General features: G+C 44.7%; 3 protein-coding genes across 9 annotated transcripts; all 3 read left to right on the top strand.

Moving 5' to 3' along the window:
- Positions 1-13,959: 13,959 nt before the first annotated feature.
- On the top strand, positions 13,960-131,274 carry PAK3 (p21 (RAC1) activated kinase 3). Of its 6 annotated transcripts, XM_054289394.1 has the most exons (16): positions 14,001-14,045; positions 15,109-15,241; positions 102,944-103,140; positions 108,328-108,428; positions 112,983-113,136; positions 114,178-114,215; positions 115,441-115,572; positions 116,176-116,338; positions 120,705-120,768; positions 124,385-124,433; positions 125,200-125,312; positions 126,172-126,289; positions 126,637-126,736; positions 127,166-127,362; positions 129,725-129,862; positions 131,007-131,274. In XM_054289394.1, the coding sequence occupies exons 3-16, from the start codon at positions 102,966-102,968 to the stop codon at positions 131,094-131,096; spliced, it is 1,632 nt and encodes a 543-aa protein (XP_054145369.1). In that variant the 5' UTR covers positions 14,001-14,045; positions 15,109-15,241; positions 102,944-102,965; the 3' UTR covers positions 131,097-131,274. The 6 variants fall into 6 exon arrangements, with proteins under 6 accessions (XP_054145368.1, XP_054145369.1, XP_054145371.1 ...); XM_054289393.1 differs by lacking the exon at positions 15,109-15,241 and having other exon boundaries at positions 13,960-14,045; XM_054289396.1 differs by lacking the exons at positions 14,001-14,045; positions 15,109-15,241 and adding an exon at positions 67,677-67,701.
- A 15,851-nt stretch (positions 131,275-147,125) lies between these two features.
- On the top strand, positions 147,126-170,811 carry RNF128 (ring finger protein 128). Of its 2 annotated transcripts, none has more exons than XM_054289629.1 (7): positions 147,126-147,681; positions 160,652-160,899; positions 164,873-164,944; positions 165,522-165,604; positions 168,152-168,248; positions 169,051-169,228; positions 170,611-170,811. In XM_054289629.1, exons 1-7 carry the CDS (start codon positions 147,126-147,128, stop codon positions 170,745-170,747), a joined length of 1,371 nt encoding a protein of 456 aa, XP_054145604.1. In that variant the 3' UTR covers positions 170,748-170,811. The 2 variants fall into 2 exon arrangements, with proteins under 2 accessions (XP_054145604.1, XP_054145605.1); XM_054289630.1 differs by lacking the exon at positions 147,126-147,681 and adding an exon at positions 150,497-150,935.
- A 6,180-nt stretch (positions 170,812-176,991) lies between these two features.
- TBC1D8B (TBC1 domain family member 8B) lies at positions 176,992-203,448 on the top strand. Its single transcript, XM_054289633.1, has 21 exons — positions 176,992-177,154; positions 182,409-182,519; positions 184,598-184,716; positions 185,335-185,560; positions 186,464-186,704; positions 187,733-187,940; positions 189,474-189,641; positions 190,196-190,345; positions 191,463-191,613; positions 191,842-192,056; positions 192,509-192,626; positions 193,333-193,618; positions 194,907-195,036; positions 196,918-197,016; positions 198,153-198,221; positions 198,408-198,648; positions 199,312-199,377; positions 199,478-199,561; positions 200,377-200,433; positions 200,752-200,849; positions 201,143-203,448. The coding sequence occupies exons 1-21, from the start codon at positions 177,025-177,027 to the stop codon at positions 201,551-201,553; spliced, it is 3,378 nt and encodes a 1,125-aa protein (XP_054145608.1). The 5' UTR covers positions 176,992-177,024; the 3' UTR covers positions 201,554-203,448.
- The last annotated feature ends 4,734 nt before the right edge of the window (positions 203,449-208,182 follow it).

Genomic DNA, 208,182 nt, shown 5'->3' with positions numbered 1-208,182 from the left:
ACACATTCTTGAAAACAGCAGAAGGTGGCACAGTTCACATAAAAACAACATAAGTTCTTTCTTGCTGTTGCAATTGTTGACTAGAATCACACTTGGTAACATTTTTCAGGAGTTTAAAAGAATCCCAGTGATTTGCTCTTAGTCCTGCTATGCACAAGAAATGCTAGAACAAATCTTATGGATTAATCATACCATGATAAAGATCCACTTGCTGAGGCATTTCTTTGCAGCTGGCATCCACCAGATAAACCCAGTCAGTCCTGTCTCCCAATGCATGACAGGAAGGAGTCAAGGCAGGCTGAATGAGGCTCCAATTGCAATTCAAATATGCTTTTATAAACTGTGATTAGTGCTGCTAATCTCACTTTGGTAAACCAAAGACAATAACAAAGTTACTGAACACCTTGGCTATTATGTAATTCTTTTGCTTAGAAATTTCTGGAGTGAGTGTGCTTTTGAAACCCATTAGTAAAACTGAATTTGCCAAATGATTGATCTCTTCTGTAGGGAGAGCAAAGTCAAATATGTGCCAGCATGGAGCCAGAGCCTGCCAGGGGCTGAGGACTTGAAAATCCCATTGCTACTGGTGAGTGCTGAGGACACAAAGTCCTTGGTGTAACTGAGCTCAGTTGTAAAATGAACTAATGGCTGTGGAGGTGTCTTTCCCTCTAATAACAATATTGTGTACTTATAACAGGCCCTAACATGCTGGCTTGCACTAAGCTGTGATGCCAGCCTGCCTGATTCTGTCTGCAGGCTTAGGGAAATCCAAGCTGGGCTCTGCCTCAGTGTCCCACTGACCGTGAGGGCGCTCACCAGCACTGAGTGAGGCCAGGGGGGAACACCACCCCTTTCTCCTGTCTAGTTCATAAAGCCAGCCTTAACTTTCCTTCATCAGAAGATGGTGATCCTTTCACATGAACAAAATTGCAGAGAGACTGAAAAAATAGCTGAGCTATGTCAAAAAGTCACAAGGACTGCTCAACAGAGGATGGGAACAGTGGAAATATCCAAGAGGATAATTTCCAAGAGGAAATTAGAAATGGCTTTTTGAGAATAACCAGCTACAAAATAAAGTTTAAAGTGAGGAAAGGGGGGACTTCATTTCATCCTTAAAAACATCAGTATAAAATGCATGGAGAAAAACAAACAGTGAAGACACTGTTGCTAGTAGGCTGGCTTTTAAAGTATTAATGGAACGTCACAGAACAAGAGTTTCTTTTATTCTTTTCTATCCCAGCTCCCTGCTTTCAAGGTTCTTGTGTGAACATGCTGCAGTTTGCAAGGCTGTGAAATTATCAGACCTGGACCAGTGCCAGTACAAACCAATTTATTGGAGTCCAGCAATTAACTAAAACCTAGAAAGCTTGATTAGTTGTGGCACTGCTCAGCAGGGAACATTGAGAAAAAAAATCATGACACTCCATGAGTTCTCTGTTCCATATACCAATTTACATTATGTGTAAAGAAAAGTTTCTTCTCTGTAAATACCCTTACTTTATTATTTTGCATCATGTAGAAAGAATAATTATAATTCCATGTGAGAAAATGCTTGGCTCTCTGGGTAATCATTTCATAGTAGGTGTTATCCTGTTACATTTTTTTTTTACAGAATTATTATCTCATTGTAACCCTAACAATAGGATATATTATTTTAAAACATTGTTTTGTTAAGCTTCTCTTTGGAGGGACATATTGAGAATCCAGTACTGCTCTGTTCCCTTCTATTTCTTCAAATATGCATGTGTGCAAGAAAGATGAGGGTTTGATAGTTGTTCAGAATTATTTAGGATAGAAAAGAAGCAAACAAATAGTTGGGCTCAGAAGCAATTTAGCAGGGCAGAGTATGTTGACTGAAATGAAATCCTGGATTCTGAGGAGGCAGACATTATGAGAAGCAACTACAAAGTGTAATTTAGATGTTAGCTGATTTTATTATGATAGTATTAGCAAATAGTGTCCACATTGTTTGTTTTATTGTAAGACTTATCATAAAAGTCTATGCATAAGGCAAAATTAAAAAATCTCATTCCAAGATGCCTTAGTGGCACATGAATCACCTTTAGTATAGACAACTGAGAAAAAAATAAATATTCCAGCTTAGTGTAATGTATCACTACAGCACATTGTAATGGGTAGTACAAAACACTGGATCTGATTCATCTTAGTTCTCCTTACATCAAAATAATTCAATGGTTAGTACTGGAAAAAAAGCTGTTTAAAGATAAAAACTAGTGGTAATAGAATTGTCACCCCTGCCCAGTGACAAGGAAAAAATAGATACATGAAAATATTTTACCTTTTCAACATCATTTTGTATCCTAATCTGCATCCAACTGCGACACTGTCACATTCTCAGATTTAAAAAGTGCAATCCATAGACAGGGCTAAATCACATTAGGCAGCAGTGATAATGGAGCCTGGGCATGCAGAACATCCCAGCAAGCCTCTAGCTGGGGCTCTGGGGTGATTTGGGACATTCAATGAGGTAGGAAGGGCTGTCTCCTCCAATTTTACTGTATTTACTGGGGATTTAATGTATTTTTTAAAAGATATTTGCAGTGGAAATCAGTTTGTCAGAGGTCGTCTAATTGAATCTACAGCCCTGGCAACCCTTCACAAAGGCTGCCAGGAGTGACCGAGTTGCTAGTGCTTAACTGTGAATACCCAGCAGGGGTCCTCCACAGGCCTGAATACAGTCAATTATGTTATTTTTCTAAATATTAGTGACTCAGCTGTCTCTGCTTGTGAAGAGTTGCCAGGGTCAGAGATACAATCAGGCAGATCCTCCCCCCTTCACTTCTAAGAGATGGGGAGAATCTTTTAAATAATCCTGAGGTGGAGGGAAGGGTTCTCACAGGCTGTGCTGCTTCTCCAGGGTGGGTGCATAGGGTGTCCCAGGTTTGAGGGGTGCCAGGGACCAGGCAGGGCACTGTGTGAGTGCTTTGGGGAGCACTGCTGTTTGTGAGCAGCTTCCCAGCTCTGTGATGTAAATAGAGATTTCACAGTTCAGCTCAACAGGCACTAAAACTGAGACGTTTCAAAAGACAGAGGAACTAGCAGCTTGTCTCACCCCTTTAACACTTTTTTGTTCTTTCTGTCTTCTCCTCTCCCTCCCACCTCTCATTGTGCTCCAAATATCTCTATGAAAGGAATGTTTCTATGTACTGTAACAATTCACTTTTCCGTTTTCCTTTGTAGACTCATCGAGGAGAGACATAAGAGTGGTGACTAAGGGGAGCCTTCATAGTCTGGAGGGCTCTTCCCTGACACAAATGCCTCAGCAGCCACAATCCTTTGCCCTCTATACAGAGCTCTGCAAATATTTTAGGGTTTTGATTGTAACTTCCTTAGTTTTTGCCAAAAAGGCTCTTTTCCAAAGCCCAGCCTTCTTGAGAAACAGTATCCCTATCCCTATGGTCCATAGCCCAACTCTTATCTGATCAAGAGTTTTTGGCAGAAAGGAAAAACCCCTCTAGAGCATTTGGGTGCCTGTTCATCGTTTTGGCCCAAGTTTGAGGTAGTGCTTTGGAGTTGGCAAAGTTTCCTAATTTACTGCTGTTAAATTTTATCCAACTTTAGGAATATTATGCGGATGTGGCCAATTTCCAGCTATTCTGAATCCATTGCAAATACTTTGCCAGCATGTGTCCAAGTATAATCCAATTTTGATGGTTTTAATGCCAATACAATTTCCCTGTAAGTACCTTCAGGCCTGGCATCTGAACTGCAGTGAGCAGGGGTTCAGCTGCTTGGAGCCCAAGTCCCAGGAGGTGACACCTTTATTCCTTTGGGTCCCTGGCTGTCCTAGAGGTGGAAAACCCAGACTGGGTCTCTAGTCACCACTGATGTTGCATCTCTGACTTGTTCAACATACATTATTTGCTGTGAGAGTGAGGATCTAGGCATTTCCTTGGAATGAGCAGAGAGTCTGGAGTCATAAGGCGTCTCTTGCTATCTGACATCTGAACACTTCAAATTGGGGTACTGGTGTTCCAGCTGTGTTAGAAATACAGTAGCTAGATAAAACTGCAGTGAAAGCAGAACTGAAGCTTCATATGTTCAGTACTGCAGGGAACTTGACTTTGAAGAACTGGACATTATCAAAAGGGTGCCTTTGTAGCTTGTTCTTGCTATAAAAACAGGGAGGAAACCAAGCCACCTCTGTTATAGAGTTTCCCCTGGCTGGAGCTCCCCTAGGGAGAAAGAAAATAACCCAGCAAGGGAGAGGAGGTCGCTGTGTTTAGACAGCCTGTCCTGATCTGCATGTGCCTCTCAGGAGGAGGAGTGCCCCAGGAAGGTTTTGATGTCTGGGTAACTGCCAAGGCCACTGTCCCCCTCCTGTAGGATGGTATGGTTTGGGCAGCAGCAACTCTGAAGAAGAGATGGTTTCCTCAATGTTTTCACTTTTAATTAATTGTCTTCTCCCCAGATTGTTGTATGATAGCAAATACATAGTGTTAAATTCTGCCCTCAGGCAGGAATGAGGACTCCATTGTGGAAAACTGGAATCTGGATGTCCTTAACATTGCAAAGTTACATGTGACCTACTTTAGTCACAGAAATGATCAGGACAACAACATCCTGTCCTTGATCCAGCTCATCCAAGGATTCATCATTGATGTAAATTGTGATGTCCATTGTTACAAGCAGCTGACAAGCATGCATCAAAAAGAGAAATGAAGATATTTCGAACTTGTGTTTCAGCAAATACACCCTTCTTTTCTTTTACTGACACTGTCATCCATAATTGTTAACAAGACTTCCTGGTTTTCTGTTCAATGACATTTACTAACTTAAACTCTTGGCAGAATTATACCAATAACAAAAGTGACTTATCAGTCAGTGTGTTCAGGCTTTGTGAGGAGAAAACTCTGTCCTGATTCTATCCTCAAAGAGTTCCACCCTATTCCATGCATTCAGAGATATATTGTACCACTGATTGGTGGTATGAGACATTTTGCAGGCCAAATTCATGGCTAGAGGAAGCAGGCAGGAAAGCACCAGTTCAATTTACTTGAGCTCATTAACATCAGCAATTACTCACTTTTGGGTTCTTCTGTGCCACAGTTTTTGACTACCTGACAGAACTGGTTTAAGAAATGTTTGACAATATCTGATTTAAGTACAAGAAAATTAATAATACAAGGGGATATGTTTTTACACTGACACAGAACAGGTTTAGATTAGATTTTAGGAAGAAATTCTTCCCTGTAGGGGGGATGAAGTCCTGACCCAGTTTGCCCAGAGCAATTGTGGATGTCCCATCCCTGGGAGTGTTCAAGGCCAGGTTGGATGAGGCTCTGAGAAACCTGGTTTACTAAAAGGTGTCCCTGCTCACGGCAGAGGGGTGGAACAAGATGATCTTTAGGGTCCTTTCCAACCCAACCCATTCTATGATTCTACAAAAATTACCATCTGACAGTATAGTGATGCAGTACAGAGCAGAACTGTTACTGTTGTAGCATCCTGAACAATTTTTGCACCTGAATGCCGAGGCAGGGAGAGGGAGAAAGGAACAGGACTTCCAGCAGCTCATGGTTCTGTATTGCTCTGCCCAAATGTAGGTGCTTCATTGGAGGCTCTGCTGACAAGAGGGGTACCAGACCTCAGCTCATCCAGGGATTTCATGGCTGGCACTGCTCTTGTAATGCACTGTCTTATCTAAAGAAACTTTAAAAGCTGTGGACTTTTCAGGTTATCCTTTTTAGAAACAGTGAAATTGAGACACAGTGAGAGGAAATGCTTTGTGTGGAGCTAACCATCAGCTCTGAGCAGAATTACAACAGACTACGTCTGAAGTTTTGGCCTAGTATGCTACCAGCTGAGTGATATTTTTATTTAAAAACATGTTCTTTCATGTATTTATGCATTGCTTTGGGTATTTCAGATCTCAGGAAGACTCAAATCTCCCTCTTCCTCACTTAAGAAATCTGAGAACCACTTGTTCTTCTACTATGACCCTTTAAAAGAGAAAAGAGAAGCAGTTGATACTGAAAAAAGTAACACTCATACCAAAGCCCCCCAAAGCAGGGTAAAAGTCTTTTAAAAGCCAGTCTTCTGCTTACTTTTTAACAGGCCATCTTCCAAACTTACACAAGGCTAACAATATTACAAGGCTTGGATTAAAACAGAAAAGTTCTCTAAAGCAGACTGTTGGAGTTCTCTTTAAAATTAAAAGCAGAGTGTTTGTTTTCTTTAATATGGAGGGCAGCACCAATAAAAACACCAGGGAAAGGCCAGTATTACTAGATCACATGTCTGCTTTTATCTCACAGCAGAGTTATAGTAGAATGATTTTTGCTTAGAGACTTGAAAGCTGGACTGCATCCTTTCATGCTGAAATCATATCTCCTGCAAGGATTATTGGAGGATATAATGTTTCCTTCAGCTTCTTATTTTCTCCACTCCTGAACTTGGACTCCTGACCTCAACTTTTCTCTGGTTATGACCAAGCATTGGCCTTCAATTGAATAGCTGAGCTTTTTTACAATCAGATCAGCTTCTGCTCTTGTAATTTCAGACTCATTTTGTGACATTGATATTGTAGATCTTAACTAAAAGCCAAACATTTTATATCTTGGATAATGAGCATACAGGAACTGCCAGGTTTAGCTCCCATGTGTGTAACCATCGAAAGCATTCAATATGTGTGACTGGAGTCAGAGGAGTCGTGCACACTTTGCATGGGGGCCCCTGTTCCTCTTTGTGTCCCTTTTGCAGCACAGCTCTGCACCTGTGCTTTGCTCTGGGGGGTCACAAAGAGTCGTCCATGAATGGCAGGTAATTCAAGGCTCATGGTATCTGAGTCTGGACCCTCTCATTAGCTGAACAGCTAATCAGGCAGAAATCTGTGGTTAATTACAGGGCAGGGTTAGAGGGTGGGTACTAAAAATATCTATTTCTTGGCTATGTCACTGTTGCCTGCTAGAACCAGTGGAGGCTAATTGCAGTGGATTATCTGCACAGATAAGGTTAGATATACTATTCAGAAGAATGCATAATCTGGGAAGCCTTCTGTTAATGGGACTTGTGATTTCTTTTTTTTAAATTGTTCTTTATTAATGGGATATGATGTGCCTTGTGCTTTCTCTCACTAAAGAGAGAATGAAGATTGAAGTTTGGTTGTACAGCTACATTATCAGCTTCAGTGCACAGCTCTTGATCTTGTAGCCAACAAATTTGAATGTCTTCAAACCAAAAAAGGTATTGGAATGTGGTCTTGAAATCTTACAGCACTGGGCTTGGTACAGTCATTTGTTATCACTGTAACAACTACTTCATGGACATTTCTTATTTGAGTTTGAAAATAAGGATAACCAGGTACCTCTGCTATATTGTCCTGTAAAAACTTGACCTTTTGTAAATAAGCCACAGCCTTACTGTATTTAAATTACTTTCTGGTGAGAGTGGGACTCTCTGAGTATTCTTCAGGAACACAGATTGAGAGAAGGTAATTTAGCAGAGTCTTTCAAGCTGATTAAACTGTTTTCCAGAACACAAAATATACCTGGAGAAATGGGACTGCTAGTGAAGTTTTGCCCCTGAATATAGTAGACATTATCTTCACTCTGAGTGAAGCCAGCGGCAGAAGTGTCTCTGGTGTAAAAGGATTAGGAAGCAGTACCTATCAAAGAGCATAATGTTGCAGATTTTCCAATGTTTGCATTGGCAACACAGATAAGGACAGCTTAGGAGATTTTCACAGATACAAATTATGTCTTTGAAAAAAAAAATGTGCAAAAGTGGATGTGTTTTGCAAAGCTGTTTATGCCTTTTAATTGATACCTAACTGTTAACTATTTATTTTAGACTAGTCATCCTCTTAGGCTTAGGAGCTCATAGGAAGAATTACCTTCACTAAATACTTTTTGTTTTATTTTTCAGTGTATCAGTTGTAGTGAAAGTACATTAAATGGGCCTGTAATTCACTGCATTGTGAGGAACTAACTTATTAAACAAACCTAACAGAGAATGTAAAACACTTCAAGCACTAAGCAGGAGCATTAACCATTGCTAATTAAAATTGAACTTGCAGATATGGCATTCTTTTTACTAGAAATGTAGGGAACACTGTCCCTTAGTGGTGGTGAGGAAGTATTGCTTAGGAAATAGCTGCACAACTACTTGTTCATCTTACTGTGTACATTGTAGTGAATGCCTGTTGCTGGCAATTAACAGCAGCACAGGGCATGCAAAGCCTTGGGTTATCTGCTGAGATTACACATAAACTAATGGAGTCTGGGAAAAGAAAGCCAGTACTACTCAGAGGTTGTTTATTTCCAGAACAGGCTGAAAAGTACAAAACTTGATCCCAACATAATTTGTACCCCAGTGAGTGCCTCACTTTTACATCAGTGGTCCTGCTCACTGTGTGACACCCTTATGCTGTAAGAAAAGAACACCTGCACTTCCTAGTGTGGATGAAAAAAAGCTGGTGTGCATTTGGACAGGTATTTTGTCACAGGCAGACAAAATTTTTCTTCTTGGCACTCAGGCTTCCTTACTGCCTTTGGGATAAAGCATTCCTGGGCTTCAGGCACTGCTCTGGAGAAACTTGCTCCTTTTTCTCTGTGTAGCCATGGTCTATGGATAGTCTGAGGATTCAGTCTCCAGAGCTGTACAGTTTGCCCGCAAGAAACTCATTATCACTTAAAAATGAGGACTTGTCATTTTCTGCATTATCTGTTCAGCTTAACAGATGTAATTGCTTTGTAAGGATAGTAAGACTACTTACACACTTGTCTGCATGACTTCTTTCAGATTTTTAAAAATCATTCTATCAATACACTATTTTTGCCAGCAGTACTTTTTGGTCAGTCCTGGTCCATGATAACTGATTGTCAGCTCTATGAAAAAAAGGGCATTTGGTGGGAGTGCTGCTGATAAAGTCTAACAATCTAATGTGCATTTTTGTACCTGCTCCTGAGAGACCCAAGGCCTGACACTGCTCCATTACTCCAGCACAGCATGCAGAGACAGTGTAAGCCAGGGATCTGAGAGGCTTCTGACGATTGCCTAGGCTGTATCTGCTTAGACAGTGGGCTTTTGGGGGATTTGTCTCTTAAATCCTAGATATACAGGATTCTGTCTGTTGGGATATATTTGGTGAAGCTGGGATGGCTCCTAAGAATTTTTCTGGTATAGAGATAGGTCAACATGTGAGCAGGAAGAGGCTCAGAATGTGTAACTGTAATAATCATGATTAATTTTTCTCTGTAGCTCTCTAAAGACAGGAAGAAATGAATCCTGTGAGCAGTGAACTATCTGCTGCCTCACTATTGCTTTTAACCTCATTTCCTGCACTCCCAGCTTTCTTCAGTCACAGTGGCATATTCAGAGTGAAACTTGCACTTTTGATTGCCTTCAGCTGAAAACCTGTTCCAAATCCTCCACTGAGGCTTTTCAGGAGAAGAGCCCAACTTATCCAAACAATCACGTGGATGCTTTGTCTGGATCTTTCTGTTTCTTCAGTCATCTCCCCTCCTAAGTGCATCCTTACAAAGCTTGAGAGAGAATTTTCCTTAGGAAATATCTGTGGGGATCTTCTCTGGAAACTCCTGGGTTACTAACCATTAACTTACTCTGCTAAATTAACAAGCAGATGTTTGGCTGTAGCACTGGCCAAAGTAAAAAAAAGGGGTAGTGAATAAAAGCATCATTTTTCAATAAGAATATAGTAGCATAATATAAAAATTGCCAAGTTTTGAGGAGAAACAGTCTTCAGCGTTTTTCTCTTGTAATTACTTGAAATGCAGCAGAATGGATTTTTATCTCAAATTTGTGGGGTTTAAGACCATTCATTTCCTCTGAGAATTCATCTGCATTTTATTAACAGCGCATTGTTTCTTCAGACTGTAGCATTTATCAGTTGAAATATGTACTTTTTATAGACACTGACAGTATTACTGATAACAACCGTGAGACATCAGTTACCAAGTTCTAGAATTAAAAATCAAACAAACCAGGAACATGGAAGAGGATGTTTCAGAGGTAACCCAGACACAATCTCAAGAAGTGAGCAGGTATGGCCAACTCTCTCTTTTGTTCTATGGTGCCCATAGCCACAGGGATTCCATAATGCTCTGCACGTATCCTCACACCAGGCAGGGCTGGCTCATGGGTTGTGGGACTGATTGTTGGGTAGGTTCACTTCTCTCCCAGGAACACAGTAACCAAACACAGTGAGTAGCACAGCTGGTGCCTTTTTAATGGACAATGTTGTTGGATGTGTGTTCTGGTAGCCTCTTGAGGTCTGTGGGGTATCTCTGTAATTTAATTGGGGACATTTTTCAGGGCTGAACTGTCAAATCAAATCTCCAGTGCTGCCTGTTCCTCAGACTCCTGCTCTCACTTGTAGTCTGGGCATAGAGGTTTACCCAGAGAAATATGACAACATAAATCACACTGAGATTGGGTGTGTGCATGTATTGAAGAGGAAAGGGAACAGAGGAAGCTCAATCTGCCTGCACATTTATTGGAAAACACTTCTAAGGGTACTTCACTGGCCTTCTACAGCTCTCTGGCCAGTGCACATTTGTTTTCCCACTTCCCAGATGAGCCTGCTTTGCTGGGAGGTCTCAGAGCACACACAGCATGCCTGTGAGATGGTGGCTGATGCACTGGGTGTTTATGTTCTCTTCCTGTATGTTTTGTAGGATTCCCTGGTGTATGACCTTTGACTGTATCCTGTGTCTGTCACCTGGCTGTACCAGAAGATGAGCATTTGAAACCAACAAAAACTTGTGTGAATTCACAGTATATTGAGTGCTGCTCTGTAGCTGTGTGGCTCTTCAGACACAGAACTGAATGGCATCATCCATTGGGATGTAGCAAAACACTCCTTCTGTGCCCTGATTTGCCTGTAAAGCTGTCAGTGGATGGCTCAGGGCAGTCTTTGAGGAAACAACTTTCTCTAATTATGAGCAGATGTGCTGGAAGTGCTATGTGGTTGGAAGAGCAAGGCATATGTGCAGATAGGACCCTTTCATCTTTCCTGTCATTTTAATACTTCCTGTTGGATGGTGAGCACATCTCTGTGCTCACAGTGGAAAAAGAGTGAAGATGTTTTAGGCCTTCATTTAAGCACCATCTGTGAGGTGCTTTGAGATCCCTGGGATGGAAGAAGGATAGTGATGGATGTGTGTGCTGACATACCATGGAAATCAGCAATGTGTCTTGGAGTGTGAGGAGCAATTCACAATGGTTTGTGTTAGAGTGTTAGTGGCAATTTGCTTTAATAACACCATGGATTTGTTTGCATCAGCTTCATGCACAGCCTTCTTCCTTTTCATGCAGCTCAGGAATCTGACAGGAGATGCTTGATTTCCTACATTCATACACTTTGAAGAATTTTAAAGACTTGAAAACATCAATAGTGCTTTAGTAGCTTTATGAAACTGTTGTTTTTTTAGAATTGGTTTTATTTAACTACTAGATTACAACAGATGGGTTAATTTATCTCACTGTGTCTTTATATATATTTAGATGGTTCCCATCTCTGTCGGACTTGTATACCTCTCAAGTATTTTAAAACAGAAAAAATCCTTTCCTTCACATTTCTATCTAGCCACTAATAGGAATAGCTTGATTAGACTATAGGGATAGGATTTGTTGGGCTGGCTACCAGCCTCCTTTGCATGATTGTGTGTGAAGAAATGAAGCTCAGGAGAGAAATTTTGCACTTGCCTCTGACTGCATTCAGATCTGGGTTATTTCTATCTCTGTGAGGCAAACTAAGTCCCACAGTGCATAAATACTGCCTGGGAAATGTGGAACTCCCACAGTCTTTTCTCACCCCTTGGTCAATGGTGGCAGTGCTCCAGCAGGAGCTGGCTATAGAAGATTATGAAAGGCTTTGAATATCAGGAAAGAAGACCAAAGTCTGCTCTTGGTAAGAATCTAGGGTGAGCAAAGCACCACACTGCTCTTCTTTGCTATGCAGACATCTGCTGTATTTTACACCTGCTGTGGTTTATTTCAAAGCACAGGGAATTGCAGTAATTAAGCTGCAAGACACAATTTATGCAGCAGTGTGTCCAGGCATGCGCTCCTTAGGATGAGGTGCAATTTTCTGACCAGTCCCAGCTGGAGGAGGGCATTTCTGCTGACATGGCTGTTCAGCCATCCACTGGCAATGTAGAGGACACAGACACCCCAAGGCTGTGAGACAAATGCAGCAGCTGACCAAGAAAATACCACTATTGGGATGTGAAGGAAATGTTTAACACAAAACTGAGCACAGAGGTGAGTCTGCACAGAATGGCAGGTCCTGAACAAGACAAGACAACAAGACAAAGAGATATCAGCTTCATTGACCATTTCACTGTTCCCACAAGACAAAATTTCATAGAGTTTCAGTTCCACCCTGGTGTTTAGACCAGTTGACTTCTGGGGACAACAGAGATCTGAGTAAAGTGTCACAGTCATTTCTTGTGAGCATGTGCGTCATCTGATGTGAGTTACTCCTGTAGCAGAGTTCAGAAGAGCCTTTTACAACCCATCTACACCCACACAACCCTGCACCCATATGCCACAGAACAATTATCAGGAGTTTCACTTGCTATGTGTTCAGGCCTGCCTAGGCTAGCCTTAATCTTTCTGGTCTGGGCAATCTGAGCTTTGTACACATGGTGGCGTGGATCTTACCAAGCTTGCCAATGCTTTTGTAGGTTGATGCCACCATGTCCTCATTACAAGTAGCATCCTGTAAGCTGGAATCCATTCAGTTCAGCTGTGCCTAAGTGTGGACTTCACACTTTCCTCCTGATTGTGGACAGGTTTGGTCCCTGAGTTCAGGTCTTTGTCACTGTCTTTTCTCTTCCTGCCTTTTCTGCCACAGGCCATCAGAGCATCCCATTGTGCTGTGTGACCAGAGAGTTCTCTAGAGTAGCTAAGGCTTAGGGAGCGACAGTTTCACCACCTCATCTGTATTGTGCCTCTTGGCTGGGGGAGATGTTCTGCAAGTCTGATTCAACATGATGGCACATGCTGAAATAAGAAATTACCATTTGCCTTCATTAGATGGATGTTCATTTGGTGTCTCTCAGTCTGCCCCTCAGCCTAGGTGCGAGGCCGGCGGCACAGTGCAGCTCGGAACCCTTGCTGTTCTCCGGAGTTCTGTGAAGATGTGACACGTTTGTAAGGCACAAAAAGCCTCACAGTGCCCGAGAGCAGCGCAGCCCTGCAGCAGCAGCACAAGGCTGGTATAACAGCATGCCGGTTTAAAGGCCGGTTTCACAGCAAGCCAAGGATGGTGACTGGGGCTGCTGCGGGAACCCCCCGGCGCCGCTTCGGGCGGGGTGCGCGGCTGCTCCGGACAGGGCCGGCGGGCAGCGCCGAACCCCGCAAAGCTCCGGGGGCCTGGGTGAGCCCCGGGCTCAGCCGGCCACCGGCAGTAGTGTCCCCGCACCACGGGATGTCACTACGGAGCCAGCGGACACCTTTATATTTCGGTGCTTTTTGTAGCCTTCCCTCTGGTGCTGTGACCGCGCGTCACTGAGGGCACCGCTGCCCTCAGCGGGCTCCGGGGCCGCCGAGCGCGCCCCGGCGGGCACCGGGCAGCCCGCCCATCACTGGGATGGAGAAAATTATTCGCTCCTTTTTGCCTCCCAAGTAACCTCTGCCTCTCGGGCACGGCACCGCCTCCCCACCCCGCCCGGGGAGCAAGGGACCGGGACGCCGCTGCCGCCCGGGGGCTGCGGGCAGCCGGGCCCCGGGACCGGACTCCGAGCTGTTGGGGCCGCCCGCATCCAGCCCCGGAGCATCGCGGAAGGAGGAGGGGGGCGAAAGCGGGTTCACTTCCGCCCGGCTGCAGGAACCACAAGCCCCCAGAATATATTAGAATAATAATAATAGAAAGGTCCCCCCCAGCCCCGTTTTTGTCCCCCTGGAAGGAGGGGGTGGAGAGCAGAGCAGCGAGGCTGGCGGCGGGCGGATCGATGTGGAGCCGGTGAGGCACCGCGGCCGGCCCCAGCTCCCCGCCGGCACCGCGGCCGCGGCCGGCAGGACAAGCGCAGCCTCCCCGCGGAGAGGCCCGGGAGAAGGTCTGTGCTTTGCCTTTGTACCTAGCGTGCCCGGCAACAGGCTGTGCCCTGGGCGGGCTGCTGGCAGCCCGCGGCCCCCTGCAGCCAGCCGGGCATCAAAGCCCAGCCGGGGATCCGTGCGGGGCTGCAGCTTGCGGGGGGCTGGGGAGAGCCCCGAGCTCTTTGTCAGCACCCGGCTGTCTCCGGTAATTCCCAAATCTATGCCTTCTAACCGCCCCGACCCCTGTCCTCGGGCTGGGGGTCTGGTTATTTGAGGTTTCAGGGAGAACTGGCTCCATGGAAAAGGCTCTGGCGTGTGCCTGGCGGTGCCGGTTGGGCCTGGATGCTGCGGGACCGGGATGCGGCGGGACCGGGATGCCGCGGGACAGGGATGCTTTGGGACCAGGATGCTGCGGGACCGGGATGCTGTGGGACAGGGATGCCGTGGGACAGAGATGCGGCGGGACCGGGATGCCGTGGGTCAGGGATGCCGTGGGACCGGGATGCCGCGGGACCGGGATGCCGCGGGACCGGGATGCCGTGGGACCGGGATGCCGCGGGACAGGGATGCCGTGGGACAGGGATGCCGCGCTGCCGGCTGGCGCTGCAGGCGGGCGCAGGAAGCCTGGCGGGGGCAGGAGGCAAGGAGAGGCCGAGGGCTCTGCAGGCTCCTCGTGTGAGCCACCGGCGAGCTGGGCTGCTTGCCCGCTGGGCCGAGTTGAGCGCCATAGATTGCACCTTCCCATGCCAGATGCACCTTCAGTGACTTGCCATTCAAATATCTTGAGATCATTGCTTTTCACATATTAAACATTTCCCAACTTTTAGCTTGTTATTTTTAATCTTAACACCTTGAATTCCAGAGTGCTTTGATGCCTCAAACCTGTACACTGGTAGCTGAGCATTGTACTTTGGAAACCCTAGAAGTCTGCACAATTTAATATTACTTTAATGTATAGCAATGTATAAGGGAAGTGATTTGCTTAAGACTAGTGAAAGCCTGGGGAAGAAAAACCCTGCCCTCTCATTGCCCTGTGCCTGCACTTCCCCTTCCAATTCCATTCCTCTTGCCTTTTTTTTCCAGCCAGAAGTGTGACACCTAGAGCTGTTTAGGAGCTACTTGCCCTCTTTTCTGAACCTTTTACAGAACTATGGTCACAAGAGGGAAGAGAAAGTGTGAGTGTTCACTCTAAAGAGGCTCTAATCCAGAAATTAAGGTATGGCACAGAAGGAATAAGATGCAGTAAGCTAAAGCAGTCTGAGAGCTGAAAAAAGTAAACAACTGGTCCATCTGTCATCTTGCTCATTTCCTTTCATGAAGTCTGAAAGTGTGTTGAAAACAGTTTAAAGATCAGGTTCTGAATTAAGCTCCTAACTTATGTGTGAGAAAGTGGAGTGACTTCTCAGTGGTTCTGCAGTCATAACCCCATGTAGCATCCAGCTGGGGTGCAAGTGTCATGTGGTGTGGTTACTTGTGAAGAGTTTTAATAATGGGCTGTAGAACAAAGTTATTCTTCTTGTGAATCTACAGAGGAAGGGAAATAATCTTCTTTGATTCTGCTTCCCTTTGAATAATTTATTCTAAGTTCTTTTCTGCATGTGATGTAACTTTGTGGTGGGGACAGGATGCAAGTCTGACTTCTTGGTCAGCTGGAGAGGAAAGCGTTACCTGGTTGGGAGGTTCTGCAGATCTGCTGCTGTAACATGATTGATAGCTGCAACAGCATGGTTAACTCTAATTCAGCTGTGTATTTTCCCTGTAAACTGAGTCTTGTGAAAGTAGTCATCACTTCAGAGTCAGTTACACTTAACTGTGAGCTTGGGATTTATACCACAGAAACGTTTGCCTTAGCACAGAGACACGTGGGTAGGAGTAAAAGTAGTAAAATCGTAACTTTGGATGACACTATGATACAGGTAGAGCCATCCCTCTGCCATAGGCAGCAGTGATACAGAGCATGAATGCTTCTGCATCTGTTGTCTGATGTAGATGTTTACATTGCTGAGATTTCATTTGGTCTGTGAAATCTAGGGTACCACGTCACCCAAAGCCCTCTCCAGCAGTTATAATGGTATTTGAATGCTGTTGTGTGGATTTCTCTTTAAAACCGGGTTTACTCTCCAGAAGCCAGGGAAATCTGAATATTTATCTGCATTAGCAGAATGGTATTAAATGCAAAATCCTTAGCTGCCATGAATATTTATTCTTATCTTAGCTGGCTTCAAACTGCTTCTCTGGCCGATTGCCATCCCTGAAGGTTATTTTCCCAGAGGTTTTGGAGTGGACGCTCACACACTGATACACCTCCAGATTTCATGTTCCTTGATATTTCTAAACAGATTGTCAGTAGTTGGCAAGCAACTACATAAAAACAGTCAGTGAAGAAAGTATGGGCCCAAAAATACCTTTGGGCATCGATAGATATCACTTGAAAGCATCAGATCATAACTAATACAGTATATGTAAATTCTCTCAGTCTCTCACAGTGCTCTCTTAAGATTGAGTGCCTTGAAATTATCCTCATAGTTGAACCCTTCAGATAGAATAAGATACATATTGAGATCCTGTAAGATTTCTTTTTTTTTTTTTAACTCCTCAGTAATCTTTCTTTCAGTGCATCATATTCTAGAAGGTTTCACTATGGAACCAGGGTCTGTAGTCACAGGTCTGTTGAGCACAGCAGGGTATATGTAGAATCTCCCTGAGCAGGGTATATGTAGAATCTCCCTGGACACATTGAGTCCATGGTGGATGAAGTGTTCATTGAGTGCACTGGAGGAGGTTTCTGAGTGTAGAGCTCTCCAGTGTGGGTGCTGGCCCTTGTGGGTATTTTGTGGGTAGTGCCATTATTTCTTTTAGCTGAGTACTGGCAGCCTGTCTCCATTCTTGATCAGTGCAGAGGGTCAGTTTAAGTATTATAGAAATACATTAATATTTACTAAGGACCTATGGTCTGGTTCCAAATTTACCCAGGAAAAATCACACAATAATTTAGGATGAATGTGACTCATGGGGTTGATATAGTCCAACCTGCTGCTGAAAGCAGGACCAATTTTTAGCAGGTTGCTCAGGGCTTGGTTCAGTTAAATTAGCAGTAGCTCCAAAAACAAATATCCTACAAGCTCTCTGACGCAATTTCAGTGTTTGACCATCATAATGAAAAAAAGATTTATAATCAGAATTCCCCATGTTTCAGTTTGTGTCTGTTACCTTTCACTGTACACCTCCTGGAAAAGTCTGGTTCCATCTTCTCTACCTTCATGGTAGGTAGAAGTATATACATAAATAGGTTGATATATAGAGAGAGTGAGGATAGAAGAGATGTAAAAGGGCCTTTTCATAGCTGCTTTGCATTACAGGCAGCTTTCCTAAGGCTAAGATCTTCCATGTGGTTTACTCTGATGTGAAGTTAAGATGGTCACAGCTGCAGCCTTGCAATGAACCTGTCTCCTAAATCCTGCCTTTGAATGCAGCAGTAATATGACAGAGTGGGGACTGTGTCCCTGGACTGGATGAGTGCTGAATTCATGTGGCCCCTTTTCTACCTGTGGGGTTTTCCAGGAGCTTCTTGCAGTTTCAGTAATGAAACCCATTTGTTGGCATGTTTTTTCCCCTAAGGGATTAATTTGATTTTGGGATGGATCCATCCTGTCATATTTGTATGGTGTAAGACATTTCCTTCCCTGACACCAAGTGTGCCCCAAGCAAAGTCACTGACCAGTGTCAGCAGTTTCCCAAATTTTAAACCTTGGATACCATCAAGTGGCAGCATTATCTGCAAGGCAGTTTGTGCCCATGAGCATCACACACTGTGCAGTTATAAATTTCTGTGGGAAAGGGAAAGGGAAGGTATGGATCATCTGTGCTGGCCTCACATGTCACTAGGTCTCATAGACAAGGGCTTTGAAACAGCATGAGGCTGTGTGAGGAGAGGTTTAGGCTGGATATTAGGAAGAAGTTCTTCACCAGGGAGTTGGGCAGTGGAACAGGTTCCTCAGGGAAGTGGTCACAGCACCAGCCTGACAGAGCCCAAGAAGCCAATGCTCAGTTTGGACAATGTTCTCACACACATGGTGGGGTTACTGGGGTTGTTCTGGACAGGGCCAGTTGGACTTGATGATCCTTGTTCCTTTCAACTCAGGAAGTTCTGTGGTTCTGTGATTCTATGAACATGTGTCAGCCAAAGCAAACCAGAAATTAAATTGTGTAGGAGATAAAAACACCTTTGTAGGTGAAATAAAGGATAGTGCCCTCTCCTAAATAAACCATTTATGAGTTCTGAAGTTGAGAAATTTGTATTTAATTTTTGCCATCCCTCCCAAGTCCTGGACCACTGCTCCTTTCTCTTATGTTGTTGTTAGCTAGTATGGAGTTCATTAATCAAACCTTTTCCAATAGGCTCAAGCAGGTTAATGCACTTTGATGTACACAATGGTGGTGTATTAAAAAGTCAGTGAAACACTGATTGAATTTTCAGTAACAATTTCTGTTCTAGTCAGTAATGGCTGATTTATGCAGAGGTTAGCAGAGAGCAATAATCAAACAATGTCTCTTACATAATAAGACAGAGGATCAGCTGGAAAAACTGACCTGCTGTCTGGCAGTTGGTGTGAATGTTTTATTTTCGTGGTGGCATAAGGACTTCAATATTAGAGTAGGTCTGAAGGTCACCTGCTCTGCTGTTCTAGCCTGATATGACTTGTCCTCTGTGGCTCAGGTGACAGTATAAAGACCATACAACAGGAACTTGCTGGTCAGTTCATTTCCCCACATTGTACCACCTTATCAATTATCAATTATCCCTATCAATTTAAGGATGCTTTCCAGCAGCAGTTATAGTAAATTCCACAACAGGCTATCTAGGGGGATGCAGCATCTTCACTGCTGAAGATTTTGGGGAGTTAGAAAGCAAACATTGCTAAGGACATAAGTGTTCAAGTGGGGGATTCAGGTCTGCACCATCAGTTAAACATTGCTGAGAGCTTCTCTTTCACACACAGGTGGTCACTCCTGAATGTCTGCAGGACAAGCTCTCTTCCTTGCCCACCTCCCCGCCCTTGCCATCAGAAACATCCCTTTCATCCCTCCCATGGGTGAATGTACAGCACAGGGCAGAGTCTGTGACACTGCAGATTTTCTGCCATGTTAACTAGTTTACAATGTGTAGGGTGTGGAGCTATCAAAGCATGGGAGAGGTTACCAGTTCCCTATTTCAGGATGCTGGAGTAGTTACACAAATACATAAAAATATGGGATAGAGCAGGGGGAAAAGATATGTGTGGAAATACCAGTTTGTAATTCTATGGAACTCAATAGGAGTTTATGCCCTGGTCTACAGTTTTGCTCTACATCTAACCTTTAATATATCTAATCAATCTTCCCATTGCTCAAGGGCCTCATCTAAGTTTGATTAGCCATTTTAAGGAAAGCAGTTTATTGCTGAGTAACAATGAATCACAGCCTTCAGATTAAATTAAAAGTCAGGAAGAGCCCAAAACCAAAGAAGGCAGTAAGATCTCTGAGCTCTGGGAGGAGCCCTGGAAAGGCTGTTACTGAAGGAGCCTTCTCTGCTCATCCTCCTGCAGCAGGACTCCCAGACCAGTGGTACTCTTTGGAGAACACCTTGGCAGGACAAACTTTTCTGAGAAAGAGGCTGTAAGTACAGGAAGATCCCCATTTAGTGCTGAGGTCACAGGACTGTTATCAGCTGATTTGGATTCTGTCCCCAGTTCTCCTCTTGCCCTGCTGTGAGAGACTGATTTTTCACTTAACCTACCTGCACTTTGCATCTTCTAGATAGAAAACTATTTTTATTTATCTCTTTGAGATCTCTATAAAAAGGATGCTATGTATCATCCTCACTCTTTACAGTCAGCTAGAGGCAAATCATACAAAAGCTCTGTAAGTGCAGCACATTTTGGCCTGACAGGTCTGTAATGACCATTTCACTGGGACTCCTTAATAGCTTCAAGAACTGAAATGGAATATCCTCCTCTTGCATATTCACAAAGGCACTTCAGACAGGTGTCTGCCCAGGCCATTGTCCAGCACAGAGTGCACTGGGGGAGCACATACCCACATGAGGTTTCATCAGTGTGGGATTTCATTTCTGCCACACCACCTGCGAATCGTGGCAGCCATGTGACAAATGGGGCAGGAGCCTTTTGGTTATTTTGTGGGGCTTTCCCATAGGATCAAAGAAACTGTCCTTTTTGTTTTCAGATTAGTGCTTATATTATTAATTAATGAAGAGGAGAGATAAAGAGGTCTGTTGGCTTTGCCCCTCTTTAATGTTTATCAGGGGGAAAATTATACCTTGAAGATCTGTTTATTTTAAGATTTTTCCTCTGCTAATGATGTTTACCACTGATCTCCCCAGTGATGGCTGGAGTGTCTTTGGCTCTGAGCCTGCACAGGAAGAATAAGGGGATAATAAGCTAAAGGGTTGTTTTTGGGGGGTTTTTGATAGTTGTTTGTTTTCTTCATTATGTGTTCGAGGCTTGTTTCCATGAGAAAACTCTAGGTAACCACAGAACTGAGGAAATTCTATTATCTTGGGAACTGAGGAGTGGAAGATGAGAAATATGATGGAGAGCAGATTTGCAGGCAAAAAACTGTTAATGTTTTTACAGAACATCCAGTACTTGCCTGCAGTGCTTTGGCTACAGTGTGGATTTTTTCTGTAGACCACCCCAATGGAATTTGAGAAGAATAAATTAGATACTAGAGAACGTTTTAAAATAATACTTTTACAGTCACATCCCTACTCTGGCTATAAATATACATCATGAAAGCAGTGTAAAATATTTCTGTAGTGTTTTACTGTAATGTTTATGTTTGTCTTCCTTCTTTCACTCATTCTCACTCTGTGATGAGTGTCAGAAGTCTTAGCACTGGCAGGACAAGATGACAACTTCCTCTCCAGCACAAGTTACTATAATTCCTCTTCTACCTCTCTCCTTCTAGAGCCACCAAGGAGATACCTGCAGCAGTGGAAAGTTCTTCCCCCAAAGGTAGAGTCAGGAAATGCTATTAGATTTACATTTTCTCTCTGTTAAACAACACTGAGTGTTAAGCAGAGGGTCTTTTCAGGGGGCCAAGTTCCAGTGGCAAGATTGTAAATTCTCATTTGGTCTAGTTTTTAGAAATTCCATCCCCAGAAATTGAAATCCTTGAAGCCAAACAGTTCAGAAAATAAGCCCTAAGCAGCTCTGCTCAAGATTACATAAGGAACCAGCTTTTAGTCCCTCCCCTTGGTGTTTTTTCATAGTTCATCTATCAACTGCAAAATCCTCAGGCATCTTCTGAACACCTCATCCAGGAAGGGACCCTCATAAAGAAAATTCAGTGGAGTCCAGTGATCATGTGACCCAAAATATCATCCAGTTTATTCAAAAGTTTTCCTTAATTCCAGGAAGTTTCTAGAGAATTCATCATTTTCAAGTAGTTCATAGAGAAGGAAATGTGCTGATCAAGATACAGGAATAATTATTTGCTTTAACTGTTCAGATATGGCTTCTTGAATTTTCCAGTCAAGCTCCAGAATTACTGGTATTTATTCAAGTAAGATGATGAGATGACTTATTTTCAGTTGGCAATTAATGCATTGGCTTTAGGGAATGAAAACTGTGTTACATGAGAAACAAGAACAGCAACATCAACAAAAGATTTTCGTCTGTTCCTTGTGCCAGTCTGTGTTGTGTGTAAATCTGTAATTCTCAGCTGCCTTACCATCAACCATGTGTGGAATCTGGGGTGTGCCTGTGGTGTGCAGTGCCTTGCCCTTGCTGGCTCCTCGTTGGGGAGAGCAGCTTGGGAAGCTGGAGTCTGGCTGAGCCTGCCAAGATCCATTCTAGGGAATCCATGGCACTGTCACCACTGGAGCTTTGCACTTTTGTCTTGGAATGAGGTTGACCATCTATTGGGCACCCTGCAGATTTTTAGTACCAGTCTTTGCTTCAAAAGTTCCCATCATGGGGATTTCAAAGGGGATCCAGGCAGGTGAAGCCAAGATTGCAATTTTCTAGAGTAAGTGCAGTGCTAAGGAGGAGGTATGTGGGCACACAATATGTGTGTGGATTGTTTTAACTCATGTTTAATCCTTTAAGTTTGGGAGTGGAAGTAACATCCCCTTTTTTTCCTTCCTGTTTCTTGGATGGAGGGAAAAAAAAAAAAGAAATTATCTCTGCCATTCTGTATCTTTCTTGCAGAGAGCTTGTGAGGTAGTAGGGAATCTCTCAATTAATGTGCTTTCTGTTTTTTCAAAAATGGAGTTGTTCCTCAAGGTTTTCCAGATCTGATTTGACTGATGATATGATGAGTAGACTTGAAGCATTGGCTTGATGGTCAATAAACAGGAAACAAATTCAGCTGAGGATCCCTGTCCAAGGAGCACAAAATAGGAGGAATGCAGAGTCACATTTTCAGAAATATGAAGTAATTATTAATTTATTATTTCAGAAATCTGAGTTAACACAGCCAAGAAGACAGACATGTAAACACAAAAGGCTTTGTTCATTATTGGTGTTAAGGTATCAAACACACATTCTGTGAGACTTTATTTAAAGTGGAGCTTACCTGTGTTTAGAAAGGACAAAATATCTTATAAAAGTTTGCATATGATATCCTGAGTCTCACTCTGACCTTCTCTCTGGAGAGTCCAGTCCTCAGCTGCATTTTACTTAACTCTGAGGCTTAAATTAGGAATGGGGTGAAGTTTTGCCTCTTTTGAAATCAGGAGAGTCTTAATTTTGAATCCAGGTAAGCATATGGGTTTCATACTCTGCAAAGAATTTGAGGCAGAGTTTCCAATTTTCTATTTGTGATTTGCTCTGATTCTCAATGAGAGCATCAGTTTGGAAATCAATGTATATGCCATTTGTGCTTACAAGAAATTACAGTTGTAATTGCTCACAAAATTAGAAGGAATTTTAGGAAAAAAAGGTCTAATTTTAGGAGCTCTTAAGTAATTTGATCAAAGTGTTTTAGCACACATGAACCAGGACTGTTAATTTCCTTTTGTTGCATGTGCAAAGCTTAAATAAGGTGGTTATGGAGTGCAAGTAGTTACAAAGGAGATAGATTTCCTTATTGCTTGCCTTGTTTGTGAAACACATTTTATGTCACGAGGCACTGATTACCTAAATTAGAAATCCCAAACAATGGTGTTGTCTCATTTGGTAGGAAGCAGAGACTGTGTGGACAACTGAAAGCTTGCTTAAAGGCAATCTGTGACCCACTCCATCCTGTTCTTATGCTAATGTGAGAATGGCTGTCCTGGTCACCATCTGCTGTCCCTGAGGTTCCGGCCTTGGGCACTCAGAATTGGTTTGCTTTATTAATGCTAGGCCATTCAGAACTGCAGCAGTGCATTTGTTATAGTCTGTGAAATCAGAAGTTCCAATTGTAAGCATACAGAGATAACTGTCACTTTTAATAATTCACTCAAACATGATAGCCACCACTTTTTCCAACCTCTCAGGCAGAGATGCCATCTTTCAAGCTGGAGTTACCTTCAGCAAATTCAACAAAGGCCTCTCTGGCTTTTCAGGGTGATGTGGTTTTACTTCCTTGGAAGGTCATTTCATTAGGTACTGGATGGATTTATTAGGTACTGATGGATTTATTTTCTGGCTCTACATTTTAACTTTTGCAAATGCCCCCTAGAGAAACAGAATAGTATCTTGATATAAATAAAAATTAATAAATAAGACATACAATGTGATTATTTTTAGAGGGGCTAAAGGGCTGGGTTATCAAATATCCTCAACTAGTCTAATTAAACCAGTTGAGATTTAAAGGACACCATGCTTCAGTTTTGCCTAAGCTTGTTGTCAGGACAAATGGCTACAATCTCAGTTGTAAGTACCTAATAAAGTCTCATGGAATGGTAATTCTGTTTGTGCTTATTAGCTACATGGTTCTTCCTTTGGTGTGCATGGCTAATTAGAAAACAATTCTTTACGTTGCTCGTTGTGGAGCTCCCAGGTACAAGTCAGGACAGTTGAACGGGTAGGCAGCAAGCCAAGCTCCTGCCTTGCTGGGCCTGCAGTCTGGAAAGGGGCACACAAAGCTCAGAACCTGCACATCTCCTGCTTTATCCCTGCCAGGGGTGCAGGGCAGTTCCTGAGGTGACACCAGTCCACAGCCTTCCCTAGGAAAAAGAATCATGGCTTCCTTCCATTTTCCAGGGGAGGGAAGTGGGACATGGCTAATGCTGTGCCCTGTGTCCCCCAGCCTGCAGCAGCCCTGGGAGCACTGGGGCTGTGCCAGGTTCAGCTCCAAACTGCCCACACTGGGGTGCAGGGAGAACTGGAGGTGTTCAGGGTGTGGGGAGGCAGTGAGGCTGTGTGAACAATGGGACAGGGTGTGGTCTCAGCTGATGTCAGACTTTTTGTGGTATCCCAGTAAAAGAGCATTTTATGTCAGAATGGGCATGGAACAGGTCCCCCAAGGCTGTTGGGTCATCCAGAGAGAGTGTAATTTTGGGGGCTGACTCTCCTGACTCCTAATTGCTCTGTTTCAACTTGATCTGTATGCACAATTTATTTATGATGACCTCTGTGATGAAAAAAATTTAGCCAGTTGCCTAACAAGCAATACAGCCAACAGGGAGAACAACTTTCAGCAGCTACTTTTGTCCCCTCCCTTGCCTGCAGAGCTTTCTGTTGTTTCTTTCAGTTATGGCTGAAGGAGACAAGCACTCCAGGGCCAGGGAAAATGAGAGTTAATTACACTGTGGAATGGGATTGTTGCACAGTGCTGGTTCTTTCCCATCCTTGTCTCAGGTGCTTTGGAGTAGAGCAGAGCCAGCAGAGTTCTTCAGTACTATCCTTTGCTTATTTTGGAAGCACTGGAGATACAAAGCTAAACCTCTTTCCCTTAAATGAATGCAATGAGGAGCAGGCTTCTTTTTGGTGTCAGCATTTGTGTAAGTCATGCCAAGATCAAGTGAAATTCACCTCAGCAGAGGTGGATGTCATATTATGTGTATAGTTTAGAAAGGAGAGTAACAGTGTTTGCACTCCATGAAGTTTCTGGGTGAATCTGTATTTCAATAGTTTTTGCTGTAAAATCTAGAAGGAAGTCCTTGAGACATGCATAGAGGAAAAAATATTTGTATCTCAAGGATGAAGTAGAACATTAGGATATGGAAGGTTGTCCTAGAAATCACTCTGGGTAATAGAATCACAGAATCCATCTTCCTTGCTTTCTGAGTTCTTGTTTAGGACACTGTCTTAGTGGAATGCTGGTGTAAAACAGAAGTGAAGAAAGGGGAGATGTGGCATTCTACAGAATAATGGGGGGAAAGCTGACAGCAATGTCCCCTTTGGCTCTTCTCATTTGAAGTGCTGAACTTGGGCAGAGATCTGAGTACATAAGATGTGCTTACAGATATCTGACTACTCTTCAGTTTCTCGGTGACTGAGGATAATCAAATCCTTGTGAAGTAGAGCCCCTCCTGGCCAGAGGAGTGTTGCCAGGCTCTTACAGGGGCTGCTGCTCTGCCAGCTGCACACATGGAATTGTTCAGCACAAAGGTGCATCTGCTCATGAATGTGGTCCTATGGAGTCATGCAGAGCTAGTGCAAGCATTGAACCAGGTATGACAGGTTCAGAGTCCCTCATCTGTCAGGACAATTTCGTCTCACATCAGGGACAAGTGTTAGAATCTGTCACATTCCAGCAATAATCTCTGGGTTTACCTGTCTTCATTGGAAAGATTCCCATTTAAATGTGGATGATGCTTCAGAATGATTTTGCTGCATTAAAATACCAGAATAGGTTTGTTTTCACTATAAAAGACACTGAATTACTGAAGTTTCATAAATTACCATGGAGCAAAATAGTTGTCTTCTTATCAAGTCTTGTATGTAATACCTTCAAGTCACACAAGCTGGGACTGAACAGTATCTGCAGGGCATGTGGAAATGCAGAGGAGAGAGGACCTAAAGAAATGCTCAAATGCTCATCATCTGGGATGCCAGTTTCTTTCAGTGGTTGGCAGAAAAATTCTGCTCTGCTTGTACCTTGCCTGTACACTCTGATAATTACAGCAGTACATGGTGTAACAGTAAACCTTTCAAGTTCTAGTGTTCTTACTTGGTTCTTCTCTTGACAGAAATGATCCTGACAGGGTTGATTGAACACTTTTGAAATATGTTTTTAGTTTCTTCCCTAGAAATAAAATGTGCCACTCCATTGGAAGATAAGTGACAGCAACAACTCAGTTCTGATGAGTGAGAGAAATCAGAAATGACCAGAAGCAACCATTGTTAGAAATGAAGAGCTGGTGTCTGCACATGTCAGTGCAGTGTTCCTTATGTTTTCATTGTTGACTGGATAGGAAAAACAGTCCTGCTAGCATGCTGGTGCTTACATGAGGTGTAGGAATATCTGTCAAAATCTATTGAGGTGCTTTGAGAAGTTGTGGAATAACATCTCTGCAAAGGACTCTGCATAAGCTCTTGGAGAGACTGCAGCAGTGCTAGACAACCTTCCAAGCCTTTATCACAGCCTGGAAGTCTCCATCTTCAAAAAGGCCCTGTTTATACTTGGACACAAACAACAGCAAATGAAAGTTTGTGTCTAAAGAACTTAAAAATAAATTGTGAAGAGAGATACATTCAGAGATGACAGGACTACAATGAGCAAGTCTTCATTCTTCTATGCAAGACTCTAGAGTGACAACTTTAGTTAGAGAGTGTGATTATTTGCTTTTGGAATGCTTAATATTGGTTCCTTCAAGCTGAGTTAACTTATTGCCAAGTATATTCCATTTGTTCCCTGGTCAGCAGATACAGGTTGTCTTCTGTTCCCCTTGTTATAGGAAGGACAGCTGGGGAGGCCAGAGGACAGGGGTGGCTCTCAGACACTGAATGCTGACAGTGGCTCGGTTTTGCTTACAGTTGTTTTTGTATCTCTGACTTGATCTTAGCTGAACAAGATACTTGGTTCCTACATAGGTATTTTGATATGTTGAGATATCAATGAGATATCACAAATATTTTGAAAAATGGTCCTTCTCTCTCCTATCACAGTGACATTTGCTGCTGCTTGGTGGAGTGTCCTAGCTGGGACTCAAAGCCTCATGGTTAACCAGGAACTGGCACTAGGAAGTTGGATCTTGTTCTTGCACCCCTTTTCAGACATCACATAGAGCGAGATGCAGTGAGTAGACTTTGGCAGCTACTAATTGTAACAGCAATGGCAGTGCCTTCCTCCTACCTTGCAAAACCAGTGCTTCCAATAGAGCACCTGAGCTGAGTGTGCCTGGCCATGTTGGGATGAGTTGGCTGGAAAATGAGAGAATACTCTCAAATAAATCACCAGCTTCTCTTTTCCCAGAATTCTTGTGAGGACTCACCCTATACCTGCAGATTAAAACGTATTTAAACCTTAAGAAACATCTTGTAACACAATTTATATTCTTGCACTTATGCCGAGTCATGGTTCCTTTCTAAGCAGAAAAGATCATAGCAGAATACAGGCAAGGAGGAGAGCTGAATGAAACAGAAACAGCAGAGGAGCTGGTTAGAGCAGGACTGCAGTTCCCCTCCTTCCTGCTGGTTTGTTCATCTCCCGGTGCTGCTGGGACACCTTCTGCTGGCAGCTCCTTTCTGCAGGAGCTCAGCAAGAGCTCTTCCTCCTCTGGGTGTGTGTGAGGCTCTTGATTTGCAAGGCCTCATTTAAACTGGTAGATCAAAACACTTGCTTCCCCAGGAGAAAGGAATGTTTTCTCATTCCTGTCCTACTTCATATTTCACAGCTGCAGTTTGTCTTGTTTTCTCCCTGCCTAAGGCCCAGCAAGTGCTGCAATGCACAAGGGTTTAAAGGATTATTTATTTTAGGGCATCGATGCCTTCTTTGAAAAGCTGTGAGTGCTTAGTTTGTTAGGGGACTCTTCTTAGAGCAGCATGGGGATTTTGCAGGGAGGAAAGGGAGGCAGTAAGTGTGCATGTCTCTTCCCAAACCAGGTTACATAAAGATAGGCCTCTCAAATTATCCTAAGCAGGATGGATTGGGATGATCTTTGCTCCTGAATTTTTCTTTCAGGATGGCTGTGTGTCCCATTTTCTCCACCTTTGTATGACTCCATCGCTGATTGCACTGATAGAGGAATGTCCTTAAGTTATTCAACACAGGTGAAAATGATGGGGAAATTAACTTCCATTAACTTCAGTAGGAACATGATTAGTCCTTAGCTATATCACCTCCAGCCAAAACCTCATTGCCCTCCAGCCAAAACTGACTCTGGTTATAGTTTTGGAAGTGAAGCATCAAAAAAGAGCTGCCAAGTCCTCATGCCTGGCCTGTGGGCCTCTGCATCATCATGGTAATGGTATGTTGGCTGTTCTTCTTCTTGGAAAGCTTCTTGGAAGAGGAAGTGGATTTGGAAGAATGGCTTGGAAGCAGCCATGGTGGCTCTTGGAAGCTTTCAGGTTAGTTACCAGCTGACTGCTCATTCCAGGGTGATGTGGCAGCACCAAATATTGCCATTTGGCCAGGCTGCTGCTAAGCAGGGCAGAGGTGTAACTTCTGAAGGATGAGGGAGGAGCTGGAAGTGTGACCTTCCTTCCCGTTTGAGATCCTGAGAGTGGGGATGGAGTCTTGCCTCATGCCAAGCCTACATTTGATTATTTACACCAATAGGTCGCCTTGCCATCCCCCCTCTCCCAGAAAAGAATTCAACAACAGAACTCAAAGAATGTGGCAAGTCTGAAATACATTAATGTATGTTAAAATCTTCCCCTCTTTCTAGAATCATTTGCATTTTTTAATTCCAGAGGGAGCTTGCAAGTCCATCCATAGTGTGCCACTCATCAGCCTCTCTGATGTCTGGTAGGTTTTTATCAGCTTAGGGCTGGTTTGTTCTGCTTTCTAGGGAAGGATGAAGATGGTTTAGACTTGCTGATGGGTTGGGATATGTACAGGTAATGTTCTACTCCCTCTTCTCCCACCCTCAAAATGTGTAAGACACAAAGCCAAATCTTGCCTTAGACTTTCCCCAGAGCTTTGGAAATTTTTGGATCAAGGTCTCATGAACCGAGCCAGGCTTCAGAATCCTTGATGATCATTGCATCCAGAACTGGGCAATGTGCATTTAGGAGAGCCTTGATGTCTCTCACATAGCCAAAGGGCACAGATACCCTCTAATATCTCAGGCTGCATGAAGTGAGTGTGACAATTCTGATGATATAAGAGGTTTCCTCTGAAATAGATTTTGTATAGGTTTGTAAGTCCAAATGCAAATGGGCCTGTTTATTGAATGTAGGTGTCCCCTTTGTGATAACTCTGAGAGACTGGGTAACAGTATCCACAAGGGGAGAAGACAATTCTGATACCTTTTTTACCTGAAGGAACCTGTACAAAGAAAATGTGCTTCTAATGAGGATATGCACTGCTAATCACTTCTGTGAGCCATCAATCTGATGAGGTTGAATATTTTTCCTGAGATCCTAGCTCCAGAAGTCAGGTGATTTATGGGAAGAATCTCTGTTTTCATTTAAAAGACAATTTCTAATTCTCCTTGCTGAAAACAAACAAACAAAAAAAGGCTAGAAGAAGCAAAAGGCAGAAACACCATAAGGCAAATAAAACCTTTAATATCTAAACCCATCTTTATTGCTAAGCCAATCTCATTATTTTTTAGGATCTGAGTAATGATTTTTGAATGCCCAGGTTGGCTTTGGAGCCAAGAGACCTGCTTTTCTCAAGTGCTAAGTACTTTACTCCAGCTGTCACACCTATAAAAATCACCCATTAAAATCATGCCTGGGATCCAGCAGTCAGACATCCACAGCTGGGGGTGGAGAGCAGAAATGCAGATATGGGGCACAGGCAGAGCTGGGCCATACCTGCCCCATAGTGTGGTAAATGTGCACTGTGCTAAGCAACGTTGTTGTCTCTTAGGCAGAAACAAGAAATAACAGTAGAGGCTTCTTCACAGTCTTTTATAATGTAAAACATTAATGTAAAAATATTATGAACTGCTTATGAAATCAGCAGAGCTGAGCTTTACATCTAAGGAACAAATTAGGTGAAAGGGAGGGGGAAGCAGAGGAAAACAACATTGATAGCAAAGGGAAGTCAGAAAGGATCTTTCTCTGGGGAATATTCTGAAGTAAAGCTGAGGAAATTGGGAATTTTGTCTTTGTTTGGAAAAGGGGGTGTATGGATACTTGTGCAAAGTCTTAATTTTGCATCTTGAAGTGTTATTTTATTACAATTGTTGCTGGTTTGGGTTTTTCCTTAAGGTCTCAACTCTCAGATTCAGGAGTATCTCTCAGCATCCATGAGGAAGTAATTTCCCGTGCTCCCCATCCATGGAAGAGTAAGTGGAAATTTGAACCAAAGAGGAGACACCTTTCTCTCTCCCCAGCCCCAAGACTGCTGTTTGTGTGTATTTATTTTTAATCCTGACTCTTGATGTTCAAGTGGCTGTGGTTAGTGGTATTCCAGTTTTTATCCCAAGGTCACTGATTGAACCTTGTACTCTTCCCAGTGGAGTTTGCCTCATTGAGCACACTCAGGGCTGGGATGGCAGTGCTGCATCTCTGCTGCACTTTAATCTAAGGATAACACTTCCCTCTAATTACACTTCTTGGTCTTTTTACAGTGAAGGCAGGATTTTTTGAAAGTTCAGGTTCAAGGCCAGCAAATAACTGGAGATAAAGAAGTACTCAAGGCTTTGAATGTTCTGTAATTTTAAAATAACCTAAAATCATAAAACAGAAGTAAAAGGGGAGAAATTTCCCAACATAATTTTTTGGGAATCTGTGTCTTTTGTTTCTTTTATTGCAGGTAAGCCTGTTGTGAAATGTGGCTCTATGTTTGAGTTTTTTGCAACAAATTAGTAAGTCACTAATTTGCTCACTCTTTGCTTTGAGTTACTTTTTATGTTTAAAAGATTCTGTAATAGAAACATTTTTTCCAGTATGATCACTGGGCTTTTCAGGTCTTTTGATGGGTAAAAAAGATGACTTGTTTTTTGAGTGAAGACAATAGAAATGTGTGTATGTAAATAACAGTGAAGAGAGTCCTTACTGTGGGTACATGCTCTGTGTTCTACCTGCTCATTTTTCTAATAAATATATATACACCAAACCCAAAAGGCCCTCTGTGAACAGTGCCAAGCCAAAACCTTACTATCAGAGTACTCTGAATAAGTGCCTTCCCTTCCACAATTGTACTCATGCTTTCCAGTGAAATAAGCTGATAATTCCACCCATGTGTTCTCTTGTTTGCTGGGGACCTTCCTGAGTGTGGAGGGGACACAAACCCCCTCTCCCTGCAAGTGAAAGCAGAGAGCTGTTCTGTACAAGGTAGCTGGCAGATGAAACTGTGTCCACAGAAAGTGAAAAGTGTTCTTTTTTCTGCATAAAGGGCCTTAAAGTGGGTTAATTAACACTGACCCCATTTAAAGGGGTGGCTTATGTGCCTGCTTGAGGGAGAAGTTCACATCTTGCATGTGTTGGTGGGTGGAAGTCTCTTTCAGTGTGCTGGGCTGGACAGGCAATGAAGCCTGAAAAATCCAGCAGCTGTTTGCCCCACAAGGAGCCAGCTGGTTGGAAATGGAGGCTGTGTCCCTGAGCTGCCTGCACGTTCAAAACCAGGGCATATTTGCTCCTTTAATTAGTGCTCCCCCTGGTCCTTGGAATATGGGTTTGTGACAGAGAGCTTGTTGAAAGAAGAGCAAGGAAGATTTCCTGCTTTCCCAGCCCCTCCAAGGAGTGGGGAGGACAGCTGGGACTGCTCCCTGCACGAGAGGGTTTCCATGGGGCTCAGGTGAGGTTTGGCCATGGCACAGGGGTGGTGGGAAGCTGCTCCTCCTCACTGCAGACAGGGTTGGTGTCCAATCAGTGCTGAATGTTTTGCTGAACTACAGCATTGTTTAAACTCAAGGGAGGATTCTGGGAGAGGTGGAACCTTAAGGACTTTAGCTTTTCTTTGGATTCATCTCATCAGGTGTGTGGAGGTGACTACTAAATACATCTGCCTTGCTGGTTGTGTGTAGTGTGGGGGTCCAGCTGTGTGATCCAGCAGAGATCCTCCACAGCTGTGCTCTCCACCAGCTCCAGGAGTGAGAAGAAAACCTCCTGTGTGACTATTGCAGTGCAACTAACTGGGCTTCTGTTAAATTACTTACTCAGCTCAGTTCTGATGATTCACTTGTCTTTTGCCCTAGCTGCTCCAGATTCTCTCCTGACAAGGTAGCACAGTCCTCACAGCCTTGCTGATAAGCCCATGAGCAGAAGGAGGAAGGAATTTACCTGATGCTCCCAATCTCCACAGGGGATATTGCCTCTTGGTGTTCTTTATCAGTGACTTCTTCTGGTGATACAATCAGGGAGCTGCTTGTATTGAAGTATTATCAGTAACACTGAGAGCTGTCAGATCACTTTGGGTGGATTTGCTCTCCTCTCACTCTGTGTAGGAGAGGAAAGGCAAACCCTGCATTTCCAGGGAAACAAAAGGTATTGCACTTCCAATAAAGCTTCTTTTTAAATGAATGATGATAAATTAGCCAACTGCTGAGTGGAGTTGTTTGTGGTGTGGAAGCAAAGCATTGATCCCCCCAAGACTGGCCTTTTTTTTTTTTTTTCCTCATTTAAGCAATATAGTTGGGAATGGATTTAACCTTTGTTTTTAGTAATGATATGAGAAATCCAAATGAAGATAAAATGGAATTTGGTATTTAGAGTCTCAGAAAATTGTAGCAAATTCACTACAGTTTGCTATTTTTTCATATTTTCATATTGCCTACATTCAAAGCTTGCAGAGAAATAGAGGAGGTCTGAAGAATCTCATTAGAAAACGTGATCAGTTCTTTCCTTCTCTATTTTATCTTGAGAAAGAAAGGGGGAATTTAAACTGAAAAGTGTGCCATGAGTAACAATGGGAAGACCTTATTGCATACAAGGGGCTGGACTACAAGAATTGTCTGCCAAGAGGCATTTTCAAGGAAAACCACATAATGAGATTTGAGGACACAGTAAAATTTTACCAGTGCTAACAGCTTTGGCAGCTCTAAGGCAAAGACAATGTGGAGGGCAGTAAGTTGTGAGGCTTGTTGGCTCCAGAATCTGCTATTTGAGAGGATCTCCTTTTGCACAGAATTGTTCTGCATGGTGATAAGAGATGTAGTAGGGGGGCAGGACAGGGCTGATTCTCTGCCCAGGGACTTCAGAGCTTCTTGGAAGCGGCACTGAAGTAACCAAGAGCATGGCAGATCTCTTCCTCTGTGCTGCATTAGCTGTTGAAAGAAATTATACATGTTGTTTAATTAATTAAGTTTCCAAGCTGTATAATAGCATGTTTGCTGGAGAGAAACTCTAATGGCACCATGAAGTGTCCTTGAGCAAATTAAAAAGATAGCACTTTGAAAGGTAACTGCTCTGAGCCACACAGGGACTTCAGGGAAATGCCTAGGATGTCTGAAGGAGAAAGAGATGGCTTTGTTATCAAGAGGATGCTCCATGCTCCTGGGCATCCACAGGCAAAGATCTGCCATTGCCAGGAGAGCCTTCTAATGAGGCTTCTGGTAGGAGTGCTGCCCCCAGCCCTCCAGCAGGGAAAGGGGTGAAGTTCTGAGATCTGGCAGCAATCCTGCCCACACCCTCAGGGAAACCCATCTGTGAGCTGCCTTGTGAACCTGAGCCCTGCCAACCCAGTGAGAGAACTCCCTCTGCTCTTGGTCCCTTTGGAGTGGGCCATAAATGCTTTGTTGCCACATTGAAGGGTTTTGGGGACAGCAAACTGAGGTAGAGACAATAAAATGTTAGTCATGCATCCCACGTCTCCTTTCTTCCCATCTTCCTATGATTCATTGTCATTTGATTTTCATTTTCCTTTGTCCAGGTCCTTGTTTTAACCTCCTGCAAACCCCCTCTGGTCAGTGGGTGAAGGGAAGTTCTCAGACCAACTCCTCAGGCTATGGACTCTTCACTCATGGCATCAGAAGAGCTGCCAAGGCAGCCTGGGCCCAAACAGCTCCTGTCACACCAGCCCAGGGTGTGGGATTGACTTTGGGTGCTCATTTGGGTCTGAATTTGCCTGTGTAGAAGGCACTTGGATCAGACCTTCAGTTCACAGCTCCCTGAGGATGGAGCTGCAGGTTCCTCCCAGGGCCAGGGGGTTTGGCTGAGGCAGTTGGGTACTTGGGATCAGCCCAGGGTGGAGTGGGAAGCTGCAGGAGAAGCTGGCAGTGACTACTGGGCAAACTAAAGGTCATTTCTTTCTGCTTGGTCCTCTGCTGCCTCTCTGGTTGTTGTGCTGTAGCAGAGGCAGGAAAAGCAGGGGTGTCTTCACTCTTCAATCCATCCTCTTCCAGGAAAGAGGCACCTGCTGAGAGGTGAGGGATGTGACAGGGGGAGCAGTGAGGGGGTGAGGGTTGCCTTGCTCTTGCCACACTGCAAACAAATGCTCATTGGAAACCTGGCTTTGGGTTTCCATTTCCAGCTCTCCCGTTGGACACTTCACTTGGCAAGGCTTTGGATTTTGTACCTTGCTCTCTGTGAGTGCTGGAGGGTGGTTTCCTGTACCAGATTGTTTTGTTTGGAAGGTCTGGGATGTGACCCAAGTGTGGGGCCAGCCCTGCCCTGCCCCTCACTGCTGGGGGCTGAGTGTGTGCCCAGGTTATGACATGAATCCCAGGATGTCTCCATACTGAGTTTTGTTCAGCTGCTGTGTTTTGTGCACTCTGCCAGGTGAATTCCCATCCCTGGTTGTCCTTCAGCAGGCCTGGTTTTGCCTCCTTGCTGATGTAGAGGCCGTGACAGGACCTCCACCTCCTGGGGAATACACATTCATTGATGAAGTGTTGAGGGGTTTAGAAATTATTCTCTGATTCTGCAGCTGACAGACTCCCCTACCACTGATACCTTTCCCCCTCCTTTCCTGGCTACTGAATTTGCTTTTGATGAAAGCAACAGCATGTGTGCTCAGAGTGCTGGTGAAAGGGAATTTCCTAACTCAGGGTGAACTGTTAGGGCATGTGTGGGCTCCTTTAGGAAGGTGAGTATGTTTGTAATAAAATTTTTCCTGTGTAGAACAGGACTTTTTGATCTAAAAGTTCAATCTGCTTTTTGGCTTCAATAATGGCTCCCTGGATTGTTTGAAAATCTTGACTTGGTTGCAAAGTCTGATAGAACTTGTGTGCACAGCAGTACAGTGCAGAACTTACTGGTTATTTAGGTGGAAATCAGGGACTCAGGGGAAGGCTGCTAATGCACTTGCAGTATTTTTACTGTGTGTGGTGATTTCACTGATCATTCTGTATGCCTGAGAAGCACAGGGATGTTTGCAGTTTGTTAGTCCCATGATTTTCACAAGATACAGGAAAACTGGAGGTACCTTCTAGCCAGGAGTGCACTGGACAGACATTCACCATGTGACACAGTAGGCAGCCTTGGCAATGGCACACCAGGCACCTTTCATGAGGCATGTCAAGCAGCTGTGCTTTGAAAAAGCAGAATGAAAATTACTTTTTATTACCCCCCAAAAGGCTTTGGCAGAAAATTATGCATAATTGAAATAAAATACTTGCCTATTCTTTGATAGACAAGTGGAAAGCAATCAAAACTCCAGTTTTATTTATAAAGAAAGCATTTCTTTTGTGTTTGACTTTTTTTTTTCTCCTTACTTAGGGTTTTCTTGAATGCTCCTTTCCCCTACCCTCAGGATTTTTGAACTCCTAGTACAATTGCATAAAGCTTAAATAATAAAGCTTAGAATAATTTCAGGCATATTTTTTTTAGCATTTTGCTGTCCCCACTCTTTGGGGAAAAAAAATTCCAAAACCAAAGAAACCCATTCTGTGTAAAATTTCCTAAGTGAAACTGAGAAGAAGGAGGCAGCTGTGTAATTTTGTTACTCTGTAACTTTGCCAAAATTGGAGAGGCTTGGAAAGGTAGAAAATAAAAAGGGGAGGACAATAAAAACCCAGAAAATCAATCTCCTTACTCCTATTTTCTGCATCTAGGAACAGAAAAGAGAAGGAGCTTTGAGACATTTTCATTATAGCAGTGTTAACTTCCACTCCCCTCCCTCCTCCTGTCTCCCCATGTGCTTTTCATATGTTTTGTATTCTGGGTGCTGTCAGGGAGGAAGGCTGCAAGACGAGAAGGGTGTGAGTTTCAGAAAGCTCTAATGAGAAGCACCTTGGGTGTTTTTGTCTCCTGGGAGAGAAGTTTGCTGTGTGCTCCTGCCTTGGCTCCTGCAGCAGCACCGAGGGGAAGCAGAGATCCAGGCTGGAGATGCTGCTGGGGTTTCATCTGTGCTGGGCCTGGCTGACAAGCAGTGGTTAACTGGAGCTGGAGAGAGCATTGCAGGCGTAGTTGAGCTGAAGGAGAAACAATGTGAATCTAATTTGACTGGGTTGCTAATTACAAGGCTTATTTTTCAGACTCTCTGTATGGTTACAGGGTGGAGGGGTGAAGAGTTTCTCTAGGAACAAAAGTCCCTGCTGCTTAGGGCTGTTTGTTCACTGTTGCAAGATGTGGGAAGGGTTCAAGATGCAACTGGATCGCTTGGTGCAAAAGAGATACTCATCTAAGTGTTCGAACTTTGCAAGAGATCAGTGCAAATGAATTTCAGTTTCTTAATGCTGGGCTGAGGCAACCACCATGGGGAGTCACAGAACTCCTCTTGCAAGCTCTTGCTGTATTTTGTGATATGATCTACAGCACATACACCCCAGACTGGTAAGCATTTCCTTATAATGCATAGGTTAGTGAGAAGAGATTTGTCATCCCTTTTGGGACTCTCCTAGGCCTTTACAAATTGTAGCAGGAAAAGCACTATCAGGAATGGGGGCTCCCTGCTGAGCATCCTAGCCAGTGTTTTTAAATTTAGCATACTTATGATGTAGGAAGTAAATTTACTTAAATTGGGGGAACAAGAATGGTTGATCTAGGTTTTGTCCATTGCTTATCAACAAGCCACATACTGTCACATACTAAGCTGTTACTAGAGCAAGTGAATAAGCTAAACATGTCTTGGGGAACTCTTATTATTTAAGAAATGAGTTCTCCATTCTCTTTTTTGTTTGTTTTTCCTGTTTCAGTTTTTTTTTAAAGTGTGATGGAGCTAAACCTTGTGACAAATTCTTAAGGATTTGTAATCTGAACAGGATTGCATCCAACAAAAGCCATTTTTTAAAAGCAGGTTTAGTTTCATAATCTACTTGACTGTATTTGTCCAGTTCTCTGTTATTTGGATAGTTGCCATCATGTGTGGTTATGTTCTACGAGAGGCTATTTCTTGTTTGATCCTACTGATTTCAGGAAAAAGAACCCATGTTGCCAGCTTCTTACACTGAAAGCTGTGGAAACAAGGTCCAAATAGATTGGCTAGCCAGATTCCCTTGGCCTAGCAGCAGTTTGTTTCACCCTGTTAATTGGATGAAAATGGCTTCTGGAATTAGTTCTGCAGGGAAATGCTCATATTTGCAGATGCAACACTTACTCTCTGATTGTCTTACAATCTGGTTTCAGCAAACATTCCAGTTTTCTGGTTTCAGCAGGCTGGGTTTTTTGGTGGGGAATATAATTTGCCAGGAAACAAGAGCAAGGGGAAGGTGAAAGGGACATGAGCATAGCCCAAGCAAGGTACTGGTGTGGACATATCTGAGCAGTGTTTGTTCTGGTGTGGGTGCTGAAACCAGGCTCTGCATTCAGCATTGCTCTTATGATACCAGTTCTGTGTCTGTTTGGTTGGGGTGATATACTGTGTGGTGCATTTGTAAGCAGGATATGCCAAAATTAGAACCATTTATCTGCCTGTCTTTTCCTTCCCTCAAATGTACTACTTTCAGCCACAGGGCCTTGATCAAAACCAGTTCTGATTTTTGTCCTTTTCTGGTAAGAAGGATGGAAGAACAGGGTGAATATCTGTTGTTTTCAGTCCTTTATCTCACTTCTGGTTTTGTTTTGTTTTTGTTCTGGGATGGCTTTGTTTTGCAGATCGGAATTTTAAAGACAGGGTTGACTTTTCTGTCCCAGGAATTGGCAGAAGAATCCGAGGGCAAGCTGACATTGTACTGGCCATGGCTGCAGAAAGCTGCTCTGTTGTGACAGAGCTGAGCTGTGTGCATGGCCAGCCCATGCAGGCACAGGGGGTGTGGGTGATGAAGAAAAGAGGTGGACTTACTTTGTCCTATTGAACAGAACCCCAAAAGCAGGATGAGACAAAGCAGGGGCACTTTTGCCACAGAGAGATGAGGTGTTGAGATAACTTGTCATCTTCTCTGGTTGAGCTGCACATGACTGCCCCATGGAAATCAGCCCTGTCAGGGACTACGTGTGCGCCTCAGTAACTCACAGTATATTCACACTGACAGGGTTTTCCCAGTTTATTAGGCTCATTTGAAGAGGAAGCTGGATGCATTTTGCTAGCACAGCATTTTGGACACCTCTGTGATCTTCAGCCACACTCATAAACCTGAAAGTAAATTCTGATGTAATATAGGGCTTACTTTGCCTTTCCCAAGTAAGTCCAGTACAGTACCCAGCTATCTTGGCCTCTGAGGCTGCCTTGTCATTTCCCACAGATGTAAGGTTGCACAGGGTGCCCTTCCCTCAAGCCCCTGCAGCAGCTGCTCAGTTCTCTTCATCTCCTGTGTCATAAGAAGCCTCCTGAGTGGACCTGCAAGCCACCCACCCAGTTCCCCTGCAGACCTGTGAGGCACCAACCCAGCCAGTTCATCAGGAGAGGAGGTGCTGTAGACTGGGGGTGAGATCTACCAGAGCCATGTGTTCAGGTGAGTCCCACTAGAAGGCAGCTCTGTCCCAGCAGCTCCCAACAAGGGGCAGAGGTGGTCACCTCCTCAGAGAAGGCTTTTTAGGCCTGTAGAAGAGCAGGGTAGTGGGTCAAATCTGTGCTCTTGAACACTGCTGCTGGACAGATGGTGAAATGTTCTGGTTTGCTTCCTGCATGCAGGGGACAGTGAGATAAATAGCTGCTGCTTTGGAAGGGTGTGATGGGCAGTGATGAAGTGGAGGAGAAGACTCCTTTACCCATCTAAAGTCAGCATGACAGAAGCAATAATTTGACCCTAAATTCTGGAGTAAAATTCCCGAAGACTCAAGGTGGGTTATTTTGGGCTGCCTACTTGCTCTGTTTGCAGAGGAGGTTATCTGAATAGATCTGTCCAGACGTTTCTAGAGTTTCTCTTTCCCTGGCTATGCCATGCACAGTGCTCAGCTTGGCTGTTCACAGCTGACTAAATCCTTTTAAGAATGAGTCACTCCTAAATGAGAGGTGACAATGGATATGCAGACAGCGAGAAGTCGAGAGTGAGATAATGAATATTAGAGAAAGGCTAAACTAAATGGGGAATGAGCAGTATAAACTTGCAGCTCTTATAAATAGCACTGCACTGAAAGGATGGCTTTTATTTAGAAATGCAGTTCCCAGGGAGAACTTAGATTTCCTGACCCATAAGTTCCTTAGTTTGCATCTGTGAACTTTTCCTTCCTTCCCAGCTGTTAAAGGGAGACAGGTTGGCACAGGTTAATATTCACCAGGGAGATTCCAGAGACAACATCCCCCTCCATATTCACTGAAGTGAATGTTAGTACTGGTGTATTAGTGTCTGCTGAAATGATGCTCTTGTCAGTCAGCCTTGCTGGCCTGTGGAGCAGAGGAAAATGGATGGGATGCAGTTACTTGTCCCAGGTTCCCAGTGCTCCATCTTGTGTGGCAAAATCCCCAGTGGCTCATGGCTAAAGGGAGCACACTGCTGTGCACTGGACACAGTGGCTGCTTTCATTCTGGAGGCCACTGTACCTCAGCAGGGACATCAGTTACCCTGGACTTTGCTTTACACATGAATTTGGGGGGGGCATTGGCATGGGGTCATTGCCTAAGGCAGAGATTTGCAAAGAGCTGAAGGGAGTTAATTGTCCAAATGCCATTAAAATGCAATATAATTATAAAATCTTGTTAAAATGCCATATAATTAAATAGCTTTATTTTATTTTAGTTATTTATATTTTTGGCAATGCACAGTGATTTTTGTGCATGCATCTCTGTTAGAAGCACTCAGCAAGATGAATGTCCCTCCTGGTGCTGAAAATTAACCATTTACTTTTTCTAATTTAACAGTATAAAAAGGAATTGTTTTACTATTTAAGAAAGGTCGTTTCTCAAGATTTAATTTATCTCTACATACATTTAAAATCTCTGACATGACTAAAAAGACACATTATTGCTTTTGTCCTAAAATAAACAAATCAGACTTTGAGGCAGCCAGGAATCCTGAAATAAAATGAGAAAAGGTTCTTATAGATGAAATTATGGCAGAGAAGTGGAAGATTATCTAGTGGAGTTGTCATATTGGCTTCCTGTGGCTTTCACTTATAATTGAATTAAATGTAATTTAGCTGTACATAGATAACCCAAGCAGAAGGGTGTCTGAACATTGTCTAGTAGCTATGGGAAAAGCAGTGAAGGAACTGAGAGAATTTTGTCCATTAATAAATAAAATGGCTTGTGGGGATTGGGTTTTTATTTTCTTCTCTGTGGAAATCTGAAGCCAGAAGCAGAAGGGTCTTGGCAGGGAAAGAGGTTACTCTGTGTGTGGAAGCCATTGGGACCTCAAATGATAATATGGGCTAAAGGTTATCCTGGGGCATTTTTTGGATCTCTGGTGAAAAGTTATTCTCAGATTGGTCCCAGACAGAACTTCATAACAGTGAAATACCAGATTTACAGAATGTCTTCCCTTTGGGAGTGATTCATTGTGGCAACTGGGATTTTCTGTTTAAGTTTGGTTGGGTTTCTTTTTGGTAGTGGTATTTTTACCTCTACTTTTAAAAGTTTAGGAAAAAATATGCTGCTGGCAAGAAAGATGCAGGGAGGAAGTACTGAACTGATGAAGAGAAGGTGTTTGCCCCCTTTGCAGAAAACAGTGATTTGCAGCATGGAGATTGATTAGTTTAGGAAATACACGGTATTAAAAGGAGATAGCCGAGCTCAATCTCCTCACACGCTCTGATCTCAAAGTAAATGGCTTTTATTTTCTGTGCTAATAATAGTGTTTTATCTCTGTGAAGATGGAGCTTTGGAGTTACCTGAATAATTGATACTGGCTTAGATTAAATTATGATCTGTGCTTGAATTTTCTTCAGATGCTTTTTTAGTTTGATGTTTGTGTCAAATGCATCTAGAGTATATGGAGAGGCTGCTGCTTGTTTGGTTTGATTTGGTTTGGTTTGTTTGGATGTTTTTTCAAGGTTTGGTTTGTTTGGATGTTTTTTCAAGTAAAGCTCTCTCAGCCAGGTCCCCACTATCTTCTCTCTCATCTCCCTGTATCATCCTTCCCAGAAAGCAGTGAAAGTTGTCAAATCTCATTTTACCTCACTTCCCTTGGTAGTGCAGACATCACCTCTCCAGACTGCTTGCTGCATTTCCTCCTCTTTGAAGATTACTCCACCTTCTCCCTTCTGTCAGACACCACCTGCTCATCTTCCTTTCCCTGATTCCTACCTGTGCACTCTCCTGAAGCTGCTTCCAGCCACCCTGCCCAGCACTAGGCAGTAGCTCATCCTCTCTGGAAGGCAGTGAGGAGCCACTTCACTCCTTCACTCCCATTATTATCTCACTTGAACTAACCATTAAGGCTGTTTAGAGTGTTGGGGGGCGGGGGGGGTCTTTGACCAGTGGACTTTGACTCTCATGGGGGAAGCTTTTCTTCCAAGATCCCCAGCAGAACTTTGTTTTCTTCCTTCCTATCCTGCCTCAAAACTCTGTCTTCCACAGCCGCATTTATTAAAGAGTATTCTTTAGTTTCTTTTGACAGTGAGCAGCACTGTTTCCATGTCTGACTCAAATCCTCCTGTTATTTCTTATGCATCCTTAGCTGTACCCACATGTTCCTTCATGCTCTCTGGGGAAGGCTGCTTGTCCTCATTTGGCCCTCAGTCCTGGCCTTGAAGGTGGGGTGGGTCTTGCAGACCCTGCTGCAATACTGGTGATAAAGTTTGTTTTAGAGTTGGCTGACAAAGGTAGAGAACTCTTCAGTTATTATGGACACTTGGCTAAATGCTGGTTCCTTCTGTGCAGCAGCATCTCAGCTCTTTTGGAAAAGGCACTTGCTGCTGTTGGATCACACTTGCATGTTCTGCACTGTTTAATTTCCCCTGCTGCAATCAATCTCTTTAATATTAAGAGACATTAAATATAGATACATATTTCAGATCACCTCAGTAAAATTACTGAGTAACTGTGACCCACAAGGTTGATCTTCAAATGGTACAAATGGACAGAAGTGCCCTGCAACACTTTATTATTGTTTGAACATTGGCACTGGAGGACAGCTCATGGGACATCTCCTTAAGGCAAAAGTGACCTGAGGAATGGAGGCAGAGGGAACTTCTTACTGTGTGGAACATGCACCACTAGTGCTGTTGTCCCTCACAGGTTTGCTGACTCGTGAAACAAGGAAACGTGGGGCAGGGGAGAAGAGATGGATCCCCATGAAGGCAAAGCAGGGTTTTAATGAATTTTTTTATTTATTGTGCCAACTGCTTCTGCTGTGAATTTCAGTTCCTCCAGGAGAGGGGCAGCAGCACTGGGGAGAGGACAGAGGTTTATGGAGGACCACAGTAACCTTTTGACACTCATTTTTCCTGTTTTGTACCTAAGGAGTCGGACAGGTAACACATGTGGTGGAGTCACGTGAGTCTGTGCTGTCACTGTGCAAAGAAGAGGAGTCTTTGTTTATTCTTACCTGATTGAAGCAGTCCCTCAAGCAAACAGAAAAGCCACCCACTTTTCATTTGTTACTGTAGAACATTCTTTACACAGCCACCAGTACCCATTGTGTGCAAGGCTTTACTTCATCTGCTGCACAAGAGCAACACAATCCCAATACTGGCAGCATTCAATCCATCAACTCTGTGTGTCTTGAGCCAACTGCTGACATAAGGTACTTTCCACCCCTTTCATTGCCCTTTGGAAAATGTTTTTGAACTTGTTCAGAGACTTGATAAAATAAATATCCTCTGCTTGTGGCTGGTAGGTCCTTGGAGCTGGGCTGTTTTGACCAGGAGTGAGCCACGAGCATGTGGTTCGATGACCTGGGATGTGTTTGCATCCTATCTGAATTACAGAACAGGTAATCTGCCTGTATGTTACAGACACTGGGCTATGTGTAAATTTAGGGTAGTTCAGAGCCCAGACTCATACAAGAGACCTGGACACTGCACTGGAAAGCAGGAATATTCTCAGAGTCTGCCCAGCCTACAGACCTTTTCCTTATAATGACATTGAGCCAACATGATCAGTTACACTGGCCACAGTGGCACTGACAGTGCAGGGTCATAAATGTCCACCATGTGAACCTTTATGTTTTCTTACCACTTCTTTGTTGCTCATCTTCGAAACTTTATTATCAGTATTAGGCAACAACCTGATAGGTTGTTGAAAATATTTACTTATGCATCCCTTGATCTAGATTTGCATATTTGTCTTTGTGCTTACATGACTGGGAATTCAAATTTTGGGATATTTCTGCTTAGCAGCCAGTATTGTATCTAGGTCCTGTTTAATATCCCCCACATGTTGAAGAGCAAAAGGCCAGAGCTGTGCTGCCCAGTGACACAGGGAAGGTCCTGTCCTGCTTGGAAGTGATTAGAGAGTCCTGCTGTTGTCAGCTTTTGAAGTGAAGTTGTTGCCAGGTTACTTGGCCAGTCAATAATGAATGCTCATTAATCTGTTTTCTGCTTCTTGATGACAGCTGTTTGATAGCTTGATCGATTTATGATTGCCATTTGTGTGATGGCCTCCTGCTGCTTTATTCTGTCCTTTTGTTTTAAGAAAGAGAAGAGCAAAAATCTGAGAGCCTGTGTCTTCCTCAGCTTTGGGGATGAGGTTTAAATGCCAGATTTTTTCTTTATAATTTGCATCAGTATTCAAGATCAAAATCTCTTGCAATGTTTTCTGTGACAACACTGAAGGTATAAATATAGAAATCACAGGCAGTTCCCTGGAGACTGAAGGCCTAATATGTGAATAATCTCACCTCCTACTTCATAACAATATCATAGGGAAAAAAAGGTGTATTATGCATATCTGCAGCTCTGCTTCCACAGTGTCTAGGCTGGTGTGTGAAGTGTGTGTGTGTAAATATTTGAAGGGTAGATCTCAAGTCCCCTGTGTGGGAGCCAGACTACACAAATAAGGTGCTATAACTGTGCTAGCACTTGCTAAGGTTTTGAATCTGCCCTGTAGCCAGGAGCCAAAGCTCACTGGTTCTGGGCTTGGAGCTCATGCAGTTAATGCAAGGCATCAATCTCACCAGAGTTCATCAGTACTGGGGGGTTTCATGTGCAGGCAATCATACAGCCCGCTTAAAAGGCACAAGTTACCTAATCAACTGTATTTAAAATGGTTCTGCTTTGTCCTCAGCAGCATCTCTGGATCTTAAAATCATTCTGAAAGTGGCAAAATCCAGCTAGATTGCCAAATTATTAAATTAATTACAGAATTGAAGGGGGCTGTTCCAGACTACAGAGGCTGAGGCTTTGGGAAGAAGGGGAGGAACAACCACACTCTGGGTTTGGAAAAGTCTCTGACTAAAGCACTTTACCATGAGCTCTTGCAGTTCCTACTTCTATATCCAGAATCTCTCTATCTCTGTGTGTGTGTATATATGCATAGGTGTATGAGCACAATGTACACATATATGTTTATATGAATGTGTATTTGTGTGTGTGCTTATATAAATTTTACAACAGCCAGAGCACTGTTGAGTGGCAGTTGTATTTCAGTCTGGGCAGGGTGAGGGAGGGAACAGGGATGCTTTTGTGAGGGCAGCAGAGAGGGTGGCTGTGCCCTTGTCACTGCCCAGGGTGTGCCATGAGCTCTGGGTCTGTGTGGCACAGAGGGATTCACCCTGCTTGACTGCAGGAGGCAGCTGTGCCCAGCCTGGGAATAGGGCTGAGGCTGCCTGTTCTGTGCTGGTTGGAGCATTCCCTTCTCTGGAGCATTCCCTCTGATATCTCTTGCTAGCCTTGCACTGTGGACATGAGTAGTGCTGAATACCCTGTGCTCTTCTGAAAGTGTTTTTCCTCATGATCCAACCCTCAGGGGTACGTGCTCTCACGTAATTTTTGTGCATGGCAGCATGGGACTGAGGAATTGTGGAACAAAACAGGAGAGCAGATTTCAGGCAAAACTTGGGTTCCAGTTTGTGCAGGGAGTCCTAACCAAACCAGCCCAGCCTAACCAAACTATCACTCCACACTGTAAGCCTGCTTGGTTCTGCCTCCAAGACTTAATTCATGGCCCTGGCCCCTCTAGTCTGGGATTTAGTGATGTAATTCCCAAAAGTTTTGATTGATGGAAAGCCAGAAAGTGATTAGAAGATCTTGCAATGTGTTAACAAATCACTCACAGATGAATGTTGATTTATCTGCAATATAAATCACCCAAAATTAAATGGTCTGATCTATCCAGCTTACTTGTAGCAGGAGGGACTGATTTAGTGATGCTGAGCCCAGCCATTAATGTACCATGTTCATAAATTGCAGTGGGCATGTGTTAAACTGGGATTTACAAACCCAGTCAGAGTTTCTGACTTCACCCTGTAGCTTTGATGTTGGGCACCTTGAAAGTCCTGTCAGCTGTGAGAGGTATTGCCAGGCAGAGTTCACTACTGACACGACCTTTCCAGGGATTTCTGCTCTTGGAGCCTGGGGATGCTCTGCACTTTGAATTTGGAGATCAGGTAAATAATCTTTTGCTTTCCCTTCCTCGCTCCCAAGTCAGCAGAAGGAAGAGACATGGGAGAGTCCTTTCTGATGGGCACATGTGGGGAGAAGGGGGGCAGGGCTTTATGCATCTGTCTGTGGTAATTGCTGGTTCATTTATTGCCTGCTGCCTTAGGTTAGTGGAGTCTCAGGAGATCAGTGTGGGGAAGAGGGGGACAGGATTTAAAGTAAGAAGGAATTGCTGCTGTCCTTCAAGCTGGCTTCCTGAATTATTCAAGATGTGGTGTTTTGCCTTGTAACTCTCTCACTGAGGGTGATAGCTTCGTAACTGAACCTGCCAGCTGTGCAGAGAGCCAAGCATCCTCCCCTAGCCTTAAGGCAAAAATTTTTTTTCAGGTCTGTGCTGCACAGAGTAGGTTTTGTGAGGTATGAAACACAGCTGTGGTTTTGCCCTGCAAAGCTATGAGCTTTCCATCTTCATAAATTTTTATTTTGCAGTAATACTGGGCTAAAGGGAGCCATAAATGGCCAGCTCTGTGATAAAGAGGTGTAATTCATGTTTTTCCACCAGGACATCCAAGGTGCAGGAGTTTCTTGTATGTAGCAGTTCCTTTTAAATGAAATTACTTATTTCATAATTGCAGGTAGGCATTGCTATGCTTTTAAAAAGAAAGATGGCTTTGGCTGCTAGAACAAAAGAGAATTTTAATTTGATTGGGAATTAAAGCAAACTGTCCCCCACCACACTCTTCCCCAATGCTAGGTAATGCTCGATGAGCCTTGATTATAATTAGTGTCATGAGTGTTAAAGCTTTCTAATGCACATAATGATGCTTTAAAAATGAATAAAATAAAAATAAAAATAAATCTCCTGCACAGGGAGATTTATCAAGTTATTATCATTGCTGTATGTCTAGATTAATCAATCATAAACAGGGCTTCAGGGGGGCTGAGGAAACTCTCTGAATTGAATGTTCCCCTGTGACCCAAAACTGACCAGGCTGACTGAGTTTCTGTGATTTACCAATCCAGTGTGAGAGGTTTGATGCTGGGTGTGTGGTGCTCAGCAGGAGGGGTGGCTGTACAGCCCCTCATTGAGAGTGACTCTGGGTGAACTTTCAATTCCCCTCAGTAGGGATGTTGTAATTCCTATTGAGTCTATAGGAATTACAGGAGAGCTCTTCCCAAAAGGATCACAAACTGTCTGCCTGGGCTTGCTGCTTGCTCCTGCACCAGCCAGGCACAGCAGCCCTGCCATGGAGGTTTGCTGGGCTCTGTGTACCAACAGGTTTTGGCAGACTCAGATCTTTCCCAGGTCTCGGGGTTATGTTCAGGCTCTCTGATGCACTATGACCCCCTGAACAGCTTGCAGATTGCAGAGGGCCAGTGCAAACCAGACAGAGATTTTGGTAATTAAATGCTGTAGAGGTAAAAAATTGTGATTGTGATAAAGTTTACTGTTCACAGAAGTCTATGTCTGTCACTGAACATTGTTGCAATTTCTAGCATTTACTGGGAACATCCAGTACCACAGAAAAATATTAACTCTCCTTTTTTTCCCTCCAATTATCATCAGCACTGTAAGTAGCACTGTTTATAGTTCAGCTTTTGTCCTTAGAACTGATAGCTCTCTTGTTTAACAACTGTAAGGAAATCTGGGGCAGTCCCATTTTTGCTTAGTGACACTCAGCACTAAATGTTGCAATGAAATCCCAGTTCTCCTGAAATCAATAGCAACATTTTTGCTGACATCAGAAGAGGCAATGTGCGTCTGTGGATGCTTTCAGGTTTTTCCTGGAAAAGCCAAAATAAGGCTAATCTGATGTCAACTGATGTAATTTAAACTGAATAATTATTATCCAGTGGTTCTGAGATCCCTGAGCAGATAAGATCATCTTGTAAAGAAAGGGCTGCACAAGGCAGTATCAGACTGCCCCACAGACATTATGGTCCTGGCCACAAGTCAGGAGATGCTTAATGTGTGTTTAACTTCTGAGCTCACTAACAGCTCCTGTGACTTCAGGGAGAGGATTTGCATGCCTAACCTTCAGAAAGTGCTGAAATTCCCAAATCATGCCTAAATGAAGATCTAATACACAGACAGCCTTTCTTGAATTTTAGGTTTCTCTGCTGGCAGCCCTGACCTTCTGCAAGCTGTGAAGGGCTGATAATTTGTTTTTGTAGATAGTCCCAGGCAGTTCAGTTAATCTAGCAATGATGATGGCTTCAAAATTCAATGTACAGAAGATCCTTAAACTGTATGGACTGTGCTTCCCTGCTTCTGGGAGTTTAAAGAGGGAGAATGCTGTTAAGAGGAGCACTATGTGTGACTGTAAAATGTAACTACAGCCCAATAAACCTTTATCACTGATTAACATATCTAGCAAAAGCAGAGCAGAATGGAGGATCTGGCAAAGCCTTTCAGAAGTGTCCAGGGCACACTGGGAGGCGTGAGGCTGTTCTCTGCATTGCACCTTGCCAGCTCTCAGGAGTCACCTGCTTGTGCCTGGGGAGGCAGAGGCAAAGCAGTGTGTGGAGAGAAGATGGATGCTCTCTTACAGAGAGCTTTTTTCATTTTTTTCTTTGATTTCTTCTTGGTTTTTTTTTTGCTTAGATCAGTGTTGAGATCAAAGGCATTCCGATGGGACTGACAAACAACTTTTTTTTTTTTCTGTGGGAAAGAAGAAAGAGAAATCCAGTGTGTTACTTTGCACAACTTTCTTCTATACCAGCCATGTTAATTGAGTTTGCTCCTGTGATTAAACTAAAATGGATGTTGATCATATTTTTGGACAGGCTTTTGGCTTCTGCCCTTTAAAAGCTGTCTCCTTCAAGTGAGAGTTCAGTCTTTAGGGCTCTTCACCAGGCAGCATCTAATAAGCAGTCTCACCTATGACTGGATCAAGCTGTTTACCATTATTTTTGCTCTGTCAGTCCCAGGAAACCCACTTACTGATTCTCTGGTCACATCACTGTGCCTCTGAAAACCTCACCAAATATGAATTGGTGAGGTAACCACCATGCTTGTTTTCCTTTGACATTTCCTTGAAACCCCTCTCAGCTGGGAAGCAGATGCATTGCACTTGCCTGGCATCAGGCAGACAGCAACTGAGGCTGAGTTTCTGCTCTGCATTGCTTCAGCTCTGTGTCCTTTCACCTCCTTTATGGGTGTGCTGCCAGTCCCTGGGGTTGCAAGTGGGGGAGGACAGGGTCAGGCATCTTTCCTGCTTGTCCATGTGCTTGTCCTGTGCTATGATCCCTCAGCGAGTGCCTGGAAACAAATATACTGATTAACTCCTCCTTGGGGTGATAGTAGTGGGAATGAGCTACAGTTGCCTTTAGAGGATCTGTTCCATTGCTGACCAGTGTGCTTTGAACAGGGGGTTCCTTTCAGCTGTGTCTCTCCCCACATATGTTTTTCCATTTTCTTGATTTCTTTCTCTCCTTTCATTTTCCTTCTATATGTCTACCTTATGAGGCAAGTAAGGAGATCATCACAAGCTCCATGCCTGCAAAGAGACAAGGATGAGTTCACTAGTGTTTTGATCATGATAAATAGTCATTCAGTGGCACTGTCAGGCTTTCAGAGAGGAGAGATCTACAGGCAGAGATTACCATTTCCTTAATGAGAATGTCTGGATAAACCATCAGACAATCTAGCATATAATCCTTCTCCTTTTCCTCTCCAACAGTTGTTCCACTGCAGGACAGTGCTTTTGGGTAGTTATTCCCAGCATTTACAGAGTTTCCCGATGCCTCCCTGTAGATATGCTACAGGAAAATTCCAACTGGCAATTCATGCTGGAGAGCAAGTGTGGGGCAAGTGTCTGTGATGGAGAGGCACAAATCATCAGAGGGCCTGAATTCAGCAAGATGCATTTTTCTCCTCTGGGCATTCCTCCTTGCACAGCTTGCTGGTTTTGTGGCCTAGTTTTAATGAGAGATTTTTGACAATAGTTGTGAATATTGACATTTTCCTCTATTTTTATTTTGTTTTCTTCTTTGGTTTGAGTTTCTTTTTTGGTTCCTCACACAGTGGAGTGAGGAAGCTCGAGGGTGTCAGATTCAGTTCTACTGATGGCGGGTAACATGTCCTAGAGTCTGCTTTATAAATGCCCAAAGATGGGTAAATGCTTCTGTCCCCCATTATTTCTATTGAAAAGTAGCTTCTGCGTCATCCTTCTGGTCATAGAAACATTATAATTTCCAGTTCAAATTTACTCATAGTGTTTTTATTCTTCTTTGGTTATTTGTAGTCACTGATCTTGACTAGCTATTTTTCTTCCTCAGTGTTTGCTTTTTAGTTATTTCTGGATTGCAGTGATGACCCTTCTTAGCCTCTGTTTGGTTAAGCTATAAAAAGCTGGCTACTCTGATCTCTCTGAGAGGAATGTGCCTTATTCTGATTATCCTACCAGTCTTCATCAGTCTCTGGCTTTTTTTACAGCACACACGTACTGCAGATCAGTATGTGTGTGCTGAGGAGGGGCCCCCACAACACCCTCTGTGTCCTGGCTGGCTCCCCCAGGTTCTGACTGTTTTAAATGGCTTTGCTCATCACAAGTGTCACATGTGATCTTCAGTAAATACATGTTTTTAAACTGAAGCCCCAACTGCCATTCACTGAATGCAAGAGCCAATTCTTGCCTGTGCAGACTAAGGAATGATGTGTAATTCTTTAGGGAGTTTGAGGATGGAATTTTTGCTGGGACAGTCCAGGTGCTGAGAGTATTTAAATAGTTTGATTGCCTTGCTCTGTGAGAGCAGGATAGTTATTGCCATCAGTCCCTTACACTTGTCTGCTCTACTTTAAGTTGCAGTCTCTGCTTCTCTAGGCAGGATCCTGTTTTGTAGTAATAAATGGAAGATTTAAATACAGTAGTTACTGGTTGTGCCTGAACTCTGTGATTATTTGCAAATCACCACAAAAGCTCCCAAACCCAATGCAATAAAGTCCATATCAGAGTAAGTTTTGCCAGACAGCCCAGATGATGCACAGGGTGGCCACTGTGAGCCTGATGCACTGAGGTCTGAGAAAATCAGTCCCAGGTCTGCAAAAATTAGTGAGGGGAGTTATTGTGCCATGTGAAAGCGTGGGAGGTGCAGGTAGGAACTAAGAGCTTCAATGTAGTTGTAAGGCATAGGTCAGAATTTCAGTCAGGGTAACAGAGGAATTGATGGCACTGTGTGGCTTTCTGCCAGCTGTACATTGGGCCTAATATTTGTTTTCCCAAGTAAAAGGGTCCAGTCAGTCAGGCAGCCTGCCTGGAGAACAAAGGAGCAAAACAGATTTTAATTGCCCCATGGCCATTCTTTCAGCACAGATCTGTGCTTATGTGCCAGAATAATTTGGGTTTGTGTCTGACAGGAGATCTGACTTGTGGAGGGACTTCAGTCTGGGCTGTTATTCTTGGAGGACTGGGGAAATGAGGACATATTCTCCCTGCCCTTAGAGTATGCACCTGAAGACTCCTTTCAGGTAGGAGCTGTTTTCTATTGGTGACCAGAATGGTGAATGATGTGCAAGCTCTCTTTAAAGTAGCATGAGAGGGGAAGGAAGAGAGAGAGAGAAAAGGGACATAAAGGTCCTGAAGGGCTTTCTTCAGCCTAGCTTAATTTGGAGGTGACACTTCATATGTCAATTTAAATTAAGCCATTTCAAAGAGCACCCACCCCAGAGCCTGTGATGCACTCCTAAGACAGCAAGTGTGGTGCACATTGGGTGACTGACACAGTTGAGGACAGAGAGGGAGGGAGCAGGAGGAGCTGAGATGGAGCATTTCATGGAGCAGTGACCCTGCATGTATGATCACATGTAATTGCCAGGCTGTAGTTCACCCCTGTTTTCTTTATCACATGTTTGGACCTAGTGTTCTGCTGTGTTAAGTTCAGGTACCTCATGTCATGGTTTTCTGCAGCCCTTCTGATTTGAATAAGGTTTAAACAGGAGTCTTGTCTGGGTGTTGAACAGTTAATGCTCTAGAAAGCTAACACCTGCATCTGCAGCCTTGTCCCTCCTGTGCTGCTGAATAGCATTTCATGATGGCAGGGAAATAATTCAGTACAACCAGGCCCTGCTCTGTGGGCAGTGAATAAGCTCAAGTGAAGTAGAGGTCATTCATGTTAATCTGAAGCAAATAGGATTGTAGGAGAAGAGGGTGAACCCCCCTTTATGTACAAATTCTATAGCTCAGAAGCTTAGGAAAGACTTAATAGTAAACATTTGCAAAGAATCCATCACTTTTTCCAAGAGGAGAAACAAATGGTTTTCCTGCTTCATTTTGTGCAGGTCTCACATTTTGGTATGTATGCAAATCGTGCTGGGTGGCAGTGTCTCATACAAATCAGCCTGAAATGCAGAGGCAGCCATGCAAGCAAAATGGCTTGTCTTTCCCTGCAGCTGCAGTGAGACTTCTAGCACAGGAGACCTAGGCAGGGAGAGAGCCTGATTTGTAAGGAAGCATCAGGAAGAGAGAAGAAAACCAGAAATCCTAAAATGCTGTCCCGCTAGCAGAAAGCTTTGTGTCCATGCTATAGTGCTGCCCCTTTTTTTTTGATGATCTGAGGAGGATCCAGCACTGTTTTATTTTAATTTGGGTTTTGGAGTGTCCTTATCCTGACTTTTCAAGGCAAGAAAATATATGATCAACTCATGGCTGTGCAGAACTTGGTAGGTGGTGTTTGGGAAGAAGAGATGAACAGCACTTTTTTGAGATCAGGACTGAAATGGACATGGAAGATAACCCAGATGTGAAACATAAGCAGTCACCTTTGCAGGAATATTGACTTCCCATTGTAAAGGCAGTGGGTGAGGGATGGGCATCACATTGTACTGCTGCTGTTCTGTGTCCCCCATCCTTTGTGGATCTGTGAATCAGGTTTTTTCACCCTGCTTAACAGTAGCTACTGACACACCTGCATAGAATCATCCCAATTATAAATCTAATGTGTCTCCATCCCCTTTGCAATATTTCTTTTATGAGTTGGGTAGGCATCAGGCATTTGTATTTTCAGGAATAAATCCCCTGTTTTCTCCATCTTATACTGTGCTTTTCCTTCAAGTGTACCAGGAGCAAGTATCCAGCAGGGTGGACTTAGTTTGACTTTGAGTCTGCAGTGTCTCTTGGTTAACATGGCAACAAGACCAAATGTTATTTAATTTTAATGATAGGTGACAGCAAAAGAGAAGAGAAAGGGGAATAGAAGCTAATCAAAGTTCATAGAGACATGTACTTCCTTGGCTTTTTTTTTTTTTTTTTTTTCCAGCCAGACCTTTCTGGAGTTCTGGCTCTTTTGACCCTGCTGGGCTGGATTGTGGGGGGGCTCTGAGCAAGTGTATGCAGAGCACTGCAGCAAGCAGGAAAAGGGCTTGCTTCGCATTACCAGCATCTTCTCTGTAAGTGCAGACACTCCCTGTGTTCAGGGAGGTGAGCTGAGAGGGAACAGTGATGTGGCTGCAGCTTCTTACTGCGCCTTGCTGGATTATTTCCTGTTTGCTCTTTGATCTTTTTTCACACTGAGTAACAGGCAGCATGACTGCAGTGTGATGCTCTGGCTGCAGACTGCATTGTCTTGTTGAAAAATGAATTGCCTCAGAGCCTTCAGTCAGTCTCCTGAGCTATTTCCTGTTACAGCTGGGAAAGCTGGGATTTCCATGTGATTTTGAAGCTCAGAGTTCTGATGTACAGAGAAATCCTGTCTCTGTGTTCGTTCATTACTGCTTCTGATCCCTTCTTTTCTCTGCCATTATCTCAAATGCTTTTGGAAACTTCATTTTCAATGTACTGCAGTCATCTCACTTGAGTTCCCTTCTGTGGGCATCATAGTAGGAAATGTGATGCTGGTTTGGAATGTTTGCAGACAAGGGAAAAATACATCTGTAAGTTATTAGGGGTGAGAGTAATGTCTTTTACCTTTGGAGCTAACAGATGTTTTCTGCCTTTTCATCTGCCAAATACTTACACTTTCCAGCACTGTCTGCATCTGGAGGTTGTGTCTGGGCAGGGAATTATGTTGGACATGTCGCCTGGGTGAAGCTGCCTTGGGCATCTCCTGAGTGCTCTGGCTCTGTGGCTCAGCCCTGCCATGCATTTGTATTGGTTTTAGCATTCCATCTCTGGTCACTCATGAACTGATTCTGTAGTGGGAGATTTTGCTATTTTATTTTGTAACAGTTCATCCTGACATGAACTGGAGAATCTGGGCTGTCCTCTTCCCTCGGTACCTGAACACCTCCTTCTCCCAGCAGTGACAGCCTGTGCTTGTGACACATCTGCCTCTGCACAGTGGTGGCAACAGTTGGGTTTTTCCTGCGAGTTCCTCATCAGACCTTGCTGGAGATTAAGCAAGTTAAATCCATTTTTTTCATTGACCAGATCATTGCCCTCTATAAACAATTTGTAGACAAAATCCCCTTTTTTCATTGTGGTAGAGCTGTCCCATTTGTGAGGTGTTGTGTGTGGAGGTCAAATCTTTGGTTAATGTTTCAATTCTGTGGCCTTTTGAAATTGTGTCCATTCCATTCCTACAGTGTTCCTGGCAGAAAGGGAGGAGAGATACCATAACACAAGTAATGTCCTCATTTTTCCAGCTTCCCTGTGATACACAGATACATGATTGCCACTTGTTTTTGCAGTTTTTGGCAGAAGTAGTCTTTAATTGCAGCCCCAAAAAACATTAAACTCGTGTTGTTTTTAATTGCTGAGGTGCAGGAGCTGCTTTCTAGAGGTGCCAAACACCTGGGAACTTCATTTGAAATGGCAAGTGTTTGGTGCTTCTGAAAGCAAGTTTAGTGTGGAAGGAAGCACTAGGAGGAGGAACCTTTTGTATTTTCATTTCTCTCCCTCTGCCTTGCAGGGATCTGTGTCCCGTGGTGCTTTCCAGCTATGAGCACAGCTGGTGCCATACTGCAGTCACTGAGTTTCCAGCCCCATCACTGGGCTGTTCCACTCTCTCCATGGTTAGGAGGTGTTTCCTAGCTTGCAGCTTGAAACTATGGACAACTTATACCTGCTGCCAACATCATCAAGGAAGAAAGGCAAGATGCAAAGGCTGTATTTTAATTAGGCTGCAATCTAATTAACTCATGTGTGAAAACAGGCAGACTGCACACTGTGATTTTTTTTCTTTTGCTCATTCCCACCTCTTTGGGGATTTGTTACCAATCTTCCTCTCCCTGTGGGAAGGACCTGGAATCCAGGAGTTTTGAGCTCTGTTTGTGGCAGTGTATTGCTTCACTTGTGACTTTGTGCAAATCTGTTTGGATTTTGCTTCTGGGCTTTACAAACATAGGAGAGAAACTAACACACTTCCTCCACTTCTCAGCATTGATTGTGAGCCCTAATTAACACTTGGAAAGGAAGGGGCTTTAGACTACAGGGTGCTGCAGATGTATATTGCTGTGGGAATATAATAAATAAATAATAGCACATATGGTACAGGAGTTCCCACACTGCATATTCGGTTAGTTTATTTTCATTATTTGTTTACTGCACACAGTCCATATCAGTCATATATATATATATATATATATATATATATATATATATATATATATCTCCTTAACTTTTCATTACTGCTTGAGAAAAACCTGGGTAGGAAATACTAATATTTTCCCTCCTAAAGTACTGATTTAATGGTTCTGTGATCCCAGGTCAAGGAAAACTCTTAGTGTCCTGCTGTTGTTTGGTGTCAGTTCTCAGATTCCAGCCCTCCCACCATGGCTCTGGTCACAAGAGAATGGGGCAGTTCTGACCAGGTAGTCTGACCTGCCATGGATCACAAACTTTTATCCAAAGATTTCTACTTCAAGCTCATCATTTCTGCTTAGATTAGAGCAGGTCATTTAGACAGACATGCAGTGGGGATGCAGAAGCTGTAAGTCACTCATGGCAGAGCCATTCTTTCTGGCCCTCAGCACACTGTGCAAGATTCCTGCCTTTCTGAGTCTCAAGGTTCTCTTTGCAGCTGCAGTCCTTAGACACTGAGGTTCCAGAGGGCCAGGGAGCCTTTGAGGAAGAAGCCAGTACACATACATGTTGGGTGGACATTTTTCGTGTTGATGTCTTGTTATCCAAATAGTGGAAGCTTCACTAAGAATCACTTGAGGTCTCAAGTGTTTCTTTAACTCTTGTGCTTAACCCTACCAGGGAAAAATGTTCATTTTACTTAAACAATTAGTGTAGCATATTATGGAATGGATCTACCTGATTTATTTCCAGCAGCTGATGAGACCAGAAAGTTTGGGATATTGGAAAAGGCACAGAATTTTTCACCTGCTAGGACGGGGACAGGAGCCAAAGGTACCTGTGTGCTCTGGGTCTGGAGAGCTCCACACGCCACTAAGTGGCTTTGGAAAGGTTAATGGAGAAGGTGCCAGCAGATGGCACTCATGAATACACAACATTTTCTCAGGGGCCCCAATCACTTCTGGCATGTGTAGCAGAAGTGCAGAATAGGGCAGCATCCACCTGCTGTAGGGCAGGGGCCAGGGCTGCAGTGAGCAGAGTCTGGGGCTGGTTACACCCTGTTTCCATTCAGAGCAGCTCCTCTTTCTGGGCCTGGTGGCTACCAGGGCACTGAAGGGATGTGGTGATGCAGCCCTGCTAGTTCAGTGAGGCTGGTGTCACCACTGGAATTTGGGGTTTTTTGACTACAGGATGGCCTACATGGCACCAGGCATGCTGGCATCAGATGGGGTGGCACATTCCTGCCCAGTGCCCTCTCCTGGGACAGTCAGTCCAACTGCTGTCTGGTGCAAGAGGTGGCCAGAATTGGGGCTTCATGCTGCTGGCATTTGCTCCTGGTGGGGTGAGCAATGACATTCAGCTTTCATTAGAAGACAAAAAGGGCACACCAGGACATCTGAATGCACATTTTCAACAGTCAGTGAAGGCAATGTATGGGCTCTGTTTCTGAGCCAGAAGAGCAGCCTGTTCCTGGTCCATGGGACTTGTCAGTCCAGCAAAGATTAGTGAGGCAAAAGCAAAGGCTGTAAAGCTCCTCCTGCCCAGCACTGGTGAGGGAAGGTGATAAGGGATTCATTGTACAACCAGGACATAATTGGCAGCAGTAGAATGAAGCATTGCCAGTCTTTTTGCCATAGCAATTGTCCAGACATTTTGTTCACAGCTGTGATTCACCTTGTGCAGTCAATCTGTTCTGGACCATGCAGTATTTCAGCAAGAGCACGGCTGCCACACAAAATCACGTGGGATTGCCCAAGACTGTGTGCAGGACTGAGAGTGAAAATCCACTTTGCTGGTGCAGAGCTTGGGGGAGGCAGGTGGCAAAGGGACTGGACCTCCAAAGGGTGAGTCAGCCTCCTCTTCCCTCACTACAGACACCAGTAAGTGTAGCTAGGGCTGTACAGTCACTGCTCTCCTTGGAGAAGGAGCTGCGTCTCACGTGCCTCAGCCTGAGCTGACAGATCAGATCTCTTATGGGAGGTGAAGCCCATGTCTCATGTGATGACAAGCTTGAAGGAGCAGCGCTGGGTCTCTGTGCTGATGTCTGTGTGGAGAAGTGAACAGAGAGATTTTGGCTTAGCTGAAATGCATAATGCTTGTCTTACCTCCTTCTGTGCCTCATGCTGCAGCCAGGCTTGAAATGTCTGCCCTGTGTGCAGGGGGAGTGGGACGAGGCTGTCTGCTGGTAGCCCTGACTGTAGCATGTCCTGTAGGTGTCAGCTCCAAGGGGACACTGGCCAGTGTGACAGTGAGCTTCAGTCCAAGTCAACAGAAGCTGAAATATTGGTGATGGGTAAGCCCATCCTGTTCAGCAGTTTGTCTCTACTGGCCAGCTCTGAGTCTGTGACCAGGTGTCATTTTGCCCTGTAAAGAGTGAGTGTGCCCAGCCCACGTTACTCCCAGAGCTCTGCCCCAGGGAGCTGCTCTGCTCAGAAATCACTCCTTACCTGCACAGCCCTCTGAGATGTAACAAAGACAGCATGTGCCAGAAGGATGGTGTTACTCTTCCTCTGGTGATGAGGAATTTATCTGGCATTTCCTCCCTTGCCTTGTTGAGACTTTATGAACTTCTGGGATTTCCTCCCCTCACCATGGGACAGCAGCTGTTCCCTCTGGGGCAAGCACCCCTCTCCTCCTGGAGCAGTGGCTCTCCCCTGAGTTGTGCAAGATAATTGGGCTGTTCCCCTGGTGTGGAGCCAATGGCTGTGCAAGGCCACTAACAAGGAGCCAGGGTAGCAACAGGATTAAAAATATGTATGAGCAAACATCTTGTTTCAACTGCAAGGATGCACTGAAGCGTGAGAGCCTGGGTCCTGCAGACAGCCAGAGGCAGAGTGGATTGGCATTCAGACTGCAGCTGCACGATAAAGCCACACTTTAGCACAGGAAAAGGAGGGCAGGAGCCCAGCCTTACTTACACTGTTGTGAGCTGGAGGAATGCCATGGAATCACCTGTTACATTTGGCTGCATCCTGGAGTGCAGTGTGGATCCATGGGATCAGGAGAGCAGGTGGGTTACCACAAATCCAGCACTGCCTCTGGCTCTGTTCCTCCCTGACAGTGCCTCCATATGGGATGGGACCTGTCATTGAGCAGATTGTTTGTATGGAATCATTACCTGCTCCATACAGTACTGGGAGGTGAGTACCAGGTGTGATGCCCCATCCTGGTGGGCTCCATGGGGCACTGGCAGGAGCTGAGTGTGACAGTCAGTGGAGGTGTCACAGTGACACAGAGGTGGAGTTGGTGCTCCAGTGCAACATGCTGCATTTTCCTTCATGAAAAAATAAAGATATTTTATTTCTGTTTTTAAGGGTGATTGTTCTTGGCTGGGTAGGGTCCCTATAAAACTTGACAAAGTCATTTCAGATGGCTGAAAGCTGTCAATTCACCCCAGTCACTTTCCTCTCATTCAGTGAAGGGTATTTTGAGATGAAGGTTTATGACATACCTTTGCATTGAAGACCTTGGACTGGCAAGGAGACTTACCAGCAAAGGCACTTCCATGACAAGGAAGGCTGTCTTGGTAGCTTGGCTGAAGGGATGAAGGCTTGATGTGAGACCTCTTATAAGAGAAATTAACTTGCTCATGGAAGGAGATGGTTTCTCTGTTTATATGCTGGATTTACCAGGGATCATAATCTCTGAACTTTGAATATTCTGGGTACCAAAAGAAGGAAATATCTCATGGAACATGGAGGTTAGCAGAATACTTGGGCAACCATGCAGGTTTGTAGCCTTTGTGATGCATGAGAGCACCCAGACACTACTGCTGGGACAGGGATTCTCTGAGCCCATGGGAGTTTACTGGATTCCCAGATACCAGCAGGTCTGGAGTGGAAGGGGACTCTGACCTGGCACTGCAGAGCAGGACATGTCCAAGCTGCAATCAGTCTGTTTCAGTGCCATTGATGGCACCTGTTTATCTTGCTAATCAGGCCTTCCAGCCCTATCTCATATATTAGCAATTGCAATAGAAATAATTACTGGATTCAGTCCATTGCATTTAACATTTTAATGTCAACTGGATTTCTTCCTGAACCCAGCTCTTGATTGGGTGACATCTTTGAGCACTAGGTTAATAAGACTGACTGTATTCTCTATGCACCCGAGTTTCCCAGTCAGAGGTGAGGGTTGAAATGTACTGTCATGTTTTATACATTTGACTGAGGCTGGCCAAAAGGTCATACTTACAATTCTTGAAATAATTTTTTCTTACTACATTTGATTTTGATCCATACTGGATGGAGAATAAAACTTTCACAGATTTTCCATGAATTGTGTTCTTCTACCCTGTGGATGCATGCTGAAATTGGTGCTTCCTTGAGCTTCTTAAAGAAGCTGGTCACTGAAAGTGTTTTGAAAAGATGTCCAACAGGTCTTACCCTTTTCCTATAGACTGTCATGTGGCCAGGGTCTCAGGAATATATCTTTCCTTAATCTTGGGGTTCAAAACTCTTTTACTGTTCAGGTAAGACTTGTCAAACCTGTGTTGTTTTGTACACTGAATGCATAATTCAATAATCATGAGAAATAAAAAAACCACTCTTGTCAGAAAACTCATGCTGCACTGCTTTCTGGACTCCGAAATTATGATAAAAGGATTATTTCTGGGATAGTGGCTTTCTGAATTCAAACTAATATTTGGTTCCACCTATGCTGTGTCAAAGCAGACTGTAGCTGTCCCAATGTCATGGAAGATAAATCTATGGAATGAACTCCTCCTTGGTGTTTGTTCATGCACACTGCTTAGCCTCCACACTGCTTAGCCAACTCCACTGTTGCTTATGGAGTTCCCTTTGTGGCCAAACAAAACCAAGGGTTTGGAGACAAACAGTAGAAATACTGCTTGGCATGAACAAATCTTGCACATTTTACTGGCCGTGTCCTGATGTAAAGTGAGCTGCAAGTGTGTGCAGGGGAGAAAGGGAAGGAAGGTGCTGGAGGGTTCACAGTGAAGAGAAGGAGATACTTTCCACTAAAGAAGTGCACTGAGGTGATCTGTACATCTAAGGTGATGCAAGTTTGCTTTTTGGCACATTCTCCATTTGCCTCCATGATGATGTGGTCAGTCTCACTAAGCCAATAGTCCTTCCTCTGGGCCAGCTTTCTGCAATGCTGCTTGAAGTGTCTCAATCAGGTTTCAGAGGAATCTTTCTCTTCAGCTGTTGCAAATTGTTTGTATCACAATACAGTCTCAGTCCTGCTGCTGTAGCTGGGATTGGGCACACAAAAGAAGAGAGGGGCACTTGAGCCAGAGCAGTTGGTGCCTGTGTGCTACAGCAGAGAGCCCAGAATCTTTAATCCAATGTCAACCACTCTGCCTGGTCAGCACCTGGAGAGTTTCTTGCATTTTAATTTTCCAGGTCACAGCCCCAGTAAGCTTGGGCAGGGTATTCTCTAAGTCAAGACAGGCATTCTCTATCATGCTTTTTCTAATTGTAAGGCTTCAATCTCTCAGGCTGCTGTGGAAGTGCACAGACAACCCTTGTCTCTGGTCTTCTAGTGCTGGGAGAGCACTGCCCTGAGCCAGCCTGGTAGTAAACTCTGTCATGGGATATTCTCCAGGCAATGAAGCCTTCCTTTGTGGAAAGGGAACCACATAAAGACCTTTTTCTTCTTCAGGCCCTGTGGGCTGATGCTATCCTGATGCCTGTGGTACCTTTGCATTGCAGCAAGCTGGGAACCTGCATTCTCCAGCCCTCACAAACCATCCTGCAGAGCTGTGTGTTTGAACTTTGCTCGTATTCACCCCTGACACCCGTGGAGCTGTGAAATCAGAGTTCATGCTGATCTAGGGTGAGGGTAATGCTCAGATTCACAACATTTGTTGTGGGAACAGTGGATTTTCAAGGGAGAGCTGAATGAGCAGGAGGAGGCACATGGACATAAGGATCCACTTTCATGTGTGGAAGGAGAAGGAACCACTAGAGATGAAAGCAGCCTCAGGTGTCTCATCTTCTTTGAAGGATTAACTCAGACCCTCCCCTGTGACACCATAGCTGAAGGTCTAGGGTCTGTGAAGGGTGCAAACATTTATCAGTTTGTCTGTGCTACAGGCCAGCCAAAGGTAACTCAGCCTAGGCCTGGAGTCTTTCTGACTGGGTTATTATGGGATGATGAATTGAAAATAAAGCAGAGTCTTTCCTCTTCAGCTTGTTGGTTTCTGGATATGAGTCTGTATCTCCACCCTGTTTTGTAGTGCCTTGCTGCTTCCTTCACAGGTTGGGTCCCTTCCTGCTCCCATGGAGCCTGTCTCATAGGGAAATCATGGACTTCAGTGGCATCAGATTTTCTGCTCTCACCAGAATACCCTGAGGGCAGCAGGAGATGAGGTATGGCAAAGTTTTCCTAGCAGCTGCTCAACACTGCTTCCCTTCCACAGCAAACAGCCCACTAGTATCTTCAGGCCAGAATCATCCCCACGTGAAATCTTTTGGTGATGGAGTGCAAAAAAGAGCTCTGAATCCCTGCCTAAGCCCTTTCTGCTCCTGAAGCACAACTGCATTCAGTGGAAAAGAGCCAGAGAGCAAGATTTTTTTTATTGCAAACATGTCTGGCCAAGAAACAGGCGTTTAAAAAAGATTCAGTAGTGGTCCCAGTGTAAAAACTGTTAATTCCATTTCATTTTCTAACAGCCTGATTTGCTTGAATCAGTTCACTTTCATACCTTTGCTTTGGATGTTACCCTCATGTGGTTTTGGTCTGGGATGTTGAGATGCTCTGGACAGTCACAGATTAAATACTGGCCTTCATATTCAGCATTTCTAAAACTCCAGAATGCCAGGTACCACCAATGGTTTACCCTTTTCAATTCTGTACATCAAGGTGGGAGCTCAGCAGGTCTCCCACTGACAGAGTTGAGCTCAGCTATCAAGAGCTGAGGGCTGTGCAGGCAGGGCAGCTTCACACTTGCTCCACTCAGTGCTTCATTAATTAGTCTTAATGATTACATCAAGGTGAATGTAAATTAAAACCCCAGATACAGACACTGCCATAGTATGGCTAAGCCTGAACTGCCACAGTGTGGCAGCCTGTAAAATGGTGGCATTTCACCTCTTAAGCTCTCTGTTTTGATGTCTCTTGGCAGGAACAAAAATTGGTATAATTCCTGCTCCCAAGTAGCTGGGGAGAAAATGGAGAATGTAAAAATCTAGTATGTTGGCAAGTGCTTTTCATATTAAAACAAAGATAAACAGCCTGGAGAATGTTTTTTCTATGCCTCACCCACTTCTAGACATTTTGCAAGCTGAAAACAGAGGCACGGTAATGTGTGGCTGTTCCAATGAAGAGTCACTGTTGAATGACTATTTTTGGAGAAGATAAATTTGTTGCACATGCCCATCTTGCTGTGGTGGTTTTATTGTCAGACTGTGCCTTTAAAGTGTACTGTACCATAGTCATGTATGGATGTTCCTGCAGGGGAAGGGATCTCTCACCTCTGCTGAGATTCTCTGGTGCAGGGGATTGGGCATGGTCATGTATTGTGAAATCTGGTGTTTGTGTGTGACAGCTTGCCCACTCCTCTGGGTGAAGAACTTTATTCTCTGGTGCCAGGAAGGACTGGAAACCATTCTGTGCTGTTTGGATAGATAGGGTGGATCTTGGCTTTCTCAGTCCTGAGAGCAGACTGAATTCAGCATCTTGAGCAGATAAAATTCTGCAGACAGGTGGGTCATCTTTGCTTGTGTTCAGTCAAATGGGATGTTCCCTATGGAGGAACATGGTTGGTGTTTAAGAGCAAGCCAGACAGGATTGGATTTGACCGGGATTGTCCTGAAAAGTTCTGGATCCCACTGGTGTTTCTGCAGGAAGCTGTGGCGTGTTCTGTTTACAAGCTGTGTTCAGGTAGGGCTTGATACATTCGAGCTAGTCCTGCTACTCCTGTTGGAAGTGATTTAAATTGCAGTTCACAAAACAAAAAGGGGGCTGGGAGTGACACTGGGGGTCCATGGGAGGCACAGCTACTGCTGAGCTGCTGCCCAGCCTGAGCTGCTCTTTGCCTCAGCTTCCCCTCTGCCAAAGCTGGAGGAGCAATGCTGTGGGAAGAATCACAGCTCAGGTAGGATTGCAGAGCACAGGTATGAGCAAAATCAGCTCCTGTTGTTTCCCTTTGGCAAAACCCTCTTCCAGGGTGGGATCTCCTTGCAGTCATTCCTGTCCTTTCTGAGAGAGGCAGGATTTGGGAACCTGATGCCTACTATTAATCTGAGAGTGCTTCTGTTGTCAACTGCTTATGTGTAAACAACTGGGTCTTTGTCTTTGCTTTGAATTTTATATCACACACCTCTCCAGAGTAGGAGAGCACTACATTCAGTTGTACTAGCTCCTGGAGGTGGATTATATCCCACTTGATTGTTTACAACAGTTGTGAAGATTCAACACAATTTAAATGAGGTATAGCAGTAGTATATTAAGAAATGTATCTATTAAATGCAGTCTTTAATAGTTGATTGGTATTTAATTGACATGTGTTAATAGTCCTGTTAGAGCTCAGTTAAATCCACAGTTGAAGCACTAATTTTGAATAGGGAAATCGTGATTTGAGGTTAAAATATGTGCTAAAAATACAGCAGTTTTTAATATAAAAACTTTATTACTAAATAAAGTGTGAAGTGTATTAATAAAGTCGTATACTGACTTTAGCAAGTGTTTACACTTAGTAGATATTTTAAAAACAGATTAAAATGACATAAAATAGACATTCTGTCAATTGTTGCTGGAAGATTCATAAGGACTTACCTGTGGATGTAATTTGTCTCCTCTTAGGAAAGATTCAGACTTCATCATTTTACAGGCAAGTTTTTTTTTAAAAAGTGTGTTATTTAACATGAAGGTGGGCATTCTTGTCCAGGAAGTTGGTCCTGGGGATCAGCAGTTTGGCAACTGAGCTTCTCCAAGTTACTGCCATCCACAAAGGTTTCACTGCAGCACCTCAGCCCACTGTTATTGCAGCCACAGGAGGTACCTTGCAGGTCTGAGTACAGGATGAATGAATCCCTGTTTCTGAAGGACATGGTGAAGGACAAAGTATTTCCTGGGTTGAGAAGATTCCAGGGCACGACACGGTGTTTGGTGCCTTGCCTGATCCCACAGGTTCAGTTTTCAGGGGATATCTTGCACCTGAGCCGAGAGGGATCCTCAGGACAGCAGAATTCTCTTTGAATGAGCTGCATTGCTGTAAGTCCGTGCCCTGCCCTGAGCGGGATTGCAGGACAGGAGTGGGAACTATTCTAACCCCTCACAGCAGCTACCTGCAAATGGGGTAAGCTAGGGCACAGAGTCTGTCAGTCCTTACCCTGCAGGAGGCAGCACGTGAGAGCTGCAGCGCTGTGGGAAGGCCTCTGTGCCAGCCTCACTGTGTCACTTGTCCCAGGCTGTTACTGTCCTGATCCCACGTGAGCCCTGGGCACTTCCACTGCTCAGCAGCTTGAATCGCTCCCAGGCAGCACCTGTGTGTCCTCCCTGCTCTGTCTTTGCCTGGATGTCAGCGCTGCCCAGCTGAGCAGTGGGGACCCTGGGCTGCTGGCAGGCTGCCTGCCTGTTCCCATCGCTACTGTTGGTAGGTGGTTCCTGTCTAATGAAGCTCCTTGCCAAGGGCGGCTGTTGACGTGCTCCAGCATCGCCAGATGGTCCCCTTACCTCTTCTTCCCTCCACTCCCTTGGAAACATTAATGATCCCTAAACCTCTCTGATGGAGGGGCTCCTTTTTGTGACAACCTCATTACGTGGTTATCAGAAGCTGCTGCTATCCAGGTTGTCAGGACAACCAGCTTGATTCAGAGCCGCTGGGAAAGGTCTGAACCTCAGGCAAATAACTATGCCCAGCTCCCAGCAGATGCTCACCCACAGCCAATGGCTGGGCAGCCATGACATCATGGGCCAAGCTGGCCTCCAAATTTAATTGTCAGCTTTCAGTGTCCCTCCGTGTCCCCTCCCCCCAGTGCTCTCCACTCCAGCCCCTGGCACAGTGAATCAGGTGCTGCTGTTGTGCCACTCCAGACCCCCCTGGAGCTGCCTGGTCTCTGCAGGGCAGGCAGAGGGGCTCTCTCAGTCCCCCGTGTATGTAATGCAGCCTTGGGGAGGAGTGGGACCATGGGGCCAGGTGCTGGTGCCTCAGCAGCCTGGCATGGGGGAAGACTGCAGGGGACTGGAATACCCACAGCTCTTAGGGGACAGAATAGATTGCTTCTTATTGGGGTTTTGTTGATGGGGATGGATTGACGGTTGGAGTTAATTTTATCTGTAAAATGAGCTCTCTGGCACCTACCATTGAGTGTGAGGGGCTGTTGGGATCCTTAATGGGATAACCTCTTCTCATCAAAACCTACTGACACCCCATCAGCAGTCACACTTACTGCTCAGACTGTCATGTTTGCCAGCAAGGTGTGATAAATGTGGCAGGACCAATTCTGGTGTAGATGAAGGCTGTGTTCAGGATTTGGGCAGGCCCTGGGATCTTGGAGGCTGGACCTCATGGGTGGGTGTGTGCACTCTCAAAGCATTTCCAGCTCACTGGGACATGCATGTGACAGTCACAGGGAGCTGATGTCTAGCAGGGACTGGCCTGCTTTCCTGTGCCCTGTGAAGACAAAGCCGTCACCATGTCCATGTCTAGGCCAGGTCACTCAGCCACCCTCTGCAGGTCAGGCACAGCCCAGACCATCCCAGGTGGACCCATGGAGCAAGTCCAGCTTGCACTGCCGAGCCCGGCACCCTGGGACTGTGTAGGTACCTTGACCATGCAGTCATTATTTTTTTTCTTTTTTCCCCTCTCCCAGCAATGTGCTTGAGCAATGTGCCCATTTTCAGCACATGCGGCTGCTTATAGAGTGCAGCAGAGCCCTCCAGCTCCAACAGGGTCAGCCTCATTACAGCTGGCATGAGTAGCAGGGGAGCTCTGCGGTTTGGGCACTTTCCCCTTTGTGGCCTTTAGCTGCCACTCTTTGTCTCCTTTGCCAGGAAGGCATGGGACAGGCATGCAAAGTCAGTTTTCTATCAGGTATGGGACAGCTGACTTCCATTTAACAGCTTGAAGAAAGCTGGAGAACCCCGGAAGGCTGAAATGCACAGCTTCAAGGGCTTTGCGGTCTCCAAAGGCCAACCTGAAAGGCACAGACATTTAAAAACCCTCTGTAAGTTCAGGCAAACCTCCACTGTGCACAGTCAATGCTTGCAAAGTTTCTTTGGCTCCCAGGAGAGTTGTAGCTTTGGACAGGACTGAGTGTAAGAGATCTGATCTGCTTTATTACTGCATGCAGTCACAGAGTCAAGTTTCTGTTCTTTCACAGGGGAAAGGAAACTGAAACTCTTCCTTCATCTGTTGTTGCCCAGCCTTTGGCAAAGGGCAGCCTGACCTGGGCTTGGTGCTTCAGAGAGCCGGCAGTTTTCTTATGGTGCTCCTATGAACAGTTCTGCTAAAAGTTTATTCTAAAACTAGATTTTAGTTGGACTTTTTAAAAGGAATAGAAGTGATTCACTTGCAGATTCAGTCCTAACAACTGTAATTGCCTGATTTCGTGCTCTATGTGCAGCTTTTCCTTGAGCTGCCTCCCTCTTTTGGAAGCCTGTGAGCAGGACTTACACTTCCCACGGCTTGTGGTACTCCAGGGTGTGGGGCTGGTAAATGGCCCACCAGTCTTTCCAAAGCCATTGGGAAGGATTTTTGCTCTGAAGGTGGCTGGTCCCCCATCTGCTCAGTCCTTTCCTGCTCTGGGCTGTTGTAAGCAGCAGTTTGCAGCAGCCAGTGTGGTTTGCAGGGCTGGGTGAGCCTGCAGGGACCCTGCCAGCTCCTTCAGCTGCGTTCCCTTCTCGCTGCAGGCACGGGACATTCCTCCAAAAGCTTTACATGGACTTCGACAGGAGAAGAGCCGAAGGCCAAAACCTGTATCTTCTGCTCATTAACCCCCTTGGGCTCAACAAGAGTGTGTCCTCTGCAGGAGTTACCCCACTGCTTGTCCCAGCCCTCCTGGCTGCACGCAGTGCTGTCACTGGACATGACACTGTCGCATGGACACTACATGCAGCAGAAAATAGAAGGCCTCTTCTTCCATTGTTGAGGAACAGCAGATTTTCATAATTCCTGCTTACCTCAGAAGATCCTGAAAGTCATCTATCCACAGGAGTAATTCTCTGTGGGAGTGGAAAGAACGCTGGCAATTTGCTCTATGGCTTGACTGTAATCACTGCAGAACCAGCCAGCTAAGTGACAGATTTGACTCACACTGGGGAAGAAAACCTTGGTGAGACTTCGGCTTACAGCAGGAGGGGATGGCAGTGATTCAGTCAGGGCTGCTTGTCACGTCAGTGTGCACTTGGTGACTCAGTGAGTTCTTGCTTCTGGAGAATGGTCCTTTGAACGAGCTGTAAGGCAGTGGCCTGATCACTCGTGGTCAGAGAAGATCACATGTGGTGTGCTGGGGCTGGGACAGTTTGTTATCTCCTCTTGGATACATGAGGCCTGCCTTACCTTTGGCAATAGCAACCAGCAGAAGGTAAGTCTTCATTGCTTGCCCTTGGCTGCTCCATAATGTTTTACTACACATACTCTGTGCATCTCCATCAGGAAAAAATCCCCAACAAATCAAACAAAAAAAATGGTCAAAGGTATGCCCAGTTTGGTATGTAACAGCACGGCCCTTTCCATCAGTGGCACTTGGAGCTGGTAGAGCTTCCTGGGACCGGGCACAGCCCCGAGCTCAGAGCATGGCTGATGCTCCCAGCCCCAGCACTGCTCCATGCCCAGGGCCCTGTGAGCTCTGCTGCAGAGATTGTAAATTTGGTCATGTTTATTGGCACTTTTTTTTTCCCTGGAAATATTGTAAATGTCAGACCATCCTCATCAAAGCTGGGTCTATTTCTAATTTGATGCCTGAGGAGGAGGAGCTGAACTCGTGGATTCAGAAGGAGAAGGACCACACGTTGCCTAGGGAAGCATAATTCTAAAAGAATGAAGAAGAATGGAAAACACAGACCGTGAATAAGATTTTTTTCTTCTGGTGCGTAGGGAGATGTTTGCAAGGAGTGCCCTCTTTGTGGCAGGAGTGGCCGGAGCTGATGCTCCAGCCTCACTCCCGCCGGGCTTCTCCCACGTTTGGATGCGGACAGGAGAAGCCCACAGGCTGTCACACGCGGACGTCATCCGGGGGAGCCCCGAATTTCACGGTGCATTTCCTATTCCCAGCGGACGAAGACCAGGGAGGGTGGTGATGCCTTTCAGGACCCCTTACACCGCCGGCCGGCGCATGTGGCGCCTCCCAGGTTCCCGCACCCCTCTGGGGCGCTCCCGGGCTCGGGGCTGGGAGGGCGGGCACCCCCCCGCGCCGCGCTTTCCCTGCGCGCTGCCCTGAAACACGAGATTTGCCCCCAGCCCCAGCCCCGGCCCGTGTGTCGTCACCGGCCGCCCGCCGCGCCCATTGGCTGCGCCAGCGCCGCTGCGGCGGCCCCGCGACGCGCGGGGCGGGCGGGCGCGCGCGCGGCGATTGGCGGCGCGGGGGGACGGGCCGCGCCCGGGGGGCGCTCGGCGGCGGCGGGGGACGGGCGGGGCGGCGATGAGCGACGGCGGCTCCAGGTAACCCCGGCCGGGCGGCAATGAGCGCCGCGGCTCCAGGTAACCCGGGCCGCGCAGCAATGAGCGACCGCAGTTCCAGGTAACCTCGGCCGGGGCGGGTCCAGATAACCCCGGCCGGGCCCTGCGGCCGCCGGCGAAGCGCGGTGCCCGTGGCCGCGTCTGCGGCGCTCCGTCTCCTCCCGACGATGGGAGGATGACGCCGCGGGCAGGGCCGGGGTGCGCCGGTGGCGGGGCTGTCTCTGCGTCTCCGGGGTGCCGCTGCCGTCAGTGACACGTGTGTTGCCGGGCAGTCGGTGGTGGCCGGAGCCCGGTGTCCTGCGGGAAGGATTCCCGGAGCCGCAGAGCCGCAGCTGAAGTTGTGTCAGCGCCGGCACCGGCCATTAACGCGGCCGCGGTGCGTGTGTTCCCCATCTCCCAACAATGCCGCCTCTGGGCTGCGCTTCTGCAGAGGAGTGAGAAATTCTGGGCTATAAATAACCCCGCCTTTTTTTTTTCTTTTCTTTTTTTTTTTTTCCTTTTTTTAATACTCGTTATTGGCAACGCGCATCCGATTGACCTTGGCACCTGCCAAGTTTCTCCCGAAATCCCTTCAGGGAAGGGTGGTCTCTCTCTGTGCGTGCATGGTGGTGCCTGATGCCACACTGGAGCTGGTCCCTGTGCTGGGTTGTCCCTTTGTCCCAGACTTGTACACCAGCCAGCCGAGGAAGTGCTCCAGCGCGATGTCTGGCCGCTCCAGGCTTCCCTGCTCCGCCGGGGGGGTGCACTCGGCACGAGTGGCCCCTTTTGCTGGTCACTGAGGCAGTTTGCAGATCCAGCTTTCACCGATGCCAGAAAACGGGCCTTGTTTTAAGCACAGCGAAGGGTTTAACATGGCAGGCTGAGGGAATTCAGGCAGGAGAAGCCATGGCTTCAAAGCGAGCAACATCTGAAAGAGATGGTGGGCCCGGGCTGGGAGGAGCGGAGTTGTTTGAGGCCCTGCAGCCCGAGGGGTGTCGAGGGGCTGGATTTTGCCTCTCCCCTCGCCCTTCCTTCGTTTGCGGGGTGGGCACGGCGTGTGCCAGCAGCGAACAGCCTGGGTATCTGTGTGCAGGGTTTGGCAAACCCCCGTCAAGGCTCCGTGCCGCTGATGCCCCACCTGCCCGGATCCGAGCCGGCGCCGGGGCTGCCCGAGAGGGGACGCTGCTTTCTCTTGTTTTGCTGGGCACGGTCGGGGATGCCTGCACGGGGAGCCTGAGGCTGGAGATCAGCAGGGGCTTTGCTGAGCGACTCTGGGGCTGACATGGAGCGCCTCGGAGCGAGGAGGAGGGGGAAGAGGACGGGCTGTCGGGAGGGCCGGAGCCAGGCTGCTGCCTGCCTGCCCGAGCGGGACACAGCGGTGATGAGTCCGGCTCTCCTGGCTCCTCTCGGGTGGATCCACCTTCTCTGTGGCTGGCAGGCGGGGAGGAGGGGAGGTGGACGCTGTGCCGGGGGAAGTGGAAGTGTGGCACATGGCTGCAGAGGAGCCTCGGCCTTCCAGTCACAGGGTACCCAACGATGTGAGCAGAATGTGGGGTAAATCAGGGGTCAGGGGTAATGGGTTGTAGGTCGGGGACATGGACAGGTGTGTTGTTCGAGGCCCGGCAGTGAAGGTTGCCATGGCAGGTCATGCATGGAGGGGAAGGGTTGCCCTGAGCCGGTGTTCTGCGGTGTGCATGGGCTGGTGAGGGAGGGTGACGCTTGTGGCTGTGTGGAGCTGCATGGGTGGGTGCTGCATTCCCTGAGTTGGAACTGGGCACAGGAGCTGGTGGCAGGCACGGTATTGGGGCTGGGGGCTGGCTGGCTTTGTAGGTGGGGGGCTGCAAGCAGCTGCCTCTGGGCTGCACAGGAGGTTGTACTCTGAAGCAAGATGTGCATGGATGGCATTTCTTCACTGAGTGACTCTGTATAACTAAAAGTAAGTCTCAGGAGCTCCTGTTACAGGATTAAGTTTCAGGCCTCACGGGCCACTACTTGCAGCAGCAACAGTTTGAGAACAGCTGTGGTAGCAGTGCTGCAGGAGGCAATAGCCAGGGTGAGCCGCTTTGGTTGTCACAGACCATGGGCTTGGGTGTCATTCACCTCAGGGCTCTAACACAAGTGTGCTGACTTTTTGTAGGGACTGATGGGGGCCTTGTGCTTTCTAAGCTAACAGGCCCAGTGAGACTGTAGGAGGGTTTCCCAGAAGTTGGAGAGCATTTTACTGCTCAGTACAGGGAAGAGAACTTTACCTTTCCAGGCCGACTGTTGACAGGGCAATTCCTCTGTAAGGATCTGACCAAAACTCAGAAAATGTGTGGAAGCTGGAGTCTAGATTGTCTTGTGTGTCTTGAGCTGACTCACAAAGACTAGAAAAACAAAATTGGGCACAAGAGGTTGTCTTCCTCCAGCCCCCTGTATTTCTTTGCAAGTTTTGTACATACAATTCCAGAGATAGATCAGACACATTCAGCTCTGCAACATGTTATTGGCCGTAGCAAATCCAGCTCTTGTGTTAGCCATCTCTTAGCATTTGCTCCTAGAGGAGAGCTAGATTGTGGGGATAGTCCCATTTTCAGTTCCTGTTCCCTTTGCCTGAAGCTTTCTTCTCTTTTTCTTTTAATACTTTAATTGTGACTGTGGATCCAAGCGTCCCTGGAGCTGCCTGTGTTCTGGGATCAAAACCAGCTGGGAATCTGAAGGTCTTTCAGATCTGCCTGCAGCTCCTCCTTCATTTTAGCCATGCCTGCACAGAACCGGTCGCAGGGGAGATGTTGCCAGATTTGGCTTCCGCTGCTGCTCTGGTTGGACTCCCTGTGACTTTGGGACATTAACAATGCTGTCACTTTGTGCTTCTCTGGTTTGAGTACTGATTTCTGTTCTTGCTGTGCTGCACAGTGGGCAGGCAGAAGCTCGCTGTGACCTTCCTCTTTCATTACCATCCTTAGCTCATGCCAAAGGTGCTTGAAGCTTTTCTCCAATAACTTAATGGGGAGGAAGGGCAGTGGTAGAAAGGAGAGAGAACGTGAATTTCACCTGCAGAAATAAACTTTTTCATTCACTAGTGCTATTTTGTATTTAGCTAGCATTTTCTCCCTGTAGCTCTATTTTGCCTTTTACCTTTCAGACACAAATAGTTGAGCTTGTGGATCTTCCCTTATGTTGGCCTTGATTTTCCTGTTACTCAGAAGAATGGCATAGGCCGAGTGGTAATTAGTAGGTTTCACTGGGCCAGGGTCAGCGCAGGTGGAGACACTGGTGTGAATTTCTTCTCTCGGACCTGCTGTCGCTGGTTGTCTCCTGCTCCTAGCAGTAATTTTATAGTAGAAAAATATGATAAAATTGTGTGGTTTGCTAGTGGGTAGTCTCAGTGCTTGGAGTTCTGCAGATTATCTCCAGGTGAGCATTAGCAGCTGTGGCTTGTATGCAGTGAACAGCAAGTGTGTCACTGTGCTTTGTTGGAGATTGCCAAGGGATTCTCATTTTGCCTGTTCAGTTGCACTGCTCCAGCTCAGCTCTGACAGTACAGTGTTTGAGTTGGCTTCCTGGGCTTTCTGAGACAGGGAATCGGGCTGCGAGGTGGCGCTCACTGCCTCAGGTGGTGTGGGATGTGGCAGGCTGGGTGCACCTTGCTCTGGGCAAGCTCCATGGCATCCGCCTTGGCAGTGCTGCTGATAGGCATCCAGGGAGCCTGTGATGTTGTTGCTGCAGTCTCATGTCCCTCTTTTCTGGAGCTCTTGATCCCAGGAAGCCCTGGGCAGGGGACAGACAGGCCTACAAGCACTCCAGGTTGTTGGCTTCTGGGTTGGGAGGGTCTTTGTGTCAGCATATGGCACCAGCCCTTCCTGCAAGTCTGGCTCTTGAGCACTGGGCTAGGTGCACCTCCAGCTACTCTGATGTCCTGTCTTGTATCATTCCTTCCAGAGGCAGACTTGGAAATCGTGTCCCTCTTTAAGAGGGGCATATCCTGCTCAGTTAGGAAACCTCTGCTATGAATGTTGCTTTGTTTTGCTCTAAAGGCTTACCATTATGGCTGTGTGCATAAGTGTTCAAGGGTAGAATTGTGTTGTTATATATTCAGCATGCTCATTTCCCAACATTAGTTTTATTGTCAGTTTCTTATCTGGTAGTGTACCAACAGATGGGATTGAGTCTTGAGTGATGGAGAGCGAAGCTTGTCTCTGCCCTGGAGTCTGTGCTGCCAGTTCCACAGCTGGAAGAGTATTCAGTGCCTCCACATGCTGGGTTTGGGGCTTGGTGTGGTGCTCTGATACAGCACTGTAAGGGTCAGAGTTGGGGAATGGCAGAGGTAAGGTTGGATACGCATCCTTTGCTCTGCTCTGGTCATATGAGCTGTCTTATTGCCATCAGAAGCAGATTAAGGCAGTTTGGATCCAAAACATACTCAAGGAATCTTTGGGTAATTTCATGTTTGTTTATTGTCCCGGTGGCAAAAGTGTGCTTTCTCAGGGAGTGGAAACAAACATTTGGGTGTGACCCTTTGACTTCTGAAAGTGACACCTGGCACATGGACCACTGAGCTCTGTGCTGTGGTCCAGCTTGCTGCTCATGCATGTGCTTTGCCACAATTCAAGGTTCTGCAATGTCATTTTTGTCCAGCCATAGATGCCCATAAGCCTGAAACAAACTGCCATTTCAACATTGCACTACAGCATAGACTCCAGAGCCAAACCATTCTCATTTCCTCTCTAATCCTCAAGTGTTGAAAATTCTCTGGCACCTTAGCAGGCTCAGTGTTGCTCTGCAGGGTGTATGCACAGTTCGCTGCATGTAAACATTTCTTGCCATGTCACCTGGGTGCACTCATTTCTCCAGACAGTGTTGTTGAAGGGGCAGCAGCTGTACCTCCCCCCACCCTCTGTCCATTTGCTGGCATCAAAAAATCAGTTTCCCTATTTAGAAAGGGCACTGGAAAGTACTTCTCTGTGTCTCTAGAGGGGAGTGAAAGGCCTTATGTTTTCCATTTTCTGTCTGCTCCTTCTCTATTCCCTATTGTGAAGGAGAAAATCCTCCAGATCAGAAATTTTCTAGGCGCTTCCCTGCAGAGAGTCTTGATTCAACCTGCAGTGCCCAGATGCCAGCTCATATTTATCAGGTGCATCCAGCCACTCCCCAGATGAACCACAGGGCTGCTGGTGCATGGTAAACCTGAGAGAGAAAAACTGATAGCACGCAATTAAAATCCTGGGCATTTGCTAAAGCTGTTTTTAATGTCTCCTCCCCCCACAGGCAGAAGATTGTGGACTTGGATTTGGGTTGCTCTTGATGTGTCACCAGAAAAGCTGTCATATGTGTGTTTGCAGAAATGGAGGCTTGGGAAAGGCTTTTAATTGTGATTCCACTCTGCATAACACAGATTGTCAGGCTTTAAGCTCAGGTTTGTTTGTATCAGGGACAGACATTGATACCACAGCTCCTATTGGTGCATGAATATTTTAACAGCTGAAACAGTGCCTGCTCCAGAAAAGAGCTGCTTACATCCACGTTTGATCTCTTTAGCAAGCCTAGGCAGCTCAGGGTGGCATTTCCTACAGATGTGGGATACATCAGCTGTGCTGTGCTCTGACTCTTTCTTCATTTCAGAGAATTCAAGCTGGGAAGAAGGGAGATTTCTAGCAAAAAACTAAAACAGACAGAATTTACTCCTTGATTTGTTTATTTTTGAGGAGGGTGCCTTGCATTTTGTAGGATGCATGGACCAGAGAGGTGGGGTAATATTTGGAAGTATCTGGAGTGGCAGTCTGTGGGGATAGTCTTCTCCTATAATTTCTGCCCCATGGCCAGTGCTACAACGTCTCTCCATACTCTTCTTCTCTCTCCACTTCTTCTTGCACTAGGGGAATGCAGAATCCCCCTTTTTTAGGGGGCACTAATGAATAATGGTTAGCATTTCAGAAGGAATAAGATGAGAGTGGAGTCTTGTTCTTTTCTGCAGTGTATTGACAGTTCACACACAGAGGTTGTGTCCTGGACTGTTCTTGAAATCTATTGTGGTACTGAAATGCTGGAACCTCTGCTCTCCTTTTGTGTTTCTGAAGTAAATTGTCCACAAAGCATCTCTAATTAGGGGACACTTCTATGCCATAACTTGTAATATGAACAGAGCTTTTGAACAGCCTCATCTTCAGGACATGCTCTGTCTTCTCCCATGGTCTGTGGAGTGCTCTGGACACTCAAGGTGAATGCCAGTGTTCTTCATGTAGTAAGGAAAAGCAATAAGAACCTGGTTACAAGGTAGTTTTCCAGTTCTAAGTCCTTGGTTTGGTAAGCTCTCTTTCCTCTCCATTAGGGAACACAGCAGGATGAAGTTCCCAGGCCCACACATGGCACAGGAGGTCCTGGTACCTGATTCTTGAGTTCTTTTTGAGCTGCATTTCATGTTTGCATTGCTGATCTCAGCAGAATGGCAGAGCCTGCCCTCATGGGTATACCTGGACGTGACTCTGTTTCAGGATTGCATCTATCCTGACTGTAATTGCTTGTGTACTGAAACAGGAATCACACAGAGCTGCCAATGTACCCACAAGAGTCTGGTAAACATAATCCCAAAATCAGCCCATAATAGGACTGGCTTTTGGGCAAGGAGAGGAAAAAGTTGTGCTCTTGCATGATCCAGCAGCCTCCAAGCACAAGTTCTCATCAGACTGATGGCTTTGGTTGGTGGGGTCATTAGGCAGAAGACACCTTGCCCTGGTCTGCCCTGCTGTGCTGGTGGGGCATTGTGTTGTCGTCCATGGAGCTGGCTGTGTCTGACTCCTGATCCCCCTTGCCATGGAAGGGGCAGCTCAGGCTCCCTTCTGTGCTCACTGGAATTTTGAATGTTGGTGCCAGAAGGCAGTGAGCAGTAGGTGCATGCATCAAGTATTATTCTGCACTCTGAGGATCTCAAAGCATATTTTCTGTGAAAACTGTTTTAAAGATCTACAATAAATGCCTAAAAGTCAGGCCTGGAAAACAAGCAGAGATGTTTAAGGCAGGGTCTATCTAGATGCTCCAGGGGGGCTGGGTGCCAGGTTGACTCATGTCAAACACACTGGAAACAAAAGGATGAAGTCAGATGCCCAAGGTCATCAGTAGGGTGCTGTCAGAGCAATGAAAGATAGCAGTTAGAAGTAAACATGATTGAAGTTTTGTGTCCTGAGCTCACTGTGGAGAATAGTGGTGTTGGTGTGGCTGGGCACCTTGAAAACCTAGGCTAGTAGGTGCCTAAATAGGACCATGGCAACTAATAAGAACAATTTCTATCTAGCCGTGCCAGGGAGAGAAGAGCCCTGGCACCCCTGGGGCCACAAGGCTCATTTCAGACACACAAAGTGGAGGAGGGACATGCTGGATGGAGGATTGCTACTTGTGATAAGTTAGGTGTTAAATGCATCTGACACAGGAAGCTTGTGAAAAGGTCTGGATTCAGGATGTGCTTGTGCTTAGCAGAAATGTTCTGTTCTGTTCTTTCTGAGAGCAGAAAGACAAGGCCCCCAGCCCCTGCTCAGCTCTTGCAGGCTGGTGCCAAGCCAAGTGTTGTCAGGTAGCCATTGCACTCTGCCCAGGTGGCCTGGGAATGCTGTGAGGTCTGGAGTGGAAGATGTGGGGATCCCTGGGCACTGGGGGTTTAAAGGTGCCTTAGACCCTTTGCTTTGCCTTGTGCTTGTCAGTGTTTGGGAGAGGTTTGAGAGAATACATACCATATGCAAATGGATTTTGAGTTGTGTGTTTTGTCTGAATTTAGAAAAGGAGTGATTTGAAGAAAGAATCCTCCAGGAAATGCTGCTTTTGCAAGCACAGGCCTCTTGACTGTGATTTGTGGGGGAGGAAGGAGTGGGAATGAGGGGGAGGTTCACTGAGGTTTTCTTCTTTTCTTGTTGCGTTCTGGGAAAACTCCAGCCAAGGCCCACATACAGTGGGATGAATCAGCCTCCCTTTTGCCATAAGTAATTGGCAGCTCTAGCTGCAATGCAGGTTTGATGTATGCCTAATACACTTTTCCTTAGTTAATTGAGAAGATACACTGCAGTAGATGTATGATGTTGAGTTGGCCTTTGTATGGAGTCTTTGAGCTAGTAGGGAGATACTGCAGGCTGCTCCTTGAGAGGTTGGAATTTGATGCAAATTATATTCCATGCTCTAGTCTGAAGGCTGTCATTGCTGTTCATCTGCTATAAAAAATACATTTCCTGTCTCATACACGTGTAGAGAGCACTGTAAGTTGGCACATGGCACTGTTACTCAGTGCAGGGTTTCCTTGGAAGAGTCTGATTTTATAACAACTTCAACAGAATATTCATGCTCTTAGATGAGTGGCTGTTCCTGTGCTGACAAATGAAGCATTTTGGCCTTCTCATATTCCTGTAACAAAATGAAAATCACTTGTTTTCTAAAGCATCTGGTGCCAATTCAGACTCAGAGCTTTCTGTGTCTGCTCTAGGATTTCCACTGGGCTCGGAAAACTTACCAGACAAGCTCAGCATTCACCACTGCAAGAATCTGGAGTAACTGGAGGGCTTTCTTGTCCTGGAAACAGGACATGGAGCAGTTGCCCTTGGCAGGCTAAGACTTGCCAAATGCCTTGTATTTCCTGTTGGAAGTCTATTTTTCCATAAAAGGACTATATTACTTTCACACCTGTAGTATCTGTTGGTAAATATTGGCTTTGTGCAATATTTCACTTCATGCACTTCAGCAGAATATCAGCAGTGCAGTGAAATAAGTGTGCTGTACTGGGGCAGTAGCATCAGTGTTCTTTTACTGTTTTCAGTGGTAAATACTGTACCTATTATTTTCAAAGCATTTGAAAATTCATTAGAAATAAGTCCCTTTGAGGAACCTGTAGTCACAAATGTGATTATCTCAGCCTTGGAGTTTTAGTCATGGCCAAAGCTTCACTAAATGTTATCTAAAAAGAAAGAATAATGGACTCGAATTATTCTTTCATGGGATTGCTTCATATGCAGGCAGCGTATGGCCTTCCTCCCTCCAGTTGTTCTGAGGTGGAAGAAAACAAGTACAAATGTAAAGTCTTAATAAGGAGCAGCTGAAATAGTTGGCTGTGTAGCATTTTGCACCTGAAGTGAAACAGAAATGGCTCTTTTTGCCATGTACCTTTGTAGGGTACAGAAAGAACTCTGGATGTCTGAAGATACAAACCGGTAGAAAGCAGCACACTCCTTTCCATGCATCCTTGGCAGAGGAGCACTGCTACTTGTTTGATCCAATGTGTTACATGTGACTGCAGAGGGGTTATCCCGAGGCCACTTGGGCTGTGCTCCTTCTCTCTCCAGTTCACCAGACAAGTGTTTCATGTTTTCTTAAGAATACCTTTAAATGGACATTATTTTACCCCATTTTGAAAAGGAACTGGTATTTTTACAGCTCAGGCTGATATATAACTAACCTTTTTCTTTCCTGAACAAGGTCATTACATCATGATGCAGTAATCCTGTCTGTGGGATAAACCATCCTCTCTCTGTGTCTCTGTCTGCTGCTTTTATCTATGTTTGTGTGCACGGTGGGGAGGAGGCATGAGGGGAGAGAAAAAGTTTTGATTCTGGCCAGTTCAACTGTGTTTAGGGAGAATAATATGTGGGTTGTGAGATGCAAAGGGCTGTTGTCTCAGAGCTATTGCTTTGATACTTTATCCATAAAGAGAAGCTCCACAGTCTCAAGTCAGAAGAGCCCGGGGATGAAATTACACCTTTGTCAGGCTATGACAGGTTAAACTTTATGGAGATGCAGGTAGCAAATTATCCACAGACTGAATTGCAAAGGAGGGCTTTAAAATGGGGTTTAAAAACCTGCTGGGGAGATAAGGTGGATAAAAATATTTAGTTCTTCTGCCCCTCTTTTTGTCATAATACTCAAAGCAATCTGTGAAGGAAGGAGGGACAATGTTGTTATCCTGGTCTGAGCCCAGAGGAGGCTGAGGGATGGAGTAATGGCACTATGGGTGGAACAGGGAAGAGCAGGAGCCAGCAGCAGGACCCAACCATCTTGCTGCCTGTCTCATTCCCTGGCCATTAGACTAAGCTGCCTCTCTGCTTGTTGCAGTTTCTAATTTGTCTTGGATGTGTCTGTGTACTTTTTCCCAAGTCAGTTTACACCACAATATGTCATTTGTGGCTAGCCTGGGGGGTGCCCAGTGAGGTATGGTTCTATGGTTCATAACTATTTTTGATTCACTTACAAAGGGATTAGGTGACGTGGTTGCCTGGACAGCAGGGGCTGTACTTGGTGACCCAGTGGGTCTCTCCCAGTCCTGTGTAACCTGAGGTGATGCCATCTAAGCTGCAGCAAGATGCCAGTGATGTAATTTCAGACTGTCTGGCCCAAGCACAGTGAAGGCAGGGAGGCTGCACATGTGTAGGACAGGCTGAAGCATAAGACAGACAGGGTTTGATTCAAAATGAAACCAGGTAACTGAGCACAGTGGAGCAGGTGTATTGGTTGTTGACTCCCTCTTCCACCTGCTCTGAGAGGAAATAGCCCATGCTTATTTTACTGAACAGCTCTGAATCTGTTGCAGATTAAGACAAATAACTAAGTTGAGTCATCAAGTTGTAGTGTCTCAACAAACTACTTAAAAAGATGTCAGGTCCTCTCTGTGGGTGGGTGCTAAAGTGGCAGAACTATTAGAGAAACATCTAAAATCACATGAGGATTTCACTGTTAGCATCATGCCAGCTTTATGGCAGTGCTAGAGCATGTGTCTTCCAGGCTGGAGGTGACAGACACCCGTGGCTGTCAGCAGGACAGGGCTATGATGGACCCCTTGCAGGTCATGCTGGCATGGGCACAGTGCTGCACTCACATGCTTCTGCAGCTCTCAGAGCAGCAACATGCATCAGCTTGCTTGGAGTGCAGGCAGAGCTCAGATCAGGCTGTGCCCATCTGTGGAGATTTAGCTATGGCTGAGCAGTCCCTGCTCCAGTCAAAAGGGACACCAGTAATAACCACTAGATCCTCAAGATAATATTTCTGTACTTTGTACTTGTCCTTCATTTATTAAATCCCCAAATGCAACAGTCTCCTTATGGAGATTACATAGCTGACAGTGTTTGCATCCATGTGTTATCTGTGCTGACTATTGATGCAGGTAGACTCTGTGTAGTTTGGTCCAATGTCAGTGTTTTAATGGAGAAGAGAAGATTTCTAAATTGGATTAATTGATTATCTTCTTTTGTAATTGTCTGTTACTAGAAAAATTCTAGCAAATAAGTATGTACTAATTTGTTCGGATTATTGTTTCGCATCCATTGTAGTCAGTGTAGGGTCTCAGTGTAGTGCAGATGAGAATCTTTGTACTCAAATTCCAAGGTGATGTCCATGTTTGAGAGAAACCATGGCCAAAGCAGCACTTCCCATTAACTGACTTTTCAGCAGCCATTTGTTATGGTAGTTTTGACTTTTTTTTCCCAGCCAGGCTAAATTTCAGAGCAGCATTGATTTTGTTTCTTCATGTGACTTGTGATTTGCTGAGTTGCAGGTGACAGCAGCTTTCCCCGATCCTTAAGGGGTCATTCTGCATATGTGTGTGTTTAAAAGCTGCAGAATCACATTTTAAAAGCAAAGTCCTCTAAACATGCTGAGTGTAACACCTTCCCTTTTGCACTTAATTTTAAAGCTAAATATTATAAAAACAACTCTCAGTGCTTTGATGTGGGTTCCTAGTTTTCTCATTGATGCCATTAATATTGCATGCCCAGTTGCTCCGTGGTGGATGTCAGTGCTGTGTAACAGCAGTCATCTGTGAGAAAGGAGCTGCTTCCTGGCATGGAGTAAAATTCAGGCCAGCTGTGGATGCTGGAACCACATCTTAGGGACTCTTCCTCTGGGCTCTCCCTTCCCTGTGCTTTGCCTGAGCAGAATTTCTGGTACCCAGAATCCCACAGCCTGTGGAGCTGCATTTCTGTGTTCATGTCTGAGCCTCACTCTGAGGAGAGAAGGTAGGGCCTGAATCACTGCCACACTGTGCTTGTGCTGGTGGCATTCCAGAAGGTTCCCCTCAACTCAAGGGCTTGCCCATGCTCTTGTTAACTTTGAGCAGTACTTGAGCTGTCTCCCCCTGCACCCCTTCTGCACAAGTGGTGTTTTATGGGTCTAATAAAACAAGTGAAAATGCAATTGCAACTCTGGCCTGATACTTCAGAAGCCAGGTTTTCTGTGGTTTTTTTCCCTGTCATGTTGGAAAAAACATTATTTCTCTGCCCTTTAGCTTTAATTTCAAGGCATACAACCAGGTTAGAATTGAGAGAGCAGGGAAAATGAACAAACTTTAAGCAGCATCCCAGCTAAGTCTTAAATACAGAGGATGTGTATCTTGCCTTATGTTAATTTGTTTTGCAGTTAAACTTCTGGGATCTGAATGGATTTCCAAGCCTGTGGCAGAGATCTCACAGAGAGAACCTGACAGAGATTACCATCAGCAAAAAAACAGTCTGTCAGTACCATTTTCTTAGTCTGAGTTAACTACCTTGGGCTGTCATGACACACCTTCTAGCCTAGAGGGTAGTCCTTATGAAAAATTATGATCATTGGGCAAATTCTGCCTTCAATTATGTGGTCTGACCTCAGCTTTTCATTTAAGTTACAGAATTGGGGTTTATAAAATAGCTGTGTTTAATAATGCATCAATTCTTATGTTGGTGTGACATCCTAGATGGCATTTGCAATAAGAACATGGTCTCAGGATTTCTACTGTTTTCCAGCACACATTCTTCCTTTCTGTAGTTACCTTCAAAGTCCTTTCCCTCTCACAGGATTTCATTTCTCAAGAGTTCTTGGGACAGGCATTTTCAGATCACTGCAGGCATACACGAGTTACTCAGGAAAGGGCTTCAACCCTGGAGGTGCTTCCTTATAGACAGTGGAAAGAATACATGGTTCTGCTCTCTATGCAGCCTTTGGAAGAATGGAAACTTGATTTTGAGGGCAAACAAACCTTCTGCAAAGAGTTGGGAAGTGATCCATATTAATCTCCATTTACACATCTTCAGTATCACTTTTGTCAGACTGGGATCACATGTTGCACTTTATGGTATAACGCCCCTGAATGTAAATTAGATCAAGACACTCTTACAGTTTGCAGCAGCCAGAGTTATATTAGTGCTGATGATAATTGCTGAAAGAGTAGAATGATTACCCAGATAATGATGGCTGACTTCCATCAGAAAAGCTGAATGCTCACCTTCTGATAAAGGGCCTACTTTTCAACTGTTGTGAGACTTTGCTGAGCTGGGGATGTAAAAGCCCAGAAAGCTGGCACAGATTCTGTCTTGGTGGCTTTTCAGATACTGGCCACATGGAAATGTTTGGTGGCATGAGAAGATAGATTAGGACAGGGTCTATGCATTTCTTCCCTCAGACTTCAATGCCATAGAAGTCAGTGGAACTACTCAGAGCCAAAGGGGAAGAGCAGCTTTCCTCTTCAGCTCACAAGTCATCAGAGATTTGTATTATCTGATGTGAATCCCATTTCAGACTTAAAGGAATGCAGTCCCAAATCCTTCAGCAGCTCCCAATTTTTTCACTGCAGATAGCAGAACCATTGTTTAACTGCTGCTGTGGTGATCTTGGAGAACCTGAATGATCTGTGGAAGCACCAGGAGCTCTCTCAGTCATGTTGTGTCACAGAATCAGAGAATGGCTGGTTTCAAATCCTTGCACCTGCTTCCAACCCCTTGCCATGGGCAAGGACACCTTTGAGGAGAGCAGCTTGCTCAGAGTCCCAACCACCTTGGCCTTGAATGCTTCCACAATAGGGACATCCACTTTTCTGGGCAACCTGTTAAAAATACAGAATGGTTCATGAATTTAGGTGGGTTCTTGGTAGTGAAGATGTTAATCTTGGCCAGGCCAGAAGCTGATGCCCCAGGTATATGTCCTCAGGATGTCTAAGTAACTTCTGCTTGGAAGATGAGTAGAAGTATTTGCCTCCCACTTGGATGAGGCACATGCAACTGGAGACAGATTCCCATGGGAGCTGAGCACTGCCTTCCATGTGCACCTGAAATGGGCAGTAATTTCTCTGCTGTATTACTCAATCCCATCATATTCTTTAGAAATTTAAGGAATAAGATGTTTAGCACAGGAATTTTTTCCCAGGGAGGTCCAGGAATGGATTCAGGTGGAAGCTTTGCACAAAGAGCAGATGAGCTGTGCAGTGAGGTCTGGAAGTGTTTTCTGGTCAGGCTGGTATGTCTCTCTGAAGGAAGAGTGAGAAAAGCTTTGTTTTGACAAAGAGGACATGGAGGCTCTCTGTTTTGGGGTAGATGCTATTTGTTGACTCCTTCATAAAATCCTTGATGGAAGAAAGAACTTTTTATGGTGGAAAGTGCTCATGCCAAGTAAAACAAGAGGTGGTGGCTTGAAATAGAATTAAGTATTTCCAGGAGAAGCATGAAATGTGTTGTATTTTCAATGCATGCCTTAATGCCATAGCTTAGAGTTTCCTTGATAGCATTTGTAATCAGCAGGCTCTTATCCATCCCTACCACTATTAGTTGAAGCTTAATGATACATAATTGTATTGGTTCTTTATCACTCAACTTGCCAAGTTAATGTCTTGGAATGCAGGATAGATGTAGTACCTCACTGTCTCTTGATGCTCTGCAGTGCAAACACATACTTTGCCAAAGCCTTTGGGAAGGTGCATTATCAGAAATTGTAGACAACTGCACACCTAGAACTAAAGGTGTTGCCTACTGATTATCTTGGCAAATCCTTTTAATGTCACATTGTCCTACATTCACAGAGTTTGGTAAGAAGGAAATTAGGGAGAAAACTGAATGATAAACACTGATTTTTGATTTGTGCACATACATACACATAAATTGAATTTTTGCTAGCTGTTGCCAGCAAACCATCAAAGCAAATTTTTTACTGAGGGTCAACAGGTAGAGAGTAGAGGTGTGTAATTCCTGGGGCACCAGAGCAGCTGCAGTGTTCCCTGCTGGGGCAGGTGGTGATGTTGCAGCTGGACAGGAGTGCATCTCTCCTCCAGCTTCTCCATGGAAGTCAGCCTGGCCAGCTGCTCAGTAGGGCACTTGCTGCTGGAGGTGTCTGTGCCTTGTGCTGATGTGCCAGCTGGAAGGGCAAACTCAGGAGCACCTTTCAGAACTGCAAGCACAGCTTTGGCAACAGAGTAGATGTTGCTTTGGTCTTCTGTCTTACAAAAAAATTGAAGGTGATCTGTGCTGTCAGTGTGGGAGGAGGAATCATTCATTACAGAATCATAGAATGGTTTGGGTTAGAGGGGACCTTACAGACCATCCAGTTCCAGCCCCCCTGCTATGGGACACCTTCCACTGGACCAGGTTGCTCAGGGCCCCATCCAGCCTGATCTTGAACAGTCCCAGGGATGAGGCAGCCCCTGCTCCTCTGTGCAGCCTGTGCCAGGCCTCACTGCCCTCACAGTAAAAAATGTCTTCCTAACATCTAATCTAAACCTGCTTTCTATCAGTGTGAAGCCATTCTTTCTCCTCCTATGAATACAGTCCTTGTAAAGCATCTCTCTCCAGCTTTCTTGTAGCCCATTTAGGTACTGAAAGGAAGTTCTGGGCTTGTCAGAAAAATGGGAGCAGTCTGACTGTTTCACTTATAAGTCCCCTGCTTTGAGTGGTGTAGACAGCCAGTGTAAACATGCTTGTGCAAATTCCAGCCTTTGCCTTGATCCATTTTGTGCAATTGAGTTGTCAAACTAAGTAGTGCTGGCTGCTGAAAGAGTTAGGATAGATTTTAGATGTGTTTGCATTGCAGTTTAGATTATAATAAGCAATTTTCTAGGGAGAGTCTGGCCAGTGTGTTCCATGTTGTCAGCTGGGTGAAAGAGCTGAAGGAAAGGCTGCTGAGTTCCAGTAGATCAAAGTCCTGGTGGTCCTCTCCTCCCCTCTGCTGGGAGTTCTCATCCTTAGAGCCAAGTTGCAGGAATGTCTGCCTCAGCATTTGTTGCTGTGGAGTGGGAGAGTTATCCCAAATCCCTTTGGTGGCACTTTAGGTTAAGTCAGCAGATGTTACACAGAAATGGTTTAGTACAGAGACATCTTCCTCCCTGCCAGTGTTTCTGGGTGAACACGAGCTTTTGGCAGAAGGGCTGCTTCAGAGAGTCTCACGGGACACAGCGATGTCACACGGTGGCCTTTGCATGTTTAGAGTGTGTGGCCCTGTGCCCATCTCCAGAGCTCTTCTAAAAGGTTCTAGGCCAAGATCATCATTCATTTGTTATAACCCACATGTTGTGCTTGGATAAGCTGATTTGTGTTGAGTCCAGCATCACAGGTTCCTACAAAGGATAGATCCAAGTTGCCTGTGGCATGTATGTCAGATAGCCATGATAACAATGGGAAATAACAGCAGTCCCTCACCTTCTACCTTTTGTAAGCACTCACCAGTCATTAATGAATTAATAATCTGCACAGAATCCCTGGGAGGTGGCCAGCACGTTGTTTTTTTGTGGGAGGGAGGTTGAGTGGAGATCTGACATCCTTGGACTCTTGACAGCTCATCTTGTGATACATGTCTGTGTGTACACAGCATCTCTCACAGTTAAGTGGAATCTGAGCTCTCCCCGTTGTGGGGCCAGGTAGGAAATAGTTTTGTTCTTGATGTCTCCCTGGAACTAGGATCCTTTTGAGAAAAGAAGAAATGCTATTAAGATTTCACAGAGGACTGGAAAAATTGTTCTGAGGAATCTGAATCTCCTGCCTTGCACTTACAGTGCTGGTGCCTGCACTGAACCCAGGCTTCCCAGCCCTAATTCTGGGCTTTTTTCAGCTGCTCTTTAAGAGAACAGAAATGCTCTTCCTTCTGTTTTCTCCAGAGACACATCCTTCTGATGAAGCCTTCCCAAACAGTGGCATATTCCCATGAAAAAATTCTCTTTCAAGCCACTGACATGTAACTTGCTGAAAAATTAATGACCAGTTCCTGTCAGAGACTTTGCCTTTCCCGTGAGCATGGCCTGTTCCTATCAGATGCCTTCAGGGAGGCAGAATCTGAAGCACAGGATCAGTCCCAGGTTACCAAGGATTTGTTACAGCATAATTGTAGCCACTGAGAAATGAGGGAATGAGGCACATTGGAATTATGTAATTGGCCAGAGTCGCCATGATAAGTCAGTTACAGAGCAGAGGAGAACATCTGATTCTTGGCATTTCCTCCTGTGCTCCTGCACAGGGAGGCAGGATGGGAAAAATCCTTCTGAATTTTGGATTTGATTTGGGTACTGAAGGCTATTTGAAAGGCCTTAGCTTTCATTTAGAAATTATGAGGATGTCAGTAGTAGAATTAATTTTTTGAAAGAAATCAACCACAAAGAGATGTAGCTGAAGATTGGGGGACTGGGTGTCAGGATCTGCAGACATGCAGAGGGGGTGTGATCAATGTACATAGCAGGAGAGTATTCAGTAAGGAATGTGACCAGCTGCACTTGCTCCTAGACCTGTAAGCAAGTATTTAAATGTCAAAATATGAAGGTGAACATGTGCAGCAGTACACTAGGGCAAAAGATTATTTTGCTGTCATTGTTTTCAAGTGACAGCGATTGCTGTTCCCTGGAGTACCGGAGATGCTTTGTACAATTTAATTCAGAATATAAATTTGATGTCTTAGCTGCTGTGTGTACAGGGGGCAGAACCAGGGCATTCAGCTGTATTTCTTATCTGGGGACCTTACAACTGCTGGTGGTGAATGCTGGCTTGCAGGAAGAGGAGTTTGGGTTCTCGAGGTGTATATCCGGGAGAGGTGATGGCTTGTTTGTTAATTTATATCATTTTTGCATCCATAGATTTATTAGGGCAATTTGTAATGGTAATTTGATCTCTGTGCATTGATTTCCCAATTTGTAAGCTCTTTGCAGACTGGTGCCTGTGCTCTGGCTGGCTCAGGTCAGCTTCATTCAGCTTCTGCTGCTGCGGGTGAGCTCTGTGTGGCATGGGCTGTGTGTACAGTCTGCCCTTAGTACCTTTTCTTATTTAGGCTAAAAGGCTGAGACTTTCAGAGGTGGAAAGCCCAGGATTCTGGCCCTTGCTCTACATACAAGTGTGTGATTTGTCTAATAAGAATTCACTGATTACTCCAGAAGTCCTTTGAGATTACTGGAATTACTTAATTGTAGCTGGTGAAGGGATTCATAAACCTGAAATAAATCACTCTTCAGATGCCCAAAATGTTAGCATTCTATAAAAATATTTTCTAGACAATGGAATAAAAGTATTTTAAAACACAGGAAGTAGTACCAGAACAAGATCTGTAAAATGTTGAATTTATGTAGGAGCTGTTACAGGCTGAACAGACTCTGAAGATAGTGAAATAGTAATAAACCATGGTGTGATGGCCCAAATTTTCCAGCAGAGGCTCGTTCTGTGTGCACCATCCTGTGTCAACCCAGATTAGACTTGCAGGTCCCAGGGTGAGATGCAGAAGTGTGCCCACTGCTACAGCAGGACTCCCATGTGCCTGGCATGCCCAGAAAATGATACAGGGCTGCCCCTTGTGAGCCGTGGGCTTTGCCTTCACACCTTGTGTCCTCCCAGGGTTTGTGCATTTATTAGCTGGCAGCTTGGCTTGGGCTCCTGTGGCAGGCAGCCTGGTTTGCAGCGTGCAGAGCCTGAGAGATGCCCTTGCCTTGGGTGGGAGCAGGGGGAATGCAGCCCTGCTCATGGCTGGGCCAAGTGTGGCTGAGTCACAGGGAGGGCAGGCAGCCAGGGCTTTCCTCACAAAGGCAAGGAAGCTGAATTCATTTAGTCCTTAAAGCAGTGTTCAGCTCGCAGATTGGAAGGGTCCCTAGAAATCTGATACATTATTACTGGAGTCTATTCAGATACTTTGGTGGAAATTGAATAAGACTTGAAATGTGCTAAAGTCTTTGCACTTTTAGCTGTAATGACAATGCTGATAAGCAGAATTGAGTTAAAGATAATAAAGGAGAGAGCTGTCTTCCCTGGACTGGTACCTGGTTTCTCTTGAATCTCTAGAAGTGTCTGCACGTAGATTATTTCAGGTTTTGTTTTGTTTCCCTGTGGTATCATACTTTAGTAAATAATTTGTGGTTCTTTGTGACAATTTTTCTTTACTCCTGAAGGAAGGAGATCCAGTTTCTTATCCCTTTTGGCTTTCAAGTGTGTAGTTGCAAACAGCCTCTACCATGTCTCTTCTTAACATTTCCTCCTGTTTACAGTTGTGCCTGTACCATGGGAAAAGTTTACTTAATGCAAAGTAAATATTTTCTCTCTTCTAGTACATTAAGGTTTTGTTGGTTTATTTTGTTTCTGATGACAAATAAAAGCTGTTTGAGGTGCCAGAAATCACTAATTTTGCAAAAAACTGTTCATCTCTTAAAATTGAGTGGATACTTCCATTCAGGTATAAAGACTAAGCAAATAGGGTGGGTGGTCATTGCCTTTTTCTAGAGTCTGCTCTTAAGTTTCCGTCTGAAATTTATCACAAGGGGAGAAACAAAACTCTGAACATTTACAGTAGTAGATTCTTGGCTGGTTTTCCACTGTAGCTTTCTCCTATCCCAGGTCTGTGTATCTCTGTGCTGGGGTGGATCTCTAATCTGCCAAGCAGTCCTAGAAAAGACTGGGGAGCAAGAGTAACTTTTCCTTGCTGTAGCTTGTTTTGCTGGGGACAGGGGCACTCTAATGGTGCACGTTGTTGATAGGAGTTCTGAGGTTGGTGCTGGCTGGTGTATCGTGGCATGTAGTCTTGCAAAGTCAGCGACCTGGCCTATCAAGGCAATGGTATTGCATTACTGTCTGTAACACTCTGAAATCACTTGCAGTCTCCCATTGGAATGAGGTGATAATTTGGTTTGTTAATGCACTCTCTTCCACTGGGACATGGGCACTTCATTCTGTAAAGTTGCCCTTTCTGCATGTCTTTGCTGCCATTAATGACCACCAGGAAGTGCTGAGGGCTGATGCTCTTTGAAGAACGGGGTCAGTTATTCCTTGGAAGCACTTCATGGGGTTGTTTTCATGGTCCTTTCTCCTGGCTTGTGACCCAGACAGTGCTGGTGACTAGTAAGGTGTGCATGGACATGTCACATTCCAGGGAGTGTAGCTCCTGGCTCCTTTTCTGTCTGAGCAGATGCACTTTGTGAGCTGTAAGGCATCAGCTGTAAATGGAATGGGACACTGCCTTTCCATACTCGCTCTTCTGAGGTTTGCTGCTGAGGCATCTTGGTGTTGCTGTGAGCTGCTGTGCAGGACTTTGGTACCCCAGGGCTGGGCAGGGAAAAGCAAGCACCTGCCCAAGGCTGTAAATTAGGGAGGAGCTGACAAAATCAAGGCAGTAGCAGAACAGCTTCCTGCATAGCAGCCTCTCTGAGTGGCTGGAGGGGCTGGTGTCAGTCCAGCTCAGGGAGAGGCCGTGGGGCTGTGCTGTGTCCCCACTCCTGGCTGTGGCTGCCTCCAGCCTTGTCCTGCTTAGGAGGGCAGAGGGATGATGAGCAGCCCTTGGGCTGGGGTGGGACCCGTGTCTGGCCCTGACCCCACCCACTGCTGCAGAGAAACCCTTGGGATGAAGGGTTTGGCTCTGAGCTCTGCAGTGTGTGCTGATGGCCTCAGATGTTCCCAGGCTTCAGAGTCTGCAGAGCTGCTGCAGCTCAAGGTGCTCATCACATCTTTGGCTCCAAGAATTTCTTTAAAGGCCTCAGAGGTAAATGCAGGCCAGGAATTAACCTCACTGAGAATAAGTTCACTCACTGATGATTCTTAGATTGTGGTTGGTCTTTATGGCCTGTAATTTAGTGTGGCTTTTAATTGGTTTAGTGTATTCTGTGGTCTTCCTTTTCTGTTACAGTTTTTTAATCAAAACCTCTTTTTTTTAAGACCTTTCAGGGACATAAGTTTCTACAACAATGATAATATTTCTTTATCAAATGTGTTTATCATTTCATGTTTGCACAGTCCTGCTACCAAGCAGTGGATGGTTCTGTCTGTCAGTTTCTGTCAAGCTAAAGTGATAATACCTCTGATTATGTGAGGGGCTTTTTTATCAGCAGCTTGTATTTGCCCACTGATCTCAGAACATTTTTTTATTCTACATCTTCAGCATTCAGCGGCATTTCTCCTAAGATTGCCTCTTATCACTGCAGCTGGCTCTACAATCCAGCTGGAATCAGAATCATCTTTGATTTAATGGCAGAGCAGCAACTGTAGCTGTAGAAGGGCTAACAGCTTCTTGTGCAGAGCCTGACTATTGAGAGTCTCCTGAGGTTTTATTGCAGAGATCCTTCTTTTTACAGCATCATCCTCACTGCCTCACTCTTGTTATTCACATTCTGGAGAAACTGGATTGTGGAGGCATTCTGGTTCCTGTGTGTGTTAACCCCGTTGCTCTGAGCTGAGCCTTGCTCTTTTTGCATATCTCTGTACTGTGCTTTCTGCAGACCACAGAGCCTGGATTTTCAGGCAGCCTCTCCTCGTGCCGGGGGTTCCTTTAGTCACATTCTCACAGTGCATGTCTGGGGCTGTCACCCATTTCACTGGGGGACCCCCTGGTATCCCTTCAGTCACACACAGACATGGTGATGCACAGCTTTGTAACCAGAGCATTTAATCTTTGCTTCATGATTTTGCCTGAACAATAGTGCCTTTAGACAGGTTCATGTTGGCTGAGATCAGACAATACATCAGCTGTTCTGGGTTGGGTTTTTTTTAGATACTGACCCTGGCAACAGCGTCTTGCTCATTTTTCATCATTTTCTGCTACTTAGTAAAATTCTTTTACCTCCAGTTTTCTTGTCTTTCCCTCCTCAAGGACAGATCAGTGTAAAGGCTCTGTTCTCATGTCTGTTAACCTTTTATTCTTTGCAATCTAGCATTTCCAGAGGTTTGGTATCCCCCCCAGTACTTCCTGTTTTCTCAGCTCATTGGAGGTATTTTGTTATTCTTTCTCTCTTCTTCACTTGCTGTCCAGTTTGTTGACACTGTATTACATGTACTGTGTGCTGACTGACAGCATGATTGCTGATGATTTCTGAAACTAACCTGGCTCTTTATTAGGTTCTTTAAAGTCTGATGATGTGGCAAAAGAGAAGCAACCTCTTATCTATATTAACAGCAAGGAAAAGAGCCAAGTTCCTCACAGAACCATAAAGAACACACAAAGACAGTGAGTAACTTGTCTGAGTTAATTTGTGAAGTCTGTGGCAGGTATAACACACTTCTACTCTCAGCACATGGTTCTGCCTAGCAATATGTTCTGCAAGGAAACAAAACAAGAGATAGATCCCTGCTCCTCTGCCCTGGTGAAGAGCAGCTCCAGGCACTGGTCTGTCCTGAGGCAGAGCTGAGGCTGCTGTGAGCCTGGACGTTGGCAGTGTGTCCCATCTTCCCACTGCTTCTACTGTTACTTCAGGAGTGGGGTCTGGAAAGAAATGTGCCTGTGCTGCTCACTGTGGGTGTGGGCATCTTGTAGCCAGGTACCCATTTGAGGTGGCAGTTTTTGCTGGGGAGCAGCAGATTTGCTGCTGTCTGTGTGCTCATGGAAATGCTCTTTACAGTTCCAAAAATCAGCTGGAGTTTGTCATGGGGTGGGACATGTTGGGGCACAGGCCTGCTGAAGGTTCCAGCTGTGGTTCCGTATGAAGCAAACGTGGAGACCTCATCCTGTGTGTGCTGGCCAGGCTGGAGGTCATGAGCTATCAGTGCTGTGTCACTGCAGCTGGATTGGTGCTCTCTGGCTGTGTCAGTGCCCTTACACAGGCTCAGCAGGCTGTGTGTCCCTCTGGGATCTGTGCCTGGGACAGCACTGCACCTCCAGACCCCTTCCCTTGTTTGTATTGACTGAGGAATAAAGACAGGCAGAGGAGCTGTTAAGGTTTTCTTGGGCAACTTCTCTCCTTGGGTGCTGCTTCTCTGATGTCCTCCCCATTTCTCAGCCTCTTTTCTTCTTCTATAACATGTAACAATGCAGCTGTCATTCTGTGCCTCATAAAAGCCTCAATTAATGTACTTCAGTTTTCTTTAAAGCCTGAAGTTGTAAATAGTAAGTAGAGGTGTCAGACAGTAGTAGACTTCAGCCAGCAGCAGAGTAAATGTTGATGCACTGTTTTAAGGACAAGTTTCTTTGCAAAGCTTTTATGCCATAGATCTGATGTGTGTGGCGCAAGGAATCTGTTTTGGGTCCTATTGTTGTTCTCTTTCCTCTTCCCTTGCTCTTTTATTGTTTACTTGTTTCTGTGCATTTTGATGGTTTCTTATTTTGGCCACCTTTGACCTGATACAAGATTGCATTAGTGTCAGCTGCTGCTCTGGGAGTTGGTACTTCTGTACAGATTTGCAGTAGGATCTAAGGCTGCTTTAGAAGCACTTCCTGAGCAATGGAGGCAGTTCCCTTTTACAGGAGCTGTTGCAGATGGCTCTACACATCTTGGACAGAGATCTTGAAATGAGAGTACCCTGATGTGTTGGGAATGGAAATGTCTTGGCTCTTGTCTGCTTATTTAAAAAACTTTGGGTTCTTTTGCACCAGTGACTTGGAAAAGTGCTCCCACGTTCTGCAGACAAGGCATCTGTGGGTGTACAGAGAAGGTCAGTGGTTTGTCCTGGCAGAAATTTGCAGGATGCAGGAGTGAATCCCAGAAGTGTGAATCCCTGCTGGTTGCTCCAACTGGGATTTGTAGCATGTGTGGTTTCCAAAACCAGAGTAGTCCCTGCTGGATTCTCCCATACAGGGACTGAGGCTGAGGTGTCCTGGATGCCACCACCTCTGGGGGCTTTTTGTCCCACTCCAAGTCCTTGCCTTGGTGGTTGCAGACTCTCTGCAGGAGGCTATGGACAAGTGCAGGGGAATTGTGGCTAGATCCCCAAACACCTTTATTTTTTCATTTAGGTCATGAGAGGACAATGAACTGTTTCCCTGTTGTAATGTGAAGTGAGGCAGGAAGGAATCTCCACTGCTCCACTACTCTGAAGCAGAAGATGATTTTTTTGAGCAATGAAGCATTAAATGCTGAATCCCTGTTTAAGCAGTTTAAAAATGCCATACCATTGTGGTAGCTGAGAAAACAACAGATTTTGTGTGTGAATCTCGTTTTGCTTTCTGCATATAGGTGTCTGTTCTTCCCTGACCTATTTAAGAGTAGCATTTTTATATTTGTTCTCCTAATCTTCCTACCCTGCTGCTCTGAAGCAAGGTCTTGCTGGCAACTAGAAATGAGTGAGTGCCTGCAGTGACTGCTCCATTTCCCCTCTGCCTGCTCCAGATCCATGATACCCCCAAGGCAGATAGGCCATTATGCACAATAAGATCACTAACGTAGCAGGTGAATATTAGATATATGAAGTTAGTCAGCTGTAAATAAAAGGCCTGACAAAGAATAAAAGGCAAAACATTGTCCCTGAGGAAGTAAATTGGGATATGATGCCTTCCTGCCCTAGTGCCCTAAAGAGTTGATGCAAGATCTGGACCATATTCACCTCCCACATGAAAGGCATGTGGCAGCCTGGGCTTTGCCTTTTCCTTCCTTGGAGGCAGGAGCTGTGTCCTTCCAAACATACCATAATGCCTTGAGATGTTTGGTACAGCAAATCTTCTTGTGTGGTGTTGCTCTCTGTCTCTGCTTGTGGGATTTGCAGGTTTCAAGTCCATCCTGTAGCTCTCCTTATTAGTGGTTGTCATCCAGCCCCAGTAGCTATATCCAGAGGATTCCCTGTTCTTTATTTTTGCTTCTTGCAGTGTGATTTGTCTCCCAACTCTGCATAGCAATCCTGGGATGGCCTTGAGTTCAGTCTTTTACATGTCAGATTGATCCTCTGCTGCATGGGTTTAGTGTTCTTTACTACAGCAAGTTTCTCAGTTAATGTTTGCAAAGGCAAAATGAGCTAAAAGGTGACTAGAAGGTGCTAGAAATGGCAACTGTCTCTAAGTTTCAATTATTGCATTCAATTGCTGCTTCCTTGTCTCTTCCAGAGTTCTGTGTAATTGTTGGCTTGGCCTGCATGTGTTTGCTGAGCCATGGGCCAGTGGTTCATCAGCAGGTAGGTGTAGTAGGACAGGCTCCTTCTCTCTTGTTCCTTCCCAGAGAGCTGCACACCTCCTGAGGCAAAAGCAGCTCCTGCCCTGCCTGTGGGGGCCATTGCAGGGAAAAGGGCTGTGGCTCTGTCCCTGCTGAGCACTGTGAGTGTGGCTGGAGTGGTGCTAGGCTGGGGTTCAGAGGGTTGTGTTTATCATGGCACACCTTCTGCAAGTGTGTCAAGCAGAGAATAAACTGTGGAAAAGCAGAGAAAGCAACAACACCTGCAGAGAAACCAGGGAAACTGGTCCTTTATTTTTTTTACCCTTCCTTCTTCTTCCAAACTTTTGATTTATTTTTTTTTTTGTTAATGTAAACAAAATGAAGAACATAATAGGCAAGGTGACTCGTGGTTTATTAAAAGCAGCCTTAGTGCACCAGCTGGAGTACTGTAGGAGTTTAGGCTGCCCAAAAATATGAACTGAAAGACTTTTTTATATATCTAATTGTGATTTTGGAAGTCCAAGCAAAAAGAAGTTTCCTTTGATACCCTTTATAAGATAAGGGAGAGAATAGTGATGGGAGCAAGCTTACATCTGCCAAGCTCTGATTGCTTTGCCCTGACTGCTGTGTTTTAGCATGGATGTAGCTGTGGATCAGAAATCTGCTTCACAGTGGCCAAATTCAAGCTCCTGTGCTGGTGGTTTGTAGTGCTGTGAGCCTTTCCTGCACTGCAACAGGACAGGCTGTGTGAATAAAACATGAGGTGTCTGTCTTGGGACGCTCTGGGTCCATTTTAAGATGGTTCTGTGAGGTTGGTGGGTGAGTGTTGCTCTGCTGAGAGTGTAGACAGAGCCCACTGTATGGTCCTGTGCATGGAACTTGGAGACAAACCCTGCACCCAAATGGATCCCCACCAGGGAGGCACAGGAGGTGGGGAAGAGCAGACAGGAGCTAGGATAACGTGGTAGAGAGACTCACAAGCTGTCAAAGGCCAGCAGGAGAACTAACAGTTCAACCCGCACATCCTGAAGCTGTGTTGACAGAAGAAAGCAGAATATTCCTGACGGCATGAAGTGATGATATGGCCCTTATGTGGTTCCAGATGCATCAGTGTAAGGGAGCTTTGTATCTTCTGCAGAAAGGGACACAAAGGATGTGTAAAAACAAATTATTGCAATATCACAGCATGATTTTTTCTGGGCGTTTCTCACAAATAGGTGGGGTAGCCTGCTCCTTGCTAGGCTAATGTGGATTCACCTTCAGCATGCCTTTATCAGAGAAGATGAGAGAAGGGGTAAAACTTTTGTGCTGAGTTGCAACTGTTGGGATCTTTGAATGTGATGAGAGTCTGCTTCCCACCGTATTAATGTGAATATTGTTCTAACCCTGGCAGATGAATAATTCAAGGTGCTGATGCACTCTCAACTGTTTCCAGAAGCAGGCCCAAATTTGGGGTTACTGGACCACTTTGGGGCTTTGACTGATCAGCTAAGTGAGCCACAAGCTTGGACCTGCCAAAGATCCAGCAATTTATTACAGAGCCTTCCTGTGGTGAGGGATTGCTGTCTGTCAGGTGGGTTGGAATCAGACTGGTCCATTTGAATTGTCTGTAGCTTACAGTAAGGGCTGGCATCTCATATCTGATCTTGGACAGTGCTTCAAGATTAGCTCCGAGTTGCTGATTCAAATCAGAACTCAGACTGTTTGTCTTGGTTGTTTTTAATCTGAATTAAGTTAATGAAATTTTTATTGAGGCAGTTGTGATGTTGGTGTCTCTGTTAAGTAGCTTTTCTTTGTTTACATTTGAGTCTTGGAGAGCAAAAGTGAACCTGAGGCCTAAGCTCTGAACTAGGAATAATGATGTCCATATGGAGAATTATTTCAGTCTGTCTGCAATGGTTTAAATCCACATTTCATTTCACACAGTGTCTTTCGTGTGTAGACAAGGGCAAAGGATGCAATCCTGTGGAATGTGGGGTATTTGAGAGGCACAGTTGATTTTGAGACCTCTTTTTCAGCTTTGTGGAGCCCTTCAGCTGTGTAAATAAAAAGCAAAACAGGGAGTGGGTTTTTTTGGGTTTTTTGGTTGGTTTTTTTTTTTTTTCTTGCATATAAATGCCTTGTCTAGGTACTTTTTCATAGTTTCTTATCTATCCCAGAGAAATGTTTTCTACTTCATTAGAGAAAAACTGGTCTGTGGTATCCTTCATGCTTTCTCCTTTAGTTCCTCGTGGAGTGCCCATTGCTCTGTCAGTCTTGGCATGTCTCCAGATTCAGTAATTTAGACCACAACCTTTTTGTTTCAAACCATGATTCAAAAACATGACAAAAATACCCATGTAGCTGTCTGGGTTTGGGTATGATGGATGGAGGTGTTGGTGGCTCTTTCCAAGGCATTCAGGAGATTGGAAGCTCTCCCCTTGCTCCCTCTGGGTGGCAGATCATCCTTGTGATCCAGCTGGCTTTTCTGCATCATCAGGGTATGTCCATAGCTTTTGTCATATGAAGTAAAGTCACTTTTTCTATCAAAATAATCACCAGTTTACAATGCTGTGAGGTGTTCACTTCTGTAACCTGTAGGAATGTGCTTCCTTTCCTTGCTGTGCTGTGCTGATGTGCCATTACTGAATGCCTGGACAAGCTTTAATGGGGAAAGCTGTTTCCCTGCTGCTCACCCTCTGTAACACACTTCTTCCCCTCCCAGGTCATGTAACCATCCCAAAGCGCAATCAGTTCAGTAAGTGGCCAGGATTCCAGCAGGAGCAGAATTTGAATGGATTGCTTTTGTTTTGATGTGATCAAAAAACACCCACAAAGAAAATATTTTGGGCTAGGAGTGTTCTCCAGCAGGGTGGAGAGGAATTCTCTCCAGTTTTCCTTTCATAGTATCCTGCAGCTATGGTGAAGCCTCAGCACCCTTGTTCATGTTATCTCACATTAGGAACTGGTTAAGCACAGCCCTTAAATAATACACCTAACTTTAAACATTGCTGCCTTTACTCTGCAAAAGTAATTCTGTTTTGCTTTTCTGGGGCCATGGCCTGAACAGCCACAGAAGGGGAAAGTGAGAAAAGCTGGGCAAGCCCAATACTGGTTGCACTTGGAGGAGTGAAGCTGTGTGAGGAGTGGGAGCAGGTCCGGGGTGCTGGGAGTCTGCAGAGCAGCAGCTTCAGCAGGGGAAGAGACACTTAAAGTGGGTGTGCTGAGGGGGATCAGAGATGAAAGCCAGATGTATTTTGTAAAGTGTTGCCTGTGATTGCATTGGCAGTATGCAGAGAAAGAGTTGAAGAGTTGTGGAAAGAAATGTAGTCAGGTAGGTTCTGTGATTGAAGAGGGGAGATGGATCCTTGAAGGCCATGAACTGAGAATGCTGTTGAATGCTAATTGAGCAAGGGGGAAAGTATATTTTCAGGTTATTTCCATCAGTGGTGATGGAAATAACTGTTCACTGTTCATAACTTCACTGTTCAATTTCCAGCTCTTAGCAATTAAACTGAGTGATCCAAGGTCCAGACAAAGGACATAATAATTTAAATTCGAAGAAATGTTTAGTTTAAAGCATTAAACTCACAGCTATTGCATGAATATACTTTCTGTATTCATTGACATTCTGTATTCATTATTGCTACAAGTACACTGTCAAGAGGGAATTTTTAAAACCAATATTAGTAAGTCACTATGTAAAACTCCTAATGCTGCAATTCCTAACAGAAGTTTGTTTATCCCATCTCAGAATGGATGTTTCCATTTCAAGTACTTGGGACCAAGGTAGTTTTACTGGGATACAACCTGAATTCAAAATGTGCCCTCCACACAGAGAGCTTCTTATGAACAGCTAGTTCAGAGGCCAAAAGTTGCTTGTAGCAAGTACAGAGGATAACTTCTGAATAAATGAATATATTGGAGGGAATCATAAGCTGCTTACAGGGTGTTTGCAAACAGGAACAGAGAGTACATTCATCAAAGAAATTACTCAGTTTGAATAATTTGTTCAGCTCAGAGCATGTTTACCTGGCTGTGAGGGGAATGGGGAAGTTTAATTGGCAAATGTTTGTATTGTGCTTTGAGACAGTTGTATGAAAGGGAAGCGTTCTTGTTGTTTCTAGAGTTATAATTCCTTCTGTAGCTTGTGTGAATGCAGCCTTTTCTTCAGGGTTGTGTAAAGAAGGGATGCAGTGGTTGTTTTGCACCACGTGCATGTGGGGGAGGTCCTACAAAAGATGTGTTCACTTCAGAGGGCACCCTGGCTGTGTGTGCCCTGCCTGCAGAGCCAGCCCCACACACCTGCACGGTCTGCAGGCACCCAGGGGTGGGAGCAGCTGAGCACAGACTGCCCTGAGTACCCAGACAGAATGGCCTCTGCTTCAGCTGATGCTGAATATGGCCATTTTTTATCAAAAAGGCTTCAGTATTTTATTTTAACATATCCAGGTTTTACAGAGAAGACAGTAAACATCTTCCACAAAAGTATTGAAATCATGACTGACTCTGTTCTGTCCAGCTCACTGTCTGCTCTTTAAAGGAGCTGTAAGAAAACTGCAAGTAAACATGCAGATGTAGGAGAGGAGATACAGGCTGAACTGGGCTGGGAAATACTCTGTTAATACCTGAACACAGTGTCTCAGTACTCAATATCTAGAGAGAATCCTTCTCAGTTACATCACCATTGATTTTTGGAAATGGATAAGTGTCACTGGGAGCAAAATTTGGCCCATACAACTAAGTAATAAATATCTTTTTGCAGGAAGTATATTTATAAACAAAGAGTGAGCCTTGGATCTTCAGGTTACATTTGCAAAGCTGCTGCCTGAAAATTGGCATGGTTCCTTCCAGTCAAGTGATCTTGGAGACAGTTTTGCTGCATCACAAGCTGCAGTAGTATCTCTGAGGCTTTGGAAAGGAACACCAGTGTCTCTGCAAACAGGATACTATTTGTGAGTTTTAATTGGAACCAGTCCTGTTTGAAGGATGCAGACTTTGAAATAGCAGGGCTAACCTAAGAAAGCTGTTCAAGATCTATCCACAGTGTTCCCCAGATACACAGGGGTGAGGAGCTTACTGAGATCAAGGCCCAGCATGAGATCTGCTCTGAACTTGAACTCAATTGAACAAATCTTTTGTGTGTATATTATGTTTTGAAGACATTTGAGTGCTTCAGATATCTTCCTTCCTCCCTAGCTTGTCAAGGACTAGATGCAGAAGTATTATGAGACAGGCTTTTGCAAAGGGGGAATTGAGTCATAGAGAAGCTGAATGCCATATATTTAAAGTCACTGTTTGTCTTCTCACTTAACAAAACTGGTGATTAGAAGAGCTAAGGAGGAAGGAAATGGATGTTGGGTCGTCTTCTATAACCTTGTAATAGTTATGCAGAAACAACTGACCTGGCTGAGAACTTAATTTTAGCTTTTGCCATTTGGCTGGGAAATTCTAGCTAACACACTCAAATACACTGTTGCATTTTGGTACAACACTGTCTCTTTAAATGCTTCCTTAAAGCTGATGGTCAGTGACAAGATTTTTCTCTGCAAGTAGGTAGTTGTTGGTTACCTGTCGTCTTTGTTGCACAAGTGTGATTATCTTACAAATTCCTTTGAAAAGGGTTGCCAGCGCTGCCTTGGTTGCACTAATGGGGTCCTTGAGGCCTGAGATGAGGAAAATCCTGTTGATTGTGCACTCCATTCTCTTGGTGAGCACCAGCTGGGCTCTCCAGAAGCTGTCCCTGCTGACAGCCTGGGTGACTCTCATGGCCCTGGTGGGTATGGTCAAGTGCTCTGGTGGCTGGGTTGTTTCAGCTTACAAACCAGCACAACCCTACCAAAAAAACTCCACACCCCAAAACTCCCAAGCAATTAAAAAATGCCTGAGGAAAAAAAGAGAAGTAACGCCAGAATTTGATGGACTGAATAAATGGATATGCCATAGTAATTTCCAACAGACAGAAAGTGTGTTTTGGTGGAGTTAGTCAGAAGTAGACTAGCAGGACCAAGGACTTGTTAAAATGACAGGAAAACCTGGCCCCAGAATAGAGTATAACTTGAGCTATCTGTAGTTGGCATTTCTCTGCAATGTAAATCTGAGAGTTTTCCCAGCGGAATAGATCTTATTGTTCCTCCATCCATCACAGGTTTTCTCTAAGTTTGGGTTGGAGTCAATCAGTACAAAACACTTAAAATATGAAGTCTTACATGATAGTGAGTGTTCTTTTGTAATGATGCAGTGGTACATGAGAAATCTCAAAACTAGAATTAATGGAAGAGCAGATAGATTCCTCTGATCAGGAAAACCATAAATCTTAAGTCTTTTGGCTTTTGGTGTGTATTGCTTTGTGGTTTGCTTTAGTCTTGATTTAGACCAGCTTTAGAAAGTCAGTATCAGCCATTAAACCTTCCAGGCTATCTTCCCCTGTTTTGTTTTTTTTTTTCCCTGGTTTGGAAGTGAATAAAAGAGCTTTGTACAGTTCTTGAAACTGAGCCTGAAACAGCTCTGAACAAAATATAGTGTTCCTTTCAAAATCTTGGAAATAATTACATCATAGGCAAATTGGGCCAGAAACTGTTAATAGTATTCTTTGTGGGATGAAATCCCATGGGAGGACTTATTTCAGCAGACTGGCATTGTTTACAAATAGATGCAGTGACAGGTACAGTTGTCCCATTCTGAGGGACAACCGAAACTGTGGCCTATAATGGACTTCTCAGCACTACCTTGCTTTTGATAACAATCTGAAGCCTTGATGCTCCTGTGGTCACCCTCACACTGATCATCCTGGGAGGGAAGATATATTTGGCACTCGAAAACTACTTGTTGGTGGTTTAAAGAGAAAATAAAAGCCTTGCTTGCATAAGCTCCTGGCCTTTGAGAATTGTTGGAGATACAGGGAGCTGTGTCCAGATGTCTCTGCTGGGCTTCATGAGCTAGGAACTCTGCACAGAAAGCTGGGCATCGTGGACCTTCCCTTCAGCAGGATAACAAACACTGCACGTGTGGATTTCCCTGTACCATACAGTGGTTTTCATTACTGGCTTCCTCCCCCCCCCCCCCCCCCCCCCCCCCCCAACACATTCCTTACTGGAAAACCTTCTGCATTTCAGGATGGAAATCACAACGATTAGTAATATTAACTGTTTTACCTCAATCTACAAAAGCATTTAGTTCTCTAGGTAAGTAGGCTAGTCTGTACTTGAAAACTACACTGGCACAGGCTCTGGTCTGGGCACAGTTACAGCTGTTTCTGGGTGATACAAAGCACTTTACTGCCTGTGTAGGTGCTTCTGAAGGAGGGTGAGCTGTGTTCCTCCATCACCAGAGCACGTCTTTATCTGGACAGTGGGACTGTGTGAGCAGGGCCTTCTCTTGGGAACCAGATACATGCTGGGGACCATGGTTTTTCTGAAGGATCACTTTTCTTTCCCAGATGGTGTGATTCAAATGGCAGACACATTTCTCTCTGACAGCTGCCTCCAGTACATTACTCCATTAGTTACAAGTGTGTGATGTTTTCCAAACTTTTAGGCCTGAAGGCAAAGCTCTAGAGAGCAGCACCTGGTCAGTGGCTGCCTGTGGTTCAGTGTTAGCTGCAGTTACAGGTGGAGGTGAGCAGCCCATGGTGAGGGGAGGTCTGACACAGGGTGAGCCTATGATAGACATCCTCTTTGGATGGTGAACACCCATTGATCTACCAGCAGAGCAATGGTTTGAAATCTCCCTAATTTGCTGCCGAAGGTCAGGTCACTAATTTAACGCAAACCTGTTGAAGGCAGCTGGGAAGGTGCTCATTCAAACTGCTCCCCTGATGGAGGTGAGCAGCTGGGGTTAGTAGCAGCTTCAGGTGTGTGTTTGTGAATCAGGGTCTCCAGGATCCCTGCTCCATGCTGTCTGTTCTAGGGAGAGGACTGGGACCCAGCTGTTGCTAGAGTTTTCAGCTGTGTGACCTTGGGATGGGTCCATGGGATCCCAGGGAGATGTAGATATTTGGGAACAGATGCAAACTAGAGGTGTGATGTTGTATTTCATTTATTCTTTTCAATGGACTGGTGCTTTGAATCTCAAACCTGACGTTTTGGGATTTAATGTGGATGAAATTAAAAATGTAAGTCAAGTAATTTTAAAAAGTCATTATTTTATGTGTGGTAATTTAAAAATGGTAACAAAGGCTAAAATGCCCACATCATGAAAAACAGTCTGAAGTGAACATCTCTAAATGTTCCAGTTGATCATTTAGCTTTTACTTGTCAGCTAACATCAGTTAAGGCGATGTGAATTTCATTATTTCCTATTAATGTACTACCCATAAATCTGGAAAAATTACAGTTATATCAAAATAAATTTGGTTGTTGAAAATGTTAATCTCCGTTCTATTAAAAAAACCCAAAAACCAACCCAAGACCAACAGTGGAACCCCAAAAACGCTCAACTATGACAGCTTTACCTCCTGACCAAAGGAAGAGCAGCTGGAGCTTCAGGACCTCTCCATGTGACAGTCACCATGTTTGGTTGATAGTTGTGGAAAAAACCCTCCATCTTCCATAGCTGAAAAACAAGTTGCTTCCCTTTAAATTTAAGAGAGTAGCTGATGAGGGCAATAGCTTGTGTTACCTCCTCAGCATGACGAGAGATCCAGAACACATTCACAGTGATCTGCATGTGCCTTCTGTAAAAGGAGCTACATTGATTTTAGGGGATGGAAGACAAGGTGCCTATAGAATCATAATGTTTAAAAAGTATAGCCCACATCAGTTCTGAACTGTCTGAAATTATACTCTAATTTTGGGGTTTAAAACAGTTAATTTTATGAAGTGTTGCTGGCTACCTCTATCCCCTCAATGAGGACCTTGTTTCTTACATAATAAAAAATTATCAACTATGATGCCAGGTAGTTTCAGTAAGACATTTAACTTTTACTGTGGAAGTCTTTTTAAGAGGAAAATTTGGATTGCAAACAACTACAGGGAAATAGTTGTAAGTAAAAACTGCAAAAATGTATAACAGAGATAAAGAAAAATCTGTATTTTAATGGTAATGCTTTGATTTTTTAGAAATTAGCCACTCAGTTTATTTACAGCAACCAGTAGCAACCTTATTCAGAGCAGCCTTCTAACAGAGATTTTTCTCATGCCACTAGAAAGCTTTTCCTGCCCAAGCCACCAGCCTTGGCATCCTCCCTTGACAGCATGTTTTGTGTTGTGCTTTGCAGGAGGCTGTGAGGGCTGCTGAAGATGTCAGATAGTCTGGATATTGAAGAGAAACCTCCAGCTCCACCGTTGAGAATGAACAGCAACAATCGCGATTCTTCAGCGTTAAACCACAGCTCCAAACCGCTCCCCATGGCCCCCGAGGAGAAGAACAAGAAAGCCAGGCTGCGCTCCATCTTCCCAGGAGGAGGGGACAAAAGTAAAGTATCAGCACTGCAGATGGGGGCTCCCTCTCTGGGCTTTCTGCTGGTCATTGGGTTTTGTGTTTATTTTCTGCCACTGTTGTCTTTCTGTTTCGTTTGCAGGCCGTGGTACCAAAGCCTTCTGTTCCAATTACTCTAGAAACACATTTCAAAAGAGGAGGAGGTGTTCAGTCAGTTACTTTCTTGTCTATGAAAGGACACTAAAATGTGCACACATTGTGCAACTTGCCTTTTAAAAATAACTTTATAGTTATACTGGGGAATCCTTTCCTTTGGATTTTGCTTTGCATTAGCAGTAAATACAGAGATGAGGATGTGTCCTTGTGAAAATACATTCACAGAAGTGAGAGGGCAATATGCCTGACACTTGAGGATTTTTTAATGAGCTTACATTCCAAGAACAGGAACAAAGCTCTTCTTGCTTGTTCCTTTTGCAGTGAAAGTGGATACAGAACAGCTTGGTTTATAACCTGCTAGGTGTAGATGTAGCAAGAGAGTCTTTTAAAGATGCAGCAAACAGCATTTCAGTTGCATTCTTTGAAATGCATTTGTGGAAAGGTATGTGTTTTGAATTAGCTTATTTGCAGGTTTAAGGGAAGGGATCTTCTTTATTTCTAGTTCCATGGGAACTGATGGGCTGCACCTGCAAGGCTGATGTCACTGCAAGGCCACTCTTGATTGTCTTTGGTGGGTTGGGGTCACTGGGGGATATTCCTAATGATGGGATATCAAAGTGTTGATCTGGGGAAGTGAAGCCAGCCAGCCTCACCTTGGTCCTTGGGAAAGTGGTAGAGAAAATCCTCCTGGAAACTATTTCCATGCAAATGAAGGGTAAGGACATGGTCAGGAATAGTCAACATGGATTTGTGGAGAGGAATTCATGCTGAACTATACTGACAGCCTTTTACCTTGAAGTGACAGGCTTGGTGGTGAAGGGAGAGCAGTGGTTGTTACCTCTGCTTTAGTAAAGTGTTCAGCAGAGCTTCTCACCGTGTCCTCACAGACAGACTGGTGAGGTGCAGTATAGGTAAGTGTACAGTGAGGGAGATTGAGAACTGGCTGAAATGCTGGGCTCAGAGGTTGTGATCAGCAGCATGAGTCCAGCTGGATTTCAGGAGTGATGCTGTCTTCAGTGTCCCTCCAAGGAGAGCTCAGAGCTATGGAACTGTGGCCATTCCCTTGGAGCTGCAGCTTACCTGTGCTGCCTCATTCATGAGGCTTCATGAGGTTGTGTGGAGCAGCTGGAGTTTGGCATTTAAAACTCCTCACAGGCAGTAGAAGGCACAGTGGCTGTCCCACTCCTCCCCTCAGCCATGGGCAATCCTGATGACTTTTCTGATGTGAGAACTGTAACTGGATTTCTTAGGCAGACCCGGCCGGTTCACTCTGCAGATTGTTCCCCCAAATGTTCCCTTCTGGGAACAAAATTAATTTTCAGTTGATTCTTTTTAAAGGCCAAAATGAAGGTTTCTCCCAGCTTGTTTAATTCCTGGAAAGACTTGGATCACTTCTTCCCCTAAGTGCTAGCAGGATGGTATTATCCCTTTCCAAGGCAGAATTTCTTAATGAGGGGATGCTGTGTAAAATGCATGCAGAGAAGGGGAGACCCAGAAACAACCCCTCCTGAAAATGATCAGTGACATTAAAAATGTAATTAACTACCAGTCAGAGCAGTCTTAGGGAACATACAAGTGTCATGATTTTGAATGTGACTGTGAGGAAAAGTCAGGTAAGATTTATAGCTTAATTTTGTGAGGTGAAATAATAAATGGAGGAAGTTTAGCTTGACTGGCCAAGTCCCTTGAGGTAGTTTCACTGCAGAGTTGGTTTGTGGGTCAGGGTATCAGCTGGTCTGTGTGTGCTTCATAGACTCTGTGACACATTTTTGAGACTTCTGCTTATAAAACTGGTGATTGATATGTGTGCTCTCATCTAGTGCAGTGCTATGCAGCATCACTATGTTAAATCCATAGTTCATCACTGGTGCAAATCACTAGAATGTGAAGAAAACACCATGGCAGGGTATTTCTTCCTGAACCTGCAGGAGCTTTGTTGTCTTTCATTTGCTCCCAGACAAGAGGGATGTGAGGATGGATATGGTACAGTGTGTTCTCTCCAAGGCTGTGGTGTGTGTCAGGACTGCTGTGCCTGGCACCAGGAATCTTCTGCAGTCCCTCCCCTGCTGGAGTGCAGCATTTTCAGTTAGAGTTTGAGCACTTGTGTTTAAAACCTTGTTTTGGCAAGCCACTGATGGCACTGTGGAGCCTTCTGTGGATCTGCAGTTGCAATAAACCATTTAGGCAGTGGTGCCGTGCCCCTTCCCCTAACACATGACCTCCTCATGTTCCTTGTGTAGCTCCTCTCACTCTCATCTCTGACCTGAGGTACTCCAATTCCTGAGGACAGGAAGCCAAGGCAGACAACTGAAATAACTTTCCAGTGTCATGCAGGCAATTTGTGTGGAGTAAGGAGCTGAACTTGTTCTGCTGGAGCTGTGAAATTTGCTTTCCTGCCTCAGAGAGCATCATGGTGGTGGGAGCCACAGTAGAGTACAGCAGTAGTGCTTCAATCAGCAGAGGTGTTACCTCAGCAGAAAGGACAACTTGGTTCTTCCAGTTGTTTGATACAGGCTTGTTCTTTCATTAAACCCCCTGTGATGCTGTGAAATAAATTCACTCTGTGTGCACACTGGGGGCTCCATGAGGGCACTGTAGAGCATTCAGCCTAAAGAAGTCAGGAGGAGGCTGAGCTGCACAGCTCAGATGCCCCTTTGAGATGTCCATCCATGCTGAGTTCCTGGGTGGATGATGCCACTTCCATTGAAGCTGCTTTAGACTTGGCTGCAGAGGGCAGCAGAGTCCGGCACCTCCTGTACAGAAAAACCAGAAAAGAGGGAAGGAGGAAAACTCAGCAGAGTAAAGATCAATGGAGCAAGAAAAGAGGACAAGGCTACAGGAGGAGCAGGTTAGGAAGGAGGATGGAGGACAAGTGTGAGAGGCAGTGGAAGGAAGAGGGAATGGAGGAAAGAGCAAAGTGAGTTGAAGAGGAGGCGAGCAAACAGGAAGGCATAAGCATGAGGTCAAACCCTTCCTCTCTCTCTGAGAAAAGCTGCTACTTAGCTGAGTCACATATTTCTCCCAGACAACTGCTCTTGTAACGTATTGGTGATGATGGTGATGCAGACTGTGGAAAACAGAACAATTTTTCTGTGTTCTATTTTAACCTGTCATAGGTGCTGAGGTGGTGTGGAGGCCATACCTCATGGCTAACTTTGTGCAGCAGGAATGTATTGTGGAGGGCATTTAGAAGAACATCAAATAGGAATGTTCAGTACAAACCTCTTGCATCCAGTGAGTCAGGTGCTTCAAAAAAGTCATGTCTTTTCATATCATTTGCCAGCTTGTGTGAAATAGGCATGATATGATTTGCAGAGCCCAGACAGAAACATTGATGTTTTTACACTGGGAAGAGGTGAGGGTGTAGTAAAGAGATGCTTTAATTCTGTGATTCATTTGTAGTGTATCAGCATTTGGACCATAGGTGTTACATCACAGGTCCATGAAGCAAATGAGCCAGATCTTGGGGAATGAGCTGGATCACTTGTCCTCCAGCAGGAGAATCCTGGAATGAGCAAATGCTGCTTTTGTTGGAGCATTTTTGTATTATCCCTTATTTCAGTCCTAGATTTGACTGCTGCTTTGAACTGAGTTTGATAGTCCTTAAGTGTAATTTTTGCTGCAATAGCTTGCAAATGATGAGGGAGAAGAAGCCAGTTTTGTTGTCTACACACAGATGACATCTTCTAACTGGCAACATCTGTCCTGAAAATTAAACAATATTATCCTAATGATAAAAGAAGGGGAAAGCCTTTGTATTTTATATATTGCTGCCATCTTTACTGAATGCTAAATGAAAATATTTCATTGGTGAACAATGTGTAATGGTGTGCAGCACAAACAAAAGGTGACAGTTATTTAATGAGGATAAATGCAGCAACACAGAGAAAGGATTAGAAGCATTCCAAATAGATCTAAGGACAAAGAGCAGAGCATCTTTATCTCAAAGGAGGCTGTAAGGTGGAATAAGAAATATGCAAATAGAGGCCTTGTGGAGCTACAGCCTGAGCAAAGACAAACTGGAACTGGGGGGATTGATGGTACATAATGAGTCCAGCCTTGGATGAGACCCCTAGATGAACTATGGAGCTGGCAAACATGATATTAAAACACTGCAGGAAAGTGAAGACAGCTTCCCTCAGCATTTATTCCATCATTCTTTATCAGGGTCAGTAAAACTGGGCTGAAGTGACATTTGTCAGTAGTCAGAAGTGCAGGAGATGGATGACCACAGGGAATGTTACTTTCAAAAGGTTGTAAAGAGAGGGAGGGAGATGAGAAGCAAATGCAGGTTGACTGACTTTTGAGTCTGCCTGCTTAAGTAAGATACTTCACACTCTGGGAATACTGGTGGAGTGATTTAAAAAGAAAAAATATCTGGATTACTAATAAAGCCTGCATTTTATGATCATATGTCTTAGTTAATAGAGAGCTCAAAGCTTTTCCAAAGACATTATGGGATTCTGTTGCTGGGCAGATTCTGTCTTTGCTGAAACAGAGCTGCTGTTTCAGCCTTTTAGTTGGAAGAGGAGTCACCACATGAGCTGCTGGTTTTCATAGAACCTGTAGGAAAAAAAATGATTATCTAAAAAAGCCTCTCCTCTGATTTGGCTGATTTTGAAATGGACTCAAACCATGTTGGAGAGCAGACACACATATACACGTTGGAAAGCAGACACACATGGTGTGTACTCTGTGATTTACTTCTACAGGAACCTGCAAAGTCAAATAGGAGTTCGTTTCTAGAGATGAAAACTCAGTGAAAAAAAGAACTGAAAATAGAAATCATACTGGTTTAGAGATAGCCTAAGACTACTTCATGAATAGCTTGCTTTGGCAGCAGTCACATTGGCTGAAAGAAAAACAAAATAAAGTAGCACCTTCTAGACCTTCCCTAGCAGGGGTTGACAGGCATTGTGTTAACCTAGGTCTGTTTCTCAAGTTGGATGGATGTTAATTGATTTGTTTTCCACTTTTAAAGCACTATTTTGAGCACACCTGATTGTTAAAAGTTTTAAATGAAAAGCTGTTCAGAAAATAAGTGCTTGTTAACATTTTTGCCTCCAGCCAACAAGAAGAAAGAGAAGGAACGTCCTGAGATCTCTCTTCCCTCAGACTTTGAACACACCATTCATGTGGGATTTGATGCTGTCACTGGAGAATTCACAGTGAGTAACTGCTCTATTTCATGCTTACCAGAACTTCTAGTTCCTTGATGGTAAAATAACCTCCTATTGCCAGAAACATCAGATCACAGCAGCCAGGCTGTGAAGAAAGAGACTTTAATTTGTTGGGCTTAGGATTTGGAGTGTTTAACTTGTGATTCAGGCTGCCTTTTTTTTTTTTTTTCTCCAAGAATTGTCAGCAGAGTGTCTGTGGGAAATGAAAACTAGGAAGAATGTAGGTGTATGCTTTTACCACTCCCCCAAGCTGCTACAAGGGTTGGTTATTCAGTGTCTTTGGGAAAATATCAAAAGCCCCCCCCTACATGCATAGTAGACAACCAGCCTCAAGTGCAAAGTCCAGCTCTCTGCAGGTAACCCTTGGAAACACTCAGAAAGCTGCAGCACTGTGGAAGTCCATTCATTTTAATTTAGTATCCTTCAAAATATGTTTATACACTAGGTGATCAGTGTTTCTACCCTTTATGTATTAATAAAATAGCTGTCAGCTTTTGCTTGTTGAATATCAACAAAATGTTGGGAAAAACGAATCTGATGGAAGCTCTTTGAAGTGTGCAGGGGGCTTCAGAGCATTTTTTCTCTGGTTACTAGTAGGATACTGAAACCATTGTTCCTTGAAGCTGAGATGGCAGTGAGCTTACCTTTTGTTAAGCTGTGGAGGTGAGAGGGAGCATTAGCAACTCTGCTGCCACCAGCAGTGCCCCATGAGCTGAGTGGTCAGACTGAGTAATCACCATTGTGGACTCTGCTAGTGCTGACTGGCTGCATACACCAAGGAGGATGGGACAAATCATTTGCCTGGGCAAAGGATGGCTAATTTTCAGAATTTGAGCCCTAAATGTGATTTATTCATAATTTTTTACTTTGATTGCTACTTTTGTTTCACAAAGACATTTCAGAAAGCTGGAAACTTTCTGTGTCCTACAGTTGCAATTGCAACAATAGGAATAACAGTAGAAGAAAAAAGACACATTTAATTACAGCATGTCTTCAAAGGAGTAGTGAAATTGAATTATCCTTAGTAATTAGGAAATACAGCTACATTTAAAATAAGTGGACTAGTTAATTAGGATTTTTAAAATAGATGTCATAAAATCTTCAAATTTTATTCAATGCCGAACCCTAGGGCTTGACTAAATGCATGTTTAAGAAGCCTAGATGTGGTCATTTTTGATCAGAAGCTTTGCATAAAGCTTTTAAAATTGTGTTTTCCCTGCTGTCTATCCTGATTTTTCCTTTTTTTTTCCTTTCTTTCTTTCCCTTTAGCCACTTTATTGTTCAGATTAATCTTCAATGCCATTCTCCTTATCCTCATGTCATATTATGTTACTTTATGCTTTTGTTTCTCTCCTTTTTGTGTTTACATCACTTCTTGTCTGTCTTCACCTTCCCACTTTCTTTTTTCTTCCCACTGGACATTCAGCTGTTCTTATTCTATATCTGTTCTTCCTTTCAGCCTTCTACCTTTATTTCTATCCTGTGTTTGAGACTTTTTCCTTCTGACTCCAGGCAAACACAATGGGTCACACTCATTTTCTCTCACAATCTGACAGGTGGTCAGGGTCCTGGTTAGTTCATGTCCCTGCCAGCTGGAACAGAAAGGAGAGACATCAGGCTTAACACACTTCAGTTTTAAGCACAAGCACTCACTATCTGTGTTTCAGGATCAAGGTTTGGATAATTTTGAATGTTTTTATTATCTACCAGTGTTTCAAAACAGTCTCTAGCATCAGAGACCTTTTGGGTTTTCTCACTGTCAGATGCCACCAACACAAAGCAAATCAAATCTACATGGCTAAATAGGTCCAGCTTTGTTGCTGTCGCACAGTTTCTTTATAAATACCTTCTTCCCTTCCCAAACAGTGGATGTGAGATATCTGCTGGTTTGCAGTTACACATGTTCCTGAAGTGTGGAAGTGCAGTGCTGCAGTCTGAGAAAGCTGCAACCAATTCAAAACTAACCAAAGGGACAGGAGACTTCCCATGCACAGCTTGCCAGCACAAAGCTTAATACTGTAGTCCTCAGTGGAGTCCTACATCAGTCAAAGGAAGGGAATTTTTGCACCATTAGGAACTAGACGTTGGTCCCAACTAACCCCAGATGCAGGCATTGCATTACACAGTACATTAGGCATGTTTGGTTTGTCCCAACCTGGATGGAACCTGTGTATCAGCTGGGTAGTCTTGTGGTTAGTACATCCTGCAAAGGGACTGCCACTAGCCCATTCCATGTTCTGATATTCCCACTGTCTGCCTCTTTCAAAAGTTTGGAAGTGCCATGGGAGCATCCAGTCAATGTGCAAAAGTGCAGGGTTTTTTTTGTTTTGAATTACTGCAGCTGTCATGCCAGTAGTGCCTGCTCTCCTGGTTATATGCAATGCATTGGGCCATTTTCTGACACCAAACCATTGCCCCCAGCTGCATCCCCTGATTGCTGTTAGATGCATCCTAATGCACAGTTGCATGGACTCCTGAGTTCTGGCTTTCAGGCTTCTGCACCAACCTGTGTTGTCCATCATGAAAATATATTACATCTCCATTTCACTGTGCTTGGAGCAACCACATTTGCTAAGAAATAGGGCTTTTAAAGCAGAGAATAAAATTGATTGGAACTGTTGGGTGGGAGCATGTTGCTAGAGCTCTATGTTCCTTTATTTGAAAAAGGATTTTCATTTTCTGAATGAAGGGCAGTGTGGTTAGCAGGCCTTTGAGGTGTGTTTTTTTGTAAGGCATGCATGTTTGAAACTATTTTCTCATTCTCAGCCTAGAAGAAAATGTGGTTACCCACCAAACTTTTAAGGCTTCTAGATTATGACATTTGTAAGTGGGAAAAGTTGTGGCTGTAGATCCAAAGAAGTTGCACGTTCCTAATCTAATCAAGCATTTCTTTGCAATTGTCCTGATTTTCAGTCTGACACACACAGAATGTTTGTGTTGTGGCAATTCACAGCCTCCCAGATTTCACAATCTGACTTTGACCATCTGCTCTCTTCACTGGTCAAATGGTGATCTCAGGGCTGGAGAACGCCCAGGCCTGGAAAAAACTTTTATAGAGCCATTCAAAAATGGTAATCTGGCTTTAAAACTAGTCAAACAGCAAAAGCCCAGTTCCTTCTCTTTTTTTTTTTTTTTTTGGTTTAGTTTTAAATTGACTGGGGAAAGCACATGTAATTTTCCTAGTCAACTGCCATTAATTCTCAGGAATGTATTTTTATGAGGAGAGAAAAACTGTTTAAAAGCAAAAGGAGGGGGAATGATGCTTCCAAACTTTGGAACAGTTGTGATTTTTCTATTTCCCTAAATCTGCCTTCCTGTAGCCTGTCTACCACCTGATCTATTTGGTATCCACTTTGTAATTCCCATTTGAGATGGGATTTGCCCATTCTGGCCCATTGATTTCCTCCTCCCACCACCTTCTGAGTTTTCCCACATTCTGTTTTAACTTTCTTTTCTTTCTTTATTTACGTCCATTACAGCCAGATCTCTATGGCTCACAGATGTGCCCAGGGAAGCTCCCAGAGGTGCGTCACAGGCCCCAAATGCTTCTTTGAGATGTCATAGCACTGCAGCAGCAGGTTGATGTGTGTGCAGTAGATTTGTTGCTTGGCTTTTCCCACTTTTTTTTCATCAGTCCTAAACTTTGGAGGCCCATGTCACACATTGTTTTGTGGGCAATTTCTGAGAAGAAGCTGTATGGAAGTAGATCGGGGTGGCACGTTTTTCCTTCAGTGAGCCCTGCAATTCGCTGGTCAATGTCAGCTGTGCAGAAAGGGGGAAATGACATGCTGGAATTGTCCTGGATAACTGAAGCAAGTTCTCATCGATAGAATTTCAGTGTGGAGCTGGGGCTTTTAGTAACTGGATAGATTTTCAAATTCCACCTCACCCATAAAATGTCCAAGAATTCATCCAAAGCTTTGGATGAACTCTCAGCCTGTTTTATGAATCCCTGGTTTCTGTATGTTTGCAGTAGAGAATCTAGAAACATCCTTTGCAGCTGTGGTATACCTCAGTGTCATGATTTTGTGAGCTGAAAGGCAGATTCTTTACCCTGCAGTGTTCCCTGGTGTACTGAAAATTAGTTGGATCAGGGTGGGGTTTACCTTTGAATTAGACAGCAGTGATCATTTCAGCAAAATGTGTTTGCATTCCTAAGCATGAAAAGTCCAGTGTAAAGCTCCTAAAAAACACTGTGTTGTGCACCAATAGAGAATAGTCTTGTTATGTCTGCCCTGAATCACCAGGCAAACAAGCTTAAGCCTTAAATCATTATTCCATGCAAGAGCAGAGTTGATTTCCAGAGAAGTTTCATCCCCTTTTTTTCCTTTCACAGTCATTACTTTATTTTTATAAAGTTGGGTCCTGGTTTTAGCTATATTTTTGATAGAGAAGAAATGATTGCATCTAATTTTAATTGTAAGGTGTCAATCAAAATTTCTGCAAGTAATCTTACAGCAAGCATGGGATCTTGGTAAAGATCTGTGAGGCTGCAGATTTTAAATACTCTAAACCCACTTTGCTTCCACTCAATGTCTACAGGGCATTCCAGAGCAGTGGGCCAGGCTACTACAGACCTCCAACATAACAAAACTGGAGCAGAAGAAGAACCCACAGGCTGTTCTAGATGTTCTCAAATTTTATGATTCAAAAGAAACAGTTAACAACCAGAAATACATGAGCTTTACATCAGGAGGTAAGTTGATGTCTCCCAACAGGGGAGGTCAGGCTCCAGAATGAGTCAGAGCAAAATCCAACATCCAAGTTGTCAGGAGGCAACCTAAACCAATTCTTCATTGTGGAATACTCCGGAAATTAATTCCATTTCTCCTTTTCTTCCCCCCAAATGTCATTGAAATGGTAACCTTGCTTTGTTGCAGGGTTTTAGAACTAACCAAGATTTTGTAAAAAAAATGCCATTAAGATGGCATTAGTTTGGTAGAGTGCCTGTTGACAGCCTCAGCTAGAAATGAGGGTGTCAGTAGCAGCAGGGTGCAGACAGCATTTGGAGTGTCACCTGCTGGGGTTCCCTTTCCTCCACAGGATGGCCTCTGGATCTGGAGTCTGTCATTTCCTCAATTTGAAGGTTCAACCAAGACAACTTCCAAAATGCAGAAACTTCTCAGAAGTCTTTCTGAAAACTGTGCACTTACCTCCAGGATTGAGAGAACCATCTTTTTTACCCAAATTTCATAATTAAAGGGTTTGGCTAATTTGATGCTTACTGTGTGCTAAAATAGCAATTCCCTTTGTGATGAAATGCAGACTTCATAACAGTTCATGTGTGCTCCTGAACCCAGGAGCTGTTCTCATGCTTTGTCAGAATAGAGCTGCTATGGCTAAGAAGAGTTTTGAGGAAGAACATTTCCATTTTCTGTGGAAATGTTGTCAGCAAGCTAATGAGAATGAATGCATGCAGTTAATTAAAAAAAAAAAGACCACAGGAAGAAAAGGAGAAAAAAAAGAGAAAGCTGCTTTAGCACTTGGGTGGAACAGAAGCATTGACAGTTAAATTTGCATTTTCTTGACCAAATTTTATTTACTTTATTTACTAGCAAACAGGCCAGAAATAGACAGTCTGGAATTTTGTCCTGTTCTCTTCCTTGGTGTTGCTCCTGAAGGGATAGTGTGGAAGAAGAGCAATCTCTATTTGGGTTGACTTGTTCTGTGGGATTCCCCAAAACAGGCAGGGTTTTTTCTTAGCAGCATCTGGTTCATTCTCCTTTGCTCATTGCAGATAAAAGCGCCCATGGATACATAGAAGCCCATCCCTCGGTGAGTGGGAAAGTAACCTTTGATGTTCTTAATTTTTAAGAATTGTGGAGCAAGCCATCAGCTTTCCCTGGCTGATTTATGATTTTCTATTTGAGTTCTTTTTAAAAAGGTGAAAGTCTGGTTTAGCAGACAGAAGATTGCTGGTTTTAGCCATGGTGTATATAATTCACAACAATATGCAGCACCACCTAATGAGCCAATTTTAATTTAGTTTTAAAAATCTAGAATGCGATTTCCATCGAGTTTCATGATTTCTCCCTAGTACAGCTGGATGTATAACTGAATATAAATAAGGTTATAATTGATATGTAACTCACTGGAACCATTGAAGGAAAGTTTTAAATAACCATCCACTCCAATTAATGCTGGATTGCAATAGCAATCCCAGAGATGTAGGAGTGGCATACACATTAATACTGACCAAATTTATTAGGGTTATTGTTAGTGAATTAAATAGCAAGTGACTGAATGGGGATTTGGCTTTTATTTTAAAGTGTTAAGCAGCTTCATGTGAGGTTTGTGATTACACTGCCAACTGTGTATAATGAAATGAAAATCATCTTTGAATATTCACACTTCAGGTTTCCAATCAATGCCATTTCCCTTATCTTTAATAAAACACACTTCTCAGAGGAAGTGTGATGTTCACCAGAGCAGAGGAACCCTTCCCAGTAGCTTTTCCAGTGGATATGGACACCTTGGCAGATGTTGTAGTATAATTGTCTAGCAGACAGAGGCAGTAGTGAGACAGTCAGCATGACAGCTTTCCAAAATTACCAACTCAGCTCTCCCTGTTTGCTGTGGGCTTCCCTTACTGCTATTTCTACTGGACCAAAGGGATGGCATTTTAAAGAGAGTTGCAGTCAGATGTGAATATGTTGAATGGTGCCTTTGATTTGCATCACTTCTCCTAGTGGTCTCTTGTAGCCAGCTTTAAAGCAGTTGGTAAAAACTTCAGAAGATGCATTTTCATGTTTTTGTTTCACCAGCAAATTTGGGATGACATAGTATAACCCCCTGCCTCTGAGCAGCAGGTGGGACTGGTGGAGTTCAGTGCACCTATTCCTTTAAGTGTTGTGCTGGGTTTAAGTTAAACTTTAGGCCCATAGGAGCAAGTGCATGTCTAGATTGGCCTCTGATGTCTGGGAAGACAGGGTGGAGGTAGCTGTCAGAGCTTCAAAGTGCCAGGATAGAGACTGTCACTCACTGTACTGTCTGTCCACAGAGCACAAAAACGGCATCAGAACCTCCTCTGGCTCCCTCTGTGTCTGAAGAAGAGGATGAAGATGATGAAGAGGAGGAAGATGACAATGAACCTCCGCCCGTTATCGCCCCACGGCCTGAACACACAAAATCAGTAAGTGCCAGCTTTGTTAGCTCTGTGTTTGGTGCAGTGCAGAGCTGCAAGTTTGTGATCAGACAGCACTGAAGGGGCTGAAGGTGCTTGGGTGGAAGTCCTGCCATGACACAGAGCTTCACTCCAACCACTGACAGTGAGAAAATCGGGCTTGAACTTTCACATTCTTGTGTCAGTTTCTGGGATTCTGGTGAGGGCCATGGCTTTCTTTTTATATCAGGTAAGAGGTACTTTAATGTCCTTTAATGCTACAGGTGTGAAAATGAGCCACTTTGTCCAGCTGTGCAGGCTCCCTGTCAGCAGTGATAGCAGTCCAAAGATGCAGTTCATATCCTGGCAAGTACATAGGACACACTGTCCTCTGGAGGTACCTGCCCCTCTCCATGGACTATATCAGCAAATCCATGAAAATTGAACATGAAACTGGCCATGAACTTGTAACCTTTCATTTTTGCTTGTTCAGTTTGAGAAGTGGACAGCAAAACCAGTTTTAGAGTCCTGGATGTGGCAGACATGATCTTCCTAAGGGTTTGTACTTGGAATGTGATGTCAGGGGGATTTCTGCCAGCCACCTTTCTGACACAAAATAATTTCTTGTCACAGATCTACACCCGCTCTGTTATTGAACCTGCCGCTGCACCAGCACCAGCTAAAGAAGCCACCACTCCCCAGCCTGAAAACTCCAACACAAACACCCTGTACAGAAACACAGACCGGCAGAGAAAAAAGTCCAAGATGACAGATGAGGAGATCCTAGAGAAACTGAGTATGTATTGGATATTTTGAGTCTGCCAGAGCAGTGTATTTGCTGCATGTGTCAGCATTAGCTGTACCAAATGTTTCTTGCAGTTTAGTGTCACAGAGTCATTTACAACTCCCTACAGAAACTGTTGTGCTTTGAGGCAGCAAGAGAACACTTGGGGTGTTCCTGCTGCCTCTGAGGGCAGCTGGGACTGGGTTGGGTTTGCCTGAGCTTCCTTCTGTGCATAAGGCAAAACCTGAGATTGTTTCTGGTTGAGCAAAAAGCTGTGACCTAGTGAATGACATAGGGAACTCCTGTGTACTAATGGCCAAATGAAACAGAATGTTTGGGTTCCTGAATTCTCTCTGGACTCCTAATTTCTCATGGTTCATTGGAGTCAAAATACTTTGCAAAAATCTGTTGGGTTTTTGTTTGTGGGAGGTTTTTTCTTGGTGTGGATTTTTTACCAGTAGACAACTGTAGCATCAAGCTGGTCCCTTCAGCCTCAGTGAGCTTTCCTTGAGACAGTTACACATTTTCCAGGTATTCTCTTGCTGTCCTTTTCATAATTGTTATTGGTCCTTCTGCAGTTTGTTTTTAAGAATTTTACAGTTTTGTCAGTGAGCTCTCCTTTGGAAGAAGCATCTGCTATATGTTCCTCAGATAACAAGGCACTTTCTCATGGCTAATTCCCAGCCAGTTAATACTCTTAGATTCCTGACTGTTGGCCCCAACCCCTGTGCACATCATTCTCTACTGAAGCACATCAAGCCCTTCCTGATTCTGCAGTGCAACCAATTGAATTTGCTTCTTGCATGTGATAGCTGCCAGTGCAGTGTTCTCAGATTAAATGGTTGGGTTCAGAGCAGAGCCAGGTTATTCTGTGTCTACCATTAATTGTTAGTAAAAGAAGCAGATTGATCTACACCTCCTTCTGTCAGATCACAATGCCAATAATGTGTCTTTAATGGAGGCAAATGCTTGTAATAGAGTGCTGTGTGGCTGTGGCCTTTTCTCAGTGGTTGCCATTGCTCAACCTTCTTGTCATCCTTGCCCTGGCACTGATGGCTGCTGTGCATGCACAGGCTGGAGCCTTCCTTAGCTGTGAGATTTCAGCTGCTTGCAGAGTTTCCTGCATCCTTACCAGGCTGACATGAATCTCAGTGACATTAGGGAGTATCCAAGGGATAAATTCAATAGCTTTAGCTGAGGCCACAGTGAAATAAATTCCAGAGCAGGTGGTTACCTGCAGGTATGTCAGCTTCTAGAGAGAGGAATTCTGCTTCTTCAGCTGATGTTAAATGTTTGAGGCAGGCTTCTCCCCTGAGATCTACAGGTACCCCGCATCCATGAGCTCAGGTGTGTCTATCATTTATTCAAGCTGCTATATATGCCAGGTTGGGACTGAGCCCTGGAGTTTTGGGGAGTTGCATCTTTGAAATGTTACATGCTTTTTCTTTCTTAACAATTTGCTACCAAGTGAGCAAGGTCTGAATGTCTGCCTTGGGCAAATTGTGATGTGGGCAGTGAAAATATTTCTGTGCTTTCATGAAGCTATCTGAAAACAGGCATGATGCTTTTTTATTGAGTCTGAACTAATTATATTTAAGCAATGTGGTGCTTGTTCTATTTTAACTCGCATGACTGCTCCACCTTGCCTACTTCCCTCACAACTCTTTCTATGCTACTTTTAGGAAGATGTCCCCTGCTCTCTTTTATCTAAAATTGCTTTCATAATTCTTTTCTGCTTGAAATAGCTTGAGTTCTTTTAGAGCTTTTAGAGTTTTATTAGTGAGTAAAGACTGTAATATTGAGATAAGATCAAGTAAAATTCTGTCTGTAATGAAATCATGACTATGTTCCACTGATAACTATAAAACAGAACTGGCCCAATTCAGCTTTGTTATCCACTTAATTTAGGACTTGATAAAGTAAAGTGCTTAAAGACATCAAAATAGCTGATAGGTTTATCTTTTGTCCAGAGCAGGGAGTGCTTGTCTGAGCAGAAGTTGTGTACCTGTCGCTTTGTTAATTTTAATGCTGTAATGCTTGATGTACATTGGCTTAAGTACAGGGAACCAGCCACAAACAACTGCCCTGGAAAAGCAGCTACTCAAGTCTTGAGGAAAAACTCTGGAAATCTGAACTTCAAAATTAGTGGCGAATTTGGAAAATAATTTTTTAAAATCTTTCTTCTTCAGTCCTTCTCTGTATTCTTTCCTGAAGTAAATGAACTTCCATGAACTTGTGGTATCTGTTCTAGTAGATACACCGTTCCATTAACGTGCTGAAAATAGCACCCAGCCAGGCACTGGCAGCTCAGAGTTTTTCCTGTTGTCCAGCCCAGCGCAGAATTGGAGCACTGTTTGATTTACTGCTGCAGAGCTCATGGGGTTGTGAGCCACAGGGTGTGAGTCAGTCCCATGTGGGACAGTCTGGCCCCGTCACCCATTGTGGACTTCATGCCACTGACAGCTGAAGTTAAACATTTGGAGATGCCAGGAATCTGATGGGAAGGAAAAAAAGCAGTAATTAGGATGTTTTGTCTGTGTCAAATGAAAGAGCCAAAATCTGATAGACTCAAAAAAATGGAAAGTCCTAATTCAATAAACAGTACTGGTTTTTCTGGTCTGGTAGTTTCCTTGATAGAATGCAAACAGTGAAGCCTGAGGTGGTGGCTCAATGCAAATGTCTTCTAAGCACTTACCTTGGAATGTACATCACAGAAATAGTTTAAGAAGATGAGTTCAGAAGGAAAGACTTCAGTGATCTGCAGCTTATTTCCTTTGACTGATCTGGCTGTATCCCTGTATTACAAATCCAAACACATGTTTGTTTACCTGTGCATCCAAAACAAAACTCGATGATGCACCATTCCCTCTTAGTAGTCACAAACTCCTCTTCCCCCTGTCCAGGCCATTTGTATGGAGCAGAGAGGTCTTCAGCATCCAAATGGGCATCTGACTGGATGCCTGGCCAGGAATCTGCCTGCCAGCACAGTGAGAAGACAGGGCATCAGCACCATCTGGTACACTCCCTGCTACAGCAATTTTGCAGCCCTTGGCAAGAGTGTTAATGGGAGCTGCAGGAGAAGAGGTTTCCTTTGCCCCACATGCTCACTCCCCTTGCCCAGTGCTCTGGGAATGCCAGCCAGGGCTGATGGCAGGGTGAGCCTGCCTGCTGCCTGGGATGCCCACACGGTCTCAAGTGCCCTGTAGTGGTCCTGCCCTGCTGTGCCAACCTGCAAGAGTCAGGTGGATTGGTGTGTCAGGAACCCAATCTGGGAAACCTTCAGAATCTGGTTAACTTTTCATAGTTTCATCTCACTGAAACACATGGCATAAAGAAAAGCTCATTCTGCTTCTCTAGAGCAGGTCTTCACTACAGAATAACTCTTCAGTAGAGAAGAACATGACTAGAGGACTCTGGGGCTCCCTTCTAGCTGGCTAGAAGGAGGGATAGGAGATGAGAAGGTATAAACCTCCTGCTCATGCTGTGGAGCTTGACCATCCCACTGCTGCAGCATGGAGCTTCTGGGAGGCAGCAGGCCCTTGTTTGATCTGTCTTCTGCATCATACCAGCTGGGCTCAGGATCAGCATCCCTTTGGGCAGCTGTCTGTGTCACACCAGCACCCAGGAACACTGCTGTCCTTGTTACCCACCCTGCTGGTTTCAGGAGAACATGAACAGTGTGTGTGTGGTGGTGAGAGGGCGAGTCCAGTGTGAGTGATGGGGCTGTGTCACACTGAAAACCAGCAGTGTGGTTCTTGAAATTGTGCAGAGCAGGGATGTCTTCAGAACAGTAGTCAGCCTGGAAACCAGCGATGGGGGCCCTGGTTCTGAAACCCCATCATTCTTGATGGCAAAATGAGATGCTGTTCACTGCAAACATGAAGGCATTCTTTTGGCAAACTGTTGAAAGGTTGAGATGGTCTCCTCCTCTCCTGGAAGCACTTGCAATACTCTTCCTGTTCCAGAAATGGTACCTGCTCATAAAAAAGTGAATAGAAGGTGCATTTAATCTTCAGAAGTAGTAAACCTTGTGTTGAATCACAGTGTGTTTATTTCCAAGAAAATACAGGCAGAGTTGTTATAGCTCTCTTTAATGTTTGTAGCGAACAAACACTTGCATTGGTGCCTCTTGTTTTCTGATCTGTGTCTGTTCTGGATGTTTCTCCTTGTGTTCAGTTTCTTGTCAGGGTAACCCTAAAGGACTGTAGCAAATCGGTGTTTATGGAGGCCATCTGTGCTGTGGAGCTGCCTCTGTTGCTGTTGTTACCCAACTGACCCCAAATGACTCAAAGCCCCAGACAGTGGGGCTGCATTTCGGATCTGCTGGAAGGTGGAATCTCTGGTTTGAAGTGAGAATCTTGCATTTTGTTTCTTTCAGGGAGCATTGTGAGTGTGGGAGATCCTAAGAAGAAATACACTCGATTTGAAAAAATTGGCCAAGGGTAAGTCATATCCCAGTTACTTGTGCAAAACCATGGGCCTGGTATTTTGCTGATGGAGCATCAAGCATGAAGATAGGCAAACATGTTCTGATGTGATCAGCTTTAGATCCTCCTGTCTCTCAGTACTGATCAGAATTTATAACTGTGGTCAAAAGTAATTGAAAGACAACTTGATACTGACAGAATCTCATCTGCAGCAAGGAGAAAGGCCTGAAGGATCTGTTGTCCCTCAAGTGTGTGGCTCTTGTTTGCTTATTTTCTTAGGAGAAATCATTTTTGTATGTCTCTAAATAATATGACCATGCTGAAGAAAGGAGAAAAAACATGATTACCTAAAAGAGAAACATACCATCTGATAGCTGTCAGCTCTCAGTAATGTTTATTTCAAATATTTGCTTTAAACAATATTCAGTGGTCAGGCTTATAACCACATAGTTTAGAAACTGAAACCAGAGATTAAATAATAAGCTTTTTTTTTCTATCAGGGGCTGTAAAACCCAAAAATTCAGTAATAGACACAGTGCTAATGCACTTCAGAGGAAGATAAATCATCTACCTTGTGGCAGATCCTTTGTGGATCCTGCAGGTTCTAGGCATTTATTGAAAATAATCACCCAAGCCATTCGCTTTTGAAACCCAGCTTTGCTAACTGTAAATACTGTAGGTATCTGACTTGCATTTTAACTATGGGCTGCCTGCACCATTGGTGTTTCCTTGGCAGTGTTGTTCCAGGAGGACTGGCACCATCTGTGTAATGCCAGGCCACTGCTGGCAGTGGAGGACAGAAGCTGTTTTCTGGCATCAGGAGATATTTTTCTGCCTTAACTGTTTGTGAGCTCTGAGCTCAGAGTGGCCTGTTGCTAACCTGGAATAGTTAATGTACTGCAATGAGGCTGACACACCCATGCCCTTTCTCTGGCAGGTTTATCTTAGATCTCTGTGATTTGGTAGGGCCTTTGTGGGAAGGCTTTTATGCTCCATTATTGTATAAAAACCCTTTCTCAAATTCCAACTTGCTTCCTATTCAAAGCTTTAGTTCTTGCTGTCATTTGTAAAATGTCAGTGGAAACTTCAAGCTGTGCCTGTCTCTTAGGAAAGGGGTGTCAGCTGAACAAGTGAGAGCAGAATAAACGTGTGTGAAGCAGATTATTGCTGTCACTGTGAGAACGTGACCATCACCCTCACGTGGGAGTGAGCTTGCACAAAGGTGCCTTGACAACTGGTGGAAAGACAAGTGGCTGGTATGTGGCCTAAAAGGGTATCTAAATGGATTTCCTCCAGCTTTTAGTGCAGCCTGAAGATTGCATAGTGCTAGTTAAAACTCCTCCTTGGGGAGTAGTGTGCTGCCATAACTAACTCATGCCTCTGACACTGCAGGACAACTTACTGTGATAGGAAAAGATCCTAAAGAGAAAGATGATCAGAAAGGTAATCAAACAGGATGATCAGGAGCACCCAGAGTGCTGCAGGGCTGGGGTTTGGGTGTCTGCAGCAGTGCTGGGCTGTGGCACTGCCTCAGCAGGTGATTTGCTCAGTTAATGCAGGTGCCAGTTCCTGAGCTGCCACCTCTGCAGTGAGTTGGGTGCAGCTGTGCCAAAGACAAGTGTTGGGGTGTTGGAAGGGAGCAGGTTTGTAGCAGCTGCTAATGAGAGCAAGGCAGGGAGATGTATGCTCAGGGAACTGCAGGTAGAGAGCAGCTGCTTATGTGAGGAAGAGCAACTGGCCAGCACATTGCACTGCATGGCTTCACACAGCTGGGAAGTTACTAAAGACTGTGATGGTTTTACAGCCACTTGGCAGTGAACAGTAGTCAGCAGGCCTGTGCTGCAGAACAGGTCAGTGCTGAGTCCCTGTTTTGTCCTCTGTCTCCAGCTGAGGACTGAAAATGTTGCTGACACCAGAGGAAACTTAGTTTTAACTAGCACTTGATAAAGAGGTTGTGTTTGCTCAAGCAGTGTTAGCTCTTGTAGCAAGACAAATTAGTCTGGAGCCATGAGCAGCCTGGTTAGTACTGCACTGCACACAGTGACACAGATCTAATGGTGAATGCTGGCACTTGCCTGACTGCAGTAAAGACCAGGTGCTGCAGGACAGATTAAAAGTTACTGGTGAGAAATGAGTGGCTTAGAAGTGAAAGTTTGTAATGCAGAATCGCAAAGCCTTTGCATTTAATTGGCAGCTTCACTTAAATTACCTTTATCTAAACTCCTCACAAGTAGGTGGATTGGAGCATTCCAAAAGCATTCTAATTTCAGGAGCTGTTTTGAAATAAAGCCTGATACGACTTTGCTCAGGAGAATCATCACAGTGTTAGCAATTCTGAATAAATGTTGTTGACTTCTTATGAAAACAAATTGGATTAATCTTGTCAATTAGTCATAGGAAAATGCATTTGCCTTTATATTAAAAGTGTGCATAGCATGCCCAATGAGAATATTGCTCTCAATGCAGACATGAGGTCTCTGTTGAATTAAACTGCTTCTGAAATATTTCAGCCTGCAGGTAAACAAACAAGCCAGGGGATCATGTGAGAAGGAGCAAACTCATTTTGGCACTTTCAATCACTGGGACACTTGCAGGATGCACATTCCTGCTTGTGAGATTTCCCTCCCTGGCTCTCCATTGCCTCACTGCCCCTGCAGACAAGGGCTTCTTAAGTGATGGCAGTGTAAAACTGTGGTTTAGCTCAGAAGGAAGCTAAACTTTTCAAGCCCCTAGATGCTTTGAAACCCGAAGGATTTGCCTCTGACTGGGGCTTTTTCAGCTCTTCATGTCATTATGGGGAAGAACATCTTTGAAGGAAAGGCAGATGGTAAACCAAACCCTACCCTGTCTAGTCTGCAGATGAGCACACTATTTATTTCTGGTGGCTCTACAACACAACCTATGTGTGCCACAGAAGCAAGACAGGGACACCATGAAGAGTCCTTCATGTGTTGGGCGCACTCAACAGAAGCAGCTGCCTGCAGTTCTTGACGCACAAAGAATCTCTCTAAGTATCCTCTGTTCTAAGTCCTCAATTTGTGTGTGAAATAATAGATGCCTTAACCTGCTCTAGCTGTGACCTTGCAGGATGGATGGAAAATTGTTTACTTGCATGCTGGAGAAAGCTGTATTTAGATCTTTTCCTCAAATGGCTGTCATATGTTCAGGGTTCTCAGAGTGACTGTGTGACATTGCCTGAGTTTGGCAGATGGATTCAATTTAAAGGTGTGAGAAGGCCCAACTGGATTGTGTGTTACATTTCATGGAAAAAGCACACTCACAGACACACAAAAAAAAAGGGGGAAAAAACTAAATTAACCACAGCAAAATGGATAGGAATTGAACATATTATTTAACAGTTTTCGTAGCCACTCCCCCCACCCTTAGGTTTTGAATTAGAATAATGTGGCATGTACACTGGACATTTGCACCAGCCCTTCTTCTTCATGTTGAACCTCAGTTTTCTGTGCATGGCAGAGGGCTGGTGGGCTGCCATGCTGTTGGCTGAGGAGTGGGTGAGCCCTTATAAACACTCCAGGCAGCAGAACTCTCCTGTCTGGGCTGGCTTTCACTTCCAGGGACTGAAGTGTTTCTCAGTGTTTCTCAGTTTCTCCTGCTGTTTTGTTTCTAGGGCTTCAGGAACTGTTTATACAGCGATTGACATTGCCACAGGGCAAGAGGTGAGTGTCAAAAATCCCAGCAGTTTCTGCAGCTGTTGAATGCTTTCCCCTCTGCTGTGGCTGGAGCTTTGGGTGGCCAGTAGAGCTTTCCTGCAAAGGCTGTTCCTCTGAAGCATGGACAAATGTCAACTGGCCAAATCCATCACTGCTGTCTGCAGCTTTTCAGTGAAAGCTCTTTAAGGACAGTGTGGTTTTGTGCCTGAGAAATTGAGCACTTACTGTGGCCCTATGCTTTCCAGCAACACTGGATCTGAGGTTTTAATAAATGCCTGAAAAGGTGCCTGTGGATTCCTAGAATCCATAAGGGCCTTGGTACTCTCTGTGCTTGGCTGGATGCTTCACCCCTAGCTTTTAAGTCCAGTTTGAAGAGATGAATTTTTTTACTTGCTCTGTCTTCAGAAAAAGTTGGTGCTCTCCTCAGTATTGTTGATCCCACCCTGGTACCATGTTACATTATCCCTGAATGTTTTTTATGGAGAGAAATCTGCTGAGAAATCCCAACAAGCTTTTGTGGCAATAAAAAGTAGATAGTTTTTATTGCCAGTATAAATGTATTGGTTCAGAAATTGTTCTGTCTCCGTTCCCCATTATTATTCTTGTTATTTTTCTTGTGGAACAACATCCATAATGTATGTCTGTGTTTGCTTTGTTATGTAATCAAGAATAGCAGGTGATGCAATCAAAAATCATGGAACTGTCCACTGCATGTTCAGTCTGATCTTGTGCAATAGACTACTCAGGTTAATGGTTTTTAATGTCATTTTAGGTGGCCATAAAGCAAATGAATCTCCAACAGCAGCCCAAAAAGGAACTAATTATCAATGAAATCCTGGTCATGAGGGAAAATAAGAATCCCAATATTGTTAACTATTTAGACAGGTAAGTTGTTCTGTATTATCATGTGAATGTTCGTTTACACACTGCAGGCCAAAGGTTAAAAAACCCCTTTGATCACTGCAGAACATGGAGCTCTTTATTTTTTCTCTACACATCTCCAGTGGATGGGAGGAGATTGCATTGGCTCTGCATTAGTCTGTTCTGGCATGCATAGTTTGAAGTCACTTTTCAAAAACCTGTACCAGCCATATCTTACTAAAACAACAGTCTGTCAGCTCCATATTCCAGGTTTTGTTGTTCTGGGTTTTTATTTTTTCAAAGTTGGTCAGATTTTCTGTGTCTTGTGCAAAGTGCTGACAAGAAATTCTTTCCTAGAAATTCTTTCCTTTGGGTGGTTTCTGCTGTTTTCCATTGCTGGGGATGCCAGGAAGACTGAGTTCTTGTTTCCAGAAACACCTAACTTGACAGTGTTTTAATGGCCTTTGCTGTTTCTAAATGTATGTTTTGCAAGGTTTTCCAAACATTGGACCAACTTCTGTCCTCAGTGGTGCACACTCTCCTCCCATGGATAACTTTGAAAGTTATGTTGCCTCATTCCTGGGGTTAGGGGTGGAATTCATGAGTTAAGATGATGAGCTAGCTGGTGGCATGTGTCCTGGTTCCAGATTTATCTTTGCTTGCTTATCTTACTAAGTGCATTCTTCCCTTGCTTGTCACCTAGGATATCTTCTTTTTCCACTGTGCAGATTCCCAGAGCTGTGTAGCCTAGAATGAATGTCCTTTTCATTTTATTCTGTCTTCATTTGCAAGTTACCTGGAGACAAGAATCAGTTGTAACTTATGATTATTCATTAGTTTGGCTGTGCACATGCATCCCCACAGCATTGTTTTCTCCTTTCAGCTACCTTGTAGGTGATGAGCTGTGGGTGGTGATGGAGTACTTGGCTGGAGGCTCTTTAACTGATGTTGTCACCGAGACATGTATGGATGAAGGACAGATTGCTGCTGTCTGTCGAGAGGTGAGGGATCCACTTGTGCTTCTGTTTGCATGGACAAGGTGATGCTTCTGCTTGTGGTGTTGTCATTGTATGGAGAAGAAAGAGCAGCTCCACTGCAGCAGCAGCATTCTGTCTGTGTTTGCAGGGGACAGCCTGTAGCAACAATTGATGTTTCCCTTTCAAAAGCTTCCCCTAGAATGACATGACTGTAACAGGGTTGGAGCAGCAAGCTCTTCCCTTGGCTGCACTGTGTTCTGCCATTCCTCACCACTCCCCTGGAAAGGAAATCTCATAAAACTATTTCCTGTCTCATGTGATGAAATCATGTCATGAATTTTTATCCTTACTTTTCTTTTTTCTCTTACCAGTGCCTGCAAGCCCTGGATTTCCTTCATTCCAACCAAGTGATCCACAGAGACATCAAAAGTGACAATATTCTTCTTGGGATGGACGGATCTGTCAAATTGAGTGGGTATTCCTGGTCACATGCAGCATTCCTGAATGTGGGGTGGGGGATTCCTTTTGAGTGATAGCCAGTTCTCCAGAAGTGGTGCTGGTGGGGGCACCTGGACCCTGCTGTGAGGGCACAGCTGCAATGTGCAGAGAGGTCCAGAGAGAAACAGGGTGTAAGAGTGGCTTTGCTTTGTGTATGGCCCTTCCAGAGTGGAGGGAGTTACAGTCTAAGGCTTCAAGTGATTAAGTAAAAGCCAGTGGATGAAACATGAGGGTTTCTTTAAGTGGCCAATTCCATATTACCTTGGCTACAGCCCTGAGGAAGCACAGCATGGCTGCTTTTCCAGCTAGATTCCACAGTGCATTCTCAGACTTAGAGTGGGGGTTCTTTTGCTTGGTTTTGTAATTCAAGCTGGCTTTAACAGTATTTGTTTTTCTCCTCAGCTGATTTTGGCTTCTGTGCTCAGATCACCCCTGAGCAGAGTAAACGGAGCACAATGGTGGGGACTCCTTACTGGATGGCACCAGAAGTTGTAACAAGAAAAGCATATGGCCCCAAGGTGGACATCTGGTCACTTGGGATCATGGCAATAGAAATGGTGGAAGGAGAACCTCCTTACCTTAATGAAAATCCTCTCAGGGTAGGATGAAATAACAGATACTGTTGTCTTTCTAATTTGTGCCATATTTTGTCTTCCATGAGATAAAATGCCATTCACATCACCTTGAACTGGTTCTACAAAGGCCCACTTCTAAAAATGTTCCTACAGCACATCAGCATCTGCTGTAGGTTTGGTTGCATCTCTGTGAGAAGCTCAGAGGCAAAGTGACATGTACCTGTGCAGAAACTTGCCACTTCAGCCTTCAGTGATGCTTGAAATTTCTCATGCCCTTTGTGAACTCTCTTTGAGCTGTATCTCCAAATGACAAAAATTTTTAAGTGCCATGCTTCTCTGGTTGGGGAATTTTTATGATAAGCATTGGAGCTGTACCTGCAGGCACAAAACTCTCTTCAGTGTCAGACCAGTGCTGATTGATTACCTAAGCCTTCCAGGAAAGATCACTGTTCTAATAATGCAATTATTTATTATCAAACACATTTCTGAAAGTATCTTTTGGCACAGATACTTGTAGTAAAATGGTGTATTTTGAAGTTTTCAGTTTTATCCTAATATCTTAAAATGAAATGGCCAGTTCTTACACCAAATGGGTATGTAGTAGTGGGGGAATGTATACCAGGGTAAAACCTCATGACTGACAGCTGAAACAAAATGCTGCACAGTTAATTCCTGTGGTAATTTATGAGAAAATTAATTATTACCTATATGTATACATACATACATATGTTTTGTTAAGGTTGGAATTAAAATAGAGCATGATCTTTAGCTTTTCCATGCTGTAAGGTTTCTCTGTGCTTTCTCTGATTTTTGGCATCCAGACTGTGTGTTGCAGACTGACAGAAGAAACTACAGAAGGGTCAGGACATATCTCCCAGCTGCTTAAGAAAAGAATACACCAGTTGTACAAATTTCACGCTTTCAATTATACAAGTCTTTCACACTTTTTGAAAAAGGTTCCTGAGTTTTCTTGGAAGACTTCCTTTGGTTTGATAGGTGGCCTGGGGTTTTTGTTTCCAGGCACATATGTGTAGTGTTGCACACTGTGTCACCTTGTTATGGTGGATAAGAAATAAACAGGTTTGGATTCAGAGTGGTGCTGAATAAGCAGAGTGCACTGCAGTGGCAGGGTGGCATTAGGCCTCTGTCACTGCAGCCCTGTTGTACCAGCAGAGACCTTTGCACATCACAGTTTTGCTTCTGTTTCCTGTGAACCCATATTTCACTTGCAAAAAACACAGTTGCCTTGTATAAGGCAGTAAAAGCAGGTGAAAAGAATTAGTGTTGTTGATCTGGATGCTGAAAATTCCCTGTTTCCTTTATCTGAAATGTTGATTAGGACTCCTCAAGAAGCCTCAGGTCAGCTGTTAGAAAGATAACTGGATTTCCTATTTCTGACCAAATTCACAGTCAGATATACTTGAGATCTGTGTAAGAGGTCTCAGCTGCCTCTGAACAGAAGAGCTTATAAAGCAAGACTGCTTTTTACAGCAAAATTTTTTAGCTGATAGCACACACTAGTTGTTGGATTTCTTGTAATATATAGTGAACATTTTTCTTTCCTAGCCCAAGCCACTTTCTCCATGTCACTGAGCCTTCAGTAGTCCAGCTGTCAAAACCTCCTGTTTCCTGCCTGGCAGTGTCTGGGATGGGGATGTCATTAATACGTTTACTTGAGTATTAAAATCAGTGGAGGTTACCATAGGGATGGAATTACTCCTTTTTCTGATGAGACTATTAAAAGTTTTCCCACATAAGTGAAGCTGATTTGGAATTTTAGAGACTGCTGAAAGATAGTTGAAGGTGGGCCCTGTCTGCCAATTCTGCCTTTTCATCATAATATATTTGTGCATGCAGCTTGACATGTCTGTTGAACATGAGACTGCAGATATTTCTGGTTTTTTACCCAAGGTATAAGATGATGGATTTCTTTCTCTTTTTTATCCAGTAACCATTTTTTATCAAGAATAGAGTAAAAAACTTTATTAATTTTGTTTTATGGAAGCCATACTTTAGGGACCAGTGAGCACTGCACAGATGCATTTTGTGTAATAATCCTTTGAAATAATATATTTAGACACACTGACTCTTTAAAATGGCCTGTAAAGCTGTGTCAATACTTGGAGAAGTAAAATGTGCTGGTGTAGTTCCTACTAACCAAGTCAGCCAATGAAATCAGCTGTCAAGGCAAGATCATTTTGATGCTGGAATAGCTGTGACTGCATCAGGGTTTTTGAGGGGGGTTTTGTTGTTCTTGATGTATGAAAGTCATCTCCAGCCCTCTGCCAGGGAAGAAACTGCCAGTGGAGATTGGAGCTTAAAAATAGGGGTTGTGTGAGTATTTCTGGGTATGAATGAAACAGTGTTGTGTGTGCTTTGTCTCCAGGCACTGTATCTGATAGCTACAAACGGGACACCAGAGCTGCAGAACCCAGAGCGACTCTCGGCCGTGTTCCGAGACTTCCTCAACTGCTGCCTGGAGATGGACGTGGACAGGCGAGGCTCTGCCAAGGAACTTCTGCAGGTAGGATGGGAAACAACTGCAGCTGATGTCCAAGGGATCGGTTTTCTAATCAAATAAAGGCATCAGGTGGCTCCCCCACATATTAAGCTCCAGTCTTGGTGCTTTCAAATGAAAACTAAGTAGAATCCTATAATGGTTTGGGTTGGAAGAGACCTTTAAAGGTCATCTAGTCTGACTGATCTCTTAAACTAGGTCATGTCGCTCAGAGCCCCATCTGATCTGACCTTGGATGTTTCCAGAGATGGACTTACACCTACAACATCCCTGGGCCACCTGTACCAGTGTTTTACCACTCTCCTTGTAAACAATTTCTTAATTAGATCAAATCTAAATGGATCGTCTCTGGGTCAAAAACCAGTCCCTCTTGATCTTTTTGCAACAGGCCCTGCTAAAAAATGTGTCCTGTACTTTCTTACAAGCCCCCTTGAAGTATTGGAGAGTTGCAAAGTGAAGTCTCCCCAGGACCTGCCCCTTCTCTAAGCTGAACAAGCCCAGCTCTCTCAGCCTTTCCTCAGAGGAGATATTTTCTGTCTCCTGGTCATTTCTGTGGCCCTGTTTTGTACTTTTGGGAGCAAATTCAGTTTTAATTCTTGACAAAAGAACTGAAGTAGAATGATACCAGGTATGGAAGCCTGAAATAGTGGTGGTGGGGGAGGAACCTGGTAAAAGCAGTCCCAGCCAAGCTGTCAGAGATTTGGCTATGGGAAGGAGGAGGCTTGGGGGAGGTATGGAGGGATCACCGTGAGCCTCAGAGGAGGCCCCAGCTTGTCCCTCCTGTTCCTGTCTTAGAGGTTTCTGCCACCAAGCTCCATTTTTAGAGGTTGTGTCTTTAGAGAGGGGGAACCTGAGTGAGTCTTTTGAGTTTCCTGAAAGGAACAAAGCTCTGGGGCAACAAGCAGCATTCCCAGAGCACTGGCAGGGCAAAAATCCCAGCAAGCTGAAGACACCTGGAAAAATGGATTGACAGGTGTGTGGGCCCTGTTTGCCTGTGATAGCAGTGTCCTGGACATGAAGGTGGAAGTGCAGATGGTCCCCTCAGTCCGGTTTCTGAGTATTTCTCGTAACAAGTGGAATCCTGATTGAGCCTGTGAGGAACTGAGTTTGGAAAGTAATGGTACCTTTCTTGTTTCTTTCCCTTGGGCAGCATCCATTTTTAAAACTAGCCAAGCCACTCTCGAGCCTGACTCCTCTGATCATTGCGGCAAAGGAAGCGATTAAGAACAGCAGCCGCTAGCACTGCAGGTCGGCTTTGTGCCCTGCCAGCTCAGAGCAGGACTGAGAACACAAACTCTGCAAAACCTCAACTCTCATGCTGCGGGACAGATGGATGGATGAACAAACCAACGGTCACAGTCATGGTGGTAGGACCACCCCAGTTCCTCAAGGAGTAAAAAAAATTATCATTTGTCTTCTTCCTGCTTTCTGGCTCCTTAATTTATTTTTAAGATGAATCGGGGCTAAGGACAGAGAGGTAATGACAGAAAATGCTTTGCTGCCTCAATCATTTCCAAGGTAAAGCAAATTCAGTTGGAAGATTCCCTTCCTTCTCACCCTGTGAATAAGCTGTACATTCACTTTTAAATTGTCAGTTCTTTCTTAACGATGTAAAGTCGTGTTTATGGGGTTTTGGTATGGTTTGGAATTGGAAAAGGGCAATTCTTCATTCATCAACTCCAGACTGCCTTTTGAAAATGGCCCACTTGCCAGTTTTTGCCCAGTTGTGGTACTTCTACATGAGGAAGAAAGTGCAATTGCATTTCCAACCAAAAAGGAATGAAGATGGGACAGACAAAGCATCCTGTGGAGATAAGGCGTTCAGCTGGGACTGTGTAGTGGTTCGGTTCTTGCCAATTGCATTTGTACCCCTGACTGCAACCTCTGCCTGGGTGAGAGTCTGACTCAGCTGAAACAGCACCAAGATCAGTCGGTGTGCTCAGAACAGGTTTGTCTGATGCAAAGCTGTCAGAGCAATGTGAGGGGAGAGTGGGCCCAGCCGTGCCTGGGGCTGAGCCCCAGCAGAGCCCTGGCAGAGCCCAGAGCAGCCTGAGCATCAGCAGAGCCAGGCTGGAAGGAGGCACTGGGAACGACAAGAGGCAGCAGCCTGGCCGTGGGTGCCTCTTCCTGGGACAGGACTAATCCTCCTGTCTCAGAGCCAAACTGGGTGGGGGCTGTTCTCCAGGGAAATTGTGGCCGTGCTGAGAAAGGCACAGCCTGGTGGGATTGGCCATCCTGAGTCTCTGCAGGAGTAGAGAAGAGCAAACAGAGCAGAGCGGTGGTGTCTCTTCTGAGGGTGCCTGTTCTTCTCCCAGCTGTCTTGTAGCTCCTGGGAAGGGTTCCTAGTGTCTGTGGAATTCTCAGCAGAGGGGGGGGGACCAGGCTGCTCTGCAGGCTCCTGCACAGGTGAGCATCCTTTAGGCACAGGAGTTCTGCCCTGGAAACTGAGGCTGACACAGGGAACAACCTGCACAGTTCAGATCTGCAGGAACCAGTGCAGCAGCCAGCTCGGGAAGAAAGCGCCTTAAAACCTGGAGCTGTGCACTGAGCAAGAACAAAGGTGTGAAATGCAAAGTGGAATTAATTGCAGAATTACTTGGAGGCACCAGGCCAGCCTGCTTTCTGCTGTCCTACGTAGGGCAAGCATTCCACAATGAAGCTCTTGAGTTCCTGCAAGAGATGGAATTGGGGATGTGCCTGAGGATTGTGCTTGACTAGTCAGCAGATTTGGAAGGGAGCAAAATGCTTTCAGTATGCAATTTGTGTTTTATTTATTTGTTTCTGAAAGATATAGTGTGGCTTCACTCAGTAAAAGCATTTGCATGGCATATTTGTTGCTGTATTTTAGGAGTACAACTCATGCAAGACCTTCAAAACAGCAACTGAAGCAACATGCACCCAGTGAGCAAAAAAACCCCCACAGTAAAACAGCTTTCTGCTCTAGATCTTCACGTTGGCCTGGTCCTGCCAAGGGTTAAGTAGCCTTTAAGCTGCTCACCACCTTCATGTCTGGCCAGCAGGAATGAAGGATGCTTGGGCTGCTGTAGAGTCAGGCCAGGAGCATGTCTGGCTTTGGCATCCTGTTTAGTTGCAGTCCTTGTGTCGCTCGCGAGTGTCGCAAGTGTCCTTACTGCTGCTGCCCTTCGCACCGCAGTGTCCTCGGCAGAGACAGCCCTCCCTGAGTTACCACAGCTAAGCAGAAATTAACTTCTCTTCATTTCCCGGGGAGCACAACAGGTCCAGTTTTTCAGATGGCCAGATAACACACAGCTCTGCTTTCCTGGACTGGGGGAACATCGGGAGGAGCTGAGGGAGCTGCCAGGAGCCCACAGCTGGAGCGACAGTGGTTGACAGGAGCTGGATCAATGGCAGCCAAGCTTTCCCCCCGTAAAAGAAGCCCCTGGGGAGTGAGAGTGGCCAGGACAGGCTAACAGGCCATAGCACAGCAAATGGTGCAGAAGGGTGTGCAGGAAGGTCCTGAAGCCCGGCCAGCTTGACCAGGGAGCAATGGTGTCTACCCAACAGAAAGCCATGGCTTCTCAAAGTCCTGCAGCCACCACAATCCATGCAGTGACCCAGACAGAGTTCTGGTGGGATTGGGCTGCCAGCCAGGTATCCGCTGCAGGCTGTGCCCTGCTCTTAGGCCAGTCCTGGTGGCAGCAGCATGGGTACAGCTGTGAGACGTGCCCAGGAGAGGAACTCCTCCACTTTGGGCCAGAGCTACAGCAGACAGTAAATGAGGGCAGGAGTATCCAAGCCCACTGAGCCCCTTTCCATCATTTACCAGCAGTCCTGGCTAAAGATGAGATCCCACATGATTGGACTGTGGCAAATGTGACATTTTTCTACATGAAGACCTGGAAAGAGGATCTTGGAATTACAGGTCTGTCACCCTGACCTCAGTGCTGGCAAGAGTCATGGAGCAGATCATCTGGAGTGCCATCACATGGCACATACAGAACAGCTGTGGGATCAGGCCCATCTAGTGTGGGTTTGTGATAGGCAGGTGCTGCCTGACCTCCTTTTACAACAGCATGACCTGCCTAGGGGAACAGCTATGGATGTGGAATTTAGTAAACCCTATGTCAGTGTTTCCCACAGCTTTCTTCCGGAGAAACTGGCTGCTCATGGCTTGGATGGGTACACTGTTCACTCTCTCCCAGGGAAAAAAGCCTGGATGGATGGCTGAGCCCAGAGAGCCATGGGGAATGGAGTGACATCCAGCTGGGGCTGTCGGTAGGGGTGCACCAGGGCTGGGTGCTGGAGCCAGTTGTGTTCAGTATCTGTGTCAGTGATCTGAGTGAGGGGATCAAGGGCACCCTCAGGTAACACCAAGCTGGATTGGAGTGTTGATCTGCTGGGGGACAGGAAGGCTCTGCAGAGGGATCTGGACGGGCTGGATTGTTGGTCCAAGGCCAGTTGGATGAGGTTCAACAAGGCAGTGTCAGATCCTGTCACAGCAACCCCCTGCAGCTCCAGGCTTGGGAAAGAGTGGCGGGGAAATGCCAGGTGGGAGAAGACCTGGGAGTGCTCATTGAGAGCAGCTGAACATGAGCCAGCAGTATCCAGCTACCTGAAAAGAGGTTGGAGCAGTGGGGGAATCGCTCTTTTCCCAAATAACAAGCAATGGGACAAGAGGAAATGGCTGCAAGTTGCGCCAGGGAAGGTTTAGATTGGATATAGGAAAAATCTCTTCGCCCAAAGGATGGTCAAGCATTGGAACAGGCTGTGCAGGGCAGAGGGTGAGTCACCATCTCTGGAGGGATTTAAAAAGATTTGTAGATAGGGCACCTGGGGACAGGTTTAGTGGTGGGTATGGCAGTGCTGGGTTGATGGTTGGACTCCATGAACTCAGAATCTTTTCCAACATGAATGATTCTGCTCTGTTTAGAAGACTTTGTTTCTCTTGTGAGGTCCCATTTTTGTCTGTCAGCTCAAGATCTGTGTCTGTAGGAGAAGCTTCCTTGTGAAAGAGTAATTTGGGCTGGAGATGGGCTGCTCTCAATGTGTAAAGCGTTCAGCAGGATGAAATATGTTTGTATTCCTGTGAGAAGTGAAGAAATGAGTGACAGTTTCTGTTTCCAGTATGTATTTTATTTTTTCCTATCCACAAAAGAACAGACAACCATCCTTTAAAAGGAAAGCACTTTGTAATGCACATGTTTGCTGGACATACAGTCTAAATACTTTTGTTGACTAACTACTCTATTTGATTGGGGAAGGGGGGAATTTCCTATTTTTTTCCTTTACCTATAAGTATTTCAGCATCTCTATTTCAAAAAAAAACCCACCACCACAACTTTCCAGAAGACAGCAGGTATGAAAAATAAGGAAATGAAATGGTAGCTTTTTTTTTCTAATCCGTGTATGCCTCAGCATACAGAATATTGTTGGCACTGACTTTTTAAAGACAGCTGCTGTCCTAAGAGGCCTTACTTTTAATTTTATTAAATACTATATTCCTTTTACTTTGCATCAGCAAATCTAGAGATTTTTCTTTTAAAACCAATTCCTGGGAGGCAGACAAGATTCAGCAGAAATAATCTCTGCTGTGGCTGTTTTCAGCATGGACTGTACCTGCCCAGCTGAGACTGAGTGACAGGCAGGGAATGTTCCTGCAGTATCCCTGTGGCTCTGTGCTTGGGACAGTCTCTGGTGCTGATTCACACTCACTGGTACTGAAAGATGGCAGCTCTGTTTGTATCTTCCCAGCCTGGATATTACATGTAGAAAAGACACAAGTACTTTTAAAAAACCCAACAACACAAAAATCCAGTCCTGAGGGGGTCAAGTCTTGTACATTATTTACAGGCTCACAGTGTATATTAGGATTGACAAGAGCATTGGCCTTGCAGAAAGGAAAGAGACAAATACTGTAAAATCTCTGGAGCCACCTTGAGTTTTCTGACTGCTATCCTCAGATCAAGCAATTAGTTATATATATTTTTGAAGTATTATAAATAGTCTGTTTCTGTTTCAAAATGGGTTTCAGACACTTTTATTCCAAGGTTTTAAAAGATTGGTTAATTGTCTTCATTTTTAAATTAAACAGTGAAATGCCCTAACCAAGAACTTGACTATGATTCCCATCCCTGCAGTGAAGACATGAAATTGAGCCAATAGCTCACTGTGGTTTAAATGTGTTTTGGGACAAAAGCATGGTAGCAGTAAAGTCAGGGAAGTTTGAGAAGCACAGAAAAGTTTATTTATTTAAGAAGAAAGAAAAAAAATATAACCATACCTATGTAAAATTCCATACAGCTCCTGCATGCACTCCTGGGAACCTGCACAGGGGTGGATCTTACAGTGCTCTCAGGGTTGGATCCCAAACTTGGGCCGGGGTTACATTCTCACTTCTTGTGTCCAGTGCTTTTGTAAATATATTTATTCTTCATCTTTGGCTAATGATTGCCCACTCCACTACACACAAAAGAACTCAAGGGTTTGTGCTGAGTTTCTTTGAAGCCTGTGGCTGCACTTTGGCAGGTCTTTGAGTCAGTCCTTCCCTGTGTCCTGCCACCAAAAACGAAGCACACTCCAGTCACCACGAGAAGGGAAGCACCTGTCTCCTGTCCTCCAGTTGTAGGAAATGTCACTGTACTCTGTTGTCCATACAGCAGCTATTTCCAGTATGTAATCCTTGGTGTGGCTACTGACTATTCCTCACACTGAGCATGTAAATATTTGTATTTCTTAGTCCAGTCCTGAGCAAATCCAGTGAGCAAAGAGCCAGAGAGAGCTCTGTGACATCTACCATTAAAGGAAGGAGCCAGTGTTTCTTTGCTTGACACCCAGGAATGCACTCAAGTGCCAGCTTTGCCTTGCTAAGTGCTGCCAAGTCAGTGGTCCATGCACCTTCCTGATGTCCCTGCTTCCTCTTGGACCATTCATTCATGCCCAGATGTGCAGCAACTTAATGATGGATTGATGAAGACCTATAAATATAAGTGTTCATCCCCCCTTTTTTTTCCCTCTCCACTCCCCATACCAGGTAAATATCTCCAATTTTATCCCATGTTTTCAGGATGCAGACAAAGGATAACCTTTGTCTTTCAAGAGAAACCATCCAAGCTTTTTTTGAGTGTGATTTGCACTTCAGGGATCTTCAAAACCTCTCTTTGCTTGTGTCTGTCCTTGAGCTGACAGGGTAGTTTTATTTTTCTCAATGAAACTTGAAGAATCTTACTTATCCGTCTCTCTTTGGATGCAGTTTAGAGCTGATTGCCATAATCCTAGGTGTGCATCATGCCTGCAAACCATCACTGGCCTGAGCCTACCAACAGTTGCATGTACCTTTGGTTACAAGAGTTATCTCAAAAGAAAAAATGGTCTTATAGCAAAGAGGAACAGGGATACCCATATGCTCTGTATGAGTGCCCTTTGGGCTGCCACGTGGGCACAAGCCTGCAAACCTTGTTCTTGCTGCTTCCCCCAGGCAAGCACTTGAGTTCTGTGAGAATCTGACCCTGACTGAGGAAACTGGGGCAATATCATTGGTTAAAGTTGATAATATTGGAAACTGCTAATTGATTTAATAGCCTGTGATCACAGTGGCTTTGCCCTGCACAGTTTCCAAGCAGACACACATCAGCTGCAGCACCTGTGTGTAAGGTACCTTCTGCTCTGTTTGGTGGCACCATCTTTGCAGCTGCTGGAGGCTTGTGAGCAGCACCTGCCTCACCCAACCTAGGTCCAGAGCCAGCAGGAGCAGGGTTGGGCACCATGGCCTGGGTTGGAATGCAGGTCAGAGGAGCTGTCAGACCCATGTGCACACACCTTGGAATCACAGCTCCCTAGTGTTATAGGTTTATGGATGCCAGCCACTAGAACAGGTTCTGACCCTGGTATCCAGAGGTCTTTTCCAACATAAAGTATTCTACAATTCTGTGATTCTGTGTGCTGGATTCAGCTAGGTCAATGTTGGCAACTCCATTTTGATCAAAAAGTTTCTTCTTGCTCAGCTCTTGTGGCCTAAGGCTTCAGCTCCTTTAGCTCCTAGTGCTGAGCTGCTCATGCTGAACGAGATGACTCGGGGAGAAGAATACATTTCATCCAATTTCTTCTAGAACACTGAGAGGGTGAGTGTGTGAAAACATGAGTATCCTTTATGTGTAACCTCCTCTCTGCCCTTCATGCCTCTCAGGGGTTTGAAGCAAGGAAGAGCTTTCCAAAAGGGTGGAATGAAGCACTATGTTACTTCTCCCAGGTCTCACTCTTTCCAGTCTCTGCACTTGACTAGTTTTGTCCCTCTTTCTGTGCCCTTTGCTGCCCCTGTGCTCAGTGGCTGCTAGCCAAGGCTGTGTAACTGGCACAGATGAAGTGGTTGAGACCCTCATTTCTCTGTCCTTTGAGCTGCCTGGTCACAGCAGCCTTTTCCATCTAGAGACTCGGTATGGGGAGGGATCCCCCACCTCTGTTCATTGTAAAACCTCCAGGAGCCCAGGGCTGCCATCTGAAGTCAGTGCATGGAGGGCTCCCAGATGCCTCAGGCTGGTGTGACACCACTGCAAATGGGAGGGAATAGTGGCAGGAGGTTGTTTTGAAAGGTCCATTTGCTGCTGCATGCTGTGTGTGTCCAGCCCTGCCCCAGGCTTAGGGATCAAATTCAAGCACTGCTGCTGCTCCCTCTGGAGCCAGTGAGAATTTGGTTGTTGCTCTCAATGACAGCTGAACTGGTGGCTGAAGCAGCAGGTGCTGACAGTGCCCCAGGCCCTGGGCTGGATGGGTCCCTTGGCTGCCTGGGGGAGTGAGAGCTGCCCCTTTTTCTCACTCTGCCTCACACAAAACTCTGCTGGTCACAAGTGGGTCAGCACAGCAAACAGGCAGCCTGTGAGTCTCTTCTACCTTGTCTCGAGATTTCTGATCTTTGAGCTTAAGCTGTACAAAGGCAACTGCTTTTGGTCCCTGTGTGTATGCCCAGGTTAATCAATGCTGCTAAATCCGTCTGTAGCGCAGCCAGGAGGAAGGAAAGGCCTCAGCCCTGCAGGGCTAGGGGCTCCCTGAGCAGCTCAGCCAGCAGGAAGGGAGCTGCTCCACACAGGAGCCAGGAACCAGGGACTGCAGCACCTCCTCCTTGGGCAGGGCCCAGATTCCGTGGGGGAACGTTAGCAGAGTTATTCTCGTGCACTGGTGCGTCAGCACTGCAGGTGCTGTGCCTGCAAACACATGGCTTGAGATCTGCAAAGGAATTCTGCAACTCTTGACTGGATCAGGATCTCACCAGTGCTAAACTCCAGTTTAATCCAAAGCAACCAGTTTACACCTATGCTGGTGTGTGCTAGATTTTTTTCTTCAGGGTATCCAGACAAAAGTAAACAGAGGAGGAGCCTACATTTTCATTGTTTATCAGAAATGTATCTCATTTTGCTGTACATTCCTTTTTTAGGACGTGTTATCTGTTTAAAAAAAAGAAAAGAAAAAACAGAAAAAAATACGAAAGAGAAAAACAAAAAACAAATGTGTAGTGAAAAATCTTCTGTAACTTTGGATTAAGAGGTAACTGATCTTTTTAAAAGGAGAACTAAGTTATTTACTTTGTAAATGTGCTGATGGCATGGATCCATCTTATTGACCTCAGCATCCTTTTTTTTAAAGATTTTGGGTTTTGTTTCCAATATTAAGTTATTTTAAATTGTGGTTGAAGCAATAGGAAATTGAAATATGGATTGTGCATGACTGTGTCTTGAGTGTAAAAATATTGCAGTTTGAAACTTGGACCTAAAGTATTGCAAATAAAAGTTATAAATTCCAGTGGATTGTGTGACAGCAGCTTTTCCTATAGGATATGCAGCATCAGAAATTCTTCATCCCTGTGGTTGTGCACGCTTTTAGTTCTGTCCTGTGCCACTCTATGTTGTGACAGACACAGAACCTGACCTGCTGCCAGCCCAGGTCACCCTCTGCCACCCCAGCTCTTTGGACAGTGTGTTCCCAAAGCAGACACAAAGTGTTTCTGCTGCTTCCCTCTGGAAATCCACAGAGAGCTGGGATTTTCCCAAGTCTCATGTCTCCATCGTGCCACATTGCTAAAGAACCAGCAGCCCATCCTGATGGATACAGCGAGTTATGTGGATGGTTGTGAGCTCCACTTCCTGCCTGGAAATCCTGAAACTGCTCCTGAATGCTGCTCCTCCAGCTCTTGGATACCTGCTCATACAGAGCTGGGAAGAAAATCCCATGGCTGCCTGCTTACAAGGTGAGTTATGCCAAAGTTAGAGCTCTGGGGGAAATCTCTATCCATCCCTATTTAATATATATGTGGGGGTGTGCACAGGTGTGTCTTGTATAGAAAGGAAGGAGTGTGAAGGCAATGTGACTGACACTTCCACTCTCTGTGTTCGTTCCATACCCATGGGTACAGCAGCATTATGGAAACCTTTGTACAGACAGACCCTTCTGTCCATGGATACAGAGAAATCCAAGGGCCCCTTGCACAGATAGATCCTTCTATCCATGGATAGAGACATCCAAGGCCCCTGGCACACACAGAGCCTTCTGTCTATGGAGGATCATGGTGGGTGGGGGCGGTTAGTGGGCAGTGAGTCCCGGACAGCAGGTGAGGCCCAGCTCCAGCCCTGCCAGGCCGTGCTCAGGTTTAATGCTGGCTCCTCTGCAATGGGAAAGCCCCTCAGCCTTGTCCCTGCCCAGAGGGACAGTGCTGGCCTGGCAGCACAGGCTGCCGGAGATGAGAACACAGCACTGACTGCAGGGCACAGTTAATGGTGCTCCCCAGGAACCTCAGCTCTGGGGTTGCTCTTTGAGTGGGGTGCAAAGAGGGCTTTGCACTTGGAAGGGGCAGACTGGGGAAATCTTTTTGTCCTGACACCATTGATTAAGGAGCAGGTGTCAGGGACATTTCCGACTTGGCTGTGTCCTGAAACCTGGGGCTGGTTTCGAGCTGGGCTCGGTGCGTGTCCTTGTTTCTCGAGCCGACACCACCCTCGTGTGGTTGTTTGATGAGCGCTGACAGTGCCAGGACAAAGCCCAGCGCTCTCCTGGCCCAGCCCCTTTCCCGTGGGAGCAGTGGGGCTAGAGCTCTGCTGGGGATCCTGGCCCCTGGTTATTGACAGAGTGGGATCCTGCTTCCGGCGGAGAAGGAAGAGGAATCGTTTCACTGTTGGCTGTGCGGTTTGTGGGCTGCAAAGGAAAAGGCAATTCTAGCCTTGTCTTAACATGTAATGTGCACCCACTGCACTGCACCCAGCTCCCTGGAGAGGTGCACTTTCCCTCTCAGCTGCATCTAGAGCATCCCCACATTCTCTCAAGGTAGCAGAGACCATTGTTACAGCGAGGTGTTTCCAGTTCAGTTCAGACTGAGATGTGCCAGGACAGGAGGCATTCACTGACCTTCCATCTTCCCTGTAAAGCCTGATTCCCAGCACAGTCACTTTCACACAGCTCCAGCACAGGTCTGAGAACCTTTCTTTGATACTGCATTACTTAGCTTTTCTTTCTGTGAGTTCCTCTATGTCAGCCTGTCTCGTGAGTGCTTTAGTACAAAGTTCATGTCTGCTTTGCTAGTTCCTTGAACTGTGCTTTGGTGGAGCTGCATTTGGAACCCTTTGGCTTGGGGCTTGTTTTCCTGACAGGTATTACACAGCACAATAAAAAACGAGCTGTGGAGCACTGGCAGTGCAGTGGTTTGCTGTACAACAATGGCCTGGACCCTCCTGATGCCATGGCAGAGCCAGTGCTTGCAATAGTGCTTAAATGTGTTACTGGAAATGTGTAGCAAAGGAACCAAAGCTTTTTCTCTACCTCTAGAGAAAGTGATTTTGACTACAACAGCTGGCACATCACAATTCAGATTAACTTGCTTTTTAAATTTGGTTTTGGAGTTTACTAACACTGGATGGATAAAGAAAGAATTGCACTGGGTTTATGTGGCTGCAAAAGTGATGCCAGCTGCATTAATTGCAATCAGTGGTGGCCCCAGCTGGCCCAAGGTGAAGGCAGCAAGGCAGCCAGGTCTGCTGGAGGTCAGCTGAGGAGAAGGGAACTGGGACCTGGGGATGGAATGCTTGGTGACTGTGATGTCACCACCTCAGCCATTAGAGCAGACTCCAGAGAGAAGATAAGTGTATGAGCTCTGAAAACAGACCCCAAATTTTCACGTTTGTTTCGGGGTTTTTTTCCAAAACTAAAAGGATATTTTAAATCTTGAAAGCAACAGATATATCACCTGAGAGTGAGTGTACTTCATGAGACATTAATGAAATCCCATTTTTCTTAATTCATTTACTTTTCTCAAAGACAAATTGTGTTTTTTGGAAGACTATTTCCCATAGTTGTGTTGTAGGACCTTAGTGGGTAGTATGATTTATTTGGTGGCAAAGAAGGTTTATAAATCAGTCACCTGTGTTGTACACAGTGAGGACAAAATACTTCAGTGAGATGAGTTTTTAATTTGCAAAGGATTCTAACCAGCATAGCAGAAGCATCCTGTCTCTATTTCCTCAGGGCAAAGTATGGAGCTGTATGTCCTTTAGGCAGACCTGGGAAAGCCTGCAAGAGAGGTGGTCATTCCAGCCCAGTGTTGAGAGCCAAGAGCACTTGGGGATGCAGAGACAGCAGAGCTGTTCACAGGGCTGAGGAAAGAGGCCTCCTGCTTGACTGGAATCTGCTCTTCCAACTTTACCATAAAATCAACAGAACTTTCCAGCCCACCTTATTTTCTGATACAGCAGGACAACACTATGTATGTTTTCACATCATATCACACCCCCTTAGCCTTAAAACAGTGAAGTAGTTTGTTCTGGGCAAAGTCCAGATGTGCAGGAAATCAGGTAATTTAAAGTTACTGAGACGGAACAGAGAGAAAAAACTCCCCTAATGATGACTCCTTCCTCATCCTTTATCACAAGTCCATTTTACCTGCTATCTGCTATCAGTTTTACCTGTTACTGGTTTGTTGTTACACACACACCCCTAAGATAAAACTGATCTATTAATAGCTTTTACGATGGAAAATTTTACAGGTAAAGATATTAGTAACAACTTTCCCATTCCTCTCTGATGAGAGAAATCACTGGTGGAAACATATCATCAGTGAATTGTCATAGAATGGTTTGGCTTGGAAGGGATCTTAGAAATCATCTTGACCCAACCCTCCTGCCATGGGCAGGGACAACTTCCACTTGTCCAGATTACTCAGAGCCCCATCCAGCCTGGCCTGGAACGCTGCCAGGGATAGGGTGGCCACAGCTTCTCTGGGTGGCCTGTGCCAGTGGCTCACCACCCTCACAGGGAAGAATTGCTTCCTACTTTCTAATCTATCCCGTCCTCTGCCAGTGTGAAGCCACCCCCTTTGTCCTATCACCGCTGTCGCCGGGAGGATTTTTCTGCAGGTGTTTTGTGTCTTATTTGCATGGAGTTAGATTGACCCAATGCTGCAGAGACTGAGCTCGTGCGAGAAGGAGAAAAACGTCTCTTTTCAGCGATGGCAGCACTGGATTTTTCCTGGGAAGGATGGAAAAGGCGCCTTTTCCCGGGTCACCTTTTCCCGGGTTACCTTTCCCGGGTCACCTTTTCCAGGTCCCCTTTTCCCGTGTCCCCTTTTCCCGGGTCACCTTTCCCGGGTCCCCTTTTCCAGGTCCCCTTTTCCCGTGTCCCCTTTTCCCGTGTCCCCTTTTCCCGGATCACCTTTCCCGGGTCCCCTTTTCCCAGCGCGCTCCTGGCAGCGGGGCCGAGCCGGAGCGGGGCCGCCAGGGGGCGCTGTGCCGCCGGGCCGCGGGGAGCGGGCCTGGATTAACCATGGAATTATCCCGCTGTCCCTGCGGGATGGACCCGCTATCCCCGCGGCATTAACCCGCTATCCCTGAGGGATAAACCCGCTATCCCCACGGCATTAACCCGCTATCCCTGCGGGATGGACCCGCTATCCCCACGGCATTAACCCGCTATCCCTGCGGGATGGACCCGCTATCCCCGCGGCATTAACCCGCTGTCCCTGCGGGATAAACCCACTATCCCCACGGCATTAACCCGCTATCCCCGCGGCATTAACCCGCTATCCCCATGACATTAACCCGCTATCCCCATGACATTAGCCCGCTATCCCCGTGGCATTAACCCGCTATCCCCGCGGGATGGACCCGCTATCCCCGTGGCATTAAACCTCTATCCCCATGGCATTAACCCGCTATCCCCATGGCATTAACCCGCTATCCCTGCGGGATAAACCGGCTATTCCCATCGCATTAAGCCATTGTCCCGGCTGCCCTGCAGCTGCAGTCCGAACAGCAGCCCCGCTGAAATGCCCGGGGTGTCCTGTGGGATTTTCTCCCAGGGATCTGCTGTGGAACGCTCTGCTCTTGCTCTCCTGGTTACAGCCAGCGTGGCTCGGGAGGAGCAGTGCCCAGCAGGACTCTGCTCCAGCAGGGACAGGCTGATTCCTGTCTGCCTGTGCCACAGGAATCATTGGCAAGCCTAACAATACCTGAAAGAATTGGTTGTGGATCTGCATTTCCTTCCAACTTGTTTCCAGGATATTCTGTGTCCTCCAAGTCTAACTTTTGTTATCTCAGAAGCATTTTGAGGTAGGATCTTATTAACTGTCTATGCAATATTTATTTTAAAACTGTGGGCTGAATGCCTGACAATTTATGAGTTTATATTTTGTTTTGAAAGCTGGTATAAAATTTTGGTCAGGTTCCCCATCTTACCTCTCTAAAATACTGTTAAGGTGATCTTCAGAGTAATTCATGTTTTAGAGGACATTTTGCATCAACTTCTCTATTTCCTACAGAAAGAGCTGGACTGAGTTCGAGCTCTGAACACAGTCTGTGGGACCTGCATGTGTAAACAAAAAGACTTCCAAGAACATCCATATAAAAGCAGGTGCCATGAACTTCCCTTTTCCTTGATTTCTTGTGAAGTCAGTGGCCTGGCTAACAGTCATCCAGATGCCTCCATGAACTCAGTGTTCTCATAGAGTAATTTAAATTCTTCCATTTATTGCCCAGGAGAATTACCCACTTATCTCCACGTCTTTGGTGCAGGGAAAGGTGTGGCTGCAGGCAGGGCAGAGCAGGAAGGGCAGAGCCCACAGCCCTGCAGCAGCAGGAGTGTCACTGCTTGGGAGCACGGGGGGACAGGGACCAGCTGGACAGGGCTTGAGGGGTTCTCATCCATGATACAAATCCCTCAAGGGCCAGGGAGGGTAAATATGATGGAAGCAAGCTTCTTTCAGTGGTGCCCAGTGAAATCAACAGAGGGCACAGACAAGGAATTATATAAAATATAACTTTTTTTCACTTCTTTGAAAATCCCTGAGCTTCAGTCCATGCTGGTGTGCAAGATGCCTTTTGTGCTCGTGGCATGGCAGCAAAGCAGAGCCAGGTCTGGACCTTCCCAGACTGGGGCACAGGTAGAAGCAGCACAGCAGGTACCTAGAGAAAAGAAGTTGATTTGTGAGTAGATCTCTCCCTGGGCAGATGTCACACAAATGCAGCAAAGGCTGTTACCACATTGCACTGCTTAGAACACTTAATATGTAGCACTGAACATTTCATCCTTCATGTTAGGACATCCTAACTCTGAAAGAAATATCAGAATGATGTGGAATATAGACAATCTGATTAAGACATTAAAGGATTTAATTTTGTTTTGCTCAAGTGTTATTTGAAATATTCATGGTGAAAGCTGGGAAGGAGAGATAATTACTCCTGCAGTATGGAAATGGACAATATCCAATCCTTGTAGTTAACTTGACATTTTACTACTCTAATCAATCTGGGGAGCACCACCACCCTAATTTATGCTGGACTTGATATGATATGACTTCAGTTCGTGAAGTGCTGCAGTGTTTGTGATCTCACCACTCTGTCTGCCTGCTCCCTGCCAAGGCAGCACTTTCAGCCTGGAGCAAAGGCCCTCTCTGCTGGCTGCTTTATTTCTCCTGCTGCTCATTGGCACAGCTAGAAAAGCCAACTAGCTTGGATCCCAGGTCCGTCAGACAGGTGAACTTTGCCATGTTAAGCCCAGACATGGAGTCTTGACCCCTGCACAGTGTTCCAGCAATCACCTTTGGTGCTGCTGTGGATTGTCACTGCTGAGGGTGAAACCCTGGGGGAGCACATGCCCTGTCTAGAGCCCATGGCTGACCAAAGCACTGTGCTCTGAAATCTTGCATTTGCAGCTGTCTGGTGTCTCCAGCACTGCTTTCAAAGCAAAACAGGGGGAAGGCAAACTGTGTGTAGCTAAAGGTACTGTAGAGTGTAGAAAACTGCTGAGTCCTAGGTCTTTGAGGTAATAATTTGGAATTACTGTGATGTAGAACAAGTGCTACACAGAAAAGGGGAACATATAAGGAAGGGAATTAATAGTAGATGTGAACATCTTGGATTCTTTCTTTCCATTTTCATTTAATGTCTGAAAAGCTGTTTGGCTTTTCCAATAATCTTTTCCACAGTGATGTTTGCTCTTTTCAAGACCCTTTTCTGGAGAACTAGCTTGAGCTCCTGTCACAAAGTGTACCCCCAAGTTGCAGCTTCTCTTGGCTTTCCACACTGTGCATGCAGCAAACCAGGACCAAGGTTTGGAGAACTTGACGACTTGTCCTTTATTTTCCTGGTGGACTGGGGGGTTGTGCCATGAGTAAGGTTTTCATTGTTACTGTTTTATGCTAAGAAGACATGAAGGGAATCCAGGAATTGTTAGGGAATACAAGCCTGGAATCTCCAGAGCCTGCAGCCAGAAGTGGAGAGTTGAGTGATAATCATTCCAACCTCTCAGTGGACATCTTTCAAGTCATGTGGAATGTGAAAATGCTCTGACAGAGGGAGTTTGTTTCTGAGGTCAGTGTAGATGATTCCACATCTCATGAAAAGCACCAGAACAAGCTGGACCTCTCCAAGTAGGCAACTGAAAGAATTTGAAAAGGAGAAATGTAGGAAATTACTTGGTTAACCTCACCTGGAAGAAGGGTAATTTTTCTAATAATTGCTAATACATTCCCTTTGCTTTTGACCTTCTTAACAAGGCCATTTGCATCACAGATTCCCCATGAAGCGAGAACTGAGGGCTTATGTAACTGCGTGAAAGATGACCTGTTCCTCTGCAGGGACGCTCGGTGGAAACAGGAGCGGGCGCTCCTGGGGAAGCATCATCACCCGAGGGGGGCTTTGTGCCGTGCTGGGAGAGGAGCAGCAGGAGCAGGAGGAGCAGGAGGAGGAGGAGGAGGAGGAGGAGGAGGAGGAGGAGGAGGATGGGCGCTGTGCGGCAGCAGGAGGAGGAGGAAGCGGCCGCAGGACATTGCTCCTGCCCCGCGATGGGCGGGCGTGTCCCGGGGCTCACCTGGCACTGCCCAGCTCACCTGGCCGGTGTCAGGTTCCGCTGGGACTCGGCTGCGTTCCGTGATCACCAGCAGCGGAAAATACCTCTGGACATCTCCGTCTGCTGCTGCTGGGAAGAAGAAATGGAGCAAGTCAAGAAGTTCTGGTTTCTCTTTCTCCTGGTGGATTTTTTAATTTCATTCCACGCTACGGAGGCAATTTCTGTGCTGGCCTCTCTCAGTTTATTCTATTTCAACAGCACCAGCAACAGGACTGTGTTTGAGCGCTGTGAATGTGGCCTGTATGGCTTTAATTCTCCTTACATCGGCGCTCAGGGGGTGGTGGGCATTCCAGTGCCTGATGCTGATCCTTATGCCTGCGACAGAAACACTGCCTTCACTGTCATGGAAGCACCGTGGATAGCTCTGATTGAAAGAGGCAATTGCAGTTTTGCTGAAAAAATTCAGGTGGCGACCAGAAGGGGAGCAGCAGCGGCCGTGATCTACAACTCACGGGGCAGAGGCAACAACACCCTCCTGATGGCACACCAGGGTGAGTGAAGGGCTGCAGGCACCCGGACATTTCTTTCCCTGAAGTTGGGGTCAGGGCAGCACAGCCAGGCTCTGAGGAACCGGGGGTGTTTGGGGGTGATTGCTGTTCTGATCAAGAGGTTCAGTTAGAAAAGTAACATGTTATGCAATTTGATCTTGACTTCAGTGCTTAGTCAGCAAGACCCTGCTGTTATATCTGATTGGTACAGGGCAGGCAAAGGGCTGAGTGTCTGAAGTTAGTCCTGGTTTTTACTTCGTGTTTGTTTTGAAGGCACCAGTGTGGTTTTTGAGGTGAGAGGACACAAATGAACCTGCAGGTGTCTGCAGCATAGGTATGTGCTTTGCAGATTGCAAGATAGATCTTGTCTTTTTTTTTTTTTTTTTTTTTTTTTCTTTTTCCTAATTCTGAGAGCCAGGAAGTTCTCAGTGTGAGTTATGTGGCTTCAAATAGGTACAATTGGCATGTGGATTTTAAAACATATCAGCTCTGCTGGGACTCCCAGGCACCTGCCGCACTCCTCGCTGGCCAGGCTGGGATGCACAGCCCCTTGCAGCTGGCTTCCCTGCCAAGCCAAGCAAGGCTGGCTGAGCTTCTCCTCAGTCACCACCCTTCCTTCCATCACCAGTCCTTGTCAGGGCTGCTCTCAATGCATTCTTCACATTTCTTCATTTGTGCTTTTTAATCATATGATGTACTGTAATGCATGCATGTGTAAGAGACTGTGACTCAGCCTTATGCTCAAAATCCCCAGATCTATAGGAAATTTTGTATTCTGAGAAGGTTCCAACCTTTGGCTTTGGTTCAGTTTTTTCTGAGTGAAAATGCTAGAGCTAAACATCCTTAAAGTTTTGTAGGCATTTGAGTCTGAGCAGATTGGCTGCTGTTGAGTGCATAAAGCTTGGTTGTGTTTTCACAGGTGTGTTAAGTTTCTCTCTGCCCCTACATGGAACAGGTTTCAAAACAAAAGCACGTTTCTCTGATTGCTTATGGATTTACTTCTCATTATAGCTGGAGCTATTGCTGTTGAAATAAGTTGTCTACTTAGATGTGGAAGGGAAAAATTAAGGTTTGTTTAGGTTAGGACAAAAGTGGTCACTTAGTAAGCAATATTGATCTTGAGCAAATTGCTTCATCTGCTCTTCATTGCTTGCTCTGCACGCTGCTATTGCAGTAGCAAAACCAAACCAATGTCCTTGGGCTACTGGCCTGCCAAAAGCTGCAGCTGCTGTGCTGGCAGGGCAGGTGCTGGTGGAGGGGTTGGTTTTGAAGCACCTGTGGCTGGCAGGGGGAGTGGGCTGGTTCTGAAGCCCCTGTCCCAGGGGGGATTCAAACCTGAGCTGGGTTAGGCTGTGTAAGGCTCAGTGTGCTGCTCTGAGCACAGGGGAGGGAAAGGCAATGGGCACCACAGACAGATGACACAGTGCTGGTTATCAGTCACACAGGCTCAGAATCAGCCCAAAGCCTGGGGTAAAAACTGACTGGTGCTGACTCGGATGAGAAAGGGGTGAACTTGCATAGGCAGCGGCATAGGCTTGCATAGGCAGCAGCTGATCCTGGGCCATGTAATCACTGCCCAGGAATATTCCTTTCTCAGTGATGGGCTCTCACCCAGAGCTCCAGCCTGTGCATAGTGCTGAGGCTGTTTGGGATGTGTTTGAAAAGCTCCTGGGGCTGGGAGTGATTCCCGCAGAGCAGCTGACAGGAGGCAAGGCCTCTCAGTCAAAAGAGTGGCTCTCTGGAGAAGAAGAACTTGAAATGTTCTTTCTCATGTTATTTTCCTTTGTTAATTCCCTGGCAGGGCTCTACAGCATTTCACACTCGTGGTTGCAATGACTCTGCCAGCACTGATTGCACTGCCTGGTGCAGGACACCCATGCAAAAGTGTGTAAGTGCTGGAGCAAGGGACTGGTGCATGCAAAGTGGCTGCCCCAAAAATAACAGCAGGGCCCTGGAGAAACAGGACTTTCTGTTGTGAGTTCCATAGATCAAATAATAATTAATGATGCAAACACAACTAATATATAAGTAGAAAAAGGGGTTGCTGGTTGAAGTGGCAGGTTTGTAGCATCTGTCAAATGATCGGGACAGCGATGGCCAGTCCAGTGAGGGAGCAGTGCTACCCAGTATTTTGTAAGATAACATCAGTCAGGACAGAGTGTTCAGCAAACATGAATTCCGCTATTGGAGGCCGGCTGGCTCACGGCTGCGCACCTTGTGCTGGCGCTGCTGTGTCTCGGGCCGCTCAGGAGTGTCAGGATCAGGAGATGGCATCTCCCGGAGTCCCCTGCCCGCCCCGTGCTCTGTCCACTGCGGGCACTGGGGCGGGCCGGGGAACGGGGCCGCTGTGCCGGGTTGTGATGGAGGAGGTGAGACACCCTCCCTGGGGCACCCGGGGATCACCCATCCCCCGAGGGTGGTGTCAGGAGGAGCCGTCACTTCTGAGAGGTGGCCCGGGCAGGTGACCCTCCGCATGCCCTCGGGAGAAACGCGGGTTGGTGGCGCACTGCGCCCGGGAGAGCGCAGCGAGGGGATGCCCGGAGGCGCCCCCTCAGCACCGCAGCGCCCCGGGCCCGCACTCCCCGGGCAGCGGTGGGGCCCGTTCCCGGCGGGGCTCCCGCGGCGGCGGGCGGGGCGGTGCGGTGGTGTGGTGTGGTGCGGTGCGGTGATGCGCTGGTGCGGTGCTCGGTGCGGTGGTACGGCGGTGCTCGGTGCCGCGCGGTGCCGGGGGCGTGCCGCGGCGGGGGCGGCCCCGCTCCTCCCCCGGCAGCCGCGGCGCGGCTTTAGGCGGCGGGCGGCCGGGCCGGGCCGTGCTGGGATGCCGTCGGGGGCCGCGCTGCTGGCGCTGGCCGCGTTGCTTTGCGCCGTCCCGCCGCCCGGTCCCCGCGGGGCGGCGGCGGCAGCGGCGTGGACCGCCTGGCTGAACGTGTCGTGGGAGAACGGCGTGGACCGCAACCGGAGCGGCTGGGAGGCGGGCGAGAGCGGCCTGTACGGGCTGGACTCGCCGCTGCAGCCGGCCGAGGGGCTGCTGGTGCTGCCCGACCGCCCCGACGCCTTCAATGCGTGCAGCGCGCTCACCAACTTCAGCGGGGCCCCCCCGGCCGGCGGCTCCCCGCGCTGGCTCGCCCTCATCGAGCGCGGCGGCGGCTGCTCCTTCGCCGACAAGATCCGCCGGGCCGCCGAGCGCGGCGCCGCCGCCGCCGTCATCTACAACTACCGCGGCACCGGCAACGAGGTGCTGCCCATGTCCCACCACGGTGAGCGCCGGGGAGCGGCGGGGGGCTCGCAGATAGAGGGGTCCCCGCGCTGGGAGCGGCCCCGTCCCTCCCTCCCTCCCTCCCTCGGGGGCCGCGGGAGCGGGGCCCGGCCCGGCCGCACATCCGCGGCTCCTCGGTGGCAGCCGGGAATGTCGCTGCCTCCCCGCACCACTGGAGTTTCTGCCCGGACTGGCCAGTGCTGTTTCAGGCGCTGATGTTGTTTTTTCTCTGATTAATGAGTAACCGTGTCCGAAATCTGGGGCCGAGGACGAGTGGGCTCTGGCCGGGCCGAGCCCTGGGATTCTGGCCCGAGCCTGTAGAGGTGATGGATGCGGAGGCTTTTAATGCCTGTTGAGACTGGAGTTGATTGGGGCTGTAAAGTGGGCTGGGTTTCCGTGCTCAGGTGCTGTTTCTCCCTATGCCCTGCGCACTAACCAGCTCAGGCATAAGTGAAGTACGAGTCTCTTCTGTAGGTAACTTTTCAGCAGCAAAATGCCTCTTCTAATGCAAGCAGCTGAAGGTCTTTAAAGGTTGTTTTCCAGTATGAACAGGCTGATAACAGAGCTCCTCTTCTCTTGCTGTAGAAAGTCTCCTACTTAGTGGAAGGTTTTTCGTGACCTGACCATGTTTTAAATGAAGAGTGAGATTTGGCTGTGTTTTAGGCTAATGTTACCTGAGGAACAGACCTAGGCTGAAAGCTGTGTAAACGCCTTCTGGTGCCCTGTGTGTGACAGGATGAGTGGCTTTGGTGGCTCTGTGCAGCTGTTGGACAGACGCGCACCCTTGTGGGTGTGTTGGAGTTCTGTCAAGTGACACTGCTTTGGGAAGCCCCATCTTCTGGAGAGAAACTGAACAATGAAAATGAGTATTGTGTCTTAAAGCTCTGAGTGGTTTGAAAAATAATTATATCCCTGCAGCAAACCTCTTCGAAGGTTTGGAGAGGATTTCTGTTAGCAGTGGAGGCAAGTGTTCTGGTGAGACAAGGAAACAGTAGCTGCTTCTGGAGGTTTGCTGTCTTAATGAGCTTGCAATCTTAAAGAGCTGTAGGACTGTTGTTACTCTGCTTTAAGAATACAAAACATACAGTCTGGATTGGCTCTGGCCTTTCTGAGGCAAGGCTTTCTTATGTAATCAAATCATCAGCTGACAAATGCTATTGAGATCTGACTATTGCTGGGCGAGTTCCTCCTGCTGAACTGACAGAGCGTCCCTGCCCTGAGCCCTGTTCTCTGTGCCTGCCTAATCCTGCAGCTCCTGGAGGAGCTCCCTTGGCACTGCTGGCCTGGCTGGGTCACTGCTGAACCTGTTCTTGAGGGGAAGGACCGTGTGCTCCTGCTCCTCCTCCATCCTGGCTGCTGGGACACCCACAGCATCCTAACCTTGCTAGGAGCTGCCTCTTGACATCAGCCAGGGGCTCCTGGCAGGGTTTGCTCCAAGAGGAGCTCCCTCCTTTCCTATGCTGTCCTTAAGCTTTTGCTGAGGCATTTATGTCAGAGTGGCTCTAACTGTCCTGATTATCCTGCATGATGACATGGAGACTCGAGGGCATGTTGAAACTTCCCAGCTCAGCTGCAGACAAATAGGACAGACTCCTTGAAGAAGACAGCTTCTGTCAAACCACTTATTTAATCTGCCTGACTCCTCCTTGCCATGTCGTAGCAGAATTGTTAAACTAAGCTTGGGCTAAGCTTGTTGCTGCTGTTGCTTTTACTGCTTGTCTTTGTTTTAGTCCCTCACTTTCTTTCCTGTTCCACCCTCCCTTTTGTTATTCTCTGGACGTGAGTTCTTTTTCCATCCTTGTGTCTGTCTGCACGTCCCTGCTCTTGGCTCTTCCCACAGCGATGCTCTTCCTCCTGCTCACAGGGCTTTGTGACAGCTGTGCCTGTGCCAGCCCTGCCTCTGCCCCTGCTGGGGGCTCTCTGGTCAAACTGGACAAACACTGCAGGCTGTGAACACAGCACGGCCAGGCTGGAGCTGGCTGCAAGTCATCAGCCTCATTGGGTTTGCCAGGGGTGCAGGGTATCCCCCGTGCAGTGCTGATGAGCTCCAGCACTGCCCCTCAGACTCGGGAGGTGGGAGCTGGTCACAGTGCCCTTTGCTGACTGTGCTTTGGGATGGCTCCCCTCTCCTGCCCTGCTTGTGGCACTGGCTGCTCTGACTCTCCTGGGCCAGGGGGAAGGTGGCTGTGCCCATTAAAGAATGGGCTTTGTGCAATCACACCTCCCACCACGTCTGCTGTGGCTATGGCTGTGCTGCTGGTGACTTTGCAGTCTGCGTTTCCTACTTGGCTGCATTTCTGCTCTGGCTGGGGCCACATGCCATCAAGAGAAACCAAGCAAGGCCAGATGCTTCCTCCAAGCTGAGGCAGTGGGAAGTAGCAGGAGATGGCTTTGCTGGGGTGGGGGGAATTAAACCAGCAGCACCTGGTGCTCTCCTGGTGCTCTCCTCTCCCCTGTCACCTGCCTGGCAGAGAAGGAAGATCTCTATGGGTGGACTCTGTATGGCACAATACACTTTCCTTTAAAGAACTTTGGTAGCAACAAACCCCACAGTTATTAACAGAAGCTTATATAAAAGTGTAGTATGCCTTTTTCTGGGACCTTCAGACTTGGCTTTTGAAGCAACTTTCTTGTTTAAAGACTTAAATGGGCCTGTATTTGCGGCAGTGTTTGTCCTAGTCATCCTGCTTCCAGAGACTTTGTTTCTTATAATCATCATGTTTAGTCTGATGAATTCTTCATTGCATCCATATAACCGTTTGGTGTGCCAACTTAAAAAAAAAAAAACAAACAACAAAAGCTACCCAAAAAAAAGCAAACCACTCTGGCAATTAAAACAACAGAATGCAGTGAATAGCCAAATCAGATATGATCAAATCCTGCCTAATCATCTCTAACAGGCAGAATGTGAAGAATTTAATGGAGTCCAAAGTAAAATTTACTTTGTGGTTTATAAGCACAAACCCATATCAATTAGCAAACTTGAGTTTTTAACTGTGCACATTTTAAGATGGTACCGCTCTGTGTCAGGCTGAGCAGGGTTTCAAAGTACAGTTCTGTGTGCTCATAATTGCACCTCTCTGTAATCTCTATTGACCTTCTGGAAAAGACATTTGATTGGAGAAAACCAGCAGCATGTGGGGAAAAAAGTGCAAGAGTTGGTTTGTGTTAAAGGTGGACCTTGCCTTAAGGTAGAACCAGGCTGTTGGGTGGTTTGGCTTGAGGGCATGGTGGGAAGCATTCTTTGCTGTTCAGTATTTCCTTGCAGCTGGTGAAGGAGGATTCTTTGCAGGTCAGAAAGCAACTGTGGTAATTTTCTTTGGTTTCTGTCCTATGGTGTAACTCTAGACTGGAGAAGCACATCACCTGATCTGCAGAGGGCTTGTTCTGGGGGAACACAACTGAATGGTTCTGCCTCAAGCAGTAACAGTGTGAATCAGGCTAACAAGGTCTGGTTCAAGTGTAAACATGCATCAGTGGGTGAAAGGAGAAGGAAAGGTTAAATATGCAGCACTGCTACTTAACTTATTCTGCAGGAGTTTCACTGAGGTGAAGCCTTACCTCCATATGCTTGGAGAAAACAGGATATGGCAGGAGAGTGTAGCTGTGCTCCACTGCTTTTTGTGAGCTATGATCTTCAGAAACAAGCTAAAACTTTGCCAAGGTGTTGAAAGGCTGATGGGAGCTGTAGAACTGTTAAAGATTGAGTCAGAATTGAAATCCCAAGGCAGGCTGTGCTGAGACTTTGTAAGCCTTGAGTAAACAAATAGTGCACCTCTTGCAGTGAGAGAAGACTTGTACTGAGAACATCTGAGGAGAGGAATGAGGATGGAGGATCTGATTAATGGCACTTCCTCTCTCATGTTCCTTGGCTGTGGCCAGATGAGCCTCTGCACATCATTAAGCCTTTCCTGCAGTTCCTTTTTGAGAAGGACCTTGCATGCATCTGCTGTGCCTGGATGGTATTTGCAGTCTGTGGTGTCTGGAGTTTGTAGTTCTTTGCATCTGAGAATAACTTTTTGATGTGAATGTGCTGAGCTTTGTCTTTATGCACTCAAACTCACTTTGGTTCTCCTGGCTGCCTGGTTTAGAATAAATTGATGTCACAGCTGCAGTGGCATTCAGATAAGCAATTGTAGCACGTGGGTCTGACCCTGATCCCCCACCCCAGGGGATGGTGGGGTGTGACAGTGGCTGGGGCTGCCCCCAGCACAGCAGTCTGGGAGCAAACAGCAGGGGCATTGAGAAACTGGATGAGACAAACTGGTGCTATTGACAGCTTCTGATCCCTGCTCTTGCTTTTTATGATATAATTTAGGTACCTCTGTGCCATGGAGAACTGTAGGGTAGGCATCATCCCTTAGGTGGCCTGGAATAGGTCTGTGAAGTGCCCTTGCACTTTGAGTTTACTGGGCTGCTGAAATGTGAAGGGATGAATTAAAATCCTCAGTGACAGCTGTGGTGGCAGAGGCTTCATTGTGAGGGACATGATGCTGCTAAAACAATGACAGTGCTTGTTTGCCTCCAGCCTTGAGGCTGGGGAGCACACAGCATCAGCTCAGCACAGCTCCCCTCTGTGTCCACTGTGACCTGTCATCTCTCCACAGACAGATGCTTTCTGGCTGAGACTGTGCCCTTTACATCATTTTGCCATTAGCTTTCTCAAGCTCACTTCTTCCCAGTGAACACTGAGCTGCCACCAGCATGTGGGGAGCCAGGGATATTAGTGGTGAGCTCATTCTCATTCAGAGAGGGTGAGCAATGTATTTACTAAACCAAAATTCCTGAAAACTGTTGAGTAAACTCACCAAAGAATTTTCATTAGGAATTTTGCTTGCTGTTTCTCCAGGAGGTTTTAGATGCTGTTTGCTAGATTGAAAGGTGGAACTGACCAAACAGCATGTGAAGAGAGCTGTCCTACAAGATCTCATTCATTTTTGTACCCTTGAAAAGTGTTACTGTCCTGGCTGCTGTTTTAGAGCATGATTTACTGTTGTAAATATTCTAAGATTTAGGGGATGGGAGCATTTGTGTAAGACTTTAAGGCTCCAAAGGGGTGGGGGGAGAAAAAAAGGGTTGGTAACTGTTGGATTCATTTGACAAATAATAACACTATTTAAAGTGAATAGAGTGCAGGTTGGTTTCCACCTCCAGTATTCCACTGTGGTGCCATTCAGGGAGGCCTGGACAGGCTGGAGAGCTGGGCAGAGAGGAACTAATGAACTTTAGCAGCTGTCTGCCCCTGGGGAGGAATACCCCCATACAGGCTGGGGCTGATCTGCTGGAAGGCAGCTCTGTGAAAAAGCCGCACCTACCCTGGTGGACTCCTGTCCATGACCAGCAGTGTGTCCTTGTGGCCAACAAGGCCAATGGGATCCTGGGTGCATTGGGAAGAGGTGAGGGAGGTGCCCTGCCCCTCTGCTTGGCCCTGGTGAGGTTCTGTGTGCAGTTCTGGGCTCCTGGGTTCAGACATGGAGCACCTGCAGTGAGCCCAGAGAAGGCCTGTGAAGATGATGAGGGACTGGAGCATCTGTCATACAACCAGAGGTTGAGTGAGCTGGGCCTGTTTAGGCTGGAGGTGAGAAGACTGAGAGGGGACCTCATGAGGGCACACAAATATGTTAAGGGTGGGTGTCAGAAGGATGGGACCAGGCTCTTCAGTGGTGTCCAGAGCAGGACAAGGGACAGAGGGCACAAACTGAAACACAGAAAGTTCCATCTGAATAGGAGGAGAAACTTCTTTAGTGTGAAGGTGACTGAGCACTGGAACAGCCTGCCCAGAGAGGTTTGGAGTCTCCCCCATGGAGATATTCCAAACCTGTCTGGATGTGATCCTGTGCAGCCTGCTCTGGGTCACCCTGCTTTGGCAGGGCACTGGGCTGGGTGATCTCCAGAGGAACCTCCCCACCCCAGCCATTCCATGATTTTGTGTGAATGGTTGCCCCTGTATGTGCAAAGGCTTCTGTGTTTAGGAGGAAGAGATCAGACACAGTGCCATATTCCAAGTAAAGCAAGCTGAAAGTAGATTTAATTAAGCTTAGGTAATAGTTGTGAGGGAAAAGGCAGTCCAGTCAAGCAGTTCAGATCATAGGGGGCTGTAGCTTTAAATGACTGCAAAATAACCTGAATGTAAATGATTCTTTTATCTTGGTGCCAGGTAATGTTTGTGCAGAACATGCAAAGCAGGGGAAGAAGGAACAAGCCTACAATGTCAGCTTATCCAGGTTTATATTGCTCTCTCTTGAACTATGAGTTCAATCCCCTTCCCCTCCTGCAAAGGGGAGAGCTTATCACAGGGCAATAAAGGTGTTTCCTCTGACAGTGTCTGGGATGGAGGATGAGTGTGGGCATGGGCACATTCCTGATGGGATTTTGCCTTGTTCCTGTGGATGACAGCAATCAGCACTTTAGTTTTATCCACACTGTGGCATGGATGGGAGCAGAGCTGGCCTGCAGGGTCTGGTTTCAGTGTCTGAGGCCAGGGAGAGCCCTCATGTCCCAGAGTGGGGAGTGCTGCTGACACTTGGTGGCTTTCTGTGCAGTGCTGGCCTGTCATCTGAGGTGAGTTACGTAAGGCTGGCAATGCCAGCTCAGCCTGTGTACACTGCTAGTTTATTTTTCCTCCTACAGTAACAGATAGCAGTGAGCTTGTACCAGCCTGCTTGATAACCACCAGAAATCCCGTTCCTTACTATTCAAGTGCAGTGAGATAAGCAGTGTTCAAGACACAGTATTTTTGTTTTTTCTGAACATGCAAGATAGGCTATCAGATACTCCTCTTACATGCCTGAGGAGCCAGGTGTGCCAAACTGGTACAAAATGGTTGCAATGTAAACTGACAGTGCCTTTCATGTTAAAGAACAGGAGATAGCTTGATCTCCTAATGCCTTTTTTGCTGATGGAGGGGTTGGAGGGGTGCCAGGGGAATACCTCTAGCTCCTTTGGCATAAGGCACAACTGTTACTGCTCTGTGCTGCAAGCACCATATCTTGTAGATAAAAACAATGATCCAGGCACCAAGGCTGGAGTTGTATTTGATCTCCTGAAAGAACCTTCAGATAGCATTTCTGCTCTGGTGCTGTGGTTAAGGAGAACCTGTTCATTCTTTGATAATTCAAACTCCAAAGTCTGCACTTCCCTTATTTTTTTTTCTTTTTTTAAAAAATATATATGAAACATTGAAAATCAAAAGTAATTTCTTCCATTCTCCTTTTTCTGAGTGGGTGGCTTAAGTGGTTGCCAGCTGGGCTGTTGAAATGGATTGGTGATCCCACCAGCAGCAAGGATGGGGTGGGGGTATTCCCAAATGGAGTGCTGGGAGCACTGGGGTGAGCTGTGCTGGTCCTGGGGAGAAGCAGTGTGGCCATAGCAAAGGCACTGTTTGCACAAGGTGCTCTCTGGAAAGAGTGCAGGAATACTGGTAAAACTGTGGGCACCTAATTTCAGTCTGATTAAAGATGGGGCAAAACTTCAGACTCTGAGAAAGCTGGGGGGAAAAAAATTATGGGATCCAAAATGCTGGAGGCTGTGTTTGGCATGCTGGCTTCTTCATTGTTCTGGTTTTAACAGTTGGCAATAGAATACATACTTTTGGTTACATCTTGCATTGCCACCCCTCTAATACCTTGTTCCTGCCTGAGGCCAGGCCTGTCAGGACCCCTGTCTGGGCTGGTGGTCCCAAGGCCACCATAACGTGTTTCAGTTCCTGTCATAATGGCACCTAAGCAGCAGCTCAGGCTGTATTGGGTGGGGGTGATCCTCTTGCTTTTGTTACAGAAGCACAGAAGTTGTCACAAACAGGTGCTGAGGGAAGTGGCCGCTCACTGCTGCCCTTGTGCCAGTGTCAGGGCCACCAGCTGGCCACCATGTGTGTTCATGCAAAGCAGAGCTGAAATGGCAGCTGGAATCTCTGGGGTTGAGAAGAGTCAGTGAGGACTGAAGCTGTCATCTGATTACATCCTTGCGAACTATGCACTCTGAAACTTAAATGGAATATGTTTGTTTCTTTAAGGGTGAAACTTTTTCACAAAGGATGGCTTAGTAGCTGGAATGGTTTTGCAGGCTGATGGTGACATTTCATTAATAGGAATTGCTACTCTGTGTCTTGTGTTGTGCATGTGTGGTTACAAGATAGATTTACTGTGAGACATGCAGAAATATAGGGAATTAGGGTTTGTTTGCTTTTTTTTTGACAGACTTTTTATTTTCTCATTGTTGCAGCCTGTTCTTCCACACTTTCTTCCACGCTTATGAAAAAGCAAGTTTCAGCTTTTGACTTTGCTTGCTGCTAACACCTGACTCCAGCTCATTTTATATGTGATCTATAAGCCCTAGTTCATCCTTAAGAGCAATTGCAGTCTGGGAGACTTATTTTTTTCTCTTCTCTGTGTGATGCCGTTGTCTTTATGAGGAGCTTTCTGAATAAAATATGAGTTTTGTTCCACTGAGGAAAGTTGCTTGCTGTGTTGGATCACAAGCATTGTGTGAACAAGCTGGAAAACTAATAAACACTTCTCCAAGGACAGCCTTTGTGGTTTAACACCAATCCTAGGGTTTTTTAGTAGCTGAAAATTGAATAACTTTCAGCAGAGGGAAATCACTTGAGTAACTCAGCAGAGGAAAAAACAATTGGTCTTCCCGTTAAAGAGTGTTTGGCCGGGGGGTTAGCTAAAAATAGCACTTTGTAACAGTCTTTATTCTTCCTCATGCAATGTCTATTCTGAATGTTTTGCAGGTGATGGTTTAATGCAGTGAGACTCCTGATTAGCTGGTCTCAGATCTACTTTTCTTGTATTTAGTTTTGGGAGAGCAGTGATAATTTACTCATCTCCCTTTTTTCCCCCCTCTTAAGAGCCTCTCTGTTATATTGGGACTTTCTAATGTTTCTGCAAATGGTATCCTCAAGCCCTTGCATGTCACTGAAATGAAACCAGTTTGCTCTGGTCTGTGCTTGACTGGAGTTGCTTGAAATTTCTTCCTACCATAAACACCTTGGTTCCTTTGACTTGCTGTGGTGTTCAATTAAGCCAATGAAACCTGTTGTTAAAATCAGGATGGCATTTGGTATCTTGCCCCCAACTGTTTGAAAGTGGAGCACATCTCCCTTCATATTTGCTTTCCTCTGAATCTCAGTAGAAACTCATAAAAACACTTAGACTTCACAGTGTAATTTCCCTCAATAATTTCTCTATTGCTGCTGAAAATACAGAAGTGAAGGGTGATCTATATCTTTGATTGCTTGGTGTCTGGGGAAGTACTCAAAAGTACTGTCAAATTTAGAAAAGAGGTGCTAAGAAGCAGCAGGAGGGAGTTGGATCCATTACAGGAAGCAATCCCTACACAGATATCACAATCCCCAGTGACCTTACTCTGCAGAGGATTTATTTTTAACTTCCTGTAGTTCAAAGGCATGTTAAAATGTAAATCACCAAAGTGTTGTGTCTAAAATAGGACAGTCTGTGTCCTATATAGGAGTGAGGAATGCTGTGGAGAGGAATGAATCCTAAACGTGGTTCACTTATGCTCACAGGTAATGGCACACACTTTGAGCTGGACAAACACACAGAGGTGACACTTGTTCCATCAGTTCATATTGAATCTATAAATACTATTTAGAAGCTTCCCACAGCCATTTCTTTAGCACTTGTAGCAGGACATCTAAGACAATGCCCCTTTTACAACAGCTGGGAACTGAGCATGGCTTCCCCTTCTCTGCAGGTGCTGAGAAGATTGTGGCAATCATGATTGGCAACCTGAAGGGCATGGAGATCCTGCGGCGGATCCAGAGCGGCCTGAGGGTCTCCATGGTCATCGAAGTGGGCAAAAAGCGCAGCCTGTCCATGAACATCTTCACCATCCTCTTCATCTCTGTGTCCTTCTTTGTGGTGGCAGCAGCAACTGTGGGCTGCTATGTCTCTTACTCTGCCCGGAGGCTCATCATGGCCAGGGCCCAGTCCAGGGAGCAGGTGAGTTTGTGCTGCTGTTTCTTTGTACCCCCACCCCTCCATGGTGTGGATCTTGAGGTTTGCAAGTTTTGGTTAAGTACCAAAATTACTGAATTTGTTTGATCTTTAAAATGCTAAGAGATACATCTTTGCTCAGCTTAAAACTTTCCTAAGGAGCAGCCAAGAGTAAACTGCATAGAGAAAAGTTGATTGTGCTCAGCTAACTGTGTTTCCTACAAATACTCCCTGAACTGCAGTGTAGCCCTAATGCTGATGTGGTGGGGGCTGTGAGAGAGCTAAACTGCTTTCAGCTGACCCTCATCCTTCCCACACAGCACTGCCTATGGGCTTGCCACAACAGGAGACACGACTGCAAGTGTGTCTGCAAAATGGGGCATGACTTTACTACATGTTGGGAGGCTGCTGCTTGCTGAAAGCTGCTTACTGACTGAAAGCTTTCTGAGAATTACAGTGGCAGACTCAGGGTTGGAAATACTGGAAGTTGTCATCTGCCTGTGAGATGTAGCATTGCCATTCCTGGATGAAGTGTGGAGTTGTCTCTAAGCTGATGCTGTTCTCTTGCTGACTTTTATGGACAGAGATGCAGCCTCCTGCTGATGAATCCCTTCCTTCAATACCCTGCCATCTATCCTCACAGCTCTGAGTGTCACAGCTCTGTTAAACAAATCTGAGCAGGAAAATCTGGGTGCCCTATGCACTGTTCATTAAATCAAATGTAAATGTTTCCTCCTTTGAAGGTACTTAAGAGTGCAGTTGTGAGCTATAAGGCTTTCAAGAAACTGCAGATGTTATTAATGCCTCAGTGATAGCTGGGTCTGGGAAAATCCAGTCTGCTTGGCTAGCAGTCTTGGGTTCCATGTGCACAAGCAGCTTGCTGCAGATTGACAAAATAGCATTGATAAATGACATGCCAGTTCCAGATGATTTCAGCAGAACTGAAATCAAGGAGCCCCAAGAAGTGCTTTGTGGAGTATACGAATACAAGAAACCTTCTCTACTGTCAAGGTGTAAAAATATACTGTTCTGTCAAAGTGAAACTCAAAGACAATCCAGAATTGTTTTCAATTGTGTTTATACCCTGACATCTCAGACTGCCCTCATAGTGATTAGGTAAGGAAAGAACAACAAGAAAATGCCTGTTAGTTCAGGTGAACTAGTAAAAGGTGATGTTGCCATGTGCCCTATTAGCTGCTGACTGGATTTTAGTGTAGATCAGAGTTTGAGAGTTCTAAGTGCTTTGGCTCCAGGAATACTGAATATTAGTCAAACAACCTCCTGGCTTGTGTGGTACATCTTGGTGGCTTTCCTGTCACCATGCAGCCCTGTGCTTGGACTTGAGTGAATATTGAGAAAAGCCAGTCATGTGAGCTTCTGATCCAAGTGAAAAGAGAAGTTTGGTAGCACATCTGTCCTAACCCAACAGTTAAACCAGAGCAGTTCTTTCCTCTTGAGCAAGCTACACTGTGCAACCTGCTGGTTCCTTCTTGAATGCCTCTTTCCTTCTGGGCCTGAAATTCCAGTCTCCCCCTCTGCAGTTTCTTCCTGCATTGGGAGATCAGTAGCAGGAAGGTGGAGAATTGAGGCAAATGTGGTAGGTGGCTTTCTACCTTTCTAGTCAGTGGAGTACTGACAAATTCAGTTCTCAATATAGTAACCTTTCTTAATAGAGCAAAATGACCCATGATGTTATCTGTGGCCTGGTTTCTAATTTCAGCTCAAGTCTTTGCTTCCTTTGATTTCATAAAGATTAGATGTTGCAGCTGAGAAATTACCTAATTAATGGCTTTGGAGGAGGCAAATTGCTCAACTTTCCAACAATTCTAAACTGCTTCAATGGCAATCGCCACCTGTGGGGAAGAACTTCCTTAGCTGACAGGAGAAAAGCAGGAGTTCCCAGCCTCCTCAGAGCTGCCTGGTCTGCACTGCCATGGCCATGCTCCCAGGCTGCCAGGAAGGCACCCTTGTGCAGAAAGGGCTGGAGGTGAAATTGGCAGCTTGAACAAGGAAGACTTGGGACTGAGTGACTCCAAACCTAATTTTCCCATTTGGATATCTCACTACTTCTACCTGCCAGAGCCTGGATAGGAGTTGGGACCTGACCTGTTTTGTAATATCTTGATTCTATTTCTTCAACTTACCTTTTTTTTTAGCTTTTTCTGTGTTGAGGATTTTATAGTTCTAATATAATTCATGTTTCATATTCTCTTGAAAAACCTGGCTTTACAAAATGCTTTGACATTCCAAGCTCGAGTATCCTGGTAGACTATTCCACATAAAGCTTCTTCTGCAACCTTTCTCCATCCCCTGGAGGGGTGTTCTGCTGTGTTCTTGCCAAAATCAATGTTAAAGGTGACTTTGTCATTGATGCATTTAACGAGGAGCAATTAAACTGGTGCCCATGCAAAACTTAAAATATTGTTTCAAGTAAATTATTAACAGTGCAGCCAGTTGGGTCCTGTCTAATATGCTTGGCCTGACATAGATGTGTAGATGAGATATTGTCTGAGGGAGTACATTCCTAGAAAGTTTCATTTTCAGTTAATAACAAGTGGTGGTGACAGTGCTGGCCATGTATGAGAAGTGCTTGCTTTGCTGCATTCCTGCTCAGTTGATGTTTCCACGTTTGCTGCTCAGATTTTTGGGGCCCTCAGCAAGCAGGAGTATTGTGGCTGCTGCCCTTGGCTTCAGCCTCAAACCTTGACAAGGGCAACATCACTTCAAAGTTAACCATAAGTGACATACAGAAACATATATTGATGCCTTCAGCGGAACTTTACAAACTTGCAAGAAAACCCCAGTAGTTCTTGTTTCTAAACAAAGAATTGTGCATGTCTGCATCCCTTACCTTTGGATTGTATGTGTCTCTTCCTTGATAGCTGTTAATAGCTGCTAGCTATTAAACTCCTAAAACCAATACTAATACAAAAGTAGCTCATTTTGTGCTAGGATATTTGACAGGTTCCCAGGGGGATGTATAAATCAACTTGTTTGCTATTAACTGCTTTAGCACAAGGAATCTTGTGCAGACTCGAATGGCCAGTCCTTGCAAGATTGTTTGGTGTCAGCAACAGCCCTCGTCCCACTTGTCCTTCTGTACTTGTGCCACCAGTACTGCACTTGGAAAAGTGCATGGAAAAGTTTCCTGTAACAGCTAAAATGCCTAAGGAATGGAATGCTGGAACGGCAGCAGAGTGGGGCTCCTGCACAGAGCAGTGGAACTGGAAAGAGGCTTTTTGGTTAGCTGCAAAACTCGAGTCTGGTCTGTCCCTGAGGTTAGTGCTGTGCTGGGGATGGCACTGCCAGAGCTGCTGAAGTGCACCAGGCAGGGAGAGGACAGTCCCATTCTTGGAGTCAGGAACACCAACCTGTGACCCTTACACAGAGCTCGGCTCTGGGCTAACCCCAGGCGCTGCAGTGACAGCTGGACAGCAACAGTTGCCAGGCAAGCTGTAAAGCAGTGGGAGCAGTGGAGCAGTTCAGGGTGTATGGTGCTGAGTGGGCTGATTGGCAAAGAATCTTTCACCTTTCCTCAGAATGATTGTGGCAGGAAGGTGTCCTAAGGTGAGCATAACATAAACAATTGATTGTTGAACTCCACGTTCAGTCTTCGGTTCCAAGTCAGTTTGAAAGCTTCAGTTTGTTTTGGCTGGGTCTAAGTGATCAAGGTATTATCTTGCATCTTCTCAAACTAAAAAACACTTATAATTCCTGTGCTTTGTGAGAAGGTTAGCTACAACCAAGTAGACATAAATGTGTGTCTGGTGTGTCATCCAGTCAGGAGCTGCATCAGTATGTCCCAAAACTCCATTTCATGTTGACTTCAAACAGTATGGTCATGCTTACTTGGCTTATTCTGATAACATCTGGGTTTTTAAACTGTTGCTTTTAAACTGCTTGCAGTGGGCACCTGGGTAAGTATTAGTAAATGAACAGTGGGATGGCAGTGTCTGACCAGGACTGCTTTGTGTCACAGCGGCGGCTGAGGGCCAGGGCCAAGAAGGCCATTGAGCAGATGCAGCTGCGCACCCTGAAGGAAGGGGACAAGGTAGGACTGACCCTGTGACCCCCCTGCATTCAGCACAGCCTGGCATGAAACCTGGGCAGCTCCCTAGCACTGGAGCAGGAGGCAGAGGCCTCTCTGAGCCTGTAACTCTTGGTGGCAGACACAGTTCCTCCTTCAGACCAGGTCCTTTTCCAGGCCTCAAAACTTCTATTCAATATAAACCAGTTTATTTTGTTAGCTGCTTGCTTGTGGTCTTGCTGATGTGAGAGGACCTAATTTGCTGGCATGAAGGCTTAAACATAAACTAGAATCTAATCAGCTTCCCTAGCTCTTCTTGTAACTAAAACTGGAGGCAGCAGTTTCTAAACCTCTACACTGCTGCCTCCAGTAATCCAATAACAGTTTCAGCTGGAATTCTAAACCATGGGTTTAAGCTTTCAGTGCTTCTTTTGAAGTGTCAGCTTGACTGTGAGTAATCCACGAAGTGTGTTTATGTAAGATTGTATTTGGGAGCATCGTGGATGACTCTAGCTAGACCCCTTCATAAAGTAAATCTGACTGGAGTTCAGAGGAAGCTTTCAAAGTGTGTTAAAGCTGTAACTTCATTTCACTGTTTTAGGAAACTGGTCCAGATGGAGATTCCTGTGTCGTGTGCTTTGAGCAGTACAAGCCAAATGATGTGATGCGTGTTCTGACTTGCAAGTAAGTTGTTTTCCAGGCTGGCCCTTTATCCAAAATTCTGCCATGTTTGTTAACAAGCTTTCCTCAAGTTGTTGTACAGTGAGAATTCTTGAATATCTATCAAAACAATGTTTTGAACAACAGAAACAGTGTGAATACACAATTGCGGTGTGCCCCCATGGCCTGTGTTCATCACTTCCCCTGTGAGTGGAGTGACACACATAGCTTGGCAGGCCACAGTGTCCCTCAGTGGGATGATAGGACTTTTTAATGATTTCTTCCTTTGCTGGTGTATCAGAATTACTTGCAGGTAATTGGCAAAATGTTGCCTGTTTCTTGTCCCTTACATTACTGTTTACTAGAGGGTTGTGTTTCTGCTAAATTTGTTAAAACATGCTGGCTTTTGTAGTTTAGAAGAAAGCATTTTTATTCTTGTATGCCTCATCTGAAACAGAGACCAAGATAGAGCTATAGCAGTTTATTTTTCTAGAGTTCTCTCCTGTTGTACCTCACTGCTGTGCTGCTGTGGAAGCCCAGTAGTGAAGCACTAAGGCTTTAATGTGATTGCTCCTAAGGTGAGCAATGAAGCTGCCCCAGGGCTTAAGGAAACTTGTTCTGTGGGATTTCCCTCTGTGCCTGCTGGCTGGGACTGCTCTGGCCAAGCTTCTAAAATCAGAGGGCTGCCACATGAACTGCCTGAATTGTGCAAAGGAAGAGGTGTCATGACCCTCAGGGAGGGTTACAGAAAGTACTTGAAAACATTTTGATGGAAATTTTGTAAGAAATGAAGTTATGAAGAATAGAAAAATGGGTAGCTGCTGTTGTGTGCTGAGCAGTGCTGTCAAACACTGGCAAATCTCAGCTGCAGTTACCTGTGCACCAGGTTACAGCTTTGCAAAGGCTTTCTCTGCTCACAAGCAGTAGGACCTCTAAGCTGTTTTGGTAATACAAAGTTGGTCTGCTAAGGTGTTATCAACCAACTCCCTTGATCTAATGCTTAATACTTTAAAAAAAACCCAAAACTGAACAACCTTTCAGGCATGTATGTTAATGATTATCCAGTTGTCTTGTCATGTTTATGCTCATAGGTAATTTTGTTTAGAAATGGACTAAGTGCCATGAGTACACAAACTTGTAGACAGGCTCCAGACACTTTGCCTGATAGGAGACCTGACTTCTCATTATTTCCCTATAAACCCTTCTAATCTTGGCATGAACCTGCAAACAATGCATGACTTATTTGGGTAAGAGTGGAGTAACATCTTTTGATTGTGTTCTTTGTACACAAATTTGCTGCATTTCCTCTTGAGACTGCTTTTACATACATTTGTGATGTTTCCTTCCTCTGTGGCCCAAATGCAGCTCTCAGAGGCATGCTAGCTTAAAATTACTCATGGACTTGATAATCCTCACATGTGGTGATATCTTCAAGTGTCAACTATATTAATTTTCCCTCATGTGAGTTATAAACTAATATTTACTGCAAGAACATGCTTGATTTTGGTGGTTGGCCTCAACACTGAGACACTACTTGCTGGAAGCATTTAACTATATCTATGAAAGAACCAATCAAAGGAATGTTCCTATGAATCACATTGATGGTATCTGAGTCCCTGGGGTGTGGGTATTTGCCAAGGGCATTCTTGCCCAGAGAGTCAAACTGAAGGCATTTATAGATGCAGAGGTACACAAGTCCAGTATTAAGTTCAAGGACTTAAAATAGTCAGGCATTAGGAAAGTTTCAGGTTTTATACCAAAAATTATGTGGGTGCAGCTGGAAGGAAGTGCCAGTGGTGTGAGCTGAATTGGAGAATCCTTGGATCCTGCTGAGTGTGGGCTGCTGAGCACTGGATCTTTGCACTTACCTCATAATAGGGTTGATTAATACTGAGCAGTGCTTGTTTGCCTTGCTGTTTCTATTCAGGCTGAGGGAACAGGCAGATCATAGGATTTCAAGTCATCCTCCTAAATCTGTGGCCTAATTTAAACCCATTGTGGAATTGAGTGTCTTAATAGAAGCACACATTTGCATCTGTGATGGCTGAGCTATATTTACTTTCTTGAGTGTAGAGCCTGCCAAATATCCACTTAGAATACACAGTGGTTGCACAGACACAGTAAATGGGTGGGAGTACAGTTTATCTTCAGGACATAACTCTGTGAGATGATTTGCCTATGTAATTACAACAGAAACAAATGCTATTTTGTCTACATCTGTATGACAGAAGTTAACTTTGGAGCTAAGGCTGAGATGTCCATAGCTGTATCATTTAAATTATCTGGAAATGTATTGTACACAGTTTTGGAGAAACAGCTTTAGACTGTTGAGGTGTAACAAAAATGTTAATGCTGAATTATAGCAAGTTGTATTGGGGTACTAATAATCACAAACCAGCTACAGGTTGAAAGATCAGCTATCCATAACTTTCAGCTGAAACTTGTGGCAAAATAAGGTCATCCATTCTAGAAGGAATAAATCCTTGGTGTTACAAAAGGGTCCTTCATAGCTGGCACATGAGCAATCTTCCTAGAATGAAACTTAACCTGTTGGCTGCCTTCTTCCCCCAGCCATGTCTTCCACAAGACCTGCATTGACCCCTGGCTTCTGGAGCACGGGACGTGTCCTCTGTGCAAATGTGACATCCTCAAAGTGCTGGGTGTTGAGGTAAGCCAGCAGCCTGCCATGGTGGCAGCTGCCAGTCACAGTGTTACACTGGTTGTGCCACTCCTTCAGCTTTTTCATGCTGTCTCTGGAGTGCAGGTGATAACACAGGTGTGCCATGTCTGTGGCCAGATGGTATAGGAGTAATTGTGGTGCCCCTTTTAGGGAAGCCTGCAGCTGACCTGGTGAGTTGGTGTCACCTAAAGGCTTGGGCAGAATGTCAGCCAGAGCTGACTCATGCCCGATGGAAAAATTGCTCTTAACTCTTGTGCTCACAGCTAAGGGTGTTTCACAAATCTCCAGGCAGGCTTTGACAACTCATACTGTCCCTGAAACCAGCTTCTCTTAGTTGCTGAGTACCCAGAACCCTTGAAAAGTGAATGTATTAGCAGCTATGACATTTCTGGAACTGCATGACTTCCTAGGATACATCAGGAGTTTGATTTGCTCTGTAATTGCTCATTGTTGCAAGTGCCAGAGGAAGATGCTGTTGCCAGTGCCTGATGCTGCCTGGACCAGTTAAACTGTGAGCCAGCATTTGTCTGGAGGGGCAGATATCTGCACTGAGAGTGGAAGGAAGCCTTTTCCTGATACTGGGTAAAAATGCACAAGCTGTGTCTGAGCTTCCCACTCAATTAGGCAGTAACTGGATTTCCCCTCTGATAAGCAGAGCTTTTATTCCATTTCACGTTTTTCTCTCTGTGTAAAAGTGCTCCGAACTCCATCCTTGCAGGCATTGTTCTCCCAGAAAGATGCACCCTCCTGTCAAGTTGTAATTTAACCATTTTCTCTTTTTTTCACATAGATGGATGTAGAACCACGCTCTGAGCCTGTGCAAGCCTCAGGATCCAGTGGCCAAAGACCTCTATCCACTGTCACTATAGTTAATGAAGAGGACAACCTTAGTGAAACAGCATCATCTGGATATGATTCTGTGCAGGGACCAGATGAATCTGCTCAGGAGGCACAGGCACCATCAGAAAGTATGTCTGCTCTTTCATCTGCCTTGCTACGTCATTTGCACTTGGCTGCTTAGGCTGTGAGTTAGGGCGAGTTGCCTTCATAGCATCTCACAGGGCTTGAATACTTTGTTTTTCAGGGTTATCTTAGTCTTCCCTTTTGTTTTAGCCCTTAGCTCTGACACTTGGTCTTTGTTTTCAAATGAAACACAACTTTAATGTGAATTAAAAGCCAAAGTCTATGGAAGAATAGTTCAAAGTCAGAGGCTTACTACTTCAAGAGCAAAGAGATTTTTCCAAAGATGTCCCTTGTCCCTTTGTCTCTTTGGAGATTTCATTTGGATGAGTGAGTGTTGCTTTGCTACTAGATCTGTCTGTTTTAAGTAGTTACTTACAAAAAACTTGTGGGGAGTCACTCTTGCTCTAGCTGAGATGGTGCAAGATAGAGAAGACAGATACTTCAATTGAATTTCAGATTTGCCAAGGCTGAGTCATCCTTGGCTACAGAGAGTGTTAATTTGTGAAGAATATCAGATTTTCCAAATACTTTATCTTTTTGAACAAGAGCAAACAAATTGGAAATGTCTTTTTAGTGCTCAGCTTTACACACACGCGTGCACACACACACACACACACGTACTCAGTGTTGCTCTTGGCTTTAAAAATTGAAAGGTTGCAGGTAAACAAAGGAAAGTAACCATCCCCTGAGCTGTGGCATGGCCTTAGGAAGAGGATGCTCCATTTCCCATGGGAAGCCTAGCTGGTGGGAAAATTTGGGATTTGCTGCCTGTCTCCTACAGGACATGTTGCTACAGCAATGGTGTGTGTTTGGGAGTGCCCTGTTGAAGCACCCAGTGGGGAAGAGGATATTTCCTGTGAGCTAAACATCAAAAGTTGAAATTGCATCCCTCTAAACAACTCAGGGCATGCTGGGCCATTACATGACATGGGTCATTCTCACTTGAAGTGGGAAGGACACACAGGGACATCAGTCAGACAAGGTTAGTCTGCAGGGAGGAGGCCTTCTCCAAGTCAGCACAGGTTCCCCTCAGTTTATCCTGAGCCTGGTCTCTAGGAGTTGCTCTTGATGCCTGCCTTCAGCAGCCTTAGGGTACAAGAGCAGCTAATATCCTCCTAGTTGGATTCTGTGGCTTATGCACACAAGTTCAACTTGCTCAGCACTACTGAGCTGAGCAGGCATCTCCAGAAAGGACAGGCAGTGGCTCCCAAACTAACAAGGGGCACCAGGAGAGAGGTGGTTGGAGTATGGCCTTGGATTTCCATCTCTGCAGGAAAATGCAGTTTTTTAAGCTTTTGCAAATCAAGTTTGTGTGGTTTGCTTTAGGATGGTAACACTTGGCTGGGGCACTTTTTAACCTGTCTCGGCTTGGTTTTCTTCTGGACAGGTGACAACACACATCCTGTGAGTGAAGAACCCCAGCCCTCCACTGTGACTGTCCTTTCACATGGTGACAACCCTGGTTTTGAGGGAGATGAAACACAAGTTTCTGAAAGCAGAGTTGTTCATGAAGCCACGTCCTAAGAACATGCCCAGCCACGTGGTGCAAGCCTTCTGCAAGGAGCTGCCTACTGCCATTCCATATTAACCAAAAGTTGCAAGACTGCTGCAGAAAATACTGCATTGGCAATGTTTAGATAAATAGACCTGTCCAAATTGTAATTGTATGGTTTGCCTTTCTTAAAACTGTATTTCCCACAGGAGTCTTAACGCTCTCCAGATAAAGCTGTCTTAAACATAAAGAAAACCAGCAGATTTTAACTAAAACAAAAATTCCATCTTCAGCAAAGCTTCTCTACCATGTTTAAGTGAGAAGATTTTTTACGTTTCCTAGTTGTCTCCACTGGGAATTGTTTTGAGTTGGGGCTTTTTGTTGTTTGTTATTTTCATTCAAGTGGATTTTCATTGTCAACAAATTTATTTTGATTGTTCTGATACTTATTTATGAGACAGTTTTGTTTAAAGCAACATGGTATTTAATGTTTCAGTGCACTATTTTGATAGGAGAAAGTGCAAACTAATGCTTGTCAAACTGGATTTTGTCCACAGTATCTTTGGTTCTCTAGTAACCGACTGATTCTCTACCTCTCAACTCCAGCCTGCCAACACACATTCCTAAAGGGGAAGAAAAGAGAGCTGCAAGCTGACAGGCCAAATCTCACTTACTGTAAAGGGAACAACTGCAGGAACTTTTCAAACCTCGTTAGTTTGTCAGTCTGAAAGATCCTCAAGTGATTTGAGGAGCTGTGACCATCTCTAGCACCAGCAATGTGGCAGAGTCCTGGCTTTGTGGGAGTCTGGGATGACTTCAGGAAAGACTCAGCTGAAGATGAAAAGGTAGTTCTTATGAAAGCATCTGCTGTGTTTTGCTCAGAAATGATCCAGTCTCTGAAAAATGCTGACTGTTGCTCTACATTGTCTTGCTCAAGTGCACAAGCTGCAGGGAGAGCTGATGTCCTGTGAGTGTAACAGAGGGCTGGAGAAGCTGTCTGTCCTCTGTGGAGTTGAGATGGGGTCAAGTAGGAACACTGGGTGCCTCAATAGAACTGACTTGGCTTGTCCAGGGAAGGTAAATAAGGACATCTTCTAAATGCACTTTATTTTTTTACCTCTGCATCTTTGACTAGTTTCTATTTAGTAGGATTTTGTCTTAGAGCCTCCAATAAATACCTTAAGAATCTGGGGGGAAAAGCAATGCATTTTCTTAGCTATAGTACAAATGAAATGGTTGTAAATATTTCATAATTTGTATTGAATTTGAATATGAAAATGTAAGTGTAAATAAAACACTATTTTTGATGATCCCGACTGACATAAAATATTATCAGCTCTCATGGAAGCAGATGCTGAATTTGCCCTGTCCCACAACCTTGAAACACATCCTTCTTTTGGGAGGCCAAATAGAAGCAGTGTTTGCTCAAAGTAATTGGAATAAGGAGTGCTAGTTACCTGCAGGATGCTGCTGTTATATGGATTGAAATTGTGTTGAGATGCTGAAACCTAGTAGCTGTAAGGAAAATCCAGCCACCTTAGGATGTGTTCAGTGAGCTGCTGAATTGTGCTGGTAGGCATGTTCAGCACAAGGCAGTCTGCCATGGGAACTTCAGACCAGACTGGCAGCATCTCACTTTTCCTTTGTCAGGTTGCTCAGCATCCCTTCCTTACTCCAAAGCCTATGTTTGCTTTGAGGAAAAAACATTTTAAAGTTATTTCTTGTCTTCTGTTCTGGCTGGCTTGGGAGCAGTTAAGTCTTGTATTTCCTTATAGCTCAGTTTCAAGTCTAGTCTAGAAAATACCAGTTGGCTCTGAGCTCCAGTTGCAAAGCTGACTATAATCAGACTCCACTCTGAAGCTATCATTTGCTATGATTGCCTTTTTATTCTACCTCTGAAGTGCAGAGCAGTGAAAGGAACAGCCAAGCAGCAAATATGCAGCCCCTGATCACTTCATTCCATTTCTATTTCACAAAGTTGGTATAAATTTATTGTGGTGTGTAAGCTGCAATGTAGTAGAATCTTATGAGGGTACAGACTCAAGAAATCATCTGCCAGTTTTGTGTTCAATAGGAGCAAAATCTGATGTTCAAGGAAAACAAGGGAAGGGATTCAGATCAATTCAATACATTGAAAGGCACTTTTTGGGTTGCTTTGTTTATAGAATTCAAGCTTTACATTTGCTGCCTTTTTAGAGCAACAAACTGCCTTTCCCCAGGACTTGCATTTCTAAGGGAAAGGTGAATGCAGAGCCCTTTCTCAAGGGATGCACCAGGGGAGAACTGGGGGGTGCAGAAGCTCCCATGGATGAACCTTCCAGGATCAGATGAAGTCTATGTGATGTCTCTAGCCAGGCTTGCTTGGGGCACTTACACTAATTTTCAGAGAGAGATTTATTTCAGAAGGAAATTTTCAGAGGGATTCTCATATCAAATGTGACCACTGCTAAAGGAACACGTGCAGGGTCAGTGCCTGAGCAGTGTGTGAGCTACTGCAAGTCTGCCACGTTCTTATCTGTGCAGATTGGTTTGTAATTAGTAGCTATGCAAGGGATTTGGTTTAAAAATGAAAGTGAACACCATCTTGATACTAAACTTGGGTGAACACCTTCACGAGCACTATTTTGATACTAAACCTGGGTCTGTTGCTGCCAGACTGCCTTAAAGAAATTTGAAAGATCCACTGTCACTTTTTTGTATTTCCAAGTTCCATGGATAGCAGCTGTCTTACCAACCCTACTTAGGGGACTGTGCAGCAAAATGTTCACTTGGTTTTGGTGATGCCACAGGTTAGAATGTCTCTGGGTCATGTGTATTTATGTTTGTGTGTGTGTGTGTGCTGTGGCATGACAGACTCTTTCCTCTGAGCAAGAAGCCAACAGGAGTGTGCCTGGGGCTAGGGTTGTTCCTGAAAAGCAATAAAAACCTGCTGTTATTGTGCAATAGTTTTGGGGTTTTCTATAGATATGCTATTGCTCATGTGTAAGAAAATGGACATAATGAGCCCACAGGTGGTGCAGTTGCTAAAATGTCTGCCTGTTGACTGTGTTAGTATTCTCTCTGAGTCACACAGGCATGTCAATTCTTCTGTCCTCAAAGAGCAAACTGAACAGGCTCTGGCATCACTCCAAGTGTTTGCTCACTCCTTCAGGGAAAGGGAGGGAGTTACCCCTGTCCCTCAGGAATGCTCTGATCTAAACACTTCAGTCAAACACTTGTGTGCTCTCAAAGAGGGACTGGGAGAGTTTTTTATCCCTGCAGGAGAGGAAGCCTTGGTGCTGGATTACTGTGCTCTCTTGTAATTCAGGCTTTACAATAGCAGGGCTTCATTCTAAATTTCAAATCAAAATCATACAGTTTTCTCATCTTGAGGAAAATTTTCAGGTGTCCCTATAGAAATATAGTTTCAGGTGAGAATTTTGTTTAGAGGAAAAAGCAGGACTTGTGATGAAGGCTGCAAACATATAAAAGCAGTTTGAGTCATCAGGGCAGTTGGGCTCCTCATAAAATGGAGAGATTTAGTCCATCTCAGTCTTCAGAGGGAAAATTCTGCACTTCTCAAGTGACCTAACAGTTGGACATAATAAATAAAGACATCTACCCTGCCTGTGTGATTTAATGTAATTTCTTTCCATGTTTAACACACCAGCACAGAAGGTAGCCCTGCCTTTTCCCTCAAGTTTAGACTGATGCCTTTCCTGTGCACATGTGATTGGGGCTCCTCTCCTGCAGGCATGTAATGTCTGCAGTTTGGAAAAGATTAAAGGAAATGGATCTACTGGCTTCAGCAATTAATTTTGGTTTCAAGAGAAAATTGAAATCAAATTGTAGTGTTCATATACAGTGAACTAAAAATTATGTAATACTCCTAGAGCAACTCTGCACTGGTTGTTCAACTGCAGGTAATACAGAGCAAAGCCAACATTTATTTATTTAGCTATTTATTCATGTAATCTTGACATGGTTATTTGAGGGAAGTAATTTAATATTTCTAGGATAAGTCTTGAATAAGTGAATGAAAAATTCTGCAGCACTAAATAGATCTGTGTTGCTGCAGAAGGCATTGATTACACTGTAGCACGATTGTGCACTGATTAAGAAGGTTTTCAAGTGGCTATAAATAAATTCCTCCATGCCCATAGAGGAGCACTCTTTGCATCTGAACAGTATTTGATTAAGAATCCAGTGCCTGAGGGAACTGGAAAAGAGAAAGACATTCAAGACTTTGAAACATGGTGAGAAATACAAAACAGACATTTTCCAAGCAGTAGTGTTTTACTGTTAAATATTAACCAATTAACAAAGTTTGAATGTTATATAAGGAAGTAACACATGTCCTAATGTGTCCAGTGTGTGTGTGACTCACCAAAAGGCAAGGTGAGAAATGCCAAGGGCATCTCTCCTTAAAATTAGCATCTCCTTAGAATTAGAAGATGTGTGTTAGGTCCTTAATTTCCTGTATCCAGGGGCTTGTCTAATTGGGGAAAAATTAAATGGTAAACACTCTCTCAGGGAATGCTCTTTGAGGAGCAGGATCCATGCAGGAATCACTCAATCAGTTCAGCTGGTAAATCCCCAGCAATGTCGTTACTGTGGCTCCAGAGGGGAGATTGGAGACTCTGCCTCATGAAGAGCTGGGTGCCAGGGTATCAGGGACTCTCATTAATGTTTGATTTGTGTTAGTTACCATGTGCTGGCTAATGACTTTTATTTTATTTTTCCATTCTAGTAAAGATAGACCACCAGAAATCTGTTGTTTCCTCTTCTGTTATAAAAACAAGTAAAAGAATTGCAATAGTTAAATCTATATCCAGTCCCCAAAGTACAGCTCTTCAATTCTACAGCTTCCATTGCTGTGGTGCAATGAGTGACTGAAAAGGAAAAAAATCATCCAGTTTTGAAGCTTCCTGCGAGTTAAATGTGATTGCACACTCGGGTCTGCTTTCACACCGCTCCTTTCGTAGGTGATTGCTTGTGCAGCTGGAAGCAGATGGGCATTGCCAAATAATTTCTGTGGCTGTTTGGCAAAACCTCAGTGTGCCTGTGCTCACAAATAGCCCAGTGCTGGCAGCAGCATTTTTGGTAGTGAAGTACTATTGAAAAGCATGAAGGAAGGCAGTATAAAGCAAAAGTGCCAAGGTTGAAATGTACAATTAGTGCATAATGGGCATAATTTTTTTTTAGAAAGATCTCAAAGCAGAGGCTGAATTTAAACAACTGTCTGCTGAATTTTTTGTATGCCATACAATCAATAAAGCATTATCCTTGAAAATCTTAGGAAGGTCAATTATGCTGGAAATAGAGTGCTAAGGAAAGTGCACAGAAGTTCCTGGGAATCAGGAAGACCTGCTCACTCCATTTGTACTGAATGGCAGATTGTGTAAGGAGCAGGAGTGGCTCTTACATGGAAGTGGTAAAAGATTGCAGCTCTGGGAAGTCCTGGCACCAGAGACTGAGCAGGGCAGGCAGTGGGGCATCCAGCCCTCTGAAACTTTGTTTGCTTTTTGTCAGCTTCTCTGTGCACACCAAACCCCACCTGCAGTGGGAAACACAGCTGGGCGACAATCCCGCCCCCAGTGACGTCTGTCTGTCTGTCCGTGGGCTGAGAATGGGGTCAGGCTTGGCCAGAACTGAGAACGGGACTCGCGCCATGGGCAGAGCGGGCACGGCGGCTTCTGCCGCGCCGGGGCAGTGCAGAGGCAGCGGGGCACGGCTGGGCGCGGAGCGGGGCACGGCTGGGTGTGGGAGAGCACGGGAGCCGCCCCGGGCACACAGCCGGGACTGGGCACCTCGCTCTGGGGCACACAGCCGGGGCTACGGACCCTCGATCCCCTCCCCGGGCACACAGCCGGGACTAGGGACCCTGGCCCCGCTCCCTGCTCCGGGGCACCGCACAGCCCTGACCCCCGGCTCCGCTCCGGGGCACACACAGCCGGAACTAGGGACCCCCGATCCCCGCTCCGGGGTACCCACAGCCGGGACTAGGGACCCCCGATCCCCGCTCCGGGGCACACACAGCCGGGATCCCCGATCCGGAACAGGCCGCCGGCGCTAACGGGGCGGAGCAGCCCCGCCCCGCCACGCGGCACGGAGCGCGCAGGGCCCGACGGGAGCTGTAGTCCCGAGGCAGGGGAGCGCACAGCCGACGGGAGTTGCAGTCCTAGCGCGGCAGCGCAGCGTGGCCCCCTGGCGGCAAGGACTACAGCTCCCAGCATGCTTTAGGAGAGCCGCCCTCCCCTGCCTGGCACGGCGGCTGCGAGCGCGGAGCGGGCACGGCGCTGGAAGCGCTGCGCCGTGAGGGGCCGCGCGATGTGGCTGAAGCCCGAGGAGGTGCTGCTGAAAAATGCCCTCAAGCTGTGGGTGCAAGAGCGCTCCAATCAGTACTTCGTGCTGCAGAGGCGGCGGGGCTATGGCGAGGAGGGCGGAGGCGGGCTGGCAGGTACTGCCCCCGTGGGGCCGGGGCAGGGCTGGAGCGGGAGGACGGGGGTCTGTCAGCCCCGGGACTCCCAGCCAGAGGGGTGGGAAGGGGACCCGGGGACCCGCTCAGGTTCTGGAGCCCCGGCCCTTCCTGGGTTCCTCATGGGGCTCTTCCCGCCTTCCTTTGCCAGGGCAGCAGGGGCCGGCGGGCACGGGCAGCGGGCAGGGGGGCGGCGGGCGCTCCGCATGCCCGGGGCACCGTGGGCAGCGCAGCCCCGGCCCGGCACCGGCGGAGCCCGCACGGCTCATGGGCAGCTCGGTGGAAGTGGACGCGTCTGAAGAAGGACTGATCTCCTTCTTGTTGGCAAGATGCTCGTTTCCAAATCCTTTTTTCTGGGGCTTCTTGAGATGAACTCCTGCTTAGGCATTTCGGATTGCTGGTTTTAAAAGCAAGCATATGATTTGGTGGGGCTTGTCAGAGTGGTGGGTCAGGGGAGTGACAGAGGAGTGGGACTGGAAATTGACCATCGTATAATAAAGTTTATTCCATGAGAACTTCAAGGTATGGAGCTGAGTTTCTATTTATAATTCTTGCCTGATTGTATCATCAGGCACTGCAGGGGCCCCAACGTCTGCTGAGACCTCTGTGATGGTGGCAGCTATTCTGACTGACTCCTTCAGAGACTGGTGGCGTCTGCCATTGACCCTGTCAAGGAGAAATCTACAGGGAATCAGCATAAAGTCATTCCTCAGTGGGATGCGGTTCTCGAGTGTTTTGTATTTCTGTAGCTTTTCTAGGCTTTCTCTAATTCGTGTCATCCTAAAGCAAGCTGTGTTAAACATAAGGCATAATTGTCATGTGGGGACATTTATTAATTTTATTGAATAAAACCACAAGGTTCAAACTTCTGGCTGGTGAATTTCAGATATAGAAATGGCCCTTGCAGCTGGATGTGGGGCATTCTTCATTGGCACCTGAACCACTGGCAGGGCACATGAAAAGTGTGAAAGACAGCATCCCAAAATCCCAGGTTGCTATGCATTTCATAGTATTATAAGCAGATAGGTGATGTCAGGCCTTGGCTTAGAACTAAAGGTGATACACTATGAGCTTGAAAGTCTTGTGGGGATCAGATTTGATGGCCTGTTCTCTACCTTGATTTATTTGGAAGCCAAGGAAACCAAGTTGCTATGAAGGTTGATTTTCTGCATGATAAAATTCATTGAAGGATTGTGATTAAAGTGGAACAATGAGAACTGGAATAAATTGTTCTTCTGAAAACCTCCTCATAGGCTTACAGCTGGGTAGACAGCTGGCCCTGCAAGTGCCCTTTGGGTTTTGGTGAAGGTGAGGCTTCTGTAACTGCTCTCCTGCTCTTGGTGTTTGTTGACAGTGTGGGAAGAACACTTGGATGGGATAGTTGCTGTAGTATGCTTTTTTTGGTGTGGCATTGCACATTTTATTTCTGTAACTTTTCTTGTAAATTCTTACAGATTCTTGTGTGCAAGTTACCTTTTTCCCTAGACAGAAACAAAAGGAGTGAGATGTTCTTGAATTAAAATTGTAATTAAGAAAGATTAACAAGACAATTGCATAAAACTGCAATTACATTTGTGTTAGCAGGTTTGGAAATATTCAAACCTCCTAGGTATAAGCCAGCATTAATTTGATATTGCTGCACATCGCTTGAGAAAATTAGCACTTCTTTAGGAAAAAAGCAAAGCACAGCTGCTGTGTTATGAAATCATCCCAAATGTACAATCCTGTTCTCCTGGAGAGCGTTTACAGCTGGTGAGACAAGGCCTGAGGTGACTGCCAGCACTGAGGAGTGAAAAGAGGGAGGCAGCAGTGCAAGAGTCACAAGGGAAGAGTCACAATGCCTCAGGACAGAGTGGAGACAAAGAAGGGCAGTGCTGCAGGGTTTGAATAGCACTAATGGGGACAGGACAAAGGATTCCCAAAAATACAGGAGTACAGTTGGTAAGACAGGCTCTAAGGGGGGAAGTTTTGAGGAAGCAGCCAGTACCTGGAGAAAGGTACAGACAAAGGAGCAAAAGATAGATGTCAACAGAGGAGCTTACCTGAGTGGGAATTCTGGTGCTGTCCTAGGAATAGAATGCAGCCTGCAGTTGGACTTGTTTGTATGACCCAGGGGCAGGGCCAGTTTGTGGTCTGTAGGTGACACAGGGAGCTGTTGTGGCTTGTGTGCACACACAGCACCCTTCTGAGTTTGCTTGTGTGGATCACTTGTGAACAGGTTCAGCAACTTGTGCTGGCTGTGCTCAGCCTTGCCTCCCTCCCTGCTGAGCTCCACACTTCATTCTCTGCTTTAGAGCTCCTGAAGGATTCAGATGCTGTAACCTGTCTGAGTGGTGCTCCCTTGGGCAATTCATTCATCATGCAGTGGGCTGTCCCAAAGTGTGCTGTCTGACAATGCAACTGTGTGACACCATGTCCTCTGGTAGTTCTGTCTCCTGCAGAGCCTCTCTGGGAGAGCTGATCAGGTTTTCAGAGTGGATGGATAAGAACGTAGTTGTGAATATGTGTGCTGTAACTAAGGTCTGGTGAGATGAAGCATGCTGGTCATAGAGCTCTAGCTTTGGTTCTGGTTTAGGAAGGACCTTGATTAGGAGATGGGTGTGCTGGGACTAGTGATGCAAACGAGTATTTGGTGTCATAAAGTTCCAACCTTTCACTGAAATTTCAGTGCTGGTTTTTTGGGGCATGTCTCTGAGCTAATGTTGGTATTTTTCTCACCAAGTCTTTTGGAGACATCTTGGGAATGGCACATCTGTATTTCAAAGCTGTTCTGGATCCTTGCCCTTTATTTTGGTTTCTAGAGTGTTTTACCCTATTTAGTGAAGCATCTAGGGTATTTCCCAGTAGTTTTACTCAGGCAGCTATGAAACTGATGTTTTCTAAAAGCAGAGCCTTTTTCCCATATAAATGTCCATCACTTTTCATAGATACAGTTGAAGTCATTCTCTGAGCAAAGCAGGAGGATGATTAGGTGGAATCCCCAGGAAAAACTCTAGTTTTAACCAGAGATGGAAGTAGGGACCCCCTGTAAGTTATCCCTTGGTTCCCATTGAGAAATAGCAATCCAAGGGAGTGCCTGGGCAGAAACACACAAGAACCTGAGGCTACAGCAATCCTGCCCAATAATGCAGAACTCCAAACACTGGCAGCTCGTGGAGGACTTCAGGACTAGGATGAGATGAGTGAGCCTCTGCTTGTTCCCCACAGTTATGGCAGGGTCCATAGCCATGGAATTAGTGTGTATTGCACTGAGGGGCTGTTTATTGCCTTAGGCTCAAACCTGTAGTCCTGATCCCATTCATGACCTGTGGCAATGCTCAGGTGATGGATCCTCACCTGGGACAGTTCATTGTGTCTGAAATCTGATGACCTTCCAAGGAGACAGGAGCTGTGATGGCATTTTGAGGAGTGCTCCTTTCTAGTGCACTGGGCTTACCATTGCCTCAGGCTGAGTTAGCCTTAGAAATGGTGAATGATATCCTTGTACTGTATAACAGAAAATGTTATTATGAGATTTGTGAATGAAATAATGCAATGTTTGCTGAAGCAAAGCCATCTTTGAGATCAGCTCAGTGTCATGACTCATTCAGTAAGCAAAAGCTGCTTTAACAGACATAAATGTTGTTACTCATTCAATGTCTGTCTTCAGTCAGGAACTACAAAATAATTCTACTTTCCAATAGCAATTTACAATCTGTTAATTGCAGACAAAACCAGAGATGGTACTGCTCTGGTTGTGGGGTTTTTGTTTGGTTTTTGGTGTGGTTTTGTTTTGTTTTTCTTGTTGGTTTTGGGGTTTTTTTGTGTGGTTTGTTGTAATTATTTACTTCCATGTTTTTGAGGAGAAGCATAACCATTTGAAACTTGAATAGCCACAGTGAGGTAGTCCCACAGGCTCTATGCTGAAAGTGTATCCTCAGAAAAAACCATGCTCTGTGGATGAGTGTCTAGACTTATAAATTCTGCTTTATTTTGTTTCCTTGTCTTCTTTCACAATTTATATTTTTCATAATTTGGGAGGGGGTTAATGGAAAGAAAGTGAAACCCAAAGTACCAAAGCAGCCAACCAAAAAATTCCAAAATAACTTTTGAGGGATGCATTTGAAGCTATCTAATTCTAGTGCTTCTACAAAATATTAATAATAAAAAAATCATTTTCTGTTAAACAGGGAAGGGTATTTAAAGATATAAAGGTTCTACAAGAGCTATGTTAGTTTTGTATTCCAGCTCTCTACTGGCATTTATTGGGAATGCTTTCCCTCCATAATTTCAAGAGGTTTCTGAAACAGACTTTACAGCAGCTCCTTGAGTAATTGTGTTATGAGTTTTTGGGTAATCTCATTTCTTATTTTTCTGTTCTACTGTAGGAGACTAAGAGCCCAGTGTGATTGCTTTGGTAACTTTACTTCAATTGAATTTTCTGTTTCTATGGCCATGCTAGGAGAGTGCAAACATAGGAAATGCAGGAAAGAAGCATAAGATCCTGTTGATTGTATTTTTGTTTCTTTTGTAACAAGAAAAGATTTTGTGGTGCATCAGGAACCAAAAGTTTCAATTGTTTCTTCAGTATTGATTTTTCTTCTTTTAGAATTTCCTTATTTTAGATTTTAAAGGATCAGTTAAGATATCTGGGCTAATATCTTTATTACTGCACAGTGAGAGAGAATGGTTTTGAGTCATTATGAAATGCACCCTCATTTTCCCAGGCAATGTTTTTGTCCTCGTTCTGGAGAGATGAAGTTTGTCTTTTTAGTCAAATTAATATATTTTCATCTGAACCCTATTTAATGGGAGCTAATTCAATACTTAGTGGCAGGGAGGTGACAGCCAATTATGGTCTTGAAGGGCTCTTTCCTGTGCCTGGAAAACAGAACAACGGTAAATGACTAATTAAGAGGTAGTTCAATTACTGCTTGTGCTCACTGAAGGCTGGGACTGCCCTGGTTGTGCTCTGGTTTCACGCAGACTGCACGGCTGTCACTTCCACAGGGGCCATCTCTAGAAACTTCTTCACCCTCATTTGTGCCTTGTGGCTTTTACTGGATCAAAATATCACATCTCAGAGAAGTTCCTCTGGGAATACTCTGTGCTCTTCTCAATTGTGCTTTTTATTTTCTCAGAGTTCATTAGTCCTTACTTGGGCAGCGTTCCTGCTCCCCAAGGAAGGAATCAGAGGGGAGTGTGCATTTCAGAACTCGAGTTTCACTGTGCTGTGTACTTTTCTTGGCCACCCCAGGTCTCCTTGTGGGAACACTGGATGCAGTGCTGGACTCCACGTCGAAGGTGGCCCCGTTCCGCATCCTGCACCAGACGCCCGACTCGCAGGTGTACTGGTCCATCGCCTGCGGTACGTACAGCGCCGGGCCGGCCTGACAGGGCACAGGGAGGCTGCAAAGTGTGGGGCCATCTGTGGCTTAATCCTCTCACACAGTCACTCATTCTCATCACCTCTAAATGGTTTACAAGCATTTGCAAGCCTGAGCTGGACAGCAGAGTGTGGTTCTGGTTTTTCAGAGTAGATCTCTGGACTCTTCCTGTTACACCTTCTGATTGCCCGCTTTCTGCAGGAGCCCTTCAGGTGCCAAAGCCTTTGGGCACTGTGTCAGTGACAGAGGCACAATCTTTTTCTTTGTAAGGTGCAAGGATAACTTGACACAGTTCAGGATGAGCTCCCAGCTCATCTCTGCTATTCTAAACTGTGCTGTAGGCAGGAATAACAATAGATGCTTATGCTAATATTTTTGTTTGCTTTGTCTCTTCATGTTAAAACATGCAGGTTCACAGTCATGGTCAGAGATGAATTCTTCCTTGTGTCTGTTGCTCTTGTAGCACAAGTTCTATCTCTTTCTCGTGTTACTAATCAACAGGGAATGGAAAAGTAAATACAGATTTGTTCTTGTAGCTTTAATTTAATGTAATTGCATGTCACTTTAAAAGGGCAGCCCTAAAGAATTTGAACAGTTTGAGAATTGACAATAAATAACATTTCAGGGCCATTTCAGAAGAAGTCAGATCTGGTGAGAGGCTATCAAAAAAGTACTTTAATATGTATGTTGGAAGTGTACTCTGGGGAATTCTACTGCCATCAGGTCAGCCTACAAAGAGTAATCTTCATTTTAGGACTGAGTTTATATAGATTTTGTGAGGCATAGATACACTTTACAACAGAAAGCTACATAATATAATTGTCCTAATTGTGTTAGATTGTTTCTTCAGTTAAGAAATTCAAGGGTTGACACTTTGTTTCTGCTATTACATATTAAGTGTCTGAAACAGTGCTCTTAAACCATTTAAACAATTACAACAAAGTTTCATTATTTCTAGGTCACCTCTGTGCCTCTGATTCACATTGTGACTCAAATAATTGGCCTACACGTGTAGTCTGAGAAAAAGAATTACTTTTGAGATGTAATTGCAATGTTAATTACTCTTCATATAATTTGTTAAGTGTAGCTGCAAATCCACCCAGTGTAATACAGTCTATTTAACTATATTTAGAGCAATTTTTATTCATTCACAGGGCCACTTTAATTCTATGGAGTTCATTGAAAGTTGGTTAATTACCCTTTACAAAGTAAGCTGAGAAAAAGCAATTGTTCAAGGTGTGTTCTTGCTTGAGGGTATCAACAGTATGTGATCACACTGCCTGCTTTGATTGGTGAGCATTCTTGTGGAGGATGAAGCTGCCAATTTATATTCTAGAATATAAATTTAGTCAAACCTGTGTAAGTTCTTGCACTCTCTCTGTCCCCCAGCATCTGATGGGGAGTCACTGTCTTTAAAGCACTGACTCTGTTTTGAAATTGCTGAAACCCTGCAGTTTCACACATAGCATCTCAGTCCTTGCTGCCTCCCTGGTTCCAGTGGTGTTTGCTTTACATCCTCACACGTGTAAGGGATTTTGCACAGCAGGGCCTGGTCTTGAAATTCTGCTCTGGAAACTGTTGTGGGCCAGTGATCAAAGCTGAGGATATCAAAGCACAGATTTAATTTCCTGCTGAGCCTCATGGGTTTGGTCTCACTTTTCCCACATTCTGGCCTGTTAAACTGGGAGTGTTGCAGTGCTGCTGTGCTGTCTGTGTTGGGGAGGTGCTGCTGACAGGAAGGAACTGTCAGTCCAACTCAGGCTTCAGCACTGAGCCACATAATGTTGACAAAGCTGAGATGCTTTTGGATTTAATGGCCAGAAATAGAACTGCATAAAGGACTGGAAAGATAAAAACATAGCAGTGCATATGTTTCATGTACACTGAATACATTTTCAGTGTTCACAAGGGGTAACAAGAAATTTAGGACTTGTGATTTTGACTTGTGTGTCTAAATCGCTCTGTGACTCAGGAATTTGCTAAATATTCTCTTGATGAATAGTTTTGGTGAAATGATTAAGTCTGTCCTAATTTAAAGCAATACTTTCTTTTTCAATAGGATCCAGCAGAGAAGAAATAACAGAACATTGGGAGTGGTTAGAACACAATGTTATGAAGACTTTATCAGTGTTTGATTCAAATGAAGACATTACGAGCTTTGTCCAGGGAAAGATAAGAGTAAGTAACTGGCATAATTGGGAAAGGCTAAGTATTCTTTTTCCTTTAACTGTACACAAATAATATGTGCCCTATAGAATATTCAAGGACAGCATTGTAGTGCTGCCTATTCTGTTTGAGTAGTGTGTGACTGTTCACTTTAACATGTGCCATTGTTCCTGTGTCTCTGCCCCACAACTAAGTAAGATTGTTGGACATAAACTCCACTTAGTAAATGAAACATCAAATGCCTTTAGATAGTGATCTAAGACTGTTGATAAATTATTTCACAGTAGTTTTAACAGTGCCTGGGAAGCATATGGTCTCTTTGTTTTTTGCTCCATATATGCTAAATATTTAGCCCAGGAACTCTTGGGATTAAGTGAGGAAAATATATCTGTTTCAGAGGAGGAGACACAGGAATGTGTGTCTTGCTTAAACTGTGTCGGAGACTTGGTGGATGAGTCTGAAATAGCACATTTTATTTGTGACCTATGATTTGATCCTCAGACTCTTCTTCCCCTTCTAAAACTTGCTCTCCTGTTGGGAGAACAGGAACTGTGCTATTTTCATGCAGGTGCATATATGACAACCACCCACATGGACACATGCATTAAGTAATGTGATTTTTTGTTGTAGGGTTTGATTGCTGAAGAGGGAAAATATTCTTTTGTAAGAGAAGATGATCCTGAGAAGTTTCGTGAAGGTCTTATGAAGTTTGAGAAGTGCTTTGGGTTACCAGAGCAGGAGAAGTTGATTACCTACTACTCATGCAGTTACTGGAAGGGCAGAGTGCCCTGCCAAGGATGGCTCTACCTTAGTACCAACTTCCTGAGCTTCTACTCCTTTCTGCTTGGAGCAGAAGGTAAGTAAGCCTTGATGCTGAGCTGTGTCCCTTCATGCTGCACTGCTCATCTTTCAGATTAGGAGGAATTCTTCCTGTGTGCTAAGGGAGCTGTTTTGGCATGTGAGCAGATGTCTACAGAGATGAGCAGAAACTGCCAACATAATTTATGTAAATGCATACATTTGTGTAACATACTACTCAATATCCATTATTATTCTTCCTTAATTCAGACTTCCAGAAGATGACTGTAGCTAAAAGTTGTCCATCACCTTTAGTTCATGCTACAATATTAACTCTATGAGGATTACAGTTATTTCTTCACACACAGGCTTAATATTTCACATGGCTGCACTACACACTGGTGATAATTGCATATAACTCTTCTTTTCCCTGTGTAACATTAGTTTGAAATGCCCAAATAAATGCTTCTAATAGTGTGTGCTGTAACTGTATTGATGTGAAAAATGGAAAACATACAGAAAATAGGATCCTTTCAAGGCTGATTTTGATCTGAGAAATGCCATAGCTAAAAGGCCCAGTTCCTCTACATGCCAACACATGATGGATTTAATTTAAGAAGCCTTATTGGTGAGCTGTTGAAGGGGGTTGGCTTGTATGATGGTATTTATTTGCTATTTGCAGTTTCACATAAGAGCAAGGAAAAGGAGATGTAAACTTGTGTTGTCATACATGGTCTGCGTTTTAATGCTTTTCTCTGAAATTCTTTCTAATGGAATTAATTTTTAGGAAATATGAAGAGAATGCATTTTGTGCTTATTAGTTTGTAGTCCTTTCCAAGTGTGTTATCATTTGACTATGTTGTTTAATTATACTCTATTAGAGCTGCTACTTCTGCATTTCTTTTTTAATACAGGCAGATATTGAGAACTGACTCATATGTTCTTACATTTTTATTTTCAGTAAAACTTATTATCTCCTGGGATGAAATATCAAAACTTGAGAAAACTTCCAATGTGATTCTGACAGAGAGCATTCATGTGTGCTCCCATGGGGAAGATCATTATTTTTCCATGTTTTTGCACATTAGTGAAACATTCCTGCTCATGGAGCAGCTGGCAAACTATGCAGTTAGGAGACTTTTTGACAAGGAGACATTTGAGAATGATCCAGTCCTTCATGACCCTCTGCAGATCACCAAGAGGTAATGCATTGCTTATAGTTCATCTGTTCTGGGCCCAGTATTTGTTTAGGCAAAAGAGGAAGAGAATCCTTGTCTCAAGGAGATTGTAAATATTAGCAAAGCTGATATTTTCTTAACCAAGTGAATCATTAAAATGTTGGACCAAAGCCATGTGAGGCATTGTAATTTATTGTTACTTGTCAGGATGTAAAGTCTGTATGAAGGCAAGAGGTGATCAAATCTTTAGTTCTGGTCTTTTAACTAAAAGGTTTATATTAGTTTGAATTTTGAAAAGGGGTTCTTGCAGCATTTAGGATTAGAAAATTCAGATTAGAGCTGTGGTGTCTCCAGAGATACCTGATGAGGAAGGATAAGATGGGGAAGAAGTAATTTAATAGATATGTGTAAATGATAACTGCATGAGTTATATGATAAATGATAACTGATGGGTGCATGGCTTTCCTGAGGTACAGCATTACTTTGGATGGTGGGAAAGAGATGAATACCATTAATTTAATGGTTAAGGTCCTTCCTTTTTCTTTGATTCCTCAGTTTGGTAGCAATGCTGGAGAGGGATGCTGCTCTACAACCACAATACTGTTTCTGGCTGCAGTTACCTGTGAAAAATTAGCCCCTGGCAGATGTTTACAACATGTGCTACATTTCTAGCTAATTAACCCTCCATCAAGCCAAAACTTGTTCTAGTTTTAAAGGGATTATTCTCATGTGTGGGGAAATAGAGCACATAATGCTATTAGTATCTTTTCTGCACTACCTGTAGCCCTGCAGTGCTCTTCTGTGTAAGAACATTATTGAATCTGGCCTTGTTTAGTGACATATTTAAATATTTTGTTAAGGTAGGTGTGGTCTTGCCCTTTGTTGCCTCTTCAAGAAAAACATCGAACCCTTCAAAATGGTGCCATAGATTATGGGAGAGGAGAGCATGATATTTTACTGTCTTTTCCCAAGATATTTTTGTAATTGTTAAGACATTTAAAACTTAATTTTTCTTTTTTCTTTCCTACCCATGTGTTATGTTTTTAATGCAGAGGCTTGGAGAGCTATGCCCACAGTAAGCATTTTAGTGCATTCTTCAGGCTACCTAAAGAAGAATCCTTGAAGGAAGTTCATGAGTGCTTCTTATGGGTTCCTTTCAGTCATTATAATACCCATGGGAAAATGTGCATTTCAGAAAACTACATCTGCTTTGCTAGCCAGGATGGCAGCCTGTGCAGTGTGATCATTCCATTGAGAGAGGTAATGCAAACTACAAATCAGAGTCACTTCTCCCAGCAGTTTTGCACTTGTGTAGTTTAATGCCACTTTGGCAGATTTTCATTAGAATCTCCTTATTTTATGTGATGTCATGTATTTCCCCCTAGCCTGGATACTCCATATAGGAATTCTGTTTGTAGGTTTCTGGAACTGCTTTCGTGTTTCAGACTTGTTTCTCTGCCTTCTTTCCCTTTTCTATTTACGCTTATTTCTGTAACTCAGTGCAGAATCCTTTTTACAGAATACTTTTTTTTATTAAATGAAGAAGCTTTTTCTTAGTGCTTGTAGGTGAGTTAATGAGACATTCTCAAGGTAAGAAGTAAAGAATTGTAGTGGGTAGAGGACTTTGAAGAACAGTAATGCTGCTGTGTTTCTTAGCTCAGTAGTGCAGCTTTTTGCAGCATTTGAGCAGTGCTGTCTGTTCAAAAGTCTGGGAAAATCCAGGTGTTGAGCAAGTAGCAATGCCATTACAGCTGGTAATCTCAACAGACTATAAGGGCAGAATGAAGACCATATAGCAAAGGGCACAGCTTTGGAATTTCAATTTCTGCAGTATACTGCAGAACCAACCCTCTTCATTTCTGTCTTGACTTCGTGTGATCTGGGATATTGCCAGATTTCAGTTGTCCAGTTTTAAAAGCTTTTCATCAACACCAGACACAAATAAGCCAGGTTCTATAATTGCTCTGTAAAAGGGGTGAGCTGCACTAATCTCAGCAGTACACTTGGTGTTCCCCACCTACATAAAACAATTTATTTGATTACTTACAAATAGTGCTGCAAACAATACAGACTTCCATAACATAAGAGGCTGTGTTAAAGGAGCTACCTCTACATTTATTCTTGTGGGCTGTCAGACCCTCAATCTTTGTTCTGCAGGACTGCAGTTACCTCATTTAAATGGTCTTTCCTTCTTTACCTACAACAATGTGCTCGGTGGTTTTCCATTCTTTACCTTTAACAACATGAATACATCAGCAATGCCAGCCAGTCTAGATTCTCATGATTGTCACATTTGAACTTGCATGATTAAACTGTTTTAACTGCTCTAGTCTGTAACTGTTCCATCATGGCAATTAAAGTCAGCTCTAGCTGTCATGTGTTATGACAGCTGTTTTGACAGGGTATTCTCAGTGGAAATTCAGTCTTTTAAAACTTGTTTTATTTGATTACTTACAAAAGTCATGTTTTCTCTGCTTTTGGATGGTAAGAAAAAAAGCAACTGCTTCAGTGGGTAGAAGGTGACAAGGTTTTTCAAAGAAGCTGAGCACTCACAGCTGGGAAAACCTTTTTGAAGATTTCTGGTACTCTGTCAAAAATCTGTTGCATAATACTTAGTGCCTTTTGCTAAAATAGCTACAGGCAGTTGAGCTTTCAACTTGTGCCTTGTGTTACCTTGTCTGCTTGTGTGCTTCATCCACTGTTCCATTTACACATGTATTCCTACCAGGTTTTCTCTTTTATAAGTAAGCAGGTGAAATTCCTTGCTTAATTTATGTGTCCTTGGTTCCATAGGTCACAGGGGTGGATAAAGGCGATCCAGCCAACAGAGGAGTCAGCATTAGTACCAAAGGGAAAACAGCTTTTCGTTTCACAGAGGTGAGAGATTTTGAACTGCTTGTGGCAAAGCTCAGGATGAAGTGCAATGCAACTGCAAGTCCACAACACATCATAAGTACTGAGGTAACTGCTCTGGCAATTCTAATTTCTTGAAATTTGCTCATAGGAATAAGTCATGAACCTCTGGTTTTAAGGTTTAGAAAAATATATTACTCTGCCCATGTGAAAGAGAGTGAGTTGGGCAATGGTGCTACTGTGAATGCATTCCTGTTTGGGTTCTTTTACCTTGTTTTTCATCAGGTTTTGAAAAACAACTCCAGCTGTAATGCTGGTTTTTAAGTGCTCTCAGGTTTTCTGTATAGTTCACTGTTGAATGGGGGTTTTTTTGGTGGTGATGAATGGTCAGGCCTCCTTATCCTCCTATTCTCAGTTTTCATTGTGAATATTTGTCCTTTCATAATTTAGGTTTTTTTTGCTTGAGAGATGCTTTTTTTTCCCAAGTGCAGCCTCCTGAAAGCCCAGCTGTGCAGAGCATGGACTGTTGTTTATCATTCATTTTAGAAGTCTGTATCTGGCACCTGTAACTTAATATAATGAGCAATAATGGTCTGATATCAGTGCTGCTTCTTGGAGGATTGTTTGTTATTTACAAGTACCACTGTTAAATTTTTTTTAAGGTTCCAGCTGGTTCTGCCACTGACAGTCCAAAGGACTTTGGTGCAGGACAGTCAAAGATGGGCCAGAGAGATAACAGCAAAACTGTCAGTACAGAAGCCCTTATGACTGTCTACCATCCTCAGGATGCTGAGAACCTGGACTCTAAAATGGTAAGGGATAAAATGGCCAACAGGATTTGAAATTGAATTGAAAAGGAGTGGAGTATATCAAAATGAATTCCAGCCAGGCTGCTGATTTCCTCGGGGGCTTTGCCAGTATTCTTTCATCTCCATTTTCTGTGTTTGGAGTCCACAGGGTGCTTCTTCATAGCTCCATTCAATTTTCTGCTCTTGTTTAATAATGATATGCCTTATCTTCATGGACTTAGTTTCTCCTGCTCTTCTACCCCTCAGGGAAGAGTTGGCTGTTTGTTTTATGATAGTGAACATGTTGCATTTCTGTCTGAATTTTCAAGATACAAAGTCACTACAAACTGTGGGAGCAAGGAGAATGTTCTAAGAAATTGATTTAACTTCTTTGTTTCTTTCTTCTGCACCACTGTCTAACAGAGTTAGGCTCTGGAGAATATTTATGTAGTTGTTTTTGCAGCTGATCATCCAATTTTTGCTTCTCCATAGTGTGTGAAAGAAGACAGGTTTTATTTCAAAAAAATATTTCAGCAGAACGGAGTAAATTAGGAAATGAAATTTTTAATATTAGAAATACCAGAAAACAAATACCCTTTGGGCAGGACAAAAGGGAGTCCAGATTTTTAAATGCTGCTTTTTATAGTGTGGTGAACAAAAGTGAACAAAATCTACTTTTCCTTTCAGTACCTTTGATTGCTTTAACAATGTTAAATCTTAGTTCTGCATGCACAGAAATTGTAGTGATGACATTCACCCTGTCTCAGCCCTGGAGCCTCACATGAGCTGGAGCACCTGATCAACAATTGCTTTGCTTCAGAGAAATGCCTGTGTGGCACTTGTTGGTTTCTGTCAGATGGGATACTGAATTAGAGCTACCTTCTGTCTCATCTTGTATAAACATACTTTAAAGAATAGTAGGTCATGTATGAGATGGCATTTCATGCTAAATTTGTGCTCTGCATGGGCTGGATTTTGCTCTGATTTGCTTCAGTGCTCATTTCACACATCAATACAGATGCCAACGCTGCAGTTTCCAGTTTATATGAATATAACTGGGAGCAAAATTTACTTCTGCTCTCTGACACTTGAGGAGAATCTACCAGTATATTAAATGCTTGTTATCTTCTGCTTTTGGTAGTTGAAAGAAAAAATGAAGGAGCAGTCGTGGAACATCCTGTTTGCAGAACGGGGCCATGGAGTCAGTATGTTTCGGACAAAGAAGACTCGAGACCTGGTTGTGAGAGGCATCCCAGAGGCATTAAGAGGAGAACTCTGGCTGCTCTTCTCAGGTATTGCATAACAAGTATAATTGGTTCATTTTGGGAGTCATCATTGCAATTTTCATTGCTGAGTGTTTCCATTAATTCCAGTAGAATTACTCCGACACATTACTTCAGTAATATCTGCAGATTCATGAGGTACCTCAGTAGTCACCAGAATTTTTACACAAATTGCAAACAATCAAATTGCTGCTTTACTGTTGTCCTCTAATACTGTGCAATGCAATGTATTGGCAGGTGCTGTAAATGACATGGCATCCAACCCTGGTTATTACACTGAGCTGGTGGAGAAGTCCTTAGGAACGTGCACTTTGGCTACTGATGAAATTGAACGAGATTTACGTCGCTCCTTGCCTGAGCATCCTGCTTTTCAAAGTGACACAGGAATTTCTGCCCTCAGGAGAGTTCTTACAGCTTATGCATTCAGGAATCCACAAATTGGATATTGCCAGGTGTAGAAGATTTGAGAGTCTTAGTGTTGGTTGTTGAAATATTAGCTCATGATGGCAGTATGGTAGCATCTCATGAAATCTGTCACAGAAATGTGGAATAGTTTTTTGCTTAGTGGCTCACTTACTTTGCTTATTTCATGCCATTGTATAAAATGAGTTTTTACATTGTACTTGGATTAGTTTATAAATGCTGTCATGTCGCTTCATATATGCATTTGCATTCTAACTAGACATACAGCACTTAAAAATATTTTTATGTACTTTTGATACTCTTTTCTGTATTTAATAACATAGAAGTAAAACTCTTGTCCTGGATATGGCTGTAGGTTATCCCAGCACTTTAAAAATATGCTGTAAAGTGCTTAGAGAAATATAAACTCTAAGAAATAGTACCAGTTGTGTTTTCTCTGTCTTTTCTCTTAAATGTTTCCTTTCTTGTTTAAATGTTGTAGGCAATGAACATTCTGACATCAGTGCTTCTGCTGTATGCTAAAGAGGAGGAAGCATTCTGGCTTTTGGTTGCTGTGTGTGAAAGGATGCTCCCTGATTATTTCAATCGTCGAATCATTGGTAACATACATCTGCTTTTTTATCCATCTTGAACTGAATGTCTGCCAATATTAAGTGTCAATGGTTGTTCATTAAGAACAAATGTAAGGAATGAGCTGAAGACTGAGCAGTGGAGAGAAACCATTGCATTTGTTTCAGTATTGTGGAGTAGAAAATGGAGAACATCCCATGACTTCTCCTTAAATAGGCATGGATGTGATTTTCAGATATTGTCAGTATTCTGGGCATAGCTATTCAGAAAATAGTTAAACTATTATACTATTCTTTTGGAATTATAAGTGCAGTTCATACTATTTATTTGAAACTTAGCCAGTTTAGATAAAGAAAAAGGAGTTACTTCAGGTCCAGACTTGGACTTTGATCTCATATGCAGTTCTTACAGGTGTATATGTTAGAAGAAAATGGTGTGAAGTTTCTCTCTTGTTGCAGAGGGATTGTACTGTCTGTCAGGAGAGTCACTGGAAGCAGCCACGTGCTCACCAAAGTGCCAGCACACTTGGAGCATGCCCAAAGCTCTGTCCCCAGGCATGGAGAGCACAGCTCCCAGCATGGGGGAAGGAGCCAGTGGCTCCCTGCAGCTGGGCCTGGGTGTGCTCATGCAACAAAGCTGCACTAGGACAGGAACTCTGTTTCTGGCTGGTGCTCTGAGAAGTGTGCTTCTGTGTATTAAGATTTGGGTGGTGGCTTTGTTATCCTTTCCCTGCAGGTGCCTTGGTAGATCAGGCAGTGTTTGAGGAGCTCATCAGGGTTCACCTGCCTCAGCTGACAGACCACATGACGGACATGACTTTTTTCTCCTCGGTCTCTCTCTCCTGGTTCCTTACCCTTTTTATCAGTGTGCTGCCAATTGAATGTGCAGTCAATGTGGTGGACTGTTTCTTCTATGATGGAATAAAGGCAATCTTGCAGCTGGGCCTTGCAGTGCTGGAATACAACATGGAGAAGTTGCTCACTTGTAAGGATGATGCAGAAGCAGTCACTGTTCTCAACAGGTATCAGTGTAACTGTTACTCTCTCAGGCTACATAGCAGCTGCTATAATTGCATGTAGATAAGTCATTCTGAGGTAGCTGAGAAGACATCTAGCTAGCCAAGACTTCCAAAGGCTTCAAAGGAATTAGTGCTCATCTCAGGCTCAAATTCTGGAAGAGGTGGCTGGAAAGTGGGCCTGGATCCTCTGAACATCCCATCCTAAAGTTCTACTAAAACCATAACTGTTTTGTGAATTTAAAAAAAAAAGCTATGTGCTTTTAACCTTGAATTTGTATCATGTATAGAAGGCAGATTGCCTTGATGAGAATATCTAAAGGCCATTATGACTATTCCAGACATCAGTTCAGGCTTCAACTTACAGCAGCAAGTTCTTCAGCTTAGTTCTTGTAGTTTAGGTTGCTGAATCCTCTGCTGTTATTGGTTTAAAACAGAAATTAGACCAAAAAAATATGATGAGCTCATCAGTCATGATGAGATGTTTTTTCTATGTTAGCCATGTGAAGTGTGCTTTTAACTGACTTTAAACTGTACTGCAAACAAAACTTGTACTGTTTTTTCTTCACTAACTAAATTCACTTGTTGATGCTGTGGTTGTGTATCATGGAGCATTGGAACAGCAAAATTACTGTGCTATAGCAGTTAATGAGTTATGACTGTAATGAACTGATAATAAGAATTTCTGTTTAATGAGGTTTTTACATGTTGCATGTTTGAATGGGGTAGGAGCTACAGAATTATTGAAGAAAATGTAGTTTTTGTTATGAGACCATGCAGTCTGGTGTTTATTGTATAATCTGGCTTCCCCAATGGATATATTTAGGCTGGTTATGTGGGTGAGATAAGCAGGTACAGATCAGGCATGTCTGTGCCTTATACATCTGGAGGAATTAAGATTGTCTTGTTCACAGTTCAGGACAAGCCTTTTTCTCTGTCCCAGTTAGCACAACTTTGCTATATGAATTAGAAAACCAGGGGATTGCCAAGTGGAACAGACTTTGGAAAGAGTCTAGTTTGACTTCCCACTCAAAAGGGGATTGCTGCTAGCACTAGATCACATAAGCTCAGTCCTAAAATCTCCCAAGGTTAGGTGTTCTACAACCTTCTGTGGGTGGGCAGTTCCAATGTTTGTATATCTTTGTTACTATTATAGCACATTTGTGCTACCGACTCTGATGTTCTTTGGTTTTTTTCTATTCTCTGCTCACTTTTTCTTCAGTAGATGCCAATGTTATTGTTTTATTGTGATAAACTGGTTCCTGCTGATTTCTCATGTGTTTGCTTTGTGCAGATTTTTTGACAGTGTCACTAACAAAGACAGTCCTTTACCTCCAGCTGTGCAGCAGGGCTCCAACCTCAGTGATACAAAGAGTGACCATCCAAAAGTGGACATCACTGATCTGATCCGAGAGTCAAATGAAGTATGTGTTCTGTGGGCATGTTTTTGCATCCTGTGCAGGGTTAAAGTTTCATGGGCTACTTTGAAACAGTTACAGTGTACAAACTAGGGTAGAAAATCTGTCTGGATTGGTAGAAATTTGGCTCTTTATTGAATTTTAAAATGTAGTTCAGTTTCATTCCTTTAACTCATGCACAAATGCAGATTCTTTGGCAGTCTAATCAGGCATGAAGAAGTCATGTTTACCTAGAGAATGGAAGACTGTACATCATTTTATCACATTAAATTAATTCAGATTTTCATTATATATTGTATGTATATTCTTACTAAGGCCATTGCCCATTACCAGTGCTCAGAAGCCAGACCAGTGAATGAGTTACAATTCAGAGATGCAGTTCTCTCTGCTTCCACTTTGTTTCAAACCAGAGGGATGCTGGTAGCAGTCTCCACAGGAACACAGAAAGACAGTTCTGGAAGAAAACTCAACAGCTTATTCAGTTCAACTTCCTGTCCAGCATCCTCCCAGATCATGCTCTAAAAAGTCTAGTGTTGTTAAAACAGTTCCACAACAGAAAACCTGCAGAAACTCTAGGCCATCATAGGGTTTGTCTTCCCATGTGGGATAATACTGAGTTAATTTCTCTCAGACGTTTATAAAGCACTAGTGAGGAGAGTTGGCTGTGGTTTTCTCCATAGCTCCTTGTTGCTGTTAGGTGTTTATTCGTCATTTACCCTTTCAAGTCTGGTCATAGAATCAGTTATAGAATAGTTTGGGTTGACAGGGGCCTTTAAAGACCATCTAATCCAATCCCCTGCAGTGAGCAGGGACAACTAGATCAGGCTGCTCAGTTGGAGTCCAGCCTCATCATAACTCTAAGTGAGAAGAATGAATTTTAACAGATTGCTCTCCTAAAAGGGAGTTGCCAGATCTGTTCTTTTGCTAGGTTTAATACAACCAGTTCCTTTAACCTTTCATCAAAGTTAATGTGCTCAGAGTCTTTTGTCTGTGTTGCAGTTTTTCATATCTTGTTTAAAGGGCATTGCTGATAAGGGGACAAACACACTGCAGAAGAGTTTCTGGAAGTCCTGCCTAATTTGGTTGTTTATCACTCATTTGTTCTCAAAGTTTGTTATTAGAAGCAGTTTTGTCCATGGTGCAAGGTGGTCATGGTTAGGCCATGTCTTCCTAATTGCCTGTGCTGCTGATAAGTGTCAAAAAACTTACAGAAGAGAAGTTAAATCTATTGAATTTCCTCATAAAAGGAAATTAAATTGATTTGACATGGTCTTGATAAAGAATGTTGTCCTGTTTTGATCAACTGGTTTCTGTTTAGCTTTTAATTGTTTAATAATTTGTTCCCTGATTTCCCTGGTAATTTGTTTCCAGTTCTTGCCTCCTATCCCACTTTTACTTAAAGATAAATGCTTTTATTCACTCCAGTGCTCAGATGCCTTTCACGTCCTTCAGAAATTACAGAGGTAGCCAGAGATGATTCAGAAATTACTTAGCTGATTTCTTAATTTCACTAGAGTGAACTTCAGTCCCTGAAAACATGCACATCTTAGACTTTGCTGCCTTGCAGAAGTAGTCACCATGTGATAACAGAGTTGGGTATAGAGCCAACACACAGTAAAATCCCTTCCTTTTTCTTCCCGCACAGAGAACTACTCCAGTTTCTTCTTTCTCCATCTCTCTGAAACACCCTTTCAAACACCGTTTTAAGAGTTACGCTGGTTAAGGAGAATGTTAGAGCTCTAATAAATTATTTTTTCCTCAGAGTTTCTTTGATCTTCCTTTGTGTCCATGCCTGTAATGTGCCTATTAGATGCAAGAGAGACAAAGGTGCTTGTTTAGATGTGTCTCCCAGCAGTTGATTGCATGGACTGGTGCCTTTCTCCTCAGAGGTACGGTGACATTCGCTATGAGGATGTGGAGAGCTTGCGCTGCCGGAACCGCCTTTACGTGATCCAGACCTTGGAAGCTACGACCAAGCAGAATGTGGTGAGTAACTTGCAAGAGTTTCAGCCTTCTCCCTGATAAAATCCATTCCCTTTTGGAAGGTTCTGAGAAGAGCTGCAGTTTCCAGGCCAAATATATGATTTTATACTGAACCCCCTCACATCTGCAGGGTGTCTGTTAACTGAGGCTTGGCCTGTGATGTTTTCAGGCTGTAAATCACAGCATGACCTTCTGGTCTCCTTACAAGCAGCACCATTGCCAACCACTTCAAAAGGCTGGTGCATCTCTCACATTTTGTGTGGATTGGAACAGGCTGACCTATATTTCTATCTGCTGATGTTAATACTGTTCTCTTAGAGGCATAGAGCACCATACAGTAAAACAATTAAGCACCTGCATTTTTACTCCAGGAAGCAGCACTGAAGAGGTTATTGTGGTGCATTCAATAGAGGTTGCTTTTTGTCTGTGTTGTGTGTGAATGTCTGGTAATGTGGCAGCTCTCTATCTGCCTATCTCATCCTTTCAATTGAGACTGCTCAGTGAAGGTGGAGGTTGTGAGGAGCTTCCTTTGTTTGCCTGTTTTCTGCAGTGGCTCATTTCCAATACCTGATGATAATGCTAGTCTGTCCACCACCAATGCTTCTTTCTGTAGTAAATGTGGCTTGTAGCAACTGAAACTAAATGCTGGTAGTTATGTTAAGATGGTATTGCTGTATTTAAGTTTACGAAACATATATATTGTGGAGTTAGAAGCTGGTCTTACAGCAAACGTTATTTTTTAAAAGCTGTGAACATTTTTTTTTTAAATTTTTTTATTTTTTTATTTAAGAATGAGGATTCAGCTTCACTGTTGAGAGCTGAACATGCATTTGCCCATTTAAAGGAAGCTATATGTTATGTCATTATAAATAATTGAATTTTATCTCCTGGGTTTCATAGTGTTGGCTCCATGTATGTTAGTAATGTGACTAGCCGTAAGTTTTTTTTTTTTTTAAAAATCATTTATTTTAATCTAGAATCTTGTGATTACTTTTTAAAATAAGTGCTGTTCTTCTAATTGTAACATGCCAAAACCTGGAACATGCAAACACTGTCTCTTAATGTAATGCTAAGTCTCCCATAACGTTATTCCAAAGAGGGAAGACATATTAATTAATTTTTTCTTGATTTTGTTTCAGCTACGTGTTGTATCTCAAGAAGTAAAATTCAGTCCTAGTGATCTTGAAGAGCTTTATGAATTATTCAAGGTAATGTGCCATTTTCCTCACTTACCAAACAGCCATCTTAACAGTAGACTTTGAAATGGTTTTAGTAAATAAAGGCTGGACTCAATATATGTTTTATATGCCAGCTGTATATAGTTAACTCCTCACATCTTTCCCCCAGAGGGACTTGTTGTTCCTGGAACCTCATGTTTTATCTTTTCTTTGCAGAAGGAGCATTTCCTCTCCTGTTACTGGAGTGTAAATAGTCCTGTGCTGCAGCACCACGATGCCAGCCTGCCCTACCTTGAGCAGTACCGGGTCGATTGCCAGCAGTTCAGGGTTCTGTGCCACCTCCTGAGCCCCTGGTCCCACTGTGCCAACAGAGACTCCCTGGCTCTCTGGACATTCCGACTGATGGATGAGAGTTCCAACTGCCTTATAAACTTCAAACAATTTGCCTGTGTTCTTGGTATGGCAACAAAACACACATGAGCACATTCACAAGGCTCCTGGGAGTAGTCCTGGAGTGTATCACCTTCCACACTCTGTACAAAAAGCTGAGGAGATTGAGTCTCTTAACACAGGGTCAAGTAATGTGTTTTTTATTACAGGCAGAATAATTTCCTCTTGGAGATTAAATTTAAATATGGCTTGGCCATCAATATATCCACAAATGAAGAATGGTCTGATCTCATTGCCCAGCCTGTTTGGTTTATGATAATTCTTCATACTAAGTCATCTTTTACACTGATTGTGCAGGATGACCAATGCTTTATTCCTCTGGGAAACTGAAAGTTTTCTTGGCTCACTGCTCTCTTTCATCTTGTTTTCAAAGTGGTATGGTCAGGAAAAAAAATTTAAGGGAAATGCTGAGACATTAGTGCTTTATTTCTTTTGGTGCTGTGGTTTTGTTTTAGTAAGTCATAGACATTATTAGTGTTCTTTCATCAGTGTAGGCTAACCCCAGGCTCAGCCACAGGTGATTGAGCTTTCTTTAAACTTCATATCTAATTATACTCCCTGTAAGGTAGGGCACATGTCCAGTTCCAACCTCTCTGGATTGTATTTATTTAAGTTAAGAGGCTGTTTTAAAGTTTGGTCCAGTTGAACAGACTGTCCTTTCCCCTAACAGATACGATGTATAATGGAAGCTTCACTGACAAACTCAAGTTTCTTTTTAAGTTGCACATCCCTCCAGGTAAGTGAGAAAACAGTGGCATTTGGTTTTTGCCATTGTTATCACTGCTTTGGTAATGCCTGGGCACCATGAACCCACTTTATTTAATCATTTATTGCAGCTTTTACTGAAGTAGAATCTCTAAGCCCTTCCAAAGGAGATGATCTTTCAAAAGAAGAACTGATGCACTTCAGCCAGCTCAGTGGTAAGCTCCAGAGTGTGAGGTTTTGCCTGCAGAATACTAGAAGGAATCTATTAATTATCCTGTTAAAAATGGGGAGCTTTCTTCTGAAAATGAGTAAATCCAGTAAATCATATCCCCGTTAACAGAATCCCTTGTGAAGATCTTCTGTAGCTAGTTACAATTTAATAAACTTGTGCACAAGTTGTGGATAGCTCTTCTGATTGTTGAATTCAAAGGCCCTTGGGTGTTTACATGGAAATAGGGGAGTGGATTTGGTTGGCTTTGTCAGCATTGTGGGCAGCCTGTTGCAGTGTTGAAGTGATGGCTGTTTCATTTCTGCATCCTGAGCACAAAGGAATTAAAATACCAAATCCATACTTACTTTGAGGTGCTAAGCGTTTCAAAATTCTTTGCTTTTATTTTAGACCAAGTGAGCTGAAAAAGCTTCAGTAAATTTATGGAATTGATAAAATAATCTGTTTCAAATACTCTTGAAATCTGTGGAATTTTTATAGGGAAGACAGATCCCTTTTTGGTTTTAAAATCTGCCTAAAGTAGACAATATATAGGTGCTGTTCCTGCTGCTCTTCAAGTTGTGCACTGTGGACATTATAAAGATTATTTAATTGATAGCAGTTTCATTGGTGATCTGCCTCACAGTGGCTTCTATTTCTGTAGAGAGTATGCAGATTTTGCCATGTGGTTTCATCTTGACCTAATCTGTGCTGAGAACATTGAGGGTCTTGTGCCTTAGGGAAGGAATTTTTGATAAGGGAAATGAAACATTGGTCCTTTTTTCTGAAATAAGTAACTTTTGTTTTTCCCCTAAATTGTAGTTTCATCTGTTGGGGATAATCTCGAAAGTGGTTCTTTGAAGAGCAGCCCAGAAAAAGGTAAAAGAATTCTGGTGGCACATTTGGTAACTGTGTCTTTTGGGGGAGTAGAGCTGGGAAAGTGTGTGGTGGCAGAGTATATTAAGTAACATCAACCTTAGAGCACTGCTAACGTTCTGTCCTCTTGTGTAAGGGTAGTCATGGGAGCAAAAGGGCAAAAGTAAACTCGGGTCCTCTGTAAGTCCTTGGCCCCACCACTCTGTTGAGAAGGAGTGACATTGAAGATGCCTGTTCTTTTGCTTATCATCTCTCATGGGAAGGTCTCAGTTCTTGTTTGTTCTCTTTTTTTTTTTTTTGCCCTTCTTCCACTTCAAAAAGGTAAGGGGAAGGTTGACATTCAGGCATATCTGAAGCAATGGCAAGATGAACTTCTTAAAAAAGAAGAAAATGTCAAGGATTTGCCAAGAATGAATCAGGTAAACTGTTTCAGTCTTATTTAAATCTCTTTTAGGACCCTTTAAGTCCTATTACAATATTTCTGAAGGATTTTTAGGATCCTTTTAATTTCAAATCTTCACATCAATCATTAGGCTGTGGCTTTGTAGAACTGCTGTGATGTATCAAGGGAGGGACTGTGAGACACACGTAGGTTTCTCAGGGCTAGTCCATGCTGTTGTTAGAGCTGCTGCACCAGGGGCCAGGCAGCAGCAGTGAAACAGAAAGGTTGTGTTGCTCTTCTCTGAGCAGTCTCCTCTGTATCTCTCTGTAGTCTCAGTTCATCCAGTTCTCAAAAACTCTCTACAATCTGTTCCATGGGGATCCTGAGGAGGAGCTCCTGTACCGCGCCATCGCGGTGGTGACCAGCCTCCTGCTGAAAATGGAAGAAGTTGGCAGAAGGCTGCAGAGTCCCATGTCACCTGTCACAAGTCCAGTTGCTGTTACAGAAGTGGCTGCTGAAGTGCCCAGAGAGAGGCAGGAGGAAAGCAGCTCTGAGCAGACTGAAGGCAGTAGAGCACAGAGTTTGGAAGGGAACCATGAATGGTCTTTTGCCTTTGAACAGATTCTGGCATCCTTATTAAATGAGCCAGCCTTTGTGAGATTTTTTGAAAAACCTCACGACATAAAAGCTAAAATAGAGAGTGCTAAAAATTTACAACTTAAAGCAAGAACCAGAGTGTAATTTTCTGTACATTTGATTCTGAATTAATCACATAAAGTGCTTACAAATGAAGGCTGTAACTATGGAAATCAAGTCTGGTGTTGGCATAGAAAATTAAGTTTGAAGAATTAGCTTCAAGTATCAGATTACTGGTATGTAATGTAAATAAAAATGGTTTGAAGCACAGTCACTTTCTTGCATTGTTCATAAGTTTCACTCCAAAATAGGGACTGAATAATGAACTGCCTTTACCATGTTATTAAAACATGCAGCATTGCTTGGAGATACTGGATGTGTACCTGTTGCAAACCTGTCTGAATCACTGTTACACTCGGTGTTCTCCAGGTTTTTTTCTATTACTGTGATAAAAGGAATTACTTTTTCCCATTTTCACTTTAAAGGAGTGTCAACAGCTTGGAGGTTGTCTTCCACATTAATTAGTTATTTCCACATTGCTTGTGGACTGGGGCCAAAGCAGGGTGAAGACTAAGAACAGAGGCTGTGGTAGCATGACAGGACCATGAGATTAGAAAAGGAAGTTGCTCTGCTCACAATTCCTCTGCTTTGATGTTACCCATGGGTCTGGACTCTAGTAGATTCCAGCCCCTCTTTCCCATTTTCATACCAATCCTCCTACAAAGAAAAGGTGAAAAGGATGGAAGTTTATTTGGTCATCCAGACTACACAAGGATGCAGAAACTAATACTGATTGTTTAAAATCAAGGGAAAGCAGTGACTAAATCTGTCTGACCACATGTTGGTTGTAGTTTGTCTGGCAAGAGGAGAGCCATTGTTGGCTTCTTAGGAGCATGTTGATGAAATGTGGAGTTTTGCTGGTGTTTGGAAAGCCCAAGCACAGGCCATCTGTAGCTGAGTGTTGACTATTGAGCTGCTTAGGGACAGATTGCAGTTGCTTCTTTGCCTACTCTGAGTTCATATCTCAACCCAGTAATTGCTATTGTTTTCCTATAGCACTGTGGATTGTTGCTGCTGTAATATTTTCCCTCTGTCAGGATTCAAGGCAACAAGAAAATCCCCTTGAATCTGACTTGAAATTTTTAATATATAAAATATGATATGGTAGAGATCCTGTGGAGGAAAGCTCTGCCAGTGTAAAAGCTGAGAAATGTTGACCTTGAATCTTTGGTAGCTGATGCTAGAAGGAATTTAGAGAAGGAGGGTAAGAGCTTGTATTTTAACAACAGCAAAGTAAGTGGGGAGTCCTGCTAAACTAGTTTAAAACATCTCTTTCCAAAGCCTGTATGACAATCTTTCTCTGCAGAGCAGCATTATTTTTATACTGTGCATGTTTTTTAAAGAAGCAGAATGGGGATGATGGTATATTTCAGAGGCTTTTTGTGCAATACTAGTGTGAATGAAGAATAAAACAAATTTCTGACTTGTGTTACAGGCACTTTGTGAAATGCCATCATTGCAGTTGGTGTTAAATTTATGAATTATGTCTTACTCTCCTCAACACTCTCAGGTATTAATGTAAAATAAAATTTGACTGAAAAAGTCCAAAAGCTGTATCATATATGTGGAGAATGAGGAAGCTTTTTTCAGAAGCCTTCACAAAGTAATTGCAGCTGATACAATATACTGCTGATTTGTATTTTTATGTATAAAATAAAAAACCTGGATTTATCCATTTATGTGGATATGGATAGGGCCACTCTGTATTACTTTTTAAAAATATTTTCACAAAGTTGTTCAGAAATACAAAGCAGATGATGTTTTTCTAGTCCAGGATGCATCCAGATAAGGTTTGATCAGTGAGTAATTCTGCAAATAGCCATGATGAAATTAATGGAGCCTTATGAGATACAGCTGCCCCTACCAAAAGCTTTTGTAGGTTTATGAGAGATATTGTTTATGTCAACAAGTAGTCAAATCTGTAAACTATTTGCTAATGAAAGTAACAGAGATATAAAAGTCTTAAAACTCAAGGAATTTTTTGATTGAGAGCCAAAATGTGAAGATCTAAGTGCAGAAGAAGGTGAAGGAACTTGCAAAGTACAGCAACCTTCTGTTGTTACCTGGCTGTAAAAAGGTGCTCAGTCTGTACAATGCCCTTTTCTATTAGTGCCCACTCAAGAGACTGCAGAGCCTTTGCCAGCTGGGCAGTAGCTCTTGTCAGGTGTCATATCCATGTATGAAGAGCATATATATCAAAATAGATTTAAGGTGATGATGTAGGGGGGAACACTAACTTTAATTAACTGCATGGATTTTTTTGGTTAAATTTATTTATATTTTTTCCAAAAGGATTGGTGTCTTTAAATTGTTCCTGTAATACAGCTGCAGGCTGACACAGGTAGAGTAGTCACAGTGACCAGGCATCCAGTGTCAGCAGGATGGAGGGTGGAGTGAGGTCACTTCCAATAGGCTAGCAGCACTCAACTGGCAGCTTCTTCCTTTTCCTCTTTTTGGAACCTCTGGATCATGGCTGGTTGTTTGGGGAGAGGTGGCTGCAGCAAGTGCCAGTGATTTCCAAGGAGTATAACCAAGAGGTTTTATTTGCCGAGTTGCTTCCTCAGTGCACCATAAGCTGAGCTCTGCTTGTGACAGAGGAACTCTGGAGTTAGTGGCTAGCCTCTTTCCTTCCCTTTCCTATTCCAGCTCCTTCCATCCCTACTCCAGACAGGCTGACAAACAAATAGATGCAGGTTTAGCTGGGACTGGTGGAGCTAGAGCAACAGCAGCTCATTCCCTTCCTTCAGTCCTGGAGAGTGATGCCTTGACTTCACAGCCCTGCACCCTCAGGGACAGAGATCCCTGGGCTATGCTGCTTCTTGGCCAGGTGAAGTTGGTGATACAGAGATGGCCCCAGACTCCCATCACATCCCCTGAGAGTGCTGGGTGTGCATAGGAACAGGAAGCAGCTTGGTTAAGTGAATTCTGTTCTGTCATTTCACTCACTTGTGTTACTTTTTTTCTGTAAGTTTCCATGAAGTTTTACACCTTTATTTTCAGGTTCAGTCATAGGAAATAAATGAAGGTGCATCATTCAGTACAAAACAGCTGTAGATTGCTACAGCCACTGATGCTGTTTGTCCAGCTTGACAATTGCAGTGCCTGCTGCAGTGGGACTTGGCAGCTGTGTCATGGTCACCCCTGCTGTGGGGGACACTGCACAGTCCCTGCATGTGGCTGGGCAGTTGTTGCTGTGTGCTGAGATGCCTTTTGTCAGAGCTAACCAGTAGCCTGGGGGCACAGCCAGCAGAGCTGGGATGTTCCTGGTGTTGCCATGTGGAATGTGCTGCTCTGGAGCCTGGCTGCTCCCTGTGCTCTGGGTGACCAGTGACAGCCCTGACCCCCACAAGGAACTGCCTGCTTGGCCTCTGTGTGCCCAGCTCAGGGGAGGGAATAGCTCAAATAATAAAAATACCAGCTCTTTCCACCATGGGGGACAACTGATGGTAACTAAACCGGTAGCATTTTCCAGGACATGGAAGTGGCTGCTGCCATGTGATACAGAAAAATCATTTTCTGTTTCCATCCATTCCTAAAACAAGCCACTTGTTCATCACTCTAATGGCTAAATAATAATGTAATTTTAGAAGAGTTTGCTATCGTAGTGACTAAGAAATTGCTGTGTGTTGATTTTATCAGAATTTTCTCATCCAGTTGTACCATACAAGGTTCTTGATTGTGATTGCTGTTGTTCTCTGGACTAAAACAGAAGGAAATAACTCTGATTTGTTTCCAGAAAAATAGGCTATTTTGTCATTTTTGCTATAGCTTTGTCACTTTTCCAAGACAGCAGCACATGTTTGTGTTGACAGATTGGCTTTTATACAATGTGTTGTATGCAGAGGTACTGTAAGACAAATGGGATGTTAAATAAAATATTGTTTCCCTTCAGTAAAAAACCTCTGTGTTTGAGGCATTATTATTTCCTGTGATGGCCTGCTGTGGAAGTTCCTTCAAGAGTGTGGGTCATGTTAAAGCCACATTTAGTCAGTGCTTTGCAAAACAAGGAGCAAGCCAAAGCCCCTGCTGGGACAGCAGCCTCCCAGAGGAGGAGGAAAAATAGAGACCCAGATTTTGAAGCCTGAGTTGGCTTCAGTGCTGGGCTGCTGAGTACTGGCACTTGCTTTGTCCATCCAAATTCAAACACAGTGTGCAGATCCTGAAGCCTTGTTCTTGCACATGGACACAATGGCTGCTGCTCTTGTCTCTCCTGGAGAGCAGGGATCAGATCCCTAACAGACCCACACCACCCAGGGAATAACAACATACATAGTGTGTAAGAGGTCCTACAAGTATTATTTTATTTCTTCTTAATTTTTTTTTTAAATACTATGTACAATCTGTTTAAAGCTTGTCAAAATGCATGGGCTCCAATTCAATGGAGCTGTGCAGGGACATAGATTCAAAACAAGAATAAAATCTTTACTGTTCATCTTCATAAGACACTTACTTTTTCCCATTACAAAATACTTTTAAGAATAATAACATTTATAAATGTATTTATATTCAACATCATATAAAATAGACCAAGATTTATACTCAATTCTAGAGTTTTTCTTATTTTCTTTTTTTTTTCCTTGCATGGACTATATACAATATATACAGTAACTCCTCATTGTGTTTGTCAAATCAGCCTGATTATACCCACCAGGCTTTAGCTTATATGTACAAATATGCTAAAAGTGCAAGACTTTATTATTTAAAGCTGCCTGTGTTTTCAGAGGTCTGGAATTGTGTGGCCTATATATATTTACATATAGATATACATCTGCATACATATAAATGTACATTAAAATATGTATATCTATATATAGTCATGGTATATAGGTACTTGTGTACTAGAAAACCTCAGAACATTTATGACTGATAGGTCAACACCGACACTGGAGGCCAACCCTGCTGCCATCAGTCACGTCCCTGCCCTCTGCTCATCACCAAGTCACACTTTTGTTTTCTTGTAGGAGGCTGGGGGGGCATGAACCAAACCCACCAGCAACCCTCAATTCCAAATGAGTCATAAAAGCACAGGTCATAGCTAACACCGAGGTAAACAAATACAAATCAACCTGAATAAAGACAATTTTATCCATCTGTTTTTTTTGAGAGTGACAATATAAGGCAAAACCCCCCTGGCCCTGACTCAGCCTTGCCCTTGGCTGGAGGCAGACTGAGCAAAGACCAAGCAAGCCCCAGAAAGGGTTGGTGGGATTTTGTCCTTTGGAACATGTTGAGAAAACAAGGCCCTGCCCTGAGGGAGAGCCTGGGACTGTGCAGCCCCCACCCACCAGCAGCGAGGCCAGTGGCTGGGGGGGCTCTGAGAATAAGGGGGCACGTGATAAAGTGCATTTTTAGGTCTCTGCTTTTAGCAAGGCTGGTCTAACATGTAAACATCCTCACCAAGCTCCTGTGCTCCTGGCTGGGAGCTGTGAGCAGGGGCTGTGGCCCAGCCCTGTGTCCCTGCAGCCCAGGGCTGCCATCAGCAGGGCTGGGCCCCATCTGGCACACCCACCACCCCCACTCCCCCAGAACCCCTTCCCAACCCTATTTATTTTTAGGACTCACTGTCAATGCCACAGCAATGCCAGTAAACTGCTCTGCCTCAGCTACCTCCCTACCAAGCCCTGTTAAAAAATACACCCCTCAAGGCCCTGACCCCATCCACCACCACCTCTGAGATGTCTGTGAGTGCCACCTGCCATGGCTGGGCCGTGTGGTGCTGGGACACTGCAGAGCAGCCATGGGGATGCTGGGGTGATGCAGGTTTAATGGGGAAGCCAGGGAAACCACAGCCTTTCCGTCCAGCCAGCCACCAACTGTGCAGTGCTGGAGCCCTAACACAGATAGAGGTTTGCCTCCCCTCTAATGTTATGTGCCAAGGCTATGGTGGAAAAAAAATCCCACTAACAACTCCCAAAAATACAACTCCCTCCTACTGCATCCTCATGAGGAACCCAGCTGCCTTACAATGGGGAAAGGGAGACCCTAAATCTAAGAGTGCTTTAAAAACAAGTGTTTCCTACCCTGAAGGCTCTGTGCTGGCCCTTCCTGCAGAACAAACCTGCAGAGCAGGGAAGCCCCAGGTGATAATATTTCAGCCCCAGATTGCCCCCCAAAGGCAGGTGTTCCAAATCCCAGTACTAGCAGTGAGGTGGCCCTGGCCCACGGCTCTGCTGTAGCCACGATTTCTTGTCCTGGTTTGAAATGGAGGGGCTGGCTCAGTGTCCAAGCACCCAGAGGCTGCATGTGCTGTGTGGGCAGGGGCCCAGGCAGGGTCTGTGCTGACAAGGCACGAGCCCTGGTATTGGACACAGGCTGTTGGGCACCTCATTGCCTCCATCCTGTGGGCAGCCACATTCCCCAGCACGCTGCACGTGGGGAAAAATGTCTTTATGCTGCTCTGAACCCAGGATCCATCGTGTCTGGGAGCTGTGCATTCAGTGTTCCAGTCAAAGCCAACCATGCAGCTGCTTTTGCCCAAGGGAGGGGACCCATGAATAGCCAGGGGTTGGCACAGCTTTTGTTCACAAATCCACCTCTGCCCTGGACAAACACCAAAGCACCCCAGGGCCCTGCACCAGTCCCTGAAAGCTCCTGGCTGACCCCAGCTCCAGCAGCCTGTCCTCCCACTGCCACTGGCCCAGGCAATGTGGCACAGCAAAACCCCATCCCCTGCC

This window comes from Melozone crissalis, unplaced genomic scaffold (assembly GCF_028551555.1).
Source record: "Melozone crissalis strain CALT ecotype California unplaced genomic scaffold, PUWL_Pcris_2 ptg000068l_1, whole genome shotgun sequence".
In the NCBI taxonomy this organism is placed as follows: Eukaryota; Metazoa; Chordata; class Aves; order Passeriformes; family Passerellidae; genus Melozone; species Melozone crissalis.
This window is presented reverse-complemented; position numbering and strand designations above follow the sequence as displayed.

Excerpts from the sequence above, each read along its gene's own strand:
- TBC1D8B (XM_054289633.1), top strand. The coding sequence starts at position 177,025 with ATGTGGCTGAAGCCCGAGGAGGTGCTGCTGAAAAATGCCCTCAAGCTG. Across the intron at positions 189,642-190,195 it reads AACACATCATAAGTACTGAG|GTTCCAGCTGGTTCTGCCAC; the intron begins GTAACTGCTCTG and ends ATTTTTTTTAAG. Across the intron at positions 190,346-191,462 it reads AGAACCTGGACTCTAAAATG|TTGAAAGAAAAAATGAAGGA; the intron begins GTAAGGGATAAA and ends TGCTTTTGGTAG.
- RNF128 (XM_054289629.1), top strand. The coding sequence starts at position 147,126 with ATGGGCGGGCGTGTCCCGGGGCTCACCTGGCACTGCCCAGCTCACCTG. Across the intron at positions 147,682-160,651 it reads CCTCCTGATGGCACACCAGG|GTGCTGAGAAGATTGTGGCA; the intron begins GTGAGTGAAGGG and ends CCTTCTCTGCAG. Across the intron at positions 160,900-164,872 it reads GGGCCCAGTCCAGGGAGCAG|CGGCGGCTGAGGGCCAGGGC; the intron begins GTGAGTTTGTGC and ends TTTGTGTCACAG.
- PAK3 (XM_054289393.1), top strand. The coding sequence starts at position 102,966 with ATGTCAGATAGTCTGGATATTGAAGAGAAACCTCCAGCTCCACCGTTG. Across the intron at positions 127,363-129,724 it reads TTAATGAAAATCCTCTCAGG|GCACTGTATCTGATAGCTAC; the intron begins GTAGGATGAAAT and ends CTTTGTCTCCAG. Across the intron at positions 129,863-131,006 it reads CTGCCAAGGAACTTCTGCAG|CATCCATTTTTAAAACTAGC; the intron begins GTAGGATGGGAA and ends TCCCTTGGGCAG.